We start from the raw sequence: 222,762 nt of genomic DNA, 5'->3' as shown, positions 1-222,762 counted from the left end.
TGGAGCCTCAGCTTCATGATCTGTCCTTCCAGGGAGCACTCAGGGCTGATTTCCTTAAGAATGGATAGGTTTGATCTTCTTGCAGTCCATGGGACTCTCAAGAGTCTCCTCCAGCACCATAATTCAAAAGCATCAATTCTTCGGCGATCAGGCTTCTTTATGGTCCAGCTCTCACTTCCATACATCACTACTGGGAAAACCATAGCTTTAACTATACGGACCTTTGTCGGCAAGGTGATGTCTCTGCTTTTGAAGATGCTGTCTAGGTTTGTCATTGCTTTTCTCCCAAGAAGCAGGCGTCTTTTAATTTCGTGACTGCTGTCACCATCTGCAGTGATCAAGGAGCCCAAGAAAGTAAAATCTCTCACTGCCTCCATTTCTTCCCCTTCTATTTGCCAGGAGGTGATGGGACCAGTGGCCATGATCTTGGTTTTTTTGATGTTGAGCTTCAGACCATATTTTGCGCTCTCCTCTTTCACCCTCATTAAAAGGTTCTTTAATTCCTCCTCGCTTTCTGCCATCAAGGTTGTGTCATCTGCATATCTGAGGTTGTTGATATTTCTTCCGGCAATCTTAATTCCGGCTTGGGATTCATCTAGTCCAGCCTTTCGCATGATGAATTCTGCATATAAGTTAAATAAGCAGGGAGACAATATACAACCTTGTCGTACTCCTTTCCCAATTTTGAACCACTCAGTTGTTCCATATCCAGTTCTAACTGTAGCTTCTTGTCCCACATAGAGATTTCTCAGGAGACAGGTGAGGTGATCAGGCACTCCCATTTCTTTAAGAACTTGCCACAGTTTGCTGTGGTCGACACAGTCAAAGGCTTTTGCATAGTCAATGAAGCAGTGACTGGGATGGGATTAGGCTTAGCCAACAATCAGCTCAGCAAAGTGCCTCTGGGCAATTCCTGGAGTCCCTTTTCAAGGGCAAAATAGCGCTGGAATGGAGGAAACTGGAGTTGATATTACTGTATACGATTTTTAAAACTACGGTACGTAATTTCCCTGAGCTGTCAAGTCGAAAGGATACATTTATGCATAATATTTATTTATTTGTTGTTGTTGTTGTTTAGTCGTTTAGTTGTGTCCAACTCTTCTTGACCCCATGGACCAGAGCACGCCAGGCACTCCTGTCTTGCACTGCCCCCCGCAGTTTGGTCAAACTCATGTTCGTAACTTCGAGAACACTCTCCAACCATCTCATCCTCTGTCGTCCCCTTCTCCTAGTGCCCTCCATCTTTCCCAGCATCAGGGTCTTTTCCAGGGAGTCTTCTCTTCTCATGAGGTGGCCAAAGTATTGGAGCCTCAGCTTCAGGATCTGTCCTTTATAACATTTAACAACTTTAAAGATGTGCCCCCCCACGTGATTTCCATAACAATTCAAACTACAAGAAAGAAGAGTCCACTTAAACATTAAGACAGTAAGAGCTGTTTGACAGTGGAACAGACTCCCTTGGAAGGGACTCTCCTATTTTAAAGCAGTGGTTGGATTTGGATCTGGGAGGGAATTTTTTTTAAAAAAAATAAATTTCTGATGAAATATGTCCACAGAAGGAGAGTCCAACACCTTCCAAGGAAGCCCCTTACACCATGAATCAGCCTTTACTGCTGCAAAGTTATTTCTGATCAGGGCCAGCCCTACGGCCAGGCTGCGTGGCGCAGGGCACCATGGCGCTGGCCTGCCAGGAGGGCGCCGCGAGCTGTGCCCGCCCGCTGGCCGGCTGCTCCGCCGGTCCGCCACGCAGCTGCGCCCACAGCAACCGCGCTGTGCCTGCCCGCCCGCCCGTCGCGCAGCAGCGCCTGTGGCAGCCGCGCTATGCGCAGCGCCCACCTGCCCGTCACGCTGGGAAACGGGGCGGGAGGCGCCAGAGGGATCCGGCGCACCACGGCGCCAGGGGCGCTTAAGACGGCCCTGTTTCTGATTCAGGTAGGTAGCCGTGTTGGTCTGACGCAGTCAAAAAAAATTAAAAATTAGTTATCCAGTAGCACCTTAGAGACCAACTAAGTTTGTTCTGGGTACAGTATAAGTTTTTGTGTGGATGTACACTTCTTCAGATATAACTTCTTGTGAGGTCTCTAAGGTGCTACTGGACAATTTTTTAAAGTTATTCCTGTTCGTTTTAAACCATATTATTAGGAGGTGGGTAGTGGTGCGTCCTGGGTCCAGCAAGGGTGAAATTCTAATGGAAGACTCCCTTGTTGAGGGAGACAGGCAAGTTCCCTGTTGCCTTAATAGCCCCAAGTACTGCCATTACTTTGGCCACCTCATGAGAAGAGAAGAATCCTTGGAAAAGATGGAGGGCACTAGGAGAAGGGGACAACAGAGGATGAGATGGTTGGACAGTGTTCTTGAAGCTACGAACATGAGTTTGACCAAACTGCGGGAGGCAGTGGAAGACAGGAGTGCCTGGCGGGCTCTGGTCCATGGGGTCACGAAGAGTCGGACACGACTAAACAACTAAACAACAACAACAACAACAACTGCCATTACTATATTATTATAAAATAAAAAAATTCCTTCAGTAGCACCTTAAAGACCAACTAAGTTTTTATTTTTTATTTTTTATTTTTTTTTATTTTTTTATATTATTATAAGGGACCCAGGTGGTGCTGTGGGTTAAACCACTGAGCCTAGGGCTTGCTGATCAGAAGGTTGGCGGTTCGAATCCCTGTGACGGGGTGAGCTCCCGTTGCTTGGTCCCAGCTCCTGCCAACCTAGCAGTTCGAAAGCACCTCAAAGTGCAAGTAGATAAATAGGGACCGCTACAGTGGGAAGGTAAACGGCATTTCCATGTGCTGCTCTGGTTTGCCAGAAGCGGCTTTGTCATGCTGGCCACATGACCTGGAAGCTATACGCCGGCTCCCTCGGCCAATAATGCGAGATGAGCGCGCAACCCCAGAGTCGGTCACGACTGGACCTAATGGTCAGGGGTCCCTTTACCTTTACCTTTACTGCCATTACTATAACAAATGACTCTTCTCTGTGTGAGGGGGCAAATGGGTGCCCCCCCTCACCTGGCTGGTGGTGAGAAAGACAAAGGCCAGAGTTGTGCGGATGAGATGGGTTTGGGGCAGGCAGCAACTAGAGACAGATCCATGCTGAATTCTTGCTAGAATCCGGGATTGTGGCAATGGGAAAAGCAAGACCTTCTGAGGTGCTGTGAGCCCCTCCATCTTAGGCTCAGGTTGTCTGTATGTGCAGATAAACTCTATATCCTGAAGACACCATAGTCTCCGCCGACACTCATTCCAAGGACAGCAGACCTTGAGTCAGAGCCTGGAACCCCAGGAATCTTACACTGTTTGGAGACTGGGGTGGTTGGCAATAGCATATATGGAAGGGGAGGCTTCCAGAAGACTTTATTATTATTATTTATTAGTTTTTTATACGGTCCTTCACAATTTACAATATAAAGGCACAAAAATGCATACCATAATAACCAACCTACCTTCCCCAGCTGGTTTTGTGGCGCTGCAGCCGGGTGTCCTAAAGAAGGCAAGGCCCCCACAGATGGTCCTTGGGGGGCAGGGGAGGCCAGGCCACGGAAAGGGCTGGTTGGAGGGTTGAGGCCCGGGGCAGCCTCTCTTTTAAGCCATCTTCCTATTAGGAAAAGGTACATATCTCAACACGGGTTTGTAATGTTGTAAGAATTTCTCAGAAATGGGGGTTCCACACACATGGCTACCACGGTGTCAAGGCACACCCCCTTTTCATGTAAGTATTGCTATTGAAAGTTTATTTTACACAGAATACAATAAAATTCAAACACACTAAAAGTAGCATTAGCAGCTCTCCTCTGGTTACAGGTAGGTAGCCGTGTTGGTCTGGGTCGAAGTAAAATAAAAAAATTCCTTCAGTAGCACCTTAAAGACCAACTAAGTTTTTATTTTGGTATGAGCTTTCGTGTGCATGCACACTTCTTCAGATACAGTGAAATAGAAGTCCCCAGGCACTTATGTAGAGAAGGGGTGGGGAGGGGTGGGGATGGGGAGGGGAGGGGGGATCACTCAGAAGGGTGGTGGAAGTGGGTGATTGACTGACTGATAGCTGTTGATGACCGAAAACGACTGCAAATGGTTTTGCATGAAAAAGCAAGGGTTGAGATGGCTGAAGATCGCTTATCATGTATAATGAGATAAGAATCCGATATCTCTGTTCAAACCAGGTCCCTCCATGGTTTTGAGCTTGGTGATAAGTTGTAATTCAGCAACTTCTCTTTCCAGTCTATTTCTGAAATTCTTTTGTAGTAAGACAGCTACTTTGAGATCTTGTATAGAATGTCCTGGGAGATTGAAGTGTTCTCCTACTGGTTTTTCTGTCTTCTGGTTCCTGATGTCAGATTTATGTCCATTTATCCTTTGGCGTAGGGTTTGGCCTGTTTGTCCAATATAGAGAGCTGAAGGGCACTGTTGGCATTTGATGGCATACACAATGTTAGAAGATGAGCAATTAAATAGTCCTGAGATGGTATGTTGGATGTTGTTGGGGCCAGTAATGATGTTGTCCGGGTGTATGTGGCAGCAAAGTTGGCATCTGGGTTTATTGCAGGCTCTGGTACCAGTGTCCATGTTAAGTCTGGTGGTTGTATTATTGTGGGTGAGGAGTTGTTTAAGATTGGGTGGCTGTCTGTAGGCAATGAAAGGTCTTCCTCCCAGAGCTTGAGAAAGGGAGCTGTCATTGTCCAGGAGAGGCTGTAGATCTCTGATGATGCGTTGTACTGTTTTAACTTGGGAGCTGTATGTGATGACTAGTGGTGTTCTGTTATTTTCTTTTTGGGGTCTGTCTTGCAGCAGGTTCTCTCTAGGTATCAGTCTGGCTCTGTTGATCTGTTGTTTAACTTCATCAGGTGGATATTTTAGTTCTAAAAAGGTTTGCTGTAGATCTCTTAGGTGAGATTCTCTGTCTGTAGAGTTGGAACAGATGCGGTTGTAACGTAGGGCCTGGCTGTATACGATGGATTGTTTGGTATGTTTGGGATGGTAGCTAGAAGCATGTAGATATGTTTGTCGGTCAGTTGGTTTTGTGTATAATGTGGTGTCTATACGTCCATCCTGTATTTTTATAGTAGTGTCCAAAAATGTATTTCTTGCATAGATTGGTTCATTGTTAGGTTGATGGTGGGGTGAAAGTCATTGAATGTCTGGTGGAATCCGGTTTCCAGGGTCTGTTGTCCATGTGTCCAGATAATAAAAATATCGTCAATGTATCGCAGGTACAGGAGAGGTTTGAGTGGGTAGGAGTTAAGGAAACGTTGTTCTAAATCTGCCATGAAGATGTTGGCATACTGTGGGGCCATGCGGGTGCCCATGGCTGTGCCGCTGATCTGGAGCTCTCCTCTGCAAAAGATCACATTTTGACGTTTCACGTTTCGCAACAGCTCCCCCTGCAGGAGCTTCCGCTGGTACTGCAGTCATGCCCGCAAAAAGACGCCGCCCCTATTTTCTTGCAAGCCGCCCGGAGCCTGAGAGAAGTGCTCCGTCTACGGCGCGCACCTTGGTTTTTATGAATGAAAAGGTACAATTCATGAATGAAAGCCGGGCCCAAATATGATGCGGAGTGGAAAAGAGGCAGTTGGGCCATGTTTAGGCCCTGGCTGACCTCAGAGACCACTTCTCCAGTAGCCAGGAACTCCTTGATGGGTTACTGATGGGTCCCCAATCTGCAAACTAGGTGGGAGAGTATTTGTCATGGAAGGGAAAGTCTTTTGTTTATGAATGGGGAAGGTTTGTGTCAATGGACTCCGTGGCAAGAGGATTTGCCTCCCGGCTCTCCTCTCGGCAGTGCGCCCGGGCCAGCCGTGCACGTGCTCCCTCCTCATGGCCAGCCAACCCGCTTCCTGGAAACTTTGGGGAGGGGGCGTGTATGGCGCGCCCCCCTGTGGCTGGGGCGGGCGGGGGCGCGCGCAGGGGGGGGCGTGAAAAGTAAGAGGCGCATGCGTGGTCTCGGCGGGTCCGGAGCTGGATCCTCCTCGGACCAGGAGAGGAGCCGGTGGCCGGGTGAGCTGCTGCCTGCACTGTCCGCCGGGCTCCCTCGGGTTGCGGGGCAAGCGCCAGCCTTGGGGTGCTTCGGAGGAGACTTTCCCTGGGCAGGAGGGAGGGAGGGAGTCGGCTGTTCCGGAGCCCTGGCTGGGATGGAGCCGCGAGCTGGTATTCCTTTTCTTTCTCTCATATGCACTTTAACTCATTGTAATATTATATATGCATAAGGGAAAGAGGTTTCGACGGATTTTAGGTAATTTTGCAGGGTGCATCCGCGCACCCCTTTCCAAGTGTTTTGACGAGCTTTGATTGAAAGAGTTCTGGAGGAGAGGCGAGAAGCCATTTATTGCCTGCTGCTGCCACCTCCCCTCGGGCGGGAAGGGAGGGAGGGGGGCAAAAGGTGGTTGCTCGGGGACAGCCAGTAGGGGGGGAGGGGTGCTTCCGTGGCCATCGGGGGAAGGACGACGGGACCCCCATGTTAAGAAGACAGCCAGTCAAGAGCCGCTCCCTGCTGCCCATAAAACCTCTCCAGGTGTGTGCAATATACTGAGGTCCTCCTGGGCTCCTGCGAGGGCGAGCTGGGTGCTTTCAGCTTGCCGAAAGGTTGAATGCAACTGAGCTGGATTCCTAGAAAGGACAGGAAATAAAGGCGGGGGAGGCAGACCCTCCAGAGCAAAATCCTCTTCCTTCCAAGTCCCTTCAGTGGCTCCGCCCCACGCCCCCCCCCCTTGTGCAAGTGAAGCCTCGGTGGTGCCTTCTGGGATTTGGCGAGTCTCTCTTCTGGGGTGAGAGACTACTCGACAACCCAGCCATAGCTGCCAAGTTTTCGCTTTTCTCGCGAGGAAGCCTATTCAGCATAAGGGAAAATCCTTGTAAAAAAGGGATAACTTGGCAGCTATGAACCCAGCTCATCGGGGTCCAAGTCCCCCGCGGGTTCATGCAGTCAGTGGCAAGAGAGAAATGGCAAAAATGGCCTTGGAATGGAGGAAATTGGCAAAGGGGTTGAATTTTTATGATTTTATAAAGCTAGGTATCTTCCCTAAGCTGTCAAGTCGAAAGGATACATTCAGGCATAATATTTGTAACATTGTAACAAGTTTAAAGATGTGGGGGGGTGTCATTTCCGTAACACCCAACAGGGGGCCTGGGGTAGAATGGGGGGGTCCCAGAGCTGCAGGGCACATACAAAACTTTGCAGATGATCAAGGGATTCATTTTGATCTCTTGGAGGATTCCTGAGAGTCGGATGAGCAGAAAGAGGCCATGCCCTACAAATTGGGAACAGTGGGGAATTTTTGGGAAAATTCTATGCAGCAGATCCTGGGTAAGGAAGGCACCCTCAGCTCAGATGCACAGATCCAGCAGTTCTGTTAACAGGATGCCACCTCACCTTAACTCACCTTCTGAATGTTGCTTGTGTTATTTAGCAGTTTTATTTGTATATTGGTCGTGAATGGTAAAATAGGCTTCTAAAACAGTAGCTGGGATTCACATAAGCAGCCCCATCTGTTGCACAATGGGGCTCCACCCCACCCCGCTCCCATGTTGACTGTCTTGGGCCCAGTCTTATTCAACATCTTTATCAATGATGGGCTTGAGGGCATCCTGAGCAAGTTTGCAGATGGCACCAAATTGGGAGGGGTGGCTAATACCCCAGAGGACAGTATCACACTTCAAAATGACCTTAATAGATTAGAGAACTGGGCCAAAGCAAACAAGATGAATTTTAACAGGGAGAAATGTAAAGTACTACACTTGGGCAAAAAAAAAATGAAAGGCACAAATACAGGATGGGAGACACCTGGCTTGAGAGCAGTACATGTGAAAAGGATCTAGGAGTCTTGGTAGACCACAAACTTGACATGAGTCAAACAGTGTGATGCAGCAGCTAAAAAAGCCAATGCAATTCTGGACTACATCAATAGGAGTATAGATTATCTAGATCAAGGGAAGTAATAGTACCACTGTATTCTGCTCTGGTCAGACCTCACCTGGAGTACTGTGTCCAGTTCTGGGCACCACAGTTCAAGAAGGATACTGACAAGCTGGAACGTGTCCAGAGGAGGGCAACCAAAATGGTCAAAGGCCTGGAAATGATGCCTTATAAGGAACGGCTTAGGGAGCTGGGTATGTTTAGCCTGGAGAAGAGAAGGTTAAGGGGTGATATGATAGCCATGTTCAAATATATGAAAGGATGTCATATAGAAGAGGGTGAAAGGTTGTTTTATGCTGCTCCAGAGAAGTGGACACGGAGCAATGGATTCAAACTACAAGAAAGAAGATTCCACCTAAACATTAGGAAGAACTTCCTGACAGTAAGAGCTGTTCGTCAGTGGGATTTGCTGCCAAGGAGTGTGGTGGAGTCTCCTTCTTTGGAGATCTTTCAGCAGAGGCTTGACAGGCATATGTCAAGAATGCTTTGATGGTGTTCCCTGCTCTGCAGGGGGTTGGACTGGATGACCCTTGTGGTCTCTTCCAACTCTAGGATTCTATGATCTATAGTAGTATAAAGCTTTATTGGCATCATTTACAAACATTTAAAATTAATAATGCAGTGCGATCCCGTCACCAACTCATCAGTACAAACACTTGCCAAAGGGAGGGGAGGCCAGCAATCTATTTCACCTCTGTGGGTCTCCAACAGGGGCAGGATCCTGTAATGTACTTTGGCGGCAAAAGATCAAATAGAGGAACTAAGCCACAGGCATGGTACGCTCCTGGTCTCTCCCCTGTAATAGGAAGTGTATAACCTCTATCTCCAGTTTCCAATTTGGAATACATAGTTGGTCCAAGTATTGCTGACGGATATCATTGTACATTTTGCATTCAAGGACCATGTGAATTTCAACCAAGTGGGCGTCACATGGGCAGATCCTGTCTCCTGCCATCCCGGCGAACCTACCCCAGAGGTGGTTAGAGGGGTTAGCGTTGAACCTAGACAGCGCGAAAGCCCTTTCTTGCGGGTTGTAGAGGAATTGTAAATAATTGGGAGTAAATTCCTGCGCCCAAGAGAGATGAAAGTAAAGAGGGGAACATGTTTTCCTCGCAGCTAAGGTCAGTTCCTGTCACTCTATGTCCCATATCCTAGATTTTACATAGCTGCCAAGTCTCCCGTATTCCCCGGGAAACCCCCGTTTTTCCAGCTGTTCCCAGCCGAAAAAACTGATTTTTTTGTTTTCCCCGGTTTATTCTGGCGCAGCGGCCATTTTGGAACTGGGCGGAGCATGCTCAGAAGTGACTTTTGATGCTGCTCTGCCCAGTTCCAAAATGGCTGCAGCGCGACTTCTGGTGCGGCGGCCATTTTGGAACTGGGCACAGCAGCATCAAAAGTCACTTCTGAGCATGCTCCGCCCAGTTCCAAAATGGCGGCAGCTCTACTTCCGGTCTGATCCCTTATTTTTCAGGCAGGAACTTGGCAGGTATGGTTTTTAACATGGCTTTGGTGGTTGGAAAATCCACGGCTCCTAGGAGGTCCTCTGAGAGCCCCAGTTGTTGAATCTTTGTATAGAACAGTTGCAATCCTGGGGAGGGGAAGGAGTCTGACAAAACTTCACTCAGTAAGGAATCTTTATCCGCTGAGAAGCAAATGCTTAGCCAGCATAAAAGAAAACTCATCCAGGCAGCTGTCTCAAGCTTATGTTGGCACAAGGCTCAAGGCACAAGGCACAAGGCTCCATAGGGTACACAGCGTGGGACAGCAAAGATCTTATATAGGTAGAAAATCTGTCTGCACTTCCTCCACTGATTGGGTGAACCCTGACATCCAGATTGGAATTCCATAGAGCAGTTGAGCATTAAAGGCCTTGAGGGCAGAAGGGATGTGTTGGTTACCTCTTGTTGCAAAGAAGCGTGTTATGGCCTGCATAGACAGCTTGCTGGTGTTTACCACTGCTGCACAATGTGAAGACCCCCGAAGCCTGTGATGGAAAGTGATCCCCAGATAGTTGAATTTGGGAACCTGTTGGATGTGTTTCCCACCAAAAACCCAACTATAGATCTTACAAGAGTTCCTGAAAACCATTATTTTACTTTTGTCAAAGTTCATGCTCATTTTCATTCTGGACAAGTAAACAATGCAGGCTTCTTTTCTCTCTTTTTTCCAAATAATATTTATTCATTGTCAAACGCTACAAAATACAAACAAAAAACAAAAACACAAAAAAGAACAAAAACAAAAAGACCAAAAATAAAACATAAAAAAGAAAAACATATCATTTCTGACATTTTTACTTAACATTGTGGACTTCCTCAATTCCCCCCACATTGGGCCCATTTTTAAATCCAAATTAAGCAGTTTTTCATATTATAACTTGAATCATTTTAAACTTACAGGTAGGTAGCCGTGTTGGTCTGAGTCGAAGCAAAATAAAATAATTCCTTCAGTAGCACCTTAACTCCAACTAAGTTTATATTTTGGTATGAGCTTTCGTGTGCATGCACACGAAAGCTCATACCAAAATATAAACTTAGTTGGTCTTTAAGGTGCTACTGAAGGAATTTTTTCATTTTAAACTTTGTTTCATTATCTCTCAACATTTTCTATTCTAAAAAAAATCAACTATCCTTTAGGTATAATTCATTCATTAATCCAAATCCAAATCTATTTTCGCATCCATCTATCATATATTTCACCCCTTAGGCTGAAGTTTATTCCCAAAAACTTTTCCATAAATTCAAATATTACTTCTTATGTCCTAATAACATTTAAACACTTAAATCTAATTCAGCCCCCCCTCCCCTGGCCTCAGGGTCTCCCAGATGAGTCAGCCAGTTCCATAAGTCGTTCCAGTTTCAGACCATCTTAATCAGTCAAAAAATATCATCCATTATTACTTTTCACCCCACTCCCACTCTATCACAGCCTATCCCACCACTCTTCATTCTTCATCCCCTGCTGCCTCCCCAATTCTCTAGCTGTTACACAACACCATCCTACTATGTTTCCACTTTTCAGCCCTATCTCAATTTTTAATCCCCATAGACTCAGACCCCAGTATGGATCCCGCCCCCCCCCTCAGTGGGAGGGCATTATTCCACACTGGTTCTTCTTTGAGGGATATTTGAATCAAGCATGAATATTGTTTCCCCCTCTCACAGGGGGCACAATGTTCCATGTATTTTCCTCTTCTTTAAATTGAATTGCATTGTCCAGGACTGATGGTTGTTCGTCTTTCTTCTCTGTTCAAATTAGTCTTTTTTCAATTTCCACATATTTCTGATTTATTATTCCAATCTGTATTGAATTCTGATGCACTTCGCTTTTTAAATCCAAAAGTAATCTCAGGAGTTCATTTTCAAAGTCTACGAAGTCAGATGGTATTATGTCTACTGACATCTTGTTCATCTCCAGTTTCATGGGAACAGCACAGATTACAAAGCAGGAAGTGGCGCAGTTCATATTTCCAAACTTCAAAAGCAAAAGTTATGTCTGAACTGGTTGCAAACTGACATTTTTAATTCTTCTTCATAACTTAAAGCGCTTATGTCCATTTATGAAAAGAGCAATGTCAAAACTTCCCCCCCGCCAAATATTTTGCACTCTCTTCAATATTGACAGTGCCAGACCTCAAAGAGGTAAACAAATTCCTTCCTATTGTGATGTCATAATGGCAGCTCACTGATCCCTCCAGGGACCTGACTCCGGCTTCCAGGGGGGCTTCCCCCAGTCCAAAATAAAACTTTCTACAGGGATTTTGCCTAATTCAACCCTTCTCCCCTTTACCCTGTCTTAGGGGGAAAGTTTTAAGTCCAATTTTTGGAAATTAAAAGATTCCTGTCAGCCTTTCCGGCTTCGGGCAAATTAACTGCGTCTCCGTTCTCTCAATGGGGGAGATCGACTTCATTTTTAAAAAATCTCTTCCCATGGCCAATTCTTTCCCTTTAATTTTTTTTAAAGCTCTTTTTCTTTACTCACGTGTCCATTCTATTCAAATCCTTTAATTTGGAAAAATCCACCGCTCCACAGGCTGCCGGCATGGAGCTCCACACTACGAGGGTAGCAGTTCCACTCAAGCACCATGTCTCCACTCCACTCGCTCTTGGCTCCCTTAATAGGGCTTACCGGGGAGCAGAGGAGACAGAAAAAGGTGCAGCTGAGTCCCCACGTCCCCAGAACGCTCGATCTGGAGCTCTTTTGGGGGTCCGCAACGCTCTCGCGGCTCCCCCCTCCCTCACAGCGCCAGGGAATCTCTGAGCTCGAGATTCCCTCACCAATCAGCAATGGCGGTAGAACGGAAGTCTGCTTTAAGCCAATTCTTGTCTGTGAGAGCAGAATCATGTCATCTGACTTTTGACTTTGTTCATTTCACAGATGAGGAGTGGACTCAGCATAAGGAAGTCATGGAGGAGAATAATAGGATCATGGACTCTCCTAGTAAGTCTCCCTGTTGGATCATAATATCTGCTTTGAAATGAACCCTGCAAGAAGATATCACATCTAGTGCCCCTCAGTTTTTCATCTCACAAAATCATTCATTAGCATTGTTCAATAATTGGGGGCTCCATTTCTTCCTGAGAGTATAATCTGTTTCTCCCTTCATTGTAGGTGGTGATGAATTGGACGTTAAGAAAAAGGGAAACCACGGCCAAGTCCACAAAGTGGAGAAAGGATATAAGTGTTCAGAGTATGGCAATAACTTCATTCAGAGCTCCCATTCCAATCCAACAAATTCCATTGGGAAGAAACCCTATCAGTGCTTGGAATGTGGAAAGAGCTTCAGTAAGAAGGGCACACTCATAGTGCATCAAAGAATTCATACAGGGGAGAAACCATATCAGTGCTTGGAATGTGGAAAGAGCTTCAGTCACAGGCCTGGTCTCACTTCCCATCAAAGAATTCATACAGGGGAGAAACCATATCAGTGCTTGGAATGTGGAAAGAGCTTCAGTCATAGGGCCAATCTTTCTTCCCATCATAAAATTCATACAGGGGAGAAATCGTATCAGTGCTTGGAATGTAGAAGAAGCTTCCGTAAGAACTGCCATCTCACTGCCCATCAAAGAATTCATGCAGGGGAGAAACCATATCAGTGCTTGGAATGTGGAAGGAGCTTCAGTCACAAGTGCAATCTTTCTTCCCATCATAAAATTCATAAAGGGGAGAAACCATATCATTGCTTGGTATGTGGAAAGAGCTTCAGTCTCAGAAAGAGTCTCACTTCCCATCAAAGAATTCATACAGGGGAGAAACCATATCAGTGCATTGAATGTGGAAAGAGCTTCCGTGAGAAGCGCGCACTCAAAGACCATCAAAGAATTCATACAGGGGAGAAACCATATCAGTGCTTGGAATGTGGAAAGAGCTTCAGTCACAGGCATAGTCTCACTTCCCATCGAAGAATTCATACAGGGGAGAAACCATATCAGTGCTTGGAATGTGGAAAGAGCTTCCGTCTCAGAAAGGCTCTCATTTCCCATCAAAGAATTCATACAGGGGAGAAACCATATCAGTGCTTTGAATGTGGAAAGAGCTTCAGTCAGAGCGCCAATCTCACTTCCCATCACAGAATTCATACAAGGGGGAGTGACCATTTAAATGCTTGAAATGTAGGAATAACTTTATGGAAGCACAAAGTTTCATTGAAATGGAAACAGTGGAAAGAGGTTCAGTCACAACACCAGTCACAACACCCATATCACTTCCCATCACATGAGCCACAGTGGGGCATAACCTTAGAAATAGGTGTCTACAAATTTAATTTTAGGAGATTTTGATTTGTATGCAGGCATGGATTGCGATGGTGTTTATGTCCTTCAGAAACACAGCAAATAAGTCAATGTTGTCTCTACAACCGTGGAGTGAAAAAGCCTTGCTGAAATTGAGATGCACTATGTCCACAGCATTCCCCTGAACCACCAATGTTGTAACTTTATCACGGCAACTTTTTCTAAATGCTCACTGGCTGACTGTTTATCTGTTCCAGGACCATTCCTGGTACCAATGTCAAGTTCACTAGTTTTTTTTCAGTTAACCTGTACTAGGTCTTCCCCCCCCTTTTTTTTTTGAAGATGGGAACAACATATTCCTCCAGTTTGTAGGGACCTCACCTGTTCTCCATGAATTCTCAAAGATCATAGACAATGGCTCTGCAATTACGTCTGCAAGCCTGGTGTTCCCTTACTACCTCTTTTCCTATCTTGGGCTTCAGCTCCCTCTTTACACCATTGATTCTGTTATTACCAGGTTGGGTATCACTTTCCTTTTGGGTAAAGACAGAGGCAAAGAAGCTGTTGAGCAGTTCCACCTTTTCTCTGTCACCCAATAGCATTTCTCTGTCTTCCCCATGCCAGAGACCTACCACTTGCTTGTTCTTCCTTTTGCTTCAAACAAAGCCGGAGAAACCCTTAAAAAAATTATTTTTAACTTTTCCTGCAAGCCCGAGTTCATTCTGAGCTTTAGCCCACCTGCAACTGTATACTCCTTTGTGATTTTCCCTTTCTTTCCTTTCTCAGAAATGCCCTTCTGGAATCTCAGCTTATCTGTAAACTCCTTATGCAGCCAGACTGGGACCTTCAGAGGCTTCTCACTTTTCTTATTGGAATTGTCTGCATTTGGGCCTTCAATATTTCACCTTTTAGAAATTCCCATCCATTTTGGACTCCCTTCTCTTTTGAGTATTTTTTACCATTTGATCCCACCCCATGGTTCCTTAAGCTTTATAGGAACCTCCAATTCTCTATTCATTTATTAACACCTGCATATCTGTCAGGGAGTGCTCACAGGGTCCGCGGGAGGAGGGAGACAGGGATCGGGTTACAGGGAGCCTCGGCCATTGCTCTCCAGCACCACCTCCTCCAGTCGGGAAAGCAGCCAAACCTCCAGCGGGGAGGTGGTCAGCACCACGGAGAGGGGGCTCCAGGATGTTAGGTTGGAGCCCTTGTCCCACCTCAGCCAAGAGGGCTCAGAGAGGCAGATGCTACTTCCGTCGCCCCAATTGCACAGGGGTCTGAAACGCAAAGAGGGGAGGCGGAGATTGGGGTGTCCAAGTTCTTATGCTGGGGTAGAAACCGGAAGGGGGTATTCCCGGATTCTGCTAGTGACTAGAGCAGTCATCAATCTGTTGATAACGCAACAGGTTATGGGAGTTTGGATGTGGCAAATATCCAACAGTTCCTTGGTCAAGGTGACCTCCCTAACAAGGCCATGGTTATGTCACCAAGAGGTGGTACAAACAGATACGGTAATTTACAAGGCACAGGTCATATCAATACATTCCAGGTGCTAAGAAATTTCCAGTGTAAAGAAAATACAAGTTGATTACATTCAGAACACCCCTTTCCAAAGGTTGAGCAAAATTTATTCGCTGATAATTTCACATTTACAAAGATGCATACAATTACTTGTTTCCTTTTAGACCTGGAAGGGGAAAAAGTTTAAATAGATCAATAAATAAAATTTTATTAAGATGGTCCCATAATACAGTAAAATTATAACTACAGAAGATACAAGATTATAACTACAGAAGAAAAACAAGAGAAACACACACAAAAAGGGACATTAAAGATAAAGAAAGGAAAAAGAGAAAGAAGAATACAATGAAAAACAGAAAGAATCCTTAGTCAAAGACAGAAAAGAATTTCAAAATTTCCACCTGCCAGTTACATTGAAAATTATGATTATTTTAAACATTTGGTCCATAGGAACATCCATCTCTTTCCTTTGTAATGAAGACCAGAATAAAGAGCACAAAACTGTACTAAGCAGTACAGACAAATCGTCTTCATGATCTTTTGGGGAAAATGTCTTAAAGCTATAACAGTCGCTGCTGTGCCTTCAATTTTCCAAAGGAGCACAGACCTGGGTGAGGGTGAAGATACCTGGAATCCCGTGCATGACTCAGTGGATGTTGGGGTGGTTGGTAACAGTATGAAGCATAGAAGAAGTCAATACAAAATGCTAATGCAGTAATAAGAAGAGCTTAACACAAGGATGTAGGGAAATGTTATGTCTTCTCACAGGGGCCAACCAGATCCCCTAAAGGGAATAAGTGAATAATAATAATAATAATAATAATAATAATAATAATAATAATAATTTATACCCCGCCCATCTGGCTGGGTTTCCTGGGCAAGACAGTTCCATGGTTTAATTCTGTGCTGTGTGAAGGGGAACTTTCCTGGTGCCAAACAGACAGTGGCAATGATGCTTCTGAATACCATTTGCTGGAAACCACAGGAGGGAAGGGTGTGCTTGTGTTCTGCTTGCGGGTTTCCCGTTATGGAGATTGGTTGGACGCTGTGAGGACGTGATGCTGATCATGGGCCATTGGCCTGATCCAGCAGGCTCCCCTTAGGTTCTTATGTTATGTTCTCATTTCTGGCAAGTGACTGCCAGTTCAGACTCTTGTGAGGAACAGTTGAAGGAGCTGAGGAGGTTTGGCCTGGAGAAGAGAAAGCTGAGAGGTGATATGAAACTCGCCTTAAAGGGTTGTTGCATGGAAGATGGAGCAAGCTTGTTTTCTGCTTCTCCGGATGGTAGGTCCGCCTGCACCTCCAGTGAAGAGCATCATGGGACAGTTCAGGGGTAGACCTCTCTTTGCCCAAGACCCTGGAGAGCTGCTTCCTGCCATAGTGGACGCCATTGGGCTGCATGGTCCAGCATTCTGATTCAGTCTTCATAACTTCATGGGCAGTAGGGGGTTAATGGCCAGACAGATAGATAACCTGCCTAGCCTTTTCTCTTCCATTCCCTTCTCAGCCCAAGAGCCACATTCCCTCCTGAGGAACCTTCCAGGGGCCACATGGAAGTGATGGGCAGGACCAGAGATCAAAGTAGGTGGAGCAATGAAGGTAAATTTTAGCTTTGCACAATAGGCAAGGTCTGAAAGAGCCAGGATCAGACACATTTCTTTCCTAAAAATTTCATTAGATTTTCATAACTTTTAACAAATTAACTTCAGACTTTAAACTTATTACAGTATATAACTTGTATAAAGTGATGAATGTGTGGCATTGCTAAAGTGGAAGGCGATAGGGGAAAAGCAATGAGGAGTCACTGGCCTTTTAACTGCCCAGGTGTGGCATTCAGGGGGTGGGACCTCAAGTCAGCAAATAGCGAGCCAGATCTGTTGGTAGCTCCAGGCCACTGCTGAGACAACTTGTATGTTCTGCTTCCGTGCCAAGGTCGCTAGCTGTGGTCTTGACCATTCCTTGGTCCTTCTCCATGTTGCTAATCCCCTTCCTGAGAACTGAGGATCTGGGTGCTATGGAAGTCCTCTAGCTGGAGCAGTGGACAGTTTCCCATGGATAGAACACGCATGTGCCACTCCAAGGCTTTTCATTCTTCTTGCCGTGCCTTTGGCACAGGCAAAGTTCATAAATGTATTTAGTTTGTATGGGCTGTTATTGTACTGGGTAGCGCGGCTCCACCTACTGGCCATAAAGAATATTGCAAGAACGGCAGTTGCTGACAGTTGGGACAGTTGGCCTGAGGGGTTAGAGAGGAGGAGTTCAGTGGGTGTGAGGGTACCAGAGGGAGTGCTGTTACATGTTCTCCACCTGCAAGATTGTATCGTTGTTTTACCATTTAATACTTGTCTTCACACTTATTATTTGTCTTATTCAATTTGTTTTACCTCGTTCTTGACTGTTAATAAAGTATAGGATTAAAAGTAAAAAAAAAATCTCTTTCTTCCGTCGAAGACAAGAAGGTTTAGCTGTATGTCGAACTACCTAGGCCTAGGTCACCAGGCACGGTAGTGAGGACAGCACAGTAAAACAACGGCTTTCCAGCAAGTGGAAAGAGATAAGACTACGCAGACCTGCTATTCTGTCAACGCACACGCCTGCATACGACAATAGCAAGCTCTAAACAGTCAGACATCTCCTTAACAACATGTCTCAGAGTCGGGCGTCTTTGGGAAAGGCAAGGTCCCAAGTCTCTGGTACTTCTAAATCTTCCATTGTGAGTAATGCACTTGCCATTGCTCGCGCCAAGGCTGAAGCGGCTAAAACATGAGCAGCCTTCGCAGAGCAAGAAATAAAGATGAAACAGGAAAAGGCTAGGTTGGAAGCAAAACTCATTTTAGAAAAAGAAACAGCAGCCGCCATAACTGAGGCAGACGCCTTAGAAGCGACTTTAATTCCTGTCAGGGAACGCAACAGTGTAATCAGCCCGGATCCGGGACTACAAGATCCCCTGCAACGGACTTCAGAGTACGTTTATCAGCATGCCAAATCAAGTGACTATGTACCTCTGCAACAACCTAGAGAAGAGGACATCAAAACGACAACCCAAGACTTTTATACGGTGCCGCTGCAAAACAGAGACAAGCCTATTGGTATGAGCAACCCGGCAAACTCAACCTTCGAACCGGAGCGGTACAACAGAGATCACATGAAATCAGAACCATCAGAAAGGTACGATTATCCCATACCTTTACATCGTAGTGACCCTCACCACACTGATCCAACCACAATAGACTTTGCCAAGTTCCTTGCTAAACGTGAACTAGTCACAAAGGGACTTGAAAAGTTTAACGACCAACCTGAAAGTTACAGAGCCTGGCGCGCTTCCTTTCAAAATGCTATCGAAGGCCTAGATCTATCGTGCTGGGAAGAGATGGACCTCTTAGTCAAGTGGCTTGGTAAAGAGTCTGCCGAACACGCCAAAAGAATTAGAACAATAAACATTAATTACCCAGGCATCGGCCTTAAAATGATTTGGAATAGACTTGAGGAGTGTTACGGTTCAATAGAAGCTATAGAGAACGCACTATTTAAAAGACTCGATAGTTTTCCTAAGATACCTGCCAAAGCTTACCAGAAACTCAGAGAATTGAGTGATTTACTAAAGGAACTTCAAGTAGCTAAATCTGAAGGAGACTTACCTGGACTTAAGTTTCTAGACACAGCTAGAGGTGTCAACCTCATTGTACAAAAGTTACCTTACAATCTACAAGAACAATGGATTGCACATGGTTCTAAATTTAAGAGAAAACACAACGTTCCGTATCCTCCCTTTTCTGTTTTCGTGGATTTTGTGAACCAGCAAGCTAAGATGAAGAATGATCCCAGTTTTGATTTCTCACTGTCATGTGTTATTTCCCACGGACCGAACAAGCCCCCAATATCAGTACACAAAATTAATGTAGACTCTCCAGATTCTCCTTTCAGGTCTGCTAACTCTTCTCTCACGGAGGCAAGAATTAAGGATCCTGGTAAACAGTGTCCTCTACACCGCAAGCCTCATCCTCTGCAGAATTGTAGAACCTTCAGAGAGAAGCCTTTAGAAGAACGCAAGGCCTTCCTGAAGCAGAACAACCTTTGCTACAAGTGCTGCTCAGCCTTTCACTTCGCTAAGGATTGTAAGGTCAGTCTGCGATGCCGAGAATGTGATAGTTCAGATCACAATACGGCTCTACACCCTGGGTCTGCCCCATGGTCCTTACAACACACAGCTTCACTGAGCATGGCGGGGAGCAAAAACACACTACTACAACTACGCCAGAGATTACCTCAAAATGCACTGAGGTCTGTAAAGGAACCATAACTGGCAAGTCCTGCTCCAAAATCTGTTTAGTTAGAATCTACCCTGTAGGTAACAGGAATAAAGCCATCAAACTATATGCCATTCTAGACGACCAGAGTAATAAGTCTCTAGCCAGCCCAACCTTCTTTGATATGTTTGATATCAAAGGCCCTAGCTTTCCATACTCCTTGAAAACGTGTTCAGGTAACGTTGAGACAGCGGGGAGAAGAGCATCCGGCTACAAAATAGTGTCCTTAGATGGCCAAACTTCTTTAACTCTACCAACCCTCATTGAATGCAACCAGATTCCCGATCAAAGATCTGAGATTCCGACCCCAGATACAGCACGTCACCACCCACATTTAAAACGCATAGCGAATCTAATACCTCAACTAGACCCGCAGGCTCGGATTATCTTACTCCTGGGGAGAGATATATTACAAGTCCATAAAGCAAGAGCCCAGATTAATGGTCCTCACAATGCCCCTTACGCCCAGAAGCTGGATTTAGGATGGGTCATTATAGGAGACGTCTGCCTTGGAAGCATGCAGAAACCAAACTCTGTCAACAGCATGCTCACAAATACACTAGAGAATGGACGCCCTTCTCTTTTCCAACCATGTCACAACCACTTCCTTATAAAGGAATTACCTCAAAAAAATCATTCAATTTGCCCTGTCGTCAACCTCCCTAACGAGGACGTCGCTTGTGACAGCGACACAGATTATTTAGGGTATATCTACAACGAGAGTAGACGCTTTTATGTCTATGTTAACAACAGAATTCTACGGATTAGGAAATCCACTTGTCCAACTCAATGGCATTACGTACCTACTGAACACAATCCTGCAGATCACACTACAAGGGCTGTAGCAGCTAGTCATCTCAAAAACACTACATGGTTGACAGGACCTGCTTTCTTGTACAAGGCAGAGTTGACTGCCCCTCAGAATGACATATTTGAACTAGTGGACTCAGACTTGATTCTGAAGTCCGTCCTGAAGTTTCTACACTTCAGACAATGACTACAGTCAGTCATCTCGAGTCTCACAGGTTCAGTAGATTCTCGACCTGGAAGTCACTCATTAGAGCCATTGTTAGCCTAACCCACATAGCTCATTCATTTAAACATGTCACACCTCCAGTAGAGAGTAATTGTAAAGGCTGGCATCTGTGTCCCAACATCCGCACACCATCAGAGCATCAACATGCGCAAAATGTGATCATTTGCATTGTGCAACATGGAGTCTATGCCAGAGAGATCAACTGTATCTTGAACAAAAAGGTTATCCCTAATGTGAGGGACAAGGGATACAGGGAAGTCCCTCCCATCTTAAGTTCCAGCCCATCCCCAAGTGCTGGAGAGAGTAAGGAGAGCTCTGCCTCCAGCGGAGAGTCAAGAAGTGGTGTCCGAGGCTCAGGCAAGGTTGTGGAGCCCAGGCCGCAGGTGGGACAGGAAGTTGGACGCACGGGGGGGAGGCCAATCCCCCCAACTCCCGAATTGCGACGCAAACGTAGGGGGAAGAGGTTGGGTCTGCCAAAGTTGTGGTGCTGGAAGAAAACGCGCCAATCGCCATTCGGGAGTTCTGACACCTCACCTTAAGGATGCATTTTTACTGCTCTGAACACTGTAAATAATCAGCACTTAATAAAAGCCTTAAAAGACCATGCTGGAGTCGTTACTCTAGAGTAGCCATACCAGGCCCTCTGACAGCAACTCCCGAATCATTTTTTGGCTACTTTGGAGTGCAGCGATGAGCGCTCAAGAGGCTGAGCATTGGAGGCTGGAGGCCGAAGCAGCGAAGCAGGAGCTGCAGAACCTCACAGCACACGCACAGCAGCAATTGCATGCCGCTCAGGAGGAAGCGCGAGGGGCGCAGGAGGAGCTGAACAAGCTGGTGGACCAGGTGAGGACAAAAGAGGAGACTGAGAAACAGCTAAGGGTGATGGTATTGGACCTGCAGAAAAAGTTGGAAGAGGAGAAAGCCGCTAGAGGTGGGGGGGCGCCCCAGCCGCAGCTAGTCCAAGTGAGAAGGGGACAGAGCCTAGTCACCAAGTTCAGTGGCGACCCTAGGGAGTACCTAGGATTCGAGACAGAAATAAATTATGCGCTGGAATTGCATGCAGCAGAATTCCCAGATGACGCGCACAGAGTCTCCTTTATCATAGAGCATTTGACGGGGGCCGCCCGGGAATGGGTAAGACCGCTCATCGCGCAAAAAAATCCTTGCATGAAGAACGCAAAATTATTTCTAGAAGCCTTAAAAATAATGTACGCTAGCGACAGTGAAATGGAGGCCACTAAACAGGAGCTTCATAACTTAACACAAGGAAAATCGACAGTTAGGGACTACTGGGCGAGATTCACCATGCTGGTGCACAAACTGGGGTGGGATCTGCAAAGTGAGCCAGTGAAATCAGCCTTCTACCTGGGTTTGCACGCAGACGTTAAGGATGAGCTGGCAAGAGGTCCCAGACCGCAGACTATGGATCAGTTAAGCAAAGCGGCGCTAGCGGTGGGGGTGAGACAGGAATCCAGATGGTATGACAAACAAGCGACGCGCGCAGCAAAACCTTGGTTCCCACGCTCCCAGGACAGACCACATCACCAAACCCCACCCCAGGGCCCGCCCCCAGACCCGTCCAGACCAAGCCCAGAGCCGGAACCGATGGAGATCGGGGGAGCGCGCGCGCGAGGGCTTTTCAAACCCCGGCGGCGCCAAGACGCAAGGAGGGAAGGGGCGGGAATTGCTTTCTCTGCAACTCCCCCCGGCATCGCGTCAGAGACTGCCCTCATCGCAGAGAGTGGCAAGGAAAGGCGGGAACGGTTGTACCTTCCCTCACTGACGCAGCACCACAGCAGGGAAACGAGACAGCCTGGCTGCAGGAGACAAGGGGCAGCAGCCAGGCACAGTCAGCAGACAACAGCCCCAGCCTGCCCACCCGCACAGAGAGGAGCAGAGCCAGCCCACCCCTCCCAGAGCAGGAGTGGTTCTAGAAGTCACGCTAACGCTCCCAAATGGCTATCCCCTGACAGTCCTCGCCTTAATTGACAGTGGTGCCTCAGCCAACTTCTTCTCGAGAAACTTTGCAGAAGAGCACCAGATCCAACTTCTGCAGCTGGATTTTCCCCTGCACGTAGCCACCATTGACGGCAGAGAGTTGCTGGGAGGGGCCATCACTCATCAACCCCCCCCCATGAGAATGACGGTGGGAAGGCACTCAGAGACACTGGCTTTCAACGTCACAACCATCTCAGACCCCCCCATCGTTTTGGGAATGAGCTGGCTGGCGCGCCACGACCCCTCCATAAGTTGGCACCAGAGATGCATCACGTTTGGGTCGGACTTTTGTCTGGAACATTGCATGCAGCACCAACCAGGGGAGGGGCCTCCGATAGCCACGGTGGCCACCATGCATGTCAAAGGGGGTGAGGCGATACCCAAGCCGTACTGGGACCTGCAGGAGGTCTTCAGCGAAGCGGAGTCCGACCACCTACCCCCACACAGGCCTTTTGACTGCCAGATCAACCTGGTGCCAGGGGCAACGATACCCCCAGCCAAGCTGTACGCCATGTCAGATCAGGAACTGGAGGATCTGCGCGCTTTCATCGACAAGAACCTCAAGCGGGGGTTCATCAGAGAAAGCAAGGCAGCAGGGGGCAGCCCGGTCTTCTGGGTGGACAAGAAAGACACGCAACAGCGCCGTCTTGTGGTGGATTTTAGACGACTGAATTCAGTGACAGAGCCAGTGGCTTTCCCAATGCCCAGAGTGGATGATCTCCTGACAGCGGCACGCAGGGGCAAGATTTTCACCAAGCTAGACCTAAGAGGGGCGTACAACTTGATCAGGATCCGGGAAGGCGATGAATGGAAAACCACGATGTTCACGCCTCTGGGCTCTTTTGAATATCTGGTGATGCCCTTCGGGTTGCAAGGGGGCTCAGCATGCTTCCAGGCCTTCATGCACCACGTCCTGGGGTCCCTCCTCTTCAAGAACTGCTTGGTCTTCCTAGATGACATACTTATCTATTCCAATGACCCAGTGCAGCATGTGAAGGATGTCAGGGAGGTGTTGCAGCGCCTGAAGGACAACCACCTGTATGTGAAGCTGGAGAAGTGCAAGTTTCACACCAAAGAGGTGGACTTCCTGGGCTACAAGCTGTCAGACAAGGGGCTGGCGATGGACAAGGACAAGGTGCAGGCCATCCTGGACTGGCACAGCCCCAGGACGCGCAAAGATGCCCAACGCCTACTAGGCTTCGCTAACTTCTACAGGAAGTTCATCAAGAACTTCTCTCGTGTCACGGCTCCTATCACCGACTGCCTGAGAGGCAAGCAGAAGTTCCGGTGGACACCAGAGGCGCAAGCAGCGTTCGAAAGCCTCAAGAGGGTATTCGCTTCAGACCAGCACCTGTTCCACGTGGTGCAGGATGCGCCCCTACGCCTGGAGACAGATGCTTCGGACAAGGCTCTGGGAGCGATTCTGTTGCAACTGGACGCCAACAGAGTGGAGACCCTGTGCCTTCTTCTCCAGGAAGCTGACCCAGCCAGAACGCAACTACACAGTGTTTGATAGGGAACTTCTCGCGATCCACGCTGCGTTCCAGCACTGGCGACACTTCCTGGTGGGCGCCAAGCACCCCATCCAGGTGTGCACAGACCACAAGAACCTGGAGTTCTGGAGAACTGCCAGGGTGCTCAACCAGCGGCAGATACGGTGGGCAGAGTTCTTCTCGAACTTCAACTTCTCCATCCACTACATCCCGGGGGAGCAGAATGTCAGGGCGGATGCCCTCTCCCGCAAGCCAGAGTACATGGAGGAGTTGCCACCAGCACCCAGGCACATTTTCCCCCCATCAGCATGGTCATGCGGAGCAGCAGTGGTGAGCGAGGCAGAACTCACAGCACTGACAGCAGCTGATGAATTTGCCACCCGCATCTTCAGAGAACTGAGAGGGGGGAGGGAGCAAGCTAAAGACTTTGAGGAAAGGAGGGGTTTGCTTTTTTACAGGGGAGCCCTGTACCTGCCAACCAAACAGCTGAGAGGTAAGGCCCTCAAGCAGATGCACGACAACCCAACGGCGGGTCATTTCGGAAGGGACAAAACCACTCACCTAGTCATGAGACACTTCTGGTGGCCAGGGGTGCGGGAGGATGTTCGGGATTATGTAAGGGGATGTGACACCTGCCAGCGAGCAAAGGTGGTCAGAGCGCCACCAGCAGGTTTGCTGGAGCCATTAGCCACACCGCACAGGCCGTGGGAAGTAGTGTCCATGGACTTCATCACAGACCTGCCGTCGTCCAGGGGCAAGACCGCAGTGTTGGTGGTGGTGGACCTCATGTCCAAAATGTGCCACTTTATACCGTGTGCCAGGGCGGTCTCGGCAGAAGAGACGGCCAAACTGTTTGTTGACCACGTATTCAGACTGCATGGATTGCCTTTAAGAGTTATTTCGGATCGTGGCCGCCAATTTGTTTCCAGTTTCTGGCGGCGGCTAATGAACCTCCTGCAGGTGGAGGTCAGTTTGTCTACGGCTCGGCACCCGCAGACCAATGGACAGGCGGAGCGGGTCAACGCCATTCTGCAGCAGTACCTGAGATGTTACGTCAGCCAGAGGCAAACGGACTGGGTGGATCGCCTGCCACTGGCAGAATTTGCCTACAACAATGCGGTGCACGTCTCCACAGGGGTGTCGCCCTTTAAGGCCAACTACGGGCGCGACCTCAGATCTTTCCCGGAGAGGGAGGGGGAGGAGGAGGAAGAGGGTCCACAGGCAGAGGATTGGGCAGAGGACCTGGAGACGGTGCACCAGCAGCTCAGAGAACACTTGGAGAGGGCCAAGGAAGCGTACAAGAAGGGGGCAGATCGCTACAGGCGACCGGGAGAGGTCATCAGGGTGGGGGACAAGGTTTGGTTATCCTCGGAAGGTCTTCCCACCAGGGGGCGATGCAAAAAGTTAGCACCCAGGAGGCTGGGCCCCTTCACGGTCACGCAACAGGTCAACCCGGTAGCCTTCAGGCTAGCACTGCCGGAGGACATGAGAGTGCACCCAGTGTTTCATAGATCACTGCTGTCGCCGTACAGGGAAAGTACCAGGTTCAGGGACAGCGATCAGCCTCCAGAGAGAGGGGGGGAGACGGGAGACGCCCGACAGCTCAATGAGGCAACTGAGATTTTAGACTCAAGGAGAGGGGTGAGAGGGCTGGAGTACCTGATAGCATGGGAGGACACTCCGCCGTCCCACAATGAGTGGATACCGGCCACGGAAGTACCTGAGGAATTTTTAGTGGAAGAGTTCCACGCCCTGTTCCCCCACAGGCCCAAGCCCTGGCACATGGAAAGGGAGGAAGAGGGGGAGGGGCGGGAGGAAGGGATCGCAGGCAGCAGCTCTCCATGGAGATGGGAAGCGGAATTTGAGGACACGGAAGAAGAGGTGTGGGTTTCACCGAGGTCGACGACGTCAGAGGCAGGAGAGGACTGGCAGAACATTTTTACTCCAACCAGCTCTGACGCCACTGACTTCTTGGGATTCCCGTCTTCTCAGGGGGAAGGAGAAAGATCGCAGGATTGGGGGGAAATTTTTACACCCACAGGCTCGGATGCCACAGACTTCTTGGGGTTTCACTCGTCCCCAGCAAGCAGAGAGCCACTAGGGAGGGGGGGAGAGGAGCCTGGGAGGGGGGTGGATGTGAGGGACAAGGGATACAGGGAAGTCCCTCCCATCTTAAGTTCCAGCCCATCCCCAAGCGCTGGAGAGAGTAAGGAGAGCTCTGCCTCCAGCGGAGAGTCAGGAAGTGGTGTCCGAGGCTCAGGCAAGGTTGTGGAGCCCAGGCCGCAGGTGGGACAGGAAGTTGGACGCACGGGGGGGAGGCCAATCCCCCCAACTCCCGAATTGCGACGCAAGCGTAGGGGGAAGAGGTTGGGTCTGCCAAAGTTGTGGTGCTGGAAGAAAACGCGCCAATCGCCATTCGGGAGTTCTGACACCTCACCTTAAGGATGCATTTTTACTGCTCTGAACACTGTAAATAATCAGCACTTAATAAAAGCCTTAAAAGACCATGCTGGAGTCGTTACTCTAGAGTAGCCATACCAGGCCCTCTGACACCTAAGGACAGTACTCTTAGGAAACTTGACCCATTCCTCGGTCGAAATGGCCTGTTAAGAGTAGGTGGTCGTCTCAAGCAAGCTAAATTAGAGTTAAATGAAAGAAACCCTCTAATTATACCTGGTCAGCACCACATCGCTTCTCTGATTGTACTGCATTACCACCAGGTCAGACATCAAGGACGTCTATTTACAGAAGGAGCTTTACGTTCTGCTGGTTTTTGGATAGTGGGAGCCAAACGACTTGTGAGTACTGAAATTTATAAATGTATTACTTGCCATAAGCTTCGTGGCATACTCCAAACACAAAAGATGGCCAATCTTCCAGCTGACAGACTCAGCACAGACCCTCCCTTTACCTATGTAGGCCTCGATGTCTTCGGCCCCTGGTCTGTTTCCGCACGTCGTACTAGAGGAGGTTATGCAAGCAGCAAGCGCTGGGCAGTCTTGTTCACCTGCATGTCTATTAGAGCTGTCCACATTGAAGTGATTGAGTCTATGGACACGTCTAGCTTTATTAATGCTTTAAGACGTTTTATTGCTATTAGAGGCCCTATAAAACACATTCGCTCTGACAGAGGCACTAATTTCATTGGTGCCTCCAAAGAACTGAGCATTCTCTCAAACTAAGACACAAAACAAGTAGAAAGATATTTGAGCAGTCAAGCTTGTATATGGACCTTCAATCCACCACATTCTTCCCACATGGGAGGAACTTGGGAAAGAATGATAGGAGTGGCTTGTAGGATCTTAGATTCCATCTTCCTACAAATAGGGAATACTTGGCTTACTCACAAGAGTCTGAAAACCTTCATGGCAGAAGTTGCAGCAATTATTAATGCCAGACCTTTAACCCATCTCCAATGACCCAGAAGAACCTTTTTTGTTGACACCGACAACTCTCCTTACTCAAAAAATTGAAGTAGTCAGTACACCTCCTGGTGAGTTCACTAACAAAGACTTGCATTTGCGTCAATGGAGACAGGTTCAAAGTCTTGCAAACACCTTCTGGGATAGGTGGAAGAAACAGTACATCTCTATTCTACAATCAAGATCTAAATGGCAAACTGCCAAGCCTAATCTAAACGTTGGCGACATCGTTCTTGTTAAAGACTGTCAGTCTCAAAGGAATGAATGGCCATTAGCCTGCATCACCAAAGTCTTTCCAAGTGAAGATAGAAGAGTCAGGAAAGTGGAAATTAAAGTATGCAAAAACCAACAAACAAAGTTGTTTCTTAGACCAGTCTCTGAACTGGTTCTACTGTTGTCATCGGGGGAATCAAATAGTAGTATCTGTTGATACCAAGCGGGGAGTGTCGTGCCTTTGGCACGGGCAAAGTTCATAAATGTATTTAGTTTGTATGGGCTGTTATTGTACTGGGTAGCACGGCTCCACCTACTGGCCAAAAAGAATATTGCAAGAACGACAGTTGCTGACAGTTGGGATACCGTGTTTCCCCCTTTTTAAGACACCGTCTTATTCTTTTTTTTACTCAAAAAAACCCACGGTGTCTTATTTTCAGGGGATGTCTTGTACCTTAAGGCCTCCTCAGAGGGGCCAGGCAGCTGGCTCGGGGTGCTGCTGGGCGCTCTGTGCGGTGCTGCTGCAGCAGCCGGTTCCAAGCACCAAGGCAGCAGGCTGCTGGCTCAGTGCTCCGCCTGGTGCTGCTGGGCGTTTCGAGCGCTCGGCACTGCGGAGCGCTCCGCTCTGCAGCCGCCGGTTCCGGTGGCGGGGCGGCCGGCAAAAAAAAAAAATTAAAGAGGCCAGGCCGCTGTGCTCCTGTAAAAAAAAACCCATGCTCCTGTAATAAGGGATCAAAGTAGGAACGAGAAGCACATAAGGAGCTGGAAAACGCGTGGGACAAAGATCCTGACTTGATCACAGCATCCCCCCGGTGAAATCAGGCTGGGGGAGAGGGGATCCCATCAGGAGGATCGAGAGATCCTAGGGAACCCGATCGAAGCGGCAGGAAAAGGAAGGCAGGATCCATCGGGCGGGAAGTGAGGCGGCGCTAGGACCCGGCGGCTCCTTTGTTTGGGGCGGGCGGGGTGAGGGAGGGGGCGAGGGAGGAGGAGGGGAGGCGAGGGAGGGAGGGAGGAAGCTCGACGGCGGCGGCGGCGGCAGCAGAAACGGCAACGGAGGGTCCCCTGCTTCCCGCCGCCGCCTGCCGCCACCTCCGGGCCCGCGGGCAGGGCGGGCGCGCTCACCTGTCTCGGCTGCGGTCGGCCCGGCCCTCTCCACCCAGGCGCTCCAGCTCTGCCCCGCGAAGTCATCGAGATTCGGCAGCCGCCGATCCACAGCAGCCATTGCTGCTGCTGCTACCACCGCCGCGCGTCCACGCACCGCCATCACCGCACGGGAACGCGCAGCCCTCCCCGCTGGCCGCGCTCCGCTCTGCAGCCGCCGGTTCCGGTGGCGGGGCGGCCGGCAAATAAATAATAATAAAGAGGCCAGGCCGCTGCGCTCTGCCCGGCGCTGCGGAGCGCTCTGCTCTGCAGCCGCCGGTTCCGGTGGCGGGGCGGCAGGCTGCCTCGGGCAGGCAAAAAAAAGAGAGGCCAGGCTGCTGGCGCGGGCGCTCCAGGCGTTCGCTGCTGCAGCAGCAGCCGGTTCCAGGCCCCTCTGGCTGGCTGGGTCCCGCTGGCTGGCTGGGGCGCTCGACGGTCTCGTTCTACACGGCATGGAGGTATGCCTTATTTTCGGGGGGTGTCTTATGTTTCACTAATGCTAAAAAATGCTGCCATGGCTTACTCTCTGACTACGTATTAAAAAAGGGGAAACACGGTAGTTGGTGGCTGAGGTTAGAGAGGAGGAGTTCAGTGGGTGTGAGGGTACCAGAGGGAGTCCTGTTACATGTTCTCCACCTGCAAGATTGTATCGTTGTTTTACCATTTAATACTTGTCTTCACACTTATTATTTGTCTTATTCAATTTGTTTTACCTCGTTCTTGACTGTTAATAAAGTATAGGATTAAAAGTAAAAAAAAAGTCTCTTTTTTCCGTCGAAGACAAGAAGGTTTAGCTGTATGTCGAACTACCTAGGTCACCAGGCACGGTAGTGAGGACAGCACACTTCTACTCTCACTTCTCTTATTCAGCAGTGAGATGCAGCACCAGCAAAAGGAAAAAAAGAAAAGAAAATGCTATTCTAGGCTGCATCAACAGAAATATAGAAGGAATATATAGAAAATATAGAAGGAAGTCATGCTCTAATCTAACTTGGAATGACTCCACCTAGAATTGTGTGTCCAGTTTTGGGCACCACAAGTTAAGAAGGATATTGACAAACTGGAGCATGTGTAGAGGAGGGTGATCGTGGCTCAGAAAAGGTCTTATGAGGAATGGCTGAATTCAGTATGTTAAGCCTGGAAAAGAGGAGATTGAGAGAAGGTCTGATAGCTATCTTGAAATATTGAAACGGCTGTCCCATTGAAAATGGGGCAACCTCATATTCTCCTGCTCTGGAGGACAGGACCCTAATCAATGGCTTCAAGTTATAAAAAAGGAGGTTCTGAGTAAACTTCAGGTAGAACCTTCTGACAGTAGGAGCTCTTCGACAGTGAAACCGACTCCTTGGAAGACGGTGGATTTTCCTCCTTTGCAGGTTCTTAAGCGGAGGTTGGATGACTATCTGTCTTGCATGCTTCAGTTGAAATTACAGCATTGTAGGAGGTTGGACTAGATGGCCCTTGGAGCCCCTTCAAACTATAGAATTCTACATTTCTATGATTCTATGATTGTACTGGTATGCATTCTTTGATGTGAAGTGAGATTGACTCGCTGACTGAAGCTCTTTCCACATTGCAAGCAGTGATATGGTTTCTCCCCTGTATGAATTCTTTCATGCGCCGTGAGATTGGACCTCTGATTGAAGCTCTTTCCACATTCCAAGCACTGATACGGTTTCTCCCCTGTATGAATTCTTTGATGAGCTGTGAGATGGGTGTTCTGACTGAAGTTCTTTCCACATTCCAAGCACTGATAAGGCTTCTCCCCTGTATGTATTCTTTGATGGGACATGAGGTTGGAACTCTGACTGAAGCTCTTTCCACATTCAATGCACTGATATGGATTCTCAGTTGTATGAATTCTTTGATGGGCTGCGAGACTTTCCTTCTGGGTGAAGCTCTTTCTACATTCCAAGCACTGATATGGTTTCTCCCCTGTGTGAATTCTTTCATGGGAAGTGAGACTTTCCTTCCAGGTGAAGCTCTTTCCACATTCCATGCACTGATAGGGTTTCTCCTCAATATGAGTTCTTTTATGGGAATTGAGATGGGAGTTCCGACTGAAGGTCTTTCCACATTCCAAGCACTGAAATGGTTTCTCCCCTGTATGAATTCTTTGATGGAAACTGAGATTTAACTTCTGGGTGAAGCTCTTTCCACATTCCAAACACTGAAATGGCTTCTCTCCTGTATGAATTCTTTGATGCACCCTAAGAACAGCACTCTGACTGAAGCTCCTCCCACATTCTAGGCAGTGATACGGTTTCTCGCCACTGTGTGTTCTTTGATGGGAAATGAGTTGGGAGTTACGACTGAAGCTCTTTCCACATTCCAAGCACTGATATGGTTTCTCCCCTGTATGAATTCTTTGATGCGAAGTGAGACTTTCCTTCCAAGCGAAGTTCTTACCGCATTCCAAGCATTGATATGGTTTCTCCCCTGTATGAATTCTTTGATGGGCTGTGAGATTAGTCCTATGACTAAAGCTCTTTCCACATTCCAAGCACTGATAGGATTTCTTCCCAAAGGCATTTCTTTCTGAGGAAGTGGAAGGGGACCTTTGACTGAAGTTACCTTCACACTCAGAATATTTATTTCCCTTCTCTATTGTGTAGACATTGTCATGGTCTCCCTCGTTATTAATTTCTAATTCATCACCACCTGCAACAAAAAGAGAAACTGATCATAGTCTCAGGAAGAAATGCAGCCCTTGGTTATTGAACAATGCTAATTAATGCTTGGGACAGAGGAAGAACAGAAGGTCTTACAACAGGCTTCACTGGTTTTGTTGACAGCCATTAATGAACATATTTATGGGAACCTGAGTGTCAGGAACAGGTCAACAATAAATCACATGGAGTAAGTGAAGTTAACTCTTTATGAGAAGAAACAGCCTGCTCAGTGCTGTCAGGCCTCACAAGCAGAGCAAGACTTCCCAGTAGGTCTTGCCCCTGTGCCTCTAAGAGTCTAAGATTTTATGATTCCAACATCAGTCATCTCTTTGGTCAACCATAAACTGACAGAAACTGACCTTGCCCCTATGAGACAGTTATGGGAACTGAAGGTCCCTGCCATCCCACAACTGAATAAGCCAACCTCTTCTCCTGGATCCTTCCCAAGTGATCTGAGACTCTGCCGGTGGAACTGTCTCTGCTCCTCCCCCTCATACCTCTTCTGGTTTAGGAAGATAAGGTGGGAGGAAAGCTTGTCACAGCAGGAGGGAGGAGACACCCTGGCTTCTTCACCAGCCTACCTCTCTTCCTCAGCTTCTGCTTCTGGACTTCTCTCTGCCACAGGTTCCCCTTGCTGCTTCCTCCCACCATTGCTCTGCATCCGGTCAGTCCATGAGACTGGGATTTGAAAAGCCTGGCTTTTCTGGCCAAATCATAGAATTTGCGCCATATCCAATGTTAGTCATCTCTTTGGTCAACCAAAAACTAACAGAAGCAGAAACAGAAAAACCTGACAGAAGCTACTTCAACTTCCATAAGATCTCTGAAGCCTAAATTTCAAAAGGACTAGGAAGTTCAGACCAACCAGGTTTAAAAAGGCAAAACTGGAGGATAACTCTATTCACGGTTCACTGTGGGTGTATCAGAATCCCAGATGCTCTTGGTGGTGTTATTGTTTAGCTCCATCAAAATATTGCAGGTTAGTGGCACGGAGATACACATTGAATTTCAAAACAGGTATCATGAGTGAACAGCAAGCTTTACCGAGAGACTCCATAATCCCACAATTCTCCTCCATGACTTCCTTATGCAGAGCTCTCTGGTCAGGATCAAGCAACGCCCACTCCTCATCTGTGAAATGAACAGCTACATCTTTAAAGCACACCAGACCCTAAAATAAAAAGGGAAAGGTCCCCTTCTTAGACAACATACAGATTATCTACTACACATTGCTCTGTTGTTTTCTGCCTGTTCATTGCTGTTTTGTTTTAATGTACATTTTAATTATGGATGCATATTTTTTATTTTTAACAAAACTGTTTTATTGTGTATTTTAATTACTGGTATTCACATTTGGGGGGATGGGTGGAACTCCAAATGGTGTTCTTCAGATCATTCTGTCTGCTCAAGCATTCCAGTTTTCCTCTTTACTCTCTGCTGTTCTGGAGGGGGAAAACCTTCACAATGTCACAGGGAGGGGAAGGAGGGGGAAAGCCGTTTAGTGCAACTGGTGGGGCAGGTGAGGTGAGTCCTGGCCACTGTTTTTTATGATTTGTCAACTGCTTAGAAGCCTATTTTAGCATTAAATGATCAACATAAATGAAACTGAAGCTGCTGATAATTAATACCAGCAACATTCAGGAGGCTATTTAAGGTGAGGTGGTTGTTCATCATTCTCAGGATGTAATGCTCCTGGAATGGCCTTTACAGCCTTTTTTAAGGGCAGTTTTGACAGAAATCAAGAGTAATAGAAACCTGGCTGCCTCATCTAACAGCCTCTTTTCCCCACAATGCTCCTTCTCCCTACCTGATCTGGTTCCATAGCTTCTGCTTCTCCTCTGCCTTCATGCAAAGATGGATGAGGAGGTCTCCCTGGCATCATTCTGTCACCTGTGAGAGGCAACGGTAAGTGGCAGGCCATTAGCACATGCTTCTCTTAGAGGTGAAGCAGTGCACCTCTAACTATAGGTGGGCCTTTTAAAAAGTCTCACCTACTGAGTGCATTTTGACATTTGTATCTTAGCTATGTAAAAATACATGTCCAGACTTTGGGCTCCTGGCCCCAAGTGTCCTCCCCAAAATATGGGGGGGGGCACAGATTAGTGGCAAAATCTACAGAATGTGTAACCAAATGGAAAAACCCCTCCTTTCTCCTTACCCAGTAGCCTCTCTTTGGTGTCCAACGGAGTCATCTCTGCCTCAGAGGAATCCAGGCCCATTTCTGCAAAGATAATCTTTCCCTGAAAGGGCAAAAGGGATTGAAAACAGAGAATGGGGAGAAAGATTAGAAAAGGAATGGCAGAGGCAAAAGCTTTAGGGGTATCAGATATCATTCCTTGGAGGCTTTCCCAAAAAAAGTTGGGGGATTAAGAGAGAATTTTGGGGTACACTCTCTCATGTTCGAAGCCCCTTGGGAGCATCCAGAGAAAAGTCTCTCTCACCTGCTGCTCTGCCTGCTTCCTCTCCTCTGCCTGACTCAGGAGGAAACCTTCGGCCAGGGCCACCGCCTGGGAACTGGTCTCTGCTCCACATTCCCTCACCCAGCTCTCCATCTCCGGTGGAAGGACAGCCAGGAACTGCTCCAAGATCACCAGGTCCAGCATCTCAGCTTTTGTGTGTTTTTCTGGCTTCAGCCACCAAAGGTCAAGGTGGTGGAGTCGGCTGCAAACCTCTCGAGGTCCTTTGGCCTCCTGGTAGCAGAACTGCCTGAAATTTTTTCTCTGCACTTCTGAGCTGAAGGTGTTCTCCTCACCCAGGATCTTCGGTTGAGAGTTTTCCCAGAATCCCCCACTGCTTCCAGTTTGGATGACATGGCCTCTTCCTGCTTCAGGGCCAGCTGAGTCTTGCTCATCCATCTGGGCTCCCAGGAAGCCTCCAAGAGAACGGAAGGAAGCCCCCTTCTTCTTCTGCCAATTCCGTCTGTCCTAAGTAGAGGCGTTTGCAAATCCTACAAAGCAAATACATTGTTCTGTTATGAAATTGATAACAGCCAGGAAAAGAAAAAGGTTCCCTGAATCTTGTTAGGAACCAGGGCTTCACTGAAACACAGCCCAGACTCTGAACTAGCCCTACTAGAAGGGAAGTTAGTATGCAAAATGTGCAGGAAACATTGGGAGTGTCTGTCAAATGAATCAGCCTAGTTGCTCCTGCCTTTCAGTGTTTTCAGTCAATGAAAGAACCTTCCAACAGTTTGACCTCACCCCCAAAGGCACACTCTCCCATTGTCTCCTGAGACAGATGGATGCCAACCAACCCTGGGATCCTCAAGAGTTGCTCTCCCTCCCTCCCACAGTTCAGGACCCATATCCTTCCTGCTTCTGCCTCAGTTTCTAGCATTTGGATTCTCCAATGTTCTCAAGAACAACTGCTGGGGTGGGATCCCTTTTTCTTAGGTCTGGGGGCCAGATACGTATCTGGCCAACCTCTGAGGGCCAAAGGATAGTGCTATAAACAAGTGATGGTAAATAAATTCTCTGTTTGTAAGTGCCCCTTTCCAGCTTTGGCTAGCTTGCCAACCACTGTCCCCTTGGAGCAGAGATGACATGGCCAAGGTAATTCCTGCTGTGGATCAGATAGGATCATTGCAAGGCCCTATCTGGAACTGCTCTTGAAGATGGTTCAGAATCTGCTCCAAATTGCAGAAGCCAGATTGTTGGCTGAGTTTCCTTCCTTTATGAAGGGCATTTATTTCCCACTTTCTTCTCCAAGGAGCATCCATGGGTCTCCCCCTCCTCACTGAAACCCACCCCAATTACAACCCTTGAGAACACATTTAATTCCTGTTTTAAAACAGCTGCATTGGTGGTCCATTCATTCCAGATCCAATTCAAAGTTCTCACAGGAGTATAATATAATAATAAGAATTTATTATTTACACCCCACCCATCTGGCTGGGTTTCCCCAGCCACTCTGGGCGCTCACAACCAAATATTAAAAACACAATGCAGCATTAAATCTTTAAAACTTCCCTAAACAGGGATGCCTTCAGGGGTGGGGTTCACTTAGCCCCCCCTCAAAATATGTGAAGAACTGCCTCCTTCCCTACAGACCTTCTTGGCTGTGAAATTTGGCAGAGAGGCCTCTTTTGGTAGCGGGTGGCCCGAGAGAGGGCATCCTGGGGGCAGATTCCCCCCTTGGGGGATTCCCTCCCCACAGAGGCACCTTCCCCTCTTTCCCAAGGCCTCTGACAACGGAGACGTGTTTTCAGGACCCAGCCTATTCCTGTGATTATTTTTTAACATTTTAAAGTATTTAAAAATGGCTGCAAAATATAACAACACCACAAAGCAGGCCTAGGCAAACTCGGCCCTCCAGATGTTTTGAGACTACAATTCCCATCATCCCTGACCACTGGTCCTATTAGCTAGGGATCATGGGAGTTGTAGTCCATCTCAGGCACTGACCTCTAAAAATGAACCATATGTTGTAGACATTCCCATAAACTAATTGTGCTATACAAATGACAAGAGCAGACTCGGTCCATTGATCTGTATCCTTTCTTATTCCTAGTATTCTCCCGTTGCTTCAACCCACTTTCTCCCATGAGGGATTTTCCCTCAGAACCAGAGCAGGGGGGGAGGAGCCTCTCCCTCTCTCTCTTTCTCTCTCTCTGATTGGCTCCCAGCCCTTTTGGAGGGAAAATCCAAGGAGCCCTTTCTGAGGGAGAGAATTGGACAGGGCCTGATCTGAGAGGGGAGGTGGGGTTTATTATTATTATTATTATTATTATTATTATTATTATTATTATTATTACAATACAGTTGTTGTTGTTGTTATTTGGAGAGGGTTTTTCTGAGGGAGGACTGGCTCTGATCTGAGAGGAAAAGGAGCCCCACAGCAGCTTAGATAGGAAGACGACCCAGTGGAGGGTTTGAGGAGAGTATGGAGGCAGGATTTAATCTGGAGGGCTGAGTCTGAGGAGGCAGGAGAGGGAGAAGCTGTGGGAAGAAGGACTAAACCAGGGTCTCCTCCTTCCAGTCAGGAGGGGAGAGATCTGCTAGGAAAAGGGGACCCCTAAACAAATAACACGGCCTGAGGGGATCCCCTGGGTCTGTGGGAAATCCCAGGGGGTGGCTAAGAGAGAGGAGGGCGGACGAAAAATGCCCCTCACTCAGGAACCAAAGCATTAGGCTGAGAAGGAAGGTGTATAAAAGTATTTAATTGTAACCCTGGTACGTTAATAACTAACTAAATAAATGGACAGAAACCGAGTTAATTCTTTTACCTGCTATGTTAGAAACCTAAACTTCCAACCGAAGCGCAACAAGTGAGCTTTTAGCAACTGAAGTTTAAGAAAAGCAGTGCATCTTTATATTTAGTTTAAGAAATAACTTTTATTTGAAAGGACAGACCTCCTGACCCAAAAACTGTTTCACAAACCTCTTCTTTTTCTTCAGCTCTTTCCTAATACTCTAAATCACTAAGTTTCCCCTCGTATAGGATCCCCACAAGATGGCCTGTGGTAAACTGCAGAAATTCATGTAATTTTACTGCCAAGTGGTGGGTCCGCTATATTTAATGGGCAGTTAGCGGGGCGAGTCTGCCGCATTCTTAGTTGATGGTCATTGGTGGGATCCAAGAGCCCAAAGCAGGGAACCTCAATTTTCACATAACTAAAATATGAAATGGCTACCAATGTCCAAATGCCTCGGCACGTGAGGCTTTTTCCGTGGCCCACCCACCTCTAGTTCGACATGCATAGCTTCATCTCTGACAGAAGCATGCGCTCCTGACTTCTCATTCACCTTTCTGTCTCACAGATGGCGGAGTCATTCTGGCAAGACCGCCTCATCCATCTTTTCTTGCTGGCGGAGGAGAAGTAGCGGCTGTGGAAACGGAGGGGTGTGATGTGTGTACCATGAGGTGGGTCTCAGAGAATAGATCTAAATTACAGGAATTGTTAATAGAAAACCCCACAAAACCTTTGGCAAAAATTTATAAATTTTCACTTCGAATCATAGAATCATAGAGTTGGAAGAGACCCCAAGGGCCATCCAGTCCAACCCCCTGTCGAGCAGGAAACACCATCAATGCATTCCTGACATATGCCTGTCAAGCCTCTGCTTAAAGACCTCCAAAGAAGGAGACTCCACCACACTCCTTGGTAGCAAATTCCACTGCCGAACAGCTCTTACTGTCAGGAAGTTCTTCCTAATGTTTAGGTGGAATCTTCTTTCTTGAAGTTTGAATCCATTGCTCCGTGTCCGCTTCTCTGGAGCAGCAGAAAACAACCTTTCTCCCTCCTCCATATGACATCCTTTCATATATTTGAACATGGCTATCTTGAATGGGATATGAAAGATGAGGTGGTTAACCATGTCATGATAAGATGGGCACAGGATGTCGGAAGAACGATATAGCATCCAATGGGATAAATTGTATGGGGATAAGGGAAAACATATGGAAAACTGTATTTAGGTGGCATTGACACCAGCTAAATTAGCAAAAATATATAAAAAGGATGCGGATAAATGCTGGAAGTGCAACGAAGGAACAGGAGATTATTTCCACTGTTGGTGGAGCTGTAATAAAGTGAGTAAATTCTAGAATGATGTATATGAAAAATTGAAAAGAATGTTAAAATGGACATTTGAAAAAAAAAAACCAGAGATTTTCCTATTAAGCCTAATGCCAGAGAATACCCCTAAGGACAGGAGAAATATCTTATTATACACCTGTGCAGCGGCCAGAATGGTGTTAGCCCGAAATTGGAAAGGAGGCAAAGTCCCATCAATCCAAGATTGGCACATGAAATTAGTAGAGTTCATGAACTTAGCAAAAATAACAGCAATAATTAGGAAGATATCTAAACAGAAATTGAAAACAGAATGGAGTTATGTGGCAGATTATTTTCATAAAGAAGGAATGAGTTCAAAATGGGTGATTTGCCTAGAATAGGACCGACAAGATATTTTGTATATAACAAGAGTAAGGAGGATAGAATTTAATTTAAATATAATTGATAAATATTTAAAGAAGAAACATAAAGGTTTATATATTTAGAAAGGGAACCCATATCAAATGTTTGGAAGTTTTCTATATTTTGTGTGTTTTGTGTTTTCCTTTTTCTCTGTTTTTTCCCTTTTTCTTCTATATGTATTATTGTTTGTATGGCTTTTTAAATAAGAAAAAAATATGTTTAAATTTTTTTAAAAAAATGCATGCATGATCTGAACAGCCCTCCTTGCACCCTGGGACCCTCTTTCTCCCCCATCCAGCCAAAGGGAGGAAAGAGAGGAGACTCACCAGATTGCATGAGGAGCCACCGAGGCAGCGCTTGCAAAAGAGGCCGACCAAGCATCCTCGCCCCGCTTGCAGGAAGTGACAGGAGAGGGACGGAGGGGCTTTTGTTCTGGAGTCCCTGTCCCTGTCCCGCCCCACCCTTCTTTCCTCTCCTCTCCTCTCTGGGAATTCAGCTCAGTTCCTTTTAACCCTTGGCAAGCCGAGCGCCCCAATCAGACTGCCCTCTCTCTGCGTTTCCTTCCTCCAGAGCAAAGGAGGAGCCCTGCGCATTGCACCCCCCCCCCAGTGGTGTGTTTGGAGGGATCTGAGCTGGTCTCTCCCTTGGCCTGAAACAGCAGGAAGAGCTTGCAGGGGAGGCGTGCCCCCCTCCTTGGCCTGCATCTCCTGTCATCCCCATCCTTGTCTTCTGATTGGCTGCGACGCCCTTGGCTGCAGCCAAAACCCAACAAGAACGAACCAGATCCCACGTGGAGGTGATGCGTGGAGGTTCATGGATCGCCCTTCCCCGCGGCGAGTTGAAAGGGGGGGGTGTCCGACGTCCCACCCATTCAAGGCAGCGTCCCTGTCCCATGCACCGCCCTCCCTTCTTTCGAGTTTTCTGGGGGCCTGATCCTGGCTGCGGTGCTTTGGATGTGCGTGTGAGCCTTGTTGGTGGGTGGCTGAGCAGAAAGGAAGGAGGCAGGCGGAGAAGCCTTTTCCTGTTGCCTGATTCCCCCCCCCCCGCCCGCCCCCGTTTCCACCGGCTGGGAAGATAAAGAGGCCCCTGCCGCTCAATCTCGGAGATTGTAAAGGATGATGGGAGGGTGAAAGGGGGTTTCTAGTCTTTTGGGGGGCAGGGTCTTGGAGAGTTTAGAAGAGAGGGCACTGTATAAAAACGGGGATCTAGCGGGGAGGGGGCTGTTGGGGCTCCCCGCATCCTTAGAATCATAGAATCATAGAGTAGGAAGAGACCACAAGGGCCATCCAGTCCAACCCCCTGCCAAGCAGGAAACACCATCAAAGCATTCTTGACATATGGCTGTCAAGCCTCTGCTTAAAGACCCCCAAAGAAGGAGACTCCACCACACTCCTTGGTAGCAAATTCCACTGCCGAACAGCTCTAACTGTCAGGAAGTTCTTCCTAATGTTTAGGTGGAATCTTCTTTCTTGAAGTTTGAATCCATTGCTCTGTGTCCGCTTCTCTGGAGCAGCAGAAAACAATCTTTCTCCCTCCTCCATATGACATCCTTTCATATATTTGAACATGGCTATCATATCACCCCTTAACCTTCTCTTCTCCAGGCTAAACATACCCAGCTCCCTAAGCCGTTCCTCATAAGGCATCGTTTCCAGGCCTTTGACCATTTTGGTTGCCCTCTTCTGGGCATTTTGGTTGCCCTCTTCTGCCCTCCTTAAGCTTAAGGAGAGGAGATTGGGGAGTTGGCAGGGGGAGAGGTTTCCTCCTCGTCGTGGTTTAGCTGTCCATGGCCCGCCCCAGGTGAAGCCAGAGTCTCTGGAGTCTGCACCTCCCCCTTTGAAACCCAGGACGACAGCTCTGCCACTGGAATCCACTGGTCTGCAGGTGCCTCAGTGGGGTGAGAGACCCTGGGGAGATGTCCTCAGGGCCTGAAGTACCAGGTCCCAAACATTGTTGGGCCACTTCCCCCTCTCCTCCCCAGTGCCCCTTCCCACATAAAAGCATTATTCAGAATAGCTGTTTACACATCCCACTGAGAAGGGAAAAAACACAATAAAATTCTAAATAGCAACAGTTGCACATTTATTCAAAATCCAATTAAATAGACATAGTTTCATTAATTCATGACAAAACCAATGAACTTGATCAAGTGGGATCAGCCTTTCATAGTCTGGTAGTTGTGTACACTGCCACCCCTTTACCTCTTAGTGCCCCCAGGAACAAAACCCTTCAGGGGGTGGGGTCACCCACTTTGGGGTTGACTGTCCTAGAGGAAGCCAGTGATTGCAGAGGAGGCACCGGCTTTAACTGTCCAGGTGGAGCATTCAAGAAGAGTTTGGATTTGATATCCCGCTTTATCACTACCCGAAGGAGTCTCAAAGCGGCTAACAGTCTCCTTTCCCCTCCTCCCCCACAACAGACACCCTGTGAGGTGAGTGGGGCTGAGAGACTTCAGAGAAGTGTGACTAGCCCAAGGTCACCCAGCAGCTGCATGTGGAGGAGCCAGATTACAAGTCTACCACTCTTAACCACTACATCACACTGGCTCTCTACACCATTCAAGGGGCGGAGCCTAAGATTAGCGAACATGTATGTTGTTGTTGTTGTTGTTTAAAAGGGGGGAGATTATCAATGACTCCTCCTCATCCTGGAGAGTAGTGACTAGTGGGGTGCCACAGGGTTCTGTCTTGGGCCCAGTCATATTCAACATCTTTATCTAGGAGTCTTGGTAGACCACAAACTTGACGAGTCAACAGTGTGATGCAGCGGCTAAAAAAGCCAATGCAATCTGGGCTGCCTCAATAGGAGTATAGCATCTAGATCAAGGGAAGTAATAGTACCACTGTATTCTGCTCTGGTCAGACCTCACCTGGAGTACTGTGTCCAGTTCTGGGCACCACAGTTCAAGAAGGATACTGACAAGCTGGAACGTGTCCAGAGGAGGGCAACCAAAATGGTCAAAGGCCTGGAAACAATGCCTTATGAGGAACGGCTTAGGGAGCTGGGTATGTTTAGCCTGGAGAAGAGAAGGTTAAGGGGTGATATGATAGCCATGTTCAAATATATTAAAGGATGCCATATAGAAGAGGGTAAAAGGTTGTTTTCTGCTGCTCCAGAGAAGTGGACACGGAGCAATGGATTCGAGCTACAAGAAAGAAGATTCCACCTAAACATTAGGAAGAACTTCCTGGCAGTAAGAGCTGTTTGACAGTGGAATTTGCTGCCAAGGAGTGTGGTGGAGTCTCCTTCTTTGGAGGTCTTTAAGCAGAGGCTTGACAGGCATATGTCAAAAATGCTTTGATGTTGTTTCCTGCTCGGCCGGGGGTTGGACTGGATGGCCCTTGTGGTCTCTTCCAACTCTATGATTCTATGATTCTCCCAGTCATGTCCATTGCTCTAGAGAAATTGATCTACTCCCAGTGTTATAAAACTGATCTACCCATTGTCATTGCCCATAGTTGTTGGGCTTTGGGGGGGGGGGCGAGACCAAAGTTGTTGATTGTTGATCTTTTTTATGTGGGGAAGAGTTGCTGACCCAGGGAATAATAGTTTTAATAGCACTGCAGGCAGCAGCGATGCTAATCATCCCCGGGGGCGGCGTTCGTAGTGATTGCTCAGGAGCAACCAGGTGATCAGTTTTTAAGCTCCCACAATCAACCAGCACCACCCTGGCAATCTACCTGCCGATCACAGTCGACCAGTTCAACATTGCTGTCCTACAGTAATGAGAGACCTCAAAGTCAACTTCAATTCTACTTTTCTTCATGTATAGTGAGCAGAAGATTGTTACTATGCAAAGTGTAACGAGGGGGAGCTGTGGAAAGTACTTTCTCTTGCTATTCCACTGCTGGGAATACCTTTAGCACCTGGGTGAAAGAGATTACCCAGCATTTCTGGCTTCTGTAAGTAAGTTCATCCCGTTGTTACTTTAACTGTATTAAGAAATGCCTCTGCATTTTCTGGTGTCTCAAATTTGATGCAGAGGTTTGCTGGGAAAAGTGTAGAGTGTTGCAATTTCAATTCCTCGGCAATCTGTCTTGCGTGCTGAGATCTTCTACACTGTAAAGATTTTTTTTGGGGGGGGGACACAAATGTGGGGGAATCATTATCTTGCTGTCTCCCCATTTCAGGGGGGTAGATACACAGCTTTCCTTAGGATTTCATCCCTCTAATTTGTCTTCAGAAATGGAACAATCATTATATTGGATGGGGTCCCAGTTCTCTGTCACATTACCAGCATAATCTTGGACGGTGGTAATTTCAAAGCTTGGACCTTCCAAAACTGTCAAAAGCTATTTGAAAAAAAATCCTCCATAAACTTAATTGCTTGAGCCTGAGGAGGAGAATTGGTAGCCCCTGTTACTTTCAAATAATTCAATGAGAGTTGAGATTCCAAAATAGTGAGGCGTTTATTTGAGATATTTTCACACAAGACAACTTGTATGTTCTCCCTCTGCTGCTGGTTTGCTAGCTGTGGTCTTGAAGCGGACACCTCTGATCCTCTCCATGGTGCTGATCCTGCCTTCCCTTCCTGACAGCTGGGGGACCTGGTGCGGTGGTCAGTTTCCCATGAATAGAACACCCATGTACCACTCAAAGACTTTTCATTCTTCCACGCTCACTTCTCCTCTTCAGCAGTGTGATGCAGCAGCAGCATAAGAAGCTGATCCTATTCTAGGCTCCAAGAAAAGAAGCATAGTGTTTGGATTGAAGGAAGAAATAGTCATGCTCTATTCTAACTTGGTCAGCCTCCAGCTAGAGTTCTGTGTCTAGTTTTGGGCACCAGAATTTAAGAAGGATATTGACAAGCTAGAACATGGGCAGAGAAGGGTGACCAAGATGATCAAGGGCCACATGGAAGATGGAGCAAGCTTGATTTCTGCTGCTCCAGAGGGCAGGATCCAAACCAATGGCTACACATCAGGAAGAAAACTCTGATGATGAACTCTCCTTACTTGCAGGTTCTTCATCAGAGGTTGAATGACTATCTGTCATGCATGCTTTAGTTGACATTCCAGCATTGCCATGGCCCTGATAGTCCCTTTCGAGTTTCGACTCTACAATTCTATGTTTCTCTGCCTCTCCTCATAAGCATTCTTTGATGGAAAGCGGGATTGTCACACTGATTGAAGCTCTTTCCGGATTCCAATATCTGAATGGTTTCTCCCCTTTATGAATTATTTGATGGGAAGTGAGTGGGGTTCTCTGACTGAAGCTCTTTCCACATTCTGAGCACTGGTATCATTTGTCCCCTGTGTGAATTCTGTGATGGATGGAGAGCTTGGCACTGTGACTGAAGCTTTCTTTACATTCAAAGCACTGATACGGTTTCTCCCCTGTATGAATTCTTTGATGGGAAGTGAGACTTTCCTTCCTAGCGAAGCTCTTTCCACATTCCAAGCACTGATATGGTTTGTCCTTGCTGTGACTTGTTTGGTGGGAACTGAGATGGGAGTACTGACTGAAGCTCTTTCCACATTCCAAGCACTGATAGGGTTTCTCCCCTGTATGAATTCTTTGATGGTTCTTAAAGCTAGCACTGTGACTGAATCTCTTCCCACATTCCAAGCACCGAAACGGCTTCTCACCTGTATGGATTCTTTGATGGGACATGAGACCGGTTCTCTGACTGAAGCTCCTTCCACATTCCAAACACTGATACGGTTTCTCCCCTGTATGAATACTTCGATGGTGCGTGAGACCTGCTCTGTGAGTGAAGCTCTTCCCACATTCCAAGCACTGAAAGGGCTTCTCCCCTGTATGAATTCTTTGATGTAAAGTCAGACAATCCTTCCGGATAAAGCTCTTTCCACATTCCATGCACTGATATTGTTTCTCCTCGCTGTGACTTCTTTCATGTGTAGTGAGACTTCTCTTCCGACTGAAGCTTTTTCCACATTCCAAGCACTGATACGGTTTCTCCCCTGTATGACCTCTTTGATGTAAAGTCAAATTAATCTTCCAACTGAAATTCCTTCCACATTCCAAGCATTCATACGGTTTTCCCCCTGTATGAATTCTTTGATGGGAAGTCAGACTTTCCTTCCGGTTGAAGCTCTTTCCACATTCCAAACAATGAAATGCCTTTTCTGCCATATGAGTTGTTTGATGGGCTGTGAGATGAAACCTCTGACTGAACCTCTTTCCACATTCCAAACATTGATGTGGTTTCTCCCCTGTATGAATTCTTCCATGGGAAGTGAGATGGGCTCTCTGACTGAAGCTCTTTCCACATTCCAAGCACTGATATGGTTTCTCCTGTGTATGAATTCTTTGATGAAGAGTCAATTTATCCTTCCGACTGAAGCTCTTTCCACATTCCAAGCACTGATATGGTTTCTCCTGCGTATGAATTCTTTGATGAAGAGTCAATTTATCCTTCCGACTGAAGCTCTTTTTACATTCAAAGCACTGATGCGGTTTCTCCCCTGTATGAATTCTTTGATGGGGAGTGAGACTTTCCTTCCAAGCAAAGCTCTTTCCACATTCCAAGCACTTATAGGGTTTCTCCCCTGTATGAATTCTTCTGAAGTTTTCTATATACTCCAAATATTTATACTGCTTTTCCATTGTGTAGATTTGTTGTCCCTCGTTCTTCATTTCTGATACATCACCATCTGCAACAAAAAAGAAACATATCACAGCCTCAGGGACTAAATTAAAAAATAATAATTCAAAACAGATATTGTAATCCAAAAGGCAGCCTTGCCGAGTGAGTCCATGTTCCCACGATTCTCCTTCATTACTTCCTTATACAGAGCTCTTTGGTCAGGATCCAGCAACGCCCATTCCTCGTCAGTGAAATGAACAGCTACTTCTTCAAAGCACACCGGACCCTAAAATAAAAAGGGAAAGGTCGCCTTCTTAGACAACATGCATATTATCTACTACACATTGCTCTGTTTTCTGCCTGTTAATTGCTGTTTTGTTTTAATGGAATTGTTTTGCTGTGCATTTTAATTATGGATGCATATTTTAATGTTTTAACAAAACTGTTTTATTGTGTATTTTAATGACTGGTAATAACCTTTGGGGGAATGGGTGGAACTCCACATGGTGATCTTCAAATAATTCTCTCTGCGCATGCATTCCAGTTTCCCAGGTGGAAGGATCCCCTCTTTGCTCTCCCCGTCTAGTGTTCGCCGGGGGGGGGGGACACCTTCACAATGCATTAAAGCCAACTTCAGGAGGTATAGGGTGTCACAGGGAGGGGAAGGAGGGGGAAAGCAATAGGTGGGGATGGTGAGGTGAATCCTGGCCACTGTTTTTTATGATTTGTCAACTGCTTAGAAGCCTATTTTAGCATTAAATATTAAATCTGTAAATAAAACTGCAACTACTGATAAATAATATTAGTAACATTCAGGAGGCTACTGAACGTGAGGTGATTGTTCATCATTCTCAGCACATAAGCCTGCTGGAATGGTCTTTATAGCCTTTGTTAAAGGCAGTTTTCAAAGAAGCCAAGAGAAGGAGACAGATTCATTCCGGACTCTTTCCCCACGATCCTTCATTCTCCCTACCTGATCTGTTTCCATAGCTGCTGCTTCTCCTCTGCCTTCATGCAAAGATGGATGAGGAGGTCTCCCTGGCATCATTCTGTCACCTTTGAGAGAAAATGGTAAGTGGCAGGCCATTAGAACATGCATCTCTTAGAGGTGAAGCAGTGCATCTCTAACTATAGGTGGGCCTCAGATAAAGTCTCACCTACTGAGTGCATTTTGACATTTGTATCTTACCTATGTAAAAATACAGGTCCCCACTTTGGGCTCTTGGCCCCAAGTGTCCTCCCCAAAATGTTGGGGAGCGGGAATCCACAGATTAGTGGCAAAAATCTACAGAATGTGTAACCAAATGGGGAAAAAACCTCCTTACTCAGTGGCCTCTCATTGGTGTCCAACGGAGTCATCTCTGCCTCAGAGGAATCCAGGCCCATTTCTGTAAAGATAATCTTTCCCTGAAAGGGCAAAGGGGATTGAAAACAGAGAATGTGGAGAAAGATTAGAAAAGAAATGGCAGAGGCAAAAGCTTTAGGGATATCAGATATCATTCCTTGGAGGCTTTCCAAAAAAAGTTAGGGGATTAAGAGAGAATTTTGGGGTACACTCTCTCGTGTTCGAAGCCCCTTGGGAGCATCCAGAGAAAAGTCTCTCTCACCTGCTGCTCTGCCTGCTTCCTCTCCTCTGCCTGGCTCAGGAGGAATCCTTCGGCCAGGGCCACTGCCTGGGAACTGGTCTCCGCTCCACATTCCCTCACCCAGCTCTCCATCTCTGGTGGAAGGACAGCCAGGAACTGCTCCAAGACCACCAGGTCCACCATCTCAGCTTTCGTGTGCCTTTCTGGCTTCAGCCACCGAAGGTCAAGGTGGTGGAGTCGGCTGCAAACCTCTCGAGGTCCTTTGGCCTCCTGGTAGCAGAACTGCCTGAACTGCTGGTTCTGCACATCTGAGTGGAGGGTGTTCTCCTCACCCAGGATCTTCAGCAGAGAGTTTTCCCAGAATCCCCCACTGCTTCCAGTTTGGAAGGCATGGCCTCTTCCTGCTTCAGGGCCAGCTGAGTCTTGCTCATCCATCTGGGCTCCCAGGAAGCTTCCAAGAGGTCAGAAGAAAGCCCTTGTTCTTCTGCCCAGTTCTGTCTGTCCTAAGTAGAGGCGTTTGCAAATCCTACAAAGCAAATACATTGTTCTGTTATGAAACGGATACACAGCCAGGAAAAGAAAAAGGTTCCCTGAATCTTGTTAGGAACCAGGGCTTCACTGAAACACAGCGCAGACTCTGAACTTTCTTTTTCAAAAAAGGAAAAGGAAAAGTCAGCGTCTAGCTCTACTAGAAGGGAAGTTAGTAAGCAAAATGTGCAGGAAACATTGGGAGTGTCTGTCAAATGAATCAGCCTAGTTGCTCCTGCCTTTCAGTGTTTTCAGTCAATGAAAGAAGTCTGAACAGTGATTGACAAGTGAGTCATTTGTACAAGTGTAATTTTGACACTAGGCTATAGCCTCTGCAGCTGATGTAACCTTCCAACAGTTTGACCTCACCCCCAAAGGCACACTCTCCCATTGTCTCCTGAGACAGATGGATGCCAACCAACCCTGGGATCCTCAAGAGTTGCTCTCCCTCCCACAGTTCAGGGCCTATTTCCTTCCTGCTTCTCTCTCATTTTCTAGCCACTTGAAATGTACAATGTTCTCAAGAACAACTGCTGGGGTCAGATCCCTTTTTCTTAGGTCTGAGGACCAAAGGATAGTGCTATAAACAAGTGATGGTAAATAAATTCTCTGTTTGTAAGTGCCCCTTTCCAGCTTTGGCTAGCTTGCCAACCACTGTCCCCTTGGAGCAGAGATGACATGGCCAAGGTAATTCCTGCTGTGGATCAGATATGATCATTACAATCCCTCTAAGTGGAACTGCTCTTAAAGATGGTTCAGAATCTGCTCCAAATTGCAGAAGCCGGATTGTTGGCTGAGTTCCCTTTCTTTATGAAGGGCATTTCTTTCCCACTTTTTTCTCCAAGAAGCATCCATGGGTCTCCCCCTCCTCACTGAAACCCACCCCAATTACAACCCTTGAGAACACATTTAATTCCTGTTTTAAAACAGCTGCATTGGTGATCCGTTCATTTCCAGGTCCAATTCAAAGTTCTCACAGGAGTATAATATAATATGGGCGCTCACAACTGAATATTAAAAACACAATACAGCATTAAACATTAAACATTAAAAACTTCCCTAAACAGGGATGCCTTCAGGAGGGATTCACTTAGCCCACCCTCATCTCGCATTATTGGCCGAGGGAGCCAGCGTACAGCTTCCGGGTCATGTGGTCAGCATGACTAAGCCACTTCTGGCAAACCAGAGCAGCGCACGGAAACGCCGTTTACCTTGCCGCTTGGAGCGGTACCTATTTATTTACTTGCACTTTGACGTGCTTTCAAACCGCTAGGTTGGCGGGAGCTAGAACTGAGCAACGGAAGCTCACCTCGTCGCGGGGATTTGAACTGCCAACCTTCTGATTGGCAAGCCCTAGGCTCAGTGGATTAACCCACAGCGCCACCCGCATCCCAGGAACTTTCTATCTTCTACCTAAAATACAAAACCAGGAAATCCAGGATGCCTCATCATCTCAGGTATTGGCACCATTACAGTGGGTGTTTCCGGATATAGACTCTGTTCTGAAACCATATGCCATCAGTGCTCCCAGCTACATACGTGACACCACAGATTTTCTGAGGGAAATACAATCTTTGAATAATCTTCCTAAGAATACTATACTAGCCCCACCATGGATGTGGTATCTCTGTATACCAACATCCCACACAACTATGGTTTGCAAGCTATAAGGAACACCATTTCAAATAAAATCACAGGAGGCTTTGCTACCAAACTCTGACATTTTGTCCTTACCATAGCTGCCAAGTCTCCCGGTTTTTGCGGGAAACCCCCGGATTTTAATCCATTTCCCGCTGTTATCCCAAATAGAAAAAAATCCCGGAAATCCCCCGGATTTCCTATCTGCCAGGGAGGCTCTATTTCGGGTGCCATAGTGGCACCGGAAGTCGCTTCTACGCTGACGACGCCCACAGGGGCCTCCTCTGTGGGCGGTGGTGGGGCGGGCCCGGGGGAGAGAGCGCAGGCTTGGCTGGCTGGCTCGTGGGGTGGCTTTTGAGATGAAAAGAGCCATTGCTGCTATAGCCAAGAGGGGGGGTGCATGGAGGGAGGGGGAAACAGAGTAGCGAGGCCTTCTGGCTGACACTGAGGGAGGACGACGACGATAGCGGCGTTCGCCAAGGTGAAGCGAGGCTTCGCTTCCCGCCTCACTCCTAAGGAGGAAGAGAGACAGCGACTGAGGGCAGCTACCCGGGAAGCCGCAGCAGCTGCCTCCGCACCTGTCTCGCACTCCCGCCGGCCAGACGGAGAGAGAAAGAGGGAGGAGGAGGAGGGCGGCCGTAGTGGTGTAGCCGGCGCCAAGCACCTGGCCCCGTCCCCTGCCGCCGCCGCACCTCCTCCTCCTGCCGCCGCCTCCTCCTCTCTCGCCCTCCCACCTTCCTCTCTCCCTCCGTCAGCTGCCTCTCAGGGGAGTCTGCACCAGGTCGGCAGGAGTGGCATGAGGGCGAGCAGCAGCAGGGCGAACAACAGCAGTGTCAAGGCAGGCTAGGAAGCTGCGGGTGGAGCCGTTTCGCCGGGAGAGGAATATTCTCTCTCTCACACACACAGACACCCATAAGGTCCCTCAAGTCGCCGCTGACATAGTTGCTGAGAGGTTTCTGCTTCTAAAGCCGAGGGGTGGCGGTTGTTGTTGTTTTGGGCGGCAGCGGCGCAGAAGTAACAAGGGGCTGCCGCTCTCTGCCACAGGAGCCGGAGGAGCGGAGCTGGAGCCTCGGCCAGGAGGGGCAGGATGAACCCCAGTGTCACCTATGCCAGCCGCAAGCGGCGTAAACCCGTGCAGAAAATGTGGGTCGTGTGGGTGGGTGGGATGGGGTAGGGTGGGGTGGATGTTCCTGGAGAGCAAAAAAGGGTGCCTTTTTCCCCTCCATGCTGAGGTCTGGATTTCCCCTTCCCGCTCCACTTTGCAAAGCCGTTGCCTCTTTACTCTCTCTCTCTCTCCACACAGACACATATATGTCTGGGCACCGGAAATCGGGCATAGCGGCACCGGAAGTCGCTTCTACGCATGTCCGGACATGCATAGAAGTGACTTCCGGTGCCGCGCCACTGTTGATCCCACTTTTTTCAGCGGGAGACTTGGCAGCTATGTTCCTTACCCACAACCACTTCAAATTTGGTGATGACCTGTTCCTCCAGATCAGCGGCACCCGCATGGCCCCACAGTATGCTAACATCTTCATGGCAGATTTAGAACAACCTTTCCTAAACTCCTACCCACTCAAACCTCTCTTGTTCCTGTGATACATTGACGATATTTTTATTATCTGGACACATGGTCAACAGACCCTGGACACCTTCCACCAGACATTCAATGACTTTCACCCCACCATCAACCTAACAATGAACCAATCTATGCAAGAAATACTTTTTTAGGACACTACTATAAAAATACAAGATGGGCATATAGAGATCACCTTATACCGTAAACCAACTGACTGACAAACATATCTACAGTACATGCTTCTAGCTACCATACCAAACATACCAAACAATCCATTGTATATAGCCGGGCCCTATGTTACAACCACATCTGTTCCAACTCTATAGACAGAGACTCTCACCTAAAAGACCTGTTGTTGTTTAGTCGTTTAGTTGTGTCCGACTCTTCATGACCCCATGGACCAAAGCACGCCAGGCACTCCTGTCTTGCACTGCCTCCCGCATGGATCAATGCCCCCTTCATGGATCAATGCCTTGTCGTGGCGAAGGAGCTTGAATAACTCAGAGAAGCTATGAGCTATGCCATGCAGGGCCACCCAAGATGGACAGGTCATAGTGGGGAGTTTTGACTAAACGTGATCCACCTGGAGAAGGAACTGGCAAGCCACTCCAGTATCCCTGCCAAGAAAACTCCATGGACCTAAAAGACCTACAGCAAACCTTTTTAGAACTAAAATATCTGCCCGATGAAGTTAAACAACAGATCAACAGAGCCAGACTGATACCCAGAAAGAACTTGCTGCAAGACAGACCCAAAAAAGAAAATAACAGAACACCACTAGTAATCCCATACAGCTCCCAAGTTAAAACAGTACAACGCATCATCAGAGATCTACAACCTCTAGTAGACAATGACAGTTCTCTCTCTCAAGCTCTGGGAGGAAGACCTTTCATTGCCTACAGACAGCCACCCAATCTTAAACAACTCCTCCCCCACAATAATACAACCACCAGACTTAACATGGACACTGGTACCAGAGCCTGCAATAAACCCAGATGCCAACTTTGCTGCCACATACACCTGGACAACACCATTACTGGCCCCAACAACATCAAACATACCATCTCAGGACTATTTAATTGCTCATCTTCTAACGTTGTGTATGCCATCAAATGCCAACGGTGCCCTTCAGCTTTCTATATTGGACAAACAGGCCAAACCCTACACCAAAGGCTAAATGGACATAAATCTGACATCAGGAATCACAAGACAGAGAAACAAGTAGGAGAACACTTCAGTGTCCAGGACATTCTATACTGTTCATAAACTTTTATTAGTTTATGTTGTTGTGTGGTCGACGGTGAGTTACAAGACGCTGAGACCCCAGTAACGTGGAGACCCTGGAGGAGACTCAAACGATGGCTGCCCGGCACACTTCCAAAGCACCCCTCCTTCTTGTCTCCTTTAGCAGCAATGCGCAGCGGCTGAGAAGAACAGTGGGTCAGCAGAGCAATAAATCAGGACTGAGGAAAGCTCTTTTAACTTTGAGCTTTATTTACAACTGCCCTAGGGATTTAGCAGACATGCTTTGATCCCTCCGGGCGAAAACGAAATTTAACTCTTCCAACAGACAAGCACATACAATACCATGAGGCAAGAGAGCACCCCTTTTATATAGAATCTTCCACATGCCCAACATTCTCAGTGACAGAGCGTAACATCCTTTGTACCATTTAACTCCTTCATACCAACATATACAAGATATCAAAGAAGCTGTCTTATTACAAAAGAATTTCAGAAATAGACAGGAAAGAGAAGTTGCTGAATTGCAACTTATTACCAAACTTAAATTCATGGAGACCTTGTCTGAATAGAGACATTGGATTCTTATCTCATTATACATGATAAAGCTATTTTTAGCCATCTCACCCCCACATCTATCAGCCAATTACCCATTCCCACCACCCTTCTGAGTAATCCCCCTCCCCACCCTCTCACTATATATAAGGGTCTGGTGACTTCTGTTTCAGTATATCTGAAGAAGTGTGCAGGCACACAAAAGCTCATACTAATGACAAACTTAGTTGGTCTCTACGGTGCTACTGGAAGGATTTTTTTTTAAAAAAAAATTGCTTCAACTACGGCAGACCAACACGGCTACCTACCTGTAACTAGAATAAATGGACAGAAACAGAGTTAATTCTTTTACCTCCTATGGCAGAAACCTGACCTTCCAACTGAAGCGCAACAAGTGAGCTTTTAGCAACTGAAGTTTAAGAAAAGCAGTGCATATACTACAGTGACATCTTTATATTTAGTTTAAGTAAGGAGATAACTTTTATTTGAAAGAATGCATCTCTTGACCCCCATTTGTTTCACATGCCTCTTCTTTTTGTAAACAAAAATGTTCTTGTTTGTTCAGCTCCTGCCCAAGACTAAATCACTAGGTTTTCCCTCATAGGATCCCCACAAGATGGCCTGTGGTAAATGGCAGAACTTTATTTAACTGGCATGCCAAGCACTGGGTCCACTATATTTAATGGGGGGGCAGTTAGTGGGGCGAGTCTGCCGCATTATTAGCTGATGGTCATTGGTGGGATCCAAGAGTCCAAAGCAGGGAACCTCAATTTTCATATAACTAAAAAATGAAATGGCTACCAATGTCCAAATGCCTCGGCACGTGAGGCTTTTTCCGTGGCCCACCTCTAGTTCGACATGCATAGCTTCACCTCTGACAGAAGCATGCGCTCCTGACTTCTCATTCACCTTTCTGTCTCACAGATGGCGGAGTGATTCTGGCAAGACCGCCTCATCCATCTTTTCTTGGTGGTGGAGGAGAAGTAGTGGCTGTGGAAACGGAGGGGTGTGATGTGTGTACCATGAGGTAGGTCTGCTATATTTAATGGGGGGCAGTTAGCGGGGTGAATCCGCTACACATGGAAAAAAGATGAAGCCTAATAGAATCGTGAGAGTCCTATGGACTGCAAGAAGATCAAACCTATCCATTCTGAAGGAAATCATCCCTGAGTGCTCACTGGAAGGACTGATCGTGAAGCTGAGGCTCCAATACTTTGGCCACCTCATGAGAAGAGAAGACTCCCTGGAAAAGACCTTGATGTTGGGAAAGATGGAGGGCACTAGGAGAAGAGGACGACAGAGGACGAGATGGTTGGACAGTATTCTCGAAGCTACGAACATGAGTTTGACCAAACTACGGGAGGCAGTGCAAGACAGGAGTGCCTGGCGTGCTCTGGTCCATGGGGTCACGAAGAGTCGGACACGACTAAACGACTAAACAACAAACAACAACAACAATTAACACCAGTATCAGAGGCAGAAACTAAACAAACTATTCTTAAAATGACAAGTGGGAAAACACCAGGATTGGTTGGATTCCCCACTAAGTGGCATAAGACATATATAGATCTATTGCTACCAAACCTTCATCAATTGTATGATGAGATAGAACAACAAATAGAATCATAGAAATGCAGAAGCAGTATGAAAAGTAATCAAAAAACATCCACGACAACGCATAAAGCCTCAAGCATGAGATAAAATAGCCTCAAGTTACACCCAGAGCCTCAAGAAACAGCCATGGAGTGTCTGGGATTTGCAGAGTTTTGAGCATTTGGCTCCATCTAGTTGATTTTAATTGAAACATATCTTTGCTTGGAAGCCCCCTCCCACGTTCATCAACGGACCAACACTTTATATTTTTTTCTACTTGTAACAAACAAGGAAAAAATGACTATTTCACCACTTAATCTAAGCACAACCCCAGGGACTCCTGTGCTGTGATGTGTGATGCTCATTGTTATCTGTTAACTGCTCTGTCTTGTTGGCCCTTTTTCTGCTTTTGCTTAAAAAGAGAGGAGACTCACCAGATTGCAGGAGGAGCCACCGAGGCAGCGCTTGCAAAGGAGGCCGACCAAGCATCCTCGCCTCCGCTTGCAGGAAGTGACAGGAGAGGGACGGAGGGGCTTTTGTTCTGGAGTCCCTGCCCCTGTCCCGCCCCACCCTTCTTTCCTCTCCTCTCTGGGAATTCAGCTCAGTTCCTTTTAACCCTTGGCAAGCCGAGCGCCCCAATCAGACCGCCCTCTCTCTGCGTTTCCTTCCTCCAGAGCAGAGGAGGAGGAGCCCCGCGCATTGCACCTCCCCCCCCCCAGTGGTGTGTTTGGAGGGATCTGAGCTGGTCTCTCCCTTGGCCTGAAACAGCAGGAAGAGCTTGCAGGGGAGGCGTGCCCCCCTCCTTGGCCTGCATCTCCTGTCATCCCCATCCTTGTCTTCTGATTGGCTGCGACGCGCTTGGCTGTAGCCAAAACCCCACAAGAACGAACCAGATCCCACGTAAAATAAAAAAATTCCTTCAGTAGCACCTTAAAGACCAACTAAGTTTTTATTTTGGTATGAGCTTTCGTGTGCATGCACACTTCTTCAGATACAGTGAAATGGAAGTTTCCAGGCACTTATGTAGAGAAGGGGTGGGGAGGGGTGGGGATGGGGAGGGGGGATCACTCAGAAGGGTGGTGGAAATGGGTGATTGACTGACTGATAGCTGTTGATGACTGCAAACGACTGCAAATGGTTTTGCATGAAAAAGCAAGGGTTGAGATGGCTGAAGATCGCTTATCATGTATAATGAGATAAGAACCCGATATCTCTGTTCAAACCAGGTCCCTCCATGGTTTTGAGCTTGGTGATAAGTTGCAATTCAGCAACTTCTCTTTCCAGTCTATTTCTGAAATTCTTTTGTAGTAAGACAGCTACTTTGAGATCTTGTATAGAATGTCCTGGGAGATTGAAGTGTTCTCCTACTGGTTTTTCTGTCTTCTGGTTCCTGATGTCAGATTTATGTCCATTTATCCTTTGGCGTAGGGTTTGGCCTGTTTGTCCAATATAGAGAGCTGAAGGGCACTGTTGGCATTTGATGGCATACACAATGTTAGAGGATGAGCAATTAAATAGTCCTGAGATGGTGTGTTGGATGTTGTTGGGGCCAGTAATGGTGTTGTCTGGGTGTATGTGGCAGCAAAGTTGGCATCTGGGTTTATTGCAGGCTCTGGTACCAGAGTCCATGTTAAGTCTGGTGGTTGTATTATTGTGGGTGAGGAGTTGTTTAAGATTGGGTGGCTGTCTGTAGGCAATGAAAGGTCTTCCTCCCAGAGCTTGAGAAAGGGAGCGGTCATTGTCCAGGAGAGGCTGTAGATCTCTGATGATGCGTTGTACTGTTTTAGCTTGGGAGCTGTATGTGATGACTAGTGGTGTTCTGTTATTTTCTTTTTTGGGTCTGTCTTGCAGCAGGTTCTCTCTAGGTATCTGTCTGGCTCTGTTGATCTGTTGTTTAACTTCATCAGGTGGATATTTTAGTTCTAAAAAGGTTTGCTGTAGATCTCTTAGGTGAGATTCTCTGTCTGTAGAGTTGGAACAGATGCGGTTGTAACGTAAGGCCTGGCTGTATACGATGGATTGTTTGGTATGTTTGGGATGGTAGCTAGAAGCATGTAGATATGTTTGTCGGTCAGTTGGTTTTCTGTATAAGGTGGTGTCTATACGTCCATCCTGTATTTTTATAGTAGTGTCCAAAAAATGTATTTCTTGCATAGATTGGTTCATTGTTAGGTTGATGGTGGGGTGAAAGTCATTGAATGTCTGGTGGAAGGTTTCCAGGGTCTGTTGTCCATGTGTCCAGATAATAAAAATATCGTCAATGTATCGCAGGTACAGGAGAGGTTTGAGTGGGTAGGAGTTAAGGAAACGTTGTTCTAAATCTGCCATGAAGATGTTGGCATACTGTGGGGCCATGCGGGTGCCCATGGCTGTGCCGCTGATCTGGAGGAACAGGTCATCACCAAATTTGAAGTGGTTGTGGGTAAGGACAAAGTGGCAGAGTTTGGTAGCAAAGTCCGCTGTGGTTTTATCTGAAATGGTGTTCCTTATGGCTTGTAAACCATCATTGTGGGGGATGTTGGTATATAGAGATTCCACATCCATAGTGGCTAGTATAGTATTGTTAGGAAGATTGTTCAAATATTGTATTTTCCTCAGAAAATCTGTGGTGTCACGTACGTAGCTGGGAGCACTGATAGCATATGGTTTCAGAACAGAGTCCATATAGCCGGAAACACCCACTGTAATGGTGCCAATACCTGAGATGATGGGGCGTCCTGGGTTTCCTGGTTTGTGTATTTTGGGTAGAAGATAGAAAGTTCCTGGCCGAGGTTCCGCTGGTGTGTTTGTGAGGATCTGTTCTTGGATGTGTAGGGGTAGCTCCTTAATAATCTTGTTCAGTTCTTTTTTGTATGCTTGTGTGGGGTCTGAGTCCAATTTCATGTAAAAGGCAGTATTGGAAAGTTGTCTGTGGGCCTCTTGGATGTAATCAGTTTTGTTCATGATGACGACAGCTCCACCCTTGTCTGCCTCTTTAATTATAATGTCTGGGTTGTTCCTGAGATTTTCTATGGCTCTCCTTTCAGCATGGTTTAGATTTTGTTGTAAGCGATGGTGTTTTCTGGTCACATCCGTTTGGATTCTGTGGCGGAAGCATTCGATGTACAGATCTAGTGTGGTATTGCGTCCATCAGGAGGGGTCCATGTGGAGTCCCTTTTTGTGTAACTTCTTTTCGGTGGTAGTTGGTGGTCAATGTTCTGTTCATTGATGCGTTTGGAGGGTGATGGTTGTTCCCCAGTAAGTTGAGAGGTGTTGTGTTGTGGGGATGTAGTTTGTTCTACTTTGTCTTGTTCTTGTGTGTGATGAAAATACTCCTTCAGGCGTAAACGGCGGAAAAATGCTTCCAGGTCCCCGCAGAACTGAATCATGTGTTGGGATTTGGCAGGGCAGAATGATAGTCCCCGTGAAAGGACGGATTCCTCAGCTGGGCTGAGTGTTTGCTGTGAAAGATTGACAATGTTGTTGATCTTGTTTTGATTGGTGGCCTGTAGGTTGGAAAGGTTGCAGAGTTTTTTATTTTTCTGGTTCTTCAGTAACTCCAGTTGAGAGTGGTAAATGGTTTGTTTTTCCTTGTGGAACTTCTGCCAGGCCGGGTGATTCCTGATGGAGTTCTCCAGTGCAGAGAGTTCCTCCTTTATTAACTTCTGTTTGGAATACAGAACGCCGATAAGATGTTTCAGCAGTTTCTTAGATAAAGTGTGGCATAGTTTTCTGGCATATTCTGTGGGATAAGTTGATTGAAGAGGGTTCTTAATTCTAAGTCCCACGTGGAGATCCCACGTGGAGATCCCACGTGGAGGTGATGCGTGGAGGTTCATGGATCGCCCTTCCCCGCGGCGAGTTGAAAGGGGGGGTGTCCCACGTCCCACCCATTCAAGGCAGCGTCCCTGTCCCATGCACCGCCCTCCCTTCTTTCGAGTCTTCTGGGGGCCTGATCCTGGCTGCGGTGCTTTGGATGTGCGTGTGAGTCTTCTTGGTGGGGGGCTGAGCAGAAAGGAAGGAGGCAGGCGGAGAAGCCTTTTCCTGCTGCCTGATTCCCCCCCGCCCGCCCCCGTTTCCACCGGCTGGGAAGATCAAGAGGCCCCTGCCGCTCGATCTCGGAGGATGATGGGAGGGTGAGAGGGGGTGTCTAGTCTTTGGGGGGGAGCAGTCTCTTGGAGAGTTTAGAAGAGAGGGCACTGTATAAAAATGGGGATCTAGCGGGGGGGGGCTGTTGGGGCTCCGCGCATCCTTAAGCTTAAGGAGAGGAGATTGGGGAGTTGGCAGGGGGAGAGGTTTCCTCCTCGTCGTGGTTTAGCTGTCCATGGCCCGCCCCAGGTGAAGCCAGAGTCTCTGGAGTCTGCACCTCCCCCTTTGAAACCCAGGACGACAGCTCTGCCACTGGAATCCACTGGTCTGCAGGTGCCTCAGTGGGGTGACAGACCCTGGGGAGATGTCCTCAGGGCCTGAAGTGCCAGGTCCCATCATTGTTGGGCCACTGCCCCCTCTCCTCCCCAGTGCCCCTTCCCACATGAAAGCATTATTCAGAATAGCTGTTTACACATCCCACTGAGAAGGGAAAAAACACAATAAAATTCTAAATAGCAACAGTTGCACATTTATTCAAAATCCAATTAAATAGACATACAGTGGTACCTCGGGTTACAAACGCTTCAGGTTACAAACTCCGCTAACCCAGAAATAGTACCTCAGGTTAAGAACTTTGCTTCAGGATGGGAACAAAAATTGTCCTCTGGCGGTGCAACAGCAGCAGGAGGCCCCATTAGATAAAGTGGTGCTTCAAGTTAAGAAAAGAATGGACCTCCGGAACGAATTAAGTTCTCAACTTAATTAATTAAGTACATACAGTCATACCTCGGTTTAAGTACACTTCGGTTTGAGTTTAAGTACTCTGCAGACCCATCTGGAATGGATTAATCCACTTTCCATTTCTTTCAATGGGAAAGTTCGCTTCAGGTTAAGTACATACTTCCAGCACCAATTACAGTCATACCTCGGGTTAAGTACGCTTCAGGTTGAGTACTCCGCGGTCCCGTCTGGAACCCTTCAGGGGATAGTGTCACTCACTATGGGGATACTTTCCTAGAGGAAGCCAGTGATTACAGAGGAGGCACCGTCTTTAACTGTCCAGGTGGAGCATTCAAGGGGTGGAGCCTAAGGTTAGCAAATAGTGAGCCACATCCATTGGTAATTCCAGGCCACCCCTGAGACAACTTGTATGTTGTTTAAAAAGGGGGGGTTATAGGTATATCTTAACCCATAAAAAGGTAAAGGGACCCCTGACCATTAGGTCCAGTCGTGACCGACTCTGGGGTTGCGCGCTCATCTCACATTATTGGCCGAGGGAGCCGGCGTATAGCTTCCAGGTCATGTGGCCAGCATGACAAAGCTGCTTCTGGCAAACCAGAGCAGCACATGGAAATGCCGTTTACCTTCCCGCTGTAGCGGTTCCTATTTATCTACTTGCATTTTGACATGCTTTCGAACTGCTAGGTTGGCAGGAGCTGGGACCAAACAACGGGAGCTCAACCCGTCACAGGGATTCGAACCGCCGACCTTCTGATCAGCAAGCCCTAGGCTCAGTGGTTTAACCACAGTGCCACCTGGGTCCCTATCTTAACCCATAGATCTGATATTATTATCACAATACTAATGTAAATATATTTAGCCTACTACATTTTGTATTAATTTGTTCCAAATATTGTCATATTTACAAGCAGAGTCTACGTCTGTAAGCAGTCCGTTCATAAATTGCAAGTGCTACCATATTATCAAGCCATTGATTAAAGGAGATCATGTCTTTGTTCTTCCAGTTCATCAGTATCAGTCGCTTGGCTACCATTTTCGTTATCCCGTTAACTTGCATATAGTAGGTATCTAGTTCACAAGAATATTCTCCACTGAAAATGTTAGTTTCTTCTGATCGGCCATAATTATACAATCCAGCTCTTTCTCCCAAAACTTAGTAAGTATATAAAAAGGTAAAGGACCCCTGGAGAGTTAAGTCCAGTCAAAGGCAACTATGGGGTGTGGCGCTCATCTCACTTCAGGTCGAGGGAGCTGGCTTTTTTCTGCAGACAGCTTTTCCGGGTCATGTGGCCATGCAAAGGAGGCCAGAGCGCACGGAAATGCCATTTACCTTCCCGCCGCAGTGGTACCTCTTTATCTACCGTATTTTTCGCTCCATAGGACGCACCTGACCATAGGACGCACCTAGTTTTTAGAGGAGGAAAACAGGAAAATATTTTTTTGCTTTCTTGAATTGTTCTAGGCATAGTAGCCAACTCCTAGAGGCCTAGGTGCCCTTGCCCCCCCTAAATATTTGAGGGAGCTTCTTTTGCAAAGGGGGAAAAGCTCCATTTTTTTAAGATCAGCTCAAAGTTGTGCAGCTTTTTTTGCAGATGGGGAAAGCCCCATTTGGGGGGGGGGTCAGTTCAGAGTTGTGCATCTTTTTTGCAAGGGAGGAAAGCTCAATTTTTAGGATCAGCTCAAAGTTGCTGAGTTTCCTTGCAAAGGGAAAAAATCCTGTTTTTATGGGGTTCTGCAGCTTCTTCTATAGGAAAGGAAAGGGACCCATTTCTACAGTTTCCAGACAGATAATCTAATCAGCCAGTCACATGTCTCCCTCTGCAGACAACAATTGAGGCCAAGGCAAGGGGCCAGGGGCCGGAGCTAGCTCTCTTATCTCCCTCCCTGATCTCTTGCAATCAGCTGCTGAGCGGGTTCCTTTAAGCTCATTCCCTCTTGTTAGCCTTTAGCTATTTCTTAAAAAAAAGAAAAAAGCACGATCTGCCTTTAGCCCCTGGGCAATTCGGCTCCAGGGACCACGCATTTGCTCCATAAGACGCACAGACACCTATCATTTACAATAAACAATAAAACTGCAAATAAAACTAGTTTATATTCAAATGTATTGTGAACTATTCTGTGAATCTCGCAGTGTTGTCTCATGGTGCAAGCCAAGGGTTCTAAGCAGATATTAAAAAGCGATGGCGATATAGGACATCCTTGTCTGGTTCCTCAGGCCTGATGAAAGGTGGCAGACAGATGACCATTCACTTTGACTCTTGACGTAGGTGTTTCATATATTACATTAATCCATTTTAAGATATCCAAAGGAAATTCAAATTTAACTAAAGCTACTTCCATGTACTGTTTACAGATTTTAAGAGCTCTGGCCAGATAGTAGATTAATTTTTAGAAAGTTTTAAGTTGAGAATAATAAGACAAATTCCAGTAGCAATCCAGTTTTTAGAAATCCAGGACAAGGCCCTGTTTAGGTTTATTCTTCATCAGCTGGAATGACAAAGAGTCTTACATTAAAAATGTGTATTAGAGTATTGTATTACATTCTGTCTTCTTTGTATATACACAATTATATACAGAAAATTCCAACAGAGACAGCACATCTTTTGTCATCTTTACATAGAAGATATATAGAAAATTATATATAGACTTGTATCAAACAAAGAATGCTTACCTCTAGTTTCATAGTTTCAAGGTCAAAGCATACCATTCATGTTTTTCTAACTTACTCAACCTGTTTACAGTATTTAAATAGAAAACTAGGTGTGGTCTACAGTACTACATTTGCAGATGCTGACTATGGCTGCAACAATTGAAAGTTGCAGTGTCATGATTTAAATACAGGCTGTATAAGAACACAATATTGATATAAGAATGCTGTAAAGTCAAGACTGTTATTCAACCCCCACGGATGTAACGTGTTAAAAAGATGTATGAACTTGGATTCTCGTTGAAGGAGAAGTCTGTCGTTGTTCTTCCAGTGAAAGCGGGCTGGAGGTAGTTTCCATATTAGGAAGTATAAAAAATCATCCTCTGTGTGTTTGTGCTGGGTGTAATGTTCAACCAATGGTGCCTCCATGATCTGATTTCGAATCCTGGAGCGGTGTTCGCTAATTCTAAGTTTTATGGGTCTGGAACATTTGCCAATGTACATTTTTTGCCATGCATATATGCAATTTTTAGTGTTACAGTACTGGAATGTCTTAAAGTAAACTTGAACTTAGATAAGGCATCGTGTAGAGAATATTTGCATACATTGCATCCTCCGCATCTGAAGTGGCCCGAAGGAAAATCCTCTCTAGGTAATGTTTTGGGCAACATAGCATATTTCACCAGAAGGTCTTTAAAGGACTGTGTTCTTCTAAGTCCAAAAAGAGATGGTTTTTCACATCCAGGGATGTTAGCAAGTAAATGCCAGTGTTTATAAACAATGGCTTTAATTGAAGCTGTGTGAGGTGTATACTGTAGAGTGGATGTGATGCGGTTCGTATTTTCTTTATTCGTACGTAATTTGAATAGATCCTGTCTATTTATCTTATCCACTTTGTAATGCTACAGATGATGTTTTCTGTGAATATCCACGTCAAATTAGGGAGGTGGTCATTGTCCTTGCAGAATTGTTATAATCTTGGTAGGCTGAAGAGTTTCTCTCTTAAGTCGTAGAAATTGTCCGTATGGGAGGTTTTTGAGTAGGTGAGGCGGATGGAATGAGAGTGCATGTAGCAGGGAGTTGCGATCTGTGGGTTTGTGGAAGCAGCGTACTCTAAGTTGTTGATAGTTGTTTCTAAACACTGTGGTGTCTAAGAAGTGTACTTCTTCCTCATGCAGGCTCTAGGTATAGTCCCAGTGGCGCGGGGCACCACAGCGGCGGGCCGGTAGGCGGGGCGCTGCGCGGCAAAGCCGTGTGGAAGCTGTGCTGCGCGCTGTGAGGGCGGGGGCACCGGAGCAATCTCCGCGCCTCAGCGCCAGGGCGCCCGACCTGCTTGAGACTGCCCTGTCCTCATGGATATGACCTGAAAAATTAATGTGGGGATCTTGTGCATTGATCAATTGTAAGAAGCCTGTGGCAGCATGTTGCTTCTCTATGATCATGAAAAGATCATCAATGTAGCGATGGTATTACAAAATGTGTATTTTAAATGGGTTAGTATCACATAGGATGAACTTTTTTTTCCAAAATCAATCATGTATATAATAAAAAAATCCTTCAGCAGCACCTTAAAGACCAACTAAGTTTTTATTTTGGTATGAGCTTTCGTGTGCGTGCACACTTCTTAAGTGTGCATGCACACGAAAGCTCATACCAAAATAAAAACTTAGTTGGTCTTTAAGGTGCTACTGAAGGAATGTTTTAATTTTGTTTCGACTCAGACCAACACGGCTACCTACCTGTATGTATATATTAGCTATTGAGGGTGCACAAGCCGAACCCATTGCTACCCCTTTCATTTGTAAATAGAACTGGTCCAGGTGTCTAAAATAATTATGGTCAAATATAATATCCAGTACGTCAAGAAGAAAATGGGTGGGAGGTTCCTTGATAGATCTAGAGTCAAGAAGTTCTTGTAGAATCAGTCTGACTTCGGGCAAAGGTACTGTCAGGGTGGCCGGATTAGGCTACTTCAGAGTAACGACTCTACACAGCTCTGCATTTTGTCTTTTATTGGTGCTGAGTATTTACAGTGCTAATGGCAGTGCTATTTACAAAGACACATCTGTTCAGCTTGAATCAGAACCTCCAAGTGGCTTTTGGCGCGTCTTGCGCCAGCATAACAACTTGGGGAGACCCATCCTCTTCCCCCGACGCTTTCTGCGAAGTTCCGGAGTTGGGGGGACTGGCCTGCCCCCCTTCCTTCCCCCTTCCTGTCCCACCTGGGACGATGGCTCTTCTACCCTGCCAGAGCCTTGGACACCACTTCCTGTTTCCCCACTTGAGCTGGAGCTTTCCCTCTTTTCAGCCTCGCTCGGGGCTGGGCTGGAACTCAGGAGGGGAGGGGCTTCGCGATATCCCTTGCCCCTCACATCCACCCCCCTCCCAGGCCCCCCTTCTCCCCTCCCTAGAGGCTGCACGGGTGTCGGTGGTGACTGAAAGCCTAAAAACTCCGTGCTGTCCGAGCCGGTTGGTGTGAACACCTCCCCCCAGTCCCGTTGGCCCCCTCCTTCCTCCTGGGAAGAGGGAAAGCCCAAAAGGTCCGTGGCCTCAGAGCTGGTGGGGGTGAAAATCTGCTGCCAGTCCACCTCTTCTCCTGACTGAATGGACCTCGGAGATGCCCATATCTCCTCCTCCGTGTCCTCAAACTCTGCTTCCCATCTCCATGGTGAACTGCTTTCCCCCTCCTGTGCTTCCTCCCCCTCCCACTCCCGTTCCATGTGCCAGGGCTTGGGCCTGTGTGGGAAGAGGGCGTGGAATTCTTCCACTAAGAATTCCTCTTGTATCTGGGTGGCTGGGACCCATTCATTTTGGGATGGCGGGGTGTCCTCCCATGCCATGAGGTACTCCAGGCCCCCCACCCCCCTTCGTGAATCAAGGATGGCCGTTGCTTCATTGAGTGGCTCCCTGCCTCCACTCTCCCCCCCTCCCTCGGGGGTCTGTGCGCTGCCTCGGAACCTGCTACTTTCCCTGTACGGAGACAGCAGCGATCTATGAAACACTGGGTGCACCCTCATGTCCTCTGGCAGTGCCAGCCTGTATGCCACCGGGTTTACCTGCTGCGTGACCGTGAAGGGGCCCAACCTTCTGGGTGCCAGCTTCTTGCACCTCCCTCTGGTGGGAAGGCCCTCCGAGGACAACCAAACCTTGTCCCCCACCCTGATGGCCTCCCCCGGTCGCCTGTGGCGATCTGCCCCCTTCTTGTACGCTTCTTTGGCCCTCTCCAAGTGTTCTCTGAGCTGCTGGTGCACCGTCTCCAGTTCCTCTGCCCAATCCTCTGCCTGTGGGCCCTCCTCCTCCTCCTCCCCCTCCCTCTCCGGGAAAGATCTGAGGTCGCGCCCGTAGTTGGCCTTAAAGGGCGACACCCCTGTGGAGACGTGCACCGCATTGTTGTAGGCAAATTCTGCCAGTGGCAGGCGATCCACCCAGTCCGTTTGCCGCTGGCTGACGTAGCATCTCAGGTACTGCTGCAGAATGGCGTTGACCCTCTCCGCCTGTCCATTGGTCTGCGGGTGCCGAGCCGTCGACAAGCTGACCTCCACCTGCAGGAGGTTCATGAGCCGCCTCCAGAACCTGGAAACAAATTGGCGGCCTCGATCTGAGATAACTCTTAAAGGTAATCCATGCAGTCTGAATACGTGGTCAACAAACAGTTTGGCTGTCTCTTCTGCAGAGACCGCCCTGGCACACGGTATAAAATGGCACATTTTGGACATGAGGTCCACCACCACCAACACTGCGGTCTTGCCCCTGGACGACGGCAGGTCTGTGATGAAGTCCATGGACACTACTTCCCATGGCCTGTGCGGTGTGGCTAATGGCTCCAGCAACCCTGCTGGTGGTGCTCTGACCACCTTTGCTCGCTGGCATATGTCACAGCCCCTTACATAGTCCCGAACATCTTCCCGCACCCCTGGCCACCAGAAGTGTCTCATGACTAGGTGAGTGGTTTTGTCCCTTCCAAAATGACCCGCCGTCGGGTTGTCGTGCATCTGCTTGAGGACCTTACCTCTGAGCTGGTTGGTGGGCAGGTACAGGGCTCCCCTGTAAAAAAGCAACCCCCTCCTTTCCTCAAAGTCTTTTGCCTGCTCCCTCCCACCTTGCAGCTCTCTGAAGATGCGGGTGGCAAACTCATCTGCTGCCGTCAGTGCTGTGAGTTCTGCCTCGCTCACCACTGCTACTCCGCAGGACCATGCGGACGGGGGGGAAATGTGCCTGGGTGCTGGTGGCAACTCCTCCTCCATGTACTCTGGCTTGCGGGATAGGGCATCCGCCCTGACATTCTGCTCCCCCGGTATGTAGTGGATGGAGAAGTTGAAGTGCGAGAAGAACTCTGCCCACCGTATCTGCCGCTGGTTGAGCACCCTGGCCGTTCTCCAGAACTCCAGGTTCTTGTGGTCCGTGCACACCTGAATGGGGTGCTTGGCGCCCACCAGGAAGTGTCTCCAGTGCTGGAACGCAGAGTGGATCGCGAGAAGCTCCTTATCAAACACCGTGTAGTTGCGCTCCGGCTGGGTCAGCTTTCTGGAGAAGAAGGCACAGGGTCTCCACTCTCTGTTGGCGTCCAGTTGCAGCAAAATGGCGCCCACAGCTCTGTCTGAAGCATCTGTCTCCACGCGTAGGGGCGCATCCTGCACCACATGGAACAAGTTCTGGTCCGAGGCGAACACCCTCTTGAGGCTTTCGAACGCTGCTTGCGCCTCTGGTGTCCATCTGAACTTCTGCTTGCCTCTCAGGCAGTCCGTGATGGGAGCCGTAACGCGAGAGAAGTTCTTGATGAACTTCCTGTAGAAGTTGGCGAAGCCTAGTAGGCGTTGGGCATCTTTGCGCGTCCTGGGGCTGTGCCAGTCCAGGATGGCCTGCACCTTGTCCTTGTCCATCGCTAGCCCCTTGTCTGACAGCTTGTAGCCCAGGAAGTCCACTTCCCTGGTGTGAAACTTGCACTTCTCTAGCTTCACATACAGGTGGTTCTCCTTCAGGCGCTGCAACACCTCCCTGACATCCTTCACATGCTGCTCGGGGTCATTGGAGTATATAAGGATGTCATCTAGGAAGACCAAGCAGTTCTTGAAGAGGAGGGACCCCAGGACGTGGTGCATGAAGGCCTGGAAGCATGCTGAGCCTCCTTGCAACCCGAAGGGCATCACCAGATATTCAAAAGAGCCCAGAGGCGTGAACATCGTGGTCTTCCACTCATCGCCTTCCCGGATCCTGATCAAGTTGTACGCCCCCCTCAGATCGAGCTTGGTGAAGATCTTGCCCCTGCGTGCCGCTGTCAGCAGATCATCCACTCTGGGCATTGGGAAAGCCACCGGTTCCGTCATGCTATTGAGCCGTCTAAAATCCACCACCAGACGGCGCTGTTGCGTGTCTTTCTTGTCCACCCAGAAGACCGGGCTGCCCCCTGCTGCCTTGCTTTCTCTGATGAACCCCCTCTTGAGGTTCTTGTCGATGAACTCCCGCAGATCCTCCAGTTCCTGATCTGACATGGAGTACAGCTTGGCGGGGGGTAGCGTGGCCTCTGGCACCAGGTTGATCTGACAGTCAAAGGACCTGTGTGGGGGTAGATGGTCGGACTCCGCTTCGCTGAAGACCTCCTGCAGGTCCCAGTACGGTTTGGGTATTGCCTCCCCCCCCTTGATGTGCATGGTGGCCACCGTGGCTATGGGAGGCCCCTCCCCTGGTTGGCGCTGCATGCAATGTTCTAGACAAAAGTCCGATCCAAACGTGATGCATCTCTGGTGCCAACTGATGGAGGGGTCATGGCGCGCCAGCCAGCTCATGCCCAAGACGATGGGGGGGTCTGAGATGGTGGTGACGTTGAATGCCAGTGTCTCTGAGTGTCGCCCCACCGTCATTCTCATGGGGGGGTCTGGTGGGTGATGGCCCCTCCCAACAACTCCCTGCCGTCTATGGTGGAGACGTGCAGGGGGAAATCCAGCTGCAGAAGTTGGATCTGGTGTGCTTCTGCAAAGTTTCTCGAGAAGAAGTTCGCTGACGCCCCCGAATCGATTAACGCGAGGACCGTCAGGGGATAGCCATTTGGGAGCGTTAGCGTCACTTCTAGAACCACCCCTGCTCGGGGGGGTGTGGGCTGGCGCTGCTCCTCGCTGTGCGGGTGGGCGGGTTGGGGCCGGTTTGTGCTAACTGTGCCTGGCTGCTGCCCCTTGTCTCCTGCAGCCAGGCTGTCTCGTTTCCCTGCTGTGGTGCTACGTCAGTGGGGGAGGGCACAACCGTTCCCGCCTTTCCTTGCCACTCCCTGCGGTGTGGGCAGTCTTTGACGCGATGCTGGGGGGAGTTGCAGAGAAAGCAATTCCCGCCTCTTCCCTCCTTGCGTCTTGGCGCCGCCGGGGTTTGAAAAGCCCTCGTGCGCGCTCCACCGATCTCCATCGGTTCCGGCTCTGAGCTCGGTCTGGGCGGGACTAGGGGTGGGCCCTGGGGTGGGGTTTGGTGATGTGGTCTGTCCTGGGAGCGTGGGAACCAAGGCTTTGCTGCGCGCGTCGTTTGTTTGTCATTCCATCTGGATTCCTGTCTCACCCCCACCGCTAGCGCCGCTTTGCTTAACTCATCCATAGTCCGCGGTTTGGGACCTCTCGCCAGATCATCCTTAACGTCTGAGTGCAACCCCCGGTAGAAGGCTGATTTCACTGGCTCACTGTGCAGATCCCACCCCAGTTTGTGCACTAGCATGGTGAACCTCGCCCAGTAGTCCCGAACTGTCGATTTTCCTTGTGTTAAGTTATGAAGCTCTTCTTTTGTGGCTTCCATTTCAGAGTCACTCGCATACATGATTTTTAAAGCTTCTAAGAACAGTTTTGCGTTCTTCATGCAATCATTTTTTTGCGCGATGAGCGGTCTGACCCATTCTCTGGCGGCCCCCGTCAAATGCTCTATGATAAAGGAGACTCTGTGCGCGTCATCTGGGAATTCTGCTGCATGCAGTTCCAGCGCATAATTTATTTCTGTCTCAAAGCCTAGGTACTCTCTCGGGTCGCCGCTAAACTTGGTGACTAGGGTCTGTCCCCTCCTCACTTGGACTAGCTGGGGCTGGGGCACCTCCCCCACCTCTCGCAGCTTTTTCCTCATCCAGCTTTTTCTGTAATTCCACCACCATCACCCTTAGTTGCTTCTCAGTCTCCTCTTTCGCTCTCACCTGCTCAGCCAGCTTGTTCAGCTCCTCCCGCGTTCCTCGCGTCTCCTCCTGAGCGGCAAGCAATTGCTGGTGTGCCTGCACTGTCAGGTTCTGTAATTTCTGTAATTCCTGTGCCGCGGCCTCAGCCTCTAGCCTCCACTGCTCAGCGTCTTGCGCGCTCATCGCGGCCGCTCCAAAGTAGCCAGAAAGACTTGGAGGTTGCTGTCAGGGTGGCCGGATTAGGCTACTTCAGAGTAACGACTCTACACAGCTCTGCATTTTGTCTTTTATTGGTGCTGAGTATTTACAGTGCTAATGGCAGTGCTATTTACAAAGACACATCTGTTCAGCTTGAATCAGAACCTCCAAGTGGCTTTTGGCGCGTCTTGCGCCAGCATAACAACTTGGGGAGACCCATCCTCTTCCCCCGACGCTTTCTGCGAAGTTCCGGAGTTGGGGGGACTGGCCTGCCCCCCTTCCTTCCCCCTTCCTGTCCCACCTGGGACGATGGCTCTTCTACCCTGCCAGAGCCTTGGACACCACTTCCTGTTTCCCCACTTGAGCTGGAGCTTTCCCTCTTTTCAGCCTCGCTCGGGGCTGGGCTGGAACTCAGGAGGGGAGGGGCTTCGCGATATCCCTTGCCCCTCACAGGTACGTTTACAGATTTTGTCAAAAGCCTTTTCAGCATCTAGTGATATAATTACAAACTGGTCTTTATTTTTGTTTAGATCTACAAAATCCACCACTAATCTAATATTATATGCAGTTTGTCTCATTTTTATAAACCCGGTCTGGTCACCCTTGACCGGCTATTACCTGTTGAATTCTGTTTGCTAGAGTCGATGTTAGAATCTTTGTTTTGACATTAATCAAAGATATAGGTAGATAATTTGCACACAGTGTGTGATCTTTATCTGGTTTAGGATAACTGTAATATAAACTTGATAAAATATTGCCGACAAAATACCATTATGAAATATCTCATCATACAATTGATGAAGGTTTGGTAGCAATAGATCTATATATGTCTTCTGCCACTCAGTGGGGAATCCAACCAATCCTGGTGTTTTCCCACTTGTCATTTTAGGAATAGTTTGTTTAATTTCTGCCTCTGATACTGGTGTTAATAGCATTTGCTTTTGTATATTCTCTAAATGGGGTAGTTTTATTCTATTAAAGAAAGCCTGTATTTTTTCTTGGGTGTCATGTTTTGGTTTAGTATAGAATTCTGAGTAAAACTTAAATAATTGATCATTAATATCTTTTTTGAGTTTTTACAACTTCCACCTTTGTCACCTTTAATACTTGGGATAAATGCCTTATCCTTCTTTAGTTTTAAATGATTTGCCTGATTCCTGTTTTTCACCATTCTCCCAGGCATGTCCAATGCTCTAGAGTCTAGAGAATGTGATCTACTCCCGGTGTTATAAAACTGGCAATGATCTACCCCTGTCATTGCCCATAGATGTTGAGCTTTGGGGGGGATGAGACCAGAGTTTTGCTGAGAAAAGTGTAGTGTGTTGCAATTTCAATTCCTTGGCAATCTGTCGTGCTGAAATCTTCTACACTGTAAAGAAATATGGGGGGGGATAAATGTGGGGAAATCGGTATCTTGCTGTCTCCCCATTGGAGGGGGGTAGGTACACAGCTTTCCTCAGGATTTCATCCCTCTAATTTGCTTGAGCCTGAGGAGAATTGGTAGCCCCCGTTACTTTCAAATAACCCCATGAGAGTTGAGATTCCAAAATAGTGAGGCGTTTATTTGAGATATTTTCACACAAGACAACTTGTATGTTCTCCCTCTGCTGCTGGTTTGCTAGCTGTGGTCTTGAAGTGGACTCCTCTGATCCTCTCCATGGTGCTGATCCTGCCTTCCCTTCCTGACAGCTGGGGGACCTGGTGCGGTGGTCAGTTTCCCATGGATAGAACGCCCATGTACCACTCAAAGACTTTTCATTCTTCCACGCTCACTTCTCCTCTTCAGCAGTGTGATGCAGCAGCAGCATAAGAAGCTGATCGTATTCTAGGCTCCAAGAAAAGAAGCATAGTGTTTGGATTGAAGGAAGAAATAGTCATGCTCTATTCTAACTTGGTCAGCCTCCAGCTAGAGTTCTGTGTCTAGTTTTGGGCACCAGAATTTAAGAAGGATATTGACAAGCTAGAACATGGGCAGAGAAGGGTGACCAAGATGATCAAGGGCCACATGGAAGATGGAGCAAGCTTGATTTCTGCTGCTCCAGAGGGTAGGATCCAAACCAATGGCTACACATCAGGAAGAAAACTCTGATGATGAACTCTCCTTACTTGCAGGTTCTTCAGCAGAGGTTGAATGTATCTGTCATGCATGCTTTTGTTGACATTCCAGCATTGCCATGGCCCTGATAGTCCCTTTCGAGTTTCAACTCTACAATTCTATGTTTCTCTGCCTCTGTCGGAGAACCAGCCGACTCTTAGGTGCGAGGAAATCATGAGACGAGAGTCAAGAGTTTCAGATAGAGAGCATGAGCAGAGTGCTGAGCGAAGTCCTGCGCGAAGTGCTGACTGCCTCTCAGCCTCAGCTCCTTTATTATGGATGGTTTCCTTGTAAAAAACATTAACCTTTAACCTATACATGACTCATGCAAACAAGGAAGATGTGTAAACCGACAGGCTGGCGCCAATGGTCCTGTGGTAAATCGCTTGATTGATTACTCCCCAATAAACCTGTGCCTTACACAGAGAACTCCACCCGCACACCCCCACATCACCTCTTTCTGTTTATTTTTAAGCAACAGGGTAAATTAACTGTGGAAGCCTCGATAGGGAGTCGCTGATACCTCGCAACGAAGGCTCCACGTGAAATTCCAGTGGAGGGGCATGCAGCCTGAAACCAGGTCATACATTGACCAAAGAGGGAGGGTAAACATTGAATGCAGCAACATAACATAACCAAGCCACAGGCTAATCCTATAACCGTCAAAAGTGTTTTCCTGATCCAGGCACCGTTAGGCAACCAAGACAGCAGCCATTCCCATGGATCAAAACCCATGGCAGGTTGCAAGGGCCATGCAGCCACCAAGTTCTCCATTTCTTGTATAGTATGAGTAATGTTAGGACCATTATCTTGCACATACATGCAACAATGACTATGTATTAAGGCACATACGCCTCTTTTCGAGGCTAAAATCACATCCTGTAATTCTGTATTGATCAATTTCATGCCTTTAACTGTGTCATTGAACAAAGCCTCTGTCCAGTTAGCTAAGTGATGCAAATCTCTATAATTCATTGCTACTCCTAATAATGGCAAAATACTACGAGCTATCTGAGTATCAATATATTGTGTTATAGGGGCATTGACTTCCTGTTTATTGCGCAAGCGAGTGTGAGGAAGAGCATCTAACTTATACACCAGTGGTATCACTACCCCTAGAGTGCAAGTCCCTGAAAAAGCAGAGGGAATCTCTTTGTATGCTTTCTTACCACACAAAAGCCACAGATTTCGTTGTAACACGCATGTGGATTTCGAACTCTTCTTCATCCAATCAAACCATGAATGAAAATCACGGCATGTAGCCTGTTGGTAATATGTCATGTATCTGGTAACATTATTAATTGTTACCTTGGGCCTGCCGCTTTGGGTAGTGATGTTAAGAAAACAAGAACTACCATTAATATATAAGTCCAATTACAATAAGGGTAATGACCTAAAAATCTGCTACTATCGTGATTAAAACGAAAACATCGTGGAGCTACTTCTAATAATGATAATATAACGGGGTGAACTAATACGATTATCTCTCATATTATTACTAATTCTAAAAGAATCATTAATAGGAATACCATGCAGTAATATCCCCTGAATGACTTGACTGTGAGGGAATATGTAAGCAAATCCAACAATCAGAATAGTTAAGCAATTTCGCAAACTGAGAAATATCCTGTACATAGGTATTATTATTCCATATGGAATGATAAGAGTCATGTCTTTGATACTTCTGTAAAATGGCAGCACGCCTAGAGCGATTATGGCTTGCAGATCGAATAAATGGAAGGTGATCTTAACGGAGTGCAGCCATATTTAGAGCACGATGCCGCCAGGTGCAATGGTGTGTCAGACCGGGTGACAGGTGCTGTCCTCCAGAAAGAGTGTAGAAAGGTCTGCCTCCTCCCTCAGCGGCATCTGCAACTGAATGGGCTGAAGAAGAGGCTGTAGATGATTGCCAGGGTCGTACACAGCGTGCTGGCACCCACAGAGGGTCCCCATCGATGGCATATCCACGTTCCCAGGTAATCAGCGGTACAGGGCCACGCCATGCTGGATCCGGATGTTTCCTGAAAGACACAAGGGAGCGAGGCAGCTCCTCCTCTTTTCTAAAATGTAATTCTGCAGGAGTATGCTGCTTAATATGTGGGTATAAAAGATAAAAAAGCACTTGATGCACAATATAAAATATTCCAACAATAGGAGCGTTCTTTCCACTGAGTTGTGGAAAAAGCAGAGATTTAAAAGTTGAATGCTCAACAATTGCTTGTCCTGTAGAAGTAAAAGGAACACCATGAGTTAATTTCACATTCCACAATTTACAGAAATCAGAAAATCGCTTAGAAATATACGCAGGGCCATTATCCGTTTTGATGCTGCTAGGCTTTCCCATGACTGAAAAACAGCGCAGAGTGTGCTGTATTACGTGCCTGGCTGTCTCCCCTTTTAAGGGCGTCGCCCAGATGAAGCCCAAAGACGTGTCCACCGTGAGGTGCAGTCTTGAAAAAAGAGGCTAACAACGGGGTGAGAGTGACATCCATTTGCCAAATTGAAAGAGGGGCAATCCCTCTGGGATTGACAGCATCAAAAGGAAACATGGTAGGGGCTTTAGAACAAGAAAAACATTGCGAGATAATGTCTCGTGCCTGAGAAATTGGCATTGGAAAAGACTTGGCTAGAACCTTGGCAGATTGATGAAAGGTGGCATGGCTCAGCAGAGGGTCAGAAAACAAAGAAAAGACCCGCTCTTGCTTCAAGGCAGCATCTGCTACAGCATTGCCATGTGCCAGAAATCCTGGCAGATTAGAATGAGAACACAGGTGGGCCACGAAAAAGGAGTGGCTACGAGCCTGTAGCAGACGCTGCAAAGAGAGAAACAATTGCAACAAAATCATCATCCAGAGCAGGATAATGTATGCCACTGACAAGAATGTTAAAAATCTGGAGACATACTGAGTATCAACAATCAGGTTAAACTTCACATTCTGAAACAGATCAAATGCCAAGATCACCACAGCCAATTCAGAACGCTGAGCGGAGTTCTGCTCCGTTGTAAATCTTGTCTTCCAGGCCCCCTCCTCCCTCCACACAACCACCCCCCTTGTCTTTGTCCCATCTGTGAAGAGGGTGAGAGCAAAGGGGATAGGGGAGGGGGAGCACAGAGAACGGAGTAAATAGGAGACAGAGGAAAGAAAGATCAATGCCACAGCACATTGTCTTCCCTTGATGACAACGTCCATAACAGCTGCTGGAAAAGTATAGACATTTCGCAGTGGTGCATGTGGCAAGTGTAGCCATTCAACAAGACAAACGCGAGACTGAGAAAATTCTGCAGGCCGGTAGAGAACAGCTGTGGGCAGCAATTTTGTGGCAAAAACAGCCAATGACAATAGTCCTGTGGAATCCAGGCGATCCACCATAGATTTTTGCAGATGGTGCTTAATCGTTGCCAGGGCTGATTCGTTGCCAGGCATATCCTGGGTTACCGGTGTGATGTCTGCCGGTTGCTTGTGTCCTTTCAGGGCATTGTACAGAGGTGATAGTACACACATTGGTAAGTCTATGTATGATTTTGCCCAATTCGAATGTCCTAACAGCAGTTGTAGATCCACCAGCCAGAGTACCGCTGGAAAATGCAGCTGCAGTATCAGGGGGGGTGCTGCTTGTTGCGTATCCTTGTGTTCCAGGTATGTGATAGGCAGGGTGCGTTGAATTTTTTCCGGGGCGATTTTAAGCCCTGCAGAGGTGAGATCCTCTGTCAGCTGTTGCACCCATGTTTCAGGAATGTCTTTAGCGGCAAGCAATTTTGCTGTGTGGGATTCAGAGCCGATTGATTGACAGGCTTTTAACATGTCGGCTATTGCCACATTAGGTGTAGCTACCAGCGGGCGCAAAGCTTGTTTACAGTCATCATTGGCATTATCAAAGGCTAATTGTCTGATGATTACTTCTTGCACTGCTGTATCTTGAACCTGGCGTCTAAGGGTATTGTACAGTCTATCTATGAAAGCGCCATAAGGTTCAGTGGGTCCTTGCTGCACGCTCCCCCATCGCCCCCCTTTTCCTAACTTCACAGGAGGAACAGACATCAAAGCCTCCTGGGCAGCTGAATTTGTGGCGTCCCAATACTGAGGATCCAGAGCCAATTGCTGCGCAGTTGTTAAAAAATTCCCAGCTCCTGTGAGACCATCCAGGACGTCTGCAGGAGTTAACAGGACAGGGGGAGGGAGGGGGGGTGCTGCTGCTGCCAAGGCTGCAAAGGCATTGGCATGTGCTGCTAGTGCAGCATTATTCAAATTTGTTTGGATATCATGGACCCGGCGTTGACAAGCCCAGGTCCAACTTTGCATAAAAATTATCATTTGATTTGGTTTGAGCACTGTTCTAGCCAGTAATTTGATATCCTCTGGCAATAATTGCTGTTGAAAAATAGTGCCAAAGAGACCAAGAGTATACGGGGAATGCAATCCATTGTCTCTTACTGACTGATACAATTCTTTGATGTATCGGAGTTCAAATTGCTCGTGCCGTGGTGCCCCACCCCCATGCACAATCACAGGATAAGCAGCTGACATTTCAGTAGAATCAAAAGCCAGCAAAGGAGCTGCTGCTTTAAGAGATTCCTGGAGCTTTGTAGTATTCCCCCCCTCCTGCTTCACAGTGGGCATGGTACTTTGAAATGCAGGCAAAACCTGAGAGACATAGGCTGGAGGGGGTGGGGTGGCAGACAAAGAGAGTTGCTGTTTTCCTGGCGGAGTTAAATTAGGTGGGTCCAGACCAGGAGGGATGGGGGCAGGCAATGCCGGAGAAACAGAAGGCTTCAGTGGGGGAGGCGTGCATGCGGGCGGTGCAGAGGGGAGGCTTGAAGCAGCTGTCAGAAAGATATTCTTTGGCACGACTAGTGCCAAGCATGCTCTTATTTTCCCCCACGTATTTAAGACACGTATTCCAATGCTGGGATGAGCATGAAAATGTTCACCAAGTTTGTCCCAAAAATCTAATTCCCAAGTTCCATCCTCCGGAAACCATGGACAGTGCTCATAAGCAGTATGAATAAAAGCAATGAGATCGTCTTCTGAGGCATGCTGATTGTTAGAAGTCAGCAGGTATTTTAAGTCTTTAAGAAAACGTTTCTGTGGCACGGAAAGCGAAGTGCCCATTGTAAATGCAGGAAGAGAAAGATAAGCAACAGCTGGGAGCTAACTCACCGGGGATCCTAAGATGAGGTAGACGTCTGAACCCTTGCCGGGCGGGTGAGTAGCTGATGCAGGACCACAACGTGCGTCCTTTCAACAATGGCGTAGAACTTTTGAGCCTCACACGGGGCACCACTTGTCGGAGAACCAGCCGACTCTTAGGTGCGAGGAAATCATGAGACGAGAGTCAAGAGTTTCAGATAGAGAGCATGAGCAGAGTGCTGAGCGAAGTCCTGCGCGAAGTGCTGACTGCCTCTCAGCCTCAGCTCCTTTATTATGGATGGTTTCCTTGTAAAAAACATTAACCTTTAACCTATACATGACTCATGCAAACAAGGAAGATGTGTAAACCGACAGGCTGGCGCCAATGGTCCTGTGGTAAATCGCTTGATTGATTACTCCCCAATAAACCTGTGCCTTACACAGAGAACTCCACCCGCACACCCCCACATGCCTCTCCTCATAGGCATTCTTTGATGGAAAGCGGGATTGTCACACTGATTGAAGCTCTTTCCGGATTCCAATATCTGAATGGTTTCTCCCCTTTATGAATTATTTGATGGGAAGTGAGTGGGGTTCTCTGACTGAAGCTCCTTCCACATTCTGGGCACTGTTATGCTTTGTTCCGTTTGAATTCTTTCATGGGCTGTGAGACTTGTCTTCCAGGCAAAGCTCTTTCCACATTCCAAGCCGTTACATGATTTCTCCCCTTTATGAATTATTTGATGGGAAGTGAGAGTTACTTTATGGGTGAACCTTTTCCCTTTTTCCTTTCCTTTTTAAATGGCTGTATGTATTCTTTGATGCACCTTAAGAACAGTACTCCGACTGAAGCTCTTTCCACATTCCGAGCACTGGTATTCTTTGTCCCCTGTGTGAATTCTTCGATGGACTGAGAGCTTGGCACTATGACTGAACCTTTTTTTATATTCAGAGCACTGATACGGTTTTCCCCCTGTATGAGTTCTTTCATGGGAAGTGAGACTTCCCTTCTGGGTGAACCTCTTACCACATTCCATGCACGAATAAGGTTTCTCCTTGCTATGAGTTCTTTTATGGGAATTGAGATGTGCGTTCCGACTGAAGCTCTTTCCACATTCCAAGCACTGAAATGGCTTCTCCCCTGTATGAATTCTCTGATGGGAAGTGAGAGATAATTTAATGGTGAAGCTCTTTCCACATTCCATGCACTGAAATGGCTTCTCTCCTGTATGAACTCTTTGATGGTTCTTAAGGCTAGCACTGTGACTGAAGCTCTTTCCACATTCCAAGCACTGAAATGGCTTTTCACCTGTATGGATTCTTTGATGGGACATAAGACCAGCTCTCTGACTGAATCTCTTCCCACATTCCAAGCACTGAAATGGCTTCTCCCCTGTATGAATTCTTTGATGGAAAGTGAGATTTAATTTCTTGGTGAAGCTCTTCCCACATTCCAAGCACTGAAACGGCGTCTCTCCTGTATGAATTATTTGATGTGCTTTAAGGTTGACACCCTGAGTGAAGCTCTTTCCACATTCAAAGCACTTGTATGGTTTCTCATCACGGTGAGTTATTTGATGGGAACTGAGATAAGATTTCCGACTGAAGCTTTTCCCACATTCCAAGCATTGATATGGTTTCTCCCCTTTATGAGTTCTTTGATGGGAAGTGAGAATTTCCTTCTGAGTGAAGCTCTTTCCACATTCTAAGCACTGATATGGTTTCTCCCCTGTATGAGTTCTTTGATGTAAAGTCAGACTAGTCTTCCAGCTGAAGCTCCTTCCACATTCCAAACACTGATACGGTTTCTCCCCTGTATGAATTCTATGATGGAAAGTCAGATTTTCCTTCCGGGTGAAGCTCTTTCCACATTCCAAACAGTGAAATGCCTTTTCTGCCGTATGAGTTGTTTGATGGGATGTGAGATGGACCCTCTGACTGAACCTCTTTCCACATTCCAAACACTGATATGGTTTCTCTCCAGTATGAATTCTTTGATGGGACCTGAGACCTGTGCTCTGACTGAAGCTCCTTCCACATTCCAAGCACTGATATGGTTTTTCCTTTGTATGAATTCTTTGATGAAGAGTGAGACTATCCTTCCGATTGAAGCTCTTCCCACATTCCAAGCACTGATAGGATTTCTTCCCAAAGAGATTTCTTTGGAGGGGAGTGGAATGGGAGCTCTGACTGAAGTTCTCTATACACTCCAAATACTTATATCGCTTCTCCATTGTGTAGATTTTGTCATGGTCTCCCTTGTTCTTCATTTCCGAAACATCACCATCTGTAACAAAGAGAAAAATGGATCACAGCTTTAGGAAGGAAGGCAGCCCTCAATTATTGAACAATGCTAATTAATGCTTGGGACAGTGGAAGAGCTGAAGGGTATTAAATGTAAGGTCTTACTACAAGCTTCATGGCTTTTGTGAGAGGCATTAATGAACATATTTATGGGAACCTGAGTGTCAGGAGTGGAGCAGCAATAAATCATACGGAATAAGTGAAGTTAACTCTTTATGGGAATAAACAGGCTGCTCAATAGTGTCAGGCTTCATGATCACAGCAACACTTCTCGGTAGGTCTTGCCCCTGTGCCTCTAAGATTCTATGAGTCTATGATTCCAACATCAGTCATCTCTTTGGTGAATCAAAAACTGACAGAAGCTACTTCAACTTCCCGAACCTCTCTGAAGCCTGAATTTCAAAACCTTAGCAGTTCAGACCAGCCAGATAATGATTTTAAAATGCAAAACTGGAGGAAGAATATTCACAGACAAAACAGTAGATAACTCTCCATTCATGGTTCACTGACTACTTCAACCGGTTGTCGTCTCTAGACGTGATTTTTCCTGAAAATGTCAAAGTTCATACTCTGCATAGCAGCCTGCATGCAGGGTTTGAAAACTTAGTTCTAACTCTGCAAGTTTTGCCAGAGGACCAGCTGAATATGAATTATGTGACTGGTAGATTGTGTGAGCAAGAGTATCAACATCATCGAAAGCGTATTGATAATCCAAATGCCCCGAGTGTAGGATGTTCTGATAATTCCCAGTGTAGGGAACTGGCAGGAAGAGCTGTAAGGAAGTCTCACAAGTGTCTGCTATGGCCAGCAAGTCGTGTTTTCGATGTGGCAGCAAATTTCATCTAATAGCAAATTGCCCAGAAAAGCAACAGGAATTTCAGCAGCCCAAGGCCAGTTTCAAGAGCTACCGAGGAAGGACGTGAGAACTACAAGAGTCAACGACCCAGAGGGGGAGAAGGTGCTGATAAGGGACTGTTTGCAATGGCAGTGCAACAGAGCCCTAAAAGGAACCTACAAACCTTGAAATGGGTAATTGACAGTGGGGCTACTCACAGTTTAGTCCCGGCGACATCTTGTGGCAGTCTTAGGAACTGCAAGACCTTACCAGTTGAAAAAACTGTGACTATAGCAGACAATAGCAAACGAGAAATGAACCTTAAAGGCACCATTTATGTTAATTGTTTGCAAACTAACCTTCCTGTTTTTGTTCTTCCAGGAATGAAGAATGGACTTTTGAGTGTGTCATGCATGGTAAAAAGTGGTTTGAAGGTTGAGTTTGAAAAAGATGTGTGCACTATTTCAAAACAGGGAAAGGAGTTGGTTAAAGTTCCCTGTGAGGAAGGGCTTTTTGTTTTGGATGAAGAGAAGTTGGCAGCAGGCAGCTGTTCAACAGGTGAAGCACAAGCTAAATGTGCAAATAAGGCTCCTCATACAGGTTGTGCACATCTACTACACAGAAGGTTAGCTCATATATGCTTTAAGTATGTAAGCAAGATGCCAGATTTAGCTGAGGGGTGTAACCTTAAACCCTGTTCGCATTTTTTGGATTGTTGTGCTTGTAAACACGCTAAGGTTAAGACATGTAACTACCCTAGATCTCATAGAGTAAGCAAGAAACCCTTTGAGCTTGTGCACACAGATGTGTGTGGCCCCATGCCAGTCAAGTCGCTTGAGGCTGCTCTTTGGGCATTTGCCTAAAGATGTGAATATCTTGTCTGTGGCTGCGTCCTGCCTGATGGAGACTACGCACCCAGGTTGGCTGATACCTTCTATGCATATACCTGCTAGTTAGTAAGTTTTGTTGTTTTATTCTGTAACCTTCCTTTTCTGAGAATTGCTTGTTTTTGCTTATATCTGCTCTATTTGGTTGTTTAAACTTTTACTTTAATAAATAGTTAAAGGCATTTTGCTGTTGGTTTTCCTTACTCCTGGCACCAGGGCTAAATCCAAGTCCGAACCACTTGATCATACTACCGGCTAGTGATATTTGTGGGTTACCTGGAAAGGAACCCTGGTGGCAGCAAGTTACCCACAGGCTGGAGCGGTTCCTCCCGTGTAAAACCCCAGGCGCACTTGGTCTGTTCCTATGGAGCCCAGTTTGCCCTCAGGCGAAGGGACTGGGGGGATAGGTCCATGAGCAGATGGTGGCCTGGGGAACATCATGACATGGCTTGGAGGTGCACGATTTATGCAAATTTTGGTGGATGGTTTTTCAAGGGCCAGTTGGGTTTTCTTTTTGAAAGAAAAATCACAAGCAGCATCAATTCTGATGGATTGGATTGAAGAAGTGGAGTGTAAATTTGACACCAGGGTGCATAAGATACAATCAGATCGTGGTGGAGAGTTTGTGAACCACACACTAGCGACATGGTTAAAAAGGAAGGGTATAGTCCATAGACTTACCAATCCTTATTCACCACAGGAGAACTCAGTTGCAGAAAGAAAATTCCGAACATTGCAAGAAGCCATTGCTGCTTTGCTGTTTGATTCTGGACTACCACAGCGTTTTTGGGCAGAGGCTGCACTGTATGCGAATTATTCCTTTAATAGAGCGTACAACAGCACAGTAGGCAACACTCCTTATTTCATGTTATTTGGGGGGGAAACAAAAATTGACCATCTAAGAGTTTTTGGATGAGGTGCTTATGTGCTGGTGCCTAGGGCACAATGCAAGAAAGGTGATCCCAGATCTAAAGAATGATTTTCTGTGGTTATCAAGCAAACACAAAAGGTTGGAGATTTGTAAATGTAGAAGGTAATCAAACAAAAATCACAATCAGCAGAAGTGCTGAATTTTGCGAACAAGATGGTTGGAATATAACCAATAGAAATCCTGACATACTATTTGATGTGTCAAATGAAAAAGATCAGACACAGGCCCCATGGCAAGAATCAGTTATAGAACAGGCTGAGGAATCTGAGTATTAGGACGAGGGTGAGAAACCTTCTAGTTCACACAAGTTTGAAAAGTCAGAATTATTTAGCCCAGTAGGTTCACCTGTACAGCAAGGGAGACGTATAAAGTCAGAATCAGAAAGTCCCTCAACTGCTAGTGACAAACAGGTGACGACCAGTGATTCTGGGTCAGAGGGGGCAACTGATGGAGCATTGCAGGAGCTGCCAAGGCGTTCCAAGCATACCAACAAAGGAAAACCTCCAGAAAGGTATCAAGCCATTAGTGTTTGGGTAGGATTGGCGAATGGTGAACCTGAAAGTTTTGAGGAGGTTGAGCAATTACCCCAGGAGGAGGTCAGTAGATGGTGTGAGGCCATGTAGAAAGAGTTGAATTCTATGAAGGAGCTTGGTGTGTTTTCCATCACTATATGGGGTGAGAATCAATCATGTCTTAAGTTAGCACAAAATGGTCAGTTTAAAGGTCGTACAAAACATTTGGATATCCGCTTTCAAAATGTTTGTCAAACAGTGAGAGCAGAAATTAAGTTACTGTCCCAGTCATGAAAATTTAGCTGATGGATTTACAAAACCGCTTGGGTTTCAGCGTCATGAAGAATTTTGTGAAGAAATGGGTCTGAAATAATTTTGTATAACTGTTTCTTTTTTTGCCAGCAAGAGGGGGTGTTAGGGCTCTAAACCTAAGACACTGGCAAAGTAGCAAGGTCACGTGATTTAAGTTGTTAAGTCGTTAAGTTGTTAGGATGCTCAGTATATATAGAGCATTTGTTTTGTTTGCCTGTGGGGTGTGGAGCAGTCATGTCTGAAAGCTCTGGAGGTGTTTCTGTTATCTGTCTGCAATAAAACTGTCTTCGAAAGTTGGGCTTCCGTGGGTCGTTTCTGGCAAAGCTACAAGGTTTTTTACCACAACAAGAATCCAGCCGCTGTGCTTGATTAATGCTCTGCAAAGAGAACTGTTTCTGGTCTGTGCAGCACAAGCGTTTTACTGGATCAGTGCAGAAAAAACCTCTTAGGAACCCCATATGCTGTGGGTGTTGTTGTTTAATTCCATGAAAATACTTGAAGTTCATCTTGTAGAGATCCATAATGAATTTCAAAAGAGATATGTAATCCAAAAGGTAGCCTTACTAAGAAACTCTGTGATCCAATGATTCTCCTCCATGACTTCCTTATGCAGAGCTCTCTGGTCAGGATCCAGCAACGCCCACTCCTCGTCTGTGAAATGAACAGCTACATCTTCGAAGCACACTGGACCCTAAAATAAAAAGAGAAAGGTCCCCTTCTTAGACAACATACAGATTATTTACTACACATTGCTCTGTTGTTTTCTGCCTGGCTGCCACATCTCACAGCCTCTTTGCCTGCAATGCTCCTTCTCCCTACCTGATCTGGTTCCAGATCTGCTGTTTCTCCACTGCCTCCATGCAAAGATGGATGAAGAGGTCTTCCTGGCATCATTCTGTCACCTGTAAGAGACAAGGGAGGTGGCAGGCCATTAACATGCTTTTCTCAGAGGTGAAGCAGTGCATCTCTAACTCAGAAAAAGTCTCACCTTCTGAGTGCCTTTTAACATTTGTATTTTAGCAAAGTAAAAATACATGTCCCTCATTTGAGATCTTGGCCTCAAGCACCTGCCCTCAAAAGATGAAAAAAAAAACAACCCACAGATTAGTTGCCAAATCTATAGAATGTGACGAAATGGAAAAAACCTCCTTCCTCCTTACCCAGTGGCCTATTTTTGGTGTCCAATAGAGTCCTCTCTGCCTCAGAGGAATCCAGGCCCATTTCTGCAAACATAATCGTTTCCTGAAAGAGCAACAGGGGTTGAAAACAGAGAATGAAGAGAAAGATTAGAAAAGGAATAGGAGAGTCAAAAGCTTTAGGAGCATCAGATATCATTCCTTGGGTGCTTTACAAAAAAGATTGGGGGATTAAGAGAGAATTTTGGGATACTCTCTCTCATGTTCATAGCTCCTGGAGAGTATCCAGAGGAAAGTCTCTCTCACCTTCTGCTCTGCCTGCTTCCTCTTCTCTGCCTGACTCAGAAGGAATCCTTCAGCCAGGGCCACCGCCTGGGAACTGGTCTCTGCTCCACATTCCCTCACCCAGTTCTCCAACTCCTGTGGAAGAACAGCCAGGAACTGCTCCAAGACCACCAGGTCCACCATCTCAGCTTTCGTGTGCCTTTCTGGCTTTAGCCACTGATGGTCAAGGTGGTGGAGTCGGCTGCAAACCTCTCGAGGTCCTTTGGTCTCCTGGTAGCAGAACTGTCTGAACTGCTGGCTCTGCATATCTGAGCTGATGGTGTCCTCCTCACTCAGAATCTTCAGCATGGGGCTTTCCCAGAATCCCTCACTGCTTCCAGTTTTGATGGCATGGCCTCTTCCTGCTTCAGGGCCAGCTGAGTCTTGCTCATCCATCTGGGCCCCCAGGAAGGCTCCAAGAGGTCAGAAGGAAGCCCTTGTTCTTCTGCCCAGGACCGCCTGTCCTAAGTAGAGGCGTTTGCAAATCCTACAAAGCAAATATTGTTCTGTTATGAAACAAATACACGGTCAAGAGAATAAAAGGTTTTCTGAGAAAGCATGGGTCAATCTTGGTAGGAACCAGTGCTGGACTGCACTACAGCCCCGACTCTGAACTTTCTTTTCAAAAAAGGAAAAGGAGAAGCCAGCTTCTAGACCTACTAGAAGGAAGGTTACTATGCAAAATGTGCAGGAAACATAGGGAATTTCTGTTGAATGAATCTGCCCGGTTGCTCCTGCCTTTCAGTGATTTCAGTCAAAGAATGAAGTCAGAACTGTGACTGACAAATGAGTCTTTTCTACGAGAGTAATTTTGACATTAGACTACAGCCTCTGGAGCCACAGCTGGCGCAGTTTGACCTCGCCCTCAAAGGCACACTCTCCCATTATCTCCTGAGACAGACTGATACCATCCATCCCTGGGGTCCTCAAGAGTTGCTCTCTGTCCCATCCTCACTTCAGGACCCATTTCTTTTCTGCTTCTGTCTCATTTTCTACCACCTGGAATCTGCAAAGTTCTCAAGACAGACTACTGGGGTGGGATCCCTCTTTCTTTCCTCTGAGGGCCAGATACCTATCTAGCCACCCCCTGAGGGCCAAAGGAAAGCATTAAAAAGTGATTAAAGAACGGCTCACATTCTTACTGGAATTGAAAGTGCCTCTTTCCAGCTCCGGCTACTTTGTCTGTCCCCTTGGGACAGAGATGACATGGCCAGGGTATTCCATGCTCAGGATGACATGGGATTATTGCAGTGTCCTCTATGTGGAACTGCCCTTGAAGAAAACTGGTCCAAAATGCGGCGGCCAGATTATTGGCTGGGTCCTCTTTCTTTATAAATGGCATTTCTATCCCATATTTTCTCCATGGAGCTCAAGGTGGCCTCCATGGATCTACCCTGTCAGGCTGGCTGTCTTTCCCCCCCACACACAACACAACTCTGGCCATTCATTACTTCATATTTATCAGTCCATCACAAGCCCCAGTTGGAGCTCAGCAATTTCAGTCCTTCCTGGACGATGGAGTTGCCTGGACTGAGTCCCCCCCTTCCTTCATAGAATCATAGAATCATAGAGTTGGAAGAGACCACAAGGGCCATCCAGTCCAACCCCCTGCCAAGCAGGAAACACCATCAAAGCATTCTTGACATATGGCTGTCAAGCCTCTGCTTAAAGACCTCCAAAGAAGGAGACTCCACCACACTCCTTGGTAGCAAATTCCACTGCCGAACAGCTCTTACTGTCAGGAAGTTCTTCCTAATGTTTAGGTGGAATCTTCTTTCTTGAAGTTTGAATCCATTGCTCCGTGTCCGCTTCTCTGGAGCAGCAGAAAACAATCTTTCTCCCTCCTCCATATGACATCCTTTCATATATTTGAACATGGCTATCATATCACCCCTCAACCTTCTCTTCTCCAGGCTAAACATACCCAGCTCCCTAAGCCGTTCCTAATAAGGCATCAAGCCATAGCCTACAGAAGATCAAAAGTGATTATGAGGCTCTGGGCAGGAAGGTGAAGCAATTAAATGCACAAATTGTCATCTCATCTGTCCTCCCAGTTGAACGACATGGCCCAGGGAGAGAGAGAAAAATAGGGGAAGTGAACAACTTGCTTCGCAAATGGTGCAAACAGGAACGGTTTGGATTCTTATATCACGGTCTGCAGTTTCTTGAAGATGGACTTCTGGCAGGTGATGGGCTGCACCTCACAAAAGTTGGGAGGAATGTTTTTGCCATGAAACTCAAAAACCTCATCAGGAGGGCTTTAAACTGACTTATATGGGGGAGGGAGACAGTGGTCCTGAAGGTAGGAGTCTATCAAGTTCTGAAGATGTTCATCCAAATGTCAAGGACCAAATGGAGCAAAAAGCACGCAGACCTAGTGGTGGAAGGAAAATATCCTTAAATAAGAGGCATGGGGGAATGATAAATGGTCTTCAATGTCTGTATACTAATGCACAGAGCATGGGAAATAAACAAGATGAACTTGAGCTCTTGGTACAGCAAACTAAATATGACATAATAGGCATTACTGAAACCTGGTGGGATGAGTCTCATGATTGGAATGTACAAATAGAGGGATATAATCTATTTCAGAGAAATAGACCAAACAGGAGAGGAGGAGGAGTAGCGTTATATGTCAGGGATGTGTATACCTGTGAAGAGATCCAGGATTTAAAACTTCAAAGCCAAGTTGAGAATATCTGGCTCAAAATTAAGGGAGAGAAAAATAACAGTGATCTCAATGTGGGAGTTTACTATAGACCCCCAAGCCAAACTGAGGACGCAGATGAAGCCTTCCTGGAACAGATGACCAGGCATTCAAAAGGAGGTGAGATAGTAGTAATGGGGGATTTCAACTATCCTGATATTTGTTGGATGTCAAACTCAGCCAAGAGCATAAGGTCGAACAGATTCCTCACTGGCCTTGCAGACAATTTCATTGTCCAGAAAGTGGGAGAAGCAACAAGAGGATCAGCCATTTTAGATCTGGTCCTAACCAATAGTGATGACCTGGTTAGTGGGGTAGATGTGGCAGGATCATTAGGTGGGAGTGATCATGCTCTTCTGGAGTTTATTGTTCAGCGGAAAGGAGCAACCAAGCATACTAAGACTCAAATCCTAAACTTTAAGAAAGCCGACTTCAGAAAACTTAGGGAAACGCTGGGTGAGATCCCATGGACAGAAATACTAAAAGGGAAGGGAGTTCACGGTGGTTGGGAGTTTGTTAAAAGAGAGATATTAAAAGCACAACTTCAGGCAATACCAATGAGACGGAAACATGGAAGGTGCCTAAAGAAGCCAGGGTGGCTATCTAGAAAACTTTTAACTGAGTTAAGATTTAAAAGGGATATGTACAAAAAAATGGAAAAGGGGGGAAATCACCAGAGAGGAATTCAAACATATAGCCAGCACGTGTAGAGACAAAGTCAGAAAAGCTAAAGCACAGAATGAACTCAGGCTCGCCAGAGAGGTTAAAAGCAACAAAAAGGGCTTTTATGGGTATGTCCATAGCAAAAGGAAGAACAAGGAAACAGTGGGGTCACTTAGAGGAGAAGATGGTGAAATGCAAACAGGGGACAGAGAAAGGGCAGAACTCCTCAATGCCTTCTTTGCCTCAGTCTTCTCCAAAAAAGAAAACAATGCCCAACCTGAAGAATATGGAGCAGATGATTCAGCAGGGGAAACACAGCCCAGAACAAGTAAGGAGGTAGTACAAGAATACTTGGCTAGTTTAGATGTATTCAAGTCTCCAGGGCCAGATGAACTACATCCAAGAGTATTAAAAGAACTGGCAGAGGTGATTTCAGAACCACTGGCAATAATCTTTGATAATTCCTGGAAAACAGGTGAAGTTCCAGCAGACTGGAGGAGGGCAAATGTTGTCCCTATTTTCAAAAAGGGGGAAAGAGAGGACCCAAACAATTACCGCCCAGTAAGCCTGACATCAATACCAGGAAAGATTCTAGAGCAGATCATCAAGCAAACAGTCTGTGAGCACCTAGAAAGAAACTCTGTGATCACTAAAAGTCAGCATGGGTTTCTGAAAAATAAGTCATGTCAGACTAATCTGATCTCATTTTTTGACAAAATTACAAGCCTGTTAGATGAAGGGAACGCTGTGGATGTAGCGTATCTTGATTTCAGCAAGGCCTTTGACAAGGTGCCCCATGATATTCTTGTAAAGAAGCTGGTAAAATGCGGGCTAGACAATGCTACCATTCAGTGGATTTGTAACTGGCTGACTGACCGAACCCAAAGGGTGCTCATCAATGGCTCCTCCTCATCCTGGAGAGTAGTGACTAGTGGGGTGCCACAGGGTTCTGTCTTGGGCCCAGTCTTATTCAACATCTTTATCAATGACTTGGATGATGGGCTTGAGGGCATCCTGAGCAAGTTTGCAGATGACACCAAATTGGGAGCAGTGGCTAATACCCCAGAGGACAGGATCACACTTCAAAATGACCTTAACAGATTAGACAACTGGGCCAAAGCAAACAAGATGAATTTTAACAAGGAGAAATGTAAGGTACTACACTTGGGCAAAAAAAAATGAAAAGCACAAATACAGGATGGGTGACACCTGGCTTGAGAGCAGTACATGTGAAAAGGATCTAGGAGTCTTGGTAGACCACAAACTTGACATGAGTCAGCAGTGTGATGCAGCAGCTAAAAAAGCCAATGCAATTATGGGCTGCATCAATAGGAGTATAGCATCTAGATCTAGGGAAGTAATAGTACCACTGTATTCTGCTCTGGTTAGACCTCACCTGGAGTACTGTGTCCAGTTCTGGGCACCACAGTTCAAGAAGGATACTGACAAGCTGGAACGTGTCCAGAGGAGGGCAACCAAAATGGTCAAAGGCCTGGAAACGATGCCTTATGAGGAACGGCTTAGGGAGCTGGGTATGTTTAGCCTGGAGAAGAGAAGGTTAAGGGGTGATATGATAACCATGTTCAAATATATGAAAGGATGTCATATGGAGGAAGGAGAAGGATTGTTTTCTGCTGCTCCAGAGAAGCGGACACGGAGCAATGGATTAAAACTTCAAGAAAGAAGATTCCACCTAAACATTAGGAAGAACTTCCTGACAGTAAGAGCTGTTCGGCAGTGGAATTTGCTACCAAGGAGTGTGGTGGAGTCTCCTTCTTTGGAGGTCTTTAAGCAGAGGCTTGACAGCCATATGTCAAAAATGCTTTGATGGTGTTTCCTGCTTGGCAGGGGGTTGGACTGGATGGCCCTCGTGGTCTCTTCCAACTCTATGATTCTATGATTCTATGATTTCCAGGCCTTTGACCATTTTGGTTGCCCTCCTCTGGACACATTCCAGCTTGTCAGTATCCTTCTTGAACTGTGGTGCCCAGAACTGGACACAGTACTCCAGGTGAGGTCTGACCAGAGCAGAATACAGTGGTACTATTACTTCCCTTGATCTAGATGCTATACTCCTATTGATGCAACTTGAGAGGCTGCATGTCTGAACAGGCGCTCATGGGTCAGTCAGGAGTCTGGAGAAGACCCTTGTGTGATGAATGGTGGTGGGGAAAGCCTGTTGGCCCTTTTTCTGCTTTTGCTTAAACCTAATCATGAACCTGGTCCATGGGGTCATGATGCGTTGGACCTGACTAAACGACTAAACAACAAAAACAATCACGAACCAAGAACTCAGACACTGTCTCACCACTAATAATGGAGCATGTATTGTAGATATTCCCATAAACTTAATGTGCTATTTTTGTGAAGTACCAGTGACAAGGGAAGAGGCCCTTTCCTCCCCGCAGACACCCCAAGGCCCTAACGGGGAAGAGAGAGGAGTCTCGTCAGATCTCAGATGGGGCCTCCGAGGCAGCGCTTGGGCAGGAAAGAGACAAAACGCCTTTATTTTTGGCGCATATCTTATTTCTGAATGTTTCCGTCTGGCTACAACTACTATTAACAAATGTGACTGCTGCATAAATCTAAACGCCGTTTATTTGCTTGCCATTCTTTTCTCCACAAAGCGCTGAGCATCCCATTGTTACAAAGGAAGAACAGAATCGGAGACCTCCTGCAAAATCGCCCGTTTCCTGGCTTTGCAGGGAGCAAGGAGGGGGTGCAGGACCCTCCACACTGGCTGATTTTGGGGGCCCCCATGCATCTTTGCCTGCAGCCCTCGGACCCTCTTTCTCCCCCATTCAGCCAAAGGGAGGAAAGAGAGAAGACTCACCAGACTGCAGGAGGAGACACCGAAGCAACGCTTTGAACGGAGGCAGACAAAACACCCCCGCCCGCCCCCGCTTGCAGGAAGCGGCTTGGGAGGGTGGGAGGGGCTTTAGATCGGGGGGACCTGGTCCCACCCCCACCTTTCTTTCTGTCCTCTCTAGGAATCCGGTTACGTTCCGTGTAACCCTGGCAGAGCCAAGCGCCCCAAGCTCGCCCTTCCCTCTCGGCGCTCTCTCTCCAAAGCAGGCGCCCAGGAGGAGCCCCACGCATTGCGCACATCCAGAGATGCTGTATTTTGAGGGATCTGAGCTGGTCTCTCCTTTGGCCTGAAACAGCAGGGAAAGCTTGCAGGGGAGGCGTGCCCCCCTCCTTGGGCTGCATCTCCTTTCATCCCCATCCTTCTTGTCTTCCGATTGGCTGCGAGCCAAAACCCAACAAGAACGAACCAGATCCCACGTGGAGGTGATGCATGGAGGTTCATGGATCGCCCTTCCCCGCGGCGAGTTGAAAGGGGGGGTGGAATCCTCAGAGCTCCAACTCCTAGATCACCATGTTAGGATAATTGTTCCCCAAGCTGCTCCAGCAGGAGTAGTATGATTTGTTTTCGTCATGCGAGTGTCTGTGTTCAGCGTGAGAAAGGAAGGAAGTATGTGTTTTATCTCCTTTCTACCATGTGATGTTATTGTACTCTTTTTCTTTCGCTTCTGGTTCTCGATGGAGTAAGAAGCAAGATGCCTAGCTCTGTTCTGTTGGGAGTTTTCATAGAATCATAGAGTTGGAAGAGACCACAACGGCCATCCAGTCCAACCCCCTGCCAAGCAGGAAACACCATCAAAGCATTCCTGAAATATGGCTGCCAAGCCTCTGCTTAAAGACCTCCAAAGAAGGAGACTCCACCACACTCCTTGGCAGCAAATTCCACTGCCGAACAGCTCTTACTGTCATGAAGTTCTTCCTAATGTTTAGGTGGAATCTTCTTTCTTGTAGTTTGGATCCATTGCTCCGTGTCCACTTCTCTGGAGCAGCAGAAAACAACCTTTCTCCCTCCTCTATATGACATCCTTTCATATATTTGAACATGGCTTTCATATCACCCCTTAACCTTCTCTTCTCCAGGCTAAACATGCCCAGCTCCCTAAGCCGTTCCTCATAAGGCATTGTTTCCAGGCCTTTGACCATTTTGGTTGCCCTCCTCTGGACACATTCCAGCTTGTCAGTATCCTTGAACTGTGGTGCCCAGAACTGGACACAGTACTCCAGGTGAGGTCTGACCAGAGCAGAATACAGTGGTACTATTAGTTCCCTAGATCTAGATGCTATACTCCTATTGGTGCAGCCCAGAATTGCAACGGCTTTTTTAGCTGCTGCATCACACTGTTGACTCATGTCAAGTTTGTGATCTACCAAGACTCCTAGATCCTTTTCACATGTACTGCTCTCAAGCCAGGTGTCACCCATCCTGTATTTGTGCCTTTCAATTTTTTTTGCCCAAGTATAGTACTTTACATTTCTCCCTATTAAAATTTATCTTGTTTGCTTTGGCCCAGTTGTCTAATCTGTTAAGGTCATTTTGAAGTGTGATCCTGTCCTCTGGGGTATTAGCCACCCCTCCCAATTTGGTGCCATCTTCAAACTTGATCAGGATGCCCTGAAGCCCATCATCCAAGTCATTGATAAAGATGTTGAATAAGACTGGGCCCAAGACAGAACCCTGTCTTGACCAATAGGAACTCTGTCTTTTATGAGCAGAGAAACAGAGAATGGACTTTGTAAATAGCCTTTTAATAAAGTAGCTTTAGATCTACTTTTGGCTCCTTCTTTCCTACTGCATGGAGCAGGGGAATGTGCATGCTTTTCTCTACGGAGGGGAGTCGCATATCACTGGCCTCTGGACTGCTAGGGCATCGGCAGCCAGGGATGGCCACCAGAGAAGTGCGTGGAGTCTGGGGCAGTTTAGCGTCTGCCCCGGGCACTTTTCTGAAACGCCAAACATTTTTCTGCCACTTCCCCCCACTCCTCCCCAGTGCCCCCTACCATATAAAAGCATTATTCAGAAAAGTTGTTTGCACAACACACTAAGGAAGATAGCAACACAATAATTTCTAAACGGTAACAGTTGCATATTTATTCAAAATCAAATGTACATAGTTTAATTAATACAACACAAAACCAATGAACTTGGTCATGCAGTGAAAGTTCTTCGAAGTCTGAGAGTTGTGTACATTGCCACACCTTTGCCTCATAGCGCCCCTCAGGAAAAAACCCTTCATGGGGCAATATCACCCACTTTAGGGACCAAGAGGAAGCCAGTGGTTGCAGAGGAGGAACCGACCTTTAACTGCCCAGGGGTGGCATTCAGGGGGTGGGGCCTCAAGTCAGCCAATAGCAAGCCAGATTCTGGAGTTACTCCAGGCCACTGCTGAGACAACTGCTCTGCCTCTGCTGCAGTGTTGCTAGCTGTGGCATTGAAGCCGACTCCTTTGTCCCTCTCCATGGTGCTGATTCTGCCTCTCCAACCCATCCTGACTGCTGAAGATCTGGGTGCTACGGAAGTCCTCTCCAGTAGTGCGGTGGTCAATTTCCCATGGACAGAACACCCATGTACCACTCACAAGGCTTTTCATCCATCCATTCTCACTTCTCCTCTTCAGCTGTGTGATGCAGCAGCAAAAATAGCTAATCCTATTCTAGGCTGCAAGGGATGCGGGTGGCATTGTGGTCTAAACCACTGAGCCTAGGGCTTGCCGATCAGAAGGTCAGTGGTTCGAATCGCCATGACGGGGTGAGCTCCCGCTGCCCAGTCCTAGCTCCTGCCAACCTAGCAGTTCGAAAGCACGTCAAAGTGCAAGTAGATAAATACTGCTCCGGCGGGAAGGTAAATGGCGTTTCCATGCACTGCTCTGGTTTTGCCAGAAGCAGCTTAGTCATGCTGGCCACATGACCCAGAAAAACTGTCTGTGGACAACTGTCGGCTCCCTCGGCCAGTAAAGCGAGATGAGTGCCGCAACCCCATAGTCGTTTGTGACTGGACTTAACTGTCAGGGGTCCTTTACCTTTGCCTTTTATTCTGGTCTGCATCAAAATAAGCATAGTCCCCGAATTCAGAAAAGAGATAATCATGCTCTATTTTAACTTTGTCAGACTCCACTAGAGTTCTATGTCCAGTTTTGGGCACTACAATTTATGAAGGATATTGACAAGCTAGAACGTGCAGAGGAGGGTGACCAAGACGATCAAGGGTCACATGGAAGATGGAACAAGCTTGTTTTCTGCTGCTCCAGAGGGTAGGATCCAAACCAATGTCTTCCAGTTACAAGGAAGAATGTTTGGACTAAACATTAGGGGGAATATTCTGATGGTGGACTCTCCTTCCTTGCAGGTTTTTAAGCAAGAGGTTGGATGACTATCTGTCATGCATGCTTTTTTTTTACAATAATTTTATTTATTACACTAATTGAATGAAAGCCTCATTATAACAATGCCAAATTATAATACAATTACTAATCTCAATCATTCAAATGCCAAATTATATAATTTAGGTGACCTCCTGCATACTAGAATTGATGGTTTGATCTTTATTTCTGCGTTTCAAAATCTTATTCATATCAATTACACTCCAGTTGAAATAACAATCCTTTATACAACAACTGCAATAGACACTGAGGTCCATCACCGAGGGCCTTCTGGCGGCCTTCTCGGTGGTGGCGCCTGCCCTGTGGAACGCCCTCCCAACAGATGTCAAAGACGAAAACAACTACCAGACTTTTAGAAGACATCTGAAGGCAGCCCTGCTTTTAATGTTTAATAGATTATTGTATTTTATTTTTCTGTTGGAAGCCACCCAGAGTGGCTGGGGAAACCCAGCCAGATGGGCGGGGTATAAATAATAAATTATTATTATTATTATTATTATTATTATTATTATTATTGACATTCATTCGTGTTAACATATTATATGGTTTGTAAATCTATAAGCGAAACATTCCAACTATGTCCTTATTCCTCCTGTGTGTGTCAGTTATTCTGTCTGTGTTCCTTCCTGTCCTTGTAAAATATTACAGTGGTACCTCGCTAGACGAATGCCACACGGCACGAAAAAATCGCAAAACGAAAATATTTTGCGATTTTTTGGCAGACTTGCAAGATGAAGTTTTCTATGGCTGTGCAATAGAAAACTTTGCAAGACGAAGCAGGGCGCCGCGAGGAGAAACTCAGACCGAGAGCCAGCCCGCCTCGCGCTTCCACCGCCGCCATCGCCTGGCTTCCGCAGCAGCCAGATCCCCCCTCACTCATCTTGAGCCGCCTGCGCACGAACAGGACAGTGCGAACAGGAGAGGCCAACCAGATAGCCAGCCTGCCTGCGCGCGAACGGGCTGTCTGTCTGCTTGGGCGTGAGGGTCTGGCTGCTGGGGAAGGAGGGAGGGAGCCTCTCCCTGGCCCTCCTGCTGCTTCCCCCTGAAAAACCTCTGACCGTGGCGGGTGAGTCAGCGCCTTTTTTGCTCTTACCCCCATAGGAACACATGAATGAAATATCAATGCCTTCCTATGGGAAACCGCGCTTCGCAAGATGAAATTATCGCAAGACGAAACGACTCGTGGAACGAATTAATTTCGTCTTGCAAGGTACCGCTGTATATCTATCTTTTCCCAGCCGTTGCTACTGTACATCATGCCTTGGGCGGAGCTAATATCCCATTGTTGTTTCAGAAGTTCTCCACTGCTCCTTCCCGTGATTCACTGTTCTGCAAATTCGGCAGCAAGTGATATTGTTCTTTCATTCCACTGTCAAGCTTCTGCCTTGTACTCTCTCGTAATTTAGATCTCATTTTCTGGACCTTATATTTGGCTCTCAAAACGTTGGGTAGAAAGGTTTTATTCTCAAGTGAATCTCCTCTCTGAGTATCTTCGTAAACCTGCTGATAATGTGTCGATTTCAGAATGAACACCTTTCTGACAGATAAATGACAAATTGGAACTACTTTTTATGTGTATGTGATTTGATACTATTTTATTTTGTTCTAAGCTTCGAAATTTTGTAATCGGTATTTTTATCTTGATACTGGTCATTAATCGTGATAAAATGACGACGACAACAACTACTACTACTACTACTACTACTGGTGTGCGTTCTTTGATGAGAAGTCAGAGTTGCCTTCTGGGTGAAGCTCTTTCCACATTCCAAGCACTGATATGGTTTCTCCCCTGTATGAATTCTTTGATGGGGAGTGAGACTTTCCTTCCAGGCAAAGCTCTTTCCACATTCCATGCACTGATATGGTTTGTCCTTGCTGTGAGTTCTTTGATGGGAACTGAGATGGGAGTACCAACTGAAGCTCTTTCCACATTCCATACACTGATATGGTTTCTCCCCTGTATGAATTCTTTGATGTGCTATGAGACTTTCCTTCTGGGTGAAGCTCTTTCCACATTCTAAGCAGTGATATGGTTTCTCCCCTGTATGAATTATTTCATGGGCTGTGAGACTTTCCTTCCAGGCAAAGCTCTTTCCACATTCCATACACTGATATGGTTTCTTCTCGCTGTGAGTTGTTTTATGGAAACTGAGATGGGATTTCCGAATGAAGCTCTTTCCACATTCCAAGCACTGATATGGTTTCTCCCCTGTATGAATTCTTTGATGGAATGTGAGAGTTAATTTCTGGGTGAAGCTCTTCCCACATTCCAAACACTGAAATGGTTTCTCCCCTGTATGAACTCTTTGATGTGTCTTAAGCATAGCATTCTGACTGAAGCTCTTTCCACATTCCAAACAATGATATGGTTTCTCCCCTGTATGAATTCTTTGATGCGACTTAAAAATGGATTTCTGGCTGAAGCTCTTCCCACATTCCAAACACGGATATGGTTTATCCCCTGTATGAATTCTTTGATGGGTTGTGAGATGGGCACTCTGACTGAACCTTTTCCCACATTCTAGGCAGTGGTATGGTTTTTCTCCTGTATGAATTCTTTGATGCGTCGTGAGCTTGGCGCTATGAATGAAGCTCTTTCCACATTCAAAGCACTGATATGGTTTCTCCCCTGAATGAATTCTTTGATGGGCTGTGAGACTTTGCTTCTGGGTGAAGCTCTTTCCACATTCCAAGCACTGATACGGTTTCTCCCCTGAATGAATTTTTTTATGGGAGGTGAGACTTTCCTTCCAAGCGAAGTTCTTACCACATTCCAAGCACTGATATGGTTTCTGTCCGCTGTGAGTTCTTACGTGGGAAGTGAGATGGGAATTCCGATTGAAGCTCTTTCCACATTCCGAGCACTGAAATGATTTTTTCCCTTCATGAATTCTTTGATGGGTTGTGAGACATTCCTTCTGGGTGAAGCTCTTTCCACATTCTAAACACTGATAGGATTTCCTCCCAAAGGGATTTCTTTGGAGGGAAGCGGAATGAGAGCGTTGACTACATTTTCCTCTACACTCTGTATATTTACATCGCTTCTCCATTATGTAGACATTGTCATGGTCTCCCTCGTTTTTAATTTCCAGTTCATTACCACCTGCAACAAAGAGAGAAACTGATCATAGCCTCAGGAAGAAATGCAGCCCTAGATTATTGAACTTTGCTAATTAATGCTTGGGACAGAGGAAGAACAAAAGGGAAATAAATGTAAGGTCTTATAACAGGCTTCACTGCTTTTGTTGACAGCCCTTAATGGGAACCTGAATGTCAGGAATGGGTCAGCAATAAATCACATGGAATAAATGAAGTTAACTCTTTATGAGAACAAACAGGCTGCTCAGTAGTGTCAGGCCAAGTGAGCACAGGAACAATTCCCGTAGACTTTGCCACTATGAGGAAGTCGTGGCGACTTCAAGTCCCTGCCTTCCCACAACTGACTAAGCCTTCTCTTCTCAGTGGTCCTTCCCTTCCGCCAACACCACTGTCTCTGTTCCTTCTTCTGCATACCTCTTCTGGGTCAGGGAGACAAGGGGGGGAGGGGAAGCTTATCACAGCAGGAGGGCGAGACACCCTGCCTTCATCACCAGCCTGACTCATCTGTGCCTCTTGGCCTCCCTCTTCTTCACCACCTCCTTCATTTTCTTCCTCCTTTCCCTCTGACAACTCATTTTTGTCCCACCACCACACCCTGGGCTCTGAGCTTTCTCCCCCTGCTGCTTCCTCCCACCATTCCTCTACATCCAGCCAGTCCATGACAGTGAGATTTGAAAAGCCCGGGTCTATTCCAGGACAGATTTTGTTCTGCTGATTCCTGGAATTCACACCATACCAATGTCAGTCATCTCTTTTCTCAATGAAAAACTGACAGATGCAAAAACAGAAACAGAAAACGTGACAGAAGCTTCTTCAAATTCCATCACATCTCTGAAGGCCCAGATAGTTTAGACCAGTCCAACCTTGGTTTGGCAAAGGCAAAACCGGAGGAAGAATAAGAGTAGCTACCCCTCCATTCAGGGTTCACTGTGAGAGTGTCAGAATCCCAGATGCTGTAGGTGGTGCTGTTGAGCTCCATCAAAATACTGGAGGTCCATCATATATAGATACATACTGAATTTCAAAACAGACATTAGAATCCAACAGGGAGCCTTACTGAGAGTGTCCACGATCCCACAATTCTCCTGCATGACTTCCTTATGCAGAGCTCTCTGGTCAGGATCCAGCAATGCCCACTCCTCGTCTGTGAAATGAACAGCTACATCTTCAAAGCACACTGGACCCTAAAAGAAGAAGAGAAAAGCCTTGCTCAGATGGCCAACAGATTCTCTGCAACACAGAGCTCTGCTGCTTTCTGCCTGTTCATTCCTGTTGTTTTAATGGGATTGTTTTGCTGTAAAATTTAATTAAGGATGCACATTTTAACGTCTTAACAGAATTGTTTTATTGTTTAATGATGGGTATTCATCTTTGTGTAAATGGATGGAACTCCACCTTGTTTTCTTCAGATCATTCTCCCTGCTCAAGCATTCTCCCTTTCCTCTCCCCATCTACTGTTCTGGCGGGGGAAAACCTTTGCCGTGCCCTAAAGCCAACTTCAGGGGTGCAGGGGGTCACAGGGAGGGGAAGGAGGGGGAAAGTCCTACAGTATAATGCAACTGATGGGACTTGTGAGGTGAATTCTGGCCACTGTTTTTTATGGTTTGCCAATTGTCTAGAACAGGGGCTCCCAAACTACGGCCCCCGGGCCGGATGCGGCCCAATCGGCCTTCCAATCCGGCCCGCGACGACTCCCGCCGCCCGCTGCCGCCGCCCGCTCTCACGGCGCGCGGCGCAGCGACGATCTAAAAAATCGGCAAAAAATCGCCGAAAATCCTTTGTGCGCATGCGTATGGGCCTCTCCCGACCCGGAAGAGGTCATTTCTGGTGCACTTCCGGGTCGGGGGAGGCCCATACGCATGCGCACAAGCGATTTTTGGCGATTTTCCCCCGCCCGTGTGCGTGTGCGCATGCGCACGGGCGCGCACTCCCCCGCCCTCCGGCCCGCTGCGCGCGCACTCCCCTGCCCTCCGGCCCACCGCGCGGTCGGCGCGGCGGGCACCGGCCCGCCGCGCAGAAAGTCTGGGGACCCCTGGTCTAGAAGCTTGTTTTAGCATTATATGTTAAATTGGTAAATAAAACTGCAAAGACTGATTAATAATACAAGCATCATTCAGAAGGCTAGTGAACGTGAGGTGATTTATTAATCATTCACAGGACATAAACCTTCTGGAATGGCATTTAAAGCCTTTTTTAAGGGCAGTTATCACAGAATTCAAGAGCAGCAGCCTCTTTCCCACAATGCTCCTTCTCCCTACCTGATCTGGTTCTAGAGCTGCTGTTTCTCCTCTGCCTCCATGCAAAGATGGGTGAGGAGGTCTTCCTGGCATCATTCTGTCACCTGTGAGAGACAAAGGGAAGTGGCAGGCCATTAGCACATGCTTTTCTTCGAGGTGAAGCAATGCATCTCTAACTACAGGTAGGCCTCAGATAAAGTCTCACCTACTGAGTGACAGGTAGGTATCCGTGTTGAGTCGAAGCAAAATAAAAAAATTCCTTCAGTAGCACCTTAAAGTGAGTGAATTTTGACATTTGTATTTTAGCTACATAAAAATACATGTCCACAACTTAAGGCTTTTGGCCCCAAAAGCATCTGCCCCAAAAAGATGAAAAGAACCCACAGGTTAGTTTCCAAATCCACAGAATGTGACCAAATGAAGAAAAAACTCTTTCCTCCTTACCCATTGGCCTCTCTCTCCTGACCAACAGAATTCCCTTTGCGTCAGTGGAATCCGGGTCCATTTCTGCAAACAGATTCTTTTCCTGAAAGAGCAACAAGGATTCAAAACAGTGAATGGGGAGAAATATTAGAAAAGGAATGGGAGGGGCAAACACTTCAGGGTATCAGAGATCATTCCTAGGATGCTTCCCCCACCCCCACCCCCACCCCTGACAAAAAAGGAGGAGCCATCACAAAAGAGAGCCTATAGGGAATATCCCCAAGGACAGTCTCTCTCACCTGCTGCTCTGCCTCCTTCCTCTCCTCTGCCTGACTCAGGAGGAATCCTTCGGCCAGGGCCACTGCCTGGGAACTGGTCTCCGCTCCACATTCCCTCACCCAGTTCTCCATCTCCGGTGGAAGGACAGCCAGGAACTGCTCCAGGATCACCAGGTCCAGCATCTGATCTTTCGTATACCTTTCTGGCTTCAGCCACTGACAGTCAAGGCAGTAGAGGCGCCTGCAAACCTCTCGGGGTCCTTCAGCCTCCCGGTAGCAGAACTGCCTGAACTTTTGTCTCTGCACTTCTGAGCTGAAGGTGTTCTCCTCACCCAGGATCTTCTGCAGAGAGTTTTCCCAGATCCCCCCACTGCTCCCAGTGTTGATGGCATGGCCTCTTCCTACTTCTGGGCCAGCTGAGTCTTGCTCATCCATCTGGGCTCTCAGGAAGCCTCCAAGAGAAAAGAAGAGAGCTCTTGGTCTACTGCCCAGTTCCGTCTTAAGTAAAGGCGTCTGCAAATCCTACAAAGCAAATACATTGTTCTGTTAAGAAACAGATACATGCCCACAGGAAGAACAAAGTTCCCTGAGCAAGCATGGATGAGTCTTGCTCAGAACCAGGGCTGGAATTCATCACAGCCCAGACTCTGAACCCACCCCCTACCCACCTCGTTCCCCCTCTTTCTTTCCAATGTCTCAACAAATGAAACTGATTTACAAAAATGATACATGTAAAAATATAAGAGAGACACTGCATATACCTTTGTAAATGAAGAAATCTTTAATAAAACACAACTCATTCTGTCTAAAACAAACAAACAAACACCAAGAAAGCTCGCAGCATACTGTGAAACTGAATGTCTCAAAATTAACTATCAAAACACCAAGATACTTGCTTTCAGGGGGAAACCAAAGCTTAGAAGCTGGGAACTTCAAGGCCACAAATTAGAACAAGTCACAAATTTTAAGTACCTAGGAATGGTGGTACAGGCTTCAGGAACCAACAAACTTCACTTAACTCCATCAGGAGCTCTGCGGGGAAAAACAGCAAACTGTTTTCTTAAACTTTTTAGAGCCCAAGGGGGCTTTTTCGTCCCTGCGGCCCTAAAATTATACAAGGCCAAAACGTTGGCACAGCTCCTTTATGGATCTTTTCTGGGCCCGCCTTACTCTGCTTTCTCCCCCCTGGAGAGAGTTCAATCCAAACTCCTTAGAGCTCTCCTACATGTCCCCAAATGCATTTCATAGAAACATAGAATCATAGAGTTGGAAGAGACCACAAGGGCCATCCAGTCCAACCCCCTGCCAAGCAGGAAACACCATCAAAGCATTCTTGACATATGTCTGTCAAGTCTCTGCTTAAAGACCTCCAAAGAAGGAGACTCCACCACACTCCTTGGTAGCAAATTCCAAGGAGTGTGGTGGAGTCTCCTTCTTTGGAGGTCTTTAAGCAGAGGCTTGACAGACATTTCAAATGCATGGGTCAGACTAGAAATGGGGATGATGAGAGTGGAGGCTTATATCTGCCTAACATCAATCTACAAGTGGCTGACATTGAATCTGCTCTCCCCGAGGAATAGCCCCACTGATCCCCTGCGACCAGTTCCAGTCAGGCTGGCAGACAGTAGTCCTGAACACCCTTCAGAAACTGGGTTTTGCCCCTCAATCCCTTCTAAGTCTGGGGTTGGGCCAAGCAAAAGTTACGGTTAGGCAAAGAATCAGAGAGACAGAGAGACAACAGGACTGCTCAAGGTGCTCTGAATATAAAATTGGAGAAATCGAGAGAGAGATAGCCACACCAGCAGCATATCTCTTCTTTCTCGTATCCAAAAAGGCAAGAAGGGCTTATACTCTCGCCAGAAGCTCGGCTCTGCCCTCACCAGTCCTGGAAATATCCTTTTAAAAAGTCCCATATGCTCAGAGAATTTGTGCCTGTTCATTGGGGGAGATAGGAAGCTCAGAGCACTTATTTTTTAGATGTCCCTTTTATGAAGAGGCATGTAGTGAGACCATTGATCCCCTGCTGGTGAGGCTCACCGACACCCTGGAAAAGCAAAAATTTGATCTTCTCCTGTTAGGCAAAGACCAAAAGACGACCTGGATGGTCGCCAGATTCTGTGTACAGATCTGCAGGCGCATACCCCCACCCCCACCCCCAGATCCAAACTACTTCGTTAAGAAAATCCCCAATCTCGGTTCCTCGGGCGATTCTGGGTCATTTCTCTGCGGTAGCTTATCTCAAAGTTTTTAAGTGTCTATAGGCTTATCGCATTTATAAATTTTAAATTTACTGTTGTTCAATGTTTTAAATGTTTGTTTTCCTTCTGGGATTATACCCCCAAGTGCGTTTAATAAACTGGTCCCCGAATGTAATCAATAATAACCAAGTAACTGTCTTTACTTTTTTATGTACATTATGTCCGAATGTTTCCGTCTGGCTACAACCTCTGTGACCAAATGTGACTCATTCCTAAATCTGAACGGGGGTCATTTGCATGCCATTCCCCCCCCCCCCAGCAGCAAGCAGCGCATTTCTGCAAAGGAAGAACACAGTTGCAGACCTCCTGCAAAATCACCCGCCCCCTGGCTTTGCAGAGAGCAAGGAGGGGGTGCAGGACCCTCCACTGGCTGATTTTGGGGGGCCCCATACATCCTCGCCTGCAGCCCTGGGACCCCCTTTCTCTCCCATCCAGCCAAAGGGAGGAAAGAGAAGAGACTCACCAGATTGCAGGAGACGACACCGAGGCAGTGCTTGCAAAGGAGGCAGACAAAGCATTCACCGCCTCCCCCCCCCCCCGCTTGCAGGAAGCGGCTTGGGAGAGAGGGAGGGGCTTTGGATCGGGAGGACCTGGTCCCACCCCCACCTTTCTTTCTGTCCTCTCTAGGAATCCGATTCCGTTCCGTGTAACCCTGGCAGAGCCAAGCGCCCCAAGCTCGCCCTTCCCTCTCTGCGCTCTCTCTCCAAAGCAGGCGCCCAGGAGGAGCCCCGCGCATTGCGCACATCCAGAGATTTTTTTAATTAAAGATTTTCTTGATTTACAGAAATATGTGCAATGTCTCTCCTAACATTTTTACAAATCAGTTTCATTTGTTGAGACATTGGGAAGAAAAAGGGGAAAAGAGGTAGATGGGGGAAAGATGGGTGGGGGTGGAGATCCAAAGATTTTTAAGGATGTTTAGGGAAGCATTTAATGTTTAATAGATTATTTGTATTTTAATATTCTGTTGGAAGCTGCCTAGAGTGGCTGGGGAAACCCAGACAGATGGGAGGGTTTAAATAATTTAATAATAATAATAATAATTTCGGGGTACCCTCCTGGCTGGGCTCTGAGCTGCTCCCTCCCTTGGCAGCAAAAAAACCCCAACAACACACACACGAGGAAAACTGGCAGGGGGAAAGATATACATTGCGATATACTCCCCCTTCCTTTCAACCCCATGCCATAAGTGTTTCTAAATACATTTCGTTAGTATTTTCTTTTTGTTCTCGTGTGTGTATAATTATCAGATTAATCTTTTTTACTTGTTTTTATTTCGCCACTTCTTAGGAAAAAAAACAGCATTTAGCAGAGCAATGAATGACCCATGATTCTTAAAAGCCTTTACAATGCTCTACTCAATGCTTCAAATGTAAGTCTTAAAATATGACAGGCAAGAACGCTAAATGATGAAACAACACACGTTTTTACCAGGTATCTCACAGAGCCGCAGAAAACAAGGAGGTTGGTCAAGGGAGCCTCTGAGTTTACTGACAAGGGACAACCATTTGCTGTTTGTAATGCAATGAGTATTTGTCTATGGATGTCTGTGTTTTCTGAATCTAGAATAAAGAACAGTAGAAGGGGGGGGGGTTGGATTATCAGGGTCTGGGGCATCTGCACAGGAGCACCTGGGAAAGATTTGTAGGTGCCATGGCACCCGCATGTGCCCAGTTGGTGAGCCCCTCACTCGGTTGAACACAAGCCAAATTCTCACGCAATGAATTTAAATACTTCCTCTCCAGCAGGAGTCCTTTGGTCAAAAGTCATTGCTCAGGCTACAGCTCTTAGGTCCCTGAGTGAGAGGTATCCTACCCCGTTTCATGAAGTGCTAATCGCTGTTTAGGAAGTCTGCTAAATTACTTCCGTTGTAGTTTTCTTGTGACAGGGAGTTCCATAGTGCACCTTTCCTCAAGCTAAGCACAGGTATCAGTTCTGGAGGTAGAGTGACCCCAAATCCCCAGGGTTGGTAGAAATGCCAAGGCAGAGACTAATGGGAGAAGAATTTTTAGCTTATGTAATTCTTCCCCCTTTTCCAGGGATCATCTGACCCATCCCATGTGAAGCCAGAGTCTCGGAAGCCTATATCTCCTCCCCTGAAGCCCAGGGAGACACTGCTGCCACCTTAATCCATTAGTCTACAGGCTCCTCAGAAGACTGAGAGACCCTGGGGAGAAATCCTCGGAGCCTGAAACTCCAAGTCCTAGATCACCAAACATTTTTGTGCCTCCGCCCCCCACTCCTCCCCAGTGCCCCCTACCATATAAAAGCATTATTCAGAAAAGCTGTTTGCACAACACACTGAGGAAGATAGCAACACAATGAATTCTAAAAGGTAACAGTTGCATATTTATTCAAAATCAAATGTACATAGTTTAATCAATACAACACAAAACCAATGAACTTGGTCATGCAGTGAAAGTTCTTCGAAGTCTGAGAGTTGTGTACACTGCCACACCTCTGCCTCATAGTGCCCCTCAGGAAAAAAACCTTCATGGGGCAATATCACCCACTTTAGGGACCAAGAGGAAGCCAGTGGTTGCAGAGGAGGAACCAACCTTTAACTGCCCAGGGGGGGCATTCAGGGGGTGGGGCCTCAAGTCAGCCAATAGCAACCCAGATTCTGGAGTAACTCCAGGCCACTGCTGAGACAACTGCTCTGCCTTTGCTGCAGGGTTGCTAGCTGTGGCATTGAAGCTGACTCCTTTGTCCCTCTCCATGGTGCTGATTCTGCCTCTCCAACCCATCCTGACTGCTGAGGATCTGGGTGCTACGGAAGTCCTCTTGCTAGTGCGGTGGTCAATTTCCCATGGACAGAACACCCATGTACCACTCACAAGGCTTTTCATCATCCATTCTCACTTCTCCTCTTCAGCTGTGTGACGCAACAGCAAAAATAGCTAATCCTATTCTAGGCTGCAAGGGATGCGGGTGGCATTGTGGTCTAAACCACTGAGCCTAGGGCTTGCCAATCAGAAGGTCGGTGGTTCGAATCGCCATGACAGGGTGAGCTCCTGTTGCTCAGTCCTAGCTCCTGCCACCCTAGCAGTCCGAAAGCACGTCAAAGTGCAACTAGATAAATACGTACCACTCCGGCGGGAAGGTAAATGGCGTTCCCACTCCGGCGGGAAGGTAAATGGCGGGAAGGTAAAGTGCGTGGAGTCTGGGGCAGTTTAGCGTCAGCCCCAAGCATCAGGTAGGTAGCCGTGTTGGTCTGAGTCGAAGCAAAATAAAAAAATTCCTTCAGTAGCACCTTAAAGACCAACTAAGTTTTTATTTTGGTATGAGCTTTTGTGTGCATGCACACTTCTTCAGATACACTGGAAACGGAAGTGTCAGACCCTTATATATATATACAGAGGGTGGTGGGGGTGGGTGGGAATGGGTGATGGGCTGATGGGAGTGGTAAACCTGTGGATGGCTGTTAACGGCTGCTGATGGCTGCAATTAGTCCGGGGGGGGGGGACAAGGGCTGAGGCGCTAAAGAAAGTTTGATCATGCATAATGAGATAAGAATCCGATGTCTCTATTCATCCCAGGTGGCTCCATGGTTTTAAGCTTGGTAATTAGTTCCAATTCAGCAACTTCTCTTTCCAGTTTGTTCCTGAAATTTCCCTGTAATAAAACAGCTGCTTTGAGATCTTGTATAGAATGTCCTGGGAGATTGAAGTGTTCTCCTACTGGTTTCTCTGTCTTATGGTTCCTGATGTCAGATTTATGACCATTTATCCTTTGGGGTAGGGTTTGGCCTGTTTGTCCAATATAGAGAGCTGAAGGGCACTGTTGGCATTTGATGGCATACACAATGTTAGAAGATGAGCAATTGAATAGTCCTGAGATGGTATGTTGGATGTTGTTGGGGCCAGTAATGATGTTGTCCGGGTGTATGTGGCAGCAAAGTTGGCATCTGGGTTTATTGCAGGCTCTGGTACCAGTGTCCATGTTAAGTCTGGTGGTTGTATTATTGTGGGGGAGGAGTTGTTTAAGATTGGGTGGCTGTCTGTAGGCAATGAAAGGTCTTCGGGTTAAGTATGCTCCAGGTTGAGTACTCCGCGGACCCGTCTGGAATGGATTAATCCACTTTCCATTACTTCCAATGGGAAAGTTCGCTTCAGGTTAAGTACGCTTCAGTTTAAGTACTCCGCAGACCGTCTGGAACGAATTAATCCACTTTCCATTACTTTCAATGGGAAAGTTCGCTTCAGGTTAAGTACAGACTGTGTACTTAAACCGAGGTACCACTGTAGTTTGGAGGATCCACATTGATTAAGTCTATATGACCACTTGAACCTTTGATAAAGTCCTCATATGTCTCTTGGCCAGTTGAACTGTATTCCAGGATAGGACCCAGAATAAGGCTAACCTTATTCAATAGAAGCACTAAGTGATGTTGTTCCTTCATTCCACTGTCAAGTTTCTGCCTTGTAAACTCTCGTGAGTTAGATCTCATTTCCTGGACCTTATCTTTGGCTCTCAAGGAGTTGGGTAGAAAAGGTTTTATTGGTGTCTTGTGACTTCACAAGTCAATCTCCTTTATGAGTGTCTCTGTAAACCTGCTGGATTAGAGTGTCCATTTTGGAATGAACTTCTTTCTGACAAATAAATGTCAAACTAGAACAACTTTTTATGTGTATGTGGTTTTATACTATTTTATTTTGTTCTACTCAACTTTGTTCGAAACTATTCAATTTTGTAATTGGTGGTTTTATCTTGATACTGGTCACTGACAGTAATAAAATGACTACTGCTGCTGCTACTACTACTGGTATGCATTCTTAGATGCGAAGTTAGAGTTTCCTTCCAGGTGAAGCTCTTTCCACATTCCAAGCACTGATACGGTTTTTCCCCTGTATGAATTCTTTGATGGGGAGTGAGACTTTCCTTCCGGGTGAAGCTCTTTCCACATTCCAAGCACTGATATGGTTTCTCACCTGTATGAATTCTTTGATGGGCTGTGAGATGGGGCTTCTGACTAAAGCTCTTTCCACATTCCAAGCACTGATATGGTTTCTCCCCTGTATGAATTCTTTGATGGAAAGTGAGAGTTAATCTCTGGGTGAAGCTCTTTCCACATTCCAAGCACTGATATGGTTTTTCCCCTGTATGAATTCTTTGGTGGTTCGTGAGGCTATCCTTCTGGGTGAAACTCTTTCCACATTCCAAGCACTGATATGGTTTCTCCCCTGTATGAATTCTTAGATGGGCTGTGAGATTGGTCCTCTGACTAAAGCTCTTTCCACATTCTAAGCACTGATATGGTTTCTCCCCTGTATGAATTCTTTGATGGAAACTAAGAGTTAATTTCTGACTGAAGTTCTTTCCACATTCCAAACACTGAAATGGCTTCTCCCCTGTATGAATTCTTTGATGTGTCTTAAGGATAGCACTCTGACTGAAGTTCTTCCCACATTCCAAACATTGATATGGTTTCTCCCCTGTATGAATTCTTTGATGTGACTTAAAATTGGATCTCTGATTGTAGCTCTTTCCACATTCCAAACACTGATATGGTTTCTCCCCTGTATGAATTCTCTGATGGGAAGTGAGACTTTCTTTCCGACTGAAGCTCTTTCCACATTCTAAGCACTGATATGGTTTCTCCCCTTTATGAATTTTTATATGAGATCTGAGACTTTTTTTCTGAGTAAAGTTTTTCCCACATTCCAAACACTGATATGGTTTCTCCCCTTTATGACTTCTTTGATGGGTGGTGAGATGGGCACTCTGACTGAAACTCTTCCCACATTCCAAACATTGATATGGTTTCTCCCCTGTATGAATTCTTTGATGGGTGGTGAGACTTTCCTTCCAGGCGAAGTTCTTACCACATTCCAAGCACTGATATGGTTTCTCCCCTGAATGAATTCTTTGATGGGAAGTGAGACTTTCCTTCCAGGCGAAGTTCTTACCACATTCCATGCACTGATATGGTTTTTCCCCTGAATGAATTCTTTGATGGGCGGTGAGACTTTCCTTCCAGGCGAAGCTCTTTGCACATTCCATGCACTGATATGGTTTCTCCCCTGTATGAATTCTTTGATGGGTTATGAGACTTTCCGTCTGGGTGAAGCTCTTTCCACATTCTAAACACTGATAGGATTTCTTCCCAAAGGGATTTCTTTGGAGGGAAGTGGAATGGGAGTTTTCATTAAATTTCCCTCTACATCGCTTCTCCATTGTGTAGACATTGTCATGGTCTCCCTCGTTTTTAATTTCCAGTTCATTACCCCCTGCAACAAACAGAGAAACTGATCATAGCCTCAGGAAGAAATGCAGCCCTAGATTATTGAACTTTGCTAATTAATGCTTGGGACAGAGGAAGAACAAAAGGGAATTAAATGTAAGGTCTTACAACAGGCTTCACTGCTTTTGTTGACAGCCCTTAATGGGAACCTGGGTGTCAGGAATGGGTCAGCAATAAATCACATGGAATGAATGAAGTTAACTCTTTATGAGAACAAACAGGCTGCTCAGTAGTGTCAGGCCAAGTGAGCACAGGAACAATTCCCATAGACTTTGCCACTACATATGAGGAAGTCGTGGCGACTTCAAGTCCCTGTCTTCCCACAACTAAGCCTTCTCTTCTCAGTGGTCCTTCCCTTCCACCAGCACTACTGTATCTGTTCCTTCTTCTGCATACCTCTTCTGGGTCAGGGAAACAAGGGGGAGAGGGGAAGCTTATCACAGCAGGAGGGTGAGACACCCTGCCTTCATCACCAGCCTGACTCATCTGTGCCTCTTGGCCTCCTTCTTCTTCAGCTTCGCCTTCTGGACTTCTCTCTGCCACAGACTCCATCTGCTCACTAAAACCTGTTACTTCTTCAGCTTCCAACACCACCTCCTTCAATTTCTTCCTCCTTTCCCTCTGACAACTCATTTTTGTCCCACCACCACACCCCAGGCTCTGAGCTTTCTTCCCCTGCTGCTTCCTCCCACCATTCCTCTATATCCAGCCAGTCCCTGACAGTGAGATTTGGAAAGCCTGGTTCTATTCCAGGACAGATTTTGTTCTGCTGATTCCGGGAATTCACACCATACCAATGTCAGTCATCTCTCAATGAAAAACTGACAGACGCAAAAAGAGAATCAGAAAATGTGACAGAAGCTTCTTCAAATTCCATCACATCTCTGAAGGCCCAGATAGTTTAGACCAGGCATGTCAAACCTGCGGCCCTCCAGATGTTTTGGACTACAATTCCCATCTTCCCCAACCACTGGTCCTGCTAGCTAGGGATCATGGGAGTTGTAGGCCAAAACATCTGGAGGGCCGCAAGTTTGACATGCCTAGTTTAGACCAGTCCAACCATGGTTTGGCAAAGGCAAAACCGGAGGAAGAATAAGAGTAGATAGCCCTCCATTCAGGGTTCACTGTGAGGGTGTCAGAATCCCAGATGCTGTAGGTGGCGCTGTTGAGCTCCATCAAAATACTGGAGGTCCATCATATATAGATACATACTGAATTTCAAAACAGACATTAGAATCCAACAGGGAGCCTTACTGAGAGTGTCCACGATCCCACAATTCTCCTGCATGACTTCCTTATGCAGAGCTCTCTGGTCAGGATCCAGCAATGCCCACTCCTCGTCTGTGAAATGAACAGCTACATCTTCAAAGCACACTGGACCCTAAAAGAAGAAGAGAAAAGCCTTGCTCAGACGGCCAACAGATTCTCTGCAACACAGAGCTCTGCTGCTTTCTGCCTGTTCATTCCTGTTGTTTTAATGGGATTGTTTTGCTGTAAAATTTAATTAAGGATGCACATTTTAACGTCTTAACGGAATTGTTTTATTGTGTATTTTAATGATGGGTATTCATCTTTGTGTAAATGGGTGGAACTCCAAACGGTGTTCTTCAGATCATTCTCTCGGCTCAACATTCCCCCCTTTCCTCTCCCCATCTACTGTTCTGGAGGGGGAAAACCTTCGCCATGCCCTAAAGCCAACTTCAGGGTGCAGGGGGTCACAGGGAGGGGAAGGAGGGGGAAAGTCCTACAGTATAATGCAACTGATGGGATTCATGATGTGAATTCTGGCCACTGTTTTTTATGGTTTGCCAATTGTTTAGAAGCTTGTTTTAGCATTATATGTTAAATTGGTAAATAAAACTGCAAAGACTGATTAATAATACGAGCATCATTCAGAAGGCTGGTGAATGTGAGGTGGTTGTTCATCATTCTCAGTACATAAACCTTCTGGAATGGCCTTTACAGCCTTTGTTAAGGACAATTTTGATAGAAGTCAAGAGCAGGAGGAGAGAGAACCCTTGGTGCCCTATCTCTATACCTCTTTCCCCACAATCCTTCATTCTCCCCAGGGCCGGCTCTAGGTAGACCCCAGGTGGCGTGGTGCGCCAGGGTGCTGGGCCGGTAGGCAGGGCACCACACGGCAAAACCATGCTGCGCCCTGCGAGGGCGGGGGCGCCGGAGCAATCTCCGCCCCTCAGCACCAGGGCGCGCAACCTGCTCGAAACTGCCCTGATTCTCCCTACCTGATCTGGTTCTAGAGCTGCTGTTTCTCCCCTGCCTCCATTCCAAGATGGGTGAGGAGGTCTTCGTGGCATCATTCTGTTACCTGTGAGAGACAAAAGTAAGTGGGTGGCCATTAGCGTATCCTTTTCTTAGCGGTGAAGCAGTGCATCTCTAACTAAAGATGAGCCTCAGAAAAAGTCTCACCTACTGAGTGAATTTTGACATTTGAGCTCTTGGCTCCAAGTGTCCTTCCCCAAAAGATGAAAAGAACCCACAGGTTAGTTTCAAAATCCACAGAATGTGACGAAATGGAGAAAAAGCTCATTTCTCCTTACCCAGTGGCCTTCCTTTGGTGTCCAATGGAGTCTTCTCTGCCTCAGTGGAATTCGGGTCCATTTCTGCAAACAGATCCTTTTCATGAAAAAGCAACAAGGGTTGAAAACAGAGAATGGAGAGAAAGAATAGAAAAGGAATGGGAGATGCACTTTAGGGTATCATATATCATTCCTTGGGTGCTTTCCAAAAAAGGTTGGGGAGTTCAGAAATAATTTCAGGATTCTCTCTCTCTCATGTTCAGAGCCCCTTGAGAATATCCAGAGAAAAGTCTCTCTCACCTGCTGCTCTGCCTGCTTCCTCTCCTCTGCCTGGCTCAGGAGGAATCCTTCGGCCAGGGCCACTGCCTGGGAACTGGTCTCTGCTCCACATTCCCTCACCCAGCTCTCCATCTCTGGTGGAAGGACAGCCAGGAACTGCTCCAAGATCACCAGGTCCAGCATCTCAGCTTTTGTGTGCCTTTCTGGCTTCAGCCACTGACGGTCAAGGTGGTGGAATCGGCTGCAAACTTCTCGGGGTCCTTTGGCCTCCTGGTAGCAGAACTGCCTGAACTGCTGGCTCTGCACATCTTTGTGGAGGGTGTTCTCCTCACCCAGGATCTTCAGCAGAGAGTTTTCCCAGAATCCCCCACTGCTTCCAGTTTCGAAGGCATGGCCTCTTCCTGCTTCAGGGCCAGCTGAGTCTTGCTCATCCATCTGGGCTCCCAGGAAGCTTCCAAGAGGTCAGAAGAAAGTCCTTGTTCTTCTGCCCAGTTCTGTCTGTCCTAAGTATAGGCGTTTGCAAATCCTACAAAGCAAATACATTGTTCTGTTATGAAATGGATACACAGCCAGAAAAAGAAAAAGGTTCCCTGAATCTTGTTAGGAACCAGGGCTTCACTGCAACACAGCCCAGACTCTGAACTTTCTTTTTCAAAAAAGGAAAAGGAAAAGTCAGCGTCTAGCCCTACTAGAAGGAAAGTTAGTAAGCAAAATGTGCAGGAAACATTGGGAGTGTCTGTCAAATGAATCAGCCTAGTTGCTCCTGCCTTTCAGTGTTTTCAGTCAATGAAAGAAGTCTGAACAGTGATTGACAAGTGAGTCATTTGTACAAGTGTAATTTTGACACTAGGCTATTGCCTCTGCAGCCGCTGTAACCTTCCAACAGTTTGACCTCACCCCCAAAGGCACACTCTCCCATTGTCTCCCGAGACAGATGGATGCCAACCAACCAACCCTGGGATCCTCAAGAGTTGCTCTCCCTCCCTCCCCCATTTCAGGGCCCATTTCCTTCCTGCTTCTCTCTCCTTTTCTAGCCACTTGGAATGCACAATGTTCTCAAGAACAACTGCCGGGGTGGGATCCCTTTTTCTTAGGGCTGAGGGCCAAAGAGCAGTGCTAAAAAGCATGCAAAGAAGAGCTTACATGCCTACTGTGTCTGTAAGCACCCCTCTTCAGCTGTTTTCCTTTTTCCTGTTTTTGTTTAAACCTATTCCTCAGGCACTGACCTCTAAGAATGAACCATATGTTGTAGATATTCCCATAAACTAATTGTGCTATACAAATGACAAGAGCAGACTCGGTCCATTGATCTGTATCCTTTCTTATTCCTAGTTTTCTCCCGTTGCTTCAACCCACTTTCTCCCATGAGGGATTTTCCCTCAGAGCCAGAGCAGGGGGGGAGGAGCCTCTCCCTCTCTCTCTTTCTCTCTCTCTGATTGGCTCCCAGCCCTTTTGGAGGGAAAATCCAAGGAGCCCTTTCTGAGGGAGAGAATTGGACAGGGCCTGATCTGAGAGGGGAGGTGGGGTTTATTATTATTATTATTATTATTATTATTATAACAATACAGTTGTTGTTGTTGTTGTTGTTGTTGTTATTTGGAGAGGGTTTTTCTGAGGGAGGACTGGCTCTGATCTGAGAGGAAAAGGAGCCCCACAGCAGCTTAGATAGGAAGACGACCCAGTGGAGGGTCTGGGGAGAGTATGGAGGCAGGATTTAATCTGGAGGGCTGAGTCTGAGGAGGCAGGAGAGGGAGAAGCTGTGGGAAGAAGGACTAAACCAGGGTCTCCTCCTTCCAGTCAGGAGGGGAGAGATCTGCTAGGAAAAGGGGACCCCTAAACGAATAACAAGGCCTGAGGGGATCCCCTGGGTCTGTGGGAAATCCCTTAGGGGTGGGTCAGAGAGAGGCGGATGGACGAAAAATACCCCTCCTCATCATCATCGTCATCATTTTATATTTGTATGCTGCCTTTCCACAGTTAAAAACAATGCTCAAGGCGGCTTACAACATGACAAGATTTACAGAATTACAAAAGTCACAAACAATATATAAACCACATCAAAAAATACACAACCAAATGGAAAATAATTTCCACATAAATCAAAATCTTAAAATAAGAATACAGCCTTAATACAGTTTAAAATGACATGGGTAAAAAATAACAGCAATTTAAACAGCAAATAAATAACAGCAATTTAGTGGGGTGCCACAGGGTTCTGTCTTGGGCCCAGTCTTATTCAACATCTTTATCAATGACTTGGATGATAGGCTTGAGGGCATCCTGAGCAAGTTTGCAGATGACCCCAAATTGGGAGGGGTGGCTAATACCCCAGAGGACAGGATCACACTTCAAAATAACCGTAACAGATTAGACAACTGGGCCAAAGCAAACAAGATGAATTTTAACAAGGAGAAATGTAAAGTACTATACTTGGGCAAAAAAGTTGAAAGGCACAAATAGAGGATGGGAGACACCTGGCTTGAGAGCAGTACATGTGAAAAGGATCTAGGAGTTTTGGTTGACCACAAACTTGGCATGAGTCAACAGTGTGATGCAGCAGCTAAAAAAGCCAATGCAATTCTGGGCTGCATCAATAGGAGTATAGCATCTAGATCTAGGGAAGTAATAGTACCACTGTATTCTGCTCTGGTCAGACCTCACCTGGAGTACTGTGTCCAGTTCTGGGCACCACAGTTCAAGAAGGATACTGACAAGCTGGAACGTGTCCAGGGGAGGGCAACCAAAATGGTCAAAGGCCTGGAAGCGATGCCTTATGAGGAACGGCTTAGGGAGCTGGGTATGTTTAGCCTGGAGAAGAGAAGGTTAAGGGGTGATATGATAGCCATGTTCAAATATATGAAAGGATGTCATATGGAGGAGGGAGAAAGATTGTTTTCTGCTGCTCCAAAGAAGCGGACACGGAGCAATGGATTCAAACTTCAAGAAAGAAGATTCCACCTAAACATTAGGAAGAACTTCCTGACAGTAAGAGCTGTTCGGCAGTGGAATTTGCTGCCAAGGAGTGTGGTGGAGTCGCTTTCTTTGGAGGTCTTTAAGCAGAGGCTTGACAGGCATATGTCAAGAATGCTTTGATGGTGTTTCCTGCTTGGCAGGGGGTTGGACTGGATGGCCCTTGTGGTCTCTTTCAACTCTATGATTCTATGATTCTATAAACAAAAAACAAAACAAAATGGAGCCCTCTCTGCCCACCAGGCCCCGCCCTGGAGCAGGTGGTGAGTGGCAGGACTGCCGGTTTCTTTTGGAACACAGGGGCCCATAGAGCTATGAGTGGAAGAGCAGCCCATGCATTGCTTGCAGGGCAGAGGAATATTTTTGTAGAAATTTCAGCTTTTCTTAACACAGGCAAAAAGGTACTGTTGGCAGTGTTTACATAAATGATTACAAACACTTTTTTTATAAATGCTGTGATTCAAGGATTCAAGGGGAAATATACGCATTTTCCTGTGACCTGCTTCCCAGAGTGAAGCAAAGTTAAAAAAGTGGGGAGAGGACGGAGCCCTGAGACACCCCTAGGTGAGCGCCCAGGGGTCCTAATGCTTGTCCCCCAACACCACTTTCTCAGGAACAAGTATTAGGCTGAGAAGGAAGGTGCGTTGTATTAAAAGCATTTACCGTAACTGTAACCCCGGTCATAACAAGGTAAAAGGAGGAGAGGGAAGGAACAGAAACCAAGGTAAGCCTTTTACCTCCTATTGTAGAACCATTTCTATCACAAACCCAGAACTCAGACACGATCTGACCTCTAAGAATGAACTCTCTGTTGTAGATATTCCCATAGAGTTATTGCACTATTTTTGTGATGGACAAATGACAAGAGAAGACTGGGTCAATTTATTTGTATCCGTTATTATTCCTATGATCCTTGTTATAAAACTCAATTAAAATTATTCCAAAAAGACAACACACACTCCCAGGCCTCCCTCTGCGCTGCATCTGCAAAGCAGGATGAGACCATAGAATCCCGGGAAACGTAGTTTGTAAAGGGTGCTGAGCGTTGCTAGGAGACACCCCCTTGGAGTGGCTAGGCAACCCGTCCTCCTTGCCAGGGAACTCAGGGAATTATTGCTGGTGGGGAGAGGGTCTCCCAGTAACTCTCAGCACTGCCCCTTCCACCCCCAGCACAGCTTTGCTTCCTTCCCAGCAGGGCCTCTCCTGCTGCCTTGGATTCCTTGGTGGTTCTCTGTTCAGGGCTTTCTGTTCAGTCTCAGCAGATCCTCTGCACACCTGAGAGACTGCATGTCTGAACGGGCGCACATGGGTCAGCCAGGAGTCTGGATAAGACCCCTGTCTGATGAATGGCTGGTGGGGAAAGCCTTCCTTCTAACTGAAGGACAAGGGAGGGTTCGCTTGCATCCGGAGGAACTCAGCATCAGAACATGAGCCCTGCAGCCGCAGGATCAGGCCAAAGGGGGTCCCCTATTGAGTCCCCCTCCTGTTCTTACAGGGGCCTCTTCTGGGAAGCCCACCAGACGGATCCGAGCCCAAGAGCATCTCTCTCCCTGCCGGTGGCTTTTCCAGCAACTGGGATTCAGAAGCATCGCTGCCACCGACTGTGGAGGGCAGAGCATGGCTAGTGTGGCTAGGAGCCTCCCATCGCCCTCTCCTCCTCTATGAATAGGCCTCATCCTGCTTTTAAAGCAATCTAGCTTGGGGGGCATCCCTGCCTCCTGCGGGAGGGAGTTCCGTAGGTTTAGCTGCCCTCCATCTTCTAACTTTACTGCATAGGTTAGATTCGCGTCTTTATTTTTTTATGTACATTATGTCCGAATGTTTCCGTCTGGCTACAACCTCTGTGACCAAATGTGACTCATTCCTAAATCTGAACGGGGGTCATTTGCATGCCATTTTTTTCTCCCCAAGTAGCAAGCATCGCATTTCTACAAAGGAAGAAGACAGTTGCAGACCTCCTGCAAAATCACCCGCCCCCTGGCTTTGCAGAGAGCAAGGAACGAAGGGGTGCAGGACCCTCCACTGCCTGATTTGGGGGGGGGGGCGTACATCCTCGCCTGCAGCCCTGGGACCCCCTTTCTCTCCCATCCAGCCAAAGGGAGGAAAGAGAAGAGACTCACCAGATTGCAGGAGGAGACACCGAGGCAGCGCTTGCAAAGGAGGCAGACAAAGCATCCACCGCCTCCCCCCCTCCCCGCTTGCAGGAAGCGCCTTGGGAGAGAGGGAGGGGCTTGGGATCGGGAGGACCTGGTCCCACCCCCACCTTTCTTTCTGTCCTCTCTAGGAATCCGGTTCCGTTCCGTGTAACCCTGGCAGAGCCAAGCGCCCCAAGCTCGCCCTTCCCTCTCTGCGCTCTCTCTCCAAAGCAGGCGCCCAGGAGGAGCCCCACGCATTGCGCACATCCAAAGATTCTTTATTTTGGGGTACCCTCCTGGATGGGCTGTGAGCTGCTCCCTCCCTTGGCAAAAAAAAAAGCAAGAGGAAAAGCTGGCAGGGGAAAATATATACAGTACATTGTGATCTTCTCCCCCTTCCTTTCAACCCCTTGCTCAAAGTGTTTCTAAATCAGGCATCCCCAAACTGCAGCCCTCCAGATTTTTGGCCTACAACTCCCACGATCCCTAGTTAACAGGACCATTGGTCGGGGAAGATGGGAATTGTAGTCCAAAACATCAGGAGGGCCGAAGTTTGGGGGTGCCTGTTTTAAATACACTTTGACTGGGAGGGAGGGGCTTTCGCTGGGGGGGGGACCTGGTCCCCCCTCCTTCCTTTCCTCTCTACTCCAGGCTTCCGCAACCTCGGCCTCCAGATGTTTTGAAACTACAATTCCCATCATCCCTGACCACTGGTCCTGCTAGCTAGGAATAATGGGAGTTGTAAGCCAAAAAATCTGGAGGGCCGAGGTTGAGGAAGCCTGCTCTACTCTCTAGGAATCCAACTCAGTTCCTTGCAACACTTGGGAGGCCGAGCGCCCCAAGCTCAGCCCCCGCCCCTCGAAATGATGAATCTGGGAGGAGCCCCGCCCTTTGCACACGCCCAGAGAGGTTTTCTTTTGCGGGAGAGGGACTTTTTCATAGAAGGAAAAACTTTCTGACGGTCAGAAGATGGTGGAGGATTTTAAGCATAGGCTGGCTGGGCATCTGCCAGGGATTCTTTGGTGGCGAATTCTGCCTTGCAGGGGGTTGGACTAGATGACCCTCGGGTCCCTTGCAAGTCTAATATTCTAGGACGGGTCTTCCTGCTTCCGGCGCAGCCCTTTCCCTTGCCAGCTGCTCCTCCAACAGCTGAGTGTGCGCAATGCGCTGCTTTCCTCCTGGGCTCTTGCTTTGGAGAGAGAAAGCGCAGAGGAGAAGAGAGGGGTGAACTCGATGCGCTCGGCTTCCCAAGGGTTAAAAGGAACGGGGCTGGATTCCTAGAGAGCAGAGGAAATGAAAGAGGGGAGAGGTCCTTCAGAGCAAAAGCCCCTCCCCCAGTGCCTTCCTGCAAGGGAAAGGGGGGCATATTTTGACAGTCCCTTCTGCCTTGGTGGCGTCTCCTGGGACCTGGTGAGTCTCCTCTCTCTCCCCACTTAGGGTGCACTGGGGAGAAGGGGGTCCCAGGGCTGCAGGTGGGGTGCGTGGCAGGGGGGCTGTTCAGTTCATGCATGGGGGAGGGCATATTGGGGAGAAGGGGAAGGGCAAACTCTGTCTTTCTGAAGGAAATGCCCACCCACAGGGCATTGCAATAATGCCATCTGACCCAGGGAGTCCCACAACCTTGTCATCTCTGTCCCACTGTGGCTGGTCAGCTGACTGGAACTGGAACTGGACACTCCTAGTCACTGAGGCCACCTGAGCCTCAAGTGACCATGTTGGGCCCCAGAGAACCCCCAAGCATATATGGCTGTGTGTGGGTTACGTTACGTAACATTGCCATCATCATCATTCATTACCTGCCCTTTAAAACACAGTATCAAAAACAGCTTAAAACATCTTACAGTCACAGAAAGAAGGTGAGTCCTACTTTACTCATTTTAGGGCTATTATTTGGCACCACCCACTTGGCCCTTGGGGGCTTGGATCTGGCCCTGAGAACAAAGAAAAGGGCACCCCACCCCTGTAGCTTGTCTGGAATACATTGGAGACTCCCAGTACAAAAAATGAAGCAGGAAAGAAATGTGCACTGAAGTGGGGGGGGGAGCAGCCCTAGAGCACCCCAGGATTAGGACCCCCACGGGCTTGATTTGTTGACTGAAAACACACACACACACACAAATTGTATAGTACCAATTGTAAAGTTATTTACTAGAAACTACTTCTCAAAATTAGATACAGCTTCTCATTTACGTCACAGTCAACATCGGGACATATCATATTAAAATGTAGCTTATTCAGTTAACCACGAAGCCCAGTATGTACAAAATGTGGTTCCTGGATATTCCCGTTTCGCCTATTACATTTACGTGTTTTTTTTCAAGTGGATTTGCGTAATGTAGGCATTCTAGTGGTTTTGATTTTGGATTTTGTCATGGCTGATTATACTAAAAAATTGGGGTTCTACTCCTTCCTTTAAAAAAAAAAGGGTGGGGGGAAGCGTAGCGTCTGGGCTGTGGTGGAATTTTTACCCTGGTTCCAAGCAAGACTCATCTGCACTTGCTAAGGGAACCTCTTTCTTCTTTGCTTTGCATAATTTGTTATCACTTCTAATTTGAACAGACAGAACTTGGCAGAAGACCAAAGAATTCCTTCTGATCTCTTGGAGGCTTCCTGAGAACACAGATGGATGAGCAAGACTCAGCTGGCCCTGAAGCAGGAAGAGGCCATGTCATCCAAACTGGGAGCAGTGGGGGATTATGGGAACGCTCCGTGCAGAAGATCCTGGGTGAGGAGGACACCCTCCAGTCAGATTTGCAGAACCAGCAGTTCAGACAGTTCTGCTACCAGGAGGCCAAAGGACCCCGAGAAGTTTGCAGCCATCTCTATCACCTTTGCCATCAGTGGCTGAAGCCAGAAAGGCACACAAAAGCTGAGATGCTGGACCTGGTGATCTTGGAGCAGTTCCTGGCTGTCCTTCCACCGGAGATGGAGATCTGGGTGAGGGAATGTGGAGCGGAGACCAGTTCCCAGGCAGTGGCCCTGGCCGAAGGATTCCTCCTGAGTCAGACAGAGGAGAGGAAGGAGGCAGAGCAGCAGGTGAGAGAGACTTTGGATACTCTCAAGGGGTCTGAACAGGAGGGAGAGTATCCAAAATATCTCTACTACTTCTTTTTTTTAAGCTTCCAAGGAATTATTTATGATGCCCCCAAAAGGTTTTGCCTCTGCCATTCCTCTTCTAGGCGTTCTTCCCATTTCCTGTTTTAATCTTTGTTGCTATTTCAGGGAAAATATCCATTTGCAGAAATGATTGCCAATCACTTTGAGGCAGAGAGGATTCCATTGATGACTGAAGAGAGGCCACTGAGTAAGGAGAAATTAGTTTTTCTATCTCTTTGATAACATTGTGTGTTTTTTCCACCTTTTTGGAGAGACACTTAGGGCCAAGAGCCTAAAGGAGGGGAGCTGTATTTTTACATAGCTAAAAGATGAAATGCGTACAGATGTCCAAATGCATGGACCCTCTGCACTTAGAGCTGCATAGCTTCACCTCTGACAGAAGCAGGCACTCATGGCTTCTTGTTTACCTTTCTCTCTTGCAGGTGACAGAACGGTGCTGGAAATACCTCCTCATCCATCTTTTAATGGTGGTGGAAGGGAAGCAGCAGCTATGGAACCAGATCAGGTAGCAGGAAGGAGCATTGTGGGGAAAGAGGCTGAGGGGCGGGGCAGGCAGGATGCCTCTGGGGCTGAACGAATCCCCCTGAGACTAATGAACAGCCACCTCCACTTAACTAGGCTTCTGAATGTTGCTGGTATTATTGATCAGTACAGTAGTTGCAGTTTAATTTCTATATTGATTGTTGAATGCTAAAATAGGCTTCTAAGCAGTTGACAAATCATCCAAAACATTGACCAGGATTCACCTAAACAGCCCCAGCAGGTGCACAGTGGGGCTTTCCTCCCCATGCCCCCCATTGAAGTTGGCAGTAGAGCAGCAGGAGGGTCCTCTGCTTGCTGAACGGTGCACAGGGAGCGGAGAGAGGGGCTCCTTCCATCTGGCAAACGAATGCTTACAGAGACCGCGTGATTTGAAGAACACAATGCAGAGTTCCACCCATTTACATCAAAAGTAGTACCCATTGTTAAAATATGTAAAGGTAAACGGACCCCTGACAGTTAAGTCCAGTCGCGACGACTCTGGGGTTGCGGTGCTGAACTCGCTCTACAGGCTGAGGGAGCCGGCATTTGTCCGCTTCCGCAGACAATTTTTCTGGGTCAAGTGGCCAGCATGACTAAGCCGCTTCTGGTGAACCAGAGCAGCAGACAGAAATGCCGTTTAGCTTCCCGCCAAAGCGGTACCTATTTATTTACATGCACTTCATGCTTTTGAACTGCTAGGTTGGCAGGAGCAGGGACCGAGCAATGGGAGCTCACCCCGTTGAGGGGATTTGAACCACCGACCTTCCAAGCCGCAAGTCCAAGCGGCACAGTGGTTTAAACCACAGCACCACCTGCGTCCCTAATCTTATTGTTAAAATAGTCATCATTAAAGTACACAATAAAAGAATTCCATTAAGTCGTTAGAAGAAGCCAAACAATCCCTTAAAACAACACAGCCATGCTGTCTAAGAAGAGGACATTTCCCTTTTTATTTTAGGGTCCGGTGTGCTTTGAAGATGTAGCTGTTCATTTCACAGACGAGGAGTGGGCGTTGCTGGATCCTGACCAGAGAGCTCTGCATAAGGAAGTCATTAAGGAGAATCGTGGGATCGTGGCCTCTCTTAGTAAGGCTCCCTGTCAGATTATATTATCTGTTTTGAAATTCAATACATGAGCCTCCAATATTTTGTTGGAGCTCAAGAGCGCAACCCCCAGCAGTGGCGATTTGGACACACACACACACAAAAAAAAAACCACAAACACACCAGTTTTCCTTTTTTACACATTATAGAAGATAGTCAAATAAAAATGATTGGGCTGGTCTTAACTGCCTACATTTTTAAAATGTAGGCTTGAGAGTGGTTAGAAAAGTGGTGGTAGTTTCTGTCAGTTTTTTGTTTTTTGCTTCTGTCCAATTACAGTTGACTAAAGAGATGACTGACATTGGAAATTGGTGTTGAATCCATGAGTGGGCCAAGCAAAGTCCACTCCAGAAAAGAGCCAGGCTTTTCAAACCTCAGGTTCCCATAAATATGTTAGCTAATGCCTTTCAACAAATGTGGTAATCCCTGTAGTAAGACTCCTAATTCCCTTCAGATCTTCCTGTATCACAAGCGTTAAATCAGCATTGTTCAATAATTTGAACTCCATTTCTTCCTGTAATCTGACTGTAATCCATTTCTTTGTCCATTGCAGGTGGTGATGAATTGGAAATTAAGAACTGGAATGACCAAGACCTGAGACTCTAATCTGTGTCTTTTTTTGTTGCAGGTAGTGGTGAAATGGAAATTAAGAACAAGAGGGACCATGGTAAAATCCACACAGGGCAGAGGCCATACAATCATTTGGAGCATGGAGGAAGCTTCAGTCAGTGCTTTATTTCCATTTCCCATCAAATAAATCCCTTTGGGGAGAAACCCTATCAGTGCTTGGAATGTAGAAAGAACTTTAGTCGGAAGGATAGTCTGACTTCCCATCAAAGAATTCATAGAGGGGAGAAACCGTATCTGTGCTTGGAATGTGGAAAGAGCTTCACTCAGAGTGCCCATCTCACTTCCCATCAAAGAATTCATACAGGGGAGAAACCACATCGGTGCTCAGAATGTGGAAAGAGCTTTAGTGTGAAGTCTAATCTCACAGCCCATCAAAAAATTCATATCAGGGACAAACCGTATCAGTGCATGGAATGTGGAAAGAGCTTCACTCAGAGTGCCCATCTCGCATCCCATCAAAGAATTCATACAGGGGAGAAACCATATCAGTGCTCAGAATGTGGGAAGACCTTCAGTAAAAGGGCCCATCTCACTTCCCATCAAATAATTCATATAGAGGGAAAACCCTATAAGTGTTTGGAATGTGGAAGGAGCTTCAGTCAGAGGGCCCATCTCACTTCCCATCGAAGAATTCATATGGAAGGGAAACCACATCAGTGCTTAGAATGGGGACAAAACTTCACAGTGATGTCCAATCTCACAGCCCCTCAAAAAATTCATACAAGGGAACAAATATCTTATTGCTTGGAATGTGGAAAGGGCTTCCATCAAAGTGCCCATCTCACTTCCCATCAAAGAATCCATACAGGGGAGAAACCGTATCTCTGTTCCAAATGTGGAAAGCGCTTTAGTGACAGGACCAATCTCACTTCGCATCACAGAATTCATACGGGGGAGAAGCCATATCGGTGCTTGCAATGCGGAAAGAGCTTCAGTCAGAGCAACAATCTCGCTTCACATCAAAGGATCCATACAGGGGAGAAACCATATCAGTGCTTGGAATGTGGAAAAACCTTCAGTCACAGCCACCATCTCCTTTCCCATCAAAGGATCCATACAGGGGAGAAACCATACCAGTGCATTGAATGTGGAAGGCGCTTTAGTGACAGAGCCAATCTCACTTCACATCGAAGAATTCATACAGGGGAGAAACTGTATCAGTGCTTGGAATGTGGAAACAGCTTCAGTCGTAAGAGAAGTCTCGCTTCACATGAAAGAAGTCATAGTACGGAGGAACCATTTTAAATCCTTAGAATGTGGAAAGAGCTTCAATTCCAAGATGAGTCTCACTTCCCATCAAAAAATTAGTCCAGGGGAGAAACAGTATCACTAGTTGCAGTGTAGAGAAAGCTTCAGTCTGAGCCCCCATCTCACTTCCAATCTAAGAATTCATCCATGGGAGAAGCCACAACAGTGCTGAGAATGTGGAAAGAAGTTCAATGAGAGTACCAATCTCACAGTCCATCAAAGAATTCATACAGGGGAGAAATATATGTTGGAAAAAAGATGGTATTAGAAAACCATCAAACCTAAAGAAATTCTCGTGCACATATGAGAAAAGTGAACCTTCTGTTAGTGGTGGTAGATTTTGCTTTAGTTGTTTCATGCATTTATGGGATTACGTAACAGTATATCAATAAGTGATTTGATTCTTATGCTCCTACATTTTGCAAATCTCTCCTGCCACACGTCTACACTGCGTTCCCTGCTGATCTGACCCTGAATTGTGGGAGGTTTATTTGCATTACTAGAAAGGCACAAATGCCCAACCAAGGAGGGATGTTTTGCATTAGTACTGGAGTGCTAAGCAAGCAGCTCTTTGAAGCGTTCCGGGGACATGGAAGGACGATTTGGGAATGGCCCCTTGCTGAAGGCAACTGGAGGCTAAGTGCAAAAGCTGAAACTTAAGGGTTGGGGTTCCCCAAGATAAATGAGGGGAGCTGAAAACATAGAGTGGAGCCAGAACTTTTACACTCCTTTACCTGTGACCTCTTTTGATGTATGCAGTCATGTTTTGTGATGTATATCAGCTATGTGTATAAAACCCTATAAAAGCTTTTTTCAAATGTTCCTTTGGGGCAGTCTTTTCCAGCCAGCAAATCTGCCCTATCGTATTGTGCAATAGTTTTAATAAACCAAGTCCCAACAGGACACTTTTGTTTGCTCTCTTGGTTTTGCCATTATTTAAAGCTTTGTTTCCTCACCTGAGCAAGGGCCAGTGGCATAGAGGTAAATTGCCACAGGAGGATATATCAAGGGCCAAGGATTTATTAAATTCAATTCATTCATGTTTCCCGATTGTCTAACCTCACTAATTCTTTTTCTTTGTTGGTGTATTTCTATCTAGGTTAGGATAGGAAAATGTTTAATTAAAATCCCCTGCTATTATTAACTCATCATAATTACCACCATTCAGGTGTCCAAAATAATCATAAAACATTTATGGAGAGTCCATATTGGGACGATAAACATTACTGCAATGAGCTCTACATGGGGCTACCTTTGAAGGTGACTCGGAAACTACAACTAATCCAGAATGTGGCTGCCAGACTGGTGGCTGGGAGCGGCTGCCGGGACCATATAACACCAGTCCTGAAATACCTACACTGGCTCCCAGTAAGTTTCCAAGGACAATTCAAAATGTTGGTGCTGACCTTTAAAGCCCCAAATGGCTTAGGCCCTGTATATGTCACACTATATGGCCTTTTCAAAAAAGAGCAGTATGTCATTCTAAGTTCGGAGCCGATTTATTTGTTGGAGCACAAAATTGCCATTATATACCGGTAGTTCCTTTACAGGCCAACCAGAAGATTCACAAAACAGAGATTGAAAGCCGGGTATCTCATCATCGGGAGTTCCATTCGGATTGCACCAGCACCCGTCTATACAGAGAGTCATTCTCATGGACTTCTTCCAGGAATATTTGAATTGTTTGGCTTTGAGATATTGTTATGTGGTTATTATTTTGGCATGGCAGATATTATTTGATTCTATGTACAGTGGTGCCTCACTAGACGAATTTAATTCGTTCCACGGGTCTATTCTTATAACGAAAAATTTGTCTAGCGAATCCCATAGGAATGCATTGAATATATTTTTTTAAAAAAAATTTGCCCATAGGAACGCATTAATTGAATTTCAATACATTCCTATGGGAAACCGCGATTCGCTAGACGAATTTTTCGTAAAACGAATTTGTCTAGCGAGGCAACCTCCGCTAGAAAAATCCTTTCTTTAAGCGAAATTTTTGTCTTACGGGGCGTTTGTTAAGCGAGGCACCACTGTATTAGGTGTTGAAATGTTGTGTATTATTGTTAATGTATTTTTTAATGCCATATACAGAGTTGTTTAGTTTGTGATTTATTTCTCTGTATTCCTTGGGCGTGGTATTGAGCGTATTTCCGTGCCAGCAAAACCTTAATCTTATTTATGTGGTGCCATTGCTAAAAAGAAACTAATCAGGCCAAAGGGATAGCAAGGCTATTATATGAGTGCTCTGCTGATCACCTAACGAACCAGGCTACCCAGATACATCCAGGCCTTTTGGGGGGGGGGGAGTGTGCCATTTCCTGACCCCCAGGTTGCCTTCGCTCTCAGGCCCTTCTGCTGCCATACGAGAAACAGAGAACCTCTGAGAAACCTCTTCCCTTGGAGGTTTTTAAGCAGAGGCTGGATGGCCATCTGCCACAGATTCTTTGCTTGATTCCTGCATTGCAGGGGGCTGGACTAGATGTCACTCAGGGTCCCTTTCAACAGTATAGTCCTATGACTGCGGAAGGTGGTGAGCTCTCCTTCATTGGAGATTTTGAGAGAGAGGCTGGGTGGCTACCTGTCGGGTTCTTTAGCATTGCAGGGGGTTGGGCTAGATGACCCCAGGGACCCCTTCCAACCCTAATATTCCATGATTCTACTAAACAGCTAGTCCACCAGGTTAGTTGTCTCTTTCCAAAGAACTTTATTTTACATGATACCGCCATCACGCCCACAGCTATATGGAGCAAACCTCCAGCGGCACAAAGCCTTTAAGCAGTATGTACAACGCATCCAAGGAGCCGTCTGCCCTCTCGTGATCCAGTATCAACACAGGGATGAGCCCCACACACATACAAAAAAGAAGGTGCTTTGTTCCCGAACTCTCCTTGAGTCCCCCACTCCCAAAGTCACAGTAACAGCAGAAGCGGGCAGGTTGAGTTCAGACGATCACAGGCTCCCGGACGCTGTTCTGCCTCTTCACCACAAACAGCTTCTGACCAGAGATGGTCACGAGGAAGGAGTGCTCCCCAAATACCACTGGGGGGGGACACAGAGAGAGAGACCCCAATAAGGGTATTAGGAGAGGTGAGACCCCCAGCAGGGTGCTTGGATGCATTTCTGTACTTATTTCATATATTTATACACAGTCTGGTTATAATAAAACCTCAAAGCAGTATATAATATTATCACTGAGGAAGATTAACAGCAGCAATTTTAAACTTTCGGAAAGTTAATATAGACTAAAAACTGATTAAAACTGGCACCAACTCTGAACGCCAGTGCGGGCTTGTTTTGCATGTTTTTTTAGCAGGCATCGAGAAAAGTGCAATTGAAGGCACCTTTCTAACGTCCATAGGCAGGGAGTTCCAGGGCTTAGGTTAAGCGATTAAGTTCGTACAACTGCGATGTGTGCATTATATGGCACCTGTAGCCAACCTAAGTGGTCAGGCTGGTACATGTGGGCTCAGGTGATCTCATAGGTAAACCGGTCCCAAGTTGTTAAGGGCTTTACATTCTAATTATCCCCATCTTAAACTTGGCCTGGTAGCAAATGGGCAGCCAGAGCAGGTCTCCGAGTACAAGTGTTATATGCTGACAAGGCCTCACTCCTGCCAGCAATTGTGCTGCAGCATCCTGCTTTGATCTGACAGCAGTTTCAAGGAAGCCCCACAAAGAGCGCACTGCAGAACAAGCCCACTCCTTCACTGATGGGTCGGTCACCCCATTTCCTCCTCGCATCCCTCTGAGGTAGGTCAGGCTCAGTGACAGGAAGGTGCTTCTCCCAAGGAAGACCATTCAGTCCATTGAGCCCTGTGCTGTCTTCGCTGACTGGCAGTAAATCCACTAGACTCTGCAGACATATCTGGAGATGCCATCGGGGAGCCACCATGGGACCTTCTGCATGCAAGGCAGGTGCTCTGATGGCTGCCCAGGAGGGTGCCATAGCTCAGGGGAGGGGATGCTGAGCCTTCCTTGCCCACCATTCTAGCTGTCCCCACCACCTGCCTGGCTCTCCTTTAGGGTCTGGTGAAAGGGGGAAGAACAGGACGCATCAGGGAAGCTCCGAGTTCAACCTTACACAGAACAGATCCCCAGAGGAACAGCCTCAAGGAAGGAGAGAGGGAGAAGCGTCTGCTGCTGGGCAAAGGAGAGGATTCCTCACCCCAGTCAGCAGCTGGAACGGGGGAGGAGGAACAGCAGGCGCCAAGAAGGGCCAAGAGGAATCCAGGCTCCCCTGAGTTCCTCTCAAAAACCTGTGACCTCGCCCCCGACCTTTCCCACCAAAAGGGTGGGATGCAGCCCCGCTCCCCTTTGTATCCAAGGAGCCCCCATGGAGTAAGCCCGCCTGCGAGTGCTGGGGGGTCTGCCCCCTTCTCACCAGAGATACGCCGGAAAGGCACCTCAGGGCAGCGGGGCAGGCGGAAGGCGCAGGCCGTGTTCACCAGCTCCGAGATCAACCCGGCCGTCCGCTCGTCGTTCTCCAGGTCGCCCGAAGACTGGCAGGGCAGGGAGAAAAAGAAGAGGAGTCCTTTGTCAGTAGGCATCGCAGGGCATCCCTGCCCACTCCCCCCCATCTCCGCCACCCGCATTTAACTCTCCCCTGACAACAGCCCTGCGAGGTAGGCTGAGAATAATAATAGTAATAATTTATTATTTATACCCCGCCCATCTGGCCGGGCCTCCCCAGCCCCTCTGGGCGGCTCCCAATCGAATATGAAAAACACAATACAGGATTAAACATTAAAAACTTCCCTAAACAGCCTGCCTGCCCCCTCCGCCCCTCCCCAATATAAAGAGTTCTGCTTCCAAGGAGAGAGGTGAGCCCCGGCCTCTCCGAGCTCCCGGGGGGGGGGTCTCCTCCGTGTCCCAAGGCCCCTCCTCACCGCCAGCACCGCCCCGTCGCAGATGACCAGGTAGCCGGTCTGGTCGGGGACCCGCTCCAGCCCCTGAGTCAACGCCGCCGTCGCCGCCTGGGGGGAGAAAGAAAGTCAGGGGGCGGGGGGTCAGTCGGGGGGGTCGCTCTCCCCTCCCCCACCCGCGGGGAGAGGGGGAAGAGGAGCCGCCCACCATCGCCGCCGCCGCCGATGCTCCGTCCCGTGACCGAGCCCTCCGGTGCCGCCTCGAACAACTTCCCCAACCTTAACTTCCGGCGGAAGCGGGAAGCGGGCGCTCTCCGTCGGCTGGCGGATAAAGGATGTCTCCGCTCTAGTCCTCGGGGGTCTCTTACTTAGCGAATGGCAGGGAGTGCCGCTCTAGGACTCTGGAGCCCCTCCGTGGTGGAAGCCCGCTTAAGGCCAGCGCGGGGGGGGGAGCTCCTTACTGCGCCTGCGCGAAGCCTCGCTGCCAATCTCCCGCTCGAAGCCCGCCTTTTCCTTTCCTACCAATCTCCCCCCGGCTTTGCGACAGGCAAAAATCCTGCCAGTCTTCCCTCCCCCTAGACTAGATGACCCTCAGGGGTCCCTTTCAACCCCCCCAAATTCTATAGATTCTAAGATTCTAAAGCTCAATTGGATACAGCAGAAAACCAGCTGCCTCTCCCAGCCCTCCAGAATTTGGGAATGAGGCGGGAGGGAGAGCAGCGAGCCGGGGGCGCCCCATCTGAGATTTGTGCCTCTGGTTCTTCCTGCCTAAATCCAGAACCTGACATTTGTCCCTGTGGAAGTTCTCTTTATAAGTTTGGACCGAGTTCTCCAGCTAGGAAATGTACTGATTCTTTTACATTGAATAGATTCACAGAATTCTCCAGTTGGAAGGGACCCCGAGGGTCATCCAGTCCAACCCCCTGCAAGGCAGGAATCTTTTGCCTCACGTGGCGCTCCAACCTACGGCCCTGAGATCGAGAGTCTCCTGCTTTACCACCGGAGCCATTTGCTCTAAAGGGACTGGGGTCTCTCTCAAGGCCCCTCCTAATATGGCAACAGACTTGCAGTCTGCTACTGAACAGGTGAAGAATAAGAAGAATAAGAAGATTGTTGTTGTTGAGTCGTTTAGTCGTGTCCGACTCTTCGTGACCCCATGGACCATAGCACGCCAGGCACTCCTGTCTTCCACTGCCTCCCGCAATTTGGTCAAACTCATGTTTGTAGCTTCGAGAACACTGTCCAACCATCTCGTCCTCTGTCGTCCCCTTCTCCTTGTGCCCTCCATCTTTCCCAACATCAGGGTCTTTTCCAGGGAGTCTTCTCTTCTCATGAGGTGACCAAGTTTATTCTTTATACCCCACCCATCTGGGGGCAAGGTACGAGGCTTTTGTTTTGATGGCCTCTGAGCCGAGAATCACAGAGAACTCTGCACATTCTCTGAACCAGGCATCCCCAAACTGCGGCCCTCCAGATGTTTTAGCCTACAATTCCCATGATCCCTAGCTAACAGGACCAGTGGTCAGGGATGATGGGAATTGTAGTCCAAAACATCTGGAGGGCCGAAGTTTGGGGATGCCTGCGTCTGGACCATCCGAATTCTGGGAGGGAGGGAGAGTGGCCAGCTGGCTGTGCTCAGCTTCCGAAGCGTTAATTCGAACAGAGCTGGAGTCCTAGAGAGGACAGGAAGTAGAGAGATGGGGAAGGTCCTCCAGAGCAGACCCCCCCTCCCGCATACCCAGCCCCTTCCTGTGTCTCTTGTCTCCACCACGTGCTGCCTCGGTTTCCCTCCTGAGAAGAATCCGGTGAGTCTCATCCTCTCTCTTCCCCCTTGGGGTGCCTGGGGGAGAAGGGGGTCCCAGGGCTGCAGGGGACGGTTCTGCTTCTGAATGGCAGGGGGAGACCCCCAAGTCTGGGAGCAGAGGGTCCTGCTGCCCCCCCCCCAAATTCCTCTCTGGAGCTCTGCTCTTCCTTTGCATCCAGGCGCTGCTTCCTCTCTGGGTCTGGGGGGGAGGAATGCCCAGAATCCCCCTTCCGATGGGTTCCAGGCTTGGCCCCACTCTTGGGGCAGGATCTCACCGGTCATGGGGGGCTCACTGACCCCTCCCCTTATGCCTCACTTTCCTGGGTCCTAAATGCCATTGGAACTGAGAAGATTGATACAATGATGTGACTTCTTATGAATTTCTAAAGTTTAACAATATGTAGCTGTTTCAAATTATGGATCCAAGGGTATGTGACAGAATAGTAGTGGGGAACCCCTGTCTCCCTTGCAGTTAATTTGGATAAGATTTGGGCTCCTTGGGGCAGAGTCCTTGGCACAGATAGAGGAGGGGGAGGGGCAACCCCTTGAGCGCTAGCACAGAAGCGGGAAAACTGCAGAGCAGGAGAGGGAGGGGTGAACTCAGCTTGCCAAGGGTTAAAAGCTGCAGAGCTGCATTCCTAGAGAGGACAGGAAGTGGAGGCTGAGAGAGGGCAAGGTCCTCCATGTCCAAATTCCCTCCCTCCCACATCCCTTCCTGCAGGCAGAGAGGAGGCTGCTTACTTCTCTCTCCTTCGCCAAACTTCCTCGGTGCCCCTCCTGGACTCCGGTGAGTCTCCTCTCTCTTCCCCCTTAGGCTGTCCTGGGGGTTCCAGGAGTGCAGGGAGGGTGAATGGGGGTTCCTGTTTAGATCATTGGGAAGACCCCCAAGTCAGGGAGCAGAAGGTCCTGTCCCCCTTCTTCTCTGCCAAGCCAGGGAGCGGGCGAGTTTGCAGGAGGTCTGCAGCTCTCTTCTTCCTTGGGATCCAGATGCTGCCTTCCTTTTGGGGGAGGGGGCTTTGGGTCAAGGAAAACTGGGCTTGCAAAGAAACCCCTTTCAGGTTTGGGGATAAGACACATTTGTTAACAGAGGCTGTAGCCAGACGGGAACATTTGCACATGGGAGGAGCACAGGGAGAAGAAAAGCCCTTTTGCATCTGCAGCAGCACTAGCGGACCACTTCCTCTGTCCCAGATGAAACAAAACATGTCTCTCCCCTATTCAGGCTAAACATGGAGAAGAACTAATGTGAAAGCAAATTTCAGATCTATTCTCAGGGAATGCTAAAGCAAGGATAAGACTCCTTCTCCCAACCTTCTGGGACAAATGAGGGATTATCAGTCATTGATGCCTTGTACTACTACTAACAGAGGACATGGAACACATAAAATCCTTCTTGGCTCACTGTAATAAAATTCTTACCATCCTGATAGGTACTTGTAAAACCTTCTGGGGGAAATATAGCAGAGAGGCTGTGGGTTTTGATAAACAAGAAATGGAAATTGGTGCAATCTCAAAAGAGGCTAGTTCTATCAAGCAATGATAAGCCTTTGGGAATCTTGTCACAAGAGGAGTGTAAAGCTCACCTCTGGAGGTTTTTTTAAAGGGTCTGCATGCCTGGTGTTCTTAAGAACACTACAGATTTAGGACATGTGGAAGATCTATACTTTGACGGCTTCCATGCCAGGGTGGGGGCCACATTTTGAGACTGGAGACTTGCAAAGATGGTGTATAAACACACACAATATCTAAGGAGGAGTGGTGTATTCGTCTCATTATATTTCAGAAACATGGCATCACCAGCTCCTCAGCTTCCACATACAGATTTGGTCCCCCTGGAACCCCAGACAGAGGCAAATAGGGCCACAACACCTGCCTGGCTTGCCATGAGAGAGCTCAAAGAGCGTCAACAGGGCTCTCCATACAAAGCACCTACATGTAATAGCTACTCGTCTGTTTTCTGCCCATGCTCTGGGGTTGCAGTTTTCAGGCCTGGGGACAGAATGGTGACTGGTTTTAGCACCAAGTTCTGTCCATAATCCCACTGAGTTCAATGGGATCTGCACTCAGGTCACTACTGTGCAGACCATGCCAGCCTTGCAAAGTGGGGTGAGGAGCAAACAGGTGAAATTGGAACCACTGGAGATGTTTAGAAATGGGGTTTCTCTTGGGAAGGGGCTGCCCCATTTGTGCTTCTCCAGGGGCAGGAGAATAGGGCAGGAGAATCCCTGCAGGGCCTCTGAGGCTCCCTTTCCTTCTTCCTTTCTCCCAGGACCCTGCAGCTTGTTTTGGCTCCTTGACTCCTCAGGAAGGATGAAAGAGACGGATCCTGCCAAGCTAGAGAGGATGGAAGGGGGAAGATGGACGGTTGACCAGATCAGGTCGTCTCCCTCATCCTTCCCCACAACTTCTGTGCTTCCCCTTCCAGGGACTTCCAAGAGTTCTGGTGAGTTCCAGAGGTATTGGGGCTTGCTCAGCTTGGGGGGGGGGGAGGCAGGCAGGTGGATGGAGATGGAGAAGGGGAGCACCTTTTCTGCCTCCCCCACCTGCCTGCCTGCGCTTTTGTCATCTGCAGGCAATCTGAGCTAGGAATAGATTACAGATCCCCGGCCAGCACAGCTCAAAATGTCTAAAACCAGTACTGTGATCAGAATGCCATACCAATGTCAGAAAACTTACCGATCCATCGCACAGCACTAGAAGCCATGACTGAACGCAGATGGGGCCTCCGTGTGTTGCCTTTTTCTTTACTTTTTGGAATACCATTTAATTTGCTTTTTAAAAACAAGGGTAATAGGAATAATAAATTAAAGCAGTGGTTCCCAACAGGTGGTCCGCGGACCCCCAGGGGTCCGCGAGCTAAGCCAGAGGGGTCCGCAAGATGCTATTAGAATAAAAAATATATTAAATATATTTCGTATGATAACAGATTTTTTGTTTTGGCCAATTCCTGCATGAGCAGAGTCTAGCACAAAACTAGAATTAGATAGAGGCAGTAGTTCTGCTGTATGCCGTTAGGTGGCGCTTTACAAACACTACTGTTTTGCAAAGAGGCAGCGCGCGCATTCTACTAACGCTCACCTCCCCAAGATGCTTTGCGCGCGTCGGCTCCATTTGTGTGCTACTGCGCAGGTACCCTGTCTTCTCCATTCCCCTCCCTCCTCCCTGGCGCGCGCTGCCTCTTTGCAAAACAGTAGTGTTTGTAAACAAAGCGTTGTTGTGAGGGACAGGGGATATCGCGAAGTCCCTCCCCTCCTGAGTTCAAGCCCATCCCCGAGCGCAGGGGAAAGCAGAGAGAGTTCCGATTCCAGTGGGGAAGCAGGAAGTCGTGTCCGAGGCTCAGACAAAGTAGCGGAGCCAGGGTCCCAGGTGGGACAGGAAGGGGCAAGCAAGGGGGGCAGACCCATCCCCCCAACTCCGGAATTGCGCAGAAAGCGGAGAGGGAAGAGGATGGGTCTCCCCAAGTTGTTGTGTTGGAGAAAAACACGCCAAACGCCATTCGGAGGTTCTGATTCAAGCTGAGAACATCTGTCCGTGTAAATAGCATTGCCTTCAGCACTGTAAATACGCAGCACCAATAAAAGATAAAATGCAGAGCTGTGTAGAGTCGTTACTCTGAAGTAGCCCGCTCCGGCCACTGTGACAGCAACCTCCGAATCATTTTTTGGGCTACTTTGGAGTTGCCGGGATGAGCGCGCCAGAAGCGGAGAAATGGCGGCAGATCGCAGAGAAAGCCCAGCAGGACTTGCAGCAACTGGCGTTGCAGGCACAGGGGGAATTAAAGGCAGCTAAAGAAGAGACGAAGAAGGTCCAGGAGGACAGGCAACACCTTGCGGAACAGGTGAGAGCGCTACAGGAAAAAGAGCAGCAATTAAGGGCGGTGGCGGTAGACCTCCAGAACAAGTTGGATGCAGAGAGAAACAAGGTGGGAGGGGCCCCCCAACTCCAAGTGCTGCCAGGAAGGAGAGCGGGAACCCTAGTAAGCAAGTTCAACGGAGATCCGAGGGAGTATCATGGCTTTGAGACTGAGATTTTGTATGCCCTTGAGCTGCACAATGATGAGTTCCCTGATGATGCGCACAGAGTAGCGTTTATAGTGGAACACCTTACCGGGGCAGCAAGGGAGTGGCTCAGACCGTTAATCGCGACAAAAAATCCTTGCATGAAGAATGTCAAACTATTCTTAGAAGCTTTAAAAGTAATGTATGCGTCTGACAGTCATATGGACCAGACCAAATAGGAACTGCATAATTTACGCCAGGGAAAAATGACAGTTCGCGAATATTGGTCGAGATTCACCATGCTGGTGCACAGACTGGGGTGGGAACTGCATTCGGCTCCGATGCAAGCGGCGTTCTACTTGGGGTTGCATGAGGATGTCAAGGATGAGCTCTCGAGAGGTCCAAAGCCCAATAGTATGGATGAGCTGAGCAAAGCGGCTCTGGCGGTGGGGGTGAGACAGGAATCCCGGTGGAACGACAAGCAAGCAACGCGCGCAAAGCGGGCTTGGTTCCCACGGTCTCAGGAGAAGCCACTCCCCCAACAGCCCTTCCAAGCCACGCCTGGGGTCAGCCAAGACCAGGAACCCATGCAAATTGATAGCGCGCGCGGGGGGGCTTTTCAAACCCCAGCGGCGCCAAGACGCAAGGAGGGAAGGGGCGGGAACTGCTTCCTCTGCAACTCCCCTCAGCATCTCGTCAGAGACTGCCCACATCGCAGGGAGTGGCAAGGAAAGGCGGGAACGGTTGTGCCCTTCCCCACTGACGCAGCACAACAGCAGGGAAACGAGACAGCCTGGCTGCAGGAGACAAGGGGCAGCAGCCAGGCGCAAGCAGCAGACAACAGCCCCAGCCCGCCCACCCGCACAGCGAGGAGCAGCGCCAGCCCACCCCACCCCAGAGCAGGGGTGGTTCTAGAAGTGACGCTAACGCTCCCAAATGGATACCCCCTGACGGTCTTAGCGTTAATTGACTCGGGGGCGTCTGCCAACTTCTTTTCGAGAAACTTTGCAGAAGAGCACCAGATCCAACTTCTGCAGCTGGATTTTCCCCTGCACGTAGCCACCATTGACGGCAGGGAGTTGCTGGGAGGGGCCATCACTCATCAAACCCCCCCCCCCATGAGAATGACTGTGGGACGGCACTCAGAGACACTGGCATTCAACGTCACCACCATCTCAGACCCCCCCATCGTCTTGGGCATGAGCTGGCTGGCGCGCCACGACCCCTCCATCAGTTGGCACCAGAGATGCATCACGTTTGGATCGGACTTTTGTCTGGAACATTGCATGCAGCACCAACCAGGGGAGGGGCCTCCGATAGCCACGGTGGCCACCATGCACGTCAAAGGGGGTGAGGCGATACCCAAACCGTACTGGGACCTGCAGGAGGTCTTCAGCAAAGCGGAATCCTACCACCTACCCCCGCACAGGTCTTTTGACTGTCAGATCAACCTGGTGCCAGGGGCCACGCTACCCCCAGCCAAGCTGTACGCCATGTCAGATCAGGAACTGGAGGATCTGCGGGCGTTCATAGACAAGAACCTCAAGCGGGGGTTCATCAGAGAAAGCAAGGCAGCAGGGGGCAGCCCGGTCTTCTGGGTGGACAAGAAAGACACACAACAGCGCCGCCTGGTGGTGGATTTCAGACGGCTCAATAGCATGACGGAACCGGTGGCTTTCCCAATGCCCAGTGGACGATCTCCTGACAGCAGCACGCAGGGGCAAGATCTTCACCAAGCTCGACCTGAGGGGGGCGTACAACTTGATCAGGATCAGGGAAGGCGATGAGTGGAAGACCACGATGTTCACGCCGCTGAGCTCTTTTGAATATCTGGTGATGCCCTTCGGTTTGCAAGGGGGCTCAGCATGCTTCCAGGCCTTCATGCACCACGTCCTGGGGTCCCTCCTCTTCAAGAACTGCTTGGTCTTCCTAGATGACATCCTTATTTACTCCAATGACCCAGTGCAGCATGTGAAGGATGTCAGAGAGGTGTTGCAGCGCCTGAAGGAGAACCACCTGTATGTGAAGCTGGAGAAGTGCAAGTTTCACACCAGGGAAGTGGACTTCCTGGGCTACAACCGTGTTTTCCCTTTTTTAAGACACCGTCTTATAACTTTTTTTCCTCAAAAAAACACACGGTGTCTTATTTTCAGGGGATGTCTTAAGGCTTGGTGTTCTAGTAGTCAGTGCAATCACACATGACACTTTCTGGCACATCCAGTTTGTGATCCACTATAAATATGACTCCATCATCACCATCATCAACATCATTAGTTATGCATGGACAGAAGTATGTATGGCATCAGGTGCATAATTTAGCTTTTTTCTAAAACATGTGTCTAGTTTTCATAGAGAATATCCGAAAATACCCATCCAGACCATAAGAAGCTGCCTTAGACCTAGTCAGACGATTGTCAATCCAGCTCAGTGTTGTTTACACTGATTGGCAATGGCTCTTCTGCAGGATTTCAGGTGGGAAGTCTCTCCCAGTCCTACCTGGAGATTCTGGGGATTGTACCTGGGACCTTCTGCATGCAAAGCAGATTCTTTGCAACTGAGCCACGGCCTGGAGATGTGATGCACACAGAGACCTCGAATAAGCATAGGATGCTCCACTAATTTCAGTAGAGAGAAAAGATCAATGTGCTCAAGAGAACATGCTAACCCATGGGAGAGCCAGGGCTCCTGCACCCACCATAAATTTCTGCATTGGAGCACTTATCTCCAGAAGGCTACACTTCTTAGGGCAGTAAGGTTGGGTGGCTCTTCCTAGCCTCCTGGTCCACCTTTGTGCCCTTCATCTTTGTTCTCCTATTACCACCCATGCATGCATTTCATCCAGCCATTCCACCACCCTCTGCCAAAAGAACTGTAAATTCTCCTAATACTCAAATATTTGGTTAAGAAGAAAATATGCCAATTGAGCAAGTTATGTTAATTAAAGGTATTTGCATACACATGATTGCATACATATTACTGCTTTGCATAATTAATATTAAGCATAGCATTCTAGGACTGGAAAAGGCAAGAAATCCACCCATTTTCTACCATTAACAGAGGGTCTTCCACACTTGATTTTTCTCTTCCCCACTTCGCTTGGAGAGGCGAGAGCCCGAGCGGGAGACGCGCGCTCTACAAAGCTCTGCACTCACTTCATCCGCCCGACGGGAAAGCGAAGTGGGGAAGAGAAAAAACTGAAGCGGCTCTTTTTCTCTTCCCCACTTTGCTTGGAGAGGCGAGCGCCTGAGCAGGAGACGCGCGCTCTGCAAAGCTCTTTTTCTCTTCCCCACTTCGCTTTCCCGTCGGGCAGATGAAGTGAGTGCAGAGCTTTGCAGAGCGCGCGTCTCCTGCTCGGGCGCTCGCCTCCCCAAGCAAAGTGGGGAAGAGAAAAAGAGCCGCTTCAGTTTTTTTCTCTTTTTCTCTTCCCCACTTCGCTTTCCCGGCGGGCAGATGAAGTGAGTGCGGAGCTTTGCAGAGCGCGCGTCTCCCGCTCGGGCGCTCGCCTCTCCATGTGGCCGCACGGCTCTTTTCCTGCTGCCGCGTGGAAGCGGCTGGGGTCAGGAGCGCCCTAGCCAGCGGCCTCATCTCTTCCTGGCCCTGCCAAGGAGGCCTGCCGCCCCGCCGCTGCTGAGCGCTCCGTCCGCGCCAGTGGGTGCTCCCGTCTGCGCTGCTGGGCGCTCCACCCGGGCGCTGCTGAGCGCTCTGCGCTGCAGCAGCCGGTTCCGGGTGGCGGGGTGGCAGGCTGAAATCACTTCAAACGGCGTTTTTAAACGCCATTTTCCCTCCTCACGGCTGACTTAGCTACCGGTAGGCGCGCGCTGCAGCTGAGCCAGGAACAGCTGATTCTCGTGCTACAGCTAATCCGTATCTCCGCGCTCTGCTTCCTTGCTTTGCCCACCGCTGCTGAGCGTTCCATGCTGCAGCAGCTGGTTCCAGGCCCCGAGCTGGCAGGCATGGGGGTATGTCTTATTTTCGGGGTATGTCTTATATTGCTCAAATGCTTAAAATTGCTGCCCTGGCTTACTTTATGAGTACGTATTTAAAAAGGGGAAACACGGAAGCTGTCAGACAAGGGGCTAGCGATGGACAAGGACAAGGTGCAGGCCATCCTGGACTGGCACAGCCCCAGGACGCGCAAAGATGCCCAACACCTACTAGGCTTCGCCAACTTCTACAGGAAGTTCATCAAGAACTTCTCTTGCGTTACGGCCCCCATCACGGACTGCCTGAGAGGCAAGCAGAAGTTCAGGTGGACACCAGAGGCGCAAGCAGCGTTCAAAAGCCTCAAGAGGGTGTTCACCTCAGACCAGAACTTGTTCCACGTGGTACAGGATGCGCCCCTTCGCGTGGAGACAGACGCTTCAGACAGAGCTGTGGGCGCCATTTTGCTGCAACTGGATGCCAACAGGGAGTGGAGACCCTGTGCCTTCTTCTCCAGAAAGCTGACCCAGCCGGAGCGCAACTACACGGTGTTTGATAAGGAACTTCTCGCGATCCACTCTGCGTTCCAGCACTGGAGACACTTCCTGGTGGGCGCCAAGCACCCCATTCAGGTGTGCACAGACCACAAGAACCTGGAGTTCTGGAGAACGGCCAGGGTGCTCAACCAGCGGCAGATACGGTGGGCAGAGTTCTTCTCGCACTTCAACTTCTCCATCCACTACATACCGGGGGAGCAGAATGTCAGGGCGGATGCCCTCTCCCGCAAACCAGAGTACATGGAGGAGGAGTTGCCACCAGCACCCCGACACGTGTTTCCCCCGTCGGCATGGTCCTGCGGAGCAGCAGTGGTGAGCGAGGCGGAACTCACAGCACTGACGGCAGCAGATGAGTTCGCCAAACGCATCTTCAGAGAGCTGCGAGGGGGGAGGGAGCAGGCAAAAGACTTTGCAGAACGCAGGGGGCTGCTTTTCTACAAGGGTGCACTGTACCTGCCCACCATCCAGCTCAGAGGTAAGGTCCTCAAGCAGATGCACGACAACCCAACGGCCGGTCATTTTGGAAGGGACAAAACCACTCACCTAGTCATGAGACACTTCTGGTGGCCAGGGGTGCGGGAGGATGTTCGGGACTATGTAAGGGGCTGTGACACCTGCCAGCGAGCAAAGGTGGTCAGAGCAGCGCCAGCAGGGTTGCTGGAGCCCTTAGCCACACCGCACAGGCCGTGGGAAGTGGTGTCCATGGACTTCATCACAGACCTGCCTTCGTCCAGGGGCAAGACCGCAGTGTTGGTGGTGGTGGACCTTATGTCCAAAATGTGCCATTTTATACCGTGTGCCAGAGCGGTCTCTGCAGAAGAGACAGCCAAACTATTTGTTGACCACATATTCAGACTGCATGGATTACCTTTAAGAGTTATTTCGGATAGAGGCCGCCAATTTGTTTCCAGGTTCTGGCGGCGGCTCATGAACCTCCTGCAGGTGGAGGTCAGCTTGTCGACGGCTCGGCACCCGCAGACCAACGGACAGGCGGAGAGGGTCAACGCCATTCTGCAGCAGTACCTGAGATGCTACGTCAGCCAGAGGCAAACGGACTGGGTGGATCGCCTGCCACTGGCAGAATTTGCCTACAATAATGCAGTGCACGTCTCCACAGGGGTGTCGCCCTTTAAGGCCAATTACGGGCGCGACCTCAGATCTTTCCCAGAGAGGGAGGGGGAGGAGGAGGAGGAGGGCCCACAGGCAGAGGATTGGGCAGAGGAACTGGAGACGGTGCACCAGCAGCTCAGAGAAAACTTGGAGAGAGCCAAGGAAGCGTACAAGAAGGGGGCAGATCGCCACAGGCGACAAGGGGAGGTCATCAGGGTGGGGGACAAGGTTTGGTTGTCCTCGGAGGGCCTTCCCACCAGAGGGAGGTGCAAAAAGCTGGCACCCAGACGGCTGGGCCCCTTCACGGTCACGCAACAGGTCAACCCGGTTGCCTTCAGGCTGGCACTGCCAGAGAACATGAGGGTGCATCCAGTATTTCATAGATCGCTGCTGTCGCCGTACAGGGAAAGCAGCAGGCTCCGAAACAGCGAACAGACCCCCGAGGGAGGGGGGGAGAGGGGAGGCAGGGAGCAACTCAATGAGGCCACGGCCATCCTTGATTCACGGAGAGGGGTGGGGGGCCTGGAGTACCTCATGGCATGGGAGGATGCCCCGCCGTCCCAGAATGAATGGGTCCCAGCCACTCAGATACAGGAGGAATTCTTGGTGGAAGAATTTCACGCCCTCTTCCCACACAGGCCCAAGCCCTGGTACATGGAAAGGGAGGGGGAGGGGGAGGAAGGAGTGGAGAGCAGTTCGCCATGGGGATGGGAAGCGGAGTTTGAGGACCAGGAGGAAGAAGTATGGGCGTCTCCGAGGTCCACCCTGTCAGAGGAAGAGGCAGACTGGCAGCGCATTTTTACCCCCACCAGCTCTGACGCCACGGACTTTTTGGGATTTCAGTCCTCCCAGGTGGAAGGAGGGAGCTCGCAGGACTGGGGGGAGGTGTTCACACCAACGGGCTCGGAAAGTACAGAGTTTTTAGGCTTTCAGTCGTCACCGACACCCAGGGGGCCCCCTGGGAGGGGAGAAGGGGGGCTTGGGAGGGGGGTGGATGTGAGGGACAGGGGATATCGCGAAGTCCCTCCCCTCCTGAGTTCAAGCCCATCCCCGAGCGCAGGGGAAAGCAGAGAGAGTTCCGATTCCAGTGGGGAAGCAGGAAGTCATGTCCGAGGCTCAGACAAAGTAGCGGAGCCAGGGTCCCAGGTGGGACAGGAAGGGGCAAGCAAGGGGGGCAGACCCATCCCCCCAACTCCGGAATTGCGCAGAAAGCGGAGAGGGAAGAGGATGGGTCTCCCCAAGTTGTTGTGTTGGAGAAAAACGCGCCAAACGCCATTCGGAGGTTCTGATTCAAGCTGAGAACATCTGTCCGTGTAAATAGCATTGCCTTCAGCACTGTAAATACGCAGCACCAATAAAAGATAAAATGCAGAGCTGTGTAGAGTCGTTACTCTGAAGTAGCCCGCTCCGGCCACTGTGACAGTTGTTTTTCGCGGAAACTACAGTTCGCGTAGTTAAAAATGGACCGTTGGTTAAAAAGTGGTTCGTTAAAATGACAAAGGCCTACAGATGAAGAGGAAGATAATGCATTTGATGTTCAAACAAGTAAGTCAGTGACTCTCGAACCGATCTTGTCAGTGTCCATTGAACCTAACCCTTCCAAGATCAGTGTTAAGCTTACTGGAAAAATTAGAAAATATAACTCTGATTACTTGGAAATTGGTTTTTTAATGGGGGTCCTTGTCACAATAGCGGCTTGATGAGGGGTCCTCGAGAAAATTTTGTTGGGAACCCCTGAATTAAAGGATAGAAATAGGTAGACTGAGTCTTCTCATATGATTTGTATATCTCAAAAATAGCAGAATACATTTGCCAGAATACTTATAACATGGTTCTTCATTAGTGGTCAGTCTTTGAGCACCCGCCCCCTCTCCCCTTCGTGGAATGAAGAACGGAGTTTTAGCAGCATTTCCTCATTATATAAAAAAAGGTCAGGAACTTTTACTTTAACCTCAAAAATGGGACATTTCCTCTCTCTAAAAACAACTTTGACATTAACCCCAATAAAACGGGTAGATCACCTCCAGTTTATAAGTCCGCAAGTAGATCGCAGTCTCCTGGAAGTTGTGCTCTATACTTTGGCTGATTGCAAGTCTCTGCATCTTTAAGAAACAAAAACCATGCGCTTCTCAGTCTTCATTTTCCTTTAATTCAGCCCCCTATACCCTCCTCCAATTTACCCCCTCCAATCATTGCCTCCTTCCATTCCTTACACCCCTCTCTCCCCACTTCTCTCACCCTTGTGCGATCTCATCCTATATAATAAAGTCCAAATTGTCCCTGCGTCCAAGTTGTCCCGTGTGTCCCTGGGGTACTGCGCATGTACCCCAGAGACACAGGGATTCGACGGAGAGACAGGATGCACACACACACACGCTCTCCCCCCCCCACCTACCGTTTCCCTGCGGCCGCCAACCGCTGATCCCAGCCGGACAGCGTTGGCGGGGGGGAGCGCGCACGTGTGTGCGTCCAGCAAGGACAAGTCCCGGGGTTCGGAGAAGCGCTGCGCAAGCGCTTCTCCAAACCCCGGGGTGCCTCTTTCCTGTCCGCGGCTTGGGGAGAGGAACGGAGGAGGAGAAAGCAGTGCTTTCTTCTCCTCCGTTCCTGTCCCCCTGCCGCTGACAGCAAGGACAGGTCCCAGGGTTCGGAGAAGCGCTGCGCAAGCGCTTCTCCGAACCCCGGGATGCCTCCTTCCTGTCCGTGGCTTGGGGAGAGGAACGGAGGAGGAGAAAGCAGCGCTTTCTTCTCCTCCGTTCCTGTCCCCCTGACGCCGCTTCTCCAAACCCCGGGGTGCCTCTTTCCTGTCCGCGGCTTGGGGAGAGGAACGGAGGAGGAGAAAGCAGACCAGAACGGAGGACATTGCAGCAGACCAGAAGGGAAAAATGGAAGTTTGGCTTTTATAAGTTGTGTGACTTTGTTTCTGATTAATTATCATGTGAAACGACAAATACGATAGAGACTATGAATAAAATAAGGAAAAAGGTAACCAAGACAAATAACTGTGCGGAAGGACCTAGTTAATATATAATGCAGCAAGTATAACTGGAGGTCAAAAGAAAGTAGAAACAATGTAAATAGTAGAAAGAGGAATGTGTTTATATAAGAATGGGTGTTTGAATTTGTATGTTTTGTGATTGTATCCATGTATGTATGTTTACTTTATTTCTTTCTTATTCTTTGCTTTTTTCATTGATTGCTTTTTTGCAACTCTCCATTTTAATCATTTTAATCAATAAAGACTTTATTAATTAAAAAAACAAACAAACCACACACACACACACACACACACACACAACAATGAATCAGTGTGTCTGGCAATTAACCAGAAAATTGGCGCTTCGAGCTGACCCAGGAACGGTTGCGAGTGCAATTCCTGCATTGCAGGGGGGTTGGCCTAGATGACCCTCGGGTCCCTTTCCAGAGAGAATCCAGCACAGGGCGCAGAGAGGGGGAGAGGGGTGGCTTTGTTGCCCTCGGCTTTGCAAGGGTTAAAAGGAGCTGAGCTGGATTCCTAGAGAGGGCAGGAAATGAAGGAGGGGGCGGGTCCTCCAGAGCAAGAGCCCCTCTCTTCCTGCAAGGGGCGTGGCGTGCAGGGTTGGTCTTTTTCCTGCGGCTGCGCTGCTTCGGGGGCGCCTCCTGGGAACTGGTGAGTCTCCCCTCTCTCCCCACTTAGGGGGCGCTGGGGGGGGAAGAGAAGGGGCTCCAGGGCTGCCGGGCAGAGGGAGGGGGTGTGGGTGGGCGTCGCCTGCCCCCTTCCTCTCTGCAGAGCCAGATAGAGAGTTCTGCTGTGGGTCTGACTCTGCGGCAACTCTGCTCTCTAGGGCTCAGGACGCTGCCTGCCACTTTGGGGGAGGGTCTTCGGGTCAGGAAAAGTCTGAGAGCATGCAAATCAGCCCCATTAAGATGGATGAAAAAGTCGCCTTTATTAACAGAAGTCGTAGCCGACTTGGACATTCAGACAAAACAGACGGCAAAAACAAAAAACCTGCGAAAACTGAGCTATGCAATGAAGGAAGGAGTGAACTGCTTGCAATACAGGTCCACCTTTAATACCCAGTTATAAGTGGATTTGCAAATATGTCAGACAAAACTGATTACAGTGGAATTATAGAGTGATTAGGTGATGCAAATAATTTATATGTATTCTATATCTGACTTCCCTTAGCGATGTTTTCTTTTGAAATGTTTAAGGGGGGTTTTTTTTGTTCACTTTGTGCTAAATATGTATACTGTAGGTGACCTCCTTTGTAATGTTTTATTTTGAAATATTTTAAGATAAGATTTTAGTTTCCTGTTAATTATGTTGCTTGGACTGTATGCTTTATATCTGACTTTCTTCAGGAGTGTTTGATTCTGGATTGTTTTACTGATGTTTAATATGCTGTAAACGGCTTTGAGATTTTTCTTAAAAATATAAGGCGGTATAGAAGTGAAATAAATAATAATAATAATAATAATAATAATAATAATAATAATAATAATAAATGAGGAACATTGGAAGACGAAGGGCAAAGAAAAGAAAGTGCTGCTTTATGCAGTGCAGAGTTAAACCTGGTAAACTCCAGTGCTTAGGTCAGGGCGAGGAAAGAAGCTGGGAGATGGCTCAAATGGGAGCGGAGGAAAAACCTGATTGGTGAGGGCTCATCCTGGACACACTTCCTAGTGGCAGTGAAGGCAGCAAAGAAGCAACCATGGCCCCCTCATTGTGCCAGCCAGCAGAGCTGCTCCAGGTAGTGTGGGATCCTTTACAGTTGACAGCAGCTCACTGTGACCTTTTTTGCAAATCCTTTTGAGGATAAAATCGCTTGAATCCACCAAGACCTTGAGTTTGCTGTAACAGCTGATGAATCTCTTGGGGTGTCGCAGAGCACAGTCTAGTCCTGTTGTGTTGGATGAGTTTCAGTTAGTAAGGCTGGAGGATGTGGACTAAGTGCTCGGATCAATAAGCGCAACAACTTGGAGTCTGGACCTTTGTCCCTCTTGGATGACAAGAAATAGCCGGGAGGAGACAGCTGGCTGGGCCAGGGAGGTGGTCAATGCCTTCCTTTGAGAGTGGGGGGGGGTCCCCCTTCCAGCTTGAAGGAGGCAGGGGTGGAACCAACCACACCTCAAGAAACCCTCCCTGGATTTGGGAAATCTAAGGAACTGCAGGCCAGTTGCCAGCCTCCCCTGATTGGACAATGTTCTTGAGAGGTCCATTAATTGCAAAGATGGTGTATAAACACAGACAATATCTAAGGAGGAGTGGTGTATTCATCTCATGATATTTGAAAAACATGGCATCTCCAGCTCCTCTGCTTCCACATACAGATTTGGTCCCCCTGGAACCCCAGACAGAGGCAAATGGGGCCACAACATCTGCCTGGCTTGCCATGAGAGAGCTCAAAGAGTGTCAACAGGGCTCTCCATATAAAGCACCTAGCATGTAATAACTACTAGTCTGCTTTCTGCCCATGCTCTGGGGCTGCAGTTTTCAGGCCTGGGGACAGAATGGTGACTGGTTTTAGCACCAAGTTCTGTCCATAATCCCCATTGAGTTCAATGGGATCTGCGCTCAGGTCACTACTGTGCAGACCATGCCAGCCTTATAAAGTAGGGTGAGGAGCAAACGGGTGAAATTGGAACCACTGGAGATGTTTAGAAATAGGGCTTCTGTTGGGAAGGGGCTGCCCCATTTGTGCTTCTCCAGGGGCAGGAGAACATCTAGGGCAGGATAATCCCTGCAGGGCCTCTGAGGCTCCCTTTGCTTCTTCCTCTCTCCCAGGACCCTGCAGCTTGTTTTGGCTTCTCGACTCCTCAGGAAGGATGAAAGAGACGGATCCTGCCAAGCTAGCAAGGATGGAAGGGGGAAGATGGACGGTTGACCTGGTCAGGTTGTCTCCCTCATCCTTCCCCACAACTTCTGTGCTTCCCCTCCCAGGGACTTCCAAGAGTTCTGGTGAGTTCCAGAGGTATTGGGGCTTGCTCAGCTTGGGGGGGGGAGGCAGGCAGGTGGATGGATGGATGGAGATGGAGAAGGGAAGCACCTTTTCTGCCTCCCCCACCTACCTGCCTGCGCTTTTGTCATCTGCAGGCAATCTGAGCTAGGAATAGATTACAGATCCCCGGCCAGCACAGCTCAAAATGTCTAAAACCAGTTCTGTGATCAGAATGCCATTCCAATGATCCATCGCGCAGCACTAGAAGCCACGACTCAACGCAGATGGGGCCTCCGTGTGTTGCCGTTTTCTTTACTTTTTGGAATACCTTTTAATTTGCTTTTTAAAAACAAGGGTAATAGGAATAATAAATTAAAGGATAGAAATAGGTAGACTGAGTCTTCTCATATGATTTGTATATCTCAGAAATAGCAGAATACATTTGCCGGAATACTTATAACATACGGTTCTTCATTAGTGGTCAGTCTTTGAGCACCCACACCCTCTCCCCTTCGTGGAATGAAGAACGGAGTTTTAGCAGCAATTCCTCATTATAAAAAAAAAGGTCAGGAACTTTTACTTTAACCTCAAAAATGGGACATTTCCTCTCTCTAAAAACAATTTTGACCTGAACCCCAATAAAACGGGGGTAGATCACCTCCAGTTTATAAGTCCGCGAGTAGATCGCAGTCTCCTGGAAGTTGGGCTCTATACTTTGGCTGATTGCAAGCCCCTGCATCTTTAAAAAACAAAAACTGCGCTTCTCAGTCTTCATTTTCCTTTAATTCATCCCCCTATACCCTCCTCCAATTTACCCCCTCCAATCATTGCCTCCTTCCATTCGTTACCCCCCTCCCTCTCTCCCAACTTCCCTCACCCCTGTGCGATCTCATTTAGTCATATACTTGCCTTTTCTGTTGTGTTGTCTATTTTGTATTTAATATTATTACCCTTTATGATGTCATTTTTTCCCTTCTGATTTTTTTTTTAATCTTTAACTAACTTTCCTTTCCATATTTTTCCATATATAACTCTACACTTTCCCATTCCTTCTTAACTCTTTGGATAGAGTGCCCCCCCCCAATTATTGTTGTTAATTTTGCCATTCCTGGGTTTTTTATGGAACCTGTCACAGATGGGTGTTGGTTACTCCCGAGTAAGCACTCCACACATTGTCCGGATTTTCAGTGTTTTATTGTGCATTCTATATACAGTGCTGAGATGTCTCAAATCATGTCTGCTCAGCATGGGGCAGAAGCCCGCAATGGCGTCTGGCGGGCTCTGACCCAGCATTTAAGACGGGGTATCTAAACGCCCCTCCTCCTGGCTCTACAGTCCCTCCGTGGTCCCAAACCAGGCTCCTGAGGTGCCTTTCTACCTACCCCCTCCTTTCCAGCCCCTGCTGAAGCTAGCTCCGCCCCTGCTTCCCTGCTCCCAACCTGGAGTTGAGCCTCCAGGATTCTGCAGAGCCCTGGACCCCCCTTTCCCACTTCCTGTTCCTGGTTTTCCCTCCCAGACTTGCTGCTCTCCCCTCTCTGCACGCCCTCTCTCTTACAGAACCAAACAGCTCGGGTGCTTCGGAACACGCCTTCTGTTGCTACAGGGCTGTGGGGCTTCACTATTTGATCCCCCCCCCCAGGTTGGGATAGTTCTGTGGGTCCCGGGGCGCAGAATCACCCCCCGATCCTTTCCTTTGTCTAAGCAGACCTCTTCCACCCTGGCTTTGGGAGGCTGTGCTTCAAGGGTGCTACCAGGGTTTTTTTAAGATCTCCGCCTCTTAAGGATTGTTACGGTCCATAATTTCCATTGCTTTCTACAGGGTTGGGGGTTTAAAGCACTGCCCCCCCTGCAGCCGCTTGGAACTGGCAGCGCCGACAAAGCGCCCAGCGGCGCGCGGAAGAGAACGCCGAGCGTCCTGAGCTAGTGGGTCCCAGTTGTACCGGCACTTAAAAAAAAAGAGAAAAAAGACCCCCCCTGAAAATAAGCCACCATGTGTTTTTTTGAGGAAAAAAGTTATAAGACAGTGTCTTAAAAAAGGGGAAACGTGGTAGTCAGGAGCTCTTTTGGCAGAGTTAGCATGGCTTACACTCTAATTAGCTTCTGTCTTCATTTCAGATGGTGATGAATTGGAAGGGAAGAACAAGGGGGACCAGAACAGAATCTGCATAGTGGAGAAGCCATATAAATATTCAGAGTGTGTAGAGAACGTCCATGACAGCTCCCAGTCCACGTCCCATCAAAGAAAATCCTTCGTTCAGAGGGATAGCCTCACTTCACATGAAAGAGGACAGCGTAGGGACAAATTGTATCAGTGCAGAGAATGTGGAAAGACCTTCAGTCGGAAGGATGGTCTCACTTTGCATCAAAGAATTCATACAGGGGAGAAACCCTATCAGTGCTTGGAATGTGGAAAGAGCTTCAATCGGAAGGATAGTCTCACTTTGCATCAAATAATTCATACAGGGGAGAAACCCTATCAGTGCTTGGAATGTGGAAAGAGCTTCAATCGGAAGGATAGTCTCACTTCCCATCAAAGAATTCATACAGGTGAGAAACCTTATCAGTGCTTGGAATGTGGTAAGAACTTCGCCTGGAAGGAAAGTCTCACTTCCCATCAAAAAGTTCATACAGGGGAGAAACCTTTTCAATGCCTTGAGTGTGGAAAGAGCTTTCGTTACAGTACCAATCTCACTTCCCATCAAAAAACTCATACAGGTCAGAAACCATACCAGTGCTTTGAATGTGGGAAGAGCTTCCGGGAGGGGCCTGAGCTCACTTCCCATCAAAGAATTCATACAGGTGAGAAACCTTATCAGTGCTTGGAATGTGGAAAGAGCTTCAGTCAAAGCCAGCATCTGACTTCCCATCACAGAATTCATACAGGGGAGAAACCCTATCAGTGCTTGGACTGTGGAAAGAGCTTCCATCGGAAGGATGGCCTCATGTTCCATCAAAGAACTCATACAGGGGAGAAACCCTATCAGTGCTTGGAATGCGGAAAGAGCTTCAATCGGAAGGATAGTCTCACTTCCCATCAAAAAGTTCATACAGGGGAGAAACCATATCAGTGCTTGGAATGCGGAAAGAGCTTCAATCGGAAGGATAGTCTCACTTCCCATCAAAGAATTCATACAGGGGAGAAACCATATCAGTGCTTGGAATGTGGGATGAGCTTCAGTAAAAGATTCAATCTCACCTCCCATCAAAGACGTCATACAGGGGAGAAACCTTTTCAATGCCTTGAGTGTGGAAAGAGCTTCTGGGAGGGGGCTGAGCTCACTATCCATCAAAGAATTCATACAGGGGAGAAACCCTATCAGTGCTTGGAATGTGGGAAGAGCTTCAGTCAAAGATTCAATCTCACCTCCCATCAAAGACTTCATACAGGGGAGAAACCTTTTCAATGCCTTGAGTGTGGAAAGAGCTTCAGTCACAGGCACAATCTCACTTCCCATCAAAAAGTTCATACAGGGGAGAAACCCTATCAGTGCTTGGAATGTGGAAAGAGCTTCAGGCACAGGCAGGGTCTCACTTCTCATCACAGAATTCATACAGGGGAGAAACCCTATCAGTGCTTGGAATGTGGGATGAGCTTCAGTCAGAGAACCAATCTCACCTCCCATCAAAGAATTCATACAGGGGAGAAACCCTATCAGTGCTTCAAATGTGGAAAGAGCTTTCGTCTGAGTGCTAATCTCACTTACCATCAGAGAATTCATACAGGGGAGAAACCCTATCAGTGCTTGGAATGTGGAAAGAGCTTCAGGCACAGGCAGGGTCTCACTTCTCATCACAGAATTCATACAGGGGAGAAACCCTATCAGTGCTTGGAATGTGGGATGAGCTTCAGTCAAAGTAGCCATCTCACCTCCCATCAAATAATTCATACTAGAGAGACAAAGTCTTAGTGTCTGGAATTTGGACCACCAAATAATCCAACTTCTTTAAAAATCCCAATGAAGAGAAAGTTCTTCCTGATCCTTAGGAGGATTCTCCTTTCTTGTTACTTGAATCCACTGGAGCAGAAGGAAACAAGCTTGCTCCATCTTCCATGGGAAATCACTACAAACAGAGGAACAAAGAATTATTATTCTAATGGAAATCCCCATAAGACTATTGAAAAAAGAGCCTAAGTATAGATTATTGATGGAAACATTAAAAAAAAGAAAACCGCCCCATTTGATTAGGAATATCCAGAAGGGATCTCGTTTGTTTATCAAAGAACAAAACTAAGAAGTGTGGAACCAATGAAGGCAAGTTATTTTATGAGAAAATATAAAAAAGGCTTTGGAGAATTAGAGGAAACACAACGAGCAGAAGTAGAAGAAAAGGAGGCGGGAGAGGGGTAAAGGGACAAAAGAAGAAGACATTGAGATGGATCTGAAGGTGCTCTTGTGGAACATAAATGGATTTAGGAATAAAACCAAAAGAAACCAAATAGCACGCAGCTTGCTTAAACAAAGTTGGAGATTATATATTTACAGGAAACACATACCGTGTTTCCCCCTTTTTAAGACACCGTCTTATTACTTTTTTTTCTCAAAAAACCACAGGGTGGCTTATTTTTGGTGGGATGTCTTACTGGTACCGGTATTTTTATTACGAGTCTGAGGGAAGGGAGGTGTGTGCGTCCCTGGTGCAGCCCTCTCTCCCCGGCCCTGGGATGTTCGCGAAGGGCTGCTCTCTCTCTCCTCCAAGGTGGGGACTCACTTAATAGCAATCTGCTACACTGGAGCTTCTTAAATCTAAACCAGTATAATGGAATCTATCTGTGTGATACAGTCCTAGCAGTAGCCTATACCTAAAGCAAGTAAGGATCTCTACCAGCCAGCTGCCCAAGACTGCAAGACTGTCTGAAGTTCCAACAACATAGCACTTTGCAGTGCTATCACTGATAGCAAAGAAGCTACCTGCTGAGAACAAAGAAGCCAGCTAAGCAGCAATTAAGATTGCTGACTTGGTAAATGGTAGCAATTGAGAAGCAATTGAGCCAGCGAGGTGAGGAAGCACGTGTTGTTAGGACCGGCAGTTTAACTTTTGTGTAAAGCAGCGTTTAGCAGCTCCTTTTAGCAGCTCGCAAACAGCGAAGGAAAAAGTCCTTAATAAATAAATAAAAGTCCCCAAGGCAAGGACTGCGATCCAGACTACTTACAAATCCTTAAAGGGGCAGCTCCACAGACAACCAAGCAGCATAAGGTAGAAAGAAAACTGCAGCAGGATTTTTAAAAGGCTGCTTTATGCCCGGTAAAAGCAATGAGACAACAATCAGACACGGGAGATTCCCGTTAAGAGGAAATCAACGTGCATTGAATGGAAGGGAATTTAGGGAAAGGTGGGGGAAAGCGAGAGGTGGGCTGTGTGTGTGTGTGTGTGTGTGTGTGAGAGAGAGAGAGAGAGAGAGAGAGAGAGAGAGAGAGAGAGAGAGAGAGACGCAGGGGGGGGGAGAGAGACAGACGCGCGCACGGAGGTCTCTCCCTAAAAGGGAAAACAGCCTTTGCATTCTTCAATCGCCCCTCTTTTCTTCCTCGTGCCTTCATCTCCTCCCCACCCCACTTTTCTCCCCTTCACCAAGTAGAGCTTACACAGCTTGGCTAAAAAAATTATTTTTGGATCTTTTTATTTAAAAAAATGCTCTCAGAAACGGGGAAGAGAAATCACAAGGCTTCGGCAGCCAGCAGCTACGGCTGTTCGGTGCATTTTTACAAGCTTTTAAAGGAAATACGTGTCTGTGGAGCGACAGCAAAATGGGGAGAGATTTTTAAGGGGGGAGTTGGCTGGCAGGAGGGGGGTTATTGCTAGTGGGTGAAGGGTCTATCAGTATGTCTTATTTTCGGGGTATGGCTTGTATCGCGCAATTGCTTAGAAATCCTGCTATGGCTTATATAATGACTACGTCTTTAAAAAGGGGAAACACGGTAGAATAGTATCAAATAGAAAATTGGGCCAAGATTTCATGTTCTTGGACAAAACCAAGAAAAGGGGAGTGGTTTTGTATATTAACCCCAAATTAGATCCCAAACAAATATTCAAGGACTAGTTGTCTCCGGCCAGGCATTGCTGTGGCTCAGTCTGTTAACTGGAACACCTCCCCCCCACCTTCAGACTCCCCCCCCCCCACCCATGCATGTCCCACGCTCCAAATGAGAGGGTATCTACATTCCATAAAGATCTAGAGTGATCCCCTTACGTCGCAACCATGCCCCAAACTGTTTGTTCAAAAAATTCCCCGCCTCTATCTGTTTGTGTCATCTGTATATCTGAGGTTGTTGATATTTATTCCGGCAATCTTAATTCCGGTTTGGGATTCATCTAGTCCAGCCTTTCGCATGATGAATTCTGCATATAAGTTAAATAAGCAGGGAGACAATATACAACCTTGTCGTACTCCTTTCCCAATTTTGAACCAATCAGTTGGTTCAAACAACTGATAAGTGTGCCTGGTATCTATGTACTGGCTCACTGGGAAAACTTCAGAAATTCATATAGACACGTGATCTCAGCTACTCAGCAGCCCCTCTGCCTGAGTGACAATCCCTGGCATCCTGATACCTGAGTGCCAGACAGAAATAGCAAACCCAGATGAAGACAAAAGGGTGTGATTAACTTGGCTGGGAAACAGGGAAATGTAAATATCTCTTTTGTTTCACTTGGTGGGTGTGGGGTGGTGAGCAAGGGGAGGCATAGGGCAGGGTGCAGACCTGCCACCAGACCTCCCCTTTCATGATGTAACCATGATGTATTAGTGATGTAGTTTTGGGGGGGGGATTAGCAGCTAATAAAAATTTGGGTTTTCTATTGTACGGGGCTTCCATCTTGTTTCACCTGGTGGCAGGTGGGAGTCCTGTCGCGACAGTCTTCAATAAAGACCAAGCCTACTGGCTGCTGTTTTGCTCTGGTATTCCTGGCTGGTGTCCTTGTTTTTTGTCCAAGGGAGCACTCAGATTTCTCTGTTAACAGTTGAGAGACCCATGGCTGGAATGTAGGGATTTTCTTTCTCCCTTTCCACCCCATTGTTCCCCAGCAACTCTTTCTTTGGACCTTTGCTCCAAGTCGACAGGTATAACCAGTTCAAAGGGAATAGACCAAACAGGAAGGCAGGAGGAGGAGGAGGAGGAGGAGGTGCGTTCTCTGCAAAGGATGTATAGGTACACCTTTGAAGAAATACATGACCTGGAGCATGGGAAGCACATGGAATGTATAGGACAAATGTCAGGTTCTGCACTTAGGCAGGAAGAAGCAGCTGCACAAATATAGGATGGGGGCACCTGGCTTACTAGCAGCATGTGTGAAAAGGATCTAGGGGTCTTGGTGGACGACAAGCTGAACATGAGTCAACAATGTGATGCAGCAGCAAAAGAAGCTAATGCAATTCTAGGCTGCATCGACAGAAGTCTGGTGTCCAAGGAAAGTCATAGTACCACTCTATTCTGCCTTGGTCAGACCACACTTGCAATAGGTAAAGGGACCCCTGACCGTTAGGTCCAGTCGCGGACGAATCTGGGGTTGCGGCACTTATCTCGCTTTACTGGCCGAGGGAGCCGGCGGGCCATGTGGCCAACATAACTAAGCCGCTTCTGGCAAACCAGAGCAGCGCACGGAAACGCCACTTAACTTCCCGCTGTCGCGGTACCTATTTATCTACTTGCACTTCGTGCTTTCGACCTGCGACGGGATCTCACCCCGTCGCGGGGATTCGAATCGCTGACCTTCTGATCGGCAAGCCCTAGGCTCTGTGGTTTAACCCACAGTGCCACCACACTTGCAATACTGTGTCCTATTCTGGGCACCACAATTTAAGAAGGATGTTGACAAACTGGAACATGTGCAGAGGAGGGCAACCAAGCTGTGAGTCTTGGAGGCCGTTCCCTGCAAGGGCTTTTTCCCACCTGGCCCAGGGGGCGGGAATCAGACTCGCCCTGCTCTGCTTTAGACTCCGGGAAAGCTGGAGGGACATTGCCCGGCTAGGCGTCTTGAAGAGCCCAGACTTACTGGAACAAACTCTAGGGTTGGGGCAAATGCTGAAAATGCTTTTAAATGTTTTCAAGAGTTTTTAATCTGTGGTGTTTTGAATTTTGGTTTAAGCAGCTTCTGCAGGTCGAGTTTCAACGCAGTGCGTTCCTGGAGCTTCTCCAGCTTTCTGCTGATCTTTCCGGTTTGCTCCTCTGTCACAATGCTTCTTTCCAGCATCTGGACCATCTGGTCTGCTGCTTCACTAAGGCTGCAGCTTACGTAGTTTCTTATTTTAATCCATGAGGGAGTGATTTCCCCCCATCAGAGATTGCACCTTTTCTGAGGGCTCACCACCCATAGACACTGAAGGGTCCCTCCGTGAGCTTGCAGCAATGAGACCTGCAGCTTTAGCCGGCCGATCTCTGCTGCCTGAGGGTCAATATTCACTACCGGCTTGTTCTTCATTTTTCTCGCCCTATCAGCATAGCAAAAGGTTTTCAAAGTCTCTTCAAGGTTGGAATCTGCTGGGCTCACACAGGCAACCATCAAGGTGTGGCTATTGCCTCCCAAGGAATCTTGCAAAAAGCATGTTAACTTTGAGTCCCTATAAGGGACAAAATTTCCCTTCTTGGTTTGCTCCCCAAGAACGCTGGTGACATTCCCCAGGCAGAGGAGTCCTTTGTTGATGTTGATCCCTTCCCGCAGTGGATCACCACCTGCTTTGGTCTTCTTTTGCCTTTCTGAACCAGCAAGGTCTACGAGGTCCAGCTTGGAATGAAAACTGGTGTTTGTGTCACTGGCTTTTCTGCTCAATGGTCACGGTGAAGGTGGCGTGAGATGATGCTCATTGCCGTGGCAACCACCATTTGCCACTCCATCCTCTCTTTTATTTCTTGGAAGAGAAGCTTTATTGCCCGAGGGATGATTCCGACAATGGGGTCATTCTCTTTGCCAGCTGTGTAGGCCCCTCAACCATGGCATTATACCCTTTGAAGATGCCCATTATAAGGGGAGATATGCAGGCGTTGAACACCTCCTCTTGCTCAGTAGATAGGTCGAAGACATAACCGTAGGTGAATGCTTTGTCATTACCTAGAACCACCTGCTGTTCTCCAGGGACAAAAGACAAACACATCTGGCAGCCCTAAGCAAATCCCTTAGGAACAAGGGGGCAGTGGCACCTCAGTCCCGCCCCCCCCAGGGATGACCCTGGCCTCTTCTTTTTGATCCAGCTCTTCTCCTTTTGACTAGTGAGTCAGCTCTCCAGGAAATCTAAGAAGATTATGGCATTTGGTCAGCTGGCAATTTATCAAGGAGAGTTAAGAAAATCCCTCCTGTCCTAAGAATTTGCCCAGAGCTCCTGATGTGTCCAGCAGCCGCCCAAAGGAGTTGGCAATGGTGGGCCAAAATTTGTTCCCTTTGCCTCTCACATTGCAGCAGACCAGAAGGGAAAAATGGAAGTTTGGCTTTTATAAGTTGTGTGACTTTGTTTTTGATTGATTATCATGTGAAACGACAAATACGATAGAGACTATGAATAAAATAAGGAAAAAGGTAACCAAGACAAATAACTGTGCGGAAGGACCTAGTTAATATATAATGCAGCAAGTATAACTGGAGGTCAAAAGAAAGTAGAAACAATGTAAATAGTAGAGGAATGTGTTTATATAAGAATGGGTGTTTGAATTTGTATGTTTTGTGATTGTATCCATGTATGTATGTTTACTTTATTTCTTTCTTATTCTTTGCTTTTTTCCTTGATTGCTTTTTTGCAACTCTTCATTTTAATCATTTTAATCAATAAAGACTTTATTAATAAAAAACAAAAACAAACCACACACATACACACAAAACAATGAATCAGTGTGTTGCGGAGGCTCCTTCCCCCAACTCACAAGATTCCCACACTCTAGGATTCTACAGAGGGGTTTTCTGCTTTGCAGATCCCTTTCCACCTCCTCCTGTTTCTGGCCAAGGGAGGAAGCAGCTCAGAACCCAGCCAGGAGGGTCCTTAAAAAACCACACACACACAAAAAAAAACAAAAACAAACAATGAATCAGTGTGTCTGGCAATTAACCAGAAAGTTGGCGCTTCGAGCTGACCCAGGAACGGTTGCGAGTGCAATTCCTGCATTGCAGGGGGGTTGGACTAGATGACCCTCGGGTCCCTTTCCAGCATAGCTGCCAAGTTTTCCCTTTTCTCGCGAGGAAGCCTATTCAGCATAAGGGAAAATCCCTTAAAATAAGGGATAAATTGGCAGCTATGCTGTCCAGAGAGAATCCAGCACAGGGCGCAGAGAGGGGGAGAGGGGTGGCTTTGTTGCCCTCGGCTTTGCAAGGGTTAAAAGGAGCTGAGCTGGATTCCTAGAGAGGGCAGGAAATGAAGGAGGGGGCGGGTCCTCCAGAGCAAGAGCCCCTCTCTTCCTGCAAGGGGCGTGGCGTGCAGGGTTGGTCTTTTTCCTGCGCCTGCGCTGTTTCGGGGGCGCCTCCTGGGAACTGGTGAGTCTCCCCTCTCTCCCCACTTAGGGGGCGCTGGGGAGGGGGTGTGGGTGGGCGTCGCCTGCCCCCTTCCTCTCTGCAGAGCCAGATAGAGAGTTCTGCTGTGGGTCTGACTCTGCGGCAACTCTGCTCTCTAGGGCTCAGGACGCTGCCTGCCACTTTGGGGGAGGGTCTTCGGGTCAGGAAAAGTCTGAGAGCATGCAAATCAGCCCCATTAAGATGGATGGAAAAGTCGCCTTTATTAACAGAAGTCGTAGCCGACTTGGACATTCAGACAAAACAGACGGCAAAAACAAAACAAAACAAAAACCCTGCGAAAACTGAGCTATGCAATGAAGGAAGGAGTGAACTGCTTGGAATGCAGATCCACCTTTAATACCCAGTTATAAGTGGATTTGCAAATATGTCAGACAAAACTGATTACAGTGGAATTATAGAGTGATTAGGTGATGCAAATAATTTATATGTATTCTATATCTGACTTCCCTTAGCGATGTTTTCTTTTGAAATGTTTAAGGGGTTTTTTTTTTGTTCACTTTGTGCTAAATATGTATACTGTAGGTGACCTCCTTTGTAATGTTTTATTTTGAAATATTTTAAGATAAGATTTTAGTTTCCTGTTAATTATGTTGCTTGGACTGTATACTTTATATCTGACTTTCTTCAGGAGTGTTTGATTCTGGATTGTTTTACTGATGCTTAATGTGCTGTAAACGGCTTTGAGATTTTTCTTAAAAATATAAGGCGGTATAGAAGTGAAATAAATAATAATAATAATAATAATAATAAATGAGGAACATTGGAAGACGGAGGGCAAAGAAAAGAAAGTGCTGCTTTATGCAGTGCAGAGTTAAACCTGGTAAACTCCAGTGCTTAGGGCGAGGAAAGAAGCTGGGAGATGGCTCAAATGGGAGCGGAGGAAAAACCTGATTGGTGAGGGCTCATCCTGGACACACTTCCTAGTGGCAGTGAAATTTATTTCCTAGATCTGTTTCAACCGGGGTTTAGGCCCAGTTTTGAACACATATGTATCTGGGCCCCAGATCAAAGACCAAAGGACCCCACCAAAGTAGTATGCCTTGAGAGCGTTGCAGATTTCAAGTGCTAGGAAACGTGACCGAAGCAGGAAAGAAATGTGCACTGGAGTGGGAGTGGGAGGGAGAGCAGCTCTTGAGGACCCCAGGGTTAGCACCCCCAGTCCACCCCATTGTCCAAATTACACTCGGTACAAATGACTCTTCAGTCACAGTTCTAACTTCATACGTTCACTGAAAACACTGAAAGGCAAAAGAAACCAGGCTGATTCATCTCACAGAAATCCCTTCAACTCCCTGCACATCTTGCATGATCACATTCTTCCTGGCAGGTCTAGAGCAGGCATCCCCAAACTCAGCCCTCCAGATGTTTTGGGACTACAATTCATATCATCCCTGACCACAGTGGCGTAGTAACAGGGGGGCGGAGGGCGCAGGCTGGGTGGGGGCAGCAGGCTGGACAGGGCTGACAACGTTCAACGGCCGTGGCCACCGCCACGCAACACAGCCACTGCCATGGAGTAGAAGCCCCGATGCAATCGAGACTGCCTCACTCTGCGGCTTGCTCGCAGGGTATGCTGCATCACAGCATTGCATGCCTCCTGTGCATGCATGCGTGCGACGAACACCCCGGCCCCCGGCGGGGTACTTTCGGGTTTTCCGCCCCAGGCAGCCAGGTGGCTAGCTACGCCGCTGCCTAACCACTGGTCCTGTTAGCTAGGAATGATGAGATTTGTAGTCCCAAAACACCTGGAGGGCCGGGTTTGGGGATGGCTGGACTAGAGGTTTACTTCTCCTCCTTCCTTTTTCGGTAAAGAAAGTCCAGAGTCTGCTGTGGTGCAGTCCAGTCCTGGTTCGTAGCAAGACTCAGGCATGCTTAATTCAGGGAACATTTTTATTCTCCTGACCGTGTATCTATTTTATAATGGAACAATCTATTTGATTTGTAGAAGTTGCTAGCTCCTGTTGGTAGCAGACCAAGGGATTCCTTCTGATCTCTTGGAGGCTTCCTGAGAGCCCAGATGGATGAGCAAGACTCAGCTGGCCCTGAAGCAGGAAGAGGCCATGCCGTCAAAACTGGGAGCAGTGGAGGATTCTGGGAAAACTCTGTGCAGAAGATCTTGGGTGAGGAGGACATTCTCTGCTCAGATTCACAGAGCCAGCAATTCAGGCAGTTCTGCTACCAGGAGGCCAAAGGACCCCGAGAAGTTTGCAGCCGCCTCCACCACCTTTACTGTCAGTGGCTGAAGCCAGAAAGGCACACGAAAGCTGAGATGCTGGACCTGGTGGTCTTGGAGCAGTTCCTGACTGTCCTTCCACCGGAGATGGAGATCTGGGTGAGGGAATGTGGAGCGGAGACCAGTTCCCAGGCGGTGGCCCTGGCCGAAGGATTCCTCCTGAGTCAGGAAATGGAGAGACAGCAGGCAGAGCAGCAGGTGAGAGAGACTTTCCTCTGGATGCTCCCAAAGGGGTCTGAACAGGAAAGGGCTTCAGTCAGAGGGCCAATCTCAATGGGCCTTCAAAGAACTGAACATCCATTTTTGGAAAGCATTAAGTGGATGGTATTAGATACCCCTAAAGCTCTTCCCTCATCCATTCCTTTTCCAATCCTTCTTCCCGTTCTCTGTTTTGAATCTTTGTTGCTCTTTCAGGGAAAGGATCTGTTTGCAGAAAGGAGCCAAGATTCCTCTGAGGCAGAGAAGTGTCTGCTGAGCACCAGAGAGATGACACTGGGTAAGGAGGAAGGAGTTTCTTCTCTGTTTGGTCACATTCTGTTTGTTTTGGAACTAATCCGTAGGTTCTTTTAATCATTTGGGGCCAAGGGCCCAAAGGAGGGGAGATGTATTTTTGCACAACTAAAATATGAAATGGGTACAAACATCAACATTCACTCAGCAGGTGAGGCTTTTAGAAAGGCTCTTCTGTATTTAGTACTGCGCTGCTTAAACCTCTGAGAAACAGGCACTAATACTTCCCGCTTCCCTTTTTGTCTTGCAGCTGACAGAAGGACAATGGCAAGACCTCCTCATCTATCTTTTCCTGGTGGAGGGGAAGCAGTGGCTGTGGAAACAATTCAGGTAGGAGGAAGGAGCATTGGGGGGAAGGAGGCTGAGGGAGGGGGCAGGCAGGCTGCCCTTGGGCTTGAATGAATCCCTCTCCTCATCTTTGTTCCGGTCAAACTTGCCCTTAATAAAGGCTTAAAATGCAATTCCAGAAGGTTAATAAACAACCATCTCACCTTAACTGACCTTCTGAATATTGCTATTATCATTTATCTGTAGTTGTAGTTTTATTTATCGATTTTTCATTTAATGTTAAAATAGGCTTCTATCCATAAAAATCAGGGGCCAGGATTCCCCTAATGAGCCTCATCAGTTGCACTTTCCCCTTCCTTCCCCTCCTGTGACCCCCTGCACCCCCTTGAAGTTGGCCGTGGGGCATTGGGAAGGTTTCCCCCTCCAGAACAGCAGACGGGGAGAAGAAAGAGGGGGTCCTTCCATCTGGGAAACAGGAACGCTTGCACAGACAGACTGATTTGAAGAACGCCATGTGGATCTCCACCCATTTACACACAGATTAATACCCATTAAAAGACACAATAAAAGACGTGTAAAAGAAGCATCCATAATTAAAATGTACAACTATACAATCCCATTAAAAGAACACAGCAATTAACAGGCAGAAAACAACAGAGCAATTTGTGTTAGATAATGTTTTTTAAGAAGAAGACTTTCCCCTTTTTCTTTTAGGGTCCGGTGTGCTTTGAAGATATAGCTGTTCATTTCGCACACGAGGAGTGGGCGTTGCTGGATCCTGACCAGAGAGCTCTACATAAGGAAGTCATGGGAGAGAATCGTGGGATCCTGGACGCTCTCGGTAAGGCTCCCTGTTGGATCATGATATCTGTTTTGAACTGGAAGTATTTTGATGAAGCTAAACAACAACACCCACAGCACCTGGGGTTCTGACAGCCTCACAGTGAACTGTGAATGGAGAGTTATCTACTGCTTTATCTCTGAATATTCTTCCTCCAGTTTTGCCTTTTTAAACCATGATCTGGCTGGTCTGAACTGCCCAGGCCTTTTTAAATGTAGGCTTCAGAGTGGTTAGTTTCTGTTATGTTTTCATGTCTTTCCTTCTGTCTGTCTGTTCTTAGTAGACCAAAGAGACTTCTGACATGGGGGTGAATTGGATTCCATTATTAGATCAAACAAAATCCATCAAAGAAAAGAGCCAGGGTTTTTTGAATCTCGGGTTCCCATAAATATGTCTGTTAATGCTTGTCAAAAAAGTTTATGAACCCTGTAGTAAGACTTTTACTAAGTTGCCATTGTTTATTAATCTATGGCCTGTAAAAGTGTGGGGGAGAGGAATGTTATTATGATGACAATTTTATTAGGCAGCCTATTTACTATGCTTTTATAATTGACAAAGGGAAATAAATAAATACTTGGAGCTCCATCCCTTCCTGGTGTTCTAATGTCTTTCTCTTTTTGATACAGCTAGTGATGAATTGGAAATTAACAAGGGAGGCCATGACAAAATCCACACAATGGAGAAGCCATATAAATATATGGAGCGTGGAGAGAGCTTCAGTCAGAGTTTCCATTCCACTTCCCATCAAAGAATTAAGAGCGGGAAGAAACCAAATCAGTGCTTGGAATGTGGAAAGAGCTTCAATTCCGAATGGAGTCTCACTTGCCATCAAAGAATCCACACTGGGGAGAAACCATTTCAATGCCAAGAGTGTGGAAAGAATTTCAGGCAGGAGGAAAGTCTCACTTCCCATCAAAGAATTCATACATTGGAGAAACCCTATCAGTGCTTGGAATGTGGAACAAGCTTCACCTGGAAGGAAAGTCTCACTTCCCATCAAAGAATTCACACAGAGGAGAAACCCTATCAGTGTTTGGAATGTGGAAAGAGCTTCAGTCAGAGCACCAATCTCACTTCCCATCAAAGAATTCACATAGAGGAGAAACCCTATCAGTGCTTGGAATGTGGAAAGAGCTTCAGTCTCAGGCACCATCTCACTTCCCATCAAAGAATTCACACAGCGGAGAAACCCTATCAGTGCTTGGAATGTGGAAAGAGTTTCAGTCAGAGCACCAATCTCACTTCCCATCAAAGAATTCATACAGGGGAGAAACCCTATCAGTGCTTGGAATGTGGAAAGAGCTTTAGTCACAAGCACCATCTGACTTCCCATCAAAGAATTCATACAGGAGAGAAACCCTATCAGTGTTTGGAATGTGGAAAGAGCTTCAGTCTCAGGAATAGTCTCACTTCCCATCAAAGAATTCATACAGGGGAGAAACCCTATCAGTGTCTGGAATGTGGAAAGAGCTTCAGTCTCAGCCACAATCTCACTTCCCATCAAAGAATTCATACAGAGGAGAAACCCTATCAGTGTCTGGAATGTGGAAAGAGCTTCAGTCTCAGGCACAATCTCACTTCCCATCAAAGAATTCATACAGGGGAGAAACCATATGAGTGCTTGGAATGTGGAAAGAGCTTTACTACAAGTGTAAGCTTACGTCGCCATCAAAGTAGTCATCGTGGGGAGAAACCCTTTCAGTGCCAAGAGTGTGGAAAGTGCTTCAGTCAAAAGGGAAGTCTCACTGCTCATCAAAGGCTTCATACAGGGGAGAAGCCCTATCAGTGCACGGAATGTGGAAAGAGCTTTTACCAGAGCTGCAATCTCACTTCCCATCAAAAGTCTCACAGGAACGGGACACTGTTCTTTTGTTGATGCAGCCTAGAATAGCATTGCTCTCTTTTTTGCTGCTGCTGCATCCCTCTGTTCACGCATGTAAAGCTGGCAGTCCACTAAGACCCCTAGATCATTTCCCCATGTGCTATTGGCAAGGCGGGTGTCTCCCATCATATATTTATGCAGCTGTTTATTCCTGCCTAAGTGTGGAACCTGACATTTGTCCCTATTGAAATTCATTTTGTTGGTTTGTGCCCAATTCTCCAATTCTGTGTTCTCTGGCATTAGCTACCCTTCCCAGTTTGGTGCCATCTGCAAATTGGATGAGCACCTGCTCAGTTCCTTCATCTAAGTCGTTTATAAAGATGTTGAACAACAACGGGCCCGGGACAGATCCCTGCGGCCTCCCACTTGTCACTATTTTCCAGGATGACGAGGAACCATTCATGAGTTCTCTTTGGGTTCAGTCAGTCAACCAGCTACAAATCCACCTAACAGTTCCCTCGTTCAGCCCACATTTTACCAGCTTCCTCATGAGAATATCATGGGGGACTTAGTCAAAAGCCTTACTGAAATCAAGTTACACTACTTCCACAGCATTCCCCTGATCAACCAACTTGTTGCTCCATCAAAAAAGAAATTATATTGGTCTGGCATGACTTATTTCTGAGAAACCCATGCTGGGTTTTAGTAATCTAATTGCTCCCAGACTGACTTCTGAATTATACTTACAGGTAGGTAGCCGTGTTGGTCTGAGTCGAAGCAAAATAAAAAAATTCCTTCAGTAGCACCTTAAAGACCAACTAAGTTTTTATTTTGGTATGAGCTTTTGTGTGCATACACACTTCTTCAGATACCATATAATTCTTCTGAATTATATGTTCTAGGACTTTTCCTGGTATTGATGTCATCCTCACCGGTCAGTAGTCACCTGGGTCTCCCCCCCCTTTTTTTTAAAGGTGGGGACATTTGCCCGCTTCCAGGCTGCAGGGATCTCATCTATTCTCCAAGAATTCTAAAAGATGATAGAAAGAGGCTCTGAGTTTACATCTGCAAGCTCCTTTAATACCCTTGGATGCAGCTCATCAGGCCCTGGAGATCTGAATCCATTTATAGTAGCCTGGTGTTCCCTTACTACCTCTTTTCCTATCTTCAGCTGCAGCTCCCTCTTTGCATCATTGATTCTGTTATCATTAGGTTGGGCACGGCTTTCTTTTGGGGAAAGACGGACGCAAAGTAGGTGCTGAGTGGTCTCCATCTTCTTTCTCTGTCACCCAGCAGCATTTCTCTGTCTTTTCCACACAGAGGACATACCACTTGCTTGTTCTTCCTCTTGCTTTGAACATAGCTGAATAAAACTTTTTAAATTATTTTCAATCTCTCTTCCAAGCCTGAGCTCATTCAGAGCTTTGGCCTGCCTAGACCTCCCTGCACCTGTTGGCTACTCATGGATACTCCTCCTTTGTGATTTCCCCTTTCTTCCATAGCAGTGAGACTCTACCAGTGCCATATCAGATAAACCCTATCAGTGCTTGGAATGTGGAAGGAGCTTCACCTGGAAGGAAAGTCTCACTTCCCATCAATTACTTTATACAGTGGACAAACCATATCAGCGCTTGGAAAGTGCAAAGTGCTTCAGTAAGAACAACCTCGCAGCCCTTCAAAGAAAGCGTAGCAGTGCTTGGAATGTGGAAAGGGCTTCAGTCAGAGGGCCAATCTCAATGGCCCTTCAAAGAACTCACGGCAGGCAGGGAGAAACCATATCAATGACTGTGTGTGAGTTTAATTTGAGGACACTTTATGAATATGCAGGTGAGGACTGCAACACTCATTTGGCAACCCAGCAAAAGATTGACATTGTCTGTCAAAACCATGGCGTGAATACACCCTCAGTGCCCAATATCTCTTCATAGCCAGATCTGCGGGGTGCAGTCATTGGGCAAGGGGTTGAATACCTGCTTCATGTCACGCCTGCAATTTGACAAGCAATTCATGTACTTCAGGAGCCTCCAATTTACTAATCCGCGGTGCTCCTGATGGCCACTGCCATCCTCGGCACATCCAGGATGGTGGTCGTGTCCCCTTGAAGCTCTTTCAGATTTCTGCTCCACACACAGAACATCTTCCAGAAAAATATAACTCATACAAACTCATATTTATGCTTTTCAGTTAATTTATGATTCGTATATGATTTATATATGATTTATTACATATTTTCTGTGTGTATGTGTGGGTCGTTTTGGATTTTTCTTGCCCTAAATGATTTAATTATGATTTAATTATGATCTGCAATTGTTATGATTTATATATGATTTTATATATGTATTTATATATGTAATTGGGTTTAGGGCTTGGGTGTGTTTTTTGTTGTTGATTATTGTCATTGTGTATTTTTTTTTGTTTATTTGCCTGTCTGTGTTGGTCTCTGTGTGTGTAATTTTTTAATCAAATAAAATCTTTAATAATAATAATAATAATAATAATAATAATAATAATAATAATAATAATAATAAACAGAACATCTTCCAGAAAAACCACAAGTTTCAAGCTTCCCTCTGTGAGAAGGGTAAGTCTAGGATTCCCTTGCTGCTGTTCTCCTTTGATTATTCAAAGTACATTCTGAGTGGATGCAAGGAGCAAGGGATTGTATCCTGGATGAAGAAAGAGTTCTGTCTGCCGTACTTCAGAGGTGGTTGGGAGCAACGACAAGCAGTTCAGACCCCACTTTCCCAAGCCTGGTGGGAAAGGCCTGCAAGGCAAGGAGCAGGTCTCTCACGAGCAACCTCTTCAGTGGAGACAGAGTGTGAGAGTAGCGGTTGCTGACAAGTAGTAGAGAAACAGTGTTGTAAAAATTTGCGGAGCTACACGGTCCTAGGAATAAGTGGATCCTTGACCCAGGTAGAGTCCAGGTATGCTGGCAGGCAGACGAATTTAAGCGTCTCCTGCCCACCAAATAACAGAGACCAAACCAGGACGTACGAAGCAAGGCACTTTTATTTTCACTGTTGCAACAGGGTCCTTCCTCTCACGCAGAAGAACAAGGAAGGAACCCCAAACAAAGGTGTCTTGCCCTTAAAAAGAAATTTGAAATTGGTTTCAGCCCACCCCCCAGAAGCATCACCCATACATCACAGAAGGGGTGTAGCCCAAGACCCCCCCTCCCTAGATTCATCATAGGTACATCATGAAAGGGGAGGTCTGGTGGCAGTAATCTGAGCATCCTGCACCCTGCCCCCAAAACCTAATCAACAAAAAAGAGAGATATTTACATTTCCCTGTTTCCCAGCCAAGTTAATCACACCCTTTTGTCTGGCACCCAGGTATCAGGATGCCAGGGATTATCACTTTAATTCCTGAGACAATGAGAGGGTTCCCCCCACCCCCCTTCTTCCTTGCAGAGGAACACCTGGTCAGAGAGAGTCAAAATGGTGTCAGAAAGGCCTGTCTTCCTGTGCTGCTTCAGACATGTTTCTGTACATTCATGTACATGTTTTATGAACAATTATTATTATATATATATATATATGACCTTAAATTTCTTATAACAACAGCATTATAACACCCATTGTAATCAGGTGACAAAAGTTTATGTACCCAACATTATCTTGAAACTCTTGTGTGTTTGTTTTAATAAATCCGTTGCATTCCACCACACATCTCCTCCTTTGCTAAGTTAGGGGTGAAGGGTTCAGATAAGAGTTCCCTAAGGTGGCAGCGGGAATAAAGCGGTGGTCTGATGAAAGACCCAGTCAAGACCCAGCTCATAGCTGTGCATCTTGAATCAAATGGGGAGGGGGCACAGGAGTGGGTGGGCCATGCCAGAGCACCTAGGAGCAAAGGCAGTGCAATGTGTGGGGCTTGTTGTTGACTCCTGCTTTCAAGAGAGAAACCACAGAGGGAGATGTTTGCTCCACTTTGCAAGGGTTCAAAGGGTAATAAACAAAATCTGCCCTTCTTCCCTTATGGGGTATACAAGAGCCCTTGTAGAGACCTTTGGAGGTTCTCCATCGGTAGGAGAAAATAACAGAGGCCAACCAGAGAATATTGAGAAGCAAAGCAGCTAGTAAGCTTGATCTTTCTTGACTGTTGCAACAGGGTGTTCTCCCTCTCACACAGGAGAAAAGAGGAGGACCCAGAACAAAGGTGTGCCTGCCCGTATATAGACATTTGACATTCCCCACTCCAGTCCCGGGCCACCCCCAGAAGCATCATACATACATCACAGAAGGGGTGTAGCCCAAGACCACCACCTCCAGACACGTAACACCTACCTCACAGAAGAGGCGGTCTATAACAGAAATCGGAGTGCCTTGTTTACCTCCTGTCTAGCAAGTTACCTGTTAATGGCCATTTGATTGGATTACCTGGGGATGGAGAGCCTGGCCAGTCTTTTGTAATGATAAATACTTAGTCGAAACAAACAAAAAAATTCTTTCTAGTAGCACCTTAGAGACCAACAAAGTTTGTCATAAGGTAAAGGTAAAGGGACCCCTGACCATTAGGTCCAGTCGTGACCGACTCTGGGGTTGCGCGCTCATCTCGCATTATTGGCCGAGGGAGCCGGCGTATAGCTTCCAGGTCATGTGGCCAGCATGACAAAGCCGCTTCTGGCAAACCAGAGCAGCACATGGAAACACCGTTTACCTTCCCGCTTGGAGCAGTACCTATTTATCTACTTGCATTTTTTACGTGCTTTCGAACTGCTAGGTTGGCAGGAGCTGGGACCAAGCAACGGGAGCTCACCCTGTCACAGGGATTCGAACCGCCGACCTTCTGATCAGCAAGCCCTAGGCTCAGTGGTTTAACCACAGCGCCACCTGGGTCATAGGTATGAGCTTTTGTGCATCTGAAGAAGATGTGAAGGCGAACCATAGGATGCTGCTGTTTGTGCCCACCCTGTGGTTGACCTGGCTCCTTGACAGCTCCTTGACATTGGGTTCCCTCCCGGCTGGTCTAACTGGACCTGCCAGTAGCTGAACCCAGGAGCTCCAGCATGAAAATGGCTGAGCTGTCATGGAGCTTCAGCCCCGCCCCCCATCGCAACCCCAGCTATTGTCCTTCCACACGTCTGCAATCACACGGTGCAGGAATGGGTTTTGGCATCCGGCCCCAAAACCTGAGCCCAAGAATTGCAGCAGCCGCTCTCCTGCTGCCGCCTGCAAGCAAGTGCTTCATTGATTTCCCAGTAAAATTAAGTGCACTTGATTAATGGAAGGTATAAACAAACCGAAGCTTTTGTTTTAACATTCTCTGCCTGCCCCAAGGGGCACGGGCATTTTCAGATCTCAAGAGCGCCTTCAAACCGTAAACACTGAAATGCCTTTCTCCAGCGTCATGGCAAGCCTTGTCGCCAGCCTTGTCGCGGTGAGTCGGGCAGGGCGAGGGCGAGGGCGGAGGCGATGCAGAGCAGCCCCTGACCAGCGAGGGCCTCTGGGGGTAGAGAGGCGCTCTGCACATGGTCAGAGGCCGCCTTCAGGCTGGGAACCAGGGTGGGCCCTTGCCACATTATTGGGGCTGGAGGGGCGGAGATGTTTCCCTTTATTTATTTAGAAATCCATTTAGAAATGGAGGTGCGTGCCCTCCAAGTCCCATAGAGCCTTACTTTCTGGTGGCATTTTTTTACTCCCAGTTAGGAGGAGCCTGTGTGACTGCCAGCAGGGAGGGAAAGGCAAGCTGCGTAATAAATTGGGGACAATGAGATCCAGGGGATATTGGGAGCCAGTAGTGGTGGCAGGACATATACAAGTAAATGAGACAGATCTCTGGGCTCCAGAAAGCAGAGAGGAGCTGACACTAGATCCTAGGGACAGAGAACAGTGTCTAAACGGAGTTCATAACTCAATTATAATTGTTGTGTATACATATCATTCTGCTATGCTTTACTACAAGTTGCAAATCAGGAAGCCAGAAACACACAAAGCTTGAATAAAGGAATTTAAATCAGCTAAAGGACACAATTAAATCTCTCTTTTTTTAAAAGCAACAGATAAGATTCTTCATGGGAAGTCAAGGACATTATAATGATTTATTTAGTTTACTAGGCCCAGAAAAATGATATTTGGGCACTGCCAAGCCAATATGCTTCGAGAACAGTGTTCTCGAAGCTACCAACATGAGTTTGACCAAACTGCGGGAGGCAGTGGAAGACAGGAGTGCCTGGCGTGCTCTGGTCCATGGGGTCACGAAGAGTCGGACACGACTAAACGACTAAACAACAACAACAACAAAGCCAATATGCTATTTGTGTTTACAAATTGTGTGACTTAAGGCATGTCTGAATGGCAGTAACAGCTGGGCTTTGATCATTTCTGCCTGTATTTAGTAAAATCTGGCATTTAGCATTTATTCTCAGGAGCTGTACATTGTTTCGGATTTAGCATGCACTTGAAATTTAGCAGGGATGGATATACAGTACAGATCTTGATCTATCCAGCTTCATTTCTAGTTTATTACAACGGCCTGTTTTTAACCTTACTTATGTAATATGTGAGATGCATAGCTGCCAAGTTCTCCCTTTTTTAAGGGAAATTCCCTTATGCTGAATAGGCTTCCTCGCGAGAAAAGGGAAAACTTGGCAGCTATGGTGAGATGGGAAATGTTCCGCTATTACAGTTCTGGTTGAGTAGTTGCTGTGAATATAAATGGCAAATTTAAGAAACTATATATGAGCTTTTATTTGGAATCAGGTAGTGGAGAAGGGATATGATCTTTTCCTTATGCAAAGAGACTTAGTTCTGATGCATACATATTCAGGAAGCAGAAGACTGGCAAGAAATAGGATTTTTTTAAAAAAAATAATAATGTTGTTTTATCTTCCATGTGGAAGTTTTGTCCACTGGGAATGACGGAGATAATCTTACTGAACTCTCATCAACTAATGATGCACATTTCAAATCCTATCCTTGTTTCTTTATAAAATAGAGCTACAGTAGGCAGGATGAGTATCGTAATCTAACTCCAAACCATAGCTGCCAAGTTCTCCCTTTTTTAAAGGGAAATTCCCTTATGCTGAATAGGCTTCCTCGCAAGAAAAGGGGAAACTTGGCAGCTATGCTCCAAACAGGTGGAGCATGTGGATTTTGTTACTGTGTAGTAATTCTGGCAAAGAGAAGTGTTCAGAATCTGTGCTCATCTTAGGGCATGATGAGAGCCTGTTGGATCACACCAATGGCTCACCTAATCTAGTGTTGTGTATTCTCACAGTGCCCCCCCCAGATGCCCATGAGAAACCTACAATTAGGACCTGAGCCCAACAGCACTCTTTACCCTGTGGTTTTTGGCAACTAGTATGCAGAAGCATCCTGCCTCCAACCAGGGAGGACAGAACACAGCCATCAGGTTTGGTAGCCACTGATTCCCTTATTTTCCATGAATTTGCTGGTCTTCTTTTAAAGGTGTCTGAATCGGTGGCCGCCACCACCTCTTGTATGAGCAATTTTCATCCTCTGTGAATTCGTCCAATCTAGATATTACGTGCTGCTTTCTGCCATTTTGTTTACAGTGATCTACTAGACCAGGGTGGGGAGCCTCAGGCATGGAGACAAAAGGCAGCCAACTCCTAGGGGCTAAGGCAGTTTCGGCCCACCGAATGCATTTTTGGAGGAGGCCGCCCCCCTCAGTTTTCAGAGGGCATTCGGCTCTGCCCCTGGCATGGATGTCAGGGTGTCTCACAACGGCATGTTGGGTACCCCCAACCCTCTGGCGAAGCTGGCACCTTTGCCCCCGAGGCCTCTCCTTCAGCTGTTGTGAGTCTCCTTAGGCTGCACCCCTCTCCCTAGGCTCTATCCCCCCACAGACCCTGTCCTGCATTCTCCTCAATTGCTCTCCCCATGGCTGGAATGTGTCCTTGGATTTCCATAATATGCATTGCCAATTTGGATGGCTGCGGATGGAGAGATGTACAGTCATACGACATACCTCGGTTTAAGTACGCCCCGGTTTGAGTATTTTCAGTTTAAGTACTCTGCGGACCCGTCTGGAATGGATTAATACACTTTCCATTACTTTCCATGGGAAAGTTCGCTTCAGGTTAAGTACAGACTTCCGGAACCAATTGTGTTTGCAAACCGAGGTGCCACTGTATGCGCATGTGGACTTTTCCATGGCTGGAATGTCCTCTGCTGTACCAAGGTGAGATTCACATCCATTGCTCTGCCTCCTTTTGCCTCTGGCTCTGCTCCCCACTGACACATGGCTGCTAGAAGGTTGCCCATGAAGAACATGGTCCTTAGGCTGAGAAATGCCTGGCGTAGGCTGACCTTGGTACATTTCCGTATTGGTGTCCAGGCTCAATTTAGCACATTCCTAAGTTGGTTTAATCAGAAGGAACTTCAATAGATTCTCTATCTAGTTGGTGTGTTTAGCACTGAAGCCTCCTCTTATCAGAGTTTCCAGCACAAGATTATTGGTAATGACGGGTCACCTGAACAGAAACACTTTTGGTGTGACTCTCCTTTCCTTTCAGTCCATGGTTACAGAAGAGTGCAGGGTGTGTCGTGAGGTGTGCTGTGATCATGCAAGCCAGCAGTTAACTGTCTGAGGATCTCTTGCAGCACACAGAGATTCCTTGGAAGACAGAAAAATGTGGGAAAGGTTTTTTGAAATTTAGGAAGTTTTAAAAACACCACACGGATTTCCCCCCCCTATTGCAATTGAGTTATTATTTTTCTCTTTTTATGAACTTCTACATCCTAAATATGTTGCTTGGAAATAGATGCCCAGGCAGTTGCTTTGAATAATGAATGGCATATTTCAAAGACTTTCTCTCTCTCTCTCTCTCTCTCTCTCTCTCTCTCTCTCTCTCTCTGTGTGTGTGTGTGTGTGTGTGTGTGAGAGAGAGAGAGAGAGAGAGAGAGAGAGAGAGAGAGGCTTTTAAGTGATGTAATGCAGATTGTTACTTGTGTTAATTGATTGCAATGGGTCTACACTTAGTTGGATGCAATGTTAATGTTGCTGGGCCTGAGAGCAAGCATGGCCACCCCCACCCCCCACCCTAAAGCAGCCCAACGAGGGCTGAGCCTTAAGGAAGCATGGCCTCACTCAAATCTGCTTCCATTATCTAAAACTCAACACAGAGCACACACTCCATGGGGATGGGAGGCTAACTATAGAAGGGGACTTGGTACTCGTTGTTCTCTCCATTCCCCGGTCTTTTCCTTGTAATAACTACCTGAACACAGGACTTAATGTGCTGTCTTCATACTATACGCTGCTCTGCTCATGATTTGCATCATTGGCTTTTGGCAGCCTGGTTGCACAAGTATAAATTCTTCTTCTTCTTCTTCTTCTTCTTCTTCTTCTTCTTCTTCTTCTTCTTCTTCTTCTTCTTCTTCTTCTTCTTCTTATCACTCGTAGCCGAGTAAGATTGTCTTCCATAAACATGGTTTTAACAATGAGTCCATAAGTGACTGGGAAGAGTAAAAAGGTATCCACTAAAGAGGATTGGCAATTAAAATTGATCTCATATTATAACCTGGCAACAAAAGAAGCAGAAATCAAAGGGATAAAGGAGGGGGGAAAAGAATAAAGATTGGGGAAAATTCAACGGTTATATAGCAAATTTTGTAGAGAATGCTGACCTCTCCAATGATTTATGAAGGCCCATAAGAATGAATATAAAAATGTATAGTCGGAAATTAGGTATACATATGAGAGAAAAAAGGGGGGGAAGGCGCAATATAAGAATGGCTAGAAGCACTAAAGGGTGGGTGGAGACTGGGGTGGTGGAGGGGAGCTTATAAATTTGTATTTTAGTTAATTTGTGTTCATTTTTGAATATTTTGCTTTAATGTTTTATTGTTTTATTATTATTTTTTGTTTTTTGTTTTTATTAGAATTAAAAAGGTAAAGGGACCCCTGACCATTAGGTCCAGTCGTGACCAACTCTAGGGTTGCGCGCTCATCTCGCATTACTGGCCGAGGGAGCCAGCGTATAGCTTCCAGGTCATGTGGCCAGCATGACAAAGCCGCTTCTGGCAAACCAGAGCAGCACATGGAAACGCCGTTTACCTTCCCGCTTGGAGCAGTACCTATTTATCTACTTGCACTTTGATGTGCTTTCGAAATGCTAGGTTGGCAGGAGCTGGGACCGAGCAACGGGAGCTCACCCCGTCACAGGGATTCGAACCGCTGACCTTCTGATCAGCAAGCCCTATGCTCAGTGGTTTAACCACAGCGCCACCTGGGTCCCTCTATTATTAGAATTATTGTATAGTAATTTTTGGATTTTTTTGGATTCATAATTTTTGTAAAGTTTTTTGTGAAAATCAATAAAATTTATTTATCATTAAAAAAGAAGAAAAAGCCATTGCCTCTTCTCCAAGCCCGCTCTCCTCCTCCCCTCCTCATCACCGGATCCCCTAGAATAGGGGATGCTGGCAGGAAATACAAACTTCACCAGGCAATTTGCACATAGGCAAAGAAGCCGTTGGGGGTTTCTGCCAGGCAGGTAGGGAAACCCCTTCCCCGCTCTGCCCATGTCTGGGCACCAGAAATCAGGCAGTGCCGGCACCAGAAGTTGCTTCTATGCATCAACAAAAAATGTACTGAAGATGTATGAAAGGCCTGCAAGACTTTGGAGCAGTCATTGACACACAATGAAAACAAAGATATTGATGCTGGAGATCTGTGCTGTGAACTTCAAGCAGTTGCTCGAAGGCTTGAGTCTATGCCACCACAAAAAGTACTTCTCTTCATACTGCAACACAAAAACCAGAATAGTGTGGCTAATGTTTTTGTTTCTCTTAACAAAATTTGCAAAGGAAAAGGCACGTAAAATAAGATTTTGATTTGCTTGAAACTGAAACATTAAAGAGAGTTAATAATAATAATAATAATTTATTATTTATACCCCGCCCATCTGGCCTGGTTCCCCCAGCCACTCTGGGCGGCTTCCAACAAAACAGAAATTCTAAAATACAGAAATCCATCAAACATTAGAATACAGAAATCCATCAAACATTAAAAGCTTCCCTAAACAGGGCTGCCTTGAGATGCCTTCTAAAGGTCTGGTAGTTGTTGTTCTCTTTGACCTCTAGTGGGAGGGCGTTCCACAGGGTGGGTGCCACTACCGAGAAGGCCCTCTGCCTGGTTCCCTGTTACATTTCAGCATCACATTTTTCAAAGTGATTTCAGTGCTAAAACTGTGTTCTGTTTGAGAAAATAAATCAGAAATTGTTTTATGACTTGTTTTCACAATTTTTAAAAAATAAATTAACAATTTCAAATTCTGTGCTTTTCATTCTTCTTATAATACATCTGTGTTTGAAATATGATTGGCCCGGGGGGGCGGGGTGCCAGAAGGTGATCTCGCCTAGGGCGCAAAAAACCCTAGCACCAGCCCTGGCTGACCCCTGCTCCAAGGAGACACCAGCCAGGCCCCAGCAGTGAGGGGAGAGACTTCGTCAGGCAAGGCCTCCTTCCACCTGCCTTGCTCCACCCTCCAGTCTCTGCTTCTCAATTTGTATTGTATTATTTTATGTTCTGAAGCTTGCCATTGTTTTATTGATTATAGTTTAGAAATTATTGTAACTGTTGAGTGGATTTCTGTTTAACTTTCATATGTTGATATTATTGTTATTATTTTATACTATTCTAATGATCGTTGAATGTTATTTTTTTATGTAGGTTGCTTATTTTAAAGTTTTGTTTTATTATTACATTTTTGTATTGCATTAGATTGTTTGTTTATAAGATGTGCATTTTTTGTTTCTTCAGCTTGTAAACCACCTTGAATATTGTAAGATAGAAAGACGGTACATATACAAATTCAAAATGATGATGATGAGGATGCTGAAGGTGGTGGCCTCCTTGCGGAAGCTCAGCAGGTGGATGGTGACAGTTTGCAAAGTGGCGTTCCAAATTTCAGAGAGGTTTTCCCTGCTCCTTTCCCTCCACCTCTCTTAGTCTAGAATGATCAGGCATCCCCAAACTGCGGCCCTCCAGATGTTTCAGCCTACAACTCCCATGATCCCTAGCTAACAGGACCAGTGGTCAGGGAAGATGGGAATGTCCAAAACATCTGGAGGGCCGAAATTTGGGGGTGCCTGGTCTAGGATTCTAGGAAGGCGGTTCCTGCTCCTTGCACGGCTTTCCCCCACTGCAAGCTGGCCAAGGGAGGGAGCAGCTCAGAGGCTCCCCCCAAAACACAGCCTCTCCTCCGGGTGTGCGCAATGCACAGACCTGCTTTGGGGAGAGAAAGCGCAGAGAGGCAGAAGAGGGGTGAGCTTGGTGTCCTCGGCTTGCCAAGGGTTAAAAGGAGCCGAGCCGGATTACTAGAGAGGGAGAGGAAATAAAGGAGGAGGCGCAGGTCCTCCGGAGCAAAAGCGCCTCCTTGCAAAGTCCGTCCCTGCAAAGGGAGGCTGGTGGTTTTTGTCCGTCTGCGGTGCAAGCGGTGCCTCCGTGGCGCATTCTGGGATCTGGTGAGTCTGGGGGATAACGGGGGAGGGGGTGTCCCAGGGCTGCAGGGGAACGATGCATGGGAGGGGGGCTGTTCAGCTGAGGCAATGGGGGCCCCCCAAAGTCAGGAATCAGAGGGTCCTCCCCGCTTCCTCTCTGCAAAGATAGGGAGGGGGGCGAGTGTGCAGGAGGAGGGCTGCAACTATGTTCTTCCACAGTGGGAAGACGCTGCCATTTTGGGGAGAAAATAATGGAATGCAGATAAACCTATTTCAGATTTGTGAATCAGTCACCCTTGTCGGCAGGGGTTGTAGCCAGGCGGAAACATACGCAAAACGACGGAAAAATACGCAAAACGACGACGACAATGGAAGCCTGACATTTGCCATCCATAAATAAGGAATGTTGGAAAATCGAGGGCAGACAAAAGAGCGAGCTGCTTCATGTGGCGCAGAGTTAAACCTAGGGAACGCCCTCCCACTGGAGGATGGGATGGGCACCAATCCAGACGCCTTTCCCAAGAGGAGGAGAGGGGTGGAGGTGGCAGCTCTTCTGTGCGCTTTCCCCTCTGGTCCCAGAGTGAGCTTTTAAGCATCTTCCCCAGGATGGAGATTCTCTGCTAGTTGCTGCTCCCAAAGTGATGGAGGAGGAGAGGGCGGTGGGAGACTCCTAACCTTAGGAGGGCCCTGCTCTGCCCCCACAGTCAGAGGCAAAGATGCTTCTGAACTCCAGTTGCTGGGAAACCACAGGCAGGGAGAAGGTTACTCTTGCACTCGGATCCTGCTGGGGGGAAGCCCTTGTAAGAAAAAGGAGGGGAAACTGAATAGGAAGTCCCATTGGCCTGATCCTGCAGGACTCTCTGAGGCTGAGTTCCTCCAGATGCAAGCCAACCCTCCGTTGTTGTTCTTCAGTTACTGTTAGAAGGAAAGCTTTCCATTCATCCTCCGCCAGGGGCCTTCTCCAGACTTTGACACATGTACACCTGTTCAGACATGCAGCCTCTCAGGTGTCCTGAGGATCTTTGGAGGCTGAACAGAAAGCCCTGCACAGAGACCACTGGAGGTCTCCTCATCCAAGGAATCCAAGGCAGCAGGAGAGGTACTGCTAGGAAGGAAAGGAACCTGAGATAGGGGTGGAAGAGGCAGTCCCTCCCCCCAATTGCTGTAGTTACTGGGAGACCCTCTCCCCACCACCTATAGTTCCCTGAATTCCCTGGCACAAAGGACAGGTTGTTAAAGGGCAATTGGGGAGCGGCTCCAAGGAGCTCTCAGCATCCTTAATAAACTACAGATCCCAGGATTATTAGGTAGGAGGGAAGAAGCCAATGCTCTCTAAAGTGGGATAATCCTGCTTTGCAGATACACTGTGTGTTGTCTTTTTCCTTCCTTTTTGGAATACTGGTTTATTCGGTTTTATAAACAAGGATCACAGGAGGAATAAAGGATACAAATAAATAGACCGAGTGTTCTCTTGTCATCTGTGCATCACACAAAAAACACACAATATGTTTATGGGAATATCTACAACACCTGGATCATTATTAGTGTAATGAGTCATTGGTTCATGAATTGGTTTAATCAAAACCAGAAAAGAGGGAAACAGGAGAGAGCAGAGTTAACAGGTAACAGTCAACATTTCCTGGCCAAATACCCAGTCAGGAGCCCTTGGAGTTAGTTGTGCTTTGGTCAAGTGTGAGGCTGAGTCATTTTTTTCTCTTAGGTAAAGGTAAAAGAACCCCTGATCATTAGGTCCAGTCGTTACCGACTCAGGGGTTGCGGCGCTCATCTCGCGTTATTGACTGAGGGAGCCGGCATACTGCTTCCAGGTCATGTGGCAAGCATGACAAAGCCGCTTCTGGCGAACGAGAGCAGCACACAGAAGCGCCGTTTACCTTCCCTCTGCAGCGGTACCTATTTATCTACTTGCACTTTGATGTGCTTTCAAACTGCTAGGTTGGCAGGAGCTGGGACCGAGCAACGGGAGCTTACCCCGTCGTGGGGATTCGAACTGCCGACCTTCTGATCGGCAAGCCTTAGGCTCTGTGGTTTGACCCACAGCGCCACCTGTGTCCCTTCTCTCTCTCTCTCTCTCTCTTACGTTACCAACAAAACAATGTAAGGTGCAGATCAACCACACTGAGCCAAATGCTGACGGGGGGTGTTTCTGGAGGCAGACATCCTGGATTTAGAAGGTCATTACTTAAAATTCGGTTGGCCTGCATGTCTTTGGTATGGGAAGGCGAAAATTTATATGTAAACGTTTTATTAACTACTAGCTGGCCTGGCCACGCGTTGCTGTGGTTCTTTCCACTCTGTCCGGACACATGATTTATCCTGCCCCTCCTCCCTCCACCCCGGCTCATCCCTGTGTTTCGGTAGGATACCCTTCCCTCTGTTGTCCCTGGGGAGTGTTGGCCCCTCCCCCTGTATCTCCATACATTGGCCCCCACCCTTCGAAAAGGAACTGTTCTATTTCCCAGTATGCACTTCTGTCTGAGGCCTCTGTTGTCCCTGGGGAGTCTTAGCCCCTACCCCCGGTATCTTCCTACATTGGCCCCAACCCTTGGAGAAGGAAATGTCAGTTTCTGGGTTCCATTTCCCAGTATTTACTTTTGTCTGAGCCCTCTGTTGTCCCCTCTCCCCTGTATCTCCATACATTGGCCCCTGCGCATGCATCGTGGACATTTCTATATATTTAGATTAAGGATCAGGGGTGATGATGTGCCCTGGGATGCAGAGAACTACTTTAAAAATCCTGAGGGGGGGGGTCAAATAGCGAAGCCCCATAGCCCCGTAGCAACAGACAGGCCCAGACAGAAGGAGGGGGGGTCATATGGGGCACTTGGCGCGGACTTCCGAATCTAAAGGGGGCCTCGGTCAACATATTCACAATCAGTAAAATGGAAAAAGTAACAAAAGGGTTAAAAACGGCCCAAGAGAAGGCGCGTTCTGAAGCACCCACGTTGTTCAGTTCCATAAAAAACCCAGGAAGTGGCAAGGGGAAGGTAGGGGGTTGTAAATGGGGTGGGGGGTGGCCACTGCAAATATCTGAGGACTTATACTGGGGAGAGAAAGTGCTTACAATCAGTTGTTTCTCCTAAAATAAGACATACCCATAAAATAAGCCATAGCAGGATTTCTAAGCATTTGCGCAATATAAGCCATACCCCGAAAATAAGACATAGTGATAGGCGAAGTTCTGGAGGGTCCCAAGGAAGAGGCAAAAGTCAAAAGATTTTGGGAGATGATATACATGTATAACGAATTGAGAAAGATTTTTAAATATACTTTCCCCAAAAAACCGGAGGCATTCTTGTTAGGAATTATGGGAGGGGAGATTATGAAAGAAGATCAAGTATTGTTTATGTATGCGACAACCGCGGCTAGGACATTGTTGGCCCAAAAATGGAAACTTCAGGAATTACCAACGATTGATGAGTGGCAGATGAAAATGATAGACTATGCAGACTTAGCTAGACTGACTTGCAGGATCCGAGGCCAAGGAGAGACAAGGTTCCGAAAAGACTGGAGTAAATTTGTAGACTATATGGAGAAAAATTGTAGAAGTTTAAAAACACTTGCAGGATTGAAATAAATCCTACGAATTGACGGAAACAAGGACAATAAGGAACTGCATGGTAGGAGTTAATAAGAAAACCGCATGAAGGGAGGGAGTGAAGTCACAGCTCGGCAGAGCAAGACGAGATGGGTGATTTTAAGATGAATTGTATAAAAAATTTTGTTTTGTTTTGTTTGTTGATTGGAAAATTGAATAAAATTATTTATTAAAAAAAAAGGAAGAGGCAAGGCTGGACGCGTAATAAAAAATAAGACATCCCCTGAAAATAAGCCAATGTGGGGTTATTTTAGGAATAATAAATATAACACGGTGCCTTATTTTTGGAGAAACACGGTAAAGCCTAGGTTAAAAGGGGCACGACTGCCCTTACTTAAAATGGCTGCCGGAGCCTCGCATGTGACACAACGCCCACTAAATTATAAAGCGAAAACCCCTCGCTGTGCCCCCAAGTGTGTGCTAGGAGAAATGATGAACGACTGCCTAATGCTGCCAGGCGTTTATTAATGCAGCCACTGGGAGAGCCTTTGGGCTTGGGGTGGAATTGCTGTTTTGGTGGTTGCAAGGTCTCCTGTTTTACAGGATCTCGTGGTGGAGGCGGGGTTTGTGGGTGGGGTGCGTTGTTGTGGCTAAACCCTGTGACTGCCCCCACATGTCCTGATCCATGATCTATTCAGTTTGTGCCCCCCCCCATGACCGGCGTATCTCATGATGTTTTGAAGGATGGTATTTTTGTCTTGTGGATTTTTGGGGGGGTAGTGGTGCTAAATGGTAAAGTAAAAACCCCTTGCTGTGCCCCCAAGTGCGTTGCTGTGGGTTATCTCCCCCCCCCCCCGGGCCTAGTGGGGGCCTGGCAGCAGGGGCCTACATAAAACAAAGGCCTAGTGGTATGATAATGGCTGCCTTGGTGGTTTCAGTTGCTTGGTTGATGATGTCATTTGGTTTGTGGGTGTGGCTTAGATTTCACAGGAAGGGAGGGGGTGTACTGGGGAGGAATTCCACTTGAGGGCGCTGTTTGACTTGGTGGAAATCGAGGTCTGTACCTGCCCATGTGTGTGATTTGAGGGATTTTTGGCCCCAACAACGCTCGGGGAGTGGCCTGGATCATTGTGTCAAAATTTCAGGACGATCAGTCAAGCGGTTACGGATAAAAGTGTGGAACGCAGTTTCACGATTTTTACATTTATATATACCGGTATATAAGACTAGCTGGCCTAGCCATGCGTTACTGTGGTTCTTTCCTGTGATTTCCCCCCACTCTGTCCGGACACATGATTTATCCTGCCCCCTCCTCCCCCCACCCCAGCTCATCCCTGTGACTGCCCCCACCCTGTCCTGACCCATGAGCTACCAGTATCAAGCCCCCTTTTCCCCCCACCCCCGCGGCACATCCATGTGACTGGCCCCACTCTGTCCCAACCCATGAGCTATTGAGTCCCCTTCTCCCCCCACCCCTCCAGCACATCCCTGTGACTGGCCCCACCCTGTCCTGACTCATGAGCTATCGAGCCCCCTCCTCCCCACCCCTGTCTGAGCCCTCTGTTGTCTCCGGGGAGTGTTGGCCCCTACCCCCTATATCTCCATACATTGGCCCCTGTGCACACATCGTGAACATTTTTATATATTTAGATTATTATTTTTAAAAATAAGAACATGAGAAGCAGAAGTTATTATTGTTTAATTTTATTTTGGGGGTTGTCATTTATTTTGGTGGGTATTGTATGATTTGGGCGTTGTGTGTTTTGTGGTTGTTGTTTGTTTGTTTTTTGTTATCTGGATTTTCTAATTTTGGAGTAGGGGTTTTGAATGTAGGATGTGGTGTTGGTTGTTTTTTTAATGTGTTGTTTGTAATGTTTTTTAATGGTTTTTATTGTGGGTATAATTGAGGAGTATTTGGTGTTGAGGAAGGTGGGGAGAGGTATGTTTGGGCAAAGAGAAGCATCAGGGGTGATGATGCGCCCTGGGACCCAGAGAACTACTTTAAAAATCCTGACCGGGGGGGGGGGAGATCAAATAGTGAAGCCCCACAGCCCCATAGCAACAGAAGGTGCGTTCCGAAGTGCCCGAGCTGTTCGATTCCATAAAAAAACCCAGGAAGTGGCATGGGGAAGTAGGGAATTGTAAATCGGGGGGGGGGGGGATTGGCCACTGGAAATATCCAAGGACTTAAACTGGGGAGAGAAAGTGCATGGTGGTTGTTTTTTTAAAAGACGCAGAGGCTTGCAATCAGTCATAGTAAAAGCCTAGGTTAAAAGGGGTACGACTGCCCTTACTTAAAATGGCTGCCGGAGCCTCGCATGTGACACAACGCCCGCTAAATTAAAAAGCAACCCCTCGCCGTGCCCCAAGTGTGTGTTAGGGGAAATGATGAACGACTGCCTAACGCTGCCAGGCGTTTATTAATGCAGCCGCCGGGAGAGGCTTTGGGCTTGGGCTTTAGGGGTGGAATGGCTGTTTTGGCGGTTGTTGGACGGTGGTTGATGACGTAACGATTTGGCCCCGCCCTCAGAGACCTGCCTTTCTATTGGATGCTGCTGGAGTCTTCAGAGCTTTTGTTGGTGATGTCTAATAGGGGCGTCACTTTTTTTGCATTTAATCATTATTTTGGGTGTGAAAGGTGTGGGAAATTTATGCCAGATCCCTCCCAGATGGGCATGGAACGTTTTGGCCAAAATTTTTACATTAAGGTTCAGCAGTTACAGAGAAAGGCTGTGACCTCTGCGCGCGCAATGCCTACATTTATATATATATATATATAAGATATTGTTAATATTGATTACCTGTGCTTGACCCTAAGTTCCCAGGACAGTATACACCAGGCATAGGCAAACTCGGCCCTCCAGATTTTTTGGGACTACAACTCCCATCATCCCTGACCACTGGTCCTGTTAGCTAGGGATCATGGGAATTATAGGCCAAAACATCTGGAGGGCCGAAGGTTGCCTATGCCTGATATACACAATATTAAGTGCAGTTTAGAATCATAGAGTTGGAAGAGACCACAAGGGCCATCGAGTCCAACCCCCTGCCAAGCAGGAAACACCATCAAAGCATTCCTGAAATATGGCTGTCAAGCCTCCGCTTAAAGATCTCCAAATAAGGAGACTCCACCACACTCCTTGGTAGCAAATTCCACTGCCGAACAGCTCTTACTGTCAGGAAGTTCTTCCTAATGTTGAGGTGGAATCTTCTTTCTTGAAGTTTGAATCCATTGCTCCGTGTCCGCTTCTCTGGAGCAGCAGAAAACAACCTTTCTCCCTCTTGCAATCACAGAAAGAAGATTACTCCTAATTAACTTGTTATTAAGTGGTGTCCTTTGACCCCGCCCACTTGGCCCTCAGGAAAACAACAACAACAACAACAACAACAATTTTATTATTTATACCCTGCCCATTTGGGGGTAGCCCACCTTATTACCATGTCTTTAGAGTGTTGCAGATTCCAAGTGCTAGATTTTTTATGTTAGATCCCTCCTTGATGGGCAAGGTACACTTTGTCCTAATTTGATGCCCCATTCGGTTCAGCGGTTACGTTGCAAGGCTGTTACATCCGCGCACGCAGTGGGAACATTTATATATAAATAGATATCCTTAGGAACAATCTGTATAGAGTTTAGGAGAAATATAAAAACCTGCTGAACAGGAAAACACCTTTATGGCTCTCTCCTATTGAGGCTATTACAATAAATAGAGTTACTATGGAGAGACAATGGGCAACTTACAGGGAATTGCTGCACTTTACAGGGACACGGGTGACACTGTGGGTTAAACTCTTGCCGCAACCCCAGAGTCGGTCACGACTGGACCTAATGGTCAGGGGTCCCTTTACCTTTACCTTTACAGAAGGGGAACCTAAGCTCAAATCAATGGAAAGTGTAAAGAGCCATGTGACAGATTGACTACAATATCATCAGTTATATGAAATGTTTAAAACAGAAAGGAAAAAATGTTTTTAGGACCAAAGCTCGCGCTTTGAAAAAGAATTTTTACAAAATGAAGAAAAACTCTTCTCTAAAATGTACAATCTGTTATTAGATTGGGAAACAAAAGACGAGCTTGTTAAAGCTTCCATGACACACTGGGCAATAGATATAGGACATAATATAGATTTGAATCTCTGGGGGAAACTATGGAAGAGCGGTTTGAAGTTCACAGCATGTTATTCCTTGAAAGAAAACTACCTGACAATGATTCACAGATGGTACCTAACTCTGCGTAGACTTGCTAAGATGTACAAGACTGAATCAGCTAAGTGTTGGAGATGAAATGAGGCTGAGGGTACGTTCCATCATATGTGGTGGGCTTGTATAGGGAAATAATTTATAATGAACTAGCTGGCCCATCATATGTGGTGGGCTTGTATAGGGAAATAATTTATATTGACCAAACTGCGGGAGGCAGTGCAAGACAGGAGTGCCTGGCGTGCTATGGTCCATGGGGTCACGAAGAGTCGGACACGACTAAACAACAAAAGCTGGCCCTGCCACACATTGCTGTGGCTAATCCCTGTGACTGTCCCCCCCCCCTGTGTTGATCCATATCCCACCCCTCCTCTCCCCCACCCCCGGCTTTTCCCTGTGATTTCCCCCAACCTGTCCCGTCCCAGACGTATCATGCCCCCTCTCCCCACCACCCCCAGCTCATCCCTTTTTAAGATTGGAATTATGACAACTTTCCCCTGCAATATAAATTTTTGCTGTATCAGGAAAATGTGATCTATTTTGTGTTTATTTGTAGGACATATGTCGGGGTTTCTATTAAGCCAACCTGTAACCGGATTTTTGCACTGCTCCTGCTGCTATTAGAAGCTAAGTCATGGTTTGACTTAACATTATATGTGCAAACCCAGACTTATGGTTTGTCTTGTTCCAAACAATCCACAAACAGTAGGCAAGTTTTGTTTCCTTCTTTTGGTTTGCTTGGTCCAGGTTGACATGTAAAACGTTTTTAGTAGTGCTGCACCAGCAGGACCAAGGAAGGAACAAAGTGGTCACAATTTTCTAAATTTCAGGGTTGCTAAATAATTGTTTGGCTTAGTGTGAAATTGTGAAGAAAGGAAGAAGTTAGTTAAAGTTTTGAAGTGAGGTATTTATTTTTGTCTTTTGGAGAGGCCCAGGGCTGTTGTGGAGGCCATCTGGTCCGTGGGGGTGGGGGTGGATCGGTGTGATCTCCGGTGTGGGGGTGGGTCCCGGGAGGCGGCGGGATCAGTGGGGGGGGTGTGATCCATGGGGTGGGGGTGTGTGGAGTGGTCTTGTTCGGGGGGAGGGGGTCGCGGGAAGTGGTTTGGAGAGGCCTAGGGCTGTCGTGGGGGTGGCGTTATCGCCGGCAGGATCCGTGGGTGTAGGGTGGGGTGGATCGGTGTGATCTCCAGGGCGGGAGGGGGTCGCGGGATCGGTGGAGGCGGGATTCGTGGTGTGTGTGTGTGTGTGTGTGTGTGGAGTGGGCTTGGCCGGGGGGGGGAGGGGGTCGCTGGTAACTGATTTCCTGGATGGGCGTGGGGAGCGGCCTGGTCTCGGATGTGCGATCTCCGAGGTGGGCTTGGTTGCCTGAGGAGTGGCTTGGTCTCGGGGCGGTTTGCTCTCTGTTGGAGGCGTGGTCTCCAGGGAGTGAGGGATTGTGGGAGTATGTTTGTCCATTGTTCATTGAATGTCCACTGGAGGGCGCAATTTTTTTGACCACAAATCCAGCTTTTTACCTGTCTTAGGTGTGTCAGCTGGTCAGTGTAAGTGCATGATGACCTGCTCACATGTGAGTTTGAGGTTGTGGCCAAATTTCAGGACGATCGGGTAAGTGCTTGTGGGAGAAAAGTGGGGAATAACACACATGCACCTTCACCATTTATATATATATATAAATTGAAAAAATGTTTTAAAGTACTTTTAAAGACAAAAACAAAAACCAGAGTCATTTTTGTTGGGGATAATTCAGATGGAAATTCCCAGGTGTCAAAAAGGTTATTTATGTATGCTACTATTGCGACCTACGGGATGTTATGTTAGCCCCAAAATGGAAAACGAGTGAGGTCCCAACCAAAGAAGTATGGCAACTCAAGTTGATGGAATATGTGCAGCTTGCAGATTTAACATATAGAATAAGAAAACAAGAGGAATATACATTTAGTGAAGACTAGAATATATGGGGGGGATTGTGTACACTTGAAAACGTTGGCAGCGTTAAGATAAATTCAACAGTGTAAATACGTTCTGATGGATGTAATAAGGAAATACTGAATGGTTTAGTTTATATAAGATATGTGGGGATTTATGTTATGCAAATTGAACCATGGAAGGAGAAAAGGGGAAGTCACTGATATTTTAAGGTTGTTTAAATGAATATTCTAAAATGTAAAATAAAAAGCAATAAACATTATATAATTTCTCTCTCTCTCATGATGCTGTAATGTTTGTGTGCTTCGTTCTGCCAAAATCTCGGAGGGAGAACATTGCCACTTCCAACAGGCTCCCCCACTTTCCTGAGATTCTATGTGTATGTTGAGGCTCCCCCCCCCCTTGAGGCTTTATGTTATTGTTGTAAAGCTTGTTGTTATTATTACAAGCAGCTCCCCTTTAGTCCTGCCCTGCCCTATTCCGCCTCTTTCCATGACATTTTCATGCTGCTTCCTGGTCCATGTGACAGGTTGTGTGTCACTGGGAGGTTTGCCTGTTAACTCTGCTCCAGGACAAGTTACATCAGTGGTAAAATTCCATATTGGAAAGAGTTAAAACAAATGACAGTCACAGGGATGGGATGGGTCTGGATTGTTTCAGGTGTCAGAGGCCTTGGTAAAGAGGGAAAGGAGCCAGACACGCCTCTTGTGGGGAGGGAATTTCCCCAAGTGGGATCTGCCCCCAGGATGGCCTCTCTTGGGCCACTCCAAACTCCAAACTCTGAGGGTGTTGAACCTACCTAGAGGGGCCCCTCTGCCTACCCTCCCACCCAAGAGGGTCAGTAGGGAACGAGTGGGAATCCTTCATGTAAGCACCTTGAATTGAGCCCAGTGTCAAAATTACACCCCATACAAATTACTCGCCTGCCAATCTCAGTTTGACGCCATTCATTCATTGAGAACACTGAAAGGAAGGCTCAAAGAGGCTGATTCATTTGACAGAAATCCCTTCTGCTACCTGCACATTTTGCTTAGTAACTTTCCTTCCAAGAGGTAGAAACTTACATCTTACTTTTTATTTTATTTTTTGCAGGAGAAAGCTCAGAGTCTGGGATGTGGAGTCCAGCCTGTTTCCTAGCAAGACTGCTCCATTCTTCTTCAGGGAACCTCTTTATTCTCCAGACCATGTATGAATTTTATTATGGTACATTGTATTTCTTTTTGTAGAATTTGCTAGCAGCTCTCCTTAGGACAGACAGATTCCTTCCTGTCACTTGGAGGCTCCCTGAAAGCCCAGATGGATGAGCCAGACTCAGCTGGCACTGAAGCAGGAAGAGGTTATGCTATCAAAACTGAGAGCAGTGGGGCATTATGGGAAAACTCTGTGCAGAAGATCCTGGGAGAAGAGGACACTCTCTGCTCAGATGTGCAGAGCCAGCAGTTCTGCTACCAGGAGGCCAAAGGACCCCATGAGGTTTGTGGTCGATTCTACCACCTTGACCGTCAGTGGCTGAAGCCAGAAAGGCACACAAAAGCTGAGATGCTGGACCTGGTGATCTTGGAGCAGTTCCTGGCTGTCCTTCCCACGGAGATGGAGATCTGGGTGAGGGAATGTGGAGCGGAGACCAGTTCTCAGGCAGTGGCCCTGGCCGAAGGTTTCCTGCTGAGTCAGACAGAGGAGAGGAAGGAGGCAGAGCAGCAGGTGAGAGAGACTTTTCTCTGGATACTCCCAAGGGGCTCCAAACAGGAGGGAGAGGACCCCCTAATTTTCTAATAATGGCTCATCCATTTTTTGGAAAACATTCAAGGAAGGTTAGGGTTAGGGTTTACATCTGCCTTTTTTCTAATTCTTCTCCCCATTGTCTGTTTTTAAATCTTGCTCTTTCAGGGAAAGGATCCATTTGCAGAAATGGGCTTAGATTCCTCTGAGGCAGAGAGGACCCCGTTGGACACCAGAGAGAGGCCTCTGGGTAAGGAGGAATGTGTCTGGAGGCGGTTGGAGGATGGATGGCGGCTAACAGATTGAGGTTGAATCCTGACAAGACAGAAGTACTGTTTTGGGGGATGGGGTGGGCAGGTGTGAGGGACTCCCTGGTCCTGAATGGGGTAACTGTGCCCCTGAAGGACCAGGTGCGCAGCCTGGGAGTCATTTTGGACTCACAGCTGTCCATGGAGGCACAGGTTAATTCTGTATCCAGGGCAGCAGTTTATTAGCTCCATCTGGTACACAGGCTGAGACCCTACCTGCTCACGGACTGTCTCGCCAGAGTGGTGCATGCTCTGGTTATCTTCTGCTTGGACTACTGCAATGCGCTCTACATGGGGCTACCTTTGAAGGTGACCCAGAAACTGCAATTAATCCAGAATGCGGCAGCTAGACTGGTGACTGGGAGCGGCCACAGAGACCACATAACACAGGTCCTGACAGACCTTCATTGGCTTCCAGTACGTTTCCAAGCACAATTCAAAGTGTTGGTGCTGACTTTAAAAGCCCTAAACGGCCTCTCCACCCCCATATCTTAGCCAGGACGCTGAGGTCCAACTCCGAGGATCTTCTGGCAGTTCCCTCCCTGCAAGAAGTGAACCACCAGGGAACCAGGCAGAGGGCCTTCTCGGTAGTGGCACTCTCCCTGTGGAACACCCTCCCTTTAGATGCCAAGGAGATAACAAACTATACAGCTTTTAGAAGATATCTGAAGGCAGCCTTGTATCGGGAAGTTTTTAATGTTTGTTGCTTTCTTATGTTTTAAATATTCTGTGTAAGCCACACAGAGTGACTGGGGAAGCCCAGCCAGATGGGCAGGGTATTATTATTATTATTATTATTATTATTATTATTATTATTATTATGTATTTGTACACAGCTAAAATACGAAATGGCTACAAACAGCCCAATGCATGAAGCAGGTGAGGCTTTTTCTATGGCCAAGCTGTAGTTAGAGCTGCCCTGCTTCACTCATGGCTTCCTACTTACCTCTGTCAGGTGACACAAGGATGCTGGCAAGACTTCCTCATCCATCTTCTTATGCTGGTGGAGGGGAAGCAGCCGCTCTGGAACCGGATCAGGTAGGGAGAAGGATTCTTTGGGGGAAAGAGGCTGAGAGGTGGGGCAGTCACTGTTCTCGGGGCCTCAACGAATCTCTTTCGCTCATCTCTTGACTTCTGTCAAAACTGCCCTTAACAAAGGCTTAAAATGCCATTCCGGAAGGTTTATGTGCAGAGAATTATCTCTATGCTGTCTGACAGCAAGACATTTTTCTTCTTCTTTTAGGGTCCAGTGTGCTTTGAAGATATAGCTGTTTATTTCACGGACGAGGAGTGGGCTTTGCTGGATCCTGACCAGAGAGCTCTGCATAAGGAAGTCATGGAGGAGAATCGTGGGATCCTGGACTCGCTTGGTAAGACTGCCCATTTGATCATAATATCTGTTTTGAAATGCAATACATTTCTTTATGTGATTCTGACAACCCCACAGCTACCCTTGAATTATTGGTCTTCTTAAACTATGAATTATGAATTATTCATATAAACTATGAATTATAAACTATGAATTATTTTGAATTATGGTGCTGGAGGAGACTCTTGAGAGTCCCATGGACTGCTAGAAGATCAAACCTATCCATTCTTAAGGAAATCAGCCCTGAGTGCTCCCTGGAAGGACAGATCGTGAAGCTGAGGCTCCAATACTTTGGCCACCTCATGAGAAGAGAAGAATCCTTGGAAAAGACCCTGATGTTGGGAAAGATGGAGGGCACTAGGAGAAGGGGACGACAGAGGACGAGATGGTTGGACAGTGTTCTCGAAGCTACGAACATGAGTTTGACCAAACTGCGGGAGGCAGTGCAAGACAGGAGTGCCTGGCGTGCTCTGGTCCATGGGGTCACGAAGAGTCGGACACGACTAAACGACTAAACAACAACAAACTATGAATAGGCTGGCCTGAACTGCTCTGCCCTTTTAAATGTAGGCTTCAGAGTTTTTAGGGAATTTGAAGTAGATTCTGTCACATTTTCTGTTTTGGTTTATGCTTCTCACATTTTTGGCTGACCAACAAGATTACTGACATCTGAAATGGCACAAATTCTATGATTGGGCCAAGCAAAATCAATAAATATGTAATGCCACAGCAGTGAACTCTGTGGTAAGACCTTCAGTTATTCCTCTATCACAAGCCTTCGTGAGCATTGTTCAATATTTGGGACTCCATTTTTTCCTGAGGATATCTAATCAATTTCTCCCTTTCTTGCAGGTGGTGGTGAATTGCTAATTAATAACGAGGGAGAGCATGACAAAATCCAAATGGTGGAAAATCCATATAGATATTCAGATTGCTGGGAGAGCTTCTTTCAGAGATCCCAGTCCACTTCCCTTCAAAACATTCCCATTGGGAATAAGCCATATCAGTGCTTGGAATGTGGAAAAAGTTTCGGGCAGCGTGCCCACCTAAAGGGCCATCAGATTATTCATACTGGGGAGAAACCATACCAGTGCTTGGAATGTGGCAAAAGGTTCAGTCGGAGCACCCATCTCACTTCCCACCAAAGATTTCATACAGGAGAGAAACCATATCAGTGCTTGCAATGTGGGAAAAGGTTCAGTCAGAGTGCCAATCTCACTTCCCACCAAAGATTTCATACCGGGGAGAAGCCCTTTCAGTGCTTAGAATGTGGGAAGAAGTTCAGTCGGACAGCCAATCTCATTTCCCATCAAAGAATTCACACAGGAGAGAAACCCTATGAGTGCTTGCAATGTGGAAAGAGTTTCAATGCGAGTTCCAGTCTCACGGTCCATCAAAGAATTCATACAGGGGAGAAACCATATCAGTGCTTGGAATGTGGAAAGTGCTTCAGTCACAGGCCCGGTCTCACGGTCCATCAAAGTATTCATACTGGGGAGAAACCTTATCTCTGCTCAGAATGTGGAAAGAGCTTCAGTAAGAGGGCCCACCTCACATCCCATCAAAGAGTTCATACAGGGGAGAAACCGTATCTCTGCTCAGAATGTGGGAAAAGTTTCAGCCAGAGTTCCCATCTCAAGGGTCATCAAAGAATTCATACAGGGGAGAAAGTGTATCAGTGCTTGGATTGTGGGAAGAGCTTCAGTCAGAGGGCCAAACTCTCTTCCCACCAAATATTTCATATTGGGGAGAAACCATCTCAGTGCTTGGAATGGGGAAAGAGCTTCATTGCGGGTTCTAATCTTAAGGGAGACCACAACCAAATCCACAAAGTGGAGAAGCCATATCAATATTTGGAGAGCTCAGAGATGTTCAGTCAGAAGGAAAGTCTCTCTTCACATCATAGTATTCACAGCAGGGAGAAACCCTATCAGTGCTTGGAATGTGGAAAGAGCTTCACCCAAAAACTAAGCCTCATTTCCCATCAAATTACTCATACAAGGGAGGTACCATATCACTGTCTAGAATGTGGAAAGAGCTTTAATACAATCACAAACTTCCGCCGACATAAATATATTCACAGTGAGGTGAAACCGTATCAGTGTTTGGAATGTGGAAAGGGCTTCGGTCGGAAAGAGAGTCTCACTTCCCATCAAAGAATTCACACAGGGGAGAAACCCTATCAGTGCTTGAAATGTGGAAAAAGATTCAGTCAGAGTGCCCATCTCACTTCCCATCAAAGAATTCATACAGGGGAGAAACCCTATCAGTGCTTAGAATGTGGAAAGAGCTTCAGTCAAAGCCAGCATCTGACTTCCCATCAAAGAACTCACATCGGGTAGAATCATAGAATTGTAGAGTTGGAAGGGAGCCACTGTTATCTGGTCCAATTCAACTCTTACCGTCAGAACGTTTTCCCTCATTTTTAGTTGGAATCTGCTCTCTTGTAACCTGAATCCATTGATTCGTGTCCTACCCTCCAGAGCAGGAGAGAACAAGTTTGTTCCATCTTCTATGTGATAGCTTTTTAGATATTTGAAGATGCCTATCATATCTTTTCTTTTTCAGGACATACCCAAATACCTTTACTGTTCCTCATCAGGCTTGGTTTCCAGACCCTTGATCATCTTGGTCGCCCTCCTCAGAACACATTCAAACTTGTCAATATCCTTCTTAAATTTTGGTGCCCAGAACTGAACCAAGGATTCCAGGTGTGGTCTGAGGAAGGCAGAATAGATTGGTGCTATTACTTCCCTTGATCGGGACACTAGACTTCCATTGATGCAGTCTAGAATAGCATTAAGTTAATTTGCTGCTGCATCGCTTTGTTGTCTTATGTTCACCTTGTGGCAAGCCAGGATACCCCACCTTATAGTTGTACAACTGGTTCTTCTTGCCCAGGCATCCCCAAACTACGGCCCTCCAGATGTTTTGGCCTACAACTCCCATGATCCCTAGCTAACAGGACCAGTGGTCGGGGAAGGTGGGAATTGTAGTCCAAAACATCTGGAGGGCCGAAGTTTGGGGATGCCTGTTCTTGCCTAACTACAGAACCTGACATCTGTCCTATTTGAAATCCATTTATTCAGCTTCATGGCCAAATTGGGATTTGAACCCATGTTTCCCAGGGTTCCTGAAACCCTTATCACTATACCTAATCACTTGCTCTCTAGTAACACTCTTGAAAAATGTGCATATGTGTGCATCTCCTTAATGTTTGTGTGCAATGTTCTGGTGTTTTGTATTTAAAGTTGTATACACCTGTATCAAAGTAATTAATGTAATAGTGATAAATAAGTACAATAGTGGTTTTAAGGAAATTGTAGCTGGGGAGTGGGGGTGGGTGTTAGGAATGCTAAAGTGAAAGATTATTGGCTCCGAGTTTGAAAGCACCAAACGGAGCAGTTTTCACATAAATCACAACAAGATCTAAAAAAAATATTCGGTTCAGAAACTTCAGCTGGTGCAGAATTCAGTCACCAGGTTGATCACCGGAGCAAGACAGTTTGAGCATAATACACCGATCCTGGCCCAACTGCATTGGCTACCGATTAGTTTCCGGGCCCAATTCAAAGTGCTGGTTTTGACCTATAAAGCCTTAAATGGCCCAGGACCGCAATACCTCAAGGACCGCCTTTTTCCATATGAACCTACCTGTACCCTGAGATCATCTTCCGAGGCCCTCCTTCGTGTGCCTCCTCCGCAATAGGTCCGGAGGGTGTCAACACGAGAACGGGCCTTCTCTGCAGTGGCCCCCCGTCTATGGAATGCTCTCACCAGGGAAGTTCGCCTGGCGCCTTCATTATACACCTTTAGGCGCCAGGCAAAAGCGGTCCTTTTTAACCAGGCCTTAGGTTAAAATCCAATACCCTTTTAAAATGTAGCTCTTTTGGGGGGAGTATTATTGGGTTATTGCTTTTATTTTTATTTTATATACTGTGATATTAATAATAATAATAATAATAATAATAATAAAGATACAAAAAAACTCAACAGCAACAACCCCCCCTCCAAAAGCCCCAGGGACTGTTCAACAGGCTCAGCCATTGCAGCTGGAGTCAGTCCATCAATCCTCCCAGGCTAGGTGGAAAAAGGCCTGCAAGGCAGAGAGCCATTGTGGTGGTGCGGTTAAGAGTGGTAGACTCGTAATCTGGGGAACTGGGTTCGCGTCTCCGCTCCTCCACATGCAGCTGCTGGGTGACCTTGGGCTAATCACACTTCTCTGAAGCCTCTCAGCCTCACTCACCTCACAGAGCGTTTGTTCTGGGGGAGGAAGGGAAAGGAGAACGTTAGCCGCTTTGAGACTCCTTTGGGGAGTGATAAAGCGGGATAAATATGGTGCTGGAGAAGACTCTTGAGAGTCCCATGTACTGCAAGAAGATCAAACCTATCCATTCTGAAGGAAATCAGCCCCGAGTGCTCACTGGAAGGACAGATCGTGAAGCTGAGGCTCCAATACTTTGGCCACCTCATGAGAAGAGAAGAATCATTGGAAAAGACCCTGATGTTGGGAAAGATGGAGGGCACAAGGAGAAGGGGACGACAGAGGACGAGATGGCTGGACAGTGCTCTCGAAGCTATGAACATGAGTTTGACCAAACTGCGGGAGACAGTGGAAGACAGGAGTGCCTGGCGTGCTCTGGTCCATGGGGTCACGAAGAGTCAGACACGACTAAACGACTAAACAACAACAACAACAAAGCGGGATATCAAATCCAAGCTCCTCCTCCTCCTCCTCCTCCTCCTCTTCTTCTATGGTTGCTTCAGTAGAGACAGGTGGAGGGTGAAAGTAGCGGTTGTTTTGAAGTATTGTTGCATTGGGTAGATTAGCAGTAAAGGAACAGCTTTATAATACCCCTTGTTAGGGCTGCGGGTGGCGCTGTGGTCTAAACCACAGAGTCTAGGGCTTGCTGATCAGAAGGTCGGAGGTTCAAATCCCCACGACAGGGTGAGCTCCCATTGTTTGGTCCCATCTCCTGCCCACCAGCAGTTCGAAAGCACGTCAAAGTGCAAGTAGATAAATAGGTACCGCTCCAGCGGGAAGGTAAACAGCGTTTCTGTGCACTGCTCTGGTTCACCAGAAGTGGCTTAGTCATGCTGGCCACATGACCTGGAAGCTGTCTGCGGACAAACGCCGGCTCCCTCGGCCTATAGAGCGAGATTAGTGCGCAACCCCAGAGTTGTCTGCGACTGGACCTAACGGTCAGGGTACCTTTACCTTTACCCCTTGTTACAGTTGGGAAGAGGTGGGGGGGGGGGTTTAGTGATTTGTTTCCTGTTCTTGTTTTTATCATCACACACTTGGTGTTTTTATATTGTATATTTATGTTGTGTATCGCCCTGAGATCTGCGGGTAAAGGGCAGTGTACAAATGTAATAAAATAAATAAATAAACTATTATAAAAAAGAAACAGGAACATTTGAAAGTATTTGTTTATGTACACAAAGTGACCTTGGAACCCTTGTTATCTATCTATCTATCATCTATCTATCTATCTATGAGTCACATTCCACTGCACACCTCCTTCTTTGGTAGGTTAGGGGTGAAGTGTTCAGATAAGAGTTCTCTGTGATGACAGAATACTGTTTTGGACACACCAAGTGGAATGGAAGAAGCAGAAATGGAAGGAATGGTATTTCTAAATTAGTAGGATACATCATGGCCTACAGGAATGGGTTCGGAAGATATGGAACTGGGTATGAATTAATGAATATAAATGGGATAAAACTATTTTGAAGTATGAAGATGCGTTTTACTCTTAATGTTAAGGGGCCTCGGGTATCCAAGAAATCACACTGTGGACTCATGTTCAGCTTGTGGTCTGCTAAGACCCCTAGATCATTTTCACATGGACAATTTGCCAAGGCAGGTGTCCCCTGTCTTATATTTGTGCATCTGGTTCTTCCTGCCTAAGTGCAGAACCTGACATTTGTCCCTATTGAAATTCATTTATTGCATTTGCAGGTATGTACCACTTTTTTCTCCAAGGAGCTCGAGGGGGTGCTACATGGCTCTCCCCCTCCTCATCCAACCTGACAATAACCCTGTGAGATAGGTTAGGCTGTGAAGCTCAGGTACATACCGTATACACATTCGAGGGAGGCTTTGTCACAACAGACACTGGTCTTTTGCAGTCACTATTGGAAGAAAAAGAATGTGCAAATATTGACGCTAAAATACATCACTTAACAGTGAAGCAAAACTCGAGCTGTGGTGGTGAGGATTGTGGCAAGCCGCAAGTGAGGCTTTTATGGACTGAACCATGTTAACAGCCGCCCAGTGATGCTACTATAAAAAAAAGCAGATCTAATGGTTCACGACACAAGCCAAAATAAAACAAGACCTCATCAGTAATTCAAATACAGTATTAATAGTAAAACAAATATGACATTTCAGTTGTATATTCTCCCGCGCAGCCTCCGAGGGGAAGGGCCGCCGCCATGATAGGAGAGGCAGAACGAGGCGGAAGGCGCCCGCGTCCCCCTAGGAAAGGCGTCCCCCTCGGCGGCAGGGGCCACGCGCGAAGGTTCCGCCTCCGGCGCTTGAGAAACAGAAAGGAGCGGGGGGGCGAGGGCAGGCTATGGCAGGGGGCTGGACTAGATGGCCTTGCGGGGTAGCAGCTCTGCTATTTCTCTGAGTCTGGGGGTGGTGGACTCTCTTCCCTGGAGTTTAGTAAGCAGAGGCGGGGGGGGGGCGTCTGCAGAAGGATGCTCCTTGCGCGAGGGGGTTGGACTAGATGGCCCCTGGGGGTGCCTTCCCGAGGAGCCCGAAGAGCTTTCGCAGCCAGGTGTCAGAGGCTCGTCCAGACCCAAGGAAAGTATCGCCCTCCCTCCGTCCACTTGCACAGGGAGTGGTTGCAGCCAAGGCACCATCGAAAGGGCTGCTCTGCTGCTATTCTGAGTTGCAAAAGAAAGGATCGCCCCCTCCCCCTCCTCCTCTTAGATCTCTCTGGCATTTTGGATTCTGGGAAGGCGACTCCTGCTTCTTGCAGAGCCTTTTCCCTCCCATCTCCTCCTCCCGTTCCTGGCCAGGGGAGGGAGCAGCTCAGAGCCCCCCCCCCCGGCTGTGCGCGATGCCCGGGGCTCCTCCGGGAAGCCTGCTTTGCAGAGGGACGGAGGGGTGAGTTTGCTCCGCTCGGCATTGCAAGGGTTAAAAGGAGCGGAGCTGGATTCCTAGAGAGGAGAGGAAATGAAGGAGGGGCCAGGTCCCGTCCCCCCAGAGCCAAACCTTCTCCCTTCACGCCCCCCCCCCACTCCCTGCATAGGGAAAGGTCTGGCTCTGGTCTCTCTCTGCAAATGCTGCCTCGGTGGCCCCGCCTGGGATCTGGTGAGTCTCCCCTCTCTTCCCCCTATGGGTGCATTGGGGAGGAAGGGGGGTCCCAGGGCTGCAGGGGAGGGTGCATGGAGGGGGGGTGTTCGGTTCATGCATGGAGGACCCACCAGATCAAGGAGCAGAGGGTCCCGCTCCCCTCCTTCCCAGTCTGCAACTCTGCTCTTCCTCCGGATCCACTGGCTGGTCTTTGGGTCAGGGGGAAAGTCGTGCAAATAAACCCAATTGACATTGATGCACAAGTCACATTCATTACCCGAGGAGGTAGCCAGATGGAAACATTCGGACATAAAATACTCGCAGAAAATAACAATGAAAACCTGATCTACTGTGCAGTAAAATAAAGAAAGAATGTTGGAAGGTAGAGAGGGCAGAGAAAAGAAAGTGCTTCTTCCTGCGGTGCAGAGTTGAACCTTTGGAACTCCCTCCTGCAGGATGGATGGCTTTAAAAGGAGGATGAGGGGGCAAATTCGTGGAGGAGGAGAGGGGAGCCAGGGTGGGTCTACTCTGCCCTCCACCAGCCCCCTTTGCCCAAGGTACAATTACCTGAGTTCCCTGGCAAGGAGGATGGTTTGTTAAACGACTCTGGGGAGGGGGGGTGTCTCCTAGCAACTGTCAGCACCCATAACTATGGTCCCCAGGGATACTGTAGAGGAAGCCATAGAATCAGTTGGAAGGGGTCCTGAGGATCATCTAGTCCAGGCATCCCCAAACTTCGGCCCTCCAGATGTTTTGGACTACAATTCCCATCTTCCCCAACCACTGGTCCTGTTAGCTAGGGATAATGGGAGTTGTAGGCCAGAACATCTGGAGGGCCGCAGTTTGGGGATGCCTGATCTAGTCCAACCCTCTGCAATGCCAGGAGCCCTTGTGGTTAATGAAGAGTAATAGTCATATTTCTCCTTATGCTACCAATGAAATAAGAAAAAAGTTGGTCTTTGGTTGAATGTGGGAATGTTCAAAGTTTAAATTTAGATCAACCGCACTGAGCCATATGCTGATTGGGGGGTGGGGGTGTTTTCTTGTGGTTTTATTTACCTCCACCCTGCATTTTATTTTTTATTGTTCCAGTTGTTGTTTTTGTTACTCTTATTACTAAAACCACATTTCTAACCCAGGGCTGGTTGCAACCATATTCAGTATTAAAAACACACGTCTCAGCAGTCGGATATCGTGGTAAAGAGGGGAAGGTGCCTGGCTGGCCTCCGTTGGGAGGGAATTCCCTCACTGAGGAACTGCCACCAAGTGGCCCACTCTTGGGCCACCCCCACCGAAAACTACCAGGAGGACCCCCCTCTGCCAACCTGAACACCCAAGATGGTCTGTGGGGAAGGAGACAGTTCTTCAGATATTGGGGGGGGCGTAAGTGAATCCCTCATGTGAGCACTTTGAATTGAGCCTGGAAATGAACTCCTCCACCCCATTTACATTACTCATTCGTCAATCACAGCTCTGACTTCTAACTTTGACTGAAACTATTGAAAGGCAGGAGCAACCAGGCTCATTCATAGCACAGAAATACCTTCAGTTGCCTGCACATTTTGCATGGTAACTTTCCTTCTAGGAGGGCTAGAGGCTTCCTTCTGCTTCTTGTCTGCTTGTTTGTTGAAGAAAGCTAAGAATCTGATCTGTAAGAAGTACAGGCCTTGTTCCTAGCAACACTCAACCATACTTGCTCAAGGAATATCATGTCTTCTCCTGACAGTGTATAAATTTTATAACAGAACAATGTATTTGCTTTGTATGATTTGGTAGCACCTTTCATAAGGACACAGAGAACTTGGCAGAAGACCAAGGATTCCTTCTGATCTCTTGGAGGTTTCCTGAGAGCCCAGATGGAAGAGCAAGACTCAGCTGGCCCTGAAGCAGGAAGAGGCCATGCCATCGAAACTGAGAACAGTGGAGGATTCTGGGAAAACTCTGTGCAGAAGATCCTGGGTGAGAAGGGTACCCTCTGCTCAGAGGGGCAGAGCCAGCAGTTCAGACAGTTCTGCTACCAGGAGGCCAAAGGACCCAGAGAGATTTGCAGCCAACTCTACCACCTTTGCCATCAGTGGCTGAAGCCAGAAAGGCACACAAAAGCCGAGATGCTGGACCTGGTGATCTTGGAGCAGTTCCTGGCTGTCCTTCCCCCGGAGATAGAGAACTGGGTGAGGGAGTGTGGAGTGGAGACCAGTTCCCAGGCGGTGGCCCTGGCCGAAGGATTCCTCCTGAGTCAGGCAGAGGAGAGGAAGCAGGTGAGAGAGACTTCCCTCTGAACAGGTCTCTGAACAGGAGGGAGAGTATTCCCCCCCCCCACTACTAGTTTGCCCATCCTTTTTTGGAAAGCTTCCAAGGAATGATGTCTGACACCATTAGAGTGTTTACACCTGCCATTCTTTTCCTAATTCTTCTCAAATCCTTCCTGCTCTTCCAGGGAAAGGATCCATTTGCAGAGATGGGCCCGGATTCCTCTGAGGCAAAGAGGACTCTGTTGGACACCAGAGAGAGGCCCCCAGGTAAGAAACAATGAGGTGGTTTTCTCTCTATGGTCACATTCTGTGGATTTTGAAACTAATCTGAGAGTTCTTCTCATCTTTTTGGAGAAAGCATTTGTGACCTAGAATCCTAGGGAGCGGAGATGTATTTTTACACAGCTGACGACGAAATGGGTCCAAATGTCCAAATGAAAGAAGCAGGTGAGGCTTTTTCTAAGGCTCACCTGTAGCAAGAGATGCACAGCTTCACCTCTGAGAGAATCATGCCCTCATGGCTTCCCACTTAACTTTTTCAGGTGACAGAAGGATGCTGGCAAGACCTCCTCACCTGCCTTTCCATGGAGCTGGAGCAGAAGCCGTGGCTGTGGAACCAGATCAGGTAGCGGGAAGGAGCCTTGTGGGGAAGGGGCAGGCGGGGGGTGGGGGCAGCCAGACTGCTGTTTGTCCCAAAGGAATCTCCTTGCCTCCTCTTGACTCCTGTCAAAGCTGCCCTGGACAAAGTCTGAGCGTGTCAATCAAGGTTTATGTGTGGAGAATAAGGATCCTCACCTTGACTGGCCTTCAGAAGGTTGCTAGCATTATTTATCAGTAGCTTCAGTTTAATTTACATCTTTATCTCTTGATGCTAAAATCGGCTTATAAACTGTTGGAAAACCATACAACAGTGTGGTGAGGATTCACCTAACAGCCCCACCAGCTGCACAATGAGGCTATGCTCCCTCTGGCCTCCTTCCCTGTGCCCCCATGTGCCCCTTGAAATTGGCTTTAAGGCACCAGGAAGGGTCTGCCCCAGAACAGCGGACAGGGGGGCCTTCCATGGGGCAAACGGGAAGGCTTGCGCAGATCAAATGATCTGAAGACCACCATGTGGAGTTCCACTCTTTTCCAAAAGATTAATACCCGTCATTAAAAGACGCAATTAAATACATTAAAAGAATCTCACGTGTAATTAAAATATGCAGGAAAACAATCCCATTAAAACAACACAGCCATTGGCAGGCAGAAAACAACAGAGCAGTGTGAAGTAGATAATCTTTCTGCTGTCTAAGAGGAACATACTTTTTCATTTTAGGGTTCAGTTTGCTTTGAAGATGTAGCTCTCTATTTCAAAGACGAGGAATGGGCATTGCTGGATCCTGACCAGAGAGCTCTGCATAAGGAAGTCATGGAGGAGAATCGTGGGATCCTGGACTCTCTCAGTAAGGCTCCCTGTTGGATCATAATATCTGTTTTGTAATTCAGTATGTACAGTATCTCTATGTAACAAACCTCCAATATTTTGATGGAGCTCAGCAGGATCACGTACAGCATCTGGGATTCTAACACCCTGCAATGCACACCTTGAGTGGTAATGCCAGTTAACCCTGGAGGAAGACCTCACAACTAATTCTGCTCAGTTCTTCCTCTATCACAAGCATTCATTAGCATCATCCAGTAATTTGGGGCTCCATTTCTTCCTAATTTGTTTCTCTCTTCATTGCAGGTGGTAATGAATTGGAAATTAGGAACAAGAGAGAACAGGACAAATTCCACACAGTGAAAAAACCATATCAATATTTGGAGTGCGGAGAGAGTTTCAGTCAGAGCTCCCATTCCTCTTCCCATCAAAGAAATCCCATTGGACAGAAACCATATCAGTGCTTGGAATGTGGAAAGAGCTTCAGTCGGAGGGAAAGTCTCACTTTCCATCTAAGAAATCATACAGGGGATAAACCGTATCAGTGTTTGGAATGTGGAAAGAGCTTCAACCAGAAGAAAAATCTAATTTCCCATCAAATAATTCATACAAGAGAGAAACCATATCAGTGTTTGGAATGTGGAAAGAGCTTCAGTCGGAAAGAAAGTCTCAATTCCCACCAAAGAACTCATACAGGGGAGGAACCATATCGGTGCATGGAATGTGGAAAAAGCTTCACCTGGAAAGAAAGTCTCAATTCCCATCAAAGACTTCATAGTGAGGAGGAACCATTTAAATGCTTGGAATGTGGAAACAGCTTCAGTTGTAAGAGAAATCTCACTTTCCATCAAACAATTCATACAGGGGAGAAGCCGTATCAGTGCTTGGAATGTGGGAACACCTTCACCCAGAAGTTAAGTCTCATTTCCCACCATCTAATTCATACAGGAGAGAGACCGTATCAGTGCTTGGAATGTGGGAAAAGTTTCAATAAGAGGGGCAATCTCACAGCCCATCAAAGAATTCATACAAGGGGGAAACCATATCAGTGCTTGGAATGTGGAAGGAGCTTCAGCCGGAACTCCAATCTCACCACCCATCAAATAATTCATACAGGGGAGAAACCGTATCAGTGCTTGGAATGTGGAAAGAGATTCACCCATAAGAAAATTCTCACTTGCCATCAAAGAATTCACACCGGGGAGAATCCATACCAGTGCTTGGAACGTGGAAAGAGATTCATTCGGAGGGAAAGTCTCGCTTCCCATCTAAGAAATCACACAGGGGATAAACCGTATCAGTGTTTGGAATGTGGAAAGAGCTTCCGTAAGAGCTGCCATCTCACAGCCCATCAAAGAATTCATACAGGGGAAAAACCATATCAGTGCTTGGAATGTGGAAAGAGCTTCAGTCGGAAAAATGGTCTCAATTCCCACCAAAGAACTCATACAGGGGAGGAACCCTATCGGTGCATGGAATGTGGAAAAAGCTTCACCTGGAAAGAAAGTCTCAAATCCCATCAAAGACTTCATAGTGGGGAGGAACCATTTAAATGCTTGGAATGTGGAAAGAGCTTCACACGGAAAGGCAGTCTTGCTTCCCATCAAAGAATTCATAGTGGGGAGAAACCGTATCAGTGCTTGGAATGCGGAAAGAGTTTCAATAAGACGGGCAATCTCACGGCCCACCAAAGAATTCATACAAGGGGGAAACCATAGTAGTGCTTGGAATAGGGCAAGAGCTTCAGGAAGCACCAATCTCACTGCCCACCCAAGAACTCAGGAAACCCTCTATCAATGGCTGTGTATTAATTTAATTTTTGGAGGCTTCAGTATGTGGATGAGGATTGCAATGGAGAAGACCCTCCGACCCTCCGTGCCCAATATTTCTTCAAGGTGCAAGTCGCTGTACGAGGTGTTGAATACCTTTTCCTCGTCACATCTGGGGAGACGGTTAGGAGCAATTTGGCAACACTGACGAGGTAGCCATCAATGCTGATCTCTTCTCTGAAGACGTTGACAAGTAATTTGTGCTTCAAGAGCCTCCAAGTTGCAATTTTGTGCTGCTGACTGCGACTGTCGCCTTTGCGTGTCCAGGATGGGGTCGTCATGAAGCTCTTCCTGGCATCTGCTAAGCACACACAGAAAATAAGAATTCATACAGGGGGGAACCATGTCAGTGCTTGGAATGTGGGAAGAGATTCACTCAGAGCGCAAGTCTCAGGTCCCATCAAAGAATTCATACTGGAGAGAAACCATTTCAATGCTTGAAATGTGGAAAGAGCTTCAGTCAAAGGGCTGCTCTCATTGCCCGTCAAATAACTCACAGTGGGGAGAAACCATATCAGTGCACAGAATGTGGAAAAAGCTTCATTCAGAGTTCCAATCTCACTTCCCATCAAATGACTCACAGTGGCGAAAAACCATTTAAATGCTTGGAATGTGGAAAAAGCTTCAATTCCAAGAGAAGTCTCGCTTCCCATCAAAGAATCCATATGGTGGAGAAACCATATCTTTGCTTGGAATGTGGAAAGGGTTTCAGTCGTCATGCCAATCTAATGTTCCATCAAAGAACTCACAGCGGAGAGAATCAAAGTGTTATGATTCTATGATTTCTCTACACGAAGGGCGGAAATTGGGGAAAGCCTTCCCATTGTGTTTTTTCTTACAAATCCTGTCTTAAGGGTGTATTTGTGTATGGATAGTGACCTGGATTCAGGAACTAAAGTATTTACCATCACAAAAGAATAGCCAGGCTGCCCAGCTGAAGCAATCAGTGACCATTATCAGGTATCCTGACAGGCAGGATTTCTGCTGTAGACCGCCTTCTTCTGTGATTTATGTATGATGTTTTTGGGGTGGTCTTGGGCAATTTCAAAGGTCTATATAAGGGCTTGGGCACCATTTTTCAGAGTTCTCCCTCCTTCTGGTGAGTGGGGATCCTGTTGCAACAATTCCTTTAATAAAAATCAGGCTGACTAGCCGCTTTGTGGTTGGCCTCTGTTATTTTCTCCTACCACACCTACCACTTAAGGACTCTATATGGGCTCTTGGATACCCCATAAGGGAAAATGAGCCGTTTTCCCTTATAACAGCTGCGAGAGAGCTCTGCCTGGAGAGCTGCTGCCAGTCAGTGCAGGCAATACACTGTCTGCAGTCTCGCTTCCTAAAACCACACAGAACACATGGGAGCTCTGAATCTGCCTGGAACTGCTCCTCTTCTGGGCGGCTCTTCTGTCAATGCCCACAAAGGCCTCTTGGGTCCAGTCCAAAGGATGCCAGACTCGGTGCCAGGCATGTTTCCAAGGGGAGAATGTGCACAGTCGTGGCCCTGGCAGCCCTGGCAGGACCCACAGCCTCTGAGCTTGGAGGGGAAGAAGATAAGATAAGAAGAACCTGCTGGATCCGGCCAACGCTCCTGTGAGAACAGGATGCTGGACTCAATGGGCCCCTGGCTTCATCCAGTATGCTCTTCTGAGAAAAGGTAAAGGACCCCTGGATGGTTAAGTCCAGTCAAAGGTGACGATGGGGTTGTGGCGCTCATCTTGCTTTTCAGGCCGAAGGAGATGGCGTTTGTCCGCAGACAGCTTTCCAGGTCATGTGGCCACCATGACTAAACCGCTTCTGGCGCAATGGAACAGCGTGACGGAAACCAAAGCGCACGGAAACGCCGTTTACCTTCCTGCCGCAGAGATGCCTGTTTATCTACTTGCACTGGTGTGCTTTAAACTGCTAGGTTGGCAGGAGCTGGGGCAGAGCAACCCTGTTGCAGGGATTCGAACCGCCGACCTTCTGATTGGCAAGCCCAAGAAGCTCAGTGGTTTAGACCACAGCGCCACCCGCAGCACCACAACTAATCCCCTCGCAGACATCCCTGCCTGCCATCAGCTGCAGGGCTGGCTGGGGCAAAGAACTTTCCTTTTCTGAAACTCCCGGGTGGTCCTGGTGTGACTCCCGCAGGGCTGAATGGCCAAGGATGCTGCCGAGCAGCCAGACAGCCATCTCCATGCAGAGCATTTGGGGCTGCTGCCTCTCTTAATAATAATAATAATAATTTATTATTTATACCCCGCCCATCTGGCCGGGTTCCCCCAGCCACTCTGGGCGGCTTCCAAAAAAACAGAAATTCTAAAATACAGAAATCCATCAAACATTAAAAGCTTCCCTAAACAGGGCTGCCTTGAGATGCCTTCTAAAGGTCTGGTAATTGTTCTCTTTGACCTCTAGTGGGAGGGCATTCCACAGGGTGGGTGCCACTACCGAGAAGGCCCTCTGCCTGGTTCCCTGTAACTTGGCTTCTCGTAATGAGGGAACCGCCAGAAGGCCCTCGGAGCTGGACCTCAGTGTACGGGCAGAACGATGGGGGTGGAGACGCTCCTTCAGGTATACCGGACCGAGGCCATTTAGGGCTTTAAAGGTCAACACCAACACTTTGAATTGTGCTCGGAAACGTACTGGGAGCCAATGTAGGTCTTTTAGGACCGGTGTTATGTGATCTCGGCGGCCGCTCCCAGTCACCAGTCTAGCTGCCGCATTCTGGATTAGTTGTAGTTTCCGGGTCACCTTCAAAGGTAGCCCCACGTAGAGCGCATTGCAGTAGTCCAAGCGAGAGATAACTAGAGCATGCACCACTCTGGAGAGACAGTCACTGGGCAGGTAAGGACTTGCAAAATTGCCTTCCTTCTTCAATCTGCTTCCTTCTCAGCCCAGATAGTTTTGGCCTCTTCCCTGTTCCTACCACCGGGGAGGAGTTTAGCATATTGTCCTCTATACAGTAGTACCTTGGTTTGCAACTGCTTTGGATTACAACCGTTTTAGATTACAACCACGTCAAACCCGGAAGTGTGTGTCCCTTTTTTTGGATTACAACCCTTTTTATTTTTATTTTTTATTTTTTTGGATTACCACCAACCGGGGCGGGGGGGGGGGGCATTGGCAAAAGCGTGCCTTGGGTTGCAACCTGTTTTGTTTTACAACCGGACCTCTGGAATGGATTATGGTTGTAAACCAAGGTACCACTGTATTTCTAACAACATATTTCATTTTTTAAAATAATAATACTTATTCATTTTTCAAGCAAAAGCAAACAAACATAAAAACAAACAAACACAAATATTTCTTATAAATTCATAATTTTTCTTAAACAGTAGTGTGTGACTCCCCCCCCCCAATCCCCTCCATCTGAATTTCATATCAAATCTCTTTGGCAGTTCCAGAATTTATTACCTCATCAAAATCTACCTTTAAAAAAGAATTACTGGTATTTAAACTTAACCTGTTCTCTATATTTACACCGACAGCCTCTAATCCTTTCACTAAAGGATATAAATATTACAATATTTTCCAAGATATAACTTAAATTTCTTCAAATCTTCCTCCACCTCCTCTTCTTCCCGGTTGCAGAGTCTCCCAGACAGTTCAGCGAGTTCCATAAAGTCCATCATCTTCATTTGCCAGTCATCTATAGTTGGTATAGAGTTACACTTCAAAATGACCTTAACAGATTAGAGAACTGGGCCAAAGCAAACAAGACGAATTTTAACAAGGAGAATTGTAAAGTACTACACTTGGGCAAAAAAAATGAAAGGCACAAATACAGGATGGGAGACACGTGAAAAGGATCTAGGAGTCCTGGTAGACCACAAACTTGACATGAGTCAACAGTGTGATGCAGCAGCTCAAAAAGCCAATGCAATTCTGGGCTGCATCAATAGGAGTATAGCATCTAGATCTAGGGAAGTAATAGTACCACTGTATTCTGCTCTGGTCAGACCTCACCTGGAATACTGTGTCCAGTTCTGGGCACCACAGTTCAAGAAGGATACTGACAAGCTGGAACGTGTCCAGAGGAGGGCAACCAAAATGGTCAAAGGCCTGGAAATGATGCCTTATGAGGAACAGCTTAGTGAGCTGGGCATGTTTAGCCTGGAGAAGAGAAGGTTAAGGGGTAATATGATAGCCGTGTTCAAATATATCAAAGGATGCCATGTAGAGGAGGGTGAAAGGTTGTTTTCTGCTGCTCCAGAGAAGCGGACACGGAGCAACGGATTCAAGCTACAAGAAAGAAGATTCCACCTAAACATTAGGAAGAACTTCCTGACAGTAAGAGCTGTTCCGCAGTGGAATTTGCTGCCAAGGAGTGTGGTGGAGTCTCCTTCTTTGGAGGTCTTTAAGCAGAGGCTTGACAGCCATCTGTCAGGAATGCTTTGATGGTGTTTCCTGCTTGGCAGGGGGTTGGACTGGATGGCCCTTGTGGTCTCTTCCAACTCTATGATTCTATCATTCTATTCTATGATTCTATGGTATGTCTTGACTCTTCCAATTCTTCGCAAGTAGCCTCGCAGCAGTTGCGGCATACAGAAAGAATGTAGTGTCTTTTTGGGGGATTTCCTCCCCTACTACTGTATTCCCAGTAAAAAGGCTTCTGGTTTCTCTAACAACCTATATCAAGCCTGGCATTTCTAAGCAGGGTCTCCTTCCTCGACCTCCAGAATGGAAGCTGTTTTGGGGAGTTTGCCCAAGGCAGGAGAGCTTTGCCCCGGCTACCAAGGGCTCCTCCTGGCCAGCATGGCTCTGCTCTGCCTCCACAGTCCGAGTCAGCGATGCTTCTGAATGCCACTTGCTGGAAACCAGGGGAGGGGAGAGTTGCTCTTGGGCTCGACTCCTGTTTCGGGTTTCCCATAAGGGGCATCTGGCTGGCCACCGTGGGAACAGGAGGCTGGACTAGATGGGCGACTGGCTGGATCCAGCAGACGCTCCTTGCAGCTGCTGTGCCAGTTGGTTGGAGAGCTGGAACAGGGTTTGTTGTGTATTGAGTCAAAGGATTTTATCTCTGTATTATTATTGTCTGTATTTGCATTAGGATAAAGTAACTGCCTTTTGGTTCCAGAAGGTACAGCTACTATTGGTTCATTTAAGCTGCTGTATTTGGATCCTCTGTCTTATTGGTTTCCACCTTGGTTTCCACCTTAACGTAAAACACCTTGGTGGTTATCACCATTGGAAGTTATGAGTGTGAAAAAAAATAATATGAGAGAAGAATGGGTTACATATGAAAGGAAGGAAATAAATGGAAAATGAAATCCTATGAGGAAGTAAAAGGATATGTAAATGATTGGTTGCACTATCGCCAGATTAATGAAATGTATAAGGAGAATTTGAAAGAGAATGGACTTGAGGATAAGAAATCAAGGTATGAAATTGTAATGGTCAAATATTATCGAAAATGGCCCCAGAGACTTGTAGAATCGGAAGGGATTTTCTGGCTGGGATGTCTGGTGCTCCTGAGGCCCTGGTCTTGTTGTGCAATGGCCAAGTGAGCCGGGACATCAACAGGACTTTTCCCAGGTGGCTTCCCTGACCCTGGGGAGCCCAGTCAGCTGCCTGGTGGTGGAAATCTTAGAGCAAGCTTGGCTGGGCACAGGTACAGGTGTCGATGCCTCGGAATACCAGTTGCTGGAAAGGGCAGGGGGCCAGAGCGCTGTTCTGCTCATGTCCTGCCTGCAGGCTTCCCAGAGAGGCATCTGGGAAAAGAAGATGCTGGACTTGATTGGCCACTGGCCTGAGCCAGCAGGTCCCTCTTCTAGATTCATTTGTAGAGTTGGACGTGGCCTCAAAGGGTCATCTATCCATCCCCCGGCAATTCAGCTGAGATTCCCTGACAAATGACCATCCAGCCTCTGCTTAAAAAGCTCCAACCAAGGACACCGCCAGACTCAGAGAAATAGCAGAGCTGGTACCCCGCAAGGCCATCTAGTCCAGCCCCCTGTCATAGCCTGCCCTCGCTCCCCCGCCCCTTTATGTTTCTCAAGCGCCAGAGGCGGAACCTTCGCGCGCGGCCCCTGCCGCCGAGGGGGACGCCTTTCCTGGAGGGACGCGGGCGCCTTCCGCCTCCGCCTCGCTCTACCTCTCCTGTCATGGCGGCGGCCCTTCCCCTCGGAGGCTGCGCGGGAGAGACGCTCTGCGCGCAAGGGGGAGAATAGAGCAGCTTTAAGCAGGTGCTCTAGATCAGAAGCGGGTTGTTAAGCCTTAAGTTAAGAGCTTAGGGCCCCACTCTCTTGAGGGCCCCCAAAAAATGTAAAGGAAAAAATAACCTGGATGTACATTTCGAAAATACAAGATAAAAAACAAATAAAAAAGGCTACATGCAGCAACAGTGTTTGGGTTCTCCTCCCCTGGAGGTTAGTAAGCAGAGGCGAGGGGGGGGCGTCTGCAGAAGGATGCTCCTTGCGCGAGGGGGTTGGACTAGATGACCCCTGGGGGTGCCTTCCCGAGGAGCCCGAAGAGCTTTCGCAGCCAGGTGTCAGAGGCTCGTCCAGACCCAAGGAAAGTATCGCCCTCCCTCCGTCCACTTGCACAGGGAGTGGTTGCAGCCAAGGCACCATCGAAAGGGCTGCTCTGCTGCTATTCTGAGTTGCAGAAGAAAGGATCGCCCCTCCCCCCCCTCCTGGATCTCTCTCTGGCATTTTGGATTCTAGGAAGGCGACTCCTGCTTCTTGCAGAGCCTTTTCCCTCCCATCTCCACCTCCCGTTCATGACCAAGGGAGGGAGCAGCTCAGAGCACACACACACACACACCCGCTGTGCGCGATGCCCGGGGCTCCTCCGGGACTCCTGCTTTGCAGAGGGACGGAGGGGTGAGCATTGCAAGGGTTAAAAGGAGCGGAGCTGGATTCCTAGAGAGGAGAGGAAATGAAGGAGGGGTCCCCCCCAGAGCCAAACCGTCTCCCTCCACGCCCCCCCCTCCACTCCCTGCATAGGGAAAGGTCTGGCTCTGGTCTCTCTGCAAATGCTGCCTCGGTGGCCCCGCCTGGGATCTGGTGAGTCTCCCCTCTCTTCCCCCTATGGGTGCATTGGGGAGGAAGGGGGGGTCCCCGGGCTGCAGGGGAGGGTGCATGGAGGGGGCGCTGTTCGGTTCATGCATGGAGGACCCACCAGATCAAGGAGCAGAGGGTCCCGCTCCCCTCCTTCCTAGTCTGCAACTCTGCTCTTCCTCCGGATCCACTGGCTGGTCTTTGGGTCAGGGGGAAAGTCGTGCAAATAAACCCAATTGAGATTGATGCACAAGTCACATTCATTACCAGAGGTGGTAGCCAGATGGAAACATTCGGACATAAAATACACGCAGAAAATAACAATGAAAACCTGATCTGTGCAGTAAATAAAGAAATAATGGGAGCGGAGTTCAAAGTTTAAATTTAGATCAACCGCACTGAGCCAAATGCTGATGGGGGGTGGGGTGTTTTCTTGCGGTTTTATTTACATCCACCCTACACTTTATTTTTTTATTGTTCCAGTTGTTGTTTTGTTACTCTTATTACTAAAAGCACATTTCTAACCCAGGGCTGGTTGCAACCATATTCAGTATTAAAAACACACGTCTCAGCAGTCGGATATCGTGGTAAAGAGGGGAAGGTGCCTGGCTGGCCTCCGTTGGGAGGGAATTCCCACTCTTGGGCCACCCCCACCGAACACTCTGAGGGTGGTGATGAAGCTACCAGGAGGACCCCCCTTTGCCAACCTGAACACCCAAGATGGTCTGTGGGGAAGGAGGCAGTTCTTCAGATATTGGGGGGTGTAAGTGAATCCCTCGTGTGAGCACTTTGAATTGAGCCTGGAAATGAACTCCTCCACCCCATTTACATTACTCACTTGTCAGTTACAGCTCTGACTGGATTCATATACTGAAAATACTGAAAGGCAGGAGCAACCAGGCTCATTCATAGCACAGAAATCCCTTCAGTTGCCTGCACATTTTGCATGGTAACTTTCCTTCTAGGAGGGCTAGAGGCTTCCTTCTCCTTCTTGCCTGCTTGTTTCTTGAAGAAAGCTAAGAACCTGAGCTGTAAGTGGTACAGGCCTTGTTCCTAGCAAGACTCAACCATGCTTACTCAGGCGACATTTTTCTCTCCTGACAGTGTATAAATTTTAAAACTATGTATTTGCTTTGTAGGATTTGCTAGCAGTTCTCATAAGGACAGACGGAACTTGGCAGAAGACCAAGGGTTCCTTCCAATCTCTTGGAGGCTTCCTGAGAGCCCAGATGGATGAACAAGACTCAGCTGGCCCTGAAGCAGGAAGAGGCCATGCCATCGAAACTGAGAGCAGTGAAGGATTCTGGGAAAGCTCCATGCAGAAGATCCTGGGTGAGGAGGACACTCTCCATTCAGATGTGCAGAGCCAGCTGTTCAGGCAGTTCTGCTACCAGGAGGCCGAAGGACCCAGAGAGATTTGCAGCCATCTCTACCACCTTTGCCATCAGTGGCTGAAGCCAGAAAGGCACACAAAAGCTCAGATGGTGGACCTGGTGATCTTGGAGCAGTTCCTGGCTGTCCTTCCACCGGAGATGGAGAGCTGGGTGAGGGAATGTGGAGCAGAGACCAGTTCTCAGGCGGTGGCCCTGGCCGAAGGATTCCTCCTGAGTCAGGAAATGGAGAGACAGCAGGCAGAGCAGCAGGTGAGAGAGACTTCCCTCTGGATACTCCCAAGGGGGTCTGAACAGGAGGGAGAGTATACCCAAACTCTCTCCTAATGGCCCATCCATTTTTGGAAAGCTTCCAAGGAATGATGTCTGACACCATTAGAGAGTTTACACCTGCCATTCTTTTCCTAATTCTTCTCAAATCCTTCCTGCTCTTCCAGGGAAAGGATCCATTTGCAGAGATGGGCCCGGATTCCTCTGAGGCAAAGAGGACTCTGTGGGACACCAGAGAGAGGCCCCCAGGTAAGAAGCAATGAGGTGTTTTTTTTCTCTTTGGTCACATTCTGTGGATTTTGAAACTAATCTGAGAGCTCTTCTCATCTTTTTGGAAAAAACATTTGTGACCTAGAATCCTAGGGAGCGGAAATGTATTTTTACGCAGCTAACGACGAAATGGGTCCAAATGTCCAAATGAAAGAAGCAGGTGAGGCTTTTTCTAAGGCCCCCCTGTAGCTAAAGATGCACAGCTTCACCTCTGAGAGAATCATGCCCTCATGGCTTCCCACTTAACTTTGTCAGGTGACAGAAGGATGCTGGCAAGACCTCCTCACCTGCCTTTCCATGGAGGTGGAGCAGAAGCAGAAGCCGTGGCTGTGGAACCAGATCAGGTAGCGGGAAGGAGCCTTGTGGGGAAGAGGCAGGGGGGTGGGGCAGCCAGACCGCTTTTTGTCCCAAAGGAATCTCCTTGCCTCCTCTTGACTTCTGTCAAAGCTGCCCTGGACAAAGTCTGAGCATGTCAATCAAGGTTTATGTGTGGAGAATAAGGATCCTCACCTTGACTGGCCTTCAGAAGGTTGCTAGCATTATTTATCAGTAGCTTCAGTTTAATGTACATCTTTATCTCTTAATGCTAAAATCGGCTTATAAGCTGTTGGAAAACCATACAACAGTGTGGTGAGGATTCACCTAACAGCCCCACCAGCTGCACAATGAGGCTATGCTCCCTCTGTCCCCCTTCCCTGTGCCCCCCACGTGCCCCTTGAAGTTGGCTTTAAGGCACCAGGAAGGGTCTGCCCCAGAACAGCGGACAGGGAGGCCTTCCATGGGGCAAACGGGAAGGCTTGCGCAGATCAAATGATCTGAAGACCACCATGTGGAGTTCCACTCTTTTCCAAAAGATTAATACCCATCATTAAAAGACGCTATTAAATACATTAAAATAATCTCACATGTAATTAAAATATGCAGGAAAACAAACCTATTAAAACAACACAGCCATTGGCAGGCAGAAAACAACAGAGCAGTGTGAAGTAGATAATCTTTCTGCTGTCTAAGAGGAACATACTTTTTCATTTTAGGGTTCAGTTTGCTTTGAAGATGTAGCGCTCTATTTCACAGACGAGGAATGGGCATTGCTGGATCCTGACCAGAGAGCTCTGCATAAGGAAGTCATGGAGGAGAATCGTGGGATCCTGGACTCTCTCAGTAAGGCTCCCTGTTGGATCATAATATCTGTTTTAGAATTCAGTACGTACAGTATCTCTATGTAACAAACCTCCAATAACTATTATTTTGGTTTTCTTCATATTTATCTTCAATCTTGCTACCTCTCCATATTTTTATAATATAATTTTAAGATTTATAATTGATTCTAAGGGGTCCTCTAACATTATTACTACATCATCGGCAAAAGCCTTAATTTTATACATGCTATTCCCCCGCTTTAATTCCCTTAATATTAATATCTTCATTTATTGCCTTTAACACAAACAGGAGTGGTGATAGCGGGCACCCTTGACGAGTACCCCTTGACACTTCGAACTCATCCGATAATTCTCCATTAACAATCAACTTAGCTACTTGTTTCTTATATATGGCATTTACTCCCTGAAAAAAATTCCCTTCAATTCCTATTTTCCCCATCATTTTTTTTTCATATAATTCCAATTTACATTATCAAACGCTTTCTCTGCATCGAGGAATACAAATGCTGCTTTTTTGCCTGGGTTCTAATCTAGAAATTCTATTAGATCTATCAATATACTCACATTCCTGCTCATCTTCCTTCCCGGTAGAAAACCCTGTTGATTCATCCCTATAATTCTGTTAAGAATCCCTTTCACACGCTTCGCCAAAATACTAACAAAAATTTTGTAGTCTGCATTTAATAAAGAAATAGGTCTGAAATTTCTACTTGATCAATGCTTTTATCTCCTTTGGGGGTTAACGTAATATACGCCTCTTGCCATGTCTTTGGAAGAACACCCTTTTCCATTATTCTATTTACTAATTTTTGATACATCTCCCCTAATTCTATCTTAAATATTTTGTAATGTAAATTTGTAAGGCCATCAGGCCCTGGGGATTTTCCTATTTTAAGATTACCTATAATTTTGTGAATCTCTTGTATTGAAATTGGATTATTTAATTTTTCTTTTCTTCATTGTTTATTTGTGTTAATTTACAACTTTTAAGATACTCTTCTATTTTCTCTTCCTTTATTTTTTCTCCTGTATATAATTTTCTATATTTCACAAAACATTTCAATATATCTTCTTTTTTTGTCCAATTTTTCTCCCCATTCTTGATATTTGTAATTATTTTTTCACTTTGTTTTTCCTTAACCTCCATGCCAGTAATTTCCCAATTTCTCCCCTAGCTTCGAAAGTTCTCTGCTTAGCCCATTTGATTTTCTTTTCTATCTCATAACTCATTAATGCAGATAACTCATTTTGCCAGATTTTGACTTGTAATGCTGCTTTTTCATTTTTAGGATTTTTAAATTAAATTCAAATTCTTTTCTCTTTCTTTTTTATTTTGCTTTTCTGCTGGATGTATATTCCTCTTATAAACGCTTTGCTTGCATCCCAGACTGTTTCTAAACACACATCTTCTGTATTATTGATTTGAAAAAATTCATTTAATGCTTCCTTCATTTTTATAATGAAATTCTCATCATTTAAAATGCCTTCATCCATACGCCATCTTGTAGATTTCTTATAATTGTCCTTTAATTTTAACATCACCAAATTATGATCTGTCAGGGATTTTATCATTGTTTCGCATTTTGTTAATTTTGGGATTAAATTTTTTGATAACCACATAATATCTATTCTTGATGCTGATTTTTTTGAGTCCGAATAATATGTGTACTTCCTTTCCCTCTCATTCATCAATCTCCAACAGTCTACTAATTCAAAAATATCCACAATATTAAAAAACACACCTGGTAGCTTCCCCTTATTCTTTCTCCCAGCTTTTGATCTGTCTAGTTATGGTCTCACTACACCATTGAAATCCCCTACGAGGATTACTTCTTCTTCATTCACATACTCCCCTATCTGCTCATTTAACTCTTTAAAGAAATTTATCTTACTTCCATTTGGTGCATAAACATTTATCACAATAACATTTCTATTTGGCGGATAAAGTTTCGTTCCAACCACTCTCCCATCTTTATCCTGAAACAATTTTTCTGCTTTAATATTATGTTTAATATAAGTTACTACTCCTCTTTTCTTTCTCCGGTCTGAGGAGACATATTCTTCACCCAATCTTTTTTTTTTCAACACTCTTTCATGCTTTTTTGAAACATGGGCTTCTTGTAGACGGATCACGTCCCAGGTACCTTTTTTAAATATATGCTCTATCTTGTTCCTTTTAATTTTATTATTTAGCCCATTAATATTCCAGGAGATAATATTAAGATTCATTCCTTTATTAGAATAATTTCCCTTTGCAAATCAATCCTTTCTATACTTTATCTCAGATATAAAATTATATTATGCAAATTTATAAAATTATACAACACTTATCAGGAAAAAAAGCAAAACAATCTCAGAGATAGGTATTAAACAAAACATCAATCTACCCACTTAATCCCTTCCAGTTTAATTTATTCTTGTCTAGAGAAGTTTTCAAGATCAAATTCGACTTTAATAAACAGTTTTATGCGGCAAGTATTGACTATTAGTTATAAAAAGATGTCACTTAATAGAACTTCACCAAGACGACTAATAATAAATATCGCTCATTAGATTCAATATAATCAATAATTTCAATTCAATCTCTCCAGCTGTCCCTCAATTTGATCCTCCTCGTTGTTTTCCCCCTCCTCTCCCCTTAAGTCTTTCTTATTTTTATTGCTGAATCTTTCTGCTTCTTCCGCCGATCTTACTGTCTTCTTTTTCCCTTTGAATGTAAATGTTATACCTTCAGGGAACTCCCAAACATACCAGATTCCCATTTTTCTCAGGGCATCTGTTAGAACTTTATAATTCTGTCTTTTCATTCTCAGTCTTTTTGGAATTTCTTTAAAGATGGATACTGTTCTCCCCTCAATTATGAGGTCTGATTGTTTCTTCCTCTGAAGAATTTTGTCTTTCAACAGCATCGAATTCATGTTAATCATGCAGTCACCTGACATCTTATCATTCCTCCTTCTATCTGTCCTTATTCTATAAACCTTATCAATATCCAGCCATAATTCATCTTCTTTTACTTTCAGCCACACTGCTAATTCCTTTATTATCTTTTCATCAATCTGCTCGTTTGGGACCTCTGGCACGCCCCTCAAACGCAAAACCAAGGATTTTTGTTTCATATCGAGCATAGCTATCTGGTCTGCCAACTCTTCTTGTTGCGGTTTCAATCTTTGTCTTTCATCTTCTTCTACCCCTTGGACTTTCTGTATTTCTTTATTTTCAGAAATTATCTTCTTTATCGAGTCGTCTTGCTTATTTATTTTTAAATTCACCTCCTTTGTTGCCTTATCTAACTCTTTGTTTTTACCACTTAATTCCTTTATCTGTCCCGACATTTCTGAAATCACTTTAGAGTTTTGTTCTATTTTGGCTTCAATTGAGTCTAATTTTTCATTTAGTGACTTGTTCATTTCAGTTATTAGCTCTTTGATGTCTGCTAGTGCATCATTTTCTGTAGTCGTCGAATATCTTTTTGCTTGGTTTCCTGATGTACTTGCTGCCATTGCTTGCGCTTTCGTACTCCTTGTTGACGTCATTTTGCCAAGATCTATTCTGCAAAGTCCGTTATACTGTCTAAAAGGGGAAAAAACATTCACACTTTATTTCACGTCCTGATTTGCTCTTTTTAATTTTGGAAGTTCCCTTCCCCCCCCCCCAGCAGAGCATTGTATCTTATCTTATTTTCCTCTTTTGAAATTGGGATTTAGTTTTCAAAATGTGGTATCAGCCTTGACACATGTTGTCTACCCTTTAAGCACAATGCCTGTTGATTTTACATTTACAATGTGAGAGTTTCTTCTATCCACCAGGTGTCACTATTGGTTATTTCTCATTTAGACACCTTTCTACGTTCCATTTTTCACCTCCAGCCACTCTTACGGTAGACCTCTATTTCCGTAGAGAAGACGGAAGAGGAGAAGCTCCGTGACTTGGCACAATCTAGGTCTCCATTTCCCCCCATATCGAAAAGCCTTTCATTGAATGAAATTAACACCTCTTCACAATATTAAAACCGTCTGTCTTCTAGGTCTTTAAACTGCTTTCACCCTTCAAACTTTGCCTCCCCTCCTCTCTCTTTTCAAAGTCCAAATACCTTTATTTTAAGATTTTAACTTATGGGAGATCTTTTTAAGTCTCTCCTATTTTTTTTAAAAGTCTCTCTCCAGCGCTACAATGTGACAGGCTTCTCACCCTCGTTAATTTGCTTGAAAAAAAGATACAGAGTAATACTTAGCAGGTTCTTTTCGCGATGTTTCAAGCTGTCCCTCGATCTTTCTTCTCCGGTTTGCTTCTAAGTCTTTGATCTTTTCTCTTCTTCTGTGCTCCCAAACCGGTTGCTTTTCTTATTCCTGGATCAAGGAGTCTTGGGCGCTCACTAGGTGGGTTTTGGGGTGCTCTGTCGGTAGGCAACTTGATTACCTTTGCGTTCTGCGTTCGGCTCCTTTCCGTACCTTCCACCGCTGGGTGCAGGCACCACCGGATGCTGGCACGGAGTTCTGCCTTCTTACGCCGCTCTTCCCATTCTCAGCAAAGCCCCTCACTTTGCTGTTAGAGGGGGTGTGAGCATTTTCACCCCTCCCGTTCTGAAAATCTGGTGATACCTGCTGTTGGGAGAGAACAGTTAGGAATTGTTACTTTGTTGTTTTACATTCCTTACTCTGCTCTCTGCCGTGTGCTGTATGCAGCTGAATATCTGCTGGGGATAAGATGGCTAAGTGAGAGGCTGTAACACTCACAAAGCCAGATCTACAAATATGCAGTAGTTAATAGAAATAAATGAGGAATGTTTTGAAACCTCTACAAATGCTTCTGTTGTTTACTGCTGAGTTGGTGCTCATAAAGCCCAGTTATGAGTCCATGATTCCCGGGTGTATGCTGAAGGTGTTCCAGACGTCCTGCCCAGGCATAGCGGCCTAAGAAGACCTGGACAGATCCTGGCATTTACCCACAGGGTGTGTGTTGAGCGCTAAACCCCCTTTCTTTTGCCGACGACCTTTCTTTTCCTTAAGAATAAAATGTAAAGAATAGACTCCGTAATTACGGAGCTCTACTTTTCCCACCCGCTCTCTAGCGTGCCCAAACCGGAAGTCCCTAATTTGTTTCTTCATTACAGGTGGTGATGAATTGGAAATTAGGAACAAGAGAGAACAGGACAAAATCCACACAGTGAAAAAACCATATCAATATTTGGAGTGTGGAGAGAGTTTCAGTCAGAGCTCCCATTCCTCTTCCCATCAAAGAAATCCCATTGGACAGAAACCATATCAGTGCTTGGAATGTGGAAGGAGCTTCAGCCGGAACTCCAATCTTACCTCCCATCAAATAATTCATACAGGGGAGAAAGCATATCAGTGCTTGGAATGTGGAAAGAGATTCACCCATAAGAAAAATCTCACTTGCCATCAAAGAATTCATACTGGGGAAAATCCATACCAGTGCTTGGAATGTGGAAAGAGATTCATTCGGAGGGAAAGTCTCACTTCCCATCTAAGAAATCATACAGGGGATAAACCGTATCAGTGTTTGGAATGTGGAAAGAGCTTCAACCAGAAGAAAAATCTCATTTCCCATCAAATAATTCATACAAGAGAGAAACCATATCAGTGTTTGGAATGTGGAAAGAGCTTCCGTAAGAGCTGCCACCTCACACCCCATCAAAGAATTCATACTGGAGAAAAACCATATCAGTGCTTGGAATGTGGAAAGAGCTTCAGTCGGAAAGATAGTCTCAATTCCCACCAAAGAATTCATACAGGGGAGGAACCATATCAGTGCATGGAATGTGGAAAAAGCTTCACCTGGAAAGAAAGTCTCAATTCCCATCAAAGACTTCATAGTGGGGAGGAACCATTTAAATGCTTGGAATGTGGAAACAGCTTCAGTTGTAAGAGAAATCTCACTTTCCATCAAACAATTCATACAGGGGAGAAACCATATCAATGCTTGGAATGTGGGAACACCTTCACCCAGAAGTTAAGTCTCATTTCCCACAATCTAATTCATACAGGAGAGAGACCGTATCAGTGCTTGGAATGTGGGAAAAGTTTCAATAAGAGGGGCAATCTCACAGCCCATCAAAGAATTCATACAAGGGGGAAACTATAGTAGTGCTTGGAATAGGGCAAGAGCTTCAGTAAGCACCAATCTCACTGCCCACCCAAGAACTCAGGAAACCCTCTATTAATGGCTGTGTATTTGTAATTTAATTTTTGGAGGCTTCAGTATGTGGATGAGGATTGCAATGGAGAAGACCCACAGTGCCCAATATTTCTTCAAGGTGCAAGTCGCTGTGCGAGGTGTTGAATACCTTTTCCACGTCACATCTGGGGAGACGGTTAGGAGGGATTTGGCAACCCTGACGAGGTAGCCATCAATGCTGATCTCTGCAGTCCTTTGTGTGTCCACGATGGTGTCATAGAATCATAGAGTTGGAAGAGACCACAAGGGCCATCCAGTCCAACCCCCTGCCAAGCAGGAAACACCATCAAAACATTCTTGACATATGGCTTCTTGGCAGCAAATTCCACTGCTGAACAGCTCTTACTGTCAGGGAGTTCTTCCTAATGTTTAGGTGGAATCTTCCTTCTTGTAGTTTGAATCCATTGCTCCATGTCCGCATCTCTGGAGCAGCAGAAAACAACCTTTCTCCCTCCTCTATATGACATCCTTTGATATATTTGAACATGGCTATCATATCACCCCTTAACCTTCTCTTCTCCAGGCTAAACATACCCAGCTCCCTAAGCCGTTCCTCATAAGGCATCATTTCCAGGCCTTTGACCATCTTGGTTGCCCTCCTCTGGACACTTTCCAGCTTGTCAGTACTGTATCCTTCTTGAACTGTGGTACCCAGAACTGGACACAGTACTCCAGGTGAGGTCTGACCAGAGCAGAATACAGTGGTACTATTACTTCCCTAGATCTAGATGCTATACTCCTATTGATGCAGCCCAGAATTGCATTGGCTTTTTTAGCTGCTGCATCACACTGTTGACTCATGTCAAGTTTGTGGTCTACCAAGACTCCTAGATCCTTTTCACATGTACTGCTCTCAAGCCAGGTGTCACCCATCCTGTATTTGTGCCTTTCATTTTTTTTGCCCAAGTGTAGTACTTTACATTTCTCCCTGTTAAAATTCATCTTGTTTGCTTTGGCCCAGTTGTCTAATCTGTTAAGGTCATTTTGAAGTGTGATCCTGTCCTCTGGGGTATTAGCCACCGCTCCCAATTTAGCGTCATCTGTAAACTTGCTCAGGATGCCCTCAAGCCCATCATCCAAGTCATTGATAAAGATGTTGAATAAGACTGGGCCCAAGACAGAACCCTGTGGCACCCCACTAGTCACTACTCTCCAGGATGAGGAGGAGCCATTGATGAGCACCCTTTGGGTTCGGTCAGTCAGCCAGTTACAAATCCACTGAATGGTAGCATTGTCTAGCCCGCATTTTACCAGCTTCTTTACAAGAATATCATGGGGCACCTTGTCAAAGGCCTTCCTGAAATCAAGATAGGCTATATACACAGCATTCCCTTCATCTACCAGGCTTGTAATTTTGTCAAAAAATGAGATCAGATTAGTCTGACATGACCTATTTTTCAGACACCCATGCTGACTTTTAGTGATCACAGCGTTCCTTTCTAGGTGCTCACAGACCGTTTGCTTAATGATCTGCTCTAGAATCTTTCCTGGTATTGATGTCAGGCTGACTGGGCGGTAATTGTTTGGGTCCTCTCTTTTCCCCTTTTTGAAAATAGGGACAACATTTGCCCTCCTCCAGTCTGCTGGAACTTCGCCTGTTCTCCAGGAATTTTCAAAGATTATTGCCAGTGGTTCTGAAATCACCTCTGCCAGTTCTTTTAATACTCTTGGATGTAGTTCATCTGGCCCTGGAGACTTGAATACATCTAAACTAGCCAAGTATTCTTGTACTACCTCCTTAATTAATCTGGGCTGTGTTTCCCCTGCTGAATCATCTGCTCCATAGTCTTCAGGTCGGGCATTGTTTTCTTTTTTGGAGAAGACTGAGGCAAAGAAAGCGTTGAGGAGTTCTGCCCTTTCTCTATCCCCTGTTTGCATTTCCCCATCTTCTCCTCTAAGTGACCCCACTGTTTCCTTGTTCTTCCTTTTGCTATGGACATGCCCATTAAAGACATTTTTGTTGCTTTTAATCTCTCTAGCAAGCCTGAGTTCATTCTGTGCTTTAGCTTTTCTGACTTTGTCTCTACACGTGCTGGCTATTTGTTTGAATTCCTCTCTGGTGGTTTCCCCCCTTTTCCATTTTTTGGTACATATCCCTTTTAAATCTTAACTCAGTTAAAAGTTATTTAGATAGCCACCCTGGCTTCTTTGGGCACCTTCCATGTTTCTGTCTCATTGGTATTGCCTGAAGTTGTGCTTTTAATATCTCCCTTTTAACAAACTCCTAACCATCATGAACTCCCTTCCCTTTTAGTATTTCTGTCCATGGGATCTCACCCAGCGTTTCCCTAAGTTTTCTGAAGTCAGCTTTTTTAAAGTCTAGAATTTGAGTCTTAGTATGCTTGGTTGCTCCTTTCTGCTGAATAATAAACTCCAGAAGAGCATGGTCACTCCCACCTAATGATTCTGCCACTTCTACCCAGCTAACCAAGTCATCACTATTGGTTAGGATCAGATCTAAAATGGCTGATCCTCTTGTTGCTTCTCCCACTTTCTGGACAATGAAATAGTCTGCAAGGCCAGTGAGGAATCTGTTCGATCTTATGCTCTTGGCTGAGTTTGCAATCCAACAAATATCAGAATCGTTCAAATCCCCCATTACTACTCTCTCACTTCCTTTTTTTTAAAAAAAATTATTAAAGATTTCTTGAATTACAAAGGTGTGTGCAGTGTCTCGCATTTTTTAACTTGTATCATTTTTGCAAATCATTTTCATTCGTTAAGACACTAAGAAGAAAGAGGGAAAACGAGGTAGATAGGGGATGGGAGGGTGGATGGGGATGAGAGTAGGTGACGATGTTTCTGTTTTGCTTAATATATGTAGGGCTTGATGTCAGCTTTGTTTGTGTTGGTACTCCTTTATTTACTTGTGTTCTTTTGATGATGAGAGAGATTGGGGTTGGCCAAGGGTGTGGTTGTTCATTTGTAATTGGCAATGATGGTCTTTGTTTTCATGTGTGAGTGGGGTGGGTGGGTACTTTTGGGTCAGGTTAGCCATACTGATTTTTATGCTGACGGTAAATTTTTGTCATTATCTTGTTGGGCTGTGTGTGTGATAAAGGGGAACCATACCGGCAAGGCCGGTGCTAGGGTTTTTTTGCGCCCTAGGCGAGATCACCTTCTGGCGCCCCCCGCCCCCCCCCCAAATTTTTTCCCAGAGTTGTTGACCTTTTTTAGAGAAAATAAAAGTGGAATTAAAAAAATAGAAAAATACAGTGGTACTTCTACTTACGAATAACTCTACTTACGAATGTTTCTACTTACGAACGGAGCTTGACATTTGGGTGATCATTTTCAGCACTTGGTAGACTCCTACCTTCAGGACCATTATCTCCCTCCCCCACAATTTCTTTCAATTAAAAAATTTTTCCCTTACATTTTTTTCTGTTACGGTGTCCAATGTCTTCAATTCCTTTTTGTTAAAAAAAAAATCCACCGCTCCTCCGCTGCCGGCTCGGAGCTTCACTCTGTGAGGGTAGTGGTTTACAGTGGTACCTCGGTTTATGAACACAATTGGTTCCGGAAGTCTGTTCATAAACTGAAGCGTTCATAAACTGAAGCGAACTTTCCCATTGAAAGTAATGGAAAGTGAATTAATCCGTTCCAGATGGGTCCGCGGCATTCGTAAACCGAAAATTCATAAACCGAGGTGTTCATAACATCATGACATCATTATTTGGTGCCGTCCTTCAGAGCTTTTGCTGGTGACAGTGCACGATCAGCCTGTCTATTGGATGCTGCTGGAGTCTTCAGTGCTGCTGGAGTCTTCAGAGCTTCTGCTGGTGATGTATAATTTGCGCGCCACTTTTTTTGTGTTTAATCATTATTTTAGGTATGAAAGGTGTGCTTTTTTTGGGGGGAAATTATGCCAGATCCCTCCCTGATGGGCAAGGTACACTTTGTCCTAATTTGATGCAATTCGGTTCAGCGGTTACGGTGCAAGGCTGTTACATCCGCGCACACAGTGGGAACATTTATATATATATATAGATTTTTCTGATCCACAGATGACACAAAAGGACTCTTCTCTATTTATTTTTATCATTTATTACTCCTATGATCCTTGCTTATAAAACCCAATAAAAGTTATTCCATATTGAAATGGAAAAGACAACACACAGAGACCCACGGCCCATCTGCACCGTGTTTGCAAAGCAGGATCAGAGCATTTGTTGTTAGGATCGCTTACTCTTGAGTAGGACCCTGGTAGAGACACATACCCGGCTGGCATGTTCTTTCCCTCCTGGTAGATCATTCGGGAGCTTCAAAAGCTTTCTCCAGCCCGAACATTGCAGCGACTGATGCGAACTGACATCAGCACACTGACACCAGCAGCACAGCATTTTGGCTAATTACTTTTATTTACATATAAACACACACGGAGCACTGCAACATGGCTCCCCCTCTCTCTCTAGCATCCTGGCTAAGCACTTCTAAAAAGCTTTAAAGAGCTCCTCCTGCTTTTAAAGCCCCCTAGCTTGGTGGCCATCCCTGCCTCTTGTGGGAGGGAGTTCCGTAGGTTTAACTGCACCGCATGAAGGAGCACTTTCTTTTTTTCCTGCCCTCTATCTTCCAACAGTCCTTATTTATTTGCTGCTGTTAAGGGGGAAAAATTCCAGGGTGAGAGGCTACTCAACAGTCCAGCTTGTCGAGGTGCAAGTCCCTCACAGGTCCATGCGGTCAGTAAAAGAAGGACGTTCCAGCCAAGTCATTTGGAGCAAAACAACAGTAGACCATGATCTTTATTGTTGCGCAACAGGTCCCCCCAGGAGTAAGAACCCCAAGCATGGGGTGACCTCTTCTTTGAAACCTTCCCTCTTTCCCCCACAATGCACTTCGAGGGGCATCACTGATACATCATCACTACATCACTAGCGTGTCACAAATGGGGAGGGCTATACAAGGGTGACACAAGTTCAACATTAGGTCACTATCAGACACCTTTCCCAACGCCTCTTAAGTCCCCATCACCGAAAGAACAAGAAAACTCTTGCTATCTCCTTGCCCTCAGGACTTGAGATGGGCTTTCAGAACAAACACCTGACTTGCTCAGGCGCCTCTGCCGATGTCTCTTGTTGCCCCCCTGGTCACTCCCTGGGTGGGCTGCCATGGATGTTCCTGCTGCCTACGTGACTTCCTGCTTCTTAGTTCATGGAGGGAGGTGGAGTCCAGATTCACCTTTCTTTAAGGGTTCAAATGGCGCTGGAATGAGGAGAGTCGGTTAAAGTATGGATTTTCTATGAATTTATAAAGCTAGGTATCTTCCCTGAGCTGTCAAGTCGAAAGGATACATTCAGGCATAAATGTGAGATTAATTTGCACGCCTTTTTTTCCTGAGCCAAAGAACCACAAGCAGCGCAAGGATCCGAAGCAAGAACAGAACTGCAGACTTCTTGCAAACTCGCCCCCTCCCTGGCTTTCCTTTTTCAGGAAGGGGGAGAAACCTCTGCTCCCTGATTTCTGAACAGGCACCCTTCCCCTGTAGCCCTGGGACCCCCCCCCCCTTCTCCCCAATGTACCCGAAGGGGGATGAGAGAGGAGACTCACCAGATCCCAGCGCTTGCACAGAAGGAAGACAAAATATGCACATTCCTCCCCCGGGTAGCAAGGGACTTCGGAAGGAGGTGCTTTGCTCCGGACTCTGGGAAACCTGCCTTTATTCCTTCCCCCTCTAATAATCCGGCTCAGCTCCTTTTAACCCTTGCAAAGCCGAGCGGAGCAAGCAAGCTCACCCCGCCCCCCTTCCCCTGGAAAGCAGGCGTCCTGGAGGAGCCCCGGGCATCGCGCACAGCCAGAGAGGCTTCATTTGGGGGGGGGGGACTCTGAGCTGCTCCCTCCCTTGGCCAGGAACGGGAGGGGGAGGGAAAAGGCTCTGCAAGAAGCAGGAGTCTCCTTCCTAGGAGAGGAGGAGGGTCATCCCAGTGGGTCTAGATCAAGGGAAGTAATAGTACCACTGTATTCTGCTCTGGTCAGACCTCACCTGGAGTACTGTGTCCAGTTCTGGGCACCACACTTCAAGAAGGATACTGACAAGCTGGAACGTGTCCAGAAGAGGGCAACCAAAATGGTCAAAGGCCTGGAAAGGGAGCTGGGTATGTTTAGCCTGGAGAAGAGAAGGTTATGGGGTGATATGATAGCCATCTTCAAATATATAAGAGGATGCCATATAGAGGAGGGAGAAAGGTGGTTTTCTGCTGCTCCAGAGAAGCGGACACGGAGCAATGGATTCAAACTACAAGAAAGAAGATTCCACCTAAACATTAGGAAGAACTTCCTGACAGTAAGAGCTGTTCGGCAGTGGAATTTGCTACCAAGGAGTGTGGTGGAGTCTCCTTCTTTGGAGGTCTTTAAGCAGAGGCTTGAAAGACATATGTCAAGAATGCTTTGATGGTGTTTCCTGCTTGGCAGGGGGTTGGACTGGATGGCCTTTGTGGTCTCTTCCAACTCAATGATTCTATGATTCTAAGCAGTTACCATCACAAAAGAGTGGCCAAAAGGCCCAGGTAATGCAATCAGTGATTCATTATCAGGTATCCTGGCAGACAGGAGAAAAACAACACACTCAGATTTCTGCTGTAGACCGCTCCTTCTGTTATGTATGTATGATGGGGGGTGCTCTTGAACTGGAGGGTGGGAATTTCAAAAGTCTATATCGGAGTTTGCACCCCATCATTCTGGGTTCCTCTCCTCCCAGTCATCATGCCAATCTAATGTTCCATCAAAGAACTCATAGTGGAGATAATCAAAGTGTTACAGGATCATAGGATTGCAGAATTGAAGAGACTCTGCGGGTAATCTAGTCCCCTCCCTCTTGAATGCTGGAATCTCCTCTATGACAGATAGGTATTCAACCTCTGCTTTAAAAACTCATAGGAAGGAGAATCCACCACCTTCTGATGGAGTCCCTTACATAGCTGAATACATCTTACCTTCCTGATATTTAGCATTCGTCTCTTTTCTTGTAACTTGAATCCATTAGTTTGTGTCCTACCATCCAGCGCAAGAGAAAACAGGCTTTCTCCATGTTCCATGTGACAACCTATTAGATATTTGAAGATGGACATCATATCTCTTCTCAGCCTTCTCTTTTGTAGGCCAAGCATATCCAGATCCCTCAACTGTGCCCCATAAGGCTTGGTTTCCGGACTCTTGATCACCTTGGTCACTCTCTGTGCATGTTCTAGATTGTCCATATCTTCTCAAACTGCAGTGCCCCGAACTGGATGCAGGACTCTAGGTGTCCTGTGATGAAGGCAGGATAGAACAATTCTATTACTGTACTATAAAACCAAAGACGTGACAACTGAGATTCTCACCAAGCCTCTACCAAGAGGCAGTTTTGAGAATCTTTTGAGTTGAGTTGCGATTCTGGGTGGTTTATTCTATTGTGTATCCAGTTTTTGTATTTACCTGAGGAGTTTCTGGGGGAAAATTCAGCCAAATATCACTGGCAAGCTTCAGGCTAGTTATTGCATGAAGGGAGAGGAGAGGGAGAGAATATTCTGTGGGACAAGGGAGAAATCCCTGTGCTTATGCAGGCCCTGCCAACCTTGTGGACCAGGGAGCACTTTTCCAGATGCTTAGAAAGTGGGTATGAATTTTAATGCCTTTCAGTATTTTAGCTTTTTGTACGTTCTAAAGTATGCCTGCAGGGACCCAGGTGGCGCTGTGGGTTAAACCACTGAGCCTAGGGCTTGCCGATCAGAAGGTCGGCGTTTCGAATCCCTGTGACGGGGTGAGCTCCCGTTGCTTGGTCCCAGCTCCTGCCAACCTAGCAGTTCGAAAGCACGTCAAAATGCAAGTAGATAAATAGGAACTGCTACAGCGGGAAGGTAAACGGCGTTTCCATGTGCTGCTCTGGTTTGCCAGAAGCGGCTTTGTCATGCTGGCCACATGACCTGGAAGCTATACGCCGGCTCCCTCGGCCAATAATGCGAGATGAGCGCGCAACCCCAGAGTCGGTCACGACTGGACCTAATGGTCAGGGGTTCCTTTACCTTTTAAAGTATGCCTGCAGATTTTTCTTGATTTTCTTGATTTATCTTTTTGTAAATCACCTTGAGATTGTTGTTGTTTTTTACAATCGGCAAGGTATACATTTCATGAAATAAATAAAAGTAAAAATATATTTTGAATTTTGAGAGAGTGCTGGGGATTGACCGGAAAGAGGCTTATACCAACTGTTGTGTAGTGGGTATTCAGTGATTTCAGCCCGGTGCAGATAAGAAGCTGGAGGCGAGGA

General features: G+C 47.1%; 13 protein-coding genes and 1 long non-coding RNA gene across 28 annotated transcripts; 7 read left to right on the top strand and 7 right to left on the bottom strand.

Moving 5' to 3' along the window:
- The first annotated feature begins 5,938 nt into the window (after nt 1-5,938).
- LOC148684342 (uncharacterized) lies at nt 5,939-15,679 on the top strand. The gene is made up of 3 exons (XM_088654250.1): nt 5,939-6,002; nt 12,295-12,357; nt 12,529-15,679. Exons 1-3 carry the CDS (start codon nt 5,939-5,941, stop codon nt 13,524-13,526), a joined length of 1,125 nt encoding a protein of 374 aa, XP_088510376.1. The 3' UTR covers nt 13,527-15,679.
- Nucleotides 15,241-54,211, bottom strand: LOC118079413 (uncharacterized). The gene is made up of 8 exons (XM_088654389.1): nt 54,082-54,211; nt 37,202-37,339; nt 33,899-34,404; nt 33,616-33,697; nt 33,265-33,347; nt 32,502-32,628; nt 26,561-31,446; nt 15,241-20,744 (listed from the first exon to the last, which is right to left on the bottom strand). Exons 3-7 carry the CDS (start codon nt 34,310-34,312, stop codon nt 30,281-30,283), a joined length of 1,872 nt encoding a protein of 623 aa, XP_088510515.1. The 5' UTR covers nt 34,313-34,404; nt 37,202-37,339; nt 54,082-54,211; the 3' UTR covers nt 15,241-20,744; nt 26,561-30,280.
- LOC148684341 (uncharacterized) lies at nt 40,435-54,218 on the bottom strand. The gene is made up of 6 exons (XM_088654382.1): nt 54,082-54,218; nt 46,534-47,038; nt 46,252-46,333; nt 45,900-45,982; nt 45,086-45,212; nt 40,435-44,993 (listed from the first exon to the last, which is right to left on the bottom strand). Exons 2-6 carry the CDS (start codon nt 46,945-46,947, stop codon nt 43,618-43,620), a joined length of 2,082 nt encoding a protein of 693 aa, XP_088510508.1. The 5' UTR covers nt 46,948-47,038; nt 54,082-54,218; the 3' UTR covers nt 40,435-43,617.
- A 16,488-nt stretch (nt 54,219-70,706) lies between these two features.
- LOC132592666 (endogenous retrovirus group PABLB member 1 Env polyprotein-like) lies at nt 70,707-73,937 on the bottom strand. The gene has a single exon (XM_088654416.1). The coding sequence runs from the start codon at nt 71,808-71,810 to the stop codon at nt 70,980-70,982; it is 831 nt and encodes a 276-aa protein (XP_088510542.1). The 5' UTR covers nt 71,811-73,937; the 3' UTR covers nt 70,707-70,979.
- Nucleotides 73,938-76,133: 2,196 nt separating this feature from the next.
- Nucleotides 76,134-115,037, bottom strand: LOC148684340 (uncharacterized). Its single transcript, XM_088654427.1, has 8 exons — nt 114,957-115,037; nt 98,570-99,070; nt 98,292-98,373; nt 97,869-97,951; nt 96,668-96,794; nt 94,217-95,614; nt 87,661-87,665; nt 76,134-77,802 (listed from the first exon to the last, which is right to left on the bottom strand). The coding sequence occupies exons 2-8, from the start codon at nt 98,981-98,983 to the stop codon at nt 76,456-76,458; spliced, it is 3,456 nt and encodes a 1,151-aa protein (XP_088510553.1). The 5' UTR covers nt 98,984-99,070; nt 114,957-115,037; the 3' UTR covers nt 76,134-76,455.
- Nucleotides 103,131-115,084, bottom strand: LOC118092288 (zinc finger protein 202-like). 3 transcript variants are annotated; one of them, XM_088654367.1, is made up of 6 exons: nt 114,957-115,084; nt 109,888-110,392; nt 109,609-109,684; nt 109,294-109,376; nt 108,305-108,431; nt 103,131-107,036 (listed from the first exon to the last, which is right to left on the bottom strand). In XM_088654367.1, exons 2-6 carry the CDS (start codon nt 110,299-110,301, stop codon nt 105,487-105,489), a joined length of 2,250 nt encoding a protein of 749 aa, XP_088510493.1. In that variant the 5' UTR covers nt 110,302-110,392; nt 114,957-115,084; the 3' UTR covers nt 103,131-105,486. The 3 variants fall into 3 exon arrangements, with proteins under 3 accessions (XP_088510493.1, XP_088510494.1, XP_088510495.1); XM_088654368.1 differs by lacking the exon at nt 114,957-115,084 and having other exon boundaries at nt 109,609-109,671; nt 109,888-110,116; XM_088654369.1 differs by lacking the exon at nt 103,131-107,036 and having other exon boundaries at nt 107,043-108,431.
- A 675-nt stretch (nt 115,085-115,759) lies between these two features.
- Nucleotides 115,760-122,494, top strand: LOC118092311 (uncharacterized). Of its 2 annotated transcripts, none has more exons than XM_088654385.1 (6): nt 115,760-116,827; nt 117,531-118,007; nt 118,194-118,275; nt 118,511-118,593; nt 119,569-119,695; nt 120,342-122,494. In XM_088654385.1, the coding sequence occupies exons 2-6, from the start codon at nt 117,594-117,596 to the stop codon at nt 121,586-121,588; spliced, it is 1,953 nt and encodes a 650-aa protein (XP_088510511.1). In that variant the 5' UTR covers nt 115,760-116,827; nt 117,531-117,593; the 3' UTR covers nt 121,589-122,494. The 2 variants fall into 2 exon arrangements, with proteins under 2 accessions (XP_088510511.1, XP_034986130.3); XM_035130239.3 differs by having other exon boundaries at nt 115,761-116,381.
- A 1,784-nt stretch (nt 122,495-124,278) lies between these two features.
- LAMTOR4 (late endosomal/lysosomal adaptor, MAPK and MTOR activator 4) lies at nt 124,279-126,709 on the bottom strand. Its single transcript, XM_035130265.3, has 4 exons — nt 126,665-126,709; nt 126,481-126,567; nt 125,976-126,093; nt 124,279-124,633 (listed from the first exon to the last, which is right to left on the bottom strand). Exons 1-4 carry the CDS (start codon nt 126,665-126,667, stop codon nt 124,536-124,538), a joined length of 306 nt encoding a protein of 101 aa, XP_034986156.1. The 5' UTR covers nt 126,668-126,709; the 3' UTR covers nt 124,279-124,535.
- Nucleotides 126,710-126,805: 96 nt separating this feature from the next.
- On the top strand, nt 126,806-148,202 carry LOC118092268 (uncharacterized). 10 transcript variants are annotated; one of them, XM_060280499.2, is made up of 4 exons: nt 126,806-128,261; nt 130,530-130,703; nt 143,611-143,784; nt 145,880-148,202. In XM_060280499.2, exons 2-4 carry the CDS (start codon nt 130,571-130,573, stop codon nt 147,670-147,672), a joined length of 2,100 nt encoding a protein of 699 aa, XP_060136482.2. In that variant the 5' UTR covers nt 126,806-128,261; nt 130,530-130,570; the 3' UTR covers nt 147,673-148,202. The 10 variants fall into 10 exon arrangements, with proteins under 10 accessions (XP_060136482.2, XP_088510502.1, XP_060136483.2 ...); XM_060280500.2 differs by lacking the exon at nt 126,806-128,261 and adding an exon at nt 128,503-129,047; XM_088654376.1 differs by lacking the exon at nt 130,530-130,703.
- Nucleotides 148,203-153,738: 5,536 nt separating this feature from the next.
- On the top strand, nt 153,739-160,758 carry LOC132592838 (uncharacterized). The gene is made up of 6 exons (XM_088654386.1): nt 153,739-154,213; nt 156,198-156,683; nt 156,900-156,981; nt 157,246-157,325; nt 157,998-158,124; nt 158,751-160,758. Exons 2-6 carry the CDS (start codon nt 156,270-156,272, stop codon nt 159,998-160,000), a joined length of 1,953 nt encoding a protein of 650 aa, XP_088510512.1. The 5' UTR covers nt 153,739-154,213; nt 156,198-156,269; the 3' UTR covers nt 160,001-160,758.
- Nucleotides 160,759-172,010: 11,252 nt separating this feature from the next.
- LOC132592836 (uncharacterized) lies at nt 172,011-190,846 on the top strand. 2 transcript variants are annotated; one of them, XM_088654371.1, is made up of 7 exons: nt 172,011-172,380; nt 181,637-181,718; nt 183,132-183,740; nt 183,927-184,008; nt 185,022-185,104; nt 185,310-185,436; nt 186,288-190,846. In XM_088654371.1, exons 3-7 carry the CDS (start codon nt 183,336-183,338, stop codon nt 187,775-187,777), a joined length of 2,187 nt encoding a protein of 728 aa, XP_088510497.1. In that variant the 5' UTR covers nt 172,011-172,380; nt 181,637-181,718; nt 183,132-183,335; the 3' UTR covers nt 187,778-190,846. The 2 variants fall into 2 exon arrangements, with proteins under 2 accessions (XP_088510497.1, XP_088510496.1); XM_088654370.1 differs by lacking the exon at nt 181,637-181,718.
- Nucleotides 190,847-192,624: 1,778 nt separating this feature from the next.
- LOC118092271 (uncharacterized) lies at nt 192,625-217,179 on the top strand. 2 transcript variants are annotated; one of them, XM_088654387.1, is made up of 6 exons: nt 192,625-192,762; nt 206,371-206,874; nt 207,060-207,141; nt 207,418-207,506; nt 208,197-208,323; nt 213,436-217,179. In XM_088654387.1, the coding sequence occupies exons 1-6, from the start codon at nt 192,625-192,627 to the stop codon at nt 214,425-214,427; spliced, it is 1,932 nt and encodes a 643-aa protein (XP_088510513.1). In that variant the 3' UTR covers nt 214,428-217,179. The 2 variants fall into 2 exon arrangements, with proteins under 2 accessions (XP_088510513.1, XP_088510514.1); XM_088654388.1 differs by lacking the exon at nt 192,625-192,762 and adding an exon at nt 204,353-205,237.
- On the top strand, nt 192,664-199,401 carry LOC118092278 (uncharacterized). The gene is made up of 6 exons (XM_088654373.1): nt 192,664-192,762; nt 194,521-195,002; nt 195,182-195,263; nt 195,539-195,621; nt 196,315-196,441; nt 196,726-199,401. Exons 2-6 carry the CDS (start codon nt 194,601-194,603, stop codon nt 198,135-198,137), a joined length of 2,106 nt encoding a protein of 701 aa, XP_088510499.1. The 5' UTR covers nt 192,664-192,762; nt 194,521-194,600; the 3' UTR covers nt 198,138-199,401.
- Nucleotides 211,236-220,183, bottom strand: LOC148684339 (uncharacterized). The gene is made up of 3 exons (XR_015946452.1): nt 220,068-220,183; nt 212,553-212,926; nt 211,236-211,895 (listed from the first exon to the last, which is right to left on the bottom strand). It is a non-coding gene; the product is annotated as an uncharacterized LOC148684339 (long non-coding RNA).
- Between the last annotated feature and the right edge of the window lie 2,579 nt (nt 220,184-222,762).

Source organism: Zootoca vivipara, chromosome 11 (genome assembly GCF_965207765.1).
Source record: "Zootoca vivipara chromosome 11, rZooViv2.hap1.1, whole genome shotgun sequence".
In the NCBI taxonomy this organism is placed as follows: Eukaryota; Metazoa; Chordata; class Lepidosauria; order Squamata; family Lacertidae; genus Zootoca; species Zootoca vivipara.
This window is presented reverse-complemented; position numbering and strand designations above follow the sequence as displayed.

What these genes read in the sequence shown, in the direction of transcription:
- LOC148684341 (XM_088654382.1), bottom strand. Translation starts at nt 46,947, where the DNA reads ATGGATGAGCAAGACTCAGCTGGCCCTGAAGCAGGAAGAGGCCATGCC. An exon ending in GGAAGCAGGCAGAGCAGCAG is followed by an intron (nt 46,334 to 46,533) that starts GTGAGAGAGACT and finishes TTGCCCTTTCAG; the next exon opens with GGAAAGATTATCTTTACAGA. An exon ending in CACCAATGAGAGGCCACTGA is followed by an intron (nt 45,983 to 46,251) that starts GTAAGGAGGTTT and finishes TTTCTCTCAAAG; the next exon opens with GTGACAGAATGATGCCAGGG.
- LOC118092311 (XM_088654385.1), top strand. Translation starts at nt 117,594, where the DNA reads ATGGATGAGCAAGACTCAGCTGGCCCTGAAGCAGGAAGAGGCCATGTC. An exon ending in GGAAGGAGGCAGAGCAGCAG is followed by an intron (nt 118,008 to 118,193) that starts GTGAGAGAGACT and finishes TTGCTATTTCAG; the next exon opens with GGAAAATATCCATTTGCAGA. An exon ending in TGGGATCGTGGCCTCTCTTA is followed by an intron (nt 119,696 to 120,341) that starts GTAAGGCTCCCT and finishes TTTTTGTTGCAG; the next exon opens with GTAGTGGTGAAATGGAAATT.
- LOC132592838 (XM_088654386.1), top strand. Translation starts at nt 156,270, where the DNA reads ATGGATGAGCAAGACTCAGCTGGCCCTGAAGCAGGAAGAGGCCATGCC. An exon ending in CACCAGAGAGATGACACTGG is followed by an intron (nt 156,982 to 157,245) that starts GTAAGGAGGAAG and finishes TTTGTCTTGCAG; the next exon opens with CTGACAGAAGGACAATGGCA. An exon ending in TGGGATCCTGGACGCTCTCG is followed by an intron (nt 158,125 to 158,750) that starts GTAAGGCTCCCT and finishes TTTTTGATACAG; the next exon opens with CTAGTGATGAATTGGAAATT.
- LOC148684342 (XM_088654250.1), top strand. Translation starts at nt 5,939, where the DNA reads ATGCGTGGTCTCGGCGGGTCCGGAGCTGGATCCTCCTCGGACCAGGAG. An exon ending in GGAGAGGAGCCGGTGGCCGG is followed by an intron (nt 6,003 to 12,294) that starts GTGAGCTGCTGC and finishes TTCATTTCACAG; the next exon opens with ATGAGGAGTGGACTCAGCAT. An exon ending in TAGGATCATGGACTCTCCTA is followed by an intron (nt 12,358 to 12,528) that starts GTAAGTCTCCCT and finishes CCTTCATTGTAG; the next exon opens with GTGGTGATGAATTGGACGTT.
- LOC132592666 (XM_088654416.1), bottom strand. Translation starts at nt 71,810, where the DNA reads ATGACATATTACCAACAGGCTACATGCCGTGATTTTCATTCATGGTTT.
- LOC118092288 (XM_088654367.1), bottom strand. Translation starts at nt 110,301, where the DNA reads ATGGATGAGCAAGACTCAGCTGGCCCTGAAGCAGGAAGAGGCCATGCC. An exon ending in GGAAGCAGGCAGAGCAGCAG is followed by an intron (nt 109,685 to 109,887) that starts GTGAGAGAGACT and finishes TTTCATGAAAAG; the next exon opens with GATCTGTTTGCAGAAATGGA. An exon ending in TGGGATCGTGGACACTCTCA is followed by an intron (nt 107,037 to 108,304) that starts GTAAGGCTCCCT and finishes TGTTTGTTGCAG; the next exon opens with GGGGTAATGAACTGGAAATT.
- LOC118092278 (XM_088654373.1), top strand. Translation starts at nt 194,601, where the DNA reads ATGGAAGAGCAAGACTCAGCTGGCCCTGAAGCAGGAAGAGGCCATGCC. An exon ending in CACCAGAGAGAGGCCCCCAG is followed by an intron (nt 195,264 to 195,538) that starts GTAAGAAACAAT and finishes TAACTTTTTCAG; the next exon opens with GTGACAGAAGGATGCTGGCA. An exon ending in TGGGATCCTGGACTCTCTCA is followed by an intron (nt 196,442 to 196,725) that starts GTAAGGCTCCCT and finishes TCTTCATTGCAG; the next exon opens with GTGGTAATGAATTGGAAATT.
- LOC132592836 (XM_088654370.1), top strand. Translation starts at nt 183,336, where the DNA reads ATGGATGAGCCAGACTCAGCTGGCACTGAAGCAGGAAGAGGTTATGCT. An exon ending in CACCAGAGAGAGGCCTCTGG is followed by an intron (nt 184,009 to 185,021) that starts GTAAGGAGGAAT and finishes TACCTCTGTCAG; the next exon opens with GTGACACAAGGATGCTGGCA. An exon ending in TGGGATCCTGGACTCGCTTG is followed by an intron (nt 185,437 to 186,287) that starts GTAAGACTGCCC and finishes CCTTTCTTGCAG; the next exon opens with GTGGTGGTGAATTGCTAATT.
- LOC118079413 (XM_088654389.1), bottom strand. Translation starts at nt 34,312, where the DNA reads ATGGATGAGCAAGACTCAGCTGGCCCTGAAGCAGGAAGAGGCCATGTC. An exon ending in AAGCTATGGAACCAGATCAG is followed by an intron (nt 32,629 to 33,264) that starts GTAGGGAGAAGG and finishes TTTTTATTTTAG; the next exon opens with GGTCTGGTGTGCTTTAAAGA. An exon ending in TGGGATTATGGAGTCTCTCG is followed by an intron (nt 31,447 to 32,501) that starts GTAAAGCTTGCT and finishes TTTTTGTTGCAG; the next exon opens with GTGGTGATGAATTAGAAATT.
- LAMTOR4 (XM_035130265.3), bottom strand. An exon ending in GCGACGGGGCGGTGCTGGCG is followed by an intron (nt 126,094 to 126,480) that starts GTGAGGAGGGGC and finishes CTGCCCTGCCAG; the next exon opens with TCTTCGGGCGACCTGGAGAA. An exon ending in GCCTTTCCGGCGTATCTCTG is followed by an intron (nt 124,634 to 125,975) that starts GTGAGAAGGGGG and finishes GTCCCCCCCCAG; the next exon opens with TGGTATTTGGGGAGCACTCC.
- LOC118092268 (XM_060280499.2), top strand. Translation starts at nt 130,571, where the DNA reads ATGAAAGAGACGGATCCTGCCAAGCTAGAGAGGATGGAAGGGGGAAGA. An exon ending in AGGGACTTCCAAGAGTTCTG is followed by an intron (nt 130,704 to 143,610) that starts GTGAGTTCCAGA and finishes CCTCTCTCCCAG; the next exon opens with GACCCTGCAGCTTGTTTTGG. An exon ending in AGGGACTTCCAAGAGTTCTG is followed by an intron (nt 143,785 to 145,879) that starts GTGAGTTCCAGA and finishes TCTTCATTTCAG; the next exon opens with ATGGTGATGAATTGGAAGGG.
- LOC118092271 (XM_088654387.1), top strand. Translation starts at nt 192,625, where the DNA reads ATGAAGGAGGGGCCAGGTCCCGTCCCCCCAGAGCCAAACCTTCTCCCT. An exon ending in TGGCTGTGGAACCAGATCAG is followed by an intron (nt 207,507 to 208,196) that starts GTAGCGGGAAGG and finishes TTTTCATTTTAG; the next exon opens with GGTTCAGTTTGCTTTGAAGA. An exon ending in TGGGATCCTGGACTCTCTCA is followed by an intron (nt 208,324 to 213,435) that starts GTAAGGCTCCCT and finishes TCTTCATTACAG; the next exon opens with GTGGTGATGAATTGGAAATT.
- LOC148684340 (XM_088654427.1), bottom strand. Translation starts at nt 98,983, where the DNA reads ATGGATGAGCAAGACTCAGCTGGCCCAGAAGTAGGAAGAGGCCATGCC. An exon ending in CAGGAGAGAGAGGCCAATGG is followed by an intron (nt 97,952 to 98,291) that starts GTAAGGAGGAAA and finishes TGTCTCTCACAG; the next exon opens with GTGACAGAATGATGCCAGGA. An exon ending in TGGGATCGTGGACACTCTCA is followed by an intron (nt 95,615 to 96,667) that starts GTAAGGCTCCCT and finishes TCTTTGTTGCAG; the next exon opens with GTGGTAATGAACTGGAAATT.